Source organism: Pseudophryne corroboree, chromosome 9, assembly GCF_028390025.1.
Source record: "Pseudophryne corroboree isolate aPseCor3 chromosome 9, aPseCor3.hap2, whole genome shotgun sequence".
NCBI classification, from domain to species: Eukaryota; Metazoa; Chordata; class Amphibia; order Anura; family Myobatrachidae; genus Pseudophryne; species Pseudophryne corroboree.
Genome location: NC_086452.1, coordinates 185,646,394 through 185,934,751, shown reverse-complemented (window position 1 = coordinate 185,934,751; position 288,358 = coordinate 185,646,394). Strand labels below are relative to the sequence as shown.

Sequence of the window (288,358 nt, the reverse complement as noted above, 5' to 3'; positions counted from 1 at the left end):
GTGTGGTGTTGTTAGGGTCTCCTGCCCTGTGCTGCCACGTCGTCATGGCAAAAGGGAGACAAGTGCTAGTGGAGTAACCTGATCGCAGCTGATACTCCGGTTCGGGTCTTTTGCTGTGCAGTGGTTATAGGCTCTGTGCACGGCAGGGGATCCGGTGCTGGTTTTTGTGCTCACAGTCTGTGAGGTCTGAGTGGGGCGTGGACAGCACCTGCTTTATAAGGCCTCTTTTCAGAGTAAGCAGATGCTGCTGAATCTTTGTTGGTTAGTCAGTTTCTGAAAGTTAGCCAGTACTGTGTAGCTTTGTATTTGTTTGTTGCTTACTGCAAATAGGCCTGGGGATTTGGTATTACACTCTGCCAATCCAGACCTAGAGTCAGTCGTTTAGCTTGCTGGAGTTCTGTTACTACTCTGTGAACTTAGCAAGTTTGCGGCTGTATTCTAAGACTTGCCTGTCTAATCCTGTCTCACTGTGCTAGGTGTCAGGGGTCAGTTTAGTGGCAGTAAGCTAAAACCTGTGCACGGCAAGTGAGAATTAGGATTGTGGAGACTCTCCTTGTGTCTATCATTCCATCTCTGACCAAGGAGTTTACTGCCACACCCGTTGGTAACCCTTTAGGGTTTTGCTGTTGCCCTTAGCAACAGCATTTCGGGTTCTCTACGTATTAAAACACAACATCTTGCTTTTTCCATCCTAGCAGTTCTAATACAAGGGAGATACCCAGTTCCTTAGCCTCTGGGCTTCTCTGTTCACTTTGTGTGTATTTTGTTACCCTATCACCTTCTGTGTACGTTATGTCATATTCCCCAGTTTGTCTGTGAGTCTATTTGTTTTGCATAACAGTTCAAACACCAGTACATTCCTGCAGACACTGGAGTGCATAACAGTTCTGACACCAGTACTTTCCTGCAGGCACTGGTGTGTATAACATATTCAGCAGCCCAATACTCCTGTTGAAATTTTGTGGGAATATGGAGCATACCCCTCAAAATACGTTGCAACAGGTGGTCGATCAGGTGCAGGTCCTGACTCGACAATTTAATGATTTGTCCATTAAAATGCACACCTCCCAGGCCGTTGGCGGAGCTCCCGCAGCAGCAGCACCTGCAGGGGTTAAGGAGCCGAAAGTAAATCTCCCGGATCGTTTTTCTGGAGATCGCTCGCAGTTCTTTTGTTTCAAGGAGAGCTGCAAGCTATACTTCCGGCTTAGGCCTCAGTCTTCTGGGTCGGAGATTCAGCGGGTGGGCATAGTGATTTCCTTGCTACAAGGAGACCCACAGGTCTGGGCATATGGGTTGCAGCCTGACTGTCCGTCGCTTAAAAGTGTTGATGCTTTTTTTACGGCACTGGGCATGTTGTATGATGACCCTGACAAGACGGCCTCAGCCGAGGCTCAGATTTCGATCCTTAAGCAAGGGCGAAGGCCAGTTGAGGTTTACTGTACGGAGTTTCGGAGGTTGGCCCATGATACCCAGTGGAATGACCCAGCCCTGAGACACCAGTACCGAAGAGGTCTTTCTAACCAGATAAAGGACCAACTGGTACAATATCCCTTGCCTGATAGCTTGGATCAGCTCATGCAGTTATCCATCCGGGTGGATAGACGGCTGAGAGAGCGTAGGCTTGAAAGGGAGACTGAGATTTCCTTCCTTCCCAAGGGAACCTCAGACTCTGAGGAATTTTCTGAGGAGCCTATGCAGATTGGGGCTACCCGCCTCTCCTCGCGTGAGAAGACGCGGAGGAGACAGCAGGGGTTGTGTTTGTACTGTGGGAATAAAGGTCATGTGGTAGTATCATGCCCAGAAAAGCCGGAAAACTTCAGGGCCTGAGGGTGATGGGAAATATCCTGTCAGGCCAGAAGTCAGAATTTCCCAAGAAGACTTTTATCATTCCGGTGACCTTGAAGATCCTCGGTCAAACTGTCAAGACTGAGGCCTTGTGGACAGTGGGGCCGACGGGGTTTTTATGGACCGCCAATTCGCCCTGAAACACTCTGTTCCCTTAGTACCCTTGGCATCGGAAATTGAGATTTGTGGGTTAAACGGGGAACCATTATCCCAAGGTAAAATTACCTCTTGCACTAGTCAGATTTCTTTGTTTATTGGAGCCACACACTCTGAAAAATTGTCCTTTTATGTGACTGTCTGTACTTTTGCCCCATTGGTGTTGGGGTTACCCTGGTTAAGGGCCCACAATCCTCAATTTGACTGGGTCTCTGGGGAGATTCTTAGTTGGGGTACTGATTGTTTCAGGAGTTGCTTGAGCCTTCCAGTCAGGCTCTCGCAGCTAAGTTTGCCAGGATTGCCAGGGTGTTATGCAGATTTTGCGGACGTATTCTCCAAAAAAGTTGCAGAGGTACTACCTCCCCATCGCCCCTATGACTGTGCCATTGATTTGTTGCCAAATGCAAAGCTTCCCAAGAGCAGGTTGTACTCCCTGTCACGTCCTGAGACTCAGGCTATGGCAGAGTACATTCAGGAGAACTTGGCTAAGGGATTTATCAGACCTTCACAGTCTCCAGTTGGGTCGGGGTTCTTCTTCGTGGGTAAAAAGGACGGTTCGTTGCGACCCTGCATCGACTTCAGGGAATTGAACCGTATCACGATTAAAAACTCATACCCACTGCCTCTCATTTCGGTCTTGTTTGACCAGCTTCGTTCTGCCACCATTTTTTCTAAGATTGACCTACGCGGTGCGTACAATCTAATCCGAATAAGAGAGGGGGATGAATGGAAGACTGCCTTTAATACCCACTCAGGGCATTATGAATATTTGGTGATGCCTTTTGGGCTCTGTAATGCCCCGGCAGTCTTCCAGGATTTCATGAATGATGTGCTCAGGGAATATTTGGATAGATTCTTAGTTGTATACTTAGATGACATCCTAATCTTCTCCCATTCCCTGGAGGAACATCGGAAGCATGTACGCTTAGTCCTCCAGAAACTCAGAGACCACCGGCTTGGGGCGAAGCTGGAGAAGTGCGAATTTGAAGTTCAGCAAATCGCATTTCTGGGATATATAATCTCCCCAGAAGGTTTCCAAATGGAGGGTTCCAAGGTACAGGCAGTCCTGGATTGGGTGCAGCCCACTAGTTTGAAGGCGCTTCAGCGTTTCCTGGGCTTTGCGAATTTTTATAGACGATTTATCGCTGGATTTTCGTCTATAGTGGCGCCCTTGGTGGCACTCACTAAGAAAGGGGCGGATGTTGCTCACTGGTCTTGTGAGGCTAAAGCGGCTTTTGCCCGTCTCAAAAGGGCATTTGTTTCGGCCAAGGTGCTGCGACACCCAGATCCAGAGCGTCCTTTTGTGGTGGAGGTGGATGCCTCTGAGATGGGTATTGGGGCAGTGCTTTCTCAGATGGGAGTGTCTGATAATCGCCTTCATCCCTGTGCTTACTTTTCCCGTAAATTTTCGCCTGCCGAGATGAATTATGACGTGGGTAACCGGGAATTGTTGGCTATTAAGGATGCACTCGAGGAGTGGAGACACTGGCTTGAGGGGGCTAAGTTTGTGGTCTCAATTCTCACTGACCATAAGAATCTGGCATATTTAGAGTCAGCGAAGCGTCTCAATGCCAGGCAGGCACGATGGGCTTTGTTTTTTGCTCGCTTTAATTTTTTGATAACATATCGCCCCGGGTCAAAAAACATCAAGGCTGATGCGCTCTCGCGGAGTTTTGCTCCAATCCAGGAGACCACCGAGGAGCCGTTGCCCATTGTTTCCCCATCATGTATTAAAGTGGGCATTACCCAGGACCTCTTATCATTAGTCCTTAGAGCACAGGAGCAGGCTCCTCCAGACCTTCCGGTAGGTCTTTTGTTTGTGCCTCCTAGGTTAAGACAGCGAGTGTTCCTGGAATTCCATGCCAAGAAGTCGGCAGGTCACCCGGGTATTGCCAGAACTCGGGAGTTGCTATCTAGGGCGGTGTGGTGGCCCTCGGTGGCTAAGGATGTGGATCAGTGGGTTCGGGCATGTGACATCTGTGCCCGAAATAAGACTCCTAGAGGGGTTCCTGTTGGCCCATTACATCCACTCTCTATTCCATCTAAGCCATGGACCCACATTTCAATGGATTTTGTGGTGGACTTGCCCAAATCCTCGGGGATGACAGCCATCTGGGTTGTCGTTGACAGGTTTTCGAAGATGGCGCACTTCGTTCCACTGGTTGGGCTGCCATCAGCCAGACGCCTGTCTGAATTATTTATGCTGCATGTTGTGCGTCTCCACGGGTTGCCACTTGATGTGGTCTCTGACCGCGGATCCCAGTTTGTGGCCAAATTCTGGAGGGCATTTTGTTCCGATCTCCAGATTTCTGTCAGCTTGTCGTCAGGCTACCATCCGCAGTCTAATGGGCAGACTGAAAGGGTGAACCAGTCCTTGGAGCAGTTCCTCAGGTGTTATGTCTCCAAGTGTCAGACTGACTGGGTTGCTCATCTGTCCATGGCGGAGTTTGCCTATAACAACGCGGCTCACTCTGCTACAGGGATCTCTCCCTTCCTTTGTGTGTATGGGCATTATCCTAAGGCCAATTCTTTTGACCCCCTGGACTCCACACCTGGTGGTTCCTCTGTGGTTTCGGTCCTTAGAGGTATTTGGCGGAAAGTGAAGAAAGCCCTTGTGTCTGTGTCATTAGTGACCAAAAGGGTTTTTGATAAGCGGAAAAGACCCTGCAGCTTCAAATTAGGAGACTTCGTCTGGTTGTCTACCAAGAATTTGAAGTTGAGACAGCCATCTCATAAGTTAGGCCCCCGGTTCATCGGCCCTTATAAGATCACCAGGGTTATCAATCCGGTGGCATTTCAGTTAGATCTGCCCCGTTCTTTGGGTATCAATAAAACATTTCATTGTTCCCTTTTAAAACGGGCGATTAGTAATCCTTCTTCCAGTGGAAGACCTTCCCCTCTTCTGATACGTGGCCAGAGGGAGTTTGTTGTTGAAAGGATTCTTGACTCCAAGGTGGTTCGGGGTCGGCTGTCATTTTTGGTGCACTGGAAGTGGTATGGCCCGGAGGAGCGATCGTGGGTGCGCAGTTGTGATCTTCATGCCCCCAGACTGATACGCTCTTTCTTCTCGCAGTTCCCCGATAAACCCGGTGGTAGGGGTTCTTTGACCCCTCGTCAGAGGGGGGGTACTGTTAGGGTCTCCTGCCCTGTGCTGCCACGTCGTCATGGCAAAAGGGAGACAAGTGCTAGTGGAGTAACCTGATCGCAGCTGATACTCCGGTTCGGGTCTTTTGCTGTGCAGTGGTTATAGGCTCTGTGCACGGCAGGGGATCCGGTGCTGGTTTTTGTGCTCACAGTCTGTGAGGTCTGAGTGGGGCGTGGACAGCACCTGCTTTATAAGGCCTCTTTTCAGAGTAAGCAGATGCTGCTGAATCTTTGTTGGTTAGTCAGTTTCTGAAAGTTAGCCAGTACTGTGTAGCTTTGTATTTGTTTGTTGCTTACTGCAAATAGGCCTGGGGATTTGGTATTACACTCTGCCAATCCAGACCTAGAGTCAGTCGTTTAGCTTGCTGGAGTTCTGTTACTACTCTGTGAACTTAGCAAGTTTGCGGCTGTATTCTAAGACTTGCCTGTCTAATCCTGTCTCACTGTGCTAGGTGTCAGGGGTCAGTTTAGTGGCAGTAAGCTAAAACCTGTGCACGGCAAGTGAGAATTAGGATTGTGGAGACTCTCCTTGTGTCTATCATTCCATCTCTGACCAAGGAGTTTACTGCCACACCCGTTGGTAACCCTTTAGGGTTTTGCTGTTGCCCTTAGCAACAGCATTTCGGGTTCTCTACGTATTAAAACACAACATCTTGCTTTTTCCATCCTAGCAGTTCTAATACAAGGGAGATACCCAGTTCCTTAGCCTCTGGGCTTCTCTGTTCACTTTGTGTGTATTTTGTTACCCTATCACCTTCTGTGTACGTTATGTCATATTCCCCAGTTTGTCTGTGAGTCTATTTGTTTTGCATAACCGTTCAAACACCAGTACATTCCTGCAGACACTGGAGTGCATAACAGTTCTGACACCAGTACTTTCCTGCAGGCACTGGTGTGTATAACAGGTGTAATGTGAATTCCGGCTCATACTGTGTGGGGTAATGTGATTTTCGGCTCATACTGTGTGGCATAATGTGAATTTTCGCCCATACTGTGTTGTGTAATGTGAATTTCAGCTCATACTGCGTGGGGTAATGTGAATTTCGGCTCATACTGTTTGCAGTAATGTGAATTTCGGCTCATACTGTGTGGAGTAATGTGAATTTAAGCTCATACTGTTTGGTGTAATGTGAATTTTGGCTCATACCGTGTGGCGTGATGTGAATTTTGACGCGTACTGTGTGGCGTAATGGGAAGGTGGCTCATACCGTGTGGCAAAATGTGATTTTCAGCTCATACTGTGTGGAATAATGTGAATTTCAGCTCAAACTGTTTGCAGTAATGTGAATTTCGGCTCAGACTGTGTGGCGTAATGTGAACACCTAGGCCAGTGATGGGGAACCTTTGGCACTCCAGCTGTTGTTCAACTACACATCCCAGCATGCCCTGCTACAGTTTTGCTATTTGGCCATGCTAAAACTGTCGCAGGGCATGCTGGGATGTATAGTTCAACAACAGTTGGAGTGCCAAAGGTTCCCCATCACTGACCTAGTTGCATCTGCATTCCCCTCCCCCCCCCACCCTAACTCCTTGTACCCTTGAGGGTACTATTGTGTGGCCACACCCATTTCTTGTGAGACCACACCCCTTTTTAAAATTTGATCCCATCAAGGGGCGCCAAAGTCTAAACTCACTTACCAAAAGCTCAGGCCGGCCCTGTACACGGATTAGAGATCACACAACAGCTATAGGCACACACACAGTCACATGTACAATGCAGAAATTATTACAAACAACAATAAAACTGCACTGGACTAGCAATACTAAGTAAAGCTATGTAGGTATATAGATATAACAATGCACAGTAAAGACTGGATGTATATCACAGGGTACTTGTGTAGAACCTTCCCTTGACTGTAGTTAATTCACACCACTCACCGTGAAGATCAGTTTTACTTTACTCCTCAATAACAGGATTCACAGAGACCCTTAATGAGCACTTGTTATTGACAATATCAATATCAATTGGATCAGCACTATCACAACTACCTTTACTTGTAATAAATATAATTTTATTTCTCAGCAACCGACGATCTCAGCTGGCTTGTAGGAATGAAATGATTATATTATAGGCAACAGTGTTACAAACCTAAAAAGAAAATAATCAATTACCCAAGGCGTAAACACACCTGTGCAGCCACCTGGGGATGAAAGAGCCACTCAACCCTTATAAACAAATGCAATATCGGAAAAAATCCACAGGTATATAGCGCTCAATGTTGTTTCACATCTAACAATAAGCAATAAATACTTAGAGACCAAATATAGATCAATTCAGTCCCACAGATAGGAAAATCCTGTCTTATGATCCTCTGATTACGTTCTCACAGGAAAGACCTCTGTCCCCAGTAGTCGCTCAAGATTACATAAAAAGAAAGCAATGAAAGATCATGGTGCAATACGTCCCAAACTTCTTTCAAGCAACAACAGATACAGATGTTAGGGATCCAATGCGTACCCCACTCACAGTGTATAAGGTGTTTGTCCACACATAAAGGTATCTTTAACGTGATAGTGATGTAATAAATCTCTGTCAGATATTGCGTACCATACTCACTTCTCCACAAGCAAGGACCCTCGCATCAAGGTTTCTTTAGACGCTCCAAACCGTATTCCTCCTCAATAATGAAAAAATATATACTGATAAAAAAGGATTTTATTTAAAATAGGGCAATTTCCATTCATGAATATCCTAAACTGAAAATGATGCTTTTTGAACAGGTAAAGCCGGTGGCCAATAGCAGCAATTCCCTGCCTGGTGTTAATAACATCAATGACAGAATGGGAAACAATGATGGATGAGCCTCAAACACTCTTCCTACGCGTTTCTACCCTCTGGGGGTCTTTGTCAAGGAACAAGAGTGCTCATGAAATAACCTTATTTAAAGCAACACACAGGAAATTGAAACAATTAAAATTCCCCATTCAGAAAACGGGTTGCCATGGCAACGCGTTTCCACGTGTACCCAGCATTCCCCGCATTAACCATTACTACTTCCTCCTCTGGATGCAGACTCCTGGTAACCACACCAGTGAGTCTATCCGCCCTTAGTTGCCATCACTTCCGCTACGTGTAGCCATGGAAACCGCCCTTAGTTGCCGTCGCTTCCGCTAAGCGTTGCCATGGGAACCGCCCTCCGGGCTGTGACCGCTCGTCCGTCTCTGACGAGCGTCACTCCCGCCCTCCATTTCTATGGAGATCCGTTACCACGGCAACGCGTGCGGCCGATTACCTCATCCTTATTATTATTGCGCCACTGATCTTTCGTTAATTCAATGCCCCAAAAAGCTAGAATATGATCAGTGGAGCATCCATGGGTTTCCTTAAAATGGAGTGAAAAGGGATGAGTGATTAAACCCTTCCGGATATTCCGCACATGTTCACTCCACCTAATTTTTAATGTCCTGCTCGTTTTGCCTATGTAGAGTTTATCACAAGAACATTGTATAGCATATACTGCATACTTACTGTTACAAGTGATAAACTGTTGGATACGGAATTCTTTCCCATTCCTGTTAAACTGTACAAGTTTTCGTGTTTTTGAGGGGCAACTCTTACACATACTACATTCACCACTTCTGTGGAAACCCTGGTTTCTCACAATACCTCCTAGTGGTCTCTCCATACATGCACTGGTGGTTAATTTATCCTTCAGATTCCGAGCTCTTGTATATATAAACTTGGGTTTATCTGATTAACACTGGATCTTTTTTTAACAAATACCAGTTTTTACAGAATACCTTCTCTATTAGTTTGTGGTGTCCTGTAAATTCTGTAATGAAGGCCAAATTTGGTTGCTCATCACAGAGATTCTCTTGCATATTGGCAGCTGCCAAAGTTTGTTTCACTGCCTCTATGCCATCTGTATGTTGGATAATCGTGTACAAGGACGTGACATCACCAGTCACCAAAATCATATCCGAATCCCATTTAATTTCTTTTAACTTATTCAGAACATCCCTTGTATCTTTAAGGTACGACCGGCCCTCTAAGACCAAGGGTTGAAGTTTAGAATCGATAAAATGCGACATGTTGTCTGTAATTTAATTAGTCCCCGCCACTATAGGGCGGCCCGGGGGGGTTATGCTCATCCTTATGGATCTATGGCAGAAGGTACAAAACAGGAACAGTGTATTCCTCATTAATCAGGAATTCCGCTACAGATTTATCCAAAGTTCCATTTGATGTGTACTCCTCTACCAATGTCCTGAGGCTATTAAGAGTCCTCAGAGAAGGGTCGGTTCTTAGTTTTTTGTAAGTAACGCCATCCCTTAATTGACGCATAGCTTCTGTGGCGTACATGGTTTTACTCATAACCACAACCCCCCCCCCTTGTCAGCAGGCTTAATTATGATGGACTCATTCTTTTTGAGTTTATCGAGAGCCATACGTTCATTTCTCGTGAGATCCATCAAATGGAACTTTGGATAAATCTGTAGCGGAATTCCTGATTAATGAGGAATACACTGTTCCTGTTTTGTACCTTCTGCCAAAGATCCATAAGGATGAGCATAACCCCCCGGGCCGCCCTATAGTGGCGGGGACTAATTCAATTACAGCCAACATGTCGCATTTTATCGATTCTAAACTTCAACCCTTGGTCTTAGAGGGCCGATCGTACCTTAAAGATACAAGGGATGTTCTGAATAAGTTAAAAGAAATTAAACGGGATTCGGATATGATTTTGGTGACTGGTGATGTCACGTCCTTGTACACGATTATCCAACATACAGACGGCATAGAGGCAGTGAAACAAACTTTGGCAGCTGCCAATATGCAAGAGAATCTCTGTGATTTCTTGTTAAAAGGGATATCTTTTATTTTACACCATAATTATTTCAACTTTGATGGGGACTTCTATAATCAGTAGGTCGGTACCGCCATGGGGACCAGGTTCGCCCCCAGTTATGCAAACATCTTCATGTCCAGATGGGAAGACGCCACTGTCTGGATTGAGCATGACTGGCGGGCGAACCTGGTCACCTGGTGGCGGTATATTGACGATGTCCTCTTCATATGGAAGGGGGACTCAGATGCCTTAAATTGTTTCTGTACATATCTTAACTGCAACAGTTTGGGCATCAATCTGAATTTTGACCAGAGCAAATCGAGTGTTAATTTTTTGGATCTGAGTATATATCCGGTGGATGATAGAGTTGAATCCACGGTATATATTAAACCTACGGATTCAAACACTTACATAAGTTCACGTAGTAACCATTTACCCCAGTGGTTGAGGAATGTCCCTGAAGGACAAATAACCCGAATTAGGCGCAATTGCACCGATAAAGAGGAGTATATCAAAAAGGCTGAGGTTTTAAAGAAGAAATTCATCCAGAAGGGTTTTAAACCTTTGTCTCTGCAGAAATCTTTGGAGAAAATCGCAGAAACTGATAGAGAAAAGTTGCTATGCACTAGACAGGACAGTGGAGCATCAGATGAGCAACCAAATTTGGCCTTCATTACAGAATTTACAGGACACCACAAACTAATAGAGAAGGTATTCTGTAAAAACTGGTATTCGTTAAAAAAAGATCCAGTGTTAAAAACTATCCTATCAGATAAACCCAAGTTTATATATACAAGAGCTCGGAATCTGAAGGATAAATTAACCACCAGTGCATTTATGGAGAGACCACTAGGAGGTATTGTGAGAAACCAGGGTTTCCACAGATGTGGTGAATGTAGTATGTGTAAGAGTTGCCCCTCAAATACACGAAAACTTGTACAGTTTAACAGGAATGGGAAAGAATTCCGTATCCAACAGTTTATCACTTGTAACAGTAAGTATGCAGTTTATGCTATACAATGTTCTTGTGATAAACTCTACATAGGCAAAACGAGCAGGACATTAAAAATTAGGTGGAGTGAACATGTGCGGAATATCCGGAAGGGTTTAATCACTCATCCCTTTTCACTCCATTTTAAGGAAACCCATGGATGCTTCACTGATCATATTCTAGCTTTTTGGGGCATTGAATTAACGAAAGATCAGTGGCGCAATAATAATAAGGATAATAGGTTCGAAAATAAAAAGTTATATAGATGGCGCTTTAGTTCAAAGGTGCTGCAACCCACCAGCTGGGATGGTCAAATATCCCAAAAGTCATAGTTTTATACAAACAAATTTTGCTGTGGTGCGCTCCCTGGGTCACTGGGGTAATATTGGCTCTTTAAAAGGATGTCGTTTGCCTCTGATGGGAAGGTTCTCTATTCGGGATCAATTCCTACTCCACTTCGTATGGTTTTCTAAAAATTGAAAGAGAGAACAATATATAGTGAAGTATAGTCAGGCTGAATTCTGTTCACATCAGTTATTTAATCCAATCTAATGTATTCAAAAAATTATTATAGAGAAATAGGAATCCACCCTGATTAGGTAGAACCACGTACCAGATTCCGTGGGGTGTCAATAGTGCCCACCCAAATGCGCCTGTGGGATTACTTCCACTGCTTCCTGGTAGATATCCTCCAAAATACTTCACCACTCCATTAGGAGTTATAAACCCAAAAGTAGGACTGGTTGGAGGTACCCACATCATCCATAGGGGACTCGTTGATTGTTGCTGCAATTCCCAGGGAGCAATATTTCTGACATTTTTGGGTGGACACTTGGTACACCCCACTAACTCTGGTACGTGGGTCCATTAATCTGTGGTGGATTTTATCTTTATTCATTTGTATACATTTGCACTTTGACATTTTTAAAAAATAACCTTCTGTTGCACTTTAATAAAAAGATTTTTTTGTACATCAGAACAAATAGTACTTCACTATATATTGCTATTCTCTTCCTACTTTTGGGTTTATAACTCCTAATGGAGTGGTGAAGTATTTTGGAGGATATCTACCAGGAAGCAGTGGAAGTAATCCCACAGGCGCATTTGGGTGGGCACTATTGACACCCCACGGAATCTGGTACGTGGTTCTGCCTAATCAGGGTGGATTCCTATTTCTCTATAATAATTTTTGGAATACATTAGATTGGATTAAATAACTGATGTGAACAGAATTCAGCCTGACTATACTTCACTATATATTGTTCTCTCTTTCAATTTTTGGAAAACCATACGAAGTGGAGTAGGAATTGATCCCGAATAGAGAAGCTACCCATCAGAGGCAAACAACATCCTTTTAAAGATCCAATATTACCCCAGTGACCCAGGGAGCGCACCACAGCAAAATTTGTTTGTATAAAAGGATAATAGGTTGGCTAAAAACGAGATGCAATGGATTTTTAATTTACAAACCATGGTACCAGATGGTTTAAACCACGAGTTTGAGTTGAGGTGGTTCTTGGAGATATTGCTTAGGTTCTTTATTTTAATGTTCATTTTACATGTTTGTTTTAAGGGTTTGTTTTTAACAAATGTTGTCAAAGAGAACGGGTTGCCATGGAGATGGTACGCTGAGCCTATACTTCTAACCCAGAAATACTATGGATGCTGTGCTATAGACAGATTTATCCATTACAGTGTAACCCTGATTTAGGGTTTAAACAACACTTATACTGAGGTAGTTATAATATGGTGACTAAAATGGAGTATAAGCATATATATTATTCATATAAAAGTTAATGGATGTTGTAATACTGTATGCATGTTTTGAGGTAAATAATACAGTTCACATATATGTAATTGTATATACATTGATGTAAATGTAGTGGTGAATACAATTAAGGCTTATTTTATGGTTTCACAGTGTATCTAAAGGGTTAATGTCCTTGTGCTCCTAACTGTCAATCACCTAGTGGGGTGATTGCCAGTGGGCGGGGCATCACCTCAGAGTGGGTCATGTGACTACTAGAGAGGGGTGGAGAGGTGCTGTGAGTGTAGCTGGGGGAGAGACTGCATATCCCTTGGTGAGAGGACATAGTTTTTTGCTGCTCCGGCCGTCGCCCGCATTAGAGCTGAGCGGTATACATTGCGGCGGCCGGAGGGGTTTAGTGTGTGTAGCCAGAACAGGGCTTCCTTACTGTAAAGGTGGTGACAGCAGCATTGAGACTCCGCACTGTTCATAGAACCCGGCATCAGCGCTAGTCAACTCACCCAGCAGTATTGGAAGGGCGCATCTATGACAGGGAGACAGAGAGGGTTCCTTCCTACCTATTACCAGCACACACTCTGACAGCCACAACAAAGAAGCCAGGACCAGCAGCAGAGGCTCCATTCTGTGTGGCTGTCAGTGTAAGGGAGGAGTAGGGGGAGCAGCCTGCAGCAGCATCACTAGATCGTAGAAGTGTGAGTGTATAATCCAGCCATTTATATTACCCCTACACTAAGCACAGCAAGCCATAGGTGACTATGGTACATAGTCAATTTCATATTGGGACTAAGTACTCCAGGGCTAGGCCGCAATAATGGCTATTAAGCAGGAGGATAGTAATGGGTCACAGTAGTCAGAGTGACCTATAATTACAGTTCCATGTATGGCTTAATCATAGTGCTAAGGAGAAGGTAGAAAGCACTGGGTATATATATGTAACAGGAGGAGTGGAGTGAAACTTGAACTGTTTAACGCTTCATAAATAGTTTTAAAGCTCCCCCATATATCAGCATCACATCAGTCAAAGGAGAGCCAGAGACATTGTTCCGCAGCGCTAAATAGAAAGTAACACCCTAAAGCTGCCACCTAATGTGTGTATTTATGCCCCTGAATTAGCAGAATTAGAGTCAAGGACATTAAAGGTAGCCATACTACAGTGACATTGGATGAATGTTAAAGCCTCTTAGCCACAAAGGATTAGAATATCATCCCGATTCAAGGACTAGCTTGTGGCACTTTATACAACTGTGTTATATGTATATTCGTGAACCCGTAAGAAGGACTGACACGTAAGAGACTATTAGTTTTAAAGTTAAAGGATTTGAGCTCGCTGTGACTATGATAAGAGAAACCATCTCTTGCAGATATATTTAATATAGACTCATCCTAAGAGACAACAATAATTTGAGGCATACAGGAATCGAAAAGCTATATATGCTCTGAAATATAGAAAGCATCAGCTACTTCAAATGGACACAAGGACGCAGCATAACAAAGGTTTATCATACCAGCTTCTTAGGAGTTTAGTTTAATACTGGACAACTACGGTAACATTTTTACTGAGGAAAGGATACAGATTCCTTGATAATCAACTGTTGATGTTACTATCTATGAGCTAAATAGATACTTTCTGTTATCTGCCAAGGAGGAACTATAAGTAACCTTATAGGAGAAAGTAATCGCTACCATAAGTAGACTGAGCCAAACATCTTTCTCTTTAACTGAAGGGAGAACTGATAGTTGATACTAAAACATAGTGTCAGACATTCTGTATTAACTGCTGTTATTTTTAGGAAGTTTATGGGCCCTTATAGTGCACTATCATATTAAGAGTACCCGGGTCACTCTAACACCTAAGGGTGTCTTGAAAAGAAAAAGGATTTGTTGTATTGCATGCAGGTACTGTGTATAGGCCTAATTGACAGGGGGTTAGCATGGATTAATGACTTAAAGGGGAATGTGTAATTGATGAAATGTTAATGTATACTTAATCCATTTGGTACTGGTCATTTAAGTGTTATACTTGCCATGTGTGTCTGGTCCGTCTGGAAGTTGATCTGAAGATCCTGGAAGAAAGAGACAGGTATATTAGATAATATATCTATGTATAAGGGAATCATCCCCTAAGGATAGAGATCAGGCTTACTCAAGCAAGCCTTAACGGTAGTTAAACACTACACATAGCTTGAGTGGAGGCACAACTATTAGGTAACCATCCCTTAATAGAATACATAGACAGCTCTCGTTCAAGGTATTGAGGGTAGGGTTACATATGGAGGCACCGCTTGAGATAGAAGTTACACTCAGGCCCTGTTACACCACAAGTGTCAGCTGCCATTAATTATTATTGATAAAGTCCTCACATCCCTAAAAATAAAATACAAATATGGGAAAGAAGCAAAGGAACAGGGAGAAGGTTGGACATAAAGCCATTGCTGTATCAGTTGGGAGAGTTGAAGCCAATAGAGAATGTAAAAGTATGGTCAAACAAGAGTACCATAAGGGACCAGGCTTAAAGGAAGAGGTGACATGCAAGTTTGTGGGAACTTTTGTAAATAACCTAGGTGTGAAAAATGAAAAAATATTAGATGTCCCTGTAGAGTTGGAGAAGAGAAAGAAAAAATCAAAGGACAAGAAAGTCAGACTTGATCCCCACCTAAAGGATAGTGAGGGAGGTGTTAGTGACAACCTTGCTCATACTTTGGTCGCTAACATGGATTATGGAATGATAGGAGATAAGAATGTTCTACCACTGAAAGAGAGAGTTCCAGGGGAAGTGAAGATAGATGTAGGTATACAGAAATTAGAAACTGTGCTAAAGCAAATAGCTGAGGATTATAAGAAACATGGACAATTAGTATTAGCTCTGCCAAAAGATCAACAGAAGGACCTGCTTTCCCTGTTTCCAACTTCCATTGAGGAACCAACAAGAAGAGATAGCTCAGTGGATCTACAGACCCCGATAGAGGTGATAAGACATATAGCACTGGACAGGTCTAAACATATTTATCAGTTGTTGGAGGTTCTAGATGAAACCCGATGGAAGCTAAAAGAAGAACAGATGTTTAACACCAAAATTGATGAGAGGAACAAAGAGCTTGAAAGAGAACTTTGGTTTATACAGAGAGAGATGGAAACCATGGCATCTGATGAAAGACAAACCAGAGTGGATCAGGAGCAACAAAAGTTGATAATGTACCAGCAGCAGGAAGACAATATTCATTCTCTGGAATCAAAAATAACTGAGTTGTCTGAATTATTGGAAGTGGGTAAAGAAACTGAAAAGGAGGATCATATTCGTCTGAATGAAATGAAAGAAAGACTGTCTCAGCTAGAATCTGAGAATAAAATACTCAAGGATGCCAACTTCCTATACAACTGTCCTGAAGACCGTATCCATGAATTTTCTATGCGACCGGATACTAAGGACATAGCATTACAGACTGAGGTAGTGGATGGTATATTGCTGAGACAATCTTCTATGAATAAAGTTGATAGTGAAGGGACACAGTAAATGTCTCTTAAAATGACTGGCACAGTAATATGGTTCCATGTGAAGAAAGGCTATGGCTTCATTAAAAGGCATGACACCGGAGAAGACATATTTGTACATTGGACATCCATAACGAAGCATAACCCCCTAAAACTGTTGTACAGTGTAGGAGATGGAGAGAAAGTAGAATTTGAAGTGTTGGAAGGGGAAAAGGGTGTACATGCAGCAAATGTGACTGGCATAGGTGGAGTACCAGTGAAAGGGAGTCGATTTGGTCCAAACCGACGAGGATCATACAATTATTGTTATCAACCACGAGAAAAAGCAGTTGATGAAGGAAGTGCATATTCAGAACAAAGGCAAGGGAGAGATCCAGCTCCATGTCATCCTTCTACAACCTTACATTACCGACCTCTCTCGAGATTCAATGGTAGAGTAAATCAGTACTAGGATCAAGAAACGGAAAATTCAGATGCTAAAGACTTGATAACTTTAGAAGCTTCGTCAGAGAAAGAAACTAGTCTCAGTGACAATCATAGTGAGGTACATGATAACTTTACCCTAGCACAATCTCTTAAATCTTCCATCCGAAGTCCAGTACTAAAAGAAGTCAATAAATCAGGTGTAGAAGAGCAAGGGAAACCAGCACGATCAGAGAACACTATCCCTGGGAGGCATGAAGGCTATGTAGTTCCATCCCTCCCTATTTGGCCAACAGTTAAAATGGTTGAGATGAGGTGGCTTGCTAATGGATGTGAATGAATATATACTATTTTAGCATAGTGAGTAAGGTAGATGGTGCATTGGCACCTAAAGATGTTAAACAGTGACAATGCACCAGGGGGAGAAATGTAACCCTGATTTAGGGTTTAAACAACACTTATACTGAGGTAGTTATAATATGGTGACTAAAATGGAGTATAAGCATATATATTATTCATATAAAAGTTAATGGATGTTATAATACTGTATGCATGTTTTGAGGTAAATAATACAGTTCACATATATGTAATTGTATGTACATTGATGTAAATATAGTGGTGAATACAATTAAGGCTTATTTTATGGTTTCACAGTGTATCTAAAGGGTTAATGTCCTTGTGCTCCTAACTGTCAATCACCTAGTGGGGTGATTGCCAGTGGGCGGGGCATCACCTCAGAGTGGGTCATGTGACTACTAGAGAGGGGTGGAGAGGTGCTGTGAGTGTAGCTGGGGGAGAGACTGCATATCCCTTGGTGAGAGGACAGTTTTTTGCTGCTCCGGCCTTCGCCCACATTAGAGCTGAGCGGTATACATTGCGGCGGCCGGAGGGGTTTAGTGTGTGTAGCCAGAACAGGGCTTCCTTACTGTAAAGGTGGTGACAGCAGCATTGAGACTCAGCACTGTTCATAGAACCCGGCATCAGCGCTAGTCAATTCACCCAGCAGTATTGGAAGGGCGCATCTATGACAGGGAGACAGAGAGGGTTCCTTCCTACCTATTACCAGCACAGACTCTGACAGCCACAACAAAGAAGCCAGGACCAGCAGCAGAGGCTCCATTCTGTGTGGCTGTCAGTGTAAGGGAGGAGTAGGGGGAGCAGCCTGCAGCAGCATCACTAGATCGTAGAAGTGTGAGTGTATAATCCAGCCATTTATATTACCCCTACACTAAGCACAGCAAGCCATAGGTGACTATGGTACATAGTCAATTTCATATTGGGACTAAGTACTCCAGGGCTAGGCCGCAATAATGGCTATTAAGCAGGAGGATAGTAATGGGTCACAGTAGTCAGAGTGACCTATAATTACAGTTCCATGTATGGCTTAATCATAGTGCTAAGGAGAAGGTAGAAAGCACTGGGTATATATATGTAACAGGAGTGGAGTGAAACTTGAACTGTTTAACGCTTCATAAATAGTTTTAAAGCTCCCCCATATATCAGCATCACATCAGTCAAAGGAGAGCCAGAGACATTGTTCCGCAGCGCTAAATAGAAAGTAACACCCTAAAGCTGCCACCTAATGTGTGTATTTATGCCCCTGAATTAGCAGAATTAGAGTCAAGGACATTAAAGGTAGCCATACTACAGTGACATTGGATGAATGTTAAAGCCTCTTAGCCACAAAGGATTAGAATATCATCCCGATTCAAGGACTAGCTTGTGGCACTTTAATACAACTGTGTTATATGTATATTCGTGAACCCGTAAGAAGGACTGACACGTAAGAGACTATTAGTTTTAAAGTTAAAGGATTTGAGCTCGCTGTGACTATGATAAGAGAAACCATCTCTTGCAGATATATTTAATATAGACTCATCCTAAGAGACAACAATAATTTGAGGCATACAGGAATCGAAAAGCTATATATGCTCTGAAATATAGAAAGCATCAGCTACTTCAAATGGACACAAGGACGCAGCATAACAAAGGTTTATCATACCAGCTTCTTAGGAGTTTAGTTTAATACTGGACAACTACGGTAACATTTTTACTGAGGAAAGGATACAGATTCCTTGGTAATCAACTGTTGATGTTACTATCTATGAGCTAAATAGATACTTTCTGTTATCTGCCAAGGAGGAACTATAAGTAACCTTATAGGAGAAAGTAATCGCTACCATAAGTAGACTGAGCCAAACATCTTTCTCTTTAACTGAAGGGAGAACTGATAGTTGATACTAAAACATAGTGTCAGACATTCTGTATTAACTGCTGTTATTTTTAGGAAGTTTATGGGCCCTTGTAGTGCACTATCATATTAAGAGTACCCGGGTCACTCTAACACCTAAGGGTGTCTTGAAAAGAAAAAGGATTTGTTGTATTGCATGCAGGTACTGTGTATAGGCCTAATTGACAGGGGGTTAGCATGGATTAATGACTTAAAGGGGAATGTGTAATTGATGAAATGTTAATGTATACTTAATCCATTTGGTACTGGTCATTAAAGTGTTATACTTGCCATGTGTGTCTGGTCCGTCTGGAAGTTGATCTGAAGATCCTGGAAGAAAGAGACAGGTATATTAGATAATATATCTATGATATAAGGGAATCATCCCCTAAGGATTGAGATCAGGCTTACTCAAGCAAGCCTTAACGGTAGTTAAACACTACACATAGCTTGAGTGGAGGCACAACTATTAGGTAACCATCCCTTAATAGAATACATAGACAGCTCTCGTTCAAGGTATTGAGGGTAGGGTTACAACAGGCTAGCGGCTCATTTGAAGCTGTTTGCTGGTGACGTGCGGCGGTGTTTTGAGGTAATCGGCCGCACGCGTTGCCGTGGTAACGGATCTCCATGGAAATGGAGGGCGGGAGTGACGCTCGTCAGAGACGGACGAGCGGTCACAGCCCGGAGGGCGGTTCCCATGGCAACGCTTAGCGGAAGCGACGGCAACTAAGGGCAGTTTCCATGGCTACACGTAGCGGAAGTGACGGCAACTAAGGGCGGATAGACTCACTGGTGTGGTTACCAGGAGTCTGCATGCAGAGGAGGAAGTAGTAATGGTTAATGCGGGGAATGCTGGGTACACGTGGAAACGCGTTGCCATGGCAACCCGTTTTCTAAATGAGGAATTTTAATTGTTTCAATTTCCTGTGTGTTGCTTTAAATAAGGTTATTTCATGAGCACTCTTGTTCCTTGACAAAGACCCCCAGAGGGTAGAAACGCGTAGGAATAGTGTTTGAGGCTCATCCATCATTGTTTCCCATTCTGTCATTGATGTTATTAACACCAGGCAGGGAATTGCTGCTATTGGCCACCGGCTTTACCTGTTCAAAAAGCATCATTTTCAGTTTAGGATATTTATGAATGGAAATTGCCCTATTTTAAATAAAATCCTTTTTTATCAGTATATATTTTTCCATTATTGAGGAGGAATACGGTTTGGAGCGTCTAAAGAAACCTTGATGCGAGGGTCCTTGCTTGTGGAGAAGTGAGTATGGTACGCAATATCTGACAGAGATTTATTACATCACTATCACGTTAAAGATACCTTTATGTGTGGACAAACACCTTATACACTGTGAGTGGGGTACGCATTGGATCCCTAACATCTGTATCTGTTGTTGCTTGAAAGAAGTTTGGGACGTATTGCACCATGATCTTTCATTGCTTTCTTTTTATGTCATCTTGAGCGACTACTGGGGACAGAGGTCTTTCCTGTGAGAATGTAATCAGAGGATCATAAGACAGGATTTTCCTATCTGTGGGACTGATTTGATCTATATTTGGTCTCTAAGTATTTATTGCTTATTGTTAGATGTGAAACAACATTGAGCGCTATATACCTGTGGATTTTTTCCGATATTGCAAGTGTTACAAACCTGAACATGCAATTCTATGCATACAATTACTTTTAACAAATACAATTGAAATAATGTTGTACTCAGCAACAATCTTTCAGTAGTTACTATTGTATCTATTCCGAAAATACTACCTTAGTCTCTAATGCTTTATAATAATTATCTAGGCTGCGCAATGACTATAGGCCCTTGCGTTGGTGCACATGAAGTCTCTCAAAACTAATCCCTTAAGGAGGAAAACCCAGTCATCGAAATCTGCTTATATCCAGTGAAGTTGAAGTTACATCAAACCTTTATGCGATGCTTAATTAAATGTCCTGGAGTTGGGTCCGCAGTTCCCAATGTTAGTCAATACTGTACTATACTCAAATTTAATGAAGCGTCTGACAGCTGATATATTCCTGCAGTAATTTGCATGCAACCTCCTCCTCTGCTCTGCAACTAGTTTTGCTAGAAGTTACTGTACTAACACTCCTGAGGTGTGCCTGAGAAACTGATATCAATTATTACTGCTTGTTTTAGCTTCCTGTAGCCTGCAGGGAAATCATCTATACTGAACTCAGGATGACGATAGGGCTGAATGGATGTCTCATATGAATGCTAACTTAGGTATCTGAGTTGCTGCGGTCAGTCTATCACTCAGAGAGGCTAAGTATAAGGGACTGTTGACTCAAGAATATTTCCTCTGCATAGTGCATTACTATCCTAGTTAGCCTAGACACTTTACAGCATAATGGTTCCTCAATGTATGACATTTAGAAGGAGGTAACACTGTATTTGCGGTGTTTGACTAGATCCCTTTCAGGGAAAGAACACTCTATTTCACTGCTTTTATGTTACTATGCTATCGGCTATGCTGACGCTCCTTCGACTGTGGATAAACTGTAGCTGTCCATTAGTGAGGTAGACTTTATGTCCCTGAACGATCAGTCTAGTACAGTGGTTCTCAAACTCGGTCCTCAGGACCCCACACAGTGCATGTTTTGCAGGTAACCCAGCAGGTGCACTGGTGCATTAATTACTCACTGACACATTTTAAAAGGTCCACAGGTGGAGCTAATTATGTCACTTGTGATTCTGTGAGGAGACCTGCAAAACATGCACTGTGTGGGGTCCTGAGGACCGAGTTTGAGAACCTGTGGTCTAGTATATAATATTTAGCGGTTTAGTCTATACCAGAGGTTCTCAAACTCGGTCCTCGGGGGCACACACAGTGCATGTTTTGCAGGTAACCCAGCAGGTGCACAGGTGTATTAATTACTCACTGACACATTTTAAATGGTCCACAGGTGGAGCTAATTATTTCACTTGCGATTCTGTGAGGAGACCTGCAAAACATGCACTGTGTGTGCCCCCGAGGACCGAGTTTGAGAACCTCTGGTCTATACTGATAGGTCATACTAGCAAATATGCTAACATCAGACTTGGAGTATACTCGAACAGGGCTAGACTGCACTCTAATATAACCCAGCTGGAGTGATGTCAGTGTAGGAAGCCCTGTCACTGGGGATTTACAGACCTCTTCCAGAAGCCGTGCTGCCCATCCGTAATTGGCAGCATTTAACAGGGTGATCTTCTCTCTCTGTTCCCAGCAGCTGTGCCACCCTGTTCATCCTCTCTGCTGTCATTAGGGGCTGGGGAAGGGAAGGCTGGCCTTTTACTAAAGCTCCACCTGGGTCCGCCTCTGAACTCACCTCCCGGCCGCCTCCTTCCCTTACCAGGATTGCCACACTCGCTCTGCCCTCTGCTGTTACTCCAGGCTTGGCCGCTCTTCCGGCCGCTGCTACAGGCTATCACAAGCAGGGAGCCACTGCCTTACCAAACACCCGGGTGTGGTATTGAAAGTCGACAGTAACTAGGTCGACAATGTCCAGGTTGACCACTATTGGTCGACAGTAACTAGGTCGACAGGGTCTTTAGGTCGACATGTTCTAGGTCGACAGGTCAAAAGGTCGACATGAGTTTTTAATGTTATTTTGGTGTCGTTTTCTTCGTAGAGTGACCGGGAACCCCAATTAGTGCACTGCGTCCCCTAGCATGGCTCGCGGGCATGGTGACTTTGCTCCGCTACCGCTTCGCTCGGCACAGATTACCGTTCCAATCGTAGTCCACGTGGATCGTTAAGTATGAAAAGGTTCAAAAAAAGAAAAAAATTGTGAAAAACTCATGTCGACCTTTTGACCTGGCGACCTAGAACATGTCGACCTAAAGACCCTGTCAACCTAGACACCCTATCGACCAAGTTACTGTCGACCAATAGTGGTCGACCTAGACATTGTCGACCTAGTTACTGTCGACTTTCAATCCGGATCCCGAACTCCCTTATTGGTGGAGAGTTCTGCGCCGTCCCTGTCACTGCCGTAGATCACCTCACGGGCCAGAACGCTTCCCCACTCTATCCTCCGTCTGGCTGGAACCGGGTAGGACAGAGTGCTCACTGTCCCTCACGGTCACCTCCGCTTCTCAGCGCCTAGGGAGCCTGGCCTTGCTGCCACACTCCACAGCACAGCTCCCTCTCCATTACCTCAGACCCTAACGGTCCCGCGGTTCCTTCTTTTTATCTCCTGTTCCAGGGGTTCCTGGATGTGTCCCGCCAGAGGCACGTTCGGGACCACCCCAATCCCTCTATTCCACTCTGGGTCTTAGTGAACCTCTCCGGTTGTTGCTGTTATGAGGGGACGTAATGAGGCAGTTAACCCCTCTTTCTCCAGGCATGGCAAAGTCCCTCTGCCATGCGCCCACAGTGTTTCATGGCGCTGGCAGTTGGTTCTAACGCTCCTCTGTGAGGGGGGTATTCATTGAATATAACTTCTCTCTATGAGAGTAAACATACCTGCACTTACAGTTTTCCCCCTGTGAGGGTTACATATATACTATCAACTATTATAGTTTTATTTTTTTTTCTTATTTATACAAATACATATATTTAAATAATTCATTTAGAATTTCATCAATGTTCCTAAATTAACTTATACAGAACCTATCCATTATCACCTACTATAATAGACAGGGTATTACACTTGTACTAAATATCCCTGTAGCAATGCACTTGTTCTTAACTAACACTGGGGGTCATTCCGAGTTGTTCGCTCGTTGCCGATTTTCGCAATGGAGCGATTAAGGCAAAAATGCGCATGTGCATGGTACGCAGTGCGCATGCGGTAAGTATTTTAGCACAAAACTTAGTAGATTAACTCCCGTCCGAACAAAGAATTTTCATCGTTGAAGTGATCGGAGTGAGATTGACAGGAAGTGGGTGTTTCTGGGCGGAAACTGTCCGTTTTCTGGGTGTGCGGAAAAACGCAGGCGTGCCAGGAAAAAAAGCGGGAGTGTCTGGAGAACCGGGGGAGTGGCTGGCCGAACGCAGGGCGTGTTTGTGACGTCAAACCAGGAACGAAACGGCCTGAGCTGATCGCAATCTGTGAGTAGGTCTGGAGCTACTCAGAAACTGCTAAGAATTTTCTATTCGCAATTCTGCTAATCTTTCGTTCGCTATTCTGCTAAGGTAAGATACACTCCCAGAGGGCGGCGGCCTAGCGTGTGCAATGCTGCTAAAATCTGCTAGCGAGCGAACAACTTGGAATGACCCCTATTGTCTAAATGACATGTAGAATACTTAAGTGTCCTGTAAATGCACAGCGCTGATGATGCAGGCGGCTTTACAGAGGAGACATTGCCCAGCAATCCCAGAATCAGCTCAGCATATGTGTAATGGCGCCCAAACGCTGACAGGGAGTGAGGGAGTCAGAGAGATGCAGCTCCAGGGTCGGAACATTTGCAGTAAATGGTGCCTGTGGCTGGGGGAGGGGCTACAGGTCATAGCCTTATCCCCTTGTTGGACTTCACCACCGGGTACTGCAGGGCCTGTTAAAACAGATTTTTAGGGAATCCGACCTGTGCCCCTTGCCCTGATAGTCTAGTGGGATCCCTGTATGGCCACAGTGTCCACGCCAGTGCACACGGCCCATCTCCTAGAGACCGCACCGGATCAAGGTTTTCAGCGGGTCCCGCCTGGGGGGACCCTCTTACCTCCTCCCACGCGATCCTGGAGAGCAGAGGCACATGTGTGTGCCCTGAAGAAAACCAGAGCCTTCCACTGTAAGTACCCGGCAACCAGAGTGTGGCAGTATACAGCGCCGCTGGGGGAGGTGAGGGAGCCACAGCACAATATGTCAGTATGTCATATAGCACTTTTAAGTGCCTCTGCTGCGGCCCTTGAAGTCTTCCATCTTCTGAAAAGCTCTTTTCAGGGCTGCTTAGAGCAGCCCTCCCTGTTAGCTGCCTGCACTGCAGACACCAACTTAGAAACTAAGCTCCAGTACCTGGAGGCGGGGATATAGAGGAGGCAGCGATATGCATCCTGGGAACAGTCAAAGCTTTTAGCCTGTTGGTGCCTCGGATCAAGATCCAACTCTACACCCGATGTTATTCCCTGTGGAATACCAGTGTACCACGCTGCAGAAATAATTTCATTTATAAGATTTATGTACCAACCTGCCTGGTATACCTTGCCCAGTGATCCCATGCCAGCAACACAATCTTTGATGCCAATTTTTTGTTATTGATTTGTGAGGTGGCATCATCTGTGTACTCAAAATCATTTGTGATCCAATGTTTCGAGTAACTGACGGTGAGATTTATCAAACAGTCTAAAGATGACAAGTGGTGGTGCCAGTAGCAGTGTATAAAATACAGAATCGGATTCGTTTCTAGGGCCAAAACCTCCACATGTCATCTTTAGAGGATTTGATAAACCTCACCTTTATGAATTTACATAAAGCATGTCTGTCAGAAAATCAACAATAGCAACAACAAATCAATATCCTGATGATAATCACCTTGTCTGCTGCTATTTTTCAGGTTTTTCTAAGCACCAGGAGAGGCTCATGGCTACTAAACCGTGTTAGTGATCATGGCTATCCATTGGATATAGTCCTCTTCACTCGTTTCTACAGCATGATTCAAGAGGTGTTTCCAAGTCTGGCAAATAACTATTTGGAGTATAAAATGAACTCCAGGGTTGACCATGACAACTTTGGTCTAAAACCACAACACAGGTGCATATGTTTCCTTTTCTTTTTCCTGAATATGGAATTACGGCACATTTGTGTTCCAAATGAAAGTTTGTAATGCTGCAAAACATCACATTATATATTTATTACCAGTTATTTATATGGTGCACACATATTCTACAGCGGTTTACAGAGATTATTTTCCCATTCACATCAGTCCCTTCCCCAAAGGAGTTTACAATCTATGGCCCTCATTCTGAGTTGTTCGCTCGCTAGCTGCTTTTAGCAGCCATGCAAATGCTAAGCCGCCGCCCTCTGGGAGTGTATCTTAGTTTAGCAGAAGTGCGAACGAAAGGATCGCAGCGCTGCTACAAAAAAAGATTGTGCAGTTTCTCAGCAGCTCGAGACCTACTCCTAGCTTGCGATCACTTCAGACTGTTTAGTTCCTGTTTTGACGTCATGAACACGCACTGCGTTCGGCCAGCCACGCCTGCGTTTCCCCTGGCACGCCTGCGTTTGTATCTGACACGCCTGCGTTTTTCCACGCACTCCCCGAAAACGGTCAGTTACCTCCCAGAAACACCCACTTCCTGTCAATCACTCTGCGGCCAGTAGTGCGACTGAAAAGCGTTGCTAGACTTTGTGTGAAACTGCATCGGCTGTTGTGAAAGTACGTCGCGCGTGCGCATTGCGCCTCATATGCATGCGCAGAAGTGCCGCTTTTTTACCTAATCGCTGCGCTGCGAAGGAAAACAGCTAGCGATCAACTCGGAATGACCCCCATATTCCCACTCACATGTGTATGCACACACATACATACTAGGGTTTATTTTTGTTGGAAGCCCACTAGACCTATCAGTATATTTTTGGGTTATGAGAGGAAAGCCACTCAAGCACTTGGAGAATATACAAACTCCACACAGTTAAGGCCATGGTGGGAATCACACCCATGACCTCTGTGCTGTAACGCAGTAATGCTAACCATTACAGCTTCCGTGCTGCTCTCTCATATATTTAAATATTATAGTCATTCTTAATCCCAATCTAGTAGCTCCCCACAAAAATGCTAAATTATAAATCCATTGAGCAATATTTAAAAGGTCTAGAGCCCAGCTAATCTCCCACACATCACATATAGTAATAGATTCCAATTAATGATAGTTGTCTACCATTTTGAATTGGTTATTGTGTTTTTTTACTTATTGCCAATCTCTGCTTATACAATTATACAGGTTCCTCAGCCAACATCCTACAGTTAGTGATGATCTCCCCAATCGCATTATTTCTGGGAAAGTTATTTTGAAGACTAATGTGAAACAGTTTACCGAGACCGATGTCATATTTGAAGATGGCACAGTTGAGAAAGACATTGACGTTGTCATTTTTGCCACAGGATATCATTTTTCATTCCCTTTCTTTGATGATTCTGTTATAAAGGTGGAAAATAATGAAGTACCTTTATATAAAAGGGTATTTCCTCCACATCTGGAAAAACATACGGTAGCTTGCATTGGCTACATCCAACCTATTGGTGCAATAATGCCTGTTTCTGAGATGCAAACACGCTGGGCAACAAGAGTCTTTAAAGGTATAGATTTATTTGTTTCATTTTGATATTTTTTCTGTGTGATTTTAACTTCAAAACACATCCTCATGCATATATTTTCTGCATTTTTTTGATTCCAGGTCTGAGTCAGTTACCATCCATGAATGAAATGAAGATGGAAATAAACAAGAGAAAAGAATACAATCAGAAAAGGTGGGCCTTTTTTAATGTAACTACATTAGCAGGTCCCTTTTATAAAAATAAAAAATAGCAGCTTTTTGTAGGCCTAGGACTTTTTGTAACTAGTAATAATGAAATGGTCAAAGCAAGCACTGCTTAGTTTTGACTAGAGATGAGTGGATTCAGTTTCTAGGAAACCAAACAGACCTGAACTTAGGGGTTTCGAGCGGATCCAAGCCCTGGCTCAGTTATTTACACCAGGCTTTGATCTGAAATCGAGGTAAAACATCCTCTTCCCGGGGTTGGATCTCTGGTGTTTCAGTCCAAAAACCTGTTTTACTACTGCCTGGCAGATCCAATCGGCAGCCGCTACCATGGAAACAGACCACTGGTTGGCGGAGACTGTCAGTCTCTCAGCCAACCAGTGGCCTGTTAAAATAGTAACAGCCACTAATTTGGATCAGCTTTCCAACACCAGAGATCATTGCTACACCCAGCTGCTGCCACCACAGTCTTCCAAGCACTTGTTATGTCCAAGCAGTGAGATCCAGCTCCCAGCTCTACCTCCCCCAGCTCCTGTCACTGCAAGTCTATAACTAGAAACCAGTGCTATTGTTACTCGGAGGCTGATGCAGGATATCAGACATCCATGTTCCTGCATTTCTGACTATAGTGAGTGCCTTCGGCATCACAGTGGGGTTCAAGTACATTTAGACCTCGTAAACCTGTCCACTACAAGGTACCACTTCTGTAAGTGTGGTTGAACTGAACAGTCTGCTGCAGTCCACCTGGAGTAGACATATTTGTGTAAGCAAATTCCATCTGTGATTGTAATATATGTACTTTATATTATTTGGTTTCCGGTGTTGTTTTTTTTATATATACCAATATAAAACTATGCAAGTTCAATAAGTAATTTTTTTTTTGATGTGGCTGTAACTGCGCCCTAGCACTATTATTCATTGGCTGAATAATATACATCTCAGCTGTGAGTGCCTGGCTCCTGTGTGCGTGATGATGATAAAGATGAGGGGGGAGTGATTATAAATTAGGAGGAATAATAATGATGAGAAGGAGGGGCTTTACTGTGGGGTTAACATGTATAAGGGTCTCTATAGTGTGTCTTAATGTGTACAAGGGGTATACTGCGTGGTGTCAAGTGAATAACTGATACTCCTGTTTAGCATAATGTGTATAAGGGGCATAATGTGTATATGGGGCTCTTCTGCCTATCAACATGTATAAGGAGCTCTACTGTGTAGTGTAACATGTGTCAGGTCTGTAACTGTGTCTGTTCACAGAGGGGGCACTAGTGGGTCAGTAGTGGTGCGGTGGAGGAAACAAGGAGGCTGTAGAAGATTCCTGTGCATGTGCGCAATTATATTTATTTAGCACACAGAGGTATGAACAGTCACTGAAGCACAATAACAATACTGATGGTTTGAGCAAATTAGCTGACAGAGGTATAACAATAGTCACAGGTGATGATCTGTAATCAGTGAAATTAATAACAGTGATGACTGGCCTGGAAGCCGATGGCAAACATTGATGGTCGACTTGGAAGTCGATGGTAACAGGATCCAATATGCAGACATCAGTATTGCAGCTGGTAACAGTGAACACAGGCAATAGTAACTCCGGAAATTGGTCTGGAAACCAACAGCAATAGATTCACACAGTCTGTATATATGCACAAGTCCACAAAGCCAAGCAAGGCCAAAGCAGGAGTTGGTTTGTAAATTGCAAGCTGGTTGTTGTTTTTTTTTACTTCAATAGTTTTTATTGAGGAAAAAACAAGTTTTATGGGGTACAAAAAGAAAGAGGGGAAGGGCAATACAACACATTGTAGTGGGAGGTGGGGGGTATATGGGGGGGGGAGGAGGGAGCATCCAGTAAATCAATGATACAGGCACTTTGGTAACAAGGAGAGAAGATAAAAGAAAGAGAAAAAGAGAGGAAAGGGGACAAACTTCATATGGCAGCCAAACAGGTGTTATTAAGAATCACAAATCTTTGGTACAAGGGTCTATGAAAGTGTATCAGTTATGTTGCATTGAAAGACACAGATTTTAGCTCACTAGTCAGATACACTTACATGGGAAGAGAGAGGAGACAGGGATATATATAAAACCAGGCAATGACCATATTTAGGAGGAAAAAATAAATAAATATATATATATATATATATATATATATACACATACATACATACATACATACATACACATACATACACCTACACATATCGATAATATTGTAAAAGTTATCCAGTAAGCAGACATTTCAGATTATTACTCACTAACAGGGTGTTCAATTAGACTATAATGAGATGGGCCACTGCAAGATGAGACATGGAAGTGCTGGGATCCTTCGCCAGTGGTAACAAAGTCATGCCATAGTGACCAACGAGTCATGGGAGAGGTAGCGGTGGTGGAGGAAGGGATATATTCAGTTTCCATAAGGAAGTGGTGGTTTGTTTTATAGATAACTTTTAGCAGAGTAGGGGATGTAGGTTGTTTCCACAACTGAGCTAGGTTGGTGCGAGCAGCTATTAAGATGTGGCCTAAGACGTATCTGCTGGGAAGAGGGACAAAGGAGGGAACAATATGAAATAACGCTAAGATCGGATCAGGAATAAGTTGGGTACTTAGCACTTTATTGATCAAGTCAAACACTTCGGACCAGTATTTGGCAATTACTGGGCAAGACCAAAATATGTGGTAGATGTGACCTATAGATCCACAGAGTCTCCAACATTTATTGCTACAGGAGGGCCAAAATCTGTGCAGTCGGTCGGGGGTCAGATATAATCTGTGGATTAGTTTTATGTGCATTTCCGTGTGGTTCAAACATTGGGACATGAAGTGGGAGGCTAGAAAGATATTTTGCCATTCGTTCGATGATAGCGTTCTACCCAAATCTAATTCCCATTTTAGTTGGGCACCAGACTTGGCAGGGGAAGCAGGGGTAATCAATAGCTTATACCAGAATGAGATATCACCTCTAGATTTACTTAAGGAAAGACGAGAGAAAAGCAATTGTGAGGTTGTGTCCGGTGTCAGCGAGGGATCGATTTCCACCAGCGCGCTACTTGGAAATAATTGAAAAGTTCTGAAGCAGAGAGGGAGAATTTCTGTTGGAGAGCTGGGAAGGGCATTAGGAAAAGACCGTCCAGTAAATCACCTAGACATAATATACCTACTTGACTCCATTTAGAAAGATTTAGGTGAGGTATCATCGTTGTGAGTGAGGCAATGGAGATGTAGGGACAGTAGAGTGGCGGACAGTTTGTCCCAGGTTTTCAGCGAATCTTGTGTGGATGGAAGTAGGCTTGGGGGGACAGGTCGGAGCGCCTTAGGGATGCGGAATAGATCTGCAAGAGGGAGCGAGCGAGCTTGAAATTGTTCAAGCTCCACCCATCCTGTCTGAGCATTAGCATTAAAATAATTTTTTAGGGAAGCCAGAAAAGAAGCTTCTTGGTATAAGGGGATGTTAGGTAAATATAAGCCTCCTAAAGCCCTCAGCAATACCATTTTAGAATGTGGCAACGAGGGAGGTTTTGAAGACCAGACATATCTACTCAATATAGAAGAACAAGTCTTGAGGGCCTTTTTGGGAAAGTTATATGGGATCGTGCGGAACAAGTACATTAGTTTGGGTAGGAGAGACATTTTGAATGCAGCCATACGTCCTAGCCAGGAGACCTCATACGACACCCAGGATTTCATTAGGGTCTCTAGTGTCACTATCAGGGGGGAAAGATTGGAAGTGAAGACATCAGGAGTATGGATAGGGATGTTGATACCCAGGTATTTTATCGAGTTTTTCCGCCAATTATATGGGAAGGAGGCTTGGAGGGCTGGTAAGGAGTGGGATAAGTTGATAGGCTAGGCGTCAGTCTTTGTGACGTTGAGCTTATAGTAGGAAGCTAAGCTATAGGCATCTAAAGTAGAGTTCAAGAGAGGAAGAGTAGTGGTGGGGTCAGAGATAAAAAGGAGAACGTCATCTGCAAAAAGACTTAACTTGTGGCGGGATGAACCAAATTGTAAAGCCGGAAATTTGGGATTGTCGCGAATTGTAATAGCCAGGGGTTCAATTGACAGAACAAATATCAGGGGGGATAGGGGGCAACCTTGTCTGGTACCATTTGTAATTGGAAAAGAGTCGGATAGGAAGCCATTGCTGAACACTCGGGCCGTAGGAGAACTATATAGTACTAAAATAGAGGATAGGATACGATCTCTAAAGCCAAAGCGGAGAAGAACTTCACGCATATATGACCAATTCAGCCTATCAAAGACCTTCTCAGCATCCAGGGATAGCAGGAGAAGGTCTTGATCTTTAGAGAGTGAATCAATCAAGTTAAAGACCCTGCGCGTATTGTCTGACTCTTGTCTTCCTGGCACAAAGCCAGTTTGGTCCGGGTGCACCAGCAATGGAAGAAATTGGTTGATACGTGTTGCAATCAGTTTGGCGTAGAGTTTGATATCACAATTGAGCAGTGCGATAGGGCGGTAGTTGTGTACATAGGCAGGATCTTTGCCGGGTTTGGGTATAGTGACTATACGCGCTTCTAGTAGTTCTGGTGGGAGGGTACCATGATCAGAGAATTTATTAAAAAGGTCAGTTAAATGGGGAGAAACGATATCATGAAATGTGGCATAAAAATCAGTAACAACTCCGTCCGGGCCTGGTGCCTTGTTCCGGGGAGAGGTCTTAATAGCTGCGGAGACTTCAGCAGTAGTCCATGGGGCATTAAGTGCAGACAGTTGCTCCTGGGTGAGAGTGGGAAAAGGAAGATTGTTTAAAAAAGAAATAGAAAGGGGTGAAGGCTGAGGAGTCAGCTAGTAAATTATAAAGTTTGGCGTAGTATTGCGCAAAGTGGTTTGTTATGTCTCTAGGGTTTAGGACTTTTTGTTTGGAGGGGGAGTAGATGAATTTGATCTTATTCCTAGCTTGCTGAGCGCGGAGTTTGCGGGCTAACATTCTGCCAGATTTATTACCTAGGAGATAGAACTTTTGCCTCAACCTATTTAATGCCGCTTGGGTACGAGCGAGAAGTAGTTTTTGGAGTTGGATGCGAATACTGGAGAATTCTTTTTTAAGAGTTCTAGAGGGATTGGCTATGTTTTTTGATTCGAGATCTATCAATTCAGCTTCCAATTTCGACTGTAATTGGAGGGCTTGTTTCTTGAGGGTGGCACCAGCCTGAACGGCAGTGCCACGGATAACAGCTTTACATGCACACCAATGGTTAATAGTGGAGGTATCTAGGGGGGAATTAGTACCTAGATAGGAGTGTATGGAGTCAAGAATAAGTTTTTTGGACAGAGGATTGTTTAGGAGATAGGGATAGAGACGACATTGTCTAGGGGGGCTCTGAGCATCATGAAGGTTCCATTTCCAAAGAATTGGGGCATGGTCGGACCAAGTAATCGGTAAGATATCAATGTCCCTAGTCCTCTGGAGAGACCATTTATCACATAAGATTAGATCTATTCTAGAGTAGGAGTTGTGGACTGAGGAGTGGAATGTATATTCCCGTCCTGAGGGATTACGAGTCCTCCAGACATCGTATAGATCAAACTCTGTGAGTAAATTGCGGAAAGCTATAGAGGGACCGGACCGGATCGAACGGACGGGGTGGAGTGGGAGGGTTGGCGAGATTTGTCCATTTTTGGGTCTAAGACTAAATTATGGTCACCTAATACGACCAGGGAGCCCTTAAGTCATTTACGTATTGTAAGAAACAGCTTACGCAGAAATGGTACTTGGTTAGAGTTAGGGGCATATAGGCATACTAGAGTAGCAGGTTTGTCGTCTAATAGACCCGTAAGGATCAGGTAACGGCCACTTTTGTCTGAGATTTGAGAGTGGAGGACAAAGGAAACATTCTTGCTAAAAAGGATAGCTACCCCGTTACGCTTAAACGGGCCATTCGCATAGAATCCTACGGAAAAGTTACTGTTTTTAAAAAGGGAGGGGGGGTTAGCAGAGGAGAAGTGGGTTTCTTGCAGTGCGACAACATCTGCCCTTTGTTGGTGGAAGAAAGAGGGGGCTAGTCTACGTTTATTAGGTGAGTTTAGTCCCTTAACATTGAGAGAGAGGAGGTTCAGCATTGAAAATATATAACAAGAGTGAGAAGTAAAAATCTATTTTGAACATAGCAACTGGAATTGAACCAAAAATCAAAGTACCACAATGAATGGGGGATAGAAGTGAGTCTGGAGCTTGGTGGGGAGGGGGGCATACGGGGGATTAGCAAAAGGGGTTTAAACCTGGGGTTAAGGAGGTAAACAAAAAAAGGTCCGGTATATTGGACCTGCATGACTACTGCAGGGGAAGGGAAAAAACGTAGTAACTTGCAGTACTATAGAAAAAGTTGGGGGCGGGCTGTCGGAGCAGGCACCGCCACTCTAGTATAATATCCAAGGTAGATATAAGCATGTAGTGTTAATCTTACGAAACTGTAGGCGAGGGCAAAGGGGATGGCAACAGATAGTCAACAGGGAATATCTCCAAGACGTAACAGTAACCCTAGGGGAGGAGACAATACTAGATAACAGCAAATAATCAACATAGAATAACAGGTATAGGATAACAAGTGAAAGAATAAACCTGTAACACATAGACCTGGGTAAAAGTCAACAATTAAAGTGGACAATATAATCAATGAAACTTCCCTTCCCGGTAGGGAAGAGGTCTATAACTTCAGAGAACCGAAGAGAAATTTGAAAGGACTTGGTAGAGTATCCAAAAAGTTCAGGGGTTCGACCATTCCTGACGGACGGTTGTAGCGCGGGATGGTGCAGACGACTTTCGGACAGTGCAAGCTGGTTGTTTTAAGTGCCAGATGGAATAGCACAGTGCTGAACGCAGATAAACAACACACAGGTGAGAATGGTAAGTAGCACCTGGAGAGAGTCTCTTACTGCATGCAGAGGTGGAAGCTGACTGTGGAAGGAGTTGTAGCAGAGCAGGATGGCTGGAGCCTGTAGCTCCATGGAGACACTGGAGCAAGGAAATCACTGGAGACAGGAGACTGAAGCCAGGAGACGCTGTACACTGGATGTGACGCGTTGTTCAAGGCAATGAGACTGAGCCGATGTTCTGTATTTATACCCCTTGGTCATTAAGCATTGGATGCTTGAATCATGTGTGCAGACAGCGCAGGATTGGGTGTTTACAGGTCAGCTGACCGCAAGTGTCATGGCAGCGCCCATGCTGCACAGATGGTGGGTACACACTAGATGGACTTCAGGGCTACACAATGACAATGGGCAACACGCCCGCGGTCAGAGCATTCATGCAGCCGCAAACTGGGGCCGTGACCTCCGGAGGCCTGCACACCAGCGCGCTGGTAAGTGAGATGCCACTGAACGCCGATTCCTGACAACATGTATAAGGTGTACTACTGTGGTACAATGTGTATAAGGGGTTCTACTGTGTGGTGTTATGTATTATAGATGTGCTATATTCTTTTAAACTGCCATGTGTTTGTACCACTGCTCCGTCACTTCGATTAACAAGCCAGCATTTGGCCAATATTGGTGAGCAATATTGTGAGCTATGAGGTGGTCAAAACTAACTGGAAAATAGGATTTTAATTACTTACCGTTAATCCTTTTCTCGTTGTCTGTAGAGGATGCTGGGGTCCATATTAGTACCATGGGGTATAGACGGGTCCACCAGGAGCCATTGGCACTTTAAGAGTTTAACAGTGTGGGCTGGCTCCTCCCTCTATGCCCCTCCTACCAGACTCATTCTAGAAACTGTGCCCGTGGAGACGACATACTTCGAGCGAAGGAAATACACAGATAGTGGCGAGATTCATACCAGCTCACACAACAAGGCAAATTGGGCCAACAGGACGAAGAACTCAGCAACAGCTGAAACAGTACTGAAACAGAAACGAACACAGAACTTACCTAGGAACCAGGTAGTACTGAACCAAATAACCACTGCAGGATAAAGAAGCGCTGGGCGGGCGCCCAGCATCCTCTATGGACAACGAGAAAAGGATTTACCGGTAGGTAATTAAAATCCTATTTTCTCTTACGTCCTAGAGGATGCTGGGGTCCATATGAGTACCATGGGGATGTACCAAAGCTTCCAGAACGGGAGGGAGAGCGCGCAGGCTCCTGCAGAACTGTTTGACCAAACTTGAGGTCATCAGAGGCCAAAGTATCGAACTTGTAAAACTTAGCAAACGTGTTCGAACCAAACAAAGTAGCTGCACGGCAAAGCTGTAAGGCCAAGGACATCGGGCAGCCGCCCAGGAAGAATCCACTTTACGAGCAGAGTGGGCCTTAACCGATTTTGGACACGGCAATCCTGCCGTAGAATAGGCATGCTGGATGGTGAACCTGATCCAGCAAGAAATCGACTGCTTAGAAGCAGAACACCCAATATTCTTGGGAAAATAGAGGACAAACAGAGAGTCAGATTTCCTGAGACAAACAGTCCTCTTCATATAAATCTTCAAAGTCCTCACAACATCCAAGGCCTTTGAAGCAATTGAGGAGTCAGTAGCCACTGGCACCACAATAGGTTGGTTGATATGAAAAGCCGACACAACCTTAGGAAGGAACGTAGGACGAGTCCTGAGTTCCACCCTATCTTCATGGAAGACCAGATAGGGACTTTTACAGGACAAAGCCCCAATTCCGACACACGTCGAGCAGAAGCCAAGACCAACAAAGTTACCGCACTCCATGTGACAAACTTGATTTCAGCCTCCTGTAGAGGCTCAAACCAATTCGATTGCAGGAACTGCAACACCACATCAAGATCCCATGGTGCCATTGGCGCCACAAAAGGGGGATGGATGTGCAGAACCCCTTTCAAAAAGGTCTGAACCTCAGGGAGGACAGCCAATTGTTTCTGGAAGAAAATCAATAAGGCCAAAATCTGGATCTTGATGGAACCCAAACTCAGGCCTAAATCCACACCTGCTTGCAGGAAAAGGAGAAACCGTCCAAGTTGAAACTTCACCGCAGGAAACTTGGATTCAAACCAAGACACATACTTTTTCCAAATGCGATGGTAATGTTTAGACGTTTACCCCCTTCCTAGCCTGTATTAGGGTAGGAATATCCTTGCTCGGAATACCCTTAAGATCTAGCGCTCAACCGCCATGCTGTCAAACGTAGCTGTGGAAAGTCTTGATAAGCGAACGGCCCCTGTAATAGAAGATCCTCCCGAAGAGGCAGAGGCCTTGGATCTTCCAGCAGTAGATCCAGCAGATCCGCGTACCAAGCCCTCCTTGGCCAGTCTGGAGCAATGAGGATTGCCAGAACCCTTGTTCTTTTTACAAGTTGTAGAACTCTTGGGATAAGAGGAAGTGGATGTAACACATACACTGACGTGAACACCCATGGTGTTACTAGTGCGTCTACCGCCACTGCCTGTGGGTCTCTCAACCTCTCAAGTACGTCCCAAGCTTCTTGTTGAGGCGGGAGGCCATCATGTCTTTGTGAGGAACCCCCCACCAACTTGTTGCCTCCTCGAACAGCTCCGGGTGGAGGCCCCACTATCCTGGATGGAGATCGTGTCTGCTGAGGAAGTCCGCTTCCCAGTTGTCTACTCCCAGAATGAAGATTGCTGACATCGCTACAGCGTGCCTTTCTGCCCAGAGGAGGATCCTTGTCACCTCTGACATTACAGCCCTGCTCTTCATTCCGCCTTGTCGGTTTATGTAGGCCACTGTGGTCACGTTGTCCGACTGCACCTGAACAGCCTGATCCTGTAGAAGGTGTGCCACTTGAAGGCCATTGTATACGGCTCTTAGCTCCAGGATGTTTATCGGAAGAAGGGATTCCTGACTTGACCACCTTCCTTGGAAGGTTTCCCCTTGAGCGACTGCTCCCCAATCTCTTAGACTTGCATCCGTGGTTAGAAGGATCCAGTCCTGAACCCCCGAACCTTTGGCCCTCCAGAAGGTGAGGTAGTTGCAGCCACTAGAGGAGCGAAATCCTTGCTTTCGGCGACAGACGTATCCTCTGGTGCGTAGGTGAGATCCCGACCACTGGTCCAAGAGATCCAGTTGAAAGGACAGAGCATGAAACCTTTCCGTACTGCAGAGCCTCATAGGAGGCAACCATCTTCCCCAGAAGGCGGATGCACTGATGAACAGTTACCCAGGCCGGCTTCAAGACATCCCGGACCATTGTTTGAATCACAAACACTTTCTCCACTGGTAGAAACACCCTCTGCACTTCCGTGTCGAGGATCATTCCCAGGAAAGACAGCCTCCTTGTCGGCTCCAGATGAGACTTTGGAAGGTTCAGGATCCAACCGTGCTCCTTGAGCAGATGTGTCGTGAGAGCAATGGATCTTAACTTTTTCCTGGATGAAGCCTTGATCAGCAGGTCATCCAGATACGGAATTATGTTCACCCCATGCTTGCGGAGGAGAACCATCATCTCTGCCATCACCTTGGTGAAGATCCTCGGTGCTGTGGAGAGACCGAATGGCAGTGCCTGAAACTGATAGTGATCGTCTAACAGTGCAAACCTGAGATAAGCCTGATGCGGCGACCAAATGGGAATGTGGAGGTACGCATCCTTGATGTCCAGGGACACCAGGAACTCCCCCTCCATCAGTCCTGAGATAACCACTCACAGAGACTCCATTTTGAATTTGAAGTCCCTGAGATAAGGGTTCAATGATTTCAAGTTCAGAATTGGCCTGACCGAACCATCCGTCTTCGGTACCACAAAAAGGTTCGAATAGTGACCTTTGTTCAACTGATGAGGTGGAACTGGAACAATGACCTCCGACAATACCAATTTTCGGATAGTATCCAGTAAAATAGCTCTGTCTGCTGGCAAAGCCGGCAATCCTGACTTGAAGAATCGGTGAGGTGGGAGAGTTTGAAACTCCAGCCTTTACCCCCGGGTCACAATATCCTGTATCCAGGGATCCAGGCCGCACGACACCCAGATGTGGCTGAAATGCCCGAGTCTCGCTCCCACCTGACCTACTTCCAGGCTGTGCGGTCCACCGTCATGCTGAGGACTTTGAGGCACCAGAAGCAGGCTTCTGGTCCTGGATACCTGCGGGAGCAGGCTTTTTGGATTTGGCACGACCATCTCTAAAGAAGGTGTGAGAGGGCTTGTTCTTTCTAGTCCTAGTGGGCCGAAAGGACTGTGACGTGTTGGGAGAAAAAGGCTTCTTCGTAGCCGGTGCAGCTGAGGGGAGAAAAGGAGACTTACCCGCTGTAGCTGTGGCAATCCATGCATCCAGTGGCTCCCAAAACAGAGCCTGACCTGTATAGGGTAGGCTTTCCACACTTTTCCTGGATTCCGCGTGATTCCCCTGTGAGCCGAGACGGACATGGAGGAGATCCCCGCAGCCATGGAACCCAGATCCTTCATGGATTCCACCAGAAACCTTGCAGAATCCTGTATGTTACGTAAAAACAAATCAACGTCCCCTTTATCCATCGTAGTCAAGACCTCCTGCAGAGTGATTGACCACTTTTGAAATCCATGCACAGGCAATAGTAGGCCGCAGTATCACCCCTGAAGCCGTGTATATGGATTTGAGCGTAGCATCCACCTTGCGATCCACCGGGTCTTTCAGTGCGGTAGATGCCGGGACAGGCAAAACCACTTATTTTGACAGCCTGGAAACAGAGGCGTCAACTATAGGCGGGGACTCATTTTTTTGTATCGTCCTCCAGGAAGGGAAAAGCAACCAGAACCCTTTTAGGGATCTGGAATTTTTTCTCCGGGTTTTCCCAAGCCTTTTCAAAAATGCCATTTAATTCCTTAGAAGCAGGGAAGGTGAGAGGGACTTTCTTACAGTCTGTGAAAAAAGCCTCCTCAACCTGCTCAGGTGTGTGAGAAATATTTAACACATCCCGCATGGCCTCAATCATCAACTGCACCCCCTTAGCAAGTCTGCTGTGTCAGAATCGGTATCTGTGTCATCCTGCGTAATTTGGGCAAGAGCACGTTTGTGAGAATGTACCGCAGGGGGCCCCGGGGGAGCAGTTTTGGACCATACTGCCATAGAGAACTGCAATACCTGAGTTGCATGCTCAGTCCTTGCAACCCTTTCAGAAATCTGAGAAATAGCCCCCCTAAGAGACCACTCTGGTTCCCTAGCCGGGATCTGCGCTACAACAGTGCAATCCTGATTACATGGGATGGGATCTTCATTAGAAGAAATATCCTCTGCAGCATATGAGACAGAGTCTCTAGACATGGTTGTTTGCACACCCCACATACACACAGGGTACAGGGCAGACAGAGTTTCCCCCCCAAGAATGGCAGAGAGACACAGAGATTGAAGCCAACCCACACACAGCGCTATACAGGTATAGGGATACCCTTAACCAGCGCTGACTGTGTCCCTTAATAGGTGACACAGTCTATACACAGCCTCCCCTCCCTTCTACAACCCCCTGGTATCATACAGATAGCTGGAGTTGCTCTGGAGGGACTGCTCTTCACAGGCAGCGTGTATGCAGGCAGGAAAATGGCACTGAATGATACTGGGTCCGCTCTGAGGAGAAGGTCTGCCCCCTTAATGGCGCTGTCGCCCCGCTCTTCCAAGATTATACTGGCCTGAGGATTTTCTGCTGGCTGAGATCCGCGGACCCCGACAGGCTTTCTGGTCAGTGTAGGGTTAAGGCGCCGGCTCAGGGCGCCCCTCACAGCACCGCACCATGTACCGCTGAGCCCCCAGAGCACAGTCAGTACTGCACTCCTACCCTGTAGCCGCCATCTTCACATCGGCTCCCCGCTTGCCAGGGAGCCGATGACTCACTCGGCACACTTCAGCTCTGCAAGGGGGTGACGGCATGCTGCCGGGGTGAGCGTTCCCCTGCGGCGGGGAGAGATCTATCCCCTGTGGAGCTCAGTGTCCAGTCAGCGGAGACAGTGACTCAGACCCTGCAGGGTGGACACTGCTCCCCCCCTCAGTCCCTCGATCCAGGGAGGCTGTGCCAGCAGCCTACCTGTTAAATAATAAACTCTAAAAAAACTTTTACTAAAGAAGCTCTGTAGAGCTCCCCTAGCTGTGACTGGCTCCTCCGGGCACATTTTCTAAACTGAATCTGGTAGAAGGGGCATAGAGGGAGGAGCCAGCCCACACTGTTAAACTCTTAAAGTACCAATGGCTCCTGGTGGACCCGTCTATACCCCATGGTACTAATATGGACCCCAGCATCCTCTAGGACGTAAGAGAAATAAATGTTATTGAGGTTAATAATACTGTAGGAACATAAACAGGCCCACATTATATGATTTTAGCTTTTTTTATCAATTTAAAAAAAATACAGAGCCAAAACCAAAACACGTGAGGGCAGTTTTGGCAAAATCAAAACATGAAGTTACTACAGATCCAAAACCAAAACATGGGAGTTGGCGCACATCTCTAGTTTTGATAGTTAGAGCAGACTTGGGGCAAACTTTATCAAAACTTGGAGGAAGGTAAAGTATAAACCAATCGGCAACGAACTTTCATTTTTCAAACACAGCCTGTAACATGGCAGTTAGGAGCTAATTAGTTGGTACTTTATTTCTCTCTTTGTTAAATCTCCCCCTTGTTCTTTGATATTTACCTGACCATTTTACGGAAAATATTTTATTCTAAATACCCTACTTATAATGATTTCCACTTCACTTTCTTCAGGTATGTCAAAAGTGATCGTCATACCATACAAGTGGATTATGTGCCATACATGGATGAACTCGCAGAGGAGATAGGCTGCAAGCCTAATATTATGCAGTTATTCCTGTCAGATCCTAAACTGGCCTGGGAGATTTTCTTTGGCCCATGCTCACCTTACCAGTACCGCCTGTGCGGACCAGGGGAGTGGAAGGACGCCAGAAAAGCCATTTTAACTCAGCACGACCGTATCATCAAGCCCACAAAGACCCGTGTCCTGAATAATGACTCTGCTCACAATTTCTTCCCTTTTGCTTTAAAGCTTCTTGGCATACTGATTCTTTTTGCTGCCATATATTTCTCTATGTAAATTGGCTAACTAACACAGAGATGAAACTCTTAGGTGGCGATTTATTTGTTTGCACCCCCCACCCCCACCTTCCTCTGCGGTGTAACTGAATCACAATGAGCTCTCTTTTGTAGTTCAGACAATTGTTGTTTGCTAATTGCTACCAATGAGATACAGCAGCTTCTTGACTTGTACATTTGATCTAAGATTTACGTTACCAAATGTGGAATTTCAGCTTTATTTAGACTCATGAGCAATCAAAACTGTGCACATTTGTATGTGGATTGAGGGGCGGGTTGAGTGGGAAGAGTGGGAGTAATGAACTTGTCTTCTATAGTAGTAAATAAAGATGGTAGGGTGGGTAGGTAAGTGGAGGAAAAGGTAGGTGTGGGATGACAGATCTGCAAGAGTAAACTTCTTGGCAGATGCTATAGATATGTATGTGTCACACAAAAAGTGAGCAGTTTAACACTGAATTTTACAGTTGAGCTTAGACATGAAATACAGGGGTTTCTTAAGGCCCATACACACTTGACGATGCACACGTCGTTAACGACCGTCGTTAATGACTTCCCTTGAACTTCCCTTGAACAGCTGAGCAAACGACATGAGCATACACACTACCAACGACCAAAGACCATTCATCGTTGAAGCATCCAAGTTGAACAGTTTATTAAAATAATGAGCTGGGAACAGGGCTGGTGAACAGTGGCTTGGTCGTTGGTCGTTCACACCATACACATTCAACGACGTCTCTGGTCGGTAACGACCATAGTGGAAATTGAGCATACATGCTCCACAGATAAGCGAGGGTCGTTAACGTCCCGCGGGACCGCGCATCGGTGGTCGTCGGATGCATACACACTTGACGATATAATGAGCGACGTCGTTGATGAGGGTTGAAATGAACGACGTCGCTCATTTTATCGTCAATTGTGTATGGGCTTTTAGTGGGAGATACCGGTTTGTCAGTGCTAAATCTCTCTGCACATTTTACCTTTTCTTTCTTTCACAGCACAACTTGGTTTAAATGAGACCGTGTGTGTGTGCGTGTGTGGAAAATATATGAAAATATGTATAAGTATCCCATATCCAAAATGCTTGGGACCAGAAGTATATTTGGATATCTGATTCTTCCGTATTTTGGAATAATTGCATCTATAATGAGATATCATGGCGATGGGACCTAAGACTAAGCACAGAATACATTTATTTTTCATATACACCTTATACACACAGCCTGAAGGTCATTTTAGCCAATAATTTTAATAACGTTGTGCATTAAACAAAAGTTTGTGTACATATACACGATTCATTTACATTTCGTATAAACCTTATACACATAGCCTGAAGGTCATTTAATACAATAGTTTTAATAACCTTGTGTAATAAACAAAGTTTGTGTACATTGAGCAAATAAAATATATATATATATATATATATATATATATATATATAGAGAGAGAGAGATACATATATACACACGCACATACATACATACATACATATATATATATATTGACTACAAACTCCCGAATTGCGCTAATTTAGAGATGAAAATAAATAATATCCGTCAATTGTAGGTTTATTCCCATATATGTGTATTCTGAAATGTCACTTTACAATTATCTCCATATCAAAGGTATTCAGGCAGAATGCCTGCTTTGTCTTATTTCAACTTCCTCCCTCATTTTCTTTCAGCTCCGGATATAGTTCCATTAGCCTATTATTGTTCCAGTAATGTTCCTGTTTTAAAGTTATTTTTGTAATGATGTTCTTATTAGCAAATGTCTTATAGAGTGTTTTTTAAAATGAAAGATACACCCTGATGAATTCTCAGCATGAGACGAAACGCGTCGGGTTTTTCCTTGTGATGTGACCTTTATTCTACAATATTGGAAGGAGGAGATCTGCTAAGAAACTTCATGTATTTGCGTGTTGATTCAAACCCCCAGTATTTGTGGTAGGGGGAAGCTGTATGAAGTAACATTCTGATGTATATGGATACTGTTTCCACTTTTTATCTATTTTAAAATAAAGAAGTCTTCACATTGGAACTTACTGTTGCCTTTTTATGCTGTATGTACTGTTAAGCGATACTAAGGGGTATTATTGTATGAACATAAACAAAAGGCTTTGAAGTATTATAATATATTGGGGGCGCGCCAATTTCACTATTGCTATACATACGTACATATATATACACACACACATATATATATATATATATATATATATGTGTGTGTGTGTATATACACACAATTGCAAAGTCCGGCACTCCAAGAATTAACAATGCAACTTGTCCCGATGCCTCCACAATAAAATGAATAGAAACCAATAGGTGCGGCACTCACGGATCCCAGTAACTAAGGACACAGACGCAGCCAGCGTAGGTATCAATGTTTCAAACACTAAAGATTTTCTTTATGATATATAAAGAATAAGAGACAACTTACCACTACTTGTACCCCTCACCAAACACACGTGCGATGCTGGTTCCAGGCACCTGTCGGCCGCATCTTTCAAAAGTGACATCATCGTAACGACACAATGCACGTCGCTCCACATGATCCCCGTTACCATGACTACAGCAAGAAATACAAACATGATAGCGGCGCTAAGTGACAGTCAAGCATAACAATGTACACCGCATCATCAACAAGAGCAAAAACATGTTATAGAGCATAGTAATAATTTATGCACATTAACAATGTGCAACCATATCACATAACAGTACAATACAATGCACATTAACATAGATAAAAATAGCTCTGATATGTATTATACACCGCAAGTCGGTGGTTAAACCAGACAGTGATAAAATACGCACTGGATTTACTGCACTGCTAGAATACCCTTGAATTAAATAAATAAATCAGGAGTACACTATATACTTCAAGTGGTGGTTAAGCCAAACTGTATTGACATAATGCACTGCTAGGAAAAACATGCTAGAGGAAGCATTTCATTGATCCCTTTTGGATGAATTACATCTAAGTTATGGATCCAAAATGATTCCCTGCGCAGCAGCAGATTATCTCTATTGCCGCCTCTACGTAAAGGAGGAAATTATGTCTGGCATTAACAAAATGTTGCGCTACAGGTTGATCACGTTTAGCGTCCTCAAGAGCCAATCTGATGGAATATCGATGTGCTGACATTCTCTCCTTAAATTTACGTTTAGTCTTACTGATATTACTATACCCGCAAAGGCAAATTATTTGGTAAATTACAAATGAGCTCTCACATGTTAAATAGTGATTTATTCTGAAAGTTTGACCACTATGGGGTGGTGATTACATTTATCACCAGTCAGTAAAAAACCACATGTGATACAAGAACATCTAAAACACCCCATCTTTTTCGAGGGCAAGTTTTTAGAAGGGTCAAGGCCACCAATACCAGAGACATCAATTATTACTAAATAATCACATGAAGGTGAGTATCATGCCATAAGTTCAGTATTTTGAAGCCCTAAGTCTTTATCTGACTTGACAAGGGGCAAAATGACAAATGGGATTTTGGGATACGGTTAAAAATAAGATTTTAAACCTACCAGTAAATCTTTTTCTCCTAGTCCGTAGAGGATGCTGGGGACTCCGTAAGGACCATGGGGTATAGATGGGCTCCGCAGGAGACATGGGCACTATAAAGAACTTTTAGTATGGGTATGCACTGGCACCTCCCTCTATGCCCCTCCTCCAGACCTCAGTTAGGGAACTGTGCCCAGAGGAGATGGACGATATGAGGAAAGGATTTTGTTAATCTAAGGGCAAGATTCATACCAGCCCACACCAATCATACCATATAACCTGGAATATACGCAACCAGTTAACAGTATGAACAAAAAACAGCATTAGTCAAAGACCGATTCCAACTGTAACATAACCCTTATGTAAGCAACAACTATATACAAGTCTTGCAGATTTAGTCCGCACTGGGACGGGCGCCCAGCATCCTCTACTGACTAGGAGAAAAAGATTTACCGGTAGGTTTAAAATCTTATTTTCTCTTACGTCCTAAAGGATGCTGGGGACTCCGTAAGGACCATGGGGTTTATACCAAAGCTCCCAACTGGGCGGGAGAGTGCGGATGACTCTGCAGCACCGACTGAGCAAACGCAAGGTCCTCATCAGCCAGGGTATCAAACTTGTAGAATTTTGCAAAAGTGTTTGAACCCGACCAAGTAGCTGCTCGGCAAAGCTGTAATGCCGAGACGCCTCGGGCAGCCGCTCAAGAAGAGCCCACCTTCCTAGTGGAATGGGCCTTTACTGAATTTGGTAACGGCAAACCAGCCGTAGAATTAGCCTGCTAAATCGTGTTACAGATCCAGCGAGCAATAGTCTGCTTAGAAGCAGGAGCGCCAACCTTGTTGGCTGCATACAGGACAAACAGAGCCTCTGTTTTCCTAACCCTAGCCGTCCTGGCTACATAAATCTTTAAGGCCCTGACTACATCTAGGGACTTGGAGTCCTCCCAGTCCCCCGTAGCCACAGGCACCACAATAGGTTGGTTCATATCAAATGAAGAAACCACCTTAGGCAAAAATTGAGGACGTGTCCTCAACTCTGCTCTATCCACATGGAAAATCAAATATGGGCTCTTGTGGGACAAGGCCGCCAATTCGGACACCCGCCTTGCAGATGCCAAGGCCAATAACATGACCACCTTCCACGTGAGAAATTTTAATTCAACTGTTTGAAGAGGTTCAAACCAGTGAGATTTCAGGAAACTTAACACCACGTTAAGGTCCCACGGTGCCACTGGGGGCACAAAGGGGGGCTTGATGTGCAGCACTCACTTCACAAACGTCTGGACGTCTGGGAGAGAAGCCAATTCCCTCTGAAAGAATATAGATAGGGCCGAAATCTGTACCTTAATGGAGCCTAACTTTAGGCCCATATCCACTCCTGTCTGTAGAAAGTGGAGAAACCGTCCCAGATGGAAATCTTCCGTAGGATCATTCTTGGCCTCACACCAAGATACATACTTCCTCCAGATACGGTGATAATGCATTGCCGTCACCTCCTTCCTAGCCTTTATCAGAGTAGGGATGACTTCCTCCGGAATACCTTTCCCAGCTAGGATTCGGTGTTCAACCGCCATGCCGTCAAACGTAACCGCGGTAAGTCTTGGAACACACATGGCCCCTGCTGTAACAGGTCCTCCCTGAGAGGAAGAGGCCACGGATCTTCTGTGAGCATTTCCTGAAGATCTGAGTACCAGGCCCTTCGAGGCCAATCTGGAACAATGAGTATTGTCTGCACTCTTCTTAGTCTTATGATTCTCAATATTTTTGAGATGAGAGGAAGAGGAGGAAATACGTAGACCGACTGAAACACCCATGGTGTCACTAGGGCGTCTACTGCTACTGTCTGAGGGTCCCGTGACCTGGCACAATACCTCCGAAGCTTCTTTTTGAGGCGTGACGCCATCATGTCTATTTGAGGAATTCCCCAAAGACTTGTTATCTCTGCAAAAACTTCCTGATGAAGTCCCCACTCTCCTGGATGGAGATCGTGTCTGCTGAGAAAGTCTGCTTCCTAGTTGTCCACTCCCGGAATGAAGACAGCTGACAGAGCGCTTACGTGATTTTCCGCCCAGCGAAGAATCCTGGTGGCTTCCGCCATTGCCACTCTGCTCCTTGTCCCGCCTTGGCGGTTTACATGAGCCACGGCTGTGATGTTGACTGATTGAATCAGAACCAGTAGGTCGCGATGAAGATTCTCCGCCTGTCGTAGGCCGTTGTATATGGCCATCAATTCCAGTATGTTGATGTGTAGACAAGCCTCCTGGCTTGACCATAGTCCCTGAAAATTTCTTCCTTGTGTGACTGCACCCCATCCTCGGAGGCTCGCGTCCGTGGTCACCAGAACCCAGTCTTGAATGCCAAACCTGCGACCCTCTAGAAGGTGAGCACTCTGCAGCCACCACAGGAGAGACACCCTGGCCTTGGGGGACAGGGTTATTTTCTGATGTATTTGTAGATGGGACTCGGACCACTTGTCCAGAAGGTCCCACTGAAAAGTGCTTGCATGAAACCTGCCGAACGGGATGGCCTCGTAGGTTGCCACCTTCTTTCCTAGAACTCGAGTGCATTAATGAATAGACATTCTTTTTGGTTTTAGCAGGTCTCTGACCATGTTCTGGAGACCGTGGGCTTTTTCGAATGGAAGAAAAACCCTCTTTTGTTCCGTGTCCAGAATCATGCCCAGGAATGATAGCCGAGTCGTTGGAACCAATTGTGACTTTGGCATATTGAGAATCCAACTGTGCTGTTGCAGCACCTTCAGGGAGAGCGACACGCTCTTCAGCAATTGGTCTCTCGATCTCGCCTTTATCAGGAGATCATCCAAGTATGGGATAATTGTGACTCCCTGCTTGCGCAGGAGCACCATCATCTCCGCCAATACCTTGGTGAAAATCCTCGGGGCCGTGGAAAGCCCAAATGGCAACATCTGAAACTGGTAATGACAGTCCTGTACAGCGAATCTCAGGTGCTCCTGATGAGGGAGGTAAATGGGGACATGAAGGTATGCATCCTTTATGTCTAGTGACACCATCAAATCCCCCCCCCTTCCAGGCTGGATATAACAGCTCGGAGCGATTCCATCTTGAATTTGAACTTTTTCAAGTACAGGTTTAGCGATTTTAGATTTAAAATGGGTCTGACCGAACCATCCGGCTTCGGGACCACAAACAGGGTTGAATAATACCCTTTTCCCTGTTGGGCCAGGGGAACCTTGACCACCACTTGCTGTTGACACAGCTTTTGAATTGCAGCTAACACCACCTCCCTCTCCGGGTGTGAAGCTGGCAAGGCCGACTTGAAAAATCGGCGAGGGGGCACCTCTTCGAATTCCAGCTTGTAGCCTTGGGAAACAATTTCCATCGCCAAAGGATCCACGTCTGAAAGAATCCAGACCTGACTGAAAAGTCGAAGGCGTGCCCCCACCGGTGCGGACTCCCTCAGGGGAGCCACAGCGTCATGCGGTGGATTTTGCAGAGGCCGGGGAGGACTTCTGCTCCTGGGAACTAGCCGAAGCAGGTGTTCTCAGTCCTCTACCCTTACCTCTGGCAAGGAAGGAGGAGCCCCGACCTCTTCTGGACTTATGCGACCGAAAGGACTGCATCTGATACTGTGGAGTTTTCTTTTGCTTTTGGGGAACAAAAGGTAAAAAGGTAGATTTACCCGCGGTAGCTGTGGCAACCAGATCCGCGAGCCCCTCCCCAAACAACACTTCACCCTTGTAAGGTAAAACCTCCATATGCTTCTTTGAGTCTGCATCACCCGTCCATGGGCGGGTCCATAGAGCTCGCCTAGCAGAAATAGCCAAGGCATTGGCTCTGGAACCCAGCAGCCCAACGTCCCTTTGAGCGTCCCTCATATATAAGACTGCGTCTTTAATGTGTGCTAAGGTTAATAAAATGGTATCCCTGTCTAGGGTATCAAGGTCAGCTGACAAGGTATCTGTCCATGCTGCAACTGCGCTACATACCATGCCGAAGCAATTGACGGTCTGAGCACAGCACCTGTATGCGCATAGATAGACTTTAAAGTAGTCTCCTGTCTGCGATCAGCAGGATCCTTGAGGGCTGCCGTGTCTGGAGACGGTAGCGCCACCTTCTTGGACAGGCGTGTTAAAGCCTTGTCCACTCTGGGAGAGGATTCCCAACGTACCCTGTCCTGTGCAGGGAAAGGATATGCCATAAGAAACCTTTTGGGAATCTGCAGTTTCTTATCTGGATTTTCCCAAGCTTTTTCAAATAACTCGTTAAGCTCATGAGATGGGGGAAAGGTTACCTCGGGTTTCTTTTCCTTATACATGCGTACCCTAGTGTCAGGGACAGAGGGGTCATCTGTGATATGCAAAACATCTTTTATTGCAATAATCATACACTGAATACTTTTTGCCACCCTTGGGTGCAATCTTGCATCATCGTAGTCGACACTGGAATCAGAATCCGTGTCGGTATCAGTGTCCACTATTTGGGATAGGGGACGTTTTTGAGACCCAGAAGGGCCCTGTGACCCAGTCCAATCCGTGGATTGACTCCCTGCTTTTTCCTTGGACTCTGCTTTGTCCAGTCTCTTATGTAATGATGCCACACTTGCATTCAACATATGCCACATGTCCATCCAAACATGAGTCGGTGTTGCCGACAGAGACACACCACTCATCTGCTCCACCTCCTCCTTGGACAAGCCTTCCGCTTCAGACATGCCGACACGCACGTACCGACACCCCCACACACACACACACACAGGGATATATCTATAAGGGGACAATTCCCCAACAAGGCCCTTTGGAGAGACAGAGAGAGAGTATGCCAGCACACACCCAGTGCCAACTGACACTGGAACACACTCAGATAGCGCTTTTTATATATAATCAATGTGTATACACACTTTCTGCGCTTAAAAAATCCCCCCCCCCTCTTTTCAGCCCACTGTCACAGAGTTCAGCAGGGGAGAGTCCGGGAAACCAGCTTCTCTGCAGCGTTCTGTGGAGAAAATGGCGCTGTTAGTGCTGAGGGATCAAGCTCCGCCCCCTGCAGCGGCGGGCTTTGGTCCCGCTATAAAATTCAAAAAATGGCGGGAGACCTCTCCAGTTACTGCCTCCGCAGCCTAATGTGTCCTTATATGCCAGACTAGAGGTTTATTGCTGCCCAGGGCGCCCCCCCTGCGTCCTGCACCCATCAGTGCCTGTTCCGCGTGTGTAGTGTGTGGGAGCAATGGCGCGCAGCGGTAAGATCTGAAGTCTTCTGCCGCCTTGAAGTCTTCTTTTCTTCATATACTCACCCGGCTTCTATCTTCCGGCTCTGTGAGGAGGACGGCGGCGCGGCTCTGGGACGAACGGCAGGGTGAGACCTGCGTTCCGACTCCCTCTGGAGCTAATGGTGTCCAGTAGCCTAAGAAGCAGAGCCTATCACTTAAGTAGGTCTGCTTCTCTCTCCTCAGTCCCACGATACAGGGAGCCTGTTGCCAGCAGTGCTCCCTGAAAATAAAAAACCTAACAAAATTATTTTTCAGAGAAACTCAGGAGAGCTCCCCTGTAATGCACCCTATCTCCTCTGGGCACAAGATCTAACTGAGGTCTGGAGGAGGGGCATAGAGGGAGGAGCCAGTGCACACCCATACTAAAAGTTCTTTATAGTGCCCATGTCTCCTGCAGAGCCCGTCTATACTCCATGGTCCTTACGGAGTCCCCAGCATCCTCTAGGACATAAGAGAAATAATATTATATACACACACACACACACACACACATATATATATATATCGTAGGCGAAAATAAAAAAACTGAGGTGGCTTTTTTTCCATTCTGTTAATTGGCTATCGTTGACTGAGGGCTTATAATCAATCAATGACAATAATAAAATGGAGGGGGGGGCAGTTACTGTTGTGCCTAGGTTCACCCTCACCCCTAGTACTGTACTTAAACTCCACTCTGCCTGGACAGTCATGGAACTATAACCCCCTTTTTTGGGTTAATAATACTCCTATGTGTGCATTTCCTTTTATATTTAATACCGTCATTTGCGGGGAAACAATAGGACTATGTTGCCGTCATAAAATGGCACTGGGAAGGACTTCTAAGAGCTAATAAATGCTCTTATGCCTGGGCAGAGAGCAGGAGATTGGAGGCTAGTGATCAGGGATCAAAATAGCATTATTTAACACATTACAATAACATATACAGTGCATCCGGAAAGTATTCACAGCGATTCACTTTTTCCACATTTTGTTATGTTACAGCCTTATATTTATTCCATGTTGGAATATGTTTCCACTCAAAATTCTATACACAATACTCCATAATGACAACGTGAGAAAAGTTTTTGAGATTTTTGCTAATTTATTAACAAATTAAAAACTAAGAAATAACATGTACATAAGTATTCACAGCCTTTGCAAAATTGAGCTCAGGTGCATCCTGTTTCCACTGAGATGTTCCTACAGCTTAATTGGAGTCCACCTGTGGTAAATTCAGTTGATTGGACATTATTTGGAAAGGCACACACCTGTCTATATAATGTCCCACACTTGACAGTGCATGTCTGAACACAAACCAAGCATGAAGTCAAAGGAGTTGTCTGTAGACCCCCGGACAGGATTGTCTCAAGGCACAAATCTGGGGAAGGGTACAGACAAATATCTGCGGTTTGAAGGTCCCAATGAGCACAGTGGCCTCCATCATCTGTAAATGGAAGAAGTTCAAAACCACCAGGACTATTCCTAAGAGCTGGCTGGCCATCTAAACTGAGCAATCAGGGAAGAAAGGCCCTAGTCAGGGAGGTGACTAAGAGCCAGATGGTCACTCTGTCAGAGCTACAGCATTCCTCTGTGGAGAGAGGAGAACCTTCCAGAAGAACAACCATCTCTGCAGCAATCCACCAATCAGGCCTATATGGTAGAGTGGCCAGACTGAAGCCACTCCTTAGTATAAAGCACATAGCAGCCCGCCTGGAGTTTGCCAAAATGCTCCTGAAGCACCCTAAGACCATGAGAAACAAAATTCTCTGGTCTGATGAGACAAAGATTGAACTCTTTGGCGTGAATGCCAGGCGTCATATTTGGAGGAAACCAGGCACTGCTCATCACCAAGCCAATACCATCCCTACAGTGAAGCATGGTGGTGGCAGCATCATGCTGTGGGGATGTTTTTCAGCAGCAGGAACTGGGAGACTAGTCAGGATAGAGGGAAAGATGAATGCAGCAATGTGCAGAGACATCCTGGATAAAAACCTGCTCCAGAGTGCTCTTGACATCAGACTGGGGCGACGGTTGATCTTTCAGCAGGACAACGACCGTAATCACACAGCCAAGGTATCAAAGAGTGGTTTCAGGACAACTCTGTGAATGTCCTTGACTGGCCCAGCCAGAGCCTTGGCTTTAATCCGATTGAACATCTCTGGAGAGATCTGAAAATGACTGTGCACCGACGCTTCCCATCCAACCTGATGGAGCTTGAGAGGTGCTGCAAAGAGGAATGTGCGTAGAATTTTGAGGGAAAAAAATAATATTTACAGTATTCCAGTTTCAAATAAGGCTGTAACATAACAAAATGTGGAAAAAGTGAAGCGCTGTAAATATTTTCCGGTTGCACTGTAATTTACTGTGGTATTAAAATACACAAAATTAATGCTATAATGCTACTTTGGTAAGTACTTTTTCATACAACAATTTTTTTGTAAAAACTTGGTGCTAAAACTTTCCAGCCCGTGGCACAATATATGTATATCTCTACATACCCATTAGGATACCGGGCCACTATTTAATGCTTACTTACAGTAGAATCTTCTCAGATAGTAGTATACGATCTAGATAATCCTACTCTCTGACACCTCTTGGTGAGCAATCCTAGTAAATACTTAAAGATCCCCAAACATTTTGATCTTCTTGGGAACTGAGAACAGAAGTGAAGTGTTCTGTCAAATAAACTGTATAGAGTTTTAAAAGTATATAGTTAATGATTCCCTATTCACATTCCCAAGCCCACTTCAAGGATAAACAACCTATCTAAGACTTGTGTGGATGCACTATACTAAAAACCTCAATATAAAGGGTAACCTCATTAGGAGACCTGTAAATGGGGCTACAGAACATTAGACGGCACAAACCTATCTTCAAGCTTCATGAGGACACTGGAACATTTGTGAGACATCACATACAGTGGTCACATTTCGGGCCTAGCTGTCACATTTCATATTACATTTTTGAATTGCACATTTCTACCCTTGAAGTTGCACAATTATCCACCTAAAATGAACACTCAACTCTGCATTGTTCTGCTGTATTTGCAATAGCTGATGATGGGTTTACTTGGATTTGTACAGAGGTTGCAATTTATAATAAGGTATATAGTAGTGACAGAGGCTTATCATAAAAACAATGTGTACAATAACAAAACACCCATTTTGGAGAGATGTTTTGCTGAAATGTCATTACAATGCCAAGCAAGCGTACTACTGCTTTATCTGATATTATAGATGCTTTTTATCTGAATAAAACATATATTGTTACTGAGTGGCAGATTACTTTTATTTTTTTAGTGGTGGTACATCCATTTACCACAGTAAAATAGACTACAGAATTGAAAATCTTTTGCAAAGGAGAAAAAAAAATTGGAATGGAGATAGAAATGTTTTAGGACCTAATTCAGGAAGGATCGCTTACTGCATTTTCCTGATTGTCAGGTCCTGCATTTGCATCGAAAGGGATGTGAACACCTCTGCCTGACTGCCAGGCAGAAGTGTTCGAGGGGAGGGATGGGGACGGCAGACGCTGCGAAAAATGGGGGGGTGTCACCCCAGTTTTCTGGGAGTGGTGAGGCCAAGGACTGCGTGATGTAGTTTCCTTGGCCTCACAAGCTGCACTGTGATGGATAGCCTGAGTAAGCTCAGACTTACTCAGCCTGCCGGTGCAGATGAACATCACGACCAATGGTCACGATTATGACATCCTTAATTTGCATTGAATGTGGGGTGAAGGGGTCACAGAGACAGAGGGGAATGTGTGTGTCTCTGTGTGTGGGGAGGGGGCACAAAGACGGAGGAGAATGTGGGGAGTGTCACTGAGAGACAGAGAGGAATGTGATTAGGAGGGACTATAAGAGACAGGCAAATGTGGGAGTGTCACTGAGACATAGGTTAATCTACGGGACAGGGGTGCATCTACTTTGAAACTAATGAAGCTTAAGTTTCAGGGCCCCTATTTGCTGAGGAACCCTGAAGAAACTTGTTTTTGAATGAGTCCATTTTTCAACAAAATCGATTGGTTAACTTATTTTAAGTGTGTGTTATTAAAATAAACTTATTTTAGTGATAGAAGCATAAGCTAATCGGTTGAAGTACTTATTGACCTTAGAATATGCTCTAATATCTGTGAGGGAAATGGAGAACGGAAGGTCTGAGCACTGGAGAATCCCAACTAGAAAGATAGGTTTTAGTATAGGACTATCCACATATCATACATTTCTCATCAAGTTTCCATGTAGATAACTATGTGGAGGTCCTCCCTAAGAGTGAGTAGTAGTAAGACAGAACTATCCAAAAAAAAGGATACAAAAAGAACACTCTTACAGGGGCACTCTGCCTATATTGTATTCAGTTTTAAGATATGACTTTTAATTAGTATGCATTAAAAAAAATTATGTGTTTAATAAAAAACGTTGATTGTCCAAAAAAAATTATGAGTGAGCTATATACATGTACAAAACACTGATAAATATTTTAGAAAGAATATATAAGGAATCATAAGAGTGATACAAAAAGAAAAACAATTTTCTTGAGAAAGAGTACAAAGAAAATGTTTACATGTATTGTCATTCAAAGTTTAAGTAACTTGATATAACCATCACAGAATAATCGATAAATTCAATTTAGACAACTTGCCATTGTGTGTGACATATTACATGGACTAAATTTCTGCGAAATGCTCAACAATATGGATTTGTACAGTGTACCATTTGGTTAAGCAATCACAGGAAGTCTGGGTTGTGCTGCTAGTTACAATCTGTTAAAGAAATATACTCTATAATAAACATTGTTTCAAACCATAGCAGCGTGGACCAACCAGGGAAAAATTCAAGTCAGCAGTTGACTGATACTGTAGGTGGTATTCGGGTAATAATGCATGGCTGCAACTAGGGGGGGAGTTAAGGGGGCATGTGACCTGAGCGCCAATTTTGAGGGGGCGCACCATTCGTATCCACCCTGATTGGCACTGACCTACCACTGCAGCAGTTTATGCAGTAGACAGAGATCACAGGTGCAGGCAGCATGTCCGAGTCTGCCCTTCATGTGCTCCGCCTTCCCTCATCTGACTTCTACAGCAGGACTTCCGGGTATACGAGGCGGCTGTGGAGGGACAGCGGGAAGCGCAATCATACCGCCAAGAAGTAAGAGTTCCCTCCTGCTGCCTTCCACGGACTTTCCCCTGTTCGAAACCCTCCTGATGCCTCGGGCTTCTCTCCGGATCCTGCTGCTGTTCTATCTCCCACTGTGTGCTGTCTGATCAGTGACGGATCTGAATCCAGAGCTTAGGTTTCCATGAGGCAGCCCGCTGTCCTCTCTGCCTCATCCTGCCGAACTGTGATTTGGAGGGGAGTCTTCAGCCCCAATGGCTGCCCCCAGTCCTCTCTGTTAGTGTTGGTCTCTCCTGGACTGCAGGATAGTGTGATCATTGAGGCACCATTTTGAAGAAGCCACCTGTGTGATCTTGTGGCTGTTCTGAAACCCGTGCTTCCCCTATGTGATACACTATATTTTTGGGCCCCAGCTGCTAAACTCCACTGGGTCTTAATGGCTTTCCTCACAGTTGCAATTAGAGGAGGGGGGGGAATGAAGTGTAGCATATAGGGTATGTAGTGTAGCATATAAGGGAATGTAGTGTAGCATACAATGTATGTAGTGTAGTGCAGTGTATAAGGGCATGTTTTGTGGTGTAGTAGAGTGTGTAGAGGATGCAGTGTATTGATGCAGTGTAGCATGATATCCGGTCTATAGATCTACACTAAAAAGGTCTACAGTCAATAGATCGACATTCATTAGGTCGACAGGGTCAAAGGTCGACAGTCAAATAGTCAAAAGGTTGACTTTTTTTTGTTTTTTTTTTACATTTTCACAACTTTTGCTGCATTTATTATCCATGTCACAAACTATTACCTGAGCCCGAAGCATGGTGAGTGAAGCGAGCCTGCGAGGGGACACATTTCATCAAATTGACTATCCATGTTACAAACTATCACCATTTGTAACCTTGCGGCGAGCGAACGCATTTCAACAAATTGGGGTAAAAATTTATAAAAACACAAAACAATGGCCACTTTTTTGTGTGGCGACCTTCTGACCTTGTTGACCTTTTAACTGTTGACTTTTTGGCTCTGTCGACTTTTTGACCCTGTCGAGCTCATGACCGTCTATCTTTTTAATGTCTATATTCTGTATCATAACCGTGCGGCATATGGAGCATGTAGTGTAATGATGTAGTACAAAGTATCAAGACACACAGGGGGCATGTAGTAGAACCAGAGGCGGATTTAGACCTCATGGTGCCGTAAGCAAGACACCGATTTGCTTCCTTCCCCCACTGAGCTGCATGAGGTGGGGTCGGGGGGACATTGAATATACTGGTTGGGGAGTTTCTAGGTTTAAAAGCATTGAGATTGGTGCAGTGGGCTTGTTGGGGAGGGAATAGACACTGGACTTGCAGGGTGGGAGACACTGGGATAGGGGGAGCAGTAATGGTGAGAGACACTGGGCTGGAGAAGAGGCAGACACTGGGATGAGAGCACTGACCTGGGGCTGCTCCTCCTGGCAATGCTTGGCCCAGCACATTGACTGCAGCACCGCACTATTACACAATAGCCTGCTGAGCAGCCCTGTTTACTGCATTTTCCAAATGTACTAACCGTGGAGGGGAACGCCACCTTTTGTTGGCATTACCCCACAGAAGCCTATCAGACCCTCCAACATGACCCGCCCCACTAGGTACAAAATGCTCTGTTTCTGGACTTACCTCTTAATTTATGATTTCCATCACCTGTGTTGAACTAGTTAAATTATAAGAAAGCTGTTTCTTCACAGGTGATGGCAATAATAAATTAAGAGGGAAGTCCAGAAACAGAGCATTTTGTACCTAGTGGGGCGGGTCATGTTGGAGGGTATGGCCTATGGGCTTCTCTCCACATCACTGGTGTGAGGGATTTCCCCCAGCATGCCCTCCGTGGTTACCCCATCACTCTGCACATGTGCAGAGCAACTCCCGGAATTCCAGGGCCCGCGGGAGATCGAGAAGGATTGCTCTATTGGAAGAGCTGTCCTTCGCACATGTGATTGGTATCGCTGCAATGATCGGCTATGTCTATTGGTACATCCCGCCCTGAGTGTATTGACCCAGCCCGGCATCAGGCAGCAGCCACCATCAGTGAGACTGAGCTATGAGGACAGGATGCGGGGCGCTCTCTCCAGCTCTAACTCTGTAGTGATTGAACATGTGATGAGGCCGGGACTGGCTCCTGATTAGCGCAGACCGGGGCACGGATTTTAAGTATTGAGTGTAGAGATGTCCAATTAGGAAAAATAAGATTTTAAACCTACCGGTAAATCTTTTTCTCCTAGTCCGTAGAGGATGCTGGGGACTCCGTAAGGACCATGGGGTATAGACTGGCTCCGCAGGAAACATGGGCACTATAAAGAACTTTAGAATGGGTGTGCACTGGCTCCTCCCTCTATGCCCCTCCTCCAGACCTCAGTTAGAGAAACTGTGCCCAGAGGAGATGGACAATATGAGGAAAGGATTTTGTTAATCTAAGGGCAGATTCATACCAGCCCACACCATCCACACCGTATAACTTGGAATATACGCAACCAGTTAACAGTATGAACAAGCAGTATAAGCTAAAGACTGAGCTTAACTGTAACATAACCCTTATGTAAGCAACAACTATATACAAGCCTTGCAGATTTTGTTCGCACTGGGACGGGCGCCCAGCATCCTCTACGGACTAGGAGAAAAAGATTTACCGGTAGGTTTAAAATCTTATTTTCTCTTACGTCTTAGAGGATGCTGGGGACTCCGCAAGGACCATGGGGTTTATACCAAAGCTCCAGACCGGGCGGGAGAGTGCGGACGACTCTGCAGCACCGACTTAGCAAACGCAAGGTCCTCATCAGCCAGGGTATCAAACTTACAGAACTTTGCAAAAGTGTTTGAACCCGACCAGGTAGCTGCTCAGCAAAGCTGTAAAGCCGAGACGCCTCGGGCAGCCGCCCAAGAAGAGCCCACCTTCCTAGTGGAATGGGCCTTTACCAAATTTGGTAACGGCAATCCTGCCGTAGAATGAGCCTGCTGAATCGTGTTACAGATCCAGCGAGCAATAGTCTACTTCGAATCAGGAGCGCCAACCTTGTTGGCTGCATATAGGACAAACAGTGCCTCTGTTTTCCTAACCCGAGCCGTCCTGGCTACATAGATTTTTAAGGCCCTGACTACATCTAGGGACTTGAACTCCCCCAAGTCACCCGTAGCCACAGGCACCACAATAGGTTGGTTCATATGAAATGAAGAAACCACCTTAGGCAAAAATTGAGGACGAGTCCTCAACTCTGCTCTGTCCACATGGAAAATCAAATAGGGGCTCTTGTGAGACAAGGCCGATAATTCGGACACCCGCCTTGCCGACGCCAAGGCCAACAACATGACCACCTTCCATGTGAGAAATTTTAATTCAACTGTTTGAAGAGGTTCAAACCAGTGAGACTTCAGGAACCGCAACACCACGTTAAGGTCCCATGGTGCCACTGGGGGCACAAAAGGAGGCTGGATGTGCAGCACTCCCTTTACAAAAGTCTGGACTTCTGGGAGAGAAGCCAATTCATTTTGAAAGAAAATAGACAGGGCCGAAATCTGTACCTTAATAGAGCCTAATTTTAGGCCCATATCCACTCCCGTCTGTAGAAAGTGGAGAAAACGGCCCAGATGGAAATCTTCCATAGAAGCATTTTTGGCTTCACACCAAGATACATACTTCCTCCAGATACGGTGATGTTTCGCCGTCACCTCCTTCCTAGCCTTTATCAGAGTAGGGATGACTTTCTCCGGAATACCTTTCCCAGCTAGGATTCGGTGTTCAACCGCCATGCCGTCAAACGTAACCGCGGTAAGTCTTGGAACACGCAGGGCCCCTGTTGCAACAGGTCCTCCCTGAGAGGAAGAGGCCACGGATCTTCTGTGAGCATCTCCTGAAGATCAGAATACCAGGCCCTTCGAGGCCAATCTGGAACAATGAGGATTGTTTTCACTCTTTTTTGTCTTATGATTCTCAATATCCTTGAGATGAGAGGAAGAGGGGGGAACACATAGACCGACTGAAACATCCAAGGTGTCACCAGCTACTGCCTGAGGGTCCCTTGACCTGGCACAATACCTCCGAAGCTTCTTGTTGAGGCGTGACGCCATCATGTCTATGTGAGGAATTCCCCAAAGACTTGTTATCTCTGCAATAACTTATTGATGAAGTCCCCACTCTCCTGGATGGAGATCGTGTCTGCTGAGGAAGTCTGCTTCCCAGTTGTCCACTCCCGGAATGAAGACTGCTGACAGAGTGCCTACGTGATTTTCCGCCCAGCGAAGAATCCTGGTGGCTTCCGCCATTGCCACTCTGCTCCTTGTCCCGCCTTGGCGGTTTACATGAGCCACGGCTGTGACGTTGTCTGATTGAATCAGAACCGGTAGGTCGTGAAGAAGATTCTCCGCTTGTCGTAGACCGTTGTATATGGCCCTCAATTCCAGTACGTTGATGTGTAGACAAGCCTCCTGGCTTGACCATAGTCCCTGAAAATTTCTTCCTTGTGTGACTGCTCCCCATCCTCGGAGGCTCGCGTCCGTGGTTATCAAAACCCAGTCTTGAATGCCGAACCTGCGACCCTCTAGAAAGTGAGCACTCTGCAGCCACCACAGGAGAGACACCCTCGCTTATCTTCTGATGTATTTGTAGATGTGACCCTGACCACTTGTCCAGAAGGTCCCACTGAAATGTCCTCGCATGGAACCTGCCGAAGGGGATGGCCTCGTAGGCTGCCACCATTTTTCCCAGAACTCGAGTGCATTGATGAACAGACACTCTTTTTGGTTTTAGCAGGTCTCTGACCATGTTCTGGAGGTCCTGGGCTTTTTCCATCGGGAGAAAAACCCTCTTCTGTTCCGTGTCCAGAATCATGCCTAGGAATGATAGACGAGTCGTTGGAATCAATTGAGACTTTGGCAGATTTATAATCCAACCGTGCTGTTGTAGCACTCTCAGGGAGAGCGACACGCTTTCCAGCAATTGATCTCTCGATCTCGCTTTTATCAGGAGATCGTCCAAGTACAGGATAATTGTGACTCCCTGCCTGCGCAGGAGCACCATCATCTCCGCCATTACCTTGGTAAAAATCCTCGGGGCCGTGGAAAGCCCAAACGGCAAGGTCTGAAACTGGTAATGACAGTCCTGTACAGTGAATCTCAGGTACCCCTGATGAGGAGGATATATGGGGACATGAAGTTATGCACTCTTTATGCCTAGTGACAACATAAAATCCCCCCCTTCCAGGCTGCCCGGAGCGATTCCATCTTGAATTTTAACTTTTTCAAGTACAGGTTTAGGGATTTTAGATTTAAAATGGGTCTGACCGAGCCATACGGTTTCGGGACCACGAACAGGGTTGAATAGTACCCTCTCCCCTGTTGGACTAGGGGAACCTTGAAAATCACTTGCTGTTGACACAGCTTTTGAATTGCAGCTAACACTATTTCCCTCTCTGGGGAAGAAGCTGGCAAGGGCGACTTGAAAAATCGGTGAGGGGGCACCTCTTCGAATTCCAGTTTGTATCCTTGGGATACAACATCCATCGCCCAAGGATCCACGTCTGACAGAACCCAGACCTGGCTGAACAGTCGAAGACGTGCCCCCACCGGTGCGGACTCCCTCAGTGGAGCCCCAGCATCATGCGATGGATTCAGTAGAAGCCGGGGAGGACTTCTGCTCCTGGGAACTAGCCGGAGCAGGTGCTCTCTTTCCTCTACCCTTACTTCTGGCGAGGAAAGATGAGCCCCAACCTCTTCTGGACTTATGCGACCGAAAGGACTGCATCTGATATTGTGGAGTTATCTTTTGCTGTGGGGAAACAAAAGGCAAATAGGTAGATTTACCCACGGTAGCTGTAGCAACCAGGTCCGCGAGCCCCTCCCCAAATAAAACTTCACCTTTGTATGGCAAAACCTCCATATGCTTCTTTGAGTCGGCATCACCCGTCCATTGACGGGTCCACAGTGCTCGCCTAGCAGAAATCGCCATGGCGTTGGCTTTTGAACCCAGCAGCCCAACGTCTCTTTGAGCGTCCCTCATATATAAGACTGCGTCTTTAATGTGGCCTAAAGTCAATAAAATGGTATCAAGGTATCTGTCCACGCTGCCACTGCACTACACACCCACGCCGATGCTATTGCCGGTCTGAGCAAAGCACCTGTATGCGCATAAATAGACTTCAAAGTAGTTTCCTGTCTGCGATCAGCAGGATCCTTGAGTGCTGCCGTGTCCGGAGACGGTAGCGTCACCTTTTTGCACAGGCGTGTTAAAGCCTTGTCCACCCTGGGAGAGGATTCCCAACGTATCCTGTCCTGTACAGGGAAAGGATACGCCATAAGAATCCTTTTGGGAATCTGCAGTTTTTTATCTGGAGTTTCCCAAGCTTTTTCAAATAACTCGTTAAGCTCATGGGATGCGGGAAAGGTTACCTCAGGTTTCTTTTCCTTATACATGCGCACCCTCGTGTCAGGGACCGAGGGGTCATCTGTGATATGCAAAACATCTTTTATTGCCATAATCATATAATAAATACTTTTGGCCACCCTTGGGTATAACCTTGCATCATCGTAGTCGACACTGGAGTCAGAATCCGTGTCAGTATCAGTGTCTGCTATTTGGGATAGGGGACGTTTTTGAGACCTAGAAGGGCCTGGTGACCCAGTCGAAGCCGTGGATTGACTCCATGCTTTTTCCCTGGACTCTGCTTTGTCCAATCTCTTATGTAATGAGGTCACATTTGAATTTAAAACATTCCACATATCCATCCAATCATGAGTCGGCGTTGCCGACGGAGACACCACAATCATCTGCTCCACCTCCTCCTTAGCTGAGCCTTCCGCTTCAGACATGCCGACACACTCGTACCGACACCCCCACACACACAGGGATATAGTTATTAGGAGACAGTTCCCCAATAAGACCCTTTGGAGAGACAGAGAGAGAGTATGCCAGCACACACCCAGCGCCAACTGACACTGGAAAATAAACTCCCAGCTAATAGCGCTTTTATATCAAACACTGTGTTAACACACTCACTGCGCCTTACAAGTGCCCCCCCCCCCCCCGTCTTCTTTTCGGCCCTGTGGTAACGTGTTCAACAGGGGAGAGACCGGGGAGCCAGCTTCTCTGCAGATCTCTGTGGAGAAAATGGCGCTGGTTAGTGCTGAGGGACCAAGCTCCGCCCCCTCCAGCGGCGGGCTTTGGTCCCGCTCAAATTATCACAAAACTGGCGGGGGTTTATAGAATTACTGCCTCCGCAATGTCTAACCTTATAATGACAGAATTAGAGGTTTTTATTGCTGGCCAGGGCGCCCCCCCTGTGCCCTGCACCCATCAGTGCCCGCTAGTGTGTGTAGTGTGTGGGAGCAATGGTGCGCAGCCTCAGTGAAGATCCGAAGTCTTCTGCCGCCTTGAAGTCTTCTTTTCTTCTTATACTCACCCGGCTTCTATCTTCCGGCTCTGCGAGGAGGACGGCGGTGCGGCTCTGGGACGAACAGCAAGGGGAGACCAGCGTTCCGACTCCCTCTGGAGCTAATGGTGTCCAGTAGCCTAAGAAGCAGAGCCTATCACTTAAGTAGGTCTGCTTCTCTCTCCTCAGTCCCACGATGCAGGGAGCCTGTTGCCAGCAGTGCTCCCTGCAAATAAAAAACCTAACAAAATTCTTTTATCAGAGAAACTCAGGAGAGCTCCCCTGTAATGCACCCAATCTCCTCTGGGCACAGGATCTGACTGAGGTCTGGAGGAGGGGCATAGAGGGAGGAGCCAGTGCACACCCATTCTAAAGTTCTTTATAGTGCCCATGTCTCGTGCGGAGCCCGTCTATACCCCATGGTCCTTACGGAGTCCCCAGCATCCTCTAGGACGTAAGAGAAATAGTAGTTCCAAGTGGGGAACGTGACCAGGGATGGTAAGGGGAAGGACTGAAGGAGGGGGGGGAGGACTGGAGGAGGGGGGTATGAAAGAGATCAAACACAAGGAGGGAAAGGGTCCAAAGAAAGGTACATAGAAAAGAAAGAGGGTTAGATTAAGAGAATAAGAGTAAGAATAAGAAATAAATACCACAAACCAGCTTAGTAGATGACAAGCGTCCTCAATGACATCCACATAGTCTTCAGCCCTTGGTGTATCCTCCAGCCCCATAGACATCCCAAGGGACCAGCATTTGCAGGAGAGCAACTCTGCAGCAGGGCACAGTCTTGAAGCCAACAAGCCACTGGTGATAGAAAGGAGAAACAAGGACAGGAAACAGGTAGCCACCAGTGCCTCACTCGCAGATTCCCGCTGGCTTGCAGCAGACTTTAAAGAGCGGGTCCTGTCACTGTCTGCAGAAGCAGAGAGAAATGCCCCACATTACCCGTGGTAGCGCACCACGACACAGAACACAGCGAGCAAGTGGTGCGCAACACAGCCAGCAGACGGTAAGGAGGGAGAGCGGCTGATGAGGGTTATCACAGGTCAACCGCAGCCTCAGGCAGTCAACAATGAACCGCTCCACCCTAGTGAAGTTTACCATTAATCTCTACCTGTCTCTCTACGGGCCCCTGGAACACGTCGATCCTAAGTGACTGCTTATGTCGTTTAGCGGTAAATCCGCCACTGAGAAGATCACGCTGCTGGGGGGCCATGTGACAGAAGGTAGGGGGGCTGCCATATTCCTGCCTTGCCCCGGGTGACGGAAATCCTAGTTTCAGCCCTAAATAATGGTTCGAATAACGAAGATAGACATTATATAGACCGTCATTAGGTCTACAGTAAAAGGTCGACAGGGTAAAAAAGGTCGACACACAAAAAATACAATTATGGGTGTTGTTTTGTGTTTTTAAACATTTTTACCCCAATTTGTTGAAATGCGTTCCCTCGTGGTCTCGCTTAGCTCGCCATTCTTCGGGCGTGGTGGCTCGTTCCGCTTCGCTTGCCACAAGGTTACAAAAGGTAGTAGTTTGTGACATGGATAAGTAAAAAGTTGTAAAAAATTGTTTTTATTTTAAAAAATGTCGACCTTTTGACCCTGTCAATCTTTGACTATTGACCTTTTGACCCTGTTGATCTAATGCATGTCGACCATTAGTGGTCGACCTATTGACTGTAGACCTTTTTATTGTAAATCTATAGGATAGGATACCCTAAATAATGGTACACAAAAGATGAATAATAATTCATAATCATGCGTTCATTTCAATAGCTGGTAGTATTGTCACTTTCTCTGTTATATTTTGCGGTATTACTCTCATTTGTTTTAAAGAACAGAGCACTTCATATAGTGTTTAGATAAGTAGCTAATAAAATATCAGAATTGTAGCCACATGGGTGTGTTGCCCAAGAGTTGCTGCTGCACATTCATTTGCTTGCACAGTGAATAATGGGTGAGCGAATTTCAGTGCTTCCCAGTGGGTCAAGTAGCAAATTCTGGTTTCTGCTTATGTGTGGTGTCCCCCTTGTCCTGTTGAAATCAGTGCAGGATAGGTGATAGACACTACACATTGGGGGTCATTACGAGTTGATCGCTAGCTGCTGTTGTTTGCTGCGTAGCGATCAGTGAAAAAAATGGCTAATCCGCGCATGCATATGCTCCGCAATGCGCATGCGCATCGTACGGGTACAAAGTCCATTGTGGTTTTGCACTGTGACTATTCCAATCGCACAGCCGGCCGCAAGGAGATTGACAGAAAGAGGGCGTTTCTGGGTGTCAACTGAGCATTTTCAGGGAGTGCTTAGAAAAACGCAGGCGTGGCAGAAAAAACGCAGGTGTGGCTGGGCGGGTGTGTGACGTCAAAAGCCATCCCTCCGTCGTTAGAATCAACGCACACGAAGAGTAACTACAGGGCTAATCTTGTTTTGCACAAACGATTTTGCAGGTGCTCTGCTGCACAAGCGTTCGCACTTCTGCAAAGCTAAAATACACTCCCCAGTGGGCGGCGACAATACGTTTGCACGGCTGCTAAAAACTGCTAGCGAGTGATCAACCCGGAATGACCCCCATTGAGAGAGCCGGTGAAATCAGATATCAAAGAGAAAACATGCACTATACATCAGTCTGTATGGCCTTCAGATGCTGCTTCCCATTGTATGCAATAATGACAGTGGAAATAAGTGAGTGATACCGAACAGGATACCGTGATGTATGGAAGGAAGGTTAGAAGGTATAGGCAGCTGTAACATCAATGGTATGAACCCTGTTACTTAGTATTGCAGGGCTGCAGTGTCCCAAAGCGACGTTTCAGTAAGCCTTTCACCTGATATATGAAATAATGAAGTGCCCACTTCAAAAATATCTTATTACCTAGTGCGGGGCTCGGTTGCCTGTGTGTAACTCTTTATCTCCCACTTGGGTGCCAGTGGTCACGTAAGTTTGGCTCCGGGTATGTTCCTTTGTGGATCCAGCGGCTGTCGTGGGTTTTCAGCAGTGCAGGGAAGGCCTGGAGGTTGGCTGTGTATGATCAAGTATAGCTCCTATTTGCGGCAACTGCCGCTAGCCGGTGTCTGCTCTCTTACTTCTGCTGCCCAGTCAAGGAGGCTGCCTTAGTGTGGTTAGGGGGGAATCCCGAGGCTGGGTACTAAATTGTTTGGGACAAAGTTGGTTAACCAAGAGGAATTAAGTCAGTAACCACCTGTTCCTGACTTCATGCACTGTGCAGTGGGCAGTTATGTAGCTGCCACCATCAGGCTCCTACTACTTGGCACCAGGAACACGTGCTGTTCAGGCTCCTACTATTAGCACCTGTACCACTGGCTGCTGTGTATGCATAGACATGCTGCTGCCACACCTCTTGTCTGGCATTGGCTGACCCCCCCAATGGTCGCTGACCAGTCCCCTGCATTGGTAGCTGGCAGAAGGTGGAATTTGGAGATGCTGGGCTCACTGCAGGGAAGGTGGAGAGTGGGACTGTGTTTGTCGCATTCCTATTGGTCGCAAGATGAAAGTAGTTATCTTGAGGCAAGGTGTTTATTTGCTCAAAATAAGTTTTACATTTGTTGCCAGGGGGATGCAGCATATTAAAGATGTTTACAGCAGTTCAATCCCTCTTGATATCACACAAGGCATACATTTTCTAAGGATTACCGACCTCCTTTATATCACTCCAATACACAATACCACAGGGGGGTAGTTCTACCCTGTCCTCTTTACCCAATCAATTTAAGTGCATACAGTAAGCCGGGCGCATGCACGTCTAACATTGTCCCCTATGAACCCCTATCATTGGTGGTTAGTCACGCCCTGGTGCAATCATGTCTTAGGAGGAAAAAAAAGTTCCCTCCAAAAACTACTTCCAGGAATCTGCCAGGGGACCAAGCCTACTACCTCTAGCCTGAATTCAAGCTCTAGAGGTGGGCAGCAGGGTTTCCTGCACTTGATGCAGCCCCAGGATGTAACTCCCGGTTGCAGTGGATCTCTGCTTCCCCTGTAACACTAAAGAACTAGGAGCAAAGCCCCGGACCTCAGCAATTGGCAATAACAGCCCTGCAGCACCGCATTCAGCATGGGGGTCGGGGCATGGAGCTGGTCCAGGAGACAAACTCCTAGACCCCATTGGCCTGCACCTATCCCTGAAGCCTGGGGCTAAGTCCCAGCTGCAGTGGCTTCCTATATACTGGCTGCACCAGGGATTAACATACCTCACTGCTGCCTACGCATTATGGGCACTTATTAAGTGATAACAAGCAGAGGATTTCATTACTTGCCCAGTAGTAATTAGCACTTCACAACATCTTTGATCATGCGCCGTTGGTCCAGAGTGAGATCTCATGGATTTGCAAGACCTCATACATTAAGATCTGGCTTGCACAGTACCCTCTCCCAATCTCATCACCACAGAGGTAACTAATTATGACACCTCGGTAGCCCTCTTTTTAGTACATTTCAGCGCTAAGATATCCTACAGCATTGCACTGAGAAAAGGGTAATGTTAGTACATTAACCCCTTTGCCTCCATGACAGGAAAGGTTAAATTTTATGTTTTAAGAAAAACCTTAAATCCTATGGGTGTCGAGAATATATATATTTTTTATTATTATTATTTTCAACCAGAGGTGGATTTGCCATCAGTGCAGCCGGTGCACTGAATACGGGGCCTACTGCTGCCCCGACCCAGATACGAGTTATACCCTGACTGCCCCCTGCAGACCATTTTGAGCAATGGGGGTCATTCCGAGTTGTTCGCTCGTTATTTTTTTTCGCTACGGAGCGATTAGTCGCAAACTGCGCATGCGCAATGTACGCAGCGCGCCTGCGCCAAGTAAATTAGCACAAAAGTTTGGTATTTTACTCACGGCGTAACAAAGTTTTTTCATCGTTCTGCTGATCGTAGTGTGATTGACAGGAAGTGGGTGTTTCTGGGCGGAAACTGACCGTTTTCTGGGAGTGTGCGGAAAAACGCAGGCGTGTCAGGGAAAAACGCAGGAGTGTCTGGAGAAACGGGGGAGTGGCTGGGCGAACGCTGGGCGTGTGTGTGACGTCAAACCAGGAACGAAACTGACTGAACTGATCGCAGTGTAGGAGTAAGTCTCGAGCTATTCAGAAACTGCTAAGAAATTTCTATTCGCAATTCTGCTAATCTTTCGTTCGCTATTCTGCTATGCTAAGATACACTCCCAGTAGGCGGCGGCTTAGCGTGTGCAATGCTGCTAAAAGCAGCTAGCGAGCGAACAACTCGGAATCACCCCCCATGTCAGATGAATGGCCCAGTGCAGAGAGCAGAGTGTGCCCCAATGCCTCTGTCACCCTCTTCCTGTAACTCACTGCCTCTCCCTGTCACCCTTTGCCTCCTGTTGTCACCTGCTGCCTCTTTATTCTAACCTTGGCCTCCCCCTCCCTCTCCCTGTCACCCATTGTTGTGTGGCATATTGTGAACTTGGGTTGGGATGGAGGAAGGGGACCCAAATCATATTTTTGCACCTGGGCCCACTACTTATATGTTATGTTTTCAACATTGTGGTAGCACTTTCAAATGATATATATAAAGCTCCTCTATTTTCCTCATACACGGTAAGTAGTCACGTGGCTGCTGCATTATAATAATATCAATATATTGTCATTGCTGTATCCTTAGATTTGAAATTGGTGTTTACATGATGAATTTACTGAGCTCAGTATTCTTGTATAAACTTTGCTCTATATTCCTGGGAAACCGGGATGCAAGTCATACTCTCACTACGTCTGTCTTTATGGCAGGCCAGGAAAGTAGGTTCACTTTCGTGAACCCATCTTAAACATTACCTAGAAAAATCATAGCCGGCCAAAGATAACATGCTGATAATCTCAGCTGATAAATGCTGTTTGTTTTAGACTTTAGACAGTGGAGATAGAGAAAACTTTTTCTTGGTATAAACAGGTCAACATATCTGCTTCATACCATACAGAAAAGTACAACGTAGCAGGTAAGACACATAATATTCTAGGCATGCTTTTTATTTTTTTATAAACTCTATTAGTAAAATAAACAAATGACTTAAGGGTCTATGGCCCTCATTCCGAGTTGATCGCTCGCTAGCTGCTTTAAGCAGCAATGCAAATGCTAAGCCGCCGCCCTCTGGGAGTGTATTTTAGCTTAGCAGAAGTGCGCACGAAAGGTTCGCTGAACTGCTTCAAAATATTTTCATGCAGTTTCTGAGTAGCTGCAGACCTACTCCTACCTTGCGATCACTTTAGACTATTTAGTTCCTGCTTTGACGTCACAAACACGCCCTGCATTCGGCCAGCCACTCCCCCGTTTCCCCAGGCATGCCTGCGTTTTTTAGCACACTCCTGGAAAACGGTCAGTTACCTCCCTGAAATGCCCCATTGCTGTCAATCACTCACCAATCAGCAGTGTGACTGAAAAGAGTCGCTCGACCTTGTGTGAAACTGCCTCGTTTTTTGTGAAAGTACTTTGCGCGTGCGCACTGCAGCGCATACGCATGCGCAGAAATGCAGATTTTTAGCCTGATCGCTGTGCTGCGAACAACAGCAGCTAGCGATCAACTCGGAATGACCCCCTATGTACTGTACTAAGCCTTGGTGAGAGATAAAGTGGTCAGAGATAAAGTACCAACCAATCAGCTCCCGTCATTTTTCATTTCCTATAACACGGCAGTTAGGTGCTGATTTTTTGGTACTTTATAAAATGCTGATTTATATTACCCCATTTGCACTACTAAACTCATTTTACTTTCTAATTCTTACAAGTTCTGTATTACTAACCTCTTCAGTACATTGAGGCAGATGTATTAACCTGGAGAAGGGATAAAGAAGTGACAAAGCAGTGATAAGTGGAAGGTGATAACACACCAGCCAATCATTACGCATTTGAAAAATGACAGTTAGGACATACTTGCCTACTTTTGAAAACTAGTTTCAGGAAGATTCCAGGTGTTAGCAGAATACGCCGTGCATTCCGTTGATAGGGTGTGTCATGCTCCGCCCAAAAGGCTCGTCTAGGTCCCCCTATGGGTTTATTTATTGCCACTCAGGGGTGCGTCCTGCAATGGCAGGTGAAAACTATAATATAATATAGGTACACTAGAGTAATAAGAGGTGCACTATGTATTAAGAAGCCAAGTACATTTGTGAGAAGAGACGGACAAATAGAAAACCTACAGTTTATACACTGGTGTGCGATTATGTACACACAGCACCATAATACATTATATTATATAATATAAAATAATTAGTGTGCCCCCGTCCCGTATATTTAAAATAGGGTCGGTGCGCGGCAAAAATATAGGGGCATGGCTTCATGGGGAAGTGGCGTGGCCACCACATTCACATTACATTACTCTTACCTCGCCAGGTAGAACCTTATACACATTACGTCATGTAGAGACCCTACATCTGAGAGAGTGTGTGTGTGTGTGTGTGTGTGTGTGTGTGTGTGTGTGTTTGTTCGTGTGTATGTGTGTCACTTACACCAATGGAAACCCGCAGCTCCACATCTCACACTCCTCTTTGAGCAGCTCCGTGACCCACCGCTCAATGACTCCAGCTGCCCCACGCAGCACACGGGGGATGACACTAAGGGGATCATTTACTAAGCAGTGATAAGAGCGGAGAAGTGAGCCAGTGGAGAAATTTCCCCATCAACCAATCAGCAGCTTTGTATCATTTTATACTATGCAAATTATAGATATTGCTTCAGTGCTGATTGGTTGCCATGGGCAACGGCTCCACTGGCTCACTTATCCACTCTTATCACTGCTTAGTAAATGTACCCCTAATATACACAGCAGGCCGCACTGCAACTGTTAACAACTATGCAGACAGAGCCAGACAACAGGGGTAAGTGCAAACGTGCGTCGGCATGAAAAGTATGCAGTGTGCAAGGCATCGTCTGCCCCACCCCAGGTTACGGCTCTACACATGGCACCATAATACATTACATTATATACAGCCCCTCCCCATATTATACCCAGTACACACAGCATCACATTACATTATACATAGCATACACTGCCCCCCATATTACACCCAGTATGACAGAGGTTTTACACAGCTCCCCACATATTACAGCCAGTAGCACATTACACTACATTATACACAGCCAACCCCATATTACACCCGGTAGCACATTACATTATACACAGCCGCCCCCCCATATTACAACCAGTACCCCATTATATATACATAGCCCCCTATCTTACATCCAGTAGAACATTACACTACATTTTACACAGCTACCCACCCATATTACACCCAGTACCACATTACATTATAAACAGCCTCCCCCATATAACACCCAGTAGCACATTACATTATACACAGCCTCCCCCCATATTACACCCAGTACCCCATTACATACGCACAGCCCTTTGATTTGGGATTTCGAAAAACGCACAGTTCTTTGCTGTGCTTTTGCCAGCTTGAGTCTTTTCATTTTTCTAGCGAGAGGCTGAGTGCTTCCATCCTCATGTGAAGCTGAACCACTAGCCATGAACATAGGCCAGGGCCTCAGCCGTTCCTTGCCACTCCGTGTGGTAAATGGCATATTGGCAAGTTTACGCTTCTCCTCCGACAATTTTATTTTAGATTTTTGAGTCCTTTTTTTACTGATATTTGGTGTTTTGGATTTTACATGCTCTGTACTATGACATTGGGCATCGGCCTTGGCAGACGACGTTGCTGGCATTTCATCGTCTCGGCCATGACTAGTGGCAGCAGCTTCAGCACGAGGTGGAAGTCGATCTTGATCTTTCCCTATTTTTGGAACCTCAACATTTTTGTTCTCCATATTTTAATAGGCACAACTAAAAGGCACCTCAGGTAAACAATGGAGATGGATGGATACTAGTATACTTATGGATGACGAGCGACTGCCGACACAGAGGTAGCTACAGCCGTGGACTACCGTACTGTGTCTGCTGCTAATATAAACTGGATGATAATGAGATAAAATTAAAATATATATATATATCACACTAGTACTGCAGCCGGACAGGTATATATTATGTAATGACGGACCTGCTGGACACTGTCTGTCAGACTCAGCACTGCAGACTCCTAAAGTAAGCTACTAGTATCAAGAAGATAGAAAAAAAAAAAACCACGGGTAGGTGGTATACAATTATGGATGGACGAGCGACTGCCGACACAGAGGTAGCTACAGCCGTGGACTACCGTACTGTGTCTGCTGCTAATATAGACTGGATGATAATGAGATAAAATTAAAATATATATATATATCACACTAGTACTGCAGCCGGACAGGTATATATTATGTAATGACGGACCTGCTGGACACTGTCTGTCAGACTCAGCACTGCAGACTCCTAAAGTAAGCTACTAGTATCAAGAAGATAGAAAAAAAAAAAAAAACACGGGTAGGTGGTATACAATTATGGATGGACGAGCGACTGCCGACACAGAGGTAGCTACAGCCGTGGACTACCGTACTGTGTCTGCTGCTAATATAGACTGGATGATAATGAGATCAAATTAAAATATATATATATATATCACACTAGTACTGCAGCCGGACAGGTATATATTATGTAATGACGGACCTGCTGGACACTGTCTGTCAGACTCAGCACTGCAGACTCCTAAAGTAAGCTACTAGTATCAAGAAGATAGAAAAAAAAAAAACCACGGGTAGGTGGTATACAATTATGGATGGACGAGCGACTGCCGACACAGAGGTAGCTACAGCCGTGGACTACCGTACTGTGTCTGCTGCTAATATAGACTGGATGATAATGAGATAAAATTAAAATATATATATATATATATATATATATATATCACACTAGTACTGCAGCCGGACAGGTATATATTATGTAATGACGGACCTGCTGGACACTGTCTGTCAGCACTGCAGACTCCTAAAGTAAGCTACTAGTATCAAGAAGATAGAAAAAAAAAAACCACGGGTAGGTGGTATACAATTATGGATGGACGAGCGACTGCCGACACAGAGGTAGCTACAGCCGTGGACTACCGTACTGTGTCTGCTGCTAATATAGACTAAATGATAATGAGATAAAATTAAAATATATATATATATCACACTAGTACTGCAGCCGGACAGGTATATATTATGTAATGACGGACCTGCTGGACACTGTCTGTCAGACTCAGCACTGCAGACTCCTAAAGTAAGCTACTAGTATCAAGAAGATAGAAAAAAGAAAAAAAAACACGGGTAGGTGGTATACAATTATGGATGGACGAGCGACTGCCGACACAGAGGTAGCTACAGCCGTGGACTACCGTACTGTGTCTGCTGCTAATATAGACTGGATGATAATGAGATAAAATTAAAATATATATATATCACACTAGTACTGCAGCCGGACAGGTATATATTATGTAATGACGGACCTGCTGGACACTGTCTGCAGAATGCGTTTATAAAAACACCACACGACGAGTGTTTAACTTTTTCAGGCAGACAATCACAATATACTGGTGGTCAGCAGACAATCACAATACTGGTGGTCAGTCACACTGGCAGTGGCACTCTGGCAGCAAAAGTGTGCACTGTACTTAAAATATGTACTCCTGCTATAACTCCCCAGTCTCCCCCACAATTAAGCTGTGTGAGCAGTGAGCACTCAGCACAGTCAGATAATGATATACAGTATTACATATGATGCAGCACACTGGGCTGAGCACAGATATGGTATGTGACTGTGTCACACTGTGTATCGTTTTTTTTCAGGCAGAGAACGGATTAATTAAACTGGTGGTCACTGGTCACACTATCAGCAGCAAGTAGTACTCCTCCTAATAATATGCTCCCCAAAATTTGTGTCTCTCTCTAGTACTCTAGTCTAAACGGAGAGGACGCCAGCCACGTCCTCTCCCTATCAATCTCAATGCACGTGTGAAAATGGCGGCGACGCGCGGCTCCTTATATAGAATCCGAGTCTCGCGATAGAATACGAGCCTCGCGAGAATCCGACAGCGGGATGATGACGTTCGGGCGCGCTCGGGTTAACCGAGCAAGGCGGGAAGATCCGAGTCGCTCGGCCCTGTGTAAAAAAACCTGAAGTTCGGGCGGGTTCGGATTACAAGGTTTTTTCTTCGTTCTGGTGATCGTAATGTGATTGACAGGAAGTGGGTGTTTCTGGGCGGAAACTGGCCGTTTTATGGGTGTTTGTGAAAAAACGCTGCCGTTTCTGGGAAAAACGCGGGAGTGTCTGAAGAAACGGGGGAGTGTCTGAAGAAACGGGGGAGTGTCTGAAGAAACGGGGGAGTGTCTGGGCGAACGCTGGGAGTGTTTGGGACGTCAAACCAGGAACGAAACTGACTGAACTGATTGCAGTTGCCGAGTAAGTGTGGAGCTACTCAGAAACTGCTAAGAAGTGTCTATTCGCAATTCTGCTAATCTTTCGTTCGCAATTTTACTATGCTAAGATTCACTCCCAGTAGGCGGCGGCTTAGCGTGTGCAAAGCTGCTAAAAGCAGCTTGCGAGCGAACAACTCGGAATGAGGGCCATGGAACAGTGAGTTGGGAAGATGCATATCAGGGCAGGCACATGCAGGAGCTAGCAAGATGAAAGCTGGTCTGGCTGTTACATGCAGCCCACTGTGGGTGTAGTGGGCAGGGCCAGCCACAGTGATGCAGACAGTGCTGTCAACTCTGAAATTAAAAACAAGCGACTGATGACTAAAAAATAAGCCCAATACAAGCCCAAACCAATCCTACAAAGCTCCCAAAAAAGGCCCACCTAAGTTTTGTTCTTTGTTTTTTTCATTAAAATGCAAATCTATCTATCTATCTATCTATCTATCTATCTATCTATCTATCTATCTATCTATCTATCTATCTATCTAATCAGTGATATATGTCTGGCTACTACTCAGTGTAATCTCAGGTGCTGCTGGATGGATTGAAGACAAGTTCTAGAACTGAAGTGGATTGCTTTCAGTTCTTGAACTTTATCTTCTGGTATCTGGTTCTCCAGTCTGTAGTAGACATTATGGGCCTTATTCAGACCCTGTTGCAGACGGGCAAAAATCACAAACAGACAATTTTTGGCTATCTGCGCACACGCCGCCGCTGCTGCAGTGTGCATGCTATCATGATGCGATCACATCCCGGAAGGATGCATTTGCATCATGAGTGACAGGCAACGGGTGTCCGGGGGCAGCGTTGGGGGGAGGGATGTTAGCAGGAAATGCAGGTGTGTCATGGAGGTTTTGGGGGCCAGCTGATGATGCCTGTGTTTCCTGCGATAGGAAACATGGCGGCGGTGACCTTGAGGTTTTTGCGATGTGATTACATTGCGGGGCAGCGCCACACATGCTGGGCGGCCTTGCCCTGTGCTGGGCAGCCCCCAGCATGCCATTTTAGTGGTCACAGATTATGCTAAAAATAGCAAAATCTGCGACCAACTCTGAATAACCCCCTTAGTTTGCAGAAAAACACTTATTTTTTCGCTGTTTTAGAAAAAATAAGAATTTACTCACCGGTAATTCTATTTCTCGTAGTCCGTAGTGGATGCTGGGGACTCCGTCAGGACCATGGGGAATAGCGGCTCCGCAGGAGACAGGGCACAAAATTTAAAAGTTTGACCACTAGGTGGTGTGCACTGGCTCCTCCCCCTATGACCCTCCTCCAAGCCTCAGTTAGGATACTGTGCCCGGACGAGCGTACACAATAAGGAAGGATTTTGAATCCCGGGTAAGACTCATACCAGCCACACCAATCACACTGTACAACTTGTGATCTGAACCCAGTTAACAGTATGATAACCGAAAAGAGCCTCTTAAACGAAGGCTCCCAACAATAATAACCCGATTTTTGTAACAATAACTATGTACAAGTATTGCAGACAATCCGCACTTGGGATGGGCGCCCAGCATCCACTACGGACTACGAGAAATAGAATTACCGGTGAGTAAATTCTTATTTTCTCTGACGTCCTAAGTGGATGCTGGGGACTCCGTCAGGACCATGGGGATTATACCAAAGCTCCCAAACGGGCGGGAGAGTGCGGATGACTCTGCAGCACCGAATGAGAGAACTCCAGGTCCTCCTTAGCCAGGGTATCAAATTTGTAGAATTTTACAAACGTGTTCTCCCCTGACCACGTAGCTGCTCGGCAGAGTTGTAATGCCGAGACCCCTCGGGCAGCCGCCCAAGATGAGCCCACCTTCCTTGTGGAGTGGGCATTGACAGATTTAGGCTGTGGCAGGCCGCCACAGAATGTGCAAGTTGAATTGTGCTACAAATCCAACGAGCAATCGTCTGCTTAGACGCAGGAGCACCCAGCTTGTTGGGTGCATACAGTATAAACAGCGAGTCAGACTTCCTGACTCCAGCCGTCCTTGAAATAATAAGAATTTACTTACCGATAATTCTATTTCTCGGAGTCCGTAGTGGATGCTGGGGTTCCTGAAAGGACCATGGGGAATAGCGGCTCCGCAGGAGACAGGGCACAAAAGTAAAGCTTTCCGATCAGGTGGTGTGCACTGGCTCCTCCCCCTATGACCCTCCTCCAAGCCAGTTAGGTACTGTGCCCGGACGAGCGTACACAATAAGGGAGGAATTTTGAATCCCGGGTAAGACTCATACCAGCCACACCAATCACACCGTACAACTTGTGATCTAAACCCAGTTAACAGTATGATAACAGCGGAGCCTCTGAAAAGATGGCTCACAACAATAATAACCCGATTTTTGTAACTATGTACAAGTATTGCAGATAATCCGCACTTGGGATGGGCGCCCAGCATCCACTACGGACTCCGAGAAATAGAATTATCGGTAAGTAAATTCTTATTTTCTCTATCGTCCTAGTGGATGCTGGGGTTCCTGAAAGGACCATGGGGATTATACCAAAGCTCCCAAACGGGCGGGAGAGTGCGGATGACTCTGCAGCACCGAATGAGAGAACTCCAGGTCCTCCTTAGCCAGGGTATCAAATTTGTAGAATTTAGCAAACGTGTTTGCCCCTGACCAAGTAGCTGCTCGGCAAAGTTGTAAAGCCGAGACCCCTCGGGCAGCCGCCCAAGATGAGCCCACCTTCCTTGTGGAATGGGCCTTTACATATTTTGGCTGTGGCAGGCCTGCCACAGAATGTGCAAGCTGAATTGTATTACACATCCAACTAGCAATAGTCTGCTTAGAAGCAAGAGCACCCAGTTTGTTGGGTGCATACAGGATAACAGCAAGTCAGTTTTCCTGACTCCAGCCGTCCTGGAACATATTTTCAGGGCCCTGACAACATCTAGCAACTTGGAGTCCTCCAAGTCCCTAGTAGGTGCAAGGCACCACAATAAGCTGGTTCAGGTGAAACACTGACACCACCTTAGGGAGAGAACTGGGGACGAGTCCGCAGCTCTGCCCTGTCCGAATGGACAAACAGATATGGGCTTTTTTGAGAAAAAACCACCAATTTGACACTCGCCTGGTCCAGGCCAGGGCCAAGAGCATGGTCACTTTTCATGTGAGATGCTTCAAATCCACAGATTTGACTGGTTGTAAACCAATGTGATTTGAGGAATCCCAGAACTACGTTGAGATCCCACAGTGCCACTGGAGGCACAAAAGGGGGTTGTATATGCAATACTCCCTTGACAAACTTCTGGACTTCAGGAACTGAAGCCAATTCTTTCTGGAAGAAAATCGACAGGGCCGAAATTTGAACCTTAATGGACCCCAATTTGAGGCCCATAGACACTCCTGTTTGCAGGAAATGCAGGAAACGACCGAGTTGAAATTTCTTTGTGGGGCCTTCCTGGCCTCACACCACGCAACATATTTTCGCCACATTTGGTGATAATGTTGTGCGGTCACCTCCTTTCTGGCTTTGACCAGGGTAGGAATGACCTCTTCCGGAATGCCTTTTTCCCTTAGGATCCGGCTTTCCACCGCCATGCCGACAAACGCAGCTGCGGTAAGTCTTGGAACAGACATGGTACTTGCTGAAGCAAGTCCCTTCTTAGCGGCAGAGGCCATAAGACCTCTGTAAGCATCTCTTGAAGTTCCGGGTACCAAGTCCTTCTTGGCCAATCCGGAGCCATGAGTATAGTTCTTACTCCTCTACGTCTTATAATTCTCAGCACCTTAGGTATGAGAAGCAGAGGAGGGAACACATACACCGACTGGTACACCCACGGTGTTACCAGAACGTCCACAGCTATTGCCTGAGGGTCTCTTGACCTGGCGCAATACCTGTCCCGTTTTTTGTTCAGACGGGACGCCATCATGTCCACCTTTGGTATTTCCCAACGGTTTACAATCATGTGGAAAAAACTTCCCGATGAAGTTTCCACTCTCCCGGGTGGAGGTCGTGCCTGCTGAGGAAGTCTGCTTCCCAGTTTCCATTCCCGGGATGAAACACTGCAGACAGTGCTATCACATGATTTTCCGCCCAGCGAAAAGTCCTTGCAGTTTTTGCCATTGCCCTCCTGCTTCTTGTGTCACCCTGTCTGTTTACGTGGGCGACTGCCGTGATGTTTTTCCCACTGGATCAATACCGGCTGACCTTGAAGCAGAGGTCTTGCTAAGCTTAGAGCATTATAAATTTACCCTTAGCTCCAGTATATTTATGTGGAGAAAAATCTCCAGACTTGATCACACTCCCTGGAAATTTTTTCCTTGTGTGACTGCTCCCCAGCCTCTCGGGCTGGGCTCCGTGGTCACCAGCATCCAATCCTGAATGCCGAATCTGCGGCCCTCTAGAAGATGAGCACTCTATAACCACCACAGGAGAGACACCCTTGTCCTTGGATATAGGGTTATCCGCTGATGCATCTGAAGATGCGATCCGGACCATTTGTCCAGCAGATCCCACTGAAAAGTTCTTGCGTGAAATCTGCCGAATGGAATTGCTTCGTAGGAAGCCACCATTTTTACCAGGACCCTTGTGCAATGATGCACTGTTTTTAGGAGGTTCCTGACTAGCTCGGATAACTCCCTGGCTTTCTCTTCCGGGAGAAACACCTTTTTCTGGACTGTGTCCAGAATCATCCCTAGGCACAGCAGACGTGTCGTCGGGATCAGCTGCGATTTTGGAATATTTAGAATCCACCCGTGCTGTTGTAGCAGTATCCGAGATAGTGCTACTCCGACCTCCAACTGTTCCCTGGACTATGCCCTTATCAGGAGATCGTCCAAGTAAGGGATAATTAAGACGCCTTTTCTTCGAAGAAGAATCATCATTTCGGCCATTACCTTGGTAAAGACCCGGGGTGCCGTGGACAATCCAAACGGCAGCGTCTGAAACTGATAGTGACAGTTCTGCACCACGAACCTGAGGTACCCTTAGTGAGAAGGGCAAATTTGGGACATAGAGGTAAGCATCCCTGATGTCCCGGGACACTATATAGTCCCCTTCTTCCTGGTTCGTTATCACTGCTCTGAGTGACTCCATCTTGATTTGAACCTTTGTAAGTGTTCAAAAAAAAATTTTTAGAATAAGTCTCACCTAGCCTTCTGGCTTCAGTACCACAATATAGTGTGGAATCATACCCCTTTTCTTGTAGTAGGAGGGGTAATTTAATTATCACCTGCTGGGAATACAGCTTGTGAATTTTTTTCCATACTGCCTCCTTGTCGGAGGGAGACCTTGGTAAAGCAGACTTCAGGAGCCTGCGAAGGGGAAACGTCTCGACATTCCAATCTGTACCCCCGGGATACTACTTGTAGGATCCAGGGGTCCTGTACGGTCTCAGCGCCATGCTGAGAACTTGTCAGAAGCGGTGGAACGCTTCTGTTCCTGGGAATGGGCTGCCTGCTGCAGTCTTCTTCCCTTTCCTCTATCCCTGGGCAGATATGATCTTATAGGGACGAGAGGACTGAGGCTGAAAAGACGGTGTCTTTTTCTGCAGAGATGTGACTTAGGGTAAAAAACGGTGGATTTTCCAGCAGTTGCCGTGGTCACCAGGTCCGATGGACCGACCCCAAATAACTCCTCTTCCTTTATACGGCAATACACCTTTGTGCCGTTTGGAATCTGCATCACCTGACCACTGTCGTGTCCATAACATCTTCTGGCAGTTATGGACATCGCATTTACTCATGATGCCAGAGTGCAAATATCCCTCTGTGCATCTCGCATATATAGAAATGCATCCTTTAAATGCTCTATAGTCAATAAAATACTGTCCCTGTCAAGGGTATCAATATTTTTAGTCAGGGAATCCGACCAAGCCAACCCAGCTCTGCACATCCAGGCTGAGGCGATCGCTGGTCGCAGTATAACACCAGTATGTGTGTATATACTTTTTATGATATTTTCCAGCCTCCTGTCAGCTGGTCCTTGAGGACGGCCCTATCTATAGACGGTACCGCCACTTGTTTTGATAAGCGTGTGAGCGCCTTATCCACCTTAAGGGGTGTTTCCCAACGCGCCCTAACTTCTGGCGGGAAAGGGTATACCGCCCATAATTTTCTATCGGGGGGAACCCACGCATCATCACACACTTTATTTAATTTATCTGATTCAGGAAAAACTATGGTAGTTTTTTCACATCCCACATAATACCCTCTTTTGTGGTACTTGTAGTATCAGAAAAATGTAACACCTCCTTCATTGCCTTTAACGTGTGGCCCTAATAAGGAATACGTTTGTTTATTCACCGTCGACACTGGATTCAGTGTCCCTGTCTGTGTCTGTGTCGACCGACTAAAGTAAACGGGCGTTTTAAAACCCCTGACGGTGTTTTTGAGACGTCTGGACCGGTACTAATTTTTCGTCGGCCGTCTCATGTCGTCAACCGACCTTGCAGCGTGTTGACATTATCACGTAATTTCCTAAATAAGCCATCCATTCCGGTGTCGACTCCCTAGAGAGTGACATCACCATTACAGGCAATTGCTCCGCCTCCTCACCAACATCGTCCTCCTACATGTCGACACACACGTACCGACACCCAGCACACACACAGGGAATGCTCTGATAGAGGACAGGACCCACTATCCCTTTGGAGAGACAGAGGGAGAGTTTGCCAGCACACACCAAAAACGCTATAATTATATAGGGACAACCTTATATAAGTGTTTTCCCTTATAGCATCTTAATATATAAGCATATCGCCAAATTAGTGCCCCCCCTCTCTGTTTTAACCCTGTTTCTGTAGTGCAGTGCAGGGGAGAGCCTGGGAGCCTTCCCTCCAGCCTTTCTGTGAGGGAAAATGGCGCTGTGTGCTGAGGAGATAGGCCCCGCCCCTTTTTCGGCGGCCTCGTCTCCCGCTCTTAACGGATTCTGGCAGGGGTTAAATATCTCCATATAGCCTCCGGAGGCTATATGTGAGGTATTTTTAGCCAAAATAGGTATTCATTTGCCTCCCAGGGCGCCCCCCTCCCAGCGCCCTGCACCCTCAGTGACTGCCGTGTGAAGTGTGCTGAGAGGAAAATGGCGCACAGCTGCAGTGCTGTGCGCTACCTTTAGAAGACTGAGGAGTCTTCTGCCGCCGATTCTGGACCTCTTCTTACTTCAGCATCTGCAAGGGGGCCGGCGGCAAGGCTCCGGTGACCATCCAGGCTGTACCTGTGATCGTCCCTCTGGAGCTGATGTCCAGTAGCCAAGAAGCCAATCCATCCTGCACGCAGGTGAGTTCACTTCTTCTCCCCTAAGTCCCTCGTTGCAGTGATCCTGTTGCCAGCAGGACTCACTGTAAAATAAAAAACCTAAGCTAAACTTTTCTAAGCAGCTCTTTAGGAGAGCCACCTAGATTGCACCCTTCTCGGCCGGGCACAAAAATCTAACTGGCTTGGAGGAGGGTCATAGGGGGAGGAGCCAGTGCACACCACCTGATCGGAAAGCTTTACTTTTGTGCCCTGTCTCCTGCGGAGCCGCTATTCCCCATGGTCCTTTCAGGAACCCCAGCATCCACTAGGACGATAGAGAAATATATTTTTAATGCTCTGACAACGTCCAGCAACTTGGAGTCCTCCAAATCGCTAGTAGCCGCAGGCACCACAATAGGCTGGTTCAGGTGAAACGCTGATACCACCTTAGGGAGAAACTGAGGACGCGTCCGCAGTTCTGCCCTGTCCGAATGGAAAATCAGATATGGGCTTTTGTACGATGAAGCCGCCAATTCTGACACTCTCCTGGCCGAAGCCAGGGCCAGTAGCATGGTTACTTTCCATGTAAGATATTTCAAATCCACCGATTTGAGTGGCTCAAACCAATGGGATTTGAGAAAATCTGTAGGAATCGACCCAGTTGAAATTCCTCCGTCGGGGCCCTCCTGGCCTCACACCACGCAACATATTTTCTCCAAATGCGGTGATAATGTTGTGCAGTCACCTCCTTCCTGGCTTTGACCAGGGTAGGGATGACCTCTTCCGGAATGCCTTTTTCCCTTAGGATCCGGCGTTCAACCGCCATGCCGTCAAACGCAGCCGCGGTAAGTCTTGGAATAGACACGGTCCCTGCTGAAGCAGGTCCCTTCTTAGAGGTAGAGGCCACGGATCTTCCGTGAGCATCTCCTGAAGTTCCGGGTACCAAGTCCTTCTTGGCCAGTCCGGAGCCACGAGTATCGTTCTTACTCCCCTTTGCCGTATAATTCTCAGTACCTTGGGTATGAGAGGCAGAGGAGGGAACACATACACTGACTGGTACACCCATGGTGTTACCAGAGCGTCCACAGCTATTGCCTGAGGGTCTCTTGACCTGGCGCAATACCTGTCCAGTTTTTTGTTGAGGCGGGACGCCATCATGTCCACCATTGGTCTTTCCCAATGGACCACAATCATGTGGAAGACTTCTGGATGAAGTCCCCACTCTCCCGGGTGAAGATCGTGTCTGCTGAGGAAGTCTGCTTCCCAGTTGTCCACTCCCGGGATGAACACTGCTGACAGTGCTATCACATGATTTTCTGCCCAGCGAAGAATCCTTGCAGCTTCTGCCATTGCCCTCCTGCTTCTTGTGCCGCCTTGTCTGTTTACGTGGGCGACTGCCGTGATGTTGTCCGACTGGATCAACACCGGCTGACCCTGAAGCAGAGGTTTTGCCAGGCTTAGAGCATTGTAAATTGCTCTTAGTTCCAGTATATTTATGTGAAGAGACGTTTCCAGGCTTGACCACAAGCCCTGGAAGTTTCTTCCCTGTGTGACCGCTCCCCAGCCTCTCAGGCTGGCATCCGTGGTCACTAGGACCCAGTTCTGTATGCCGAATCTGCGGCCCTCTAACAGATGAGCACTCTGCAACCACCATAGCAGAGACACCCTTGTCCTTGTCGACAAATTTATCCGCTGATGCATCTGCAGATGCGATCCGGACCATTTGTCCAGTAGATCCCACTGAAAAATTTGTGCATGGAATCTGCTGAATGGAATCGCTTCGTAAGAAGCCACCATTTTTCCCAGGACTCTTGTGCATTGATGCACAGACACTTTCCCTGGTTTTAGGAGGTTCCTGACGAGTTCGGATAACTCCCTGGCTTTCTCCTCCGGAAGAAATACCTTTTTCTGAACAGTGTCAAGAATCATCCCTAGGAACAGCAGACGTGTCGTCGGGATCAGTTGGGATTTTGGAAAATTCAGAATCCACCCGTGCTGTTGGAGCACTACTTGGGTTAGTGCTACTCCGACCTCCAGCTGTTCTCTGGACCTTGCCCTTATCAGGAGATCGTCCAAGTAAGGGATAATTAATACGCCTTTTCTTCGAAGAAGGATCATCATTTCGGGCATTACCTTGGTAAAGACCCGGGGTGCCGTGGACAATCCAAACGGCAGCGTCTGAAACTGATAATGACAGTTTTGTACCACGAACCTGAGGTACCCTTGGTGTGAAGGGCAAATTGGGACATGAAGGTAAGCATCCTTGATGTCCAAGGACACCATAAAATCCCCTTCTTCCAGATTCGCTATCACTGCTCTGAGTGACTCCATCTTGAACTTGAATTTTTGTATGTACAGGTTCAGAGATTTCAGATTTAGAATAGGTCTTACCGAGCCGTCCGGCTTCGGTACCACAAATAGCGTGGAGTAATACCCCTTTCCCTGTTGTAAAAGGGGTACCTTGACTATCACCTGCTGAGAATACAGCTTGTGAATGGCTTCCAATACCGTCGCCCTGTCGGAGGGAGACGTTGGCAAAGCAGACTTTAGGAACCGGCGAGGGGGAGACTTCTCGAATTCCAACCTGTAACCCTGAGATACTACCTGCAGGATCCAGGGGTCCACCTTCGAGTGAGCCCACTGTGCGCTGAAATTCTTGAGGCGACCCCCCACCGCCCCTGAGTCCGCTTGTAAGGTCCCAGCGTCATGCTGAGGCCTTTGCAGAAGCCGGGGAGGGCTTCTGCTCCTGGGAAGGAGCTGCTTGCTGCAGTCTCTTACCCTTTCCTTTGCCTCGGGGCAAATATGAATGTCCTTTTGCCCGCTTGTTCTTATAGGAACGAAAGGACTGCGGCTGAAAAGACTGTGTCTTTTTCTGCTGGGAGGTGACCTGAGGTAAAAAGGTGGATTTCCCGGCTGTTGCCGTGGCCACCAAATCCGATAGACCGACCCCAAATAATTCCTCCCCCTTATACGGCAATACTTCCATATGCCGTTTGGAATCCGCATCACCTGACCACTGTCGCGTCCATAAACTTCTTCTGGCAGATATGGACATCGCACTTACTCTTGATGCCAGAGTGCAAATATCTCTCTGTGCATCTCGCATATAAAGAAATGCATCCTTTAAATGCTCTATAGTCAATAAAATACTGTCCCTATCCAGGGTATCAATATTTTCAGTCAGTGACTCCGACCAAGCCACCCCAGCACTGCACATCCAGGCTGAGGCGATTGCTGGTCGCAGTATAACACCCGTATGTGTGTATATACTTTTTAGTGTATTCTCCAGCCTCCTATCAGCTGGATCCTTGAGGGCGGCCGTCTCTGGAGACGGTAACGCCACTTGTTTTGATAAGCGTGTGAGCGCCTTATCTACCCTAGGGGGTGTTTCCCAGCGCGCCCTAACCTCTGGCGGGAAAGGGTATAATGCCAATAACTTCTTTGAAATTAGCAGTTTTCTATCGGGGGTAACCCACGCTTCATCACACACTTCATTCAACTCCTCTGATTCAGGAAAAACTACAGGTAGTTTTTTCACACCCCACATAATACCCCTTTTTGTGGTACTTGCAGTATCAGAGATATGCAAAGCCTCCTTCATTACCGTGATCATATAACGTGTGGCCCTACTGGAAAATACGTTTGTTTCTTCACCGTCGACACTGGATTCGGTGTCCGTGTCGACCGACTGAGGTAAAGGGCGTTTTACAGCCCCTGACGGTGTTTGAGACGCCTGGACAGGTACTAACTGGTTTGCCGGCCGTCTCATGTCGTCAACCGACTTTTGCAGCGTGCTGACACTATCACGTAATTCCATAAACAAAGCCATCCATTCCGGTGTCGACTCCCTAGGGGGTGACATCACCATTACAGGCAATTGCTCCGCCTCCACGCCAACATCGTCCTCATACATGTCGACACACGCGTACCGACACACAGCAGACACACAGGGAATGCTCTGATAGAAGACAGGACCCCACTAGCCCTTTGGGGAGACAGAGGGAGAGTTTGCCAGCACACACCCAAGCGCTATAAATATATAGGGACAACCTTAAATAAGTGTGTTCCCCTTATAGCAGCTTAAATATTATTAATATCGCCAAATAAGTGCCCCCCCTCTCTGTTTTTACCCTGTTTCTGTAGTGCAGTGCAGGGGAGAGCCTGGGAGCCTTCCTAGCAGCGGAGCTGTGTAGGAAAATGGCGCTGTGTGCTGAGGAGAATAGGCCCCGCCCCCTTTTCGGCGGGCTTCTTCTCCCGGTTTTTCTGAAAACCTGGCAGGGGTTAAATACATCCATATAGCCCCAAGGGCTATATGTGATGTATTTTAGCCAGAATAGGTACTTTTCATTGCTGCCCAGGGCGCCCCCCCCCAGCGCCCTGCACCCTCAGTGACCGTTGGTGTGAAGTGTGCCGAGAGCAATGGCGCACAGCTGCAGTGCTGTGCGCTACCTCATGAAGACTGAGAAGTCTTCAGCCGCCGGTTTCTGGACCTCTTCTCTTTTCGGCATCTGCAAGGGGGTCGGCGGCGCGGCTCCGGTGACCCATCCAGGCTGTACCTGTGATCGTCCCTCTGGAGCTAGTGTCCAGTAGCCTAAGAAGCCAATCCATCCTGCACGCAGGTGAGTTCACTTCTTCTCCCCTAAGTCCCTCGTTGCAGTGAGCCTGTTGCCAGCAGGACTCACTGAAAATAAAAAACCTAACAAACTTTTTCTAAGCAGCTCTTTAGGAGAGCCACCTAGATTGCACCCTGCTCGGACGGGCACAAAAACCTAACTGAGGCTTGTAGGAGGGTCATAGGGGGAGGAGCCAGTGCACACCACCTAGTGGTCAAACTTTTAAATTTTGTGCCCTGTCTCCTGCGGAGCCGCTATTCCCCATGGTCCTGACGGAGTCCCCAGCATCCACTTAGGACGTCAGAGAAATGCAATTACAGCCATCTGACACAATTTAAGACCTCCAAATTCATCTATTCATCCACAACTTCTCACCTATGTCCAGTGTCGGACAGGGGCATGTAGGGCCCACCGGGGCAATACAGTGGTAGGGGCCCATGTTTAGGGGTGTAGCCAGTCTCTAGAGGGGGTGTGCCAAGCCACCACATTGGTTTGCCTAACCATTTTGCAAGAGTTGGTCCCCTAGATAAGTATATACAGTAAATACTGTAGTGCATGCAAGATAATGTACTAGATTAGTAATAGCACAGTCTGGAACCTGATCCATAGAGGAGGGGGTGGGCCCCCAGGCAGTAGGGCCCACCGGTGGTTTCCCCTGTACCCCTGTGGGCCAGTCCAACCCTGCCTATGTCTATGTGTTGAATTGCTGAATAACCTCTGATGATTGGTTCCAGTGGTATCTAAAAAAAAAAAAATGTCCAAAAACAAGCGGCAAATAAAATAATAAGCCCCAAAACAAGCGACTATCACAAAAAAAACCCAACTTGACAAAAAGAAACAAGCCCAATTCTGCTTGTTATAAGCTGAATTGGCAACTATGGATGCAGAGCCCTTGCTGCCGGGTCAATGAACAGAAAGCTGCTCTGCTCATTATTCCTCGACACTGACTGCTGCCGCTCAGACTGCCTGGTTCTCATACAGTCTGCACAGGATGACCAACACTATCCACAACCCCACGGTGGCCAGCTGTAACCTTTTCCGTGCAGGCCCCACCCCCTGCATTTCCGGACTCGCGCATGCGTAGTCCAGATTGGTAGGTAGCAACTCTTAAAAACCGGGAGGGCTGGCAATGTTTGCTGGGCAGCGGGAGGATCATTTAAATATCGGGATCCTTCCACTGAATGAGGGAGGGTAGGCAAGCCTGAGTTAGGAGCTGATTGGCTGGTGCGTTATCACCTTGCACTTATCACTGCTTTGTCACTTCTTTATCCCTTCTTCGGGTTTAATACATCTGCCTACTGTCCTGTACCCACTAGTGTATTAAGAATCGATGCAATGTGTGTGGTGCACACCACACCACACACACTGCACCCATTCAATGTCTTGAATGGTTTCCCCTCTGGAGTCCCGCATTGACGGCAGCAGAGTTGTAGCAATCTCTGGGAAAATCGCATGGCGGACATTTTCCAGGCATTTTGCGCATGCACAGTAGAGAAATTGCTGGGAAAATGTCTGTGGCACCATTTTCCCAGAGATCTGCACTTGCACATTAGAGTGTGAGCGCTCTAGTGCTCAGATTCTACAGCGCTGCCGGCAGAGAGGACGGGCCTGGACAGAGGAGGCTGCACACTTGCATTCTGATAGAAAGTGCAGAGCATTTTGCACATATGTGGAGTCCTCAAAACATGTTTCTTCTCTGCATCTCATTTAACCTTTTAATAAGGAAACATCTGTGGTTGTTTTTATGAATCTGTGAACAACCAAGTTTAAATTAAATTTCCTACCAAAGCTAGGTAAGTCACTATATATTATTAAACATTAGTAATAATTGTATATATTGTGGATATCAGTATTTAGGTAACAGATCTAGAAAAAGCTATACATAACACAGTACAGAACAGAAGACTAGAGAGTTTAAAGATTGTTCCAACAGGACTGACATTTGACAAGTCAATTGGTTTAATGTACAGCAAAGCACGAAGTTCAATAACTAGCTAAAAGCACAGCATGGGTAGTCAGATGTAAGGATACTTGTCGACTTCTGGGATGGTCTTTCCGGGAGAGCAGCAAGGTCAGCTCAACTGGGGGGTGGTGTGGTGATATGGCGCATCAAAGGGGGCAGGTGGAGGAGGAATAATATAAAGGAAGCATTATGGGGGGGGGGGGAGGCCGCGATCACGTCATTGTAGAAAGCCCCCCCCCCCCCCCCCGCTTAACATTACATTGCTGAGATTACTGCCATTATACAGAAGTGGGCATACGATTATGCAATTCACCGAGAATCCGTTCTCGGGATGCCTGCCACCTCTAATGGGCCATTTCCTCAGCGGGAATGGTAGGGCCTCGCCTGTCATAGACTTTTTAACTTTTTACTCCAGAGCTTTGACTCTAAAAATGATAAGAATAATAAAAAGTTTTTTTTTTTTTTTTTTTTTTAATATATTTTTTGTATTTATCATATACTTTATATAGTCAATACTCTGGCTTATACTGGAGTATGAAAGGAAAGACTCTGCCTCACCTGCCTCGCCCCACAGCAGGTCACTGGATGTAAATCATTTTTATGAGACGCCTCTTAGATGTAGCAGTATTCGTCCACTTTAACACTGCACTTATACAGTTGGTGTTGCAGTATATGTCCACTTTAACACTGCACTTATACAGTAGGTGTTGCTTTCACAAGTTCCCTGAAATGCAGACCCTCCAACATGACCCGCCCCACTAGGTACAAAATGCTCTGTTTCTGGACTTCCCTCTTAATTTATGATTTCCATCACCTGCGTTGAACTAGTTAAATGATAAGAAAGCTGTTTCTTCACAGGTGATGGCAATAATAAATTAAGAGGGAATTCCAGAAACAGAGCATTTTGTACCTAGTGGGGCGGGTCATGTTGGAGGGTATGGAAATGCTTACACATAAATACACACTGAGGGCCTAATTCAAGGTTGATTGCAAAATAACATTTTCCCCTAATGGGCAAAAGAACCATGTGCACTGCTGGTGGGACATATATAATATGTACAGAAAGAGTTAGAATGGATTTGGGTGGATTAAATTGTTTCTGTGCAGGGTAAATACTGGCTGTAATCGACCTTGAATTAGGCCCTGTATGTAGATAGAAATGCTTAAACCGTGACTAGAAGAAGTTATCAAGACTGTGTTTGAATGTGAATGTTATTCTCATACAGTTCTTGTGTGCAGACAGTAAAGTAGAGGGCTCTGTCTGTAGGAAGCTCTGAGAGGTGTTGCCAAGATCACACACTCCCTTTCTGCCAGTAACTATCTAGTAATCACATGTAACAACAAGCATTTATGTGCAGCAGGGGCAGCGCCCAGTTTGTTCAGGGTTATAGAAGGAGTGTAAAGGCCTAGCAGCTATGCGAAAGCAGGAAGTACACTAGCAGTTTGGTTGCCATTCAAGTACAAATACAATAAAGTGCAGCGTGCATTGGCGCTCATACCATATGATGAATGACTGGTAATGAGAATGAGTAATTCAAATGAATTTATTGGAACAAAAAATATATATAAAAATTTTTTAAAAACAATGGTACAATCATGCATGATATTGCACTGATTAAAACACAAGGATGTGGACCTACAGACAATGTCTGGAGCAAAGTGACTGTGCATACAGGGAGTAGGATCTCTCACCGTGTTATGGCCCTGCGGTGGGCTAGCTTTCAAGAAAGCAGTTTGCGGTCCAGAGCTGATATAGCCCGGCACCACCGCACAGGGCTTGGATCAGCAAATGAGTCCCGGACAGGTCACTGCTCCACTGCTCCAGATATGATGAATTTTCCGTTGACAACGCGTTTCGGTAGGTATATCCTACCTTTTTCAAGTCAGTGATAGTTCTGTTGTGGGCTGTTGGGGTTTTTATATCCAATACCCTGATTTCTATTAGTGTCACCTGTAGTTTAGAGGCGGACTGGTGTTTCTCCGGCGTGTGTAGCCGGAAGTGACGCATCCTGCGTTCCAGCACACCCCGGAAATTGATATGGTGTGCGTTCCATGTCACTCCGGCTTTTCCGGAAGTACCGCACCTTGCGTTCCAGCGATAACCGGAAGTTGACATCGCAGGCATTCTATTCCTTCTGAGAGTGGAATCTTAAATAAAAAGTCCACCACGGTCATGATGTCTTTCGTTTATACATATCCCAAAACAGGGGTTATAAATAAACTGCCTGTGATGAATAATTCTATTCCCAAACTGGCGCTATCGTGAATGAGTCATCATTCTCCATCTTTGTTAAGGGAACGAACACGTCATTTTCCAATTCTTTAAATTGCGATTCTCATTCCATAATAACTTTTATATTCCAGAGAGTAACCCACTCTGACCAAGCTCAGTGGTACTTCGTATTCCCACTTAGTCCTTCCCTAATACCCGAGTGGGTTTACTCCAATATTCACGGGATTTCATATGGAATTTCATAGTCGTGCAGAAAATGACATGTAGGATTAGAAGATAAAAAGAGAAAAATTAAAACATGCAATTAAAATATTAATCAAGAATATAAAATTAATTATTAATTAGTTGATTAATAAATTAATCTAAAAACCACTTGAGTTCGAAATCAGAGTTATGACCATTAGGTTTCAAGGAATTGAGATCGAATATCCAGCGCATCTCACTCTGCGCTAACCGTTTTTCCAGATCCCTATTTCTCCAATTGGTTTTTATTTGCTGGATACCTAGATACCTGATTATATTTCCCTCACATTTTTTATGTACTTGGCCAAAATGTTCCGAGAATGGGTGACTCTCCAGGCCTTTGCGGATGTTGTAGATATGTTCCGCCATTCTAGTTTTTAAAGGCCTGGAGGTTTTCCCCACGTATATAAGCCCACATTTACATTCTAGGAGGTATATTACGTTCCTTGAATTACATATGACAAAATCTCTGATTTTGTATTTTTTTCCATTCACTGTAAAATCAGTCGTTTTCCTTGGGAGATCTTTTTTGTATGTGGTTCTGCACATTAGACATGCTCCACACCTATGAAAACCCTGATTGCATGTCCTAACCAGGGATTTGTCTGGTAGACTACTTTTCACCAGACAATCCTTTAGGGATTTAGCTTTTTTATAAATGAACATTGGTTTATTGGGAAGGATTTTTCCAATAACCGGGTCATCCTGTAGGATCCTCCAGTTTTGTTTGAAGATTCGTTCGATTCTTTTGTGATGCGCCCCATATTTGGTTACAAAAGCCCATTCATAGGGATTGTCTCTTGTTTCCTTTGGCATTTTTTCTAATAATAATGTCTTCCTATCTATTTGGGTTACATGTTCTTCTGCCTTCTCTAGGATAGATTCAGGGTATCCCTTTTCCCGAAAGCGGTCTCCCATCTCTTTTAATTGAATACCTTTCAAGTACGTAAAGAAGCCAGGCAAGTAACAGTGCTTGTTGTGACTGTGCAGCAGTGTACTAACACTAGCAGTAGCATGACTTGCAGTTACATATTGTGTTATATCATATGTATCCTGTATGCTATTGTTCTGCAAAGGCATGTTATATTGTAACTTATCTGGAAAGAGAAAGAATTGCTTATGAGGTATGATTAAAGGTAATTAAATGATGATAATTGCATTTAGTATTTTATTTGTGTAATTGGAAAAATGAATTACCAGAGCATGCACAGGATTTCCTTGCAGAGAGAACCCCATAGCTCTGTATGCTTCCATAGTAAGCAGTGTGTATGTGACACAGAGCTGAGAGTTAGTTGTATGTAATGTTTTGTTACAGAAAAATCCCACCTGTACTTATCAGATATTAATCTGAGGTTCCTGATCTGGGGAGAGCAGACACAAGGATTTGTCATATCCTGCTGTGTAAGACATCTGTGCTCATACGCTTGTAGTTTTATATATTTTGGGAGTTAATGAAAACAGTAATTAGACTCTGAGCTTTGCCCCGTAGCTCAGTGGTCCCCATACTCAGGGCCTGACCCAGAGGTGGACGCATATGTCGCTGCATCTTTGTACAGGCATTGATGAGATTCTGGAGAGTCTGCCTGATGTGACAACCATTTAAAAGGCAAAACCAAACTGAGTTGTCTCCTGCACAGAACTGGTTTGAAAACTTTATTATAAGACTTTTTGAGTATGTGCACATATTATCAGGTGCCCTGAAGGTGATCGGTATGCGTGGACGGCGGACAGGATTCCGGCGAGGTATGTATTCTAACTACCCCTCTAACCCTCCCTTACCACAGCCTAACCCTCCTCCTTAGTACCAAAACCTAACCACCCCACCCCCCTGTTGGGATTCCAGTGTTGGGGATTCTGGCATCCGTGTTCTGACAGGTGTCGGGATTCTGATGTCAGTATTCTGGCTACCAGGATCCTGACAGCTGGTATCTTGAACATATACCCCCTGAATAGTCTAGTTTGTCCTTAGGTAACACATTGGGTTTATTAAGCCTTTGTGTTTAGCTTAAAACACTTGCGCCGCTAGCAGGTGTTATTGGTTCACTTAAGGCACAGCAGGTGTAGGCACATAACTGACACATGAGATTATGGGGGTCTATTCATGAAGCAGTGAAAAGTGTGGAGAAGAGAGCCAGTGGAGAAGTTGCCCCTGACAACCAATCAGCATTGAAGTAACATTTATATACTATACAATTGTACGGAGCAGCTGATTGGTTGCCATGGACAACTTCTCCACAGGTTCACTTCTCCACTGTTTTCACTACTTCATGAATAGACCCTTCATAGCAGTGGCGTGCGGTGAGGTCAGTGGCTGGTGAGGCACTGCAGCCATAATGTCCGCCGAGTCCTGCCAACGACACCTACCACCGCGGAACCAATGCCCGCTACTGTCCCTGAGCCAATGCCCGCTACCCCCACCATCCCTGAACCCCGCTACCCCCGCCACTAATGGCCACCACCCCCGCCAATAGCTTACAAAATCGGCCACCATCAACTGCCCAGGCCCCCCGCCGCTAATTCGCATCTCAGTCCAATACCGTCGCTGTCAATGCCTGAAGCCAACCTGCTCATAAAACTTGTGATGAGCAGGCGGCTAATATATTGTACATTTTTATAAAATAAATATCAGTGTTTGGGACTGGGGAGGGAGTGGGAGGAGGACATGAATGCAATTTTGTTGTCCAGGGCTTCCATAACTTAATAGCGCCGTTGGTGCGGCGCTATTAAGTTAATGGAAGTCCTGGACAACAAAATAGGGAGAGGGTGACGCCAGGTAGAAGATGACAGCAGTGGGCGAGAGGGAGAGGGTGACAGCAGTGGGTGATAGAGAGATGGTGATGCCAGGGAGACGGTGACTGGGAGAGGGTGATGACAGGGAGCGGGTGACAGCAGTCTGTGACAGGCAGAGGGTGACACCAGTGAGAAGGTGACAGGAAGAGTGTGACGCCAGGGAGAGGGTGACAGCAGCGGGTGACGGGGAGTGACGCCAGGGAGAGTGTGACAGGGAGTGACGCCAGGGAGAGGGTGACAGCAGTGGGTGACAGGGAGTGACACCTGGGAGAGGGTGACAGCAGCGGGTGACAGGGAGTGATGCCAGGGAAAGGGTGACAGGGAGTGATGCCAGGGAAAGGGTAACAGCAGCAGGTAACAGGGAGTGACGCCAGGGAGAGGGTAACAGCAGCAGGTAACAGGGAGTGACGCCAGGGAGAGGGTGACAGCAGCGGGTGACAGGGAGTGACGCCAGTGAGAGGGTGACAGCAGCGGGTGACAGGGAGTGACGCCAGGGAGAGGGTGACAGGGAGTGACGCCAGGGAGAGGGTGACAGCAGCGGGTGAGAGGGAGTGACACCAGGGAGAGGGTGACAGCAGCGGGTGACTGGGAGTGAATCTAGGGAGATGGTGACAGCAGCGGGTGACATGGAGTGATGCCTGGGAGAGGTTGACAGCAGCGGGTGACAGGGAGTGACGCCAGGGAGAGGGTGACAGCAGCGGGTGACACGGAGTGATGCCTGGGAGAGGGTGACAGCAGCCGGTGACAGGGAGTGACGCCAGGGAAAGGGTGACAGCAGCGGGTGACAGGGAGTGACGCCTTGGGGACCTGCGCGGGATACCCCCCCCCCCCCCCCCTCACCCCTCCAGTACCTCTACCCCTGTAGCTGGACTGCACCCACCTGTGACACCTGCAGGTACCCGCGTCCAGGTTCTCCACCGGGCTGTGATCCGACAGTCTCCCGTAGACTCCAATGATGGCTCCCAGGGCCTCTCCAGTACTTTGCAGCTGGGGAGGGCAAAAGCTTCACCGCCACCCGGAACTGGCCGCGGGATCATGGTGCACTCCCCGTCCGTGGAACACTGGCAGCACTCAGAATCAGTCATGCAGCTGCTGGTGGAGAGGATGAAGGAGAGAGTTTCACTCTCGAGCGCTGCGCAACCTGACCGCACATGTTTCAAGAGATGCTGGGCTATTTCTCCTGCGCTCCTACAGTATGTGTTCGGCCGAGGACCCGCCCACTGGAAGCATCAGAGCATGCCTAGCGCCGGGGCTTTCTGTTATTCTGCCTGATCTGCTGGAGGTGAGCGGCGGAGCTGCAGTGGCGGAGTGGGGACGTGGTGGGATGGGGCGGGAGCCGAGTAGATCATTTAAAAAAAAAAATTGGATGCAGCGGCGTGACGGGTACAGGGGAGCGGCGGGACCCACAGGCATCTTGGGCCCCATAGCAGCCGCTTCCCTGCACCTATGGTAGTTACGCCACTGGAACTGTCCCTGCATACACTTCCCTGGTCCGGCAGCACCCCCCTCTACCGCATCTGCCATTGTGCAGGGGGACAGGCTGCGGGATGGGCTAGGGGACGGGCGGGCGGGGACGGCCACACATTCACGAAATGACAGAGGGTATGTCCACTGACCAATCAGCAACCTGACTAAGTGACAGGGGCGTGCTTTCATATGGGCTGAAAGCACGCCCCTGTCAAAGCGGCACTTGTACTATGTGCCGCTTACAGGGATTTTTTCAACGGGTTTTCTCTGCTCAATGCTTGGCCCCGCCCCCCACTTCCAGCCCTTTCACACAAACAGCGGGAGGCACCGAGAGCAGTGCCTCCGAAACCCTTTTAAAACTATTTTTTAAAAGGATAATAATGATTTAAATAATATAAAAGCTGAAGAAGATACATATGACACAGAATGTGTCATAAGTATCTTCTTTGTATTATTTTAATCATTGATGACAGGGGAGCCTCCCCTGACTGCACGTCCCTGACCCTTATGTTACCTATGGCAAGGAATGTTTGAAGCAAGTACATACAGTATGCTTAGACAGTCTTTGAAGAAACATAACATATCTATGGTTTGAACAAACGGTCACAGGGGCAAATGTATCAAATCTTGTGGAGAGATAAAACAACAGCCAAGGGGACACGGTGCACTAATTCGGGTTCCCGGTCACTCTATAAAGAAAACTACACCAAAAAACCATTAAAAACTCATGTCGACCTTTTCACCTGTCGACCTAAAGACCCTGTCGACCTAGTTACTGTCAACCAATAGTGGTCGACCTAGTTACTATCTACCTTCCATACCACACCCGAATTAGGATTGCAAGTTTTGAACAGGAGCGCTGAGTAATATTTGTCTGTTTTTGCTAATGTATGAAGCTGGCTCACCTGATGATGTGTGTCTGGGTTCCATAATGGACTCCAACAATGAGGTGCTGGAGTTTGCATCAGGAAACCGGTTACTCTTACTGGGAGAGCTATCCTTCGTGATTTTCTTCACGCATACAGCATTAATAGATGTTGTATTTGCAATGAGTGGTGGGATGCAATGCACTGAAAATGAGCTGTGTCATGCCCTTGGTCTGTGGATTTAAGTGATCGTGCTGGGAGGTACAGTAACTGAGGGGGGCAATTTTACTAAAATTCTGAAGGATCAAGTCTTGATGAGCTGGCGAAGGTCTGCAAGCCTCAAGGATAGACTTGTTAATAGTCACTTTGAGGCGAGACCACCTAAACAACCAGCCATTAAGGGCAGTTTCCCGTGTGGCAATTGCAAAGTCTGTAGACATATATTACACAAGGATTCGATCACGGATAAATACGGGTTGACCCAACCTATAATGGACTTCTTCAATTGCAAGACAAAAAATGTCATTTACTGTATAACCTGCCCCTGCCATATTTATTATGTAGGAATGACCTCAAGACTGCTCAAGCAACGAGCGCTGGAGCATATAGGTACAATTAGGAACTTTGAATCTGACGCCAAAAAACTTAGACCTTTAACTACGGTGGCCAAGCACTTTTATAAAGAACATCACGGCTCCTCAGACGACCTACGGATTTTTGGTTTGGAAAAGGTACAGCTGGGCCTGAGAGGCGGAGATCTCAATAGGGAACTCTTGAAAAAAGAGACCAAATGGATCTTTAAACTCGGATCTCTCTCGCCAAGGGGACTCAATGAAAATATTAATTATGGAGCGTTTCTAACCACCTAAAGAGCTTTTTGAACTTCCGCCCCTTTTTTTATGTGGGGTAAACTTTTGTATTTTTTCCCCCCTCTCTTTTTTTTTCTCTCATTAAACCCTCTCTCTCTCTTTTTTTTTTTTTTTTTCCTTTTTTCTTCCCCTTTTTTCTTTCCTTCTTAATCTTATTAGAAACTATTATGTACATACATGTCTCAAGAAACGTGTATGCTATCGAAGTTGTGTTCTATAGACATCCATACATAGAATAATCAGATATTGTGTATCAATACATGTAAATTGGATACAATTCCTTTTTTCACACTATAGAAAGTTTAAATCTTCAATAATTAAACCATTTCATCATTAATATCAGTGACACCTTTGGGAATCACTATTCAGTCTCAGTTTAATTATCAATTGCATCATCGTAATATATTTATTTATTTACACAATTTATACCTTACTTCTTAGTTCCCCATTTATATTTAGATTTAGATTTTCATCTATATTGATATTTAGATTTATTTTTTATTTTTTACATTTATCCTTCCCTTCGTTTAAAATCAGCCTTATAATTATTATTATTATTATTATTTTTATGTTGCACATTAATAGCCTTTTTTATTTTATTTTTATTTTATCCTTATTTCCAATCAGTATATATGTAGTGATTATCTTAATCAAGCTTGGTTAACTGGCGACATGCCACTGCCCCATTCTTAATTGGATTTGAATTTACAGAGTCTTAATTATGATTGGCTACGGTCAGTATATAGGTACAAAGCAGCAGGACCACAATATGATCCATGGTGAACAAGCCCGGCTAGGGTGAAACGTACGTCCAGCCTTCAGTTTCATTCTGACGTCCTTTCCGGGATTCCCGTGAAGCGCACACGGGCCCGGACTCGTAGGCAACCAGAGACATGTATCAAACCTACGGCAGCAACGCGGTTCAACAGGAGGACTATACACCACTCTTATAGGTATTTCGTCGCGCACTCATTGCGAGACGGGAGTGGGTTTTTCCCTGCAATGACAAATTGTTAACAGGGTCACCCCTCCCCGCTTCCCGACAACAGCAAGTAACGCCACTATCTTTCTTCATAACCGTTCCGGCCGCTGACTCTCTCACCTCCCATTCACTGTGGCGATTTTTTCACATATGGGAAGGCAGCAGAAGTTAGCGGACGAACGGCACGGGTACTGTCACTGTCTCTCCACATTAATGTAAGTTTATTGATAGAAATCAGCCAGTATACAAATTAATCTTAATTTCTGCTGTGGAGTTTGCTATTCAGGTACTTGTTGAAGTAATTGGGTCATTAAGCAATTGTATTGTATTCCATGCATGCGCCAGACTATTTATACACACAAGTCGTTTTCTTGTGTGACTATCAGCTATAAATTTCTGCTGTGGAGTTTGCTATTCAGATACTTGTTGAAGTAATTGGGTCATTAAGCAATTGTATTGTATTCCATGCATGCGCCAGACTATTTATACACACAAGTCGTTTTCTTGTGTGACTATCAGCTATAAAATAATTATTGTTATTCATCTATAATTAGATCAACGAGGATACTAATTAAGATATTTCTGTCATGTTTTGAATTCATTGCAGTGATTTAGCTAATGGTCTGGATCACAAGTACCATGCCTTTGCCTACTTGATATACTATTTTATTTGTCTATAATTTTCACCTAGCATCTAATTAATTAATTTCCCTCCATAAAGTATTGCTCAAGGCAATTATTCAATTAAATTGCATCCTGTGTCAAGAGTACAGGGATTATCATCTGTACTCTCAGACATATCACTTGATACAGAGGCTGCTACAAACTATTTAATTTTAGACACATTGCTATATTGGAGGAGCATATCATATTGTATTCACCATAGAATCATGTTTGTTTGTTCTTTAGGGTTGTACCAATAGGTACATTTTTGCCCTTCTTCTATACACATAATTTTAAATTTATTGAAATAAAATGTAATTTTTAAACAATATAATTTTTTTTTGTTGAAAGAGTGCCCCCACAAAGAGGCTTTTTTCTTTTGTTCCCTATTTCTTTGTAGGGACAATTCTCATTTTTTGCGACTATATTAACACCTCAGGGGTTGCACCACCAACGTATATATAATTTTTCTAACTACATTATGTCAATGACTATTTAAAACTGTTGGTTTATCGCTATTAAACAAAATTATTCCTTGCGGTGCAGGCAAACTCAATCTCTTGCTTCACATTATCTTAGACCGTAAAGCTATACCTCTAAATACACTTTCACCGTGGAGCCGCTATGGCCGCTAGACCGAACACACGTGCTACACACTTTGTACGCTATTTGCGTACAGAGTCCCACACGTGGTACGTATTTGGCGTACACACGCCGCGCTGAGTGTACAGAGTACGCACAGCGCACGCACACACAATTGATAACCTTTAAACCTTGATAGTGATACAATGCAATGATATGATTACACTTTAAACCCTTAGCAGCAAAGTACTGCAACGATGTTATACCTTAAACCTTACGTAGCGCTGACAGTATAAAGTACCCGCAGTGTGTACACCTTATCAAGACTTATAAACCTTATACAGATAAATATACTTTAAAACCCTTGCAGGAAAGTGAAGACACAACACCGATTTGTAGTTGAAATCACAGGGTTCTAAGGCCACCGTGGATTATTCCAAAAGGTAAAATAGTACAAATCATACACTACAGGCTAACAAGATAAATCTAAACAGAATAATGGCTACAGAGAATGTACATACGTGAGAATGTTCGCAAGCGCAACCCGGCCAGTTCTCCGCTCGTCACATAGATAGCGTTCAGAGTCTTCTGACCAGTCAGGCAACAATGGGCTTTTTATACACAACTTACATACACAATACAATGGTCACTGTAATCGCATTGTCCATTGGACACAGAGATGTGTCTTTTCATTACAGGAGAGGTCATAGGTTGATTTGAAAAGGTGGGCGATGTCTTTCCCCAACTGCTCTGGTGGGTGGTATCCACTGGATTCCCGCCGCATACATAATATACAGTAAATACAGTTAATATCTATATTCTACTGTTGCACATAACTATAAGCTGGAACATGCGATAATTCTCTAACAAACACCGGAATGTTACTCTTAAAATACCCTACAGCTGGATACTAGACATCACCTTCCAACCTTTATCTGACCCTTCCTATCATGCAAAGGCGAATCCCTTAGTCCTGGAACTGTTTAAACTATTAATACTCGCTGATGTGGTGCAGGGGAGCTAAGGGTACAAAATGCACTATTTTGGTTAATTATGTAATGTTCTAATAACCCTCTACACGCTCAGAAACTCAGCCGTAAATACCCATACCACGCGCATGATCGCAGGAGCGTTCCTACGCAAATTGCGGATATGTGCACGCACGGCGGACTGAGTGCACGCGCAGCGGGCATGTGCATGGGGTTAGTACAGGGTATATGCATTACAATATTTTTCGACTTTGACAGTCCACCCTTTGGCAATCAACAATAACTGCCACTATCTAAACATTAAACAGGAAAAATATACAATACAATATCTACAGATGGTTGGATAAAAATATACAATACATTATCCATAAATGGTTGGATGGTAGGAGGAGAGGTGTAGGCGGGAAATGTATGACCTAGTGGGATAGTAAAAGCATGTATGTATGAAATCCATGTCTGAGGGGCATGTATCATCGTGCCGTTTATGTTCTAGATAAGCTTCGAGGTATTGCGAAGTATACATTAAATCCTTCTCATCCCATATTAAGGGTCTGTAAGTGGGCCAACAAACACTGCCAAGCTCTTTTCGGCTTCTTGTTCCAACACATGGGGTGCACATTTAGTTGATGATACATGGAGGGGGATCACATGTGAATGCTAATATGTGGATATCACCTGTCGACTATGTGTGCCACTACCTGAAGGTTGTAGAGATGAGGATAAGACACATATGTACAATACAATTCACATAACATTTTCGTAATCATTCTTGGATGTTGATTGAAGTCTTCTCTGGATGGGTGTGTTTTTGCTGAGGGAAAACAAAGGAGAAACGGGTGAAAGAAACGGACCGTGGAATCACGTTTTATCACAACATTGTCTCTATTGATGGGTCATAAATTAAATCAGTTGCTGTACCAATGCCCCCGCTCCTCAAACTCATCACTTTGGTACCGTGCTTGCGCCGCGTTAAAATTCGAACACACCTAAATATCAAACCAATCATTATGACAACTCCCAGGATACAAAGGAGAAACTTTCCTACACTCACGATAACATTTTGAGCCCATTCTCCTAAACCTGAGACCCAATTGCGTGGGTTCAACCATGAGACCCAGCCGGTCAGTTCATTACTCACAGCAGTAAGGGTAAGGTTGTGTCTCCTCCGGAACTCCCACTTCAATTGCAAGATATCGTCCATCTTTTGATCTATGACCTCGGTTGGGTCATCAGTGCTGTTTGTAATGTACGTGCAGCACTTCACACCATACTGAGTTGCCAAGGTGACACGGGATCCGGACTGAAAGTCGACAGTAACTAGGTCGACAATGTCTAGGTCGACCACTATTGGTCGACAGTAACTAGGTCGACAGGGTGTCTAGGTCGACAGGGTCTTTAGGTCGACATGTTCTAGGTCGACAGGTCAAAAGGTCGACATGAGTTTTTCACAATTTTTTTCTTTTTTTTGAACCTTTTCATACTTAATGATCCACGTGGACTACGATTGGAATGGTAATCTGTGCCGAGCAAAGCGGTAGCGGAGCGAAGGCAGCATGCCCGAAGCATGGCGAGCGAAGCGAGCCATGCGAGGGGACGCGGTGCACTAATTGGGGTTCCCGGTCACTCTACGAAGAAAACAACACCAAAATAACATTAAAAACTCATGTCAAACTTTTGACCTGTCGACCTAGAACATGTCGACCTAAAGACCCTGTCGACCTAGACACCCTGTCGACCTAGTTACTGTCGACCAATAGTGGTCGACCTAGACATTGTCGACCTAGTTACTGTCGACTTTCATTACCACACCCGGTGACACAGTACCCGCCTGTCACCGCTGTGATATAATTGAGAACCATCCTGTGCTGGATCAGTTCCGTTTTGTAAGCTTGCAACTCCCTCCCTGTATACCTGAAGGTGTCATCATACATCTCGGTGATATTATCTATTAGGTTTGCTAGCGCGTGGATATACCTATAATTTATAATTCCTCTGGCGGTACGGGTGATGTCTAATGTGAGTAGGAATTGAATCCCGGTGGATTCGTGGATCAAATCAGAGGCTGCGTGCTCTGTCCTATCTATAAGGTGTCTCTTAACGATGTGTTCGTAGTGAGTATGAGTGTAAGGAGCTTGAGCATTGCGGTGAACGTCTTTCATCTTATTATGGGTTATGGTCATAACTTCTGGCAACACTTCCAATGTAACACAATCCCTCTGAGTTTGGGGCAAGCCACTTATACGCCTTCCTCCCGCATATGAAATATGCATCATCGGGGAGAACATATGGGACAGAATATGACATTACCATATTGCAAACCTTCCAAGTGAAAAATCCTATCCCTAACTCTCTCATCTGTTCAGTACACGTATAAGGCTGTATGATATGCGCACAGTACCCTGGTGATACTTCTCCAACCCGCATGGTCCTACTTCCTAGAGTGTACCTATACCGAAAATACCTTCCACCGTCGGCTATTTGGCGTATAAGTTCAGAGTCTACGGGTATTCTGTCGGCTCTGTGTGAAAATGCCATGGTTTGGTTATTCCGTGTCACTTCCCAATTTCCCGGCTTTCGGGAATTGGAAATGTTGAAACATACTAAGGATCTATCCACATGATATTGGTGGAGCTTCAAACTAGGGGGCCTAAAAATATAAAATTTCTTGTCCACCGGTCTCCCACCCCGTAATTCTAGTACCTCATTTATTGTTAAAGGATACGGTACTAGTCCTGACTTGCTCTGACCTTGAGGTACTTGTGAGCACACCCAGCATTCTGTTTGGTTTAAAACCTTACCCACTAATGAGTGATAATCACTCAATGGATGACGGTCCATGTTGATATTAAGGCTGGACTGACATCTCTGGATGCACCCGTCCTCAACTATGTTTTCACAGTTTCTACAAATACAATTTTCCTTAGCCAATAACCCTTCACAGGGCCTCCTAGTTTCTTGACTACCAGATCGTTTTCTGATACTCGCCTTTGCTCGGTGGATGTGTTGCTCTTGGAATTCTACAAATCCGTCCTTGCCATCAGAACCCATTCCAGATCCTTTCTCGACCTCTCTGGTACTCTCACCGAAACAGACTGCTCTGGTCAACAACAGGGTCAACAGGAAAACCCGGAATGCAGTCTCTTGGGGTAAGTCCATCTTGTTAAGGGGAGAGAAAAAGGGAGCAAGTAAGGGGGAAAAGAGGGTAATGGGAGATGGGAAAATAATAAAAAGGAAAAAGAAATTTGGTGCGACAACCGCCTCTGGTCTTGTAGTTCTCCGTGCTCAGGTGCCGTGACAACAGTCCTGCCTCTCAACCTTCCCGGAACAGGCACTCCAGTGATACGATTTCCTCTACACTCTGCTCTTTGTCACGGGCTCTCTCTGGGTCAGCGACCTTCTTACAGTGGGACGAGTGGACCCAAGTCTCTCTCTCTGCAACCTTTAATGCTGTCGTGCTGGTTAGTAAGACTTGGTACGGTCCTTCCCACCTGTCAATGAGGCAACCTGAGCGTAGAAAATTTCGAATCATTACATAATCCCCAGGTTCAATGTTATGACAATTACTGTTTGGTAGGTCAGGAATCACCAGCTTTAGATTTCTGTTTTGATTCCTCAACTGCTTGCTCATCTTAACCAAATATTTTACAGTCACCTCATTATTGCATTTCAAATCATCCTGGGGGTCAATCATTACATGGGGTTGTCGACCAAAAAGAATCTCAAAGGGTGATAGTTTAAGGGGGGACCTGGGAGTGGTTCTGATGCTGTACAATACAAGTGGCAAAGCTTCTGGCCACAACAATCCAGTTTCAGCCATCACTTTGCTCAACTTGTTCTTAATAGTGCTGTTTACTCTTTCCACTTTCGCACTTGCCTGTGGGCGGTACGGAGTATGCAGCTTACTATTAATTCCCATCAGTTTGCACATAACCTGAAAGACTTCACCTGTAAAATGGGTACCCCTATCGCTTTCAATTATCCTACGGATACCATATCTGCACGCAAATTCCTGCACTATTTTCTTTGCAGTAAACATAGCAGTATTTGTGGCAGCGGGGAACGCTTCTACCCAATTTGAAAACACGTCAATACAAACTAACACATATTTTAAAATTCTGCAGGGTGGCAACTGTATGAAATCAATTTGTATTACCTGAAAAGGGCCGTCTGTTGGCGGGATATGGGATGATTCTGTTGGTATTGACTTTCCAATATTCTTCCTCAAGCAGATAAGACATGTCATTGCTCTCTTACCCGCATGAGAAGAGAATCCTGGCGCACACCAGTAGGCTCTCACCAGCTTACACATACCCTCTTTGCCCAGATGAGTCAGACCATGTGCTGCCTCAGCTAAGCTTGGAAGATATGCTCTGGGGGCTACTGGCTTACCCTGTCCATCTGTACAGAGTCCTGAGGACTCCTGGCCATATCCTTTTGACCTCCAGACTTCCTTTTCCTGTGGAGAACACAAATTTTGCATTTCACTTAATTTTTGTGTGTTGACGGTATTGAATACCATCAGTTGTGTGATATCTGTCTGTATTGGGGGTGCTGGCTGCTGATTTAGCAGCTTCGTCTGCCCGGCTGTTACCAAGTGACACTGGGTCTTGATTGTAAGTGTGGGCTTTGCACTTGATAACAGCTACTCTGTCAGGTTCCTGTATTGCTGTTAGAAGCCTTTTTATATGGGATGCATGCGCTACAGGTGTGCCAGCTGCCGTCATGAAATTTCTGAGGCACCATAGGGCCCCGAAATCATGCACTACTCCAAAGGCATACCTAGAATCTGCATATATATTGGCTGACTTACCCTTAGCCAATTCACACGCTCTGGTTAGGGCGACCAGCTCAGCAACTTGTGCTGAGTGCTGTGTGCCCAGGGGTTCAGCTTCTATGATACCTTTGTCATCTATGACTGCGTATCCAGTACACAAGTCTCCCGAGTCCGTCTGTCTGTGGCAACTACCGTCAGTGTAAAAAGTAAAATCTACGCTTTCCAGTGGGTTGTCACTAATGTCGGGTCTTGCAGTGAAAGTTTGGTTCAGATATTCCATACAATCATGTGTGTCAGTGTCTGTACTAAATCCTCCTTCACCATCATTCTCATCCTCCACCCTTTGTGTTTGTCCAGGCACACCCGGGAGATAAGTTGCAGGATTTAGTGCGCTGCATCTCCTTATGGTGATGTTTACAGGGGCCATTAGTGCTAATTCCCACCTTGTAAACCGTGCTGATGAGACATGTCTGGTTTGGGCAGAGTTCAGTAAGGCTGACACTGCATGAGGTGTATGGATGGTCAGGTTGTGTCCCAACACTACGTCTTCGCTTTTACTCACTAGCAAAGCTATCGCTGCAACACTTTGCAAGCATGTGGGGAGAGACCGTGCTACGGTGTCCAACTGTGCACTGTAGTAAGCTACCGGCCTGCTGGCATCACCATGTCTCTGGGTTAGGACACCTGCCGCACACCCAGCACTTTCCGTACTGTACAACTCAAAAGGTTTCCCATAATCTGGCATGCCTAATGCAGGTGCCTGTGATAGGCATTGTTTAAGTCTCTCAAATGCCAGTTCGGACTCATCTGTGTGAGAGATCCAATCTGGTTTGTTCGAGGAGACCATTTCCTGCAAAGGTAAAGCCAGTATGGAGAACCCTGGGATCCAGTTTCGGCAGTACCCACACATTCCAAGGAAAGTGCGGATCTGCTGCTGGGTTTGTGGCAGAGTCATGTCGCGAATCGCCTGTATTCTATCAGCGGTGAGATGTCTAAGTCCTTGTGTCAAGCAATGTCCCAAATATTTTACCTTGGTCTGGCACAACTGTAACTTATCCTTTGAAACCTTGTGTCCCGTATTAGAAAGGTGAAACAGAAGCTGTTTCGTGTCTTTCAAGGACGACTCGAGTGAATCTGAACACAGCAGTAAGTCATCTACATACTGTATCCGCTCTCAGGTTGAAAGGATTGTAAACAGTCATGCAAAGCCTGGGAGAAAATACTTGGGCTGTCAATGAAACCCTGGGACAGGCGAGTCCAGGTGTACTGCACTCCCCTGTATGTAAATGCAAACAAATATTGGCTGTCAGGGTGCAAAGGGACCTAAAAGAAAGCAGAACAGAGGTCAATGACAGTGAAAAATTTTACAGTAGGGGGAATTTGCATGAGGATGACAGCTGAATTTGGCACTACAGGGAATTGGCTCTCAACTATCTTGTTTATCCCTCTTAGATCCTGCACTAGCCTGTAACCCCTCCCCCCACTCTTTTTTCACAGGGAAGATGGGACTATTGGCAGTGCTGGACGTCCTAACTAGGATGCCCTGTTGTAGCAAGCGCTCTATGACTGGGTACACTCCTAATTCCACCTCTGGCTTCAGAGGATACTGTGGGATTTTTGGAGCTATCCTACCATCTTTTACTTGCACAACTACAGGAGCTACATTTGCCATCAATCCTGTGTCTTGTCCATCTTTGGTCCAGAGGGATACCGTTATCTGGGAGATCATTTCCTCTACCTTGGATGGACACCTGTCTATAACAGCAGAGTGTGACATTAACCTTTGTGGGGTGTCTAACATATCCTGCACTTCCTGAACATGATTCTCAGGTATATCTAAGAAGACACCCTCAGGAGTACAATATATGACACACCTCATCTTACACAATAAATCTATCCCAAGTAGATTAGTCAGAGCCGATGCAGCTAGCAAAAAGGAGTGCTTGGTCTGCAAAGGCCCTATCGTAATCTCCGCTGGTCTACTTAAAGGGTAGTGTTGCACTACTCCTGTTACCCCCATTGCTGAAATTGTTTTACCCGTGGTTTTCATACCTACCATTGAATTTAACACTGACCTGGCCGCCCCTGTATCTACAAGGAAAGGTAGTGATCTACCAGCTACATCAGCTGTAACCTCGGGTTCATTTTCAAGGCTAGCAATCAACTTCACTGGCTGCAAACTACAGGTGTGGCCTAACCCCTATTGTATGTTGTGACCCTCCCGCAGTGCGCTGGCAGCTACAATATGTGAGGGGGGTAGCTGAGAATTTCCAGAGGTCTGCCAGTACCTCCTAGGTGGGTACCTCCTTGTTTCCCCTGCGTGTGGCTCATAATTCCTCCTGTGCGATCCCTGATCCCAATTACGTGTGTTATGCTGTGAGTCATGTTCTGGTCTAGGGGGTCGATATACGTTATGTGTGCCTTTATAATTACAGTTCCGTGCGTAATGTCCTTCCCTCTAGCAATTATAACATTTTACTACATACGACTTACCATCAGGGGCCTGGGGTTTTGGCTGATGTGGCTTCGTTGTCAGTGCTTTTATACTTACTGTCATCAGCTTATCCCCCTGTGACTCCCTGTGCTTAATGATGTTCCGATCATGCTCGATAGCGGACTCTCTTAATGCAGCCACCGAGATACCTCTCCAGTTAGGTTGAGTGGTTTGTACCCTTGTTCTCAACGTTTCTTTTAAGCCGTCCATTAAAACGGACACAGCTACCTCTCTATGATGTACATTTTCCTTAATGTCCTCGACCCCAGTGTATCTAGCCATTTCCTGCAGTGCTCGATGGAAATATTCAGAAGCAGTTTCACCTTCTTTTTGTCTTTTGGAAAAGATTTTATTCCATTTGACAACAGTAGGGAAATATACTCCTAACTGCAGATTGATCTGTCGTACATTCTCCTGAGTGTATTCATCAGTGAGAGGTACTTCTGCGTCTAATTTACAATCAGCAATGAATTTCACAGGGTCAATATTGGAGGGCAAACATGCCCATAGCACTGTCCGCCAATCTTTGTTTGTGGGTTCGGTGGCGTTTCCTAATTCTCTGATAAACCTCTGACATGCGGCTAGATCCTTTCTGGGATCGGGAAATTCAGACATAATTGTTCTCAATTCTGTCCGGGACCAAGGACAATGCATAGCAATGTTTCTGACTGGAGTGACTCCCTGAGCGTCAGTCTTCCCATTGGGGACCGCGATCACCCTGACAGGATTTAGTTCAATTACATCATTCTGTGTTGCTTCTACAATGTGAGGAGCAATTGTCTCTGCATAATTTACTGTACCGTACTTACCTGTGGACACGACCTCACCTGTCCCTCCGCTAGGGGCCTTTGCTACTGTTCTTACTGGTTGGGCCGTGCCCACTTGTGTGTCTTGTATGGTGGCTGCTAGAGAGAGTGCCGATATCGTGCTGGGCTCATCTTCTTGCTCGCAGTCCTGAGGGAAGTTTAAGATGGGATACAACTTGCACGGGTTAACATTAATACATTTATCAAGTTCACTCTTATCATATATTAGTATGCCATTGTCTGTAGCCACTTTCTCCCCTTTAATATACGGTGGTGGTGGTGCAGTTGCAATCAGTTTCCTGCTAGGGTTGGAACCGGCTACGTGAGCTAGTTCCCTCTGCATATCACTCTCTCGTTGCCATAAATGTAAACAGTTTGAGTGTCTGATCCTTTGTTTTCGGGATCTTAACAGACATATCCTAATCCTTAAATTCTGCAACACCTCTGGATTAAAACTGCCTACCTTAGGGAATGGTTCCCTATCTTCCGCAGTCATACGTTCCCATTCATTGCATAAAACCTCTGCGTGTGATCCATATTTCTCACACATTATGTACCTCGCCGACCCCTTGGGCCGCGGAATATCAACCTGAACCATGGTTGATCATCCCTTACTTGAGCAACTGGCCCCCATCTTTTGCAGGTATTGCCTTCTCAGCTAATTCCTACAAAAAACCAAAATACTCAAAATAAGGCAACGGTGAAAGTTCAACGAGTGCTCTCACCCACTCACGCCCACATTGGCCAATACACCTAAACACTGTCGTCAGCGCCGGTACGTACCCAACCTAGGGCCCCTGTGTAACCTCTATTTACTGAAAGTATATGGGAGTGACTTACCCTTACCAGTAAATATTGGTCGTTGGAGATTTCCTGAGTGACCAGCGAAATTCCCTTAAAATAAAAAAAATGTTACACAAATCACGTTTGCGTATGCTACACCCAGCGCTAATGATCCCGCAATTTTACGCAAAGCTCGTAAAAGGGTATCACGTTGAGCTAAGTTTTGCACCCACAAACACGCGGTCCAATCGCACAGCGTATAGGTAACTGTTACTTATCCGCCATACGACAAATGGAATCGTTTTTCAGGCTGTGAAACCTCAGCCGGAGCGTATCTGAACGGGCCTATATCGGTTCTACGCCAACCACCTGGGCTGCGCTCTCTAAACAAAAACCTCGCTGACCTTTGGTCTGCGGTACTCTATACCTTCGCTGACCTTTGGTCTGCGATATCTACTACTTTGCTCCTTTGTACTTTAATCAATGTTAAAGTGAGCAAGCCACTCTCACGCCACCTAGTGTCCACTCACCTGGTGTGGTCTCCTACGGGATCCCAAATTCCCTGGGTCCACAAAACCTTTATTGTTTGCACACTCACGCTCGTAAACTCATATACACTTTGGTTTTTCTGTACAGAAAATTAACTTTCATTCAGATAAAACAGCCTTAATTCCAGAGGTAATACAGTAAAAAAGGTTTTTAAACTAAATATTGGAAACTGAACAATTTGTGCTATTATAGCGTGGCTACCGTCTCGCGCCTAAACTAAAACAATGCTATTACGTGATTTGTACTTAGCGGTCGTACTTTTACGCACGTTGCGTGAACACGCCACGTGTGTATGCCTTTACGTTGCGTACGCAGTCCCGTACTTTGTCCGAGACACGTGTACAAAGGCCGTACGTCCGCAGTACTACAAATCCCACACTTCTATAAATGTAAGCGATATTTAACTATAATCGCTCACTTAACACACCACACAGTTTCTACTGTATAAACCTTTACAACTAGGCCAGGCTGCGTGTGCGTCTTACACTTACTTCCTTAACTATTAACTCTATATTTTAACTAAATAGCAACAAATTTTCTCAGTACAGGTCAAAATGAATCTAATAATCAATACTTATGGCAATAATGCGAGCAGATATGCAAAGTACAAAATACAGGTGTATGCATGTGTTGTGTGCGCATTTGGCGCCAGACAGAAATTTACAGACTTTAAAAGTAGCTTTGCGTTCTTACCTTACGGATCCCTCCAGCATCCCTACAAACCATGCAGAGCAGACGCTTATCTAATCAGCACTAGTGTATCCACCGACCAAGAGAAGGCTTACGGGGGATACCTTTCCGCCCTTTGCTGATAAAGTCTGCGTAAACCTGCTAGGCTGCGGGTATGAGGAAGAACCGGACGAGCTCCCAATTGATAATGTCTGTATTATCTTAGACCGTAAAGCTATACCTCTAAATACACTTTTACCGTGGTGCCGCTATGGCCGCTAGACTGAGCACACATGCTACGCACTTTGTACGCTATTTGCGTACAGAGTCCCGCACGTGGTACGTATTTGTCGTACACACGCCACGCTGAGTGTACAGAGTATGCACAGCGCACGCACACACAATTGATAACCTTTAAACCTTGATAGTGATACAATGCAATGATATGATTACACTTTAAACCCTTAGCAGCAAAGTACTGTAACGATGTTATACCTTAAACCTTACGTAGCGCTGACGGTATAAAGTACCCGCAGTGCGTACACCTAATCAAGACTTATAAACCTTATACAGATAAATATACTTTAAAACCCTTGCAGGAAAGTGAAGACACAACACCGATTTGTAGTTGAAACCACAGGGTTCTAAGGCCACCGTGGATTATTCCAAAAGGTTAAACAGTTCAAATCATACACTACAGGCTACCAAGATAAATCTAAACAGAATAATGGCTACAGAGAATGTATATATGTGAGAATGTTCGCAAGCGCAACCCGGCCGGTCCTCCGCTCGTCACATAGATAGCGTTCAGAGTCTTCTGACCAGCCAGGCAACGATGGGCTTTTTATACACAACTTACATACACAATACAATGGTCACTGTAATCGCATTGTCCATTGGACACAGAGATGTGTCTTTTCATTACAGGAGAGGTCATAGGTTGATTTGAAAAGGTGGGCGATGTCTTTCCCCAACTGCTCTGGTGGGTGGTATCCACTGGATTCCCGCCGCATACATAATATACAGTAAATACAGTTAATATCTATATTCTACTGTTGCACATAACTATACGCTGGAACATGCGACCTTTCTCTAACCAACACCGGAATGTTACTCTTAAAATACCCTACAGCTGGATACTAGACATCACCTTCCAACCTTTATCTGACCCTTCCTATCATGCAAAGGCGAATCCCTTAGTCCTGGAACTGTTTAAACTATTAATAATCACTGATGTGGTGCAGGGGAGCTATGGGTACAAAATGCACTATTTTGGTTAAATATGTAATGTTCTAATAACCCTCTACGCGCTCACAAACTCCGCCGTAAATACCCATACCATGCGCATGATCGCAGGAGCGTTCCTACGCAAATTGCAGATATGTGCACGCACGGCGGACTGAGTGCACGCACAGCGGGTATGTGCATGGGGTTAGTACAGGGTATATGCATTACAATATTTTTTGACTTTGACAGATTGCAATACTATAGTAAATGGTCAGGCACCTTACTTGAGGATTTGGATACAATGGATAAGGGTGATGTTGAATTGTTTTTGCGTAACATTCACGATTCAGCAGGGTTTCTGGTAGAATCCATGAAAGTCCTGGGTTCCATGGCTGTGGGGGTCTCTTCTATGTCTGTTTCAGCTCGTCGGGGACTGTGGCTGCACCAGTGGTCGGCCGACGCAGAATCCAGGAAAAGTGTGGAGTCCCTACCCTACACATGTCAGGCTCTCTTTGGGGAAGCTTTGGATGCGTGGATATCCACGGCTACAGCGGGTAAGTCTCCGTTCCTTCCCTCAGCTGCACCTGCTCCGAAGAAATCCTTTTCTTCATCAGCATCACAGTCTTTTCAGTCTAACAAGCCTAGAAAGGCCAAACTGTCCAATGCCTTTTTTAGGGGGGGTCGAGCTAAATCTAAGAAACCTGCTGCTGCAGGTTTCCAGGAAACTAAGCCTACTTCCAGTACGCCAGAGTCCTCCGCTTGACGGTGGACCACGCGGCCTGGTGGTGGGGCCAGTGGGAGCGAGACTCACAGTTCAGTCACGTCTGGGTATCATCTGGCCTGGATCCCTGGGTGATAGATATTGTGTACCAGGAATACAGGCTGGAATTTCAAACTCTCCCTCCTCACAGATTTTTCAAATCAGGCTTGCCAGTTCTGCTGGCGGACAGGACCGTCCTACAAGCAGCGGTCCAGAAGTTGGTGGAGGCACGAGTCATTGTGCCAGTACCTCCTCATTTGCAAGCCACGAGTTACTATTTGAACCTTTTCGTGGTACCGAAACCGGATGGTTCGGTCAGGCCCATGCTGAACCTAAAATCACTGAACCCTTTTCTGAAGGAGTTCAAGTTCAAAATGGAGTCTCTCAGGGCAGTGATATCAGATCTGGAAGAGGGGGAATTCCGGGTATCCCCGGATACCAAGGATGCGTACCTCCAAATTCCGATTTGGCTACCACATCAAGCACCAAGGGTGTTCATCAAGGTGATGGCGGAGATGATGGTTCTACTCTGCAAACTGGGGGTGAACATCATTCCATATCTGGACAATCTACTGATAAGGGCATCGTCCAAGGAGGAGTTGTTGCGGTCCATTGTACTCACAGCCCACCTACTCAGAGTCCACGGTTAGATTCTGAACCTTCCAAATTCACATTTTGAACCAACCAGGAGGTTGTCTTTGCTGGGGTTGATCCTCGACATGGAAGTGCAGAGGGTGTTTCTTCCACAGGAAAAGAGTGTTGGGGATACAAACAATGGTCCGGGATGTCCTGAAGCCAGCCCAGGTGTCGGTTCATCAATGCATTTGCCTTTTGGGAAAGATGGTGGCCTCTTACGAGGCTCTCCAGTACGAGAGGTTCCATGGTTGGCCTTCCAACTGGACCTCCTGGACAAGTGGTCAGGATCTCATCTACACATGCACCAGAGAATTCGTCTGTAGCCAAAGGCCAGGATTTCACTCCTCTGGTGGCTCCAATTGCCTCACCTTCTGGAGGGCCGCAGGTTCGGGATTCAGGACTGGGTCCTTCTAACAGGGGAAACCTTCCAAGGAGGGTGGTCAAGTTTGGTAGCAGACTTTCTCAGGACACGCTCTCCATCCGGGGGAGTGGAGTCTCCGTTCGGAGGTGTTGAAGGGAATAAAAGACCTTTGGGGGTTACCCCAAATAGACATGATGGCCTCTCATCTCAACAAGAAGCTTTGACGCTATTGTTCCACCACTCCCACTCTTTCCAAGCGTTCTAAAGCTCGTGAGGAGAACAGGAGTTCAAGTGATCCTCATTGCTCCAGACTGGCCAAGGCGGGCTTGGTACGCGGATCTTCTGAATCTCTTGCAGGAAGAGCCGAGGCCTCTTCCTCTTCAGTAGGACCTGCTGCAGCAGGGGCCATTTGCCTATCAAGGCTTACCGCAACTACATTTGACGGCATGGGGGTTGAACACCTGATATTAGCTCGGAAGGGCATTCCGAAGAATGTCATTCCTACCCTGATACAGGCTAGGAAAGGGGTAACGTCTACACATTACCATCGTATTGGGAAGAAATATGTCTCTATGTGTGAGTCCAAGAAGTTTCCTGCGGTGGAGTTTCAACTAGGACGTTTTCTCCTCTTCCTGCAAGCAGGTGTGGATATGGGCCTGAGATTGGGATCTGTGAAGGTTCAGATTTCGGCCCTATCCATTTTCTTCCAGAAACAATTGGCTGCTCTCCCTGAGGTTCAGACCTTTTTTGAAGGGAGTTCTGCACATCCAACCTCCCTTTGTACCGCCTACGGCGCCTTGGGACGTTAACGTGGTATTGCAGTTCCTCCACTCGGACTGGTTTGAGCCTCTACAGGAGGTTGAGGTCAAACTTCTCACATGGAAGGCTGCCACGTTGTTGGCCTTAGCTTCTGCTAGACGTGTGTCGGAATTGGGGGCTTTGTCCTGTAAAAGCCCTTACTTGATCTTCCATGAAGATTGAGCTGAGCTCCGGACACGTCGGCAGTTTCTTCCACAGGTTGTGTTGGCATTTCTTATCAACCAACCTATTGTGGTGCCAGTGGCTACTGTCTCCTCAATTTCATCAAAGTCCTTGGATATTGTGAGGGCTTTGAAAATCTAGGTGATGAGGACTGCTCGTCACAGGAAATCAGACTTTCTGTTTGTCCTGTATGTTCCCAAGAATATTGGGTGTCCTGCTTCAAAGTAGACTATATCTCGCTGGCTTAGGTTCACTATCCAGCATGCTTATTCTACAGCAGGATTGCCGTGTTCAAATTCTGTTAAGGCCCACTCTACTCGTAAGGTGGGGTCTTCCTGGGAAGCTGCCCGGGGTGTCTCGACGTTACTACTTTGTCGAGCGGCAACTTGGTCTGGTTTGAACACGTTTGCTAGGTTCTACAAGTTCGATACTTTGGCCTTTGATGATCTGAAGTTCAGTTAATGAGTTCTGCAGGAGCCTCTGCGCTCTCCCTCCCATTCTGGGAGCTTTGGTACATCCCCATGGTACTAATGTGGACCCCAGCATCCTCTAGGACGTAAGAGAAAATAGGATTTTGGTTATCTACCCGTAAATCCTTTACTCGTAGTCCGTAGAGGATGCTGGTCGCCCGCCCAGCGCTTCATTTTCCTGCAACAGTTATCTGGTTCAGTACAACTTTGTTTAGTTATGTACTGCATGGTTACTTGGTAAGTAATGTTTCAGCAGTTGCTGAGTTTTCCAGCTGGTTAGCTTGAAGTGCCTTGTATGTGTGAGCTGGTTTGGAATCTCGCCACTATCTGTGTTAAATCCTTCCTTCTCTCGAAGATGTCCGGCTCCTCGGGCACAGTTTCTAGACTGAGTTTGGTAGGAGGGGCATAGAGGGAGGAGTCAGCCCACACTCTCAAATTCTTAAAGTGCCAATGGCTCCTGGTGGACCCGTCTATAACCCATGGTACTAATGTGGACTCCAGCATCCTCTACGGACTATGAGAAAAAGATTTACCGGTAGGTAACCAAAATCCTATTATTACTCTGGGCAGGAGTGACACCAGAGGGAACACGTATGGCAGCCGAAAGTTCTATGGAATTGCCAGTGCATCCACGAACGCTGCTTGAGGATCCCTTGTCCTTGCTCCAAAGACTGGGACCTTGTGATTGTGTCGAGACGCCATCAGGTCCACATCTGGGAGGCCCCACTTGTCCACAAGGAGTTGAAATACTTCTGGATGAAGGCTCCACTCTCCAGTGTGTATGTCCTGACGACTGAGGAAACCCGCTTCCCAGTTTAGAACTCCCGGGATGAACACTGCATATATATTTGGCAGATGGCGTTCTGCCCACTGAAGAATTCTGGATACTTCCCTCATTGTCATGCGGCTTCGAGTGCCTTGATGATTTATGTACGCCATCATGGTGGCGTTGTCCGACTGTACTTGAACAGGTCTGTTCTGTATTAAATGCTTGGCCAAGTTCAGAGCATTGAACACCGCCCGCAGTTCCAGAATGTTTATCGGAGGAGAGACTCCTCCTTGGTCCACCAACCCTGAAGGGAGTGTTGCTCCAGCACCGCGCCCCAACCTCTCAGACTGGCATCTGTTGTCAGAAGGACCCAGTTGGATATCTAGAAGGGACGACCCCTGCTCAATCGTTGGTCCTGAAGCCACCAGCTCAGTGACAGACAGACCTCCGGAAACAAGGAGATCATGCGAGACCTGATCCGGCCGTCCCACTTGGCAAGAATCAATTTGTGTAGAGGGCGGGAATGGAATTGAGCGTACTCCACCATGTCGAAGGCCGACACCATGAGACCTAGCACTTGCATCGCTGAATGTATCGACACTTGCGGATGAGATAGGAAGCATTGAATCCTGTCCTGAGGTTTCAGGACCTTCTCCCGAGACAAGAACAACTGCTGGTTGTGAGTGTCTAACAACGCCCCCAGGTGCACCATGCTCTGCGCAGGGACCAGAGAAGATTACTTCCAGTTGATGAGCCACCCGTGGGCTAGCAGAAACTGGAGCGTCTGATCCAGATGGCGTAGGAGAATTTCTGGGGTATTCACCAGGATCAACAAGTCGTCCAGATACGGGAGGATTCTGACCCCTTGACGGCAGAGTACAGCCGTCATTATCACCATGACCTTGGTGAAGACTCGCGGAGCCGTGGTCAAACCAAAAGGTAACGCCCGAAATTGGTAATGGAGGATGCCAACAGCAAACCTCAGATATTGCTGATGCGTCATTGCAATAGGAATATGCAGGCAAGCATCCTGTATGTCCAGGAAGACCATATAATCCCCTAGTTCCAAAGCCAGAACAATAGAGCGAAGGGTTTCCATACGAAACTTGGAGACTCTCACAAATTTGTTCAAGGACTTGAGGTTGAGAATGGGCCGAGAGGACCCATTCGGTTTTGGGACTAGGAATAGCGGTGAATAGTACCCCTTGCCTCTATGAGCCAAAGGCACCTGTACTACCACTCCTGTGTCCAGGAGGGACTATACCACCGAATGAAGAGTTTTTGCCTTCATCTGATCTGAAGGGACGTCTGTCAGGCAAAATCGATGAGGAGGACAATTCTTGAAGGATACGGCGTAACCTCGAGTGACGACTTCCTGTACCCAGGCATTGGAAGTGGTCTTCAACCATTCCTGGGTAGACCCTAGAAGTTGGCCCCCCACCCTGGGATCCCCTAGAGGGAGGCCTGCCCCATCATGCAGCAGGCTTGTCCATTTTGGAAGCAGGCTGACGGGCAGCCCAGGCCCGTTTAGCTTTGGGCTTAGCGATTTTGGAAGTGCGAGCCTGTTTCGGGTACGCCTGACCTTTTGCTTTACCTAAAGTTTGAAAGGATCAAAAGGAAGTACTCTTAGCGTTCGGTACCAAAGGAGCAGTACTAGGTAGACACGCTGTTTTAGCAAAAGCTAAGTCAGCCACTATCTTGTTGAGGTCCTCTCCAAAAAGAATGTCTCCCTTTAAAAGGTAGCACCTCACAGGGTTTTCTTAGAGTCCAGATCCACAGACCAGGACCGTAACCAGAGAATTCGGTGAGCTAAAATGGATGTAGTAGAAGCCTTGGCCGCCAGAATACCGGCATCAGAAGCCACCTCAATAATGTAATGAGATGCTGTGACAATATACGAGAGACATTGTCTAGCATTATCAGAAAAGTTGGATGGCAGCTCCGCTTCCACCTCCTGAGCCCACACTTCAATAGCCTCGGCAGTCCATGTTGCTGCAATAGTGGGCCGATGCGCAGCACCTGCTAGGGCGTAAATCGCTTTTAAGCAATCCTCTACATGCTTATCCGTCGGTTCTTTCAGAGAAGTGACGGTCGTTACAGCCAGAGCCGAGGACACCACCAGCCGCGCCACTTGCGAATCCACTGGCGGGGGTGTTTCCCAATTTTTACTTAGCTCCGCAGTGAGGGGATAGCGAGCCAGCATCTTCTTGTGAGGTGTGAATTTCATTGCTGGATTTTCCCAGGATTCCTGAGGTATTTCCACTAAATGGTCAGAATGAGGTAAAACTTGTTTAATAACCTTCTGACGTTTAAATCTGTCCGGTTTCTTGGAGGTAGCATCAGGCTCTGGGTCATCAGTAATTTGAAGAATTAGCCTGATAGCCTCCAATAAATCAGGAACATCCACCTGAGAGACCTATCAGAATTATCTGTATCAGTGTCTGTGGGGTCAGTTTATACGGCTTCTTCATCAGACGAGGTGTCTGGGACATGGGTGGATTGTGAGGAAGTAATGGCCCGCTTAGAGGACCCCTTGGCCTTAGGCGGGCGAGGGTTAGACGTCTGTTTAGTCAGTGAGTGGTTCAATTGCTGTAACTGAGTGGACAGTTGATTTGCCCAAGGCGGATTAACCGCTGGGACCATAAGCGGTTGTACCGGTACAGATGGTCCCATAGGGGCCATAAGTCTAGTCACCAGCGTACTTAATAACGTGGATAAAGTAGCCCAAGGTGGGTCGTTATGAACCCCCATTGCTACAATTCCACTGGGGGGTAAGGAACCCCCAGAACCTGAACCCTCTGCTGCTATGTTTTCCTCTAATATGTCTGCAGCGTCACCACCACGCAATGTGGGATCTGCCCCAGCTCCGTCACCCCTTGTAGTTGACATGTTTGAAAGCTCAATTCACGGGCAACCCAGTACAATATCAGCAGCCTAATACCTTAACAAGAACCCCCGGTGCAGTGTATGAGCACAAACAGAGAATTCAAGAGGAATATGGTGACTGAAAATCACAGAGAAAAATACACAGTAAGTATATCCTGTGAAACATCTATATTAAACAATAACCCTGACGCACTTAGCTCCTTCAGGTTACAGAATATAGTGATAGCAATCTGAGTGAGATACACGAAATTGAAGTCACGCAGCAGCTATATGCACACACACAGAGTCACATGTACAATGCAGAAATTATGACATGCAAAAAAACTGCACTGGACTAGCAATACAAAGTAATACTAAGTACAGCTATATAATCAATAGATATAACAATGCACAGTAAAGACTGGATGTATATCACAGGGTACTTGTACTAAATAACCCTGACTAAATGCACTATTTCTTAACTAACACTGTCAGCAGACATGTAGAATACTTAAGTGTCCTGTAAAATGCACGGCGCTGACATGCAGGCGGCTTTACAGAGGAGGATTTGCCCAAACAGTCCCAGGATCAGCTCAGCTTGAAGTAATGGCGCCCAAACGCTGACAGGGAGTGAGGGAGAGAGAGAGATGCAGCTCCAGGGTGGGAACATTTACTCTAAATGGCGCCCTGGGGCTGGGGGAGGGGCTACAGGTCAAAGCCTTATCCCTTTGCTGGGCTTCACCACCGGGTACTGTGATTTTTGTAATAAAGGTTTTTAGTAAAACTGACCTGTGCCCTTGCCCTAGTGGGGTCCCTGTACTACCACAGTGTCCATGCCAGCGCACGCGGCCCGCCTCCCACCAGCCGCGCCGGATCGCAGTTTCCAGCTGGTCCTGCCTGGGAAACCCTCTTATGTCCTCCCAAAGTGCGGCCACGCGATCCTGGAGAACTGCAGCGGGGTGTGTGACTGACTGGAGCAAACCAGAGCCTCCGCTGGGAGTACCCGGCAACCAGGGACACAGGAATATACAGCGCTGCTGGGGGAGGTGATCGAGCAGCAGCAGGAGATGTCTGACTGACATCTAACACACACAGTGTCTCTGCTGCAGCCCTTGCAGTCTTCAGATTTCACTTAAAAAAGCTCTTCTGAGGGCTGCTGGAGCAGCCCTACCTGTTGTATGCCTGCACTGCATGGCACCAACTACAAAACTGAGCTCCTGTGCATGGAGGCGGGGTTATAGAGGAGGTGGCGCTATGCATTCTGGGAACAGTCAAAGCTTTTAGCCTGTTGGTGCCTCGGATTAAGATCCTACTCTACACCCCGATATTATTCCCTGTGGAGCCCAGTGTTCCCCGCAGCAGAAAAATAGGATTTTGGTTACCTACCGGTAAATCCTTTTCTCGTAGTCTGTAGAGGATGCTGGGGTCCACATTAGTACCATGGGGTATAGACTGGTCCACCAGGAGGCATTGGCACTTTAAGAGTTTGAGAGTGTGGGCTTGCTCCTCCCTCTATGCCCCTCCTACCAGACTCAGTCTAGAAACTGTGCCCGAGGAGACAGGCAACTTCAAGAGAAGAATTTTACACAGATAGTGGCAAGATTCACACCAGCTCACACATACAAGGCACATCAAGCTAACCAGCTTGAAACTCAGCAACCGCTGAAACATTACTTACCAAGTAACAATGCAGTACTCAACTAAAACGAAGTTGTACTGAACCAAATAACGATAGCTGGAAAATGAAGCGCTGGGCGTGTGCCCAGCATCCTTTACAGACTACGAGAAAAGGATTTACCGGTAGGTAACCAAAATCCTATTTTCTCTTATGTCCTAGAGGATGCTGGGGTCCACATTAGTACCATGGGGATGTACCAAAGCTCCCAGAATGGGAGGGAGAGCGCGGAGGCTCCTGCAGAACAGATAGACCAAACTTCAGGTCCTCATAGGCCAAAGTATCGAACTTGTAGAACTATGCAAACGTGTTCGATCCAGACCATGTTGCTGCTCGGCAAAGTTGTAACGCCGAGACACCCCGGGCAGCCGCCCATTAAGACCCCACCTTACATGTAGAGTAGGCCTTAACAGACGTAGAACACGGCAATCCTGCCGTAGAATACGCATGCTGGATAGTGAACCTGATCCAACGAGAGATCGTCTGCTTAGTAGCAGGACACCTCATTTTCATACAGGACAAACAGCGAGTCCCATTTTCTGTGACGAGCAGTCTTCCTCACATAGATTTTTAGAGCCCTTACAACATCTGAGGACTTTCATGAAATTGAGGAGTCAATCGTAACTGGCACCACAATAGGTTGGTTGATATGAAATGCCGACACAACCTTCGGAAGAAACTGCTGACGTGTCCGAAGCTCAGCTCTATCTTCATGGAAGATCAAGTATGGTCTTCTACATGACAAAGTCCCCAACCCCGACACACGTCTAGCAGAAGCTAAGACCAACAAAGTGACAGCCTTTCACGTGAGAAATTTGACCTCAACCTCCTGTAGAGGTTCAAACCAGTCCGACTGGAGGAACTGCAACACCACGTTAAGATCCCAGGTCGCCGTAGGCGGTACAAAGGGAGGTTGGATGTGCAGAACTCTCTTCAAAAAAAGTCAACCTCAGGGATGGCTGCCAACTGTTTCTGGAAGAAAAGGTATAGGGCCGAAATGTGGACCTTTATGGATCCCAACCTCAGGCCCATATCCACACCTGCTTGCAGGAAGAGGAGGAAACGTCCCAGTTGAAACTCCACCGTAGGAAACTTCTTGGACTCACACCAAGGTACATATTTTTTCCAAATACGATGGTAATGTTTAGACGTTACTCCTTTCCTAGCCTGTATCAGGGTAGGAATAACCTTGTTCGGAATGCCCTTCCGAGCTAGTATCTGGTGTTCAACCTCCATGTCATCAAACGCAGCCGTGGGAAGTCTTGATAGGCAAACGTCCCCTGCTGCAGCAGGTCCTCCCGAAGAGGAAGAGGCCTCGGCTCTTCCTGCAAGAGATTCAGAAGATCCGCGTACCAAGCCCGCCTTGGCCAGTCTGTGGAGTGGAAGTGGTGGAAACACGTACACTGACTGGAAAACCCACGGAGTCACTAGGCTATCCACCGCCACTGCTTGCGGGTCCCCCGACCTGGAACAATATCGCCAAAGCTTCTTGTTGAGACGAGAGGCCATAATGTCGATTTTGAGGTACACCCCAAAGATCTGTTACCTCCTTGAACACCTCCAGATGGAGACCCCACTCTCCTGGATGGAGATCGTGTCTGCTGAGGAAGTCCGCTTCCCAGTTGTCTACTCCCAGAATGAAGATTGCTAACAGTGCCAACGCGTGTTTTTCTGCCCAGAGGATTATTCTTGTTACCTCTGACATTGCAGCTCTGCTCTTCGTTCCGCCCTGTCGCTATATTGTCCGACTGCATTTGAATGGCCTGATTTCTCAGAAGATGGGCCGCGTGGAGAAGACCGTTGTAGACGGCTCTTAGTTCTAGAATGTTTATCAACAGGCCGGCTTCCAGACTTGACCACCTTCCTTGGAAGGTCTCCCCTTGAGTGACTGCACCCCAGCCCCGGAGACTTGCATCCGTGGTTAGAAGGATCCAGTCCTGAATCCCGAACCTGCGGCCCTCCAGAAGTTGAGGTACTTGCAACCACCAGAGGAGTGAAATCCTGGCCTTTGGCGAAAGATGTATCCTCTGGTGCATATGTAGATGGGATCCCGACCACTTGTCCAGGAGATCCAGTTGGAAGGACCAAGCATGAAACTTCCCGTACTGTAGAGCCTCGTAAGAGGCGACCATCTTTCCCAAAAGACGAATGCACTGATGAACCGACACCCGGGCTGGCTTCAGGGCATCCTGGACCATTGTTTGTATCACCAACGCTTTTTCCTCTGGAAGAAACACCCTCTGCACTTCCGTGTCGAGGATCATTCCCAGGAAGGACAGCCTCCTGGTTGGTTCCAAATTTGATTTTGGAAAATTCAGGATCCAACTGTGTTCCCTGAAGAATGGACTGTAACAGCTTCTCCTTGGACGATGCCTTTATCAGCAGATCGTCCAGATATGGAATTATGTTCACCCCCTGTCTGCGGAGGAAAACCATCATTTCTGCCATCACCTTGGTGAATACCCTTGGTGCTGTGGACAGGTCAAATGGCAAAGCCTGGAACTGATAGTGACAGTCCAACAGTGCGAATCGGAGTGTGGAGGTACGCATCCTTGATATCCAGGGCTACCAGGAATTCCCCCTCTTCCAGACTTGATATCACCACCCTTAGAGACTCCATTTTGAACTTGAACTCCTTCTTCAGAAAGGGATTTAGCAATTTTAGGTTCAGAATGGGCCTGACCGAACCATCCGGTTTTGGTACCACGAAAAGGTTTGAACAGTAACCCTTGTTTTGCATATGAGGAGGGACCGGTACAATAACCTGTGCCTCCACCAACTTCTGGACAGCAGCCTGCAGGACAGCCCTGTCTGCCAGCAAAGCTGGCTAGCCTGATTTGAAGAATTAGTGAGGAGGGAGATCATGAAATTCCAGCCTGTACCTCAGGGACACGATATCTTGCACCCAGGGATACAGGCCAGACGACACCCAGACGTGACAGAAATGCCTGAGTCTCTCTCCCACCGGCCCCACCTCCGGGGCATGCAGTCCACCGTCATGCGGAGGACTTCGGCGTACTTGAAGCAGGTTTCTGTTCCTGGGAACCCGCAGCAGCAGGTTTCTTGGATTTGGGCCGACCCCTCCTAAAGAAGGTGTTGGATGATCTGGCCTTTCGTGGCTTGGCAGCCCGAAAGGGGTGTGATGCAGTTGAAGAAAAGGGTTTCTTTGTAGCAGGTGCAGCTGAGGGAAGAAAAGGTGACTAACCCACTGTAGCCGTGGAGATCTAAAAAACTTTCTAAAGAAGCTCTGTAGAGCTTCCCTAGCTGTGACCGGCTCCTCCCGGCACATATTATAAACTGAGTCTGGTAGGAGGGACATAGAGGGAGGAGCAAGCCCACACTCTCAAACTGTTAAAGTGCCAATGGCTCCTGGTGGACCCGTCTATGCCCCATGGTACTAATGTGGACCTCAGCATCCTCTAGGACGTAAGAGAAACAAGGCTGTGTACACATCAGAACGATGTGCATAAGATGTGACATCGTTTGCAATGGGGTCCTAACATCGGCAAGTGCATGCACACTTGCCGATGTAGGTTGCGACGGGTGGGAGCGGGGCTATGCTGCATTTGGCAGCATGGCCCTCGTAAGCAATATCTCACATTGGGCCTGCATGCAGGTCCGACGTGCAATGCATGATACGACCCACAGGAGCGCGCATTGCATGCGGTATCGTGTGTACATAGGCCCTCATTCCGAGTTGTTCGCTCGGTATTTTTCATCGCATCGCAGTGAGAATTCTCTTAGTGCGCATGCGTAATGTTCGCACTGCGCATGCGTCAAGTAACTTTACTAAGAAGAAAGTAATTTTACTCACGGCTTTTTCGTCGCTCCGGAGAACGCATTGTGATTGACAGGAAATGGGTGTTACTGGGCGGATGTACGGCGTTTTAGGGGCGTGTGGCTGGAAACGCTACCGTTTCCGGAAAAAACGCAGGCGTGTCTGGAGAAACGGTGGGAGTGCTTGGGCGAACGCTGGGTGTGTTTATGACGTCAGCCGGGACCGAAAAGCACTGAATTGATCGCACAGGCAGAGTAAGTCTGGAGTTACTCAGAAACTGCTAACTCGGTTTTGATCGCAATATTGCGAATACATCGGTCGCACATTTAAGATGTTTAGATTCACTCCCAGTAGGCGGCGGCTTAGCGTGTGTAACTCTGCTATAATCGCCTTGCGAGCGAACAACTCGGAATGAGGGCCATATTACACAGTATCGTATGCGATCATACAGTATCAGCCGTATCGCATGCGATATCGCATAATGTGTACACAGCCATAGACACTGAGCTTATCTTGTATGTAAGCTGAACAATTTTTAGTTTATAAAATATACCACATCAGACTAAGCGCACGTACTGTATTTTAGTCTATAACTTCTTAGAAATTGATGTAATTCAGGCATGTCCAAACTGCGGCCCTCCAGCTGTTGAGAAACTACACATCCCAGCATGCCCTGACACAGCTTTAGCATTCTCTGACAGCAAAACTGTCAGGGCATGCTGGGATATGTAGTTTCTCAACAGCTGGAGGGCCGCAGTTTGGACATGCCTGATGTAATTGCATTAGAGTCCGTTTTTATATCCTTGTACCGCAACTCCCCTCTCAGAACCAAGCCTGGAATTCCACAGGTATTCATTTCTTTCAAAAAAGCATAAAGAGGGAGTGCTCCATAGTGCATAAATGCTTTTATTTTTAAAACATAATGTAACCAGTGTGGGCTGGTTACCACATGATCTCACACATAATCCAACCGGCATACACAAGAACAATGTTACAGGGCAACACGGACTCCTACCACGTGCCGCTGAGATCGCTGCAGGTCAGAGCACATCAGCTGCCGAGAATGAGACAGTGGGTGCGGGAAATCGTGACATTACAGAGTTCCGCCCTAATGCATTTAGTCATGGACTTTGTCAAAGGGCTTTATTGTCCAATCTGGCCTATTCCTGAGTACATCAGCTAAAACCATACTTACCTACATTGTATTTCTCCTCTCCGGGAGAAGCCCGGAGAGGAGACGCTGCAGGTGTCTTCGGGGGGCGGGGCCGGACTGTGACATCACTAAGCCCCGCCCGCATCTGGAAATGCCGCGATTCGTGGGTCCGCGGGAAGGGGCGGGGCTAAAATGACGCGATTTGCGTAATTTTAACCCCTTCTCCACCCGACGGACCCGCAGGAGGTTATCTCTCAATACTGCCCGCATCACTAGGGTGCGAGCAGGATGCGGGAGACCTGCCCACTCTTCCGGGGGTGCGGGGGGCTACCCAAAAAAACGGGAGAGCTTTCGGGAGAGTAGGTAAGTATGGCTAAAACCTTGTGTATATACTGGTCACCTGTCTGGCATGTCCATTTTTTAGGATACTGCTCAGTCACAGCATAATGAATATAGGCCCTCATTCCGAGTTGTTCGCTCGCAAGCTGCTTTTAGCAGCATTGCACACGCTAAGCCGCCGCCTACTGGGAGTGAATCTTAGCTTAGCAAAATTGCGAACGAAAGATTCTCAAAATTGCGAATAGAAATTTCTAAGCAGTTTCTGAGTACCTCGACACTTACTCTGCCACTGCGATCAGTTCAGCCAGTTTCGTTCCTGGTTTGACGTCACAAACACACCCAGCGTTCGCCCAGACACTCCCCCGTTTCTCCAGCCACTCCCGCGTTTTTCCCAGAAACAGCAGCATTTTTTCACACACTCCCATAAAACGCTGTGTTTCCGCCCAGAAACACCCACTTCCTGTCAATCACATTACTATCACCAGAACGAAGAAAACACCTCGTAATGCCGTGAGTAAAATACCAAACTTCTTAGCAAATTTACTTGGCGCAGTCGCAGTGCGAACATTGCGCATGCGCAATTAGCGGAAAATCGCTGCGATGCAAAGAAAATTACCGAGCGAACAACTCGGAATGAGGGCCATAGGGAGTAATTCTGATTTGAATCGCAGCAGGAAGTTAGTTAGCAGTTGGGCAAAACCATGTGCACTGCAGGGGAGGCAGATATAACATGTGCGGAGAGAGTTAGATTTGGGTAGGGTGTGTTCAATCTGCAATCTAAATTGCAGTGTAAAAATAAAGCAGCCAGTATTTACCCTGCACAGAAACAAAATAACCCACCCAAATCTAACTCTCTCTGCAAATGTTATATCTGCCTCCCCTGCAGTGCACATGGTTTTGCCCAACTGCTAACAAAGGGGGTCATTCCGAGTTGTTCGCTCGCTAGCAGATTTTAGCAGCATTGCACACGCTAGGCCGCCGCTCTCTGGGAGTGTATCTTAGCTAAGCAGAATAGTGAACGAAAGATTAGCAGAACTGCGAATAGAAAATTCTTAGCAGTTTCTGAGTAGCTCCAGACCTACTCACAGATTGCGATCAGCTCAGGCTGTTTCGTTCCTGGTTTGACGTCACAAACACGCCCTGCGTTCGGCCAGTCACTCCCCCGTTTCTCCAGACACTCCCGCGTTTTATCCTGGCACGCCTGCGTTTTTCCGCACACTCCCAGACAACGTCCAGTTTCCGCCCAGAAACACCCACTTCCTGTCAATCACACTCCGATCACTTCAACTATGAAAATTCTTAGTTCGGATGTGAGTAAATCTACTAAGTTTTGTATTAAAATAGTTAGCGCATGCGCACTGCGTACCATGCGCATGCACACTGCGTACCATGCGCATGCGCATTTTAGCCTTAATCGCTCCGTTGCGAAAATCGGCATGAAATCGGAATGACCCCCAAAGTTCCTGCTGCGATCAACTCAGAATTACCCCCATAATTCCTAAAACAAACAAGAAGAGTATACAGTAGCAGTTCAATACAGTCCCTATTCACAAGGAAGAGGGCTTTAGACACATAATTGTTACCATGTTTTAAAAGGTAATCAAACCATAAGTTTTAAAATGTATTTGATTGGTTTGATTACCATTTAGAGCCCACACTGGTTATGGAAGGGTATGAGCAGTACTGGTTTAACCCCTTCCGTGACAGGCCTTTCGAATTGGTCATCCCTTCCAGGGCAGGGTTTTAATTTTTTTCTTTACATGCGCTTTGCCAGGGGTGTCATAGTTTTTGCCAGGGGTTTTATGTTCTTGGATCCATGCTCGTTGCCACAGGGAATGCTCAGTGCCTAGGGGTAGCTAGGGAAGAACACCGATGATTCAAAATCATCGATGGTCTATGACCGATGTTGAATACTTTTGCCATCGATGGGGGAGAACCAGAGGGTTTCCCACCATCGATGGTTCAGTGCTACCAAATGGATTTTTTTTTTCCTAAAAGTGTCAGGGCATGGAGCTTAGCTCCACCCACTAAGCCACGCCACCTGGTCTGCCCGGCTGTGTATTAAATCAGGGATGACCATCAATGGGTAAAACCATAGATGGATCCATTCCAGATGGTTTTACACCATCAAGGCTATCCATCGATGGTGATGACAGTCGATGGATAACCCACTGATGGCCATCCCCCTGCGCCTGTGCGCATAGGCGCTACATTGTATCCAATGGTGGGAACTTTGCGGTCAGCGGTTGAGGTTACTCGCGGTCAACTGCTGACCGCAAAGTTCCCACCATTGGATACAATGTAGCGCCTATGCGCTACATTGTATCTCTGCCGTGCGCAGCCTGACTGACAGCTCAGGAGCGCACAGCCAATCAGGAGAGTGCCACGACGTGGCGCTCCCTGATTGGCTGAAGGGACCCTCTTTGACAGGAGTAACGGGGGGTCCCGGCAGTCGGGGAAAGGGGTCCCATGTGTAAACATGGGACCCCTTTCAGTGCGTGGTTCGGGTTTCCGGTTTGTTTTTTTGCCAAGTACGTGGATTACAAACAGGACACAAGCTACACTGGATTATGTGAGTATAATTTTTTTCACAGGTACCCCGTGGATTCTACATGGAGAAGTGGACCGAGCCTCGTGTGAACATAGGTAAGTATCTGTGTATGTAGGTGTGCATGTATGTAATAACGTTTTACTGTCACGGTGTGTGTGTTCTGTTTTTTGTTGGGTATTTTTTTTGTAGTAGTACTACAGGTACCAACGGGCCCGTTTTTCCACCGCATGCTGGTACTTGTGGTTCTCCAAGTACCAGCTTGCGGGGGAGGCTTGCTGGGACTTGTAGTACTGCTACAAAAAACAATATTCTTAATTTTTCACTTGGTTATCAGCCCCCCATCCGCCGCCCTTGGATGGGGGGGACAGCCTCGGGCTTCACCCCTGGCCCTTGGGTGGCTGGAGGGGGGGGGGGACACCCCTTAATTTAATGCCAGGGCCGCACTAAATCACTAACTAGTCACCCACTCCTCCAGGGTACCCCGGCCAGGGGTGACTAGTTAGTGATTTAATGCCAGGGCCGCAGGGCCCTATATAAAAGTGTCCCCCGGCTGTGGCATTATCTCTCTGACTAGTGGAGCCCGGTGCTGGTTCAAAAAATACGGGGGACCCCTACGCTTTTTGTCCCCCGTATTTTTTGGACCAGGCGCAGAGCCCGGTGCTGGTTGTTCAAATATGGGGGAACCCATGTCAATTTTTTCCCCATATTTATACAACCAGGACCTATAAAGGTGCACAATAAAGCCTTGCACGGATCTCACAGATCCGGCCGAGATTCATTGTGTTAATGTCGGCAGTGTTTTACTATTCACTCCCGTAAAACACTGGCCGAAAATACGAATGACATTGACATCGGAAAACTCGAAAATGAAGAATACGACAGCATAGTAAATGAGGCGTAAAAAATTCAAAAAGTTGCAATTTCACACATTCGATGTCATTCGTGTTTGAACTTTAACCTCATTCAGAAAAATACGAATTTTAGTAAATATACCCCCGTGTCTTTTTACTGGCAGCAGACACTGAAAAACAGCATGCCCAGGCTTAGGCCTGGAAATACAGGTACATACAGAAACATAGGTAAATGAACACAATGAACCTCTGAAAATATAATGTTGCAATTAAACCCGGGTTTAAAATTAGTCTCTTCAGGTACTTTAGTAACTTTAGTGCACTCGTTGGGACCCTTCTTTTTTTTGTAAATCCAATATAGATGTGGCTCATGACTTTATATTAAAGGCTTCCTCAGTGTCAGATTAAGGGCTTCATGGGTCTGGAGCTGAAATTTATCAAGGGCCTATTGTGCGCTGTTGCAGGGGGTGTGTCCAGCATGGTGGGGGTATAGTCTATGCCATGGGGTGCGGCTAGCACTAAGGAGGACGTAGCTACCAGTAGCCAAAGTAGAAAAGTGGCTTAAGTACAAAATTTGATGTGGGGGTATGGAAATATCAGGGGGGCTTTACTTAGGCAGGCCCAAGGACTGTGTCCTCTTGATATTTTCATATCCCCCACTTCACAGCATAGCACCCTGCACCACATTGCACAGCATCTCAGCTCACCGCATTACACCAGTTCTGCTAACCGCACAGCTCCACTCACCACACTGCAGCACAACTCCCCTAACCACACTACGGAATCCGTCTGATCTCCTGGCTGTCAAGGTCCTGGCGGTCAGCAGAGTGACGATGGTATCCACTCAGCCGAGACACCGTCGGCGAGCGCAGCGTGTCCCCTCGTGGGCTCGCTGCACTCATCACGCTACGGGCCCGGTGGCAACCTTTGGTCGCCACACTAATCTACAGTATTCCCTCTTGGGTGGTGGCATGGACCACCACCCAAGTGGGGATTCCAACCGCCGGAATTTCACTAGGTGTTGGGATTCCGGCGTCGTTATCCAGATCACCGGGATCCCGACAGCCGGCACATTGATTGCCTCCCTACACTACACCACAGCTCCGCTCACCACACAGCTCTCCTTACTGCACTGGAGTACAGCTCCCCTCTCTGCACTACAACACATCTCCCCTCACCACCATGGCCGGATTAACAATGGGGCGGATGGAGCTGCAGCTCCAAGCCCCCCATTGAAAATAGGCCCACAGACCTGCCTGCAGTGCAGGTAGTACTAGTAGCCAGTGCTGACAGGAAAAAAAACATTTCCTGTCAGCACATACAGCAGATCCCTCACCTCCGGCTGCACATTCACCCCCACCCCAAACTGGGTAACCTGTGCCCTGACCTCTTAGTGTTGCAAGGGGGCGGGGCTTCGGACGGGCACGGGGGCGGAGCCTCGGAAATAGCTCCGAGACAGCAGCCTCCTGTCAAGACCCTTCCCCTCTTTCATGAGGCATGTTATTGTTGGGAAGCTGTAGCAGGAAAGGTAAGCTGCAGCAAAAGCATTTATGTTTTGATTGGCGAGGGGGCGGGGCTTCGGACGGGCATGGGGGCGGAGCCTCGGAGATAGCTCCGAGGCTCCGCCCTCGTGTCCGTCCGAAGCCCCGCTCCCTTGTCCATCAAAACATAAATGCTTTTGCTGCAGCTTACCTTTCCTGCTACAGCTTCCCAACAATAACATGCCTCATGCAAGAGGGGAAGGGTCTTGACAGGAGGCTGCTGTCTTCTAGGAGAGCTGGGTCCCTGGATGTCAGAGCTGAGAGGGCATGCAAAACCATGTGAGTAGCAGCCCACCCCAGACCCTGAGGTCTCCTATGTAAGTGGTGTCTATGTCAGTAAGTTTTGAGGGGTGTGTGTGTGTGTGTCACTGAGTAAGTAGTGTCTGTCAGTAAGTAGTGTCTGTGTCAGTAGGTTTTGCGTTGTGTATGTGTCAGTAAGTTTTGTATTGTGTCTGTGTCAGTAAGTTTTGCATTGTGTGTGTGTGTGTGTGTGTGTGTGTGTGTGTGTCAGTAAGTAGTGTCTGTCAGTAAGTGATGTCTGTGTAAGTTTTGTGTTGTGCCGTGTGTGTCAGTATGTTTTGCGTTGTGTGTGTGTGTGTCAGTCAGTCCTGCAAGTGTGGCGGTACGCTCCGTTACGGCGTACCATTAAGAATGTGTCCGCCAGTATGCCATACCCCCGCCACACTGTAAAACACCACCACCAAGCTCTTAGATCTTGCTCGGAGGCGCCGCCAGCACCTTCTTCCTTTTCCAGGAAAAGGACTGCTGCGAGCATGAAAGTGATGTCATCACCCTCCCGCACCTGGCAGAGAAAAAGTGACGGTGGGGTGCCGGGCCAGCGGTGTGTGGGTGGTATTCAGTATACCAGTTGTTGGGATCCCGGCGCACAGTATACCGGCGCCGGAATCCCGACAACCGGCATACCGACACCTTTTCTCCCTCTTGGGGGTCCACGACCCCCCTGGAGGGAGGATAGCGTGGCGCTTACACACGCCACCGTGCCCGCATGGCGAGCGCAGCGAGCCCTCAAGGGGCTCATTTGCGCTCGCCCTGCTGTCGGGAAGCCGGCGGTCGGGATCCCGGCGCCGGTATGCTGGCCGCCGGGGACCCGGCCGTCGGCAACTCTTACTACACCCCGGTGAGTAACTCTAATGGTCGGGACCCCTCCTCACAAGTACAATGAGGCGACACTCCCGAGTTTTGCTGGTGCAGTAAGATTTATTGATCCAGAATCTTACTTAATAAATCTTACTGCACCAGCAAGACTCGGGAGTGCTGCCTCATTGTACTCTGTCCACAGCTTGAAAAACCGAAGGAGGGAACTGGAGCAAATATTCACATTATAACAGGATGAGTGCTGGGTACACATCTTATATATAATATTTTTTATTCTATAACCAGTGTCACATCCTGCTGTCCTTGTCTCTGTAGTCCGCAGGGACAGACGGTGTCTGTGCCATGGATTCACATAATATATAACCACTCCACCTAGTGTCACATGGTCACATCCCTTAATGGCATGTGACCACGCCCACGGCGCGCAGGCACAGTACCACTGAGAAAAAAATTCTGTGTGCAGCACTGGTGTCAGTAAGAAGTGTCTGTCAGTAAGTAGTGTTTGTGTCAGTACATTTTGCATGGTGTCTGTGTCAGTAAGTTTTGCGTTGTGTTTGTGTGTCAGTAAGTAGTATTTTTGTCAGTATGTTTTGCATTGTGTGTGTGTGTCTGTCAGTAAGTGGTGTCTATGTCAGTTAGTTTTGTGTTGTGTGTGTGTGTGTGTGTGTCAGTAAGTAGTGTCTGTCAGTAGGTTTTGTACTGTGTGTGTCAGTAAGTAGTGTCTGTCAGTAAGTGGTGGGTGTCTGTATCAGTAATACCCCTTTCACACCGCAAAAATAACCTGGTATAGACCGGGTATATTGCCGGGTCGACAAGTTTCGATGTGCGTTGTGAAAGGGGTCATGGGCGAATTCCGGGTTGCCTGACCCGGTAATTCAACCCGGGAATAAAGCAACCCGGGACCCGTTCACTGCATAGGGAGTGGCGGCGCGGAGATGATCTCATCTCCCAGCGCCGCCTCCGCACCCGCCCCAGATGCCGACTCCATCTCCGCCCACGGATGGCAACCCGACCCAGCAAATTGCCGGGTCGAGTTGGCGGTGTGTAGGGTCCAATGCCGGGTCCCACCCTGGAATGGACCCATTTCCAATTCCCAGGTGGGACCCGGCATTGTGATGTGAGAGCGGTATAAGTATTGTGTTGTGTGTGTGTCAGTAAGTAATGTCTGAGTCAGCAAGTCTATCTGTGTTGTGCGTGTGTGTCAGTCAGTAATATCTATCAGTAAGTGGTATCTGTGTCGGTAAGTTTTGTGTTGTGCGTTTTAGTAAGTAGTGTCTGTCAGTAAGTGGTGATTGTGTCAGTAAGCTTTGTGTTGTGTGTGCGTGTGTGTCAGTAACTAGTGTCTGTCAGTAAGTGGTGACTGTGTTACTCACATGGCATAGGCCACACCCCCTATTTAGACCACACCCACACCACACTGATCACACCACCACATCACTAGTCACACCACTGAAGCGCTTCACACCTCCTGCCGAGGCACACAATAGGCCCTTCCTAAATTTCAGCTCCAGGCCCATATGGACCTTAATCTGGCACTGCTCACCACACTGCAGCACAGCTCCCCTCAGCACACTGTAGCACACTCTGCTCATCGCAGTCCACACTGCAAAATAGCTCCCCTCCCCACACTACACCACAGCTCCGCTCACCACACAGCTCTCCTCACTGCACTGGAGTACAGCACCACTCTCTGCACTACAACACATCTCCCCTTACTACACTGCAGCACAGCTCCCCTCAACACACTGCAGCGCACTCTGCTCACCACAGTCCATACTGCAAAACAGCTCCCCTCTCCACACTATACCACAGCTCGGCTCACCGCACAGCTTCTCTCACCACACTGCAGCACAACTCCCCTCTCTGTACTACAGCACAGCTCCGCTCACCGCACAGCTCTCCATTCTGCACTACACCACAGCTGTGCTCAGTAGCGGATCTTGCCACGGGCAAGCAGAACTTTTGCCCGGGGCGCCGCCTTCCGGAGGGCGCTGGCGCCTTTCGGAGGGCGCCGCACCATGGCAAGATCTGCTACTGCTGTGCTGAGTCCCCCGCTGGTTCCCCGCTGTGAAGGGAACTAGACTTTTGCTCTGCGGTGCGCGATGACGTCATTGCGCACCGCACAGCATTGTGGGACTGACAGACGCTAGGGGTCATAATTGACCTCTAGTGTCTGTCTATGCCAGATCCGAGGAGAGGAGCGGTGCCGGCAGAGGTCTACAGCGGTCGGGAGCGGGGATAGTAAGTATTAATTTTTTTTATTTTTTTTTACTCTACTGGCCACGGTTAATAAGAGCTAACAATAGATTAACCCGCTAGCTTTGGCCACTAGCTTTCTCATGCACCCCTGTGTGGACTTTATTATCCTAAACCTGTCTCAGCTGTTCTTTAGCAATCATCTTTGAGCCAGTGCAATAGGTGACTAGTGTGCCTTTAAAAGCCATAAAGTCTGTGGCAGGTACACATTACATCTAGCAGGCAGATGATGCAGCAGTGAAGTAGTCAGGTTTTAAGACTCTGTGATAGTGTAGGACCTGCATGAAGGTGGGGTACCTTGAAAATCGGTATGCAGGCTTCCGTGCATTGGCCAATCCACCAACTAAACCCCCATCATTTATTTATTGAATTGTTGAGGATAAGTGAGTTTACCTTGGTGAGTGCTGGGTTCTCTGTTTGTATTTATTAGAGCGATCTGGTCATGGGCTACATGCACCCCGCCCTGTGAGTGGTAAGTACAGCTGTGTACCCCGCTTCTGTGGTGGAGAGTGCAGTGTTACATGCACCCCACCCTGTGAGTGGTAAGTGCATAGCTGTGCCCCGCTTCTGGTGTGGTGAGTGCTGTGGTTTTTCCTCTGTGTGTGCGTATATATATATATATATATATATATAATTACACTCACACTCACACACACATTCAGTATATACTGTATGTGCATGTGTGAGGGCACTCAATAAATCCAAATATAATACTGGGGTGGTTTCCCAGAGTTTAAATAAAACAGTGTTACCCCTGCTTCGCAAGAGTAAGGCGGCACGCCATGGACTTTATATACTGTATATGTAAATAAATATGTATACTCCAATATTAATGTTTCAAGACCTTTTCAGTCTTTTCATAATATATATATATATAAATATAATTCAAATGTGTTCAATTTGGACACATTTGGAACGCACGCCAGCACATTTATTAAGGGTATTAGCCCTTAATGCACCACCAGCTCTGCCTCTGGTAAGTACCATGTATATAGGGGTTCTTTGGTCTTTTAACCCTAACAGTTGCACTCAGATGATAAAGCATGGCTACATTGTACCTCCCCTTTGTAAGTTGGAATAGCCTAATGAATCACTTAGTTTTTCTGATTGCATGACCACTGGGATTGGTTGATTTGAATGTGCTGGGGGTACTTTAGGAGGCCCGTTAGGCATTGACCATTAGATACTGGTGTACATGAACGGATGCAATTTTTTGTACATGCTGTTTATGCTGTATTTTCCTGACGATGATCCTGATGGATCGAAATGTTGAAAGAACTCTCCTTGTGAAATCACCTTGATAAGTATAAATAAAATATTCAATGCTTTTTACGTGCAAAATTCTGGTGAGTGCCCCTTTATGCTGTCTGTCTCTCTCTCTCTCTCTCTCTCTCTCTCTCTCTCTCTCTATATATATATATATATATATATATATATATATATATATATTTCTATATTAGGAATATTATAGATTAACAAAAAATGATATATATATATATATATATATATATATATATATATTATTATACAGTTATACACAGTATATCTAATGAGCACAGGCTGAGCCTGCCCTGCTGCCCAATATGCCACATTGCTGTATTAGAGGCTCAGTAGTAGCCAGGCAGCCAGCAGATGACAGGCTTGACACCCCACCTGTCAGGAGGATCATTAGACACCCTGCTGCTGCTGTTGCTGCCGCCAGGCCACCATCACGGAGCTCTGGGTCTGACTGCACTGCAAACTGCACAGGGCCGTGTTGGGAGTCTGGGTGCGGAGAAGGTGGGGCGGTACTTGCGTAACCTCGCGCACCCTGACATCACATGGGTCAGAGGAGGTGCCGAGTCTCAGTACTGTATATGCAGCGCAGGGAGGGCTAGGAAAGCCTACCACTGCGCCGCTGCTGTTATACGTAAGAGATCTATGCCAGCAACGGCATTTTACTCACCATGCGCCGGCAGGCAGGGAGAGGAGTAAGGCCGGGGGCGGGTGGGTGGCCGGTCCTAGAATAGAACGCTGCAGTAGAAGGCGCGTGTTTTATCCTGTCTACTGCAGCAAAAACATCTGCCACTGCTGTGGGCCTATTTTGGAGCATGGTCCTGGAGCTGCAGCTCCATTAGCCCCATTGTTAATCCGGCCCTGGGCTTCCTCATCTCTCACCCACAACTGAGCCTCCTTGCTGTGAGCTGCACTGTGATGAGAATAATAAGCTGGGCAGCTGTTACAAGATAGTGAGGGGTGCCATTCACCAGTATTACTCCCCTGGCTCCCTGCTCTGCTGACTGGTGCTGGGAAGCTCTATTTCTGCTGCAGCCTCCTAAATGCCTGACACTGGGAACACTGCCTCCTGGATACGCCCCTTAGCTGCCAATGAATCTGCTGCTCTGCCTCCAGCTGCTCCTACACCTTGAGCTTGCAGCGGCTGGCCACCTGTCCAGCTCCACCCCAGGCTGGGTGTGTGCAGGGAGTATTTCTCTAACCTCCATAGTCCTGCACCAACAGCCCTGAGCTCCGCCTCTGCCACGGAGGGATCAGGAGACTGCTGTCAGCTGTGAATGACAGCTCTTATATCTCTCCCTCTCCAAGAGGTCACATGACCCCTCCTGAGGTTATACCCCACTCACTGGCAATCACCCCACTGGATGATTGACAGCTAGGAGTAGAAGGATTTGCTTGAAGTTTCTGTCAGTCACTGGCTACCAATGTGTACATTAATAGGTTTACACATATAATATATTTTATCATGTATATGAATATATATCAATAAAAATACATATGACTGGGGCAGGGGCGTAAGTTATTATAAGACGCCCGGAGGCGAAAAAGTTTATATTGCCCCCCCACGGCCCAGTCCAGGTATACACTCACAGCCACATATACACGCACTCACATATATACAAATACACACCCAACCACATATACACACAGCATATATACGCACACACATTATACCACTTATACACACATAGCCACATATATACACACACATAGCCACATATCTACATACTCACAGTCACAAACACATCTATACAAATACACACATACATATACACACACACACCCACACACATTGACACACACACTGTCCCCCACCCTGACACTTTCCTCCATAAGATACATCTTCTCACCTGCCTCAGTGTAAGCATGCAGGAGGAGTTGGGCAGCGGCGTTGTACGGCAGGAGCTGAAGCCGGGAAGCTGTGCTGTGGTGGTGCAGGAGCTGGGTAGCGGCACTGTTTGGTGGGAGCCAGCCAGCCGTGATGTCATCAGGCTGGCCGGGTAGCTGCGTTATGGGGAGCTGAAGCGTCGTATCATCATCCTGGCGCCGGGCGGGAGCCGGGGTGTCATTCGGGAGACGGGAGCCACAGCTGGACAACCACACTGTCGGAGGCAATGGAGAAGGTGCCCCCTTCATTGCTGGAGACCGGCGGCATCCGACTCCATTGCCTCCCAGACTTCCACCACTGGACTGGGGTACATACATGAATTATTTTTCCTTTTTACATTGTCTACCTTGTATTACAACTGAGAGAACAATATAAAGTGTAAATATATAAATTGTACATATACAGTTACCTCACTTTTACCTATTTCTGTTCACATATATATGTTTAACCCCTAATTATGGTTTTATATATATATATATATATATATATATATATATATATGGTGCAGAAGACCAGGCACTCCTCACGCTCCCCAGCGTATCAACAATGTGCTCCCGTGCCCTCACCTTTTAGGACCTGGATCCCATAGATAACGATAGCAGTAAGTGCGGCACTGGGAGTCTTGTAATAGAGTTGAAAAAAATCTGTGTCTTTATTGCATCTACGTTTCGGGGACGCAGCCCCTTCGTCAGGATAACCACACAGTGAACAAAAAGTGTTTAAATACCATACAGAGAAGGAGGTACTCACCGCCGCCTCCAGCCACGCTGCCCGGGTCCCGGTCCTGACGTCACTCCGCCCACCGGAAGTGACGCGGCTCCGGTCCGTGCGGCTAGCGCACTGGGGCTAGGGAACAAGTAACCATAGAAACAAGTTACAAACAACAACAAACATTGAATAAAGTGCATTGTGCTCATTGTGCAAAATAAAAAACCATTGGAACATGGTAACTATATTGCGGAATAGCCAAAAAAACATTGTAAGTGTGAAACATTAAAAATTTGAAGCTTTGAGAAAACATAAAGGAATATGTCACTGTTTCATGTCACTACTATAAAACGCTGACTACTGTGGGAATAAATATACAACTTTAAACCAAATCACATATAGATTTAGTTTTTCTAACTATGGATACCTCCAACTAAACATATACAAGTGTATATATGAGGGGCTCTGTTCAAAGCATACCTACATATTTAGTGCAACGCAAACAGCACTAAATGGGATGCTAATCACTAGAACCAGCATGCAACTACACCATAGAGAGGCATTAAGGGGCATGTTTGTTAAGAAAACCCATACAAGAAGGTATGGGCATGGAACAATGAAACCAGTCAACATAAGATGCTTCTATCTACACTACTAACCCCTATTCTAGGACTCTCATAAAAAACATTTGAAGCTGAGAGCTTCATTTAAGCCCCTGGGGAATTGGGTATTAAGTGTGTAGATCCATTTGGCTTCAGCCTGTAGCAATTTCTTCGAGCGATCGCCACCTCGTAATGAAGCCGGAACTTCGTCAATGATCTTATACCTTAGAGTGGCCATACCATGCTTGACTAATGCAAAATGGCGTGCCACAGGCTGATCACTGCCACCTGTTTTAATGGCCTCACGTATGGCGTACCTATGTTGGGCCATTCTTGTCTTGAAGGCACAATCGGTCTTGCCAACGTAGGCCAATCCACAGGGGCAAGTTAGAAGGTAGATGACAAATTTTGAATCACATGATAAGGGGTATCTGATGTTATATTTCTTCCCTGTATGTGGATGTTGAAAACTATCGCCCTGTAGCATATATCCACAGGTAGTGCAGCCACTACATTTAAAGCACCCATTTCTACGTTTGAGGAAATTTTTGGGGTTTATCTTGTCAAACGAAGAAATGTCGGTCTTGACAACAAAATCCCTAATGCTACGCCCCCTAGAGAAACTGGGAAGTAATTTTGACTGATTGGCTTCACCCAATTCTCTGTCTGATGCGATAATGGGCCACAGTTGTCTAGTGCGCTTCATTAACTGTGGGCTATTTGGGTTAAATCTAGTTACCCATGGAAACCTTCCTGTAAGTTGTTTATGTGGTTTAGGTTTCAATAATTGTTGCCATGTGACCTTCAGAGCTTTTTGTTTAGCTTGTTCGAGCAACCCTATTGGGTACCCCCTCTCTGTAAATTTAGAAACCATCTCATTCAATTGTGTATCTCTTGTAGACTGTTGGCTGTTGATCCTGCACACCCTTAAAAATTGTGAGTATGGGAGGCCTGTGATTGTGGATTTGGGATGGAAGCTATCAAACCTTAGTAAATTGTTCCTATCAGTAGCTTTTGTAAACAACTCAGTATTGATAACACCTTTAGCCAGTGTAATACACACATCAAGGAAATTAATCTGTTTATCATTGCATACCATAGTAAACTTGATGGGACTAGCTGTGGCATTATGTTGCTCTATGATATCAAATAGATGATTTTCAGAACCCGTCCAAAAGATGAGTACATCATCTATGTACCGCTGGTAGAGACATAGCTTGGATGAAATAGCTAAATCCTGTAAGAACAACTCCCTTTCCACTTCCCACATAAACGCATTGGCGAATGCCGGGGCCACCGCACTCCCCATGGCACAGCCAGTGCGCTGAATGTAGAAGTGGTTGTCATGCAAAAAATAATTGTGCGTCAGCGTAAATTCTAACAGAGATAGATAGAATTTAATATCTGGTCCCATATTTTTGTGATTGTTAGTTAACAGATGTTCCACCGCTGATAGCCCCGCCCCATGGGGAATACACATGTAAATACTTGTCACATCTATGGATGCCAAGATTAGCTTACTGGGTAAGACACCTAAACCCTCAAGGATGCGAAGAAGTGATGATGTATCTTTTAAATGTGTTGGTGTATCCTGTATACATGGTTGGAGATAACTATCACAATAGATGGAAATTGACTCACATAATGAACCCCTCGCTGATATAATAGGCCTGCCAGGGGGATTCATTGCATCCTTGTGAATTTTAGGGATCACATAAAAAATAGGAACTACAGGAAAATCAACACTAAGTGCCTTGGCTACAACAGGGGTGATAATTGATGTTTCTACTGCCAGTTTTAACATGTCATCCAATTCCTTCTTAAACTGACTAGTGGGGTCTCTAGACAATCTAGCATATGTGGAGCTATCTGCTAGTAGCCGTGAACATTATGCTTTATACTTTACAGTATCCAAAACCACGATCCCCCCTCCCTTATCTGCCTGGCGTATAATGATGTCTTCCCTCTTACCAAGATCTACCAGGGCATCAAATTCGCCTTTGGCTAGATTGGGATAACATTTACCAATATTGGTTTGCTCAGATGTCTCAAGCATCCTGCTAAAAGTCCTAATAGACGCATTCAGGGAATGTGGATCAAACGTGGATTTGGTAAGTTTTCTCACCTGCGGTGGAAGAGAGGAAGTCCCTACAGATGAGGCAACCACTTTGTCCTTTGCAAAATGTTCTTTGAGCTTCAAAGATCTAATCAGTTTGTACTGTTCAACTTTCTGGAGGAAAGGATCAGGTCGGGATGTAGGGATAAAAGAGAGTCCTCTGCTCAACACTTTGGACTCCATCTCCGTAATCCGTTTTGTAGAGAGATCAAAGATTAGTTGCGTCTTCCCTTCGGGGGTTTGGTGCCTGTATTGCCGCCCCTTCTGCCTCTTTGTTTGCCCCCCTCGCCTCGTTGGGGCACTTCTCGCCCGGCTATAATAGCTTGGGTGCGGACCCCTAAAGGGATCTCCCTTCTGTCTTGTGGGGTACCTTGTATTCCTTCCTCCGTCTCACTAGCTGATGTACTTGAATATTGAGGGCGTTGAAATCTTCGCCTGTTGTAAGATGACTGTGTGCCACGTCCTTGAGTGGCTTGACTCCCCAGCCAGGAGTATACTTTATGTTGATCATAGTCCTGTTGGACCCGAACTCTCTTTTGTTTTTTAAACTTAATGAGGTTCGTTTTATATGACTCCACCTCATCTGAGAGTTTACTCAGCCACTCGGGTACCGGTATTGTTTTCAGGTTATGTTCAATTTCAAATAACTCAATTTTATTTCTGGTAATGGTTAGCTCACGGGTGGACTCCTCAATCACGGGTGGACTCCTCAAAAACACTTTTTGTTCACTGTGTGGTTATCCTGACGAAGGGGCTGCGTCCCCGAAACGTAGACGCAATAAAGACACAGATTTTTTTCAACTCTATTACAAGACTCCCAGTGCCGCACTTACTGCTATCGTTATATATATATATATATATATATATATATATATGTGTGTGTATGTGTCCACCCAATGTGTGTGTGTGTATGTATATATAAATCCAACCTTGACCCTTCCTCACCCGCTAGCTACCACCCCATCTCTCTTCTCCCATATGCCTCCGAAATAATTGTGCAGCTTGTATTCAGCCATCTTACCAGCTACCTCTTTGACCACTCCATTTTTGATCCTCTTCAATCTGGCTTTCGCCCACTCCACTACACTGAAACTGCCCTGGTCAAAGTCACCTGCTTTTGGCCAACTCCAGGGGTCACTTCTCTCTGCTCATCCTCCCCTCCTCTGCACCCTCATTTGGCCTCTCTAGCACTGTCCTTGCCTGGTTCACCTCTTATCTTGCTAACTGCTCATTCTCTGTATCTGCCTCTATCTTCACTTCACCCCCTTCCACCCTCCCCGTTGGTGTCCCCCAGGGTTCTGTCCTTGGCCTCCTTCTCTTCTCCATGTACACCTCTTCCCTGGGTGCGTTCATAAGCTCCTTCGGCCTCCAATACCACCTCTATGCGGATGATGCGCAACTATACCTCTCCTCTCCCGATCTCTCTCCCTCTGTACTCTCTCGGGTATCCAGCTGCCTCTCTGCCATCTCCTCCTGGATGTCTGAGCGCTCCCTGAAGCTCAACTTGGAAAAAACTGAACTCCTCTTCCTTCCCCCATCCAGAGTGTCACGGTCTTGCCGAGACTGGTGCGGGAGGCCCGTGACTTACCAGTCCAGGTGCTCTGGCGGGGTCCCTCCGGTGGGGGATGTGGGCTGATGGCGCTAGGCAAGGTGCACAGACAGGCATGCTGGGGCCTGTGTGGGAAAGCAGGAGAGAGGCAGGCTGGGTGTGATGTCATTGGCAAAGGTGAGTTTTGCCCTTCTCACAGGAAGAGGTTCTGGCTGCAGCAACCAATGGGATCCATGCCACAGGTATAAATCTGGTAGACCAGGAAATAGAATCTGCCAGTGCAACATCTTCCACAGCCTAGGCACAATTCTCTGAGCTCTGCAGCACCATCCATGCAGCACTTGTCTAACAATAAGTTTCCAGCTCTTACCTGCATCTAATCCAGATTCAGTCTCGTTAACCCTCTGAGTGCCTACCTCCAGAGTCAGTCTCGTTAACCCTTTGAGTACCTGCCTTCGTATCTCATGTGCCCCAACAGCCTATCCAGTCTCCGAGCCTTAGCCCACAGTTACGAAAAACCCAGGAGTGTCTCCGTCCGCTTTGGATTACTGTAAACCAGACCTTACCCAGTCACCGGTCAGCCATACTGGACTTTTCGATATTGTGTTCGAACTTTACTCTGGATTCAGAACACTTGTCCATGCTCCCCTATTAAATATATACATGCAAATGTCTTTTATTCATCCAGCACGACTTTTGTTCAAAGATCCTGGGACTCCAGAGTCTCCTGTACCAAATCCAGATCCACAAGTTTCCCAAAACATGATACAGAGTCACCACCCTCCCCCCATATTTCTATCACTGTTGACAACACTATCATCTTCCCCGTTCCCCAACGCCGCTGCCTAGGCATCACTCTTGACTCCTCCCTCTCTTTCACCCCCCCCGCATCCAATCTCTGGCTCAATCCTGTCGATTTCAGCTACGCAACATCGCTCGTATCAGGCCATTCCTCTCCCAGAGTGCAACTAAACTTATTCACTCACTAGTCATCTCACAGCTCGACTATTGCAACATTCTCCTCACTGGCCTCCCACTCTCCCATCTCGTTCCACTTTGATCTGTTCTCAAACTCCGCAGCTTGACTTTTCTTCCTCTCCCGCTGCTCCACATCCACCACTCCTCTTCGATAAAACCTGCACTGGCTCCCATTCCCCACAGAATCCTCTTCAAACTCCTCACCCTCATATATAAGGATCTCAGCCCTCTTCTCTTGCACTTCAATTACAGCTCTCTCCTACTCAGTGACTGTCTATACCTGCATTTCTTCCTGCTCATAACTGTTCATCTCTTCTCATGACTACCCGCCCCCAGTAGCATGCCGTTTGCTTCTTTGCCTCCTGACATCTCAGCTGTCTTGTGTACTGAGGACTGTGGTGCTAATTGTTACCTGCGCTCTGTTTTAGTTTTCTGTGATGTTAAGTTTTGTATACGGGATCAGTACGAGATCCCGCCAGACGGGATTCCGGCGGTTGGAATACCGACACCGGAATCCCGACCGGCACAATCCCGACATTCTGCACTCGCCACGCTGCGGGCAAGGTGCCTCATGCACTAATTTATTCTCCCTCTATGGGTGTCTGTGGGTGTCATTAACACCCACAGAGGGAGAATATGTTGGGATTGTGCCGGTCGAGATTCTGGTGTCGGTATTCCGACCTCCGGGATTCCGTCTGGCGGGATCTTGACTGTATACCCTGTATTGTTCTAATGTGTGTTGTATGTACGGCGCCTTATAAATAAATTGTTATAATATAATATATACAGGTTATTAGGGTTAGTTTAAAAGTTAAGGTATTGCAGATAGGGACTCTGTATGGGGAATGAATCAGGAATGAAAAATAGTGCTATGGAATGTTTGAGGGAGAAGACCCCAAACTGGTATGTATGGCCCCATGAGGTCTAAATCCAACTCTGGTTAGAGCTGTTCCATATTCTGAGTCATGCGTATGCCAAGGGGATGCCCATTACACCTATAATAGTATGTGGTATGTGTAAGTGCCAATGCTGGCTGCTCTCATGTGTGAGGGAAGTGGGGAGGTGCAATGTGACACATTAGCATGTACATATATTCGCATAATCGCATTAGATTTACATTTGCAATCCATTCCCCTTTTAGATATAGGCTTAGGATAAATTCAGCTAATGGTGCAATTTGAAAAAAGAAAGAAAGGAGCATCTGAATCTCTGTGCGCACTATGCTGCTAGTGGTACTATATCTCAAAAAGAGGTATTCCCAACCCTCCACCACAAGTTAATAGACAAAAAAGTAGAAAAACAGTTCCACCAGCGCAGTCAATAGTAAAGAATGGATACTTATTCCAATACTGTTGATGGTATTTGCAACTTTGTTTTTTCTCCCAATCAGATGTCATGGAATTTGCAAGAGAGAAAGTGGAAATACCATAGTGTAATACCGTTTTTTTAATTAAAAAGAATCAACAGTCAATTAAAATATCCCTGCAAGGATATTAAATAAAACAAAATGAAACAGTTTTTGCTCAAATTTTTACACTGAACAGTAGATTAAAAACAGCTAGGTGTTGGTTGTAATTACCAATGTCAAATGAGAACTGTGTTACGAGTTCTCAAACAAGCATGCACCAAGTACATTCCATGTATGTCAGCAACATGCAAAAACACCTAACAAAGCTGGGATATCCAAAACTGATCCGTGAGGTGGATAATTACCAGTTCCAGGTGAAGAACTGGCAGCGCTCAGTTCTTAAAAGCTTTTGGAATCTAAAAGAGTCCTGGGCTGCAGCTCCAAGTTCCTCCGTTCCGTCCGCACTCAGGATCGTCCGGTTCTCCCAGCGGCGGCACCCACGCGTTCCGACCCTCCACAGGGGTCTTTCTCAAGGTAAGCCGTGAAGCAGAGTGAGTCCATACTTCATTGGAGGTGTTTAAAAACCTCCCGCTATCTCATGATTGGTCCCGGCGCGTGAGTCTCTATACAGCCTGAAACTACATGTCCCATGACTCTTTGCGCAAGGACCGTCATATCCTGTTTCCTGAACATCGCGTCTCGTTGTCATGGTGACGCGTGACGGGAAGCATTATGTCTGTTTTGAAAAAAATGCAACATCTTAGTACTGTTACATAGATTCTAGCTACAAAATCTAATAATGGATTTATCTGCTGTATTCCACCACCAATTTCAAATGACGTGCAAAATGGAAAGTTTCAATCAAAATGTTTCTGATAGTGAACAAAGTTGGTGTGAAGCCTTAGAGGTAGATGCTGAGAGATAAGAAAGGTATTCCCTAGAGGAACCACTTAATCTCAAAATCGGTATTTAAACCGCCTGGTTTTAATGTTCCAAACCCATATATCCTTTTCATCTCTGTTTTAGCCAATTGGGTATTTATATCCTTTTTTCTCCAATGCCCCCTAACACACTGAATACCTATAAAGTGTTTTATAGCCTTTGGGGAACAGTCATGATGCCTACGAAAATGGTCTGACAGGGCATGGCTCTACAAGCCATTTTTAATGTTCCTCAAATGTTCCCCTATACGGACCTTAAGGGGTCTAGAAGTTCTACCTATATATGATAACCCACAGCTACACTCAATGTTGTAAATGACGTTTTACAAACCAGTTCATTACATGTCACACGAAAAACGTCATTTACAACATTGAGTGTAGCTGTGGGTTATCATATATAGGTAGAACTTCTAGACCCCTTAAGGTCCGTATAGGGGAACATTTGAGGAACATTAAAAATGGCTTGGAGAGCCATGCCCTGTCAGACCATTTTCGTAGGCATCATGACTGTTCCCCAAAGGCTATAAAACACTTTATAGGTATTCAGTGTGTTAGGGGGCATTGGAGAAAAAAAGGATATAAATACCCAATTGGCTAAAACAGAGATGAAAAGGATATATGGGTTTGGAACATTAAAACCAGGCGGTTTAAATACCGATTTTGAGATTAAGTGGTTCCTCTAGGGAATACCTTTCTTATCTCTCAGCATCTACCTCTAAGGCTTCACACCAACTTTGTTCACTATCAGAAACATTTTGATTGAAACTTTCCATTTTGCACGTCATTTGAAATTGGTGGTGGAATACAGCAGATAAATCCATTATTAGATTTTGTAGCTAGAATCTATGTAACAGTACTAAGATGTTGCATTTTTTTCAAAACAGACATAATGCTTCCCGTCACGCGTCACCATGACAACGAGACGCGATGTTCAGGAAACAGGATATGACGGTCCTTGCGCAAAGAGTCTTGGGACATGTAGTTTCAGGCTGTATAGAGACTCACGCGCCGGGACCAATCATGAGATAGCGGGAGGTTTTTAAACACCTCCAATGAAGTATGGACTCACTCTGCTTCACGGCTTACCTTGAGAAAGACCCCTGTGGAGGGTCGGAACGCGTGGGTGCCGCCGCTGGGAGAACCGGACGATCCTGAGTGCGGACGGAACGGAGGAACTTGGAGCTGCAGCCCAGGACTCTTTTAGATTCCAAAAGCTTTAAAGAACTGAGCGCTGCCAGTTCTTCACCTGGAACTGGTAATTATCCACCTCACGGATCAGTTTTGGATATCCCAGCTTTGTTAGGTGTTTTTGCATGTTGCTGACATACATGGAATGTACTTGGTGCATGCTTGTTTGAGAACTCGTAACACAGTTCTCATTTGACATTGGTAATTACAACCAACACCTAGCTGTTTTTAATCTACTGTTCAGTGTAAAAATTTGAGCAAAAACTGTTTCATTTTGTTTTATTTAATATCCTTGCAGGGATATTTTAATTGACTGTTGATTCTTTTTAATTAAAAAAACGGTATTACACTATGGTATTTCCACTTTCTCTCTTGCAAATTCCATGACATCTGATTGGGAGAAAAAACAAAGTTGCAAATACCATCAACAGTATTGGAATAAGTATCCATTCTTTACTATTGACTGCGCTGGTGGAACTGATTTTCTACTTTTTTGTCTATTAACTAATGGTGCAATTTGCCCTTTGGGTAAACCGTATCGCACTGTGGTTGTGGGGCAAATTTAAGATATACAGAAAGATTGTGTTGGGACTTAGTAGGATTGGATGTGAAGCATCCCGCCAACTATTGCGTATTATTAGCAGTAGTAATAAGTGTGGCATATACATAAGTGGTGCAGTGTATGCCTGGTATTCTAGAGGACCCTTGTTTTCAGACCCTTTCACTTTTACTGGGCATTGTCTTTACACTGCCATTGGGGTGGGTGTTGGGGGAAACTGCACTTGGGGCCCCTGATTGGTTTAAACACCTTTGAGTAGCACACCCAGGTAAGAAGAAAATAAAGCAATATATTTTTCATTGTAGAATAAGTTAGGACGGCAAAGGTACAGCATGAGTATGCAATTATGAAAGATGTTGGGGAGGGATCAGTGGCAAATGCTGGATTTCTAGAGGGGGGTTTCCAAATGCAGTCCACAATCTCCCACTCTGCAGAACATTGGAGCAAGTGCGGGACCCTGGAGGAGTGGTAGAAAAATCTAGTAAAGACCCTGGACATTAATTTAAACATTGGTCTTTTTATACACTGGATATTGTATGGAATGCAGTATTAATATTTAATACTGTAGATGGTCTATACTATAGTATAGGCTGTATCAAACATTTAAATCACATAAAATAAGTGGTCAGGAAAAGGTTAAACATATCATAATAAATAATTACACAAACATAATAGAACTAGTACTGTACTTTCTAAGCTCACATTCTCCCACCTCATGGTAAGGCTCCTGTTTCTTCTTCCTGGTAGCTACTTTCTGATCCAGTACACGTACACAGCAAACTCAGTAGAAGAAGCTGCTACCACTGGGCTTGTGCTGCAGCTCTGCTTTGTCCCTTAAACTGCATGATGTTTTGGCAGCTCTAGTAATCTAATCACATTATAGAGCATTGGTACTGTTGTCATAATTTAAGCCATTGGCCAAGTGGAGAGGGGTTTCCGGGCAACCAGAACCCCCCCCCCCCCCCACCACCAGCGTTTGCCTATGGGGATGTATTACACATTCATTTATTATTTATTACTGTTATTTATGTAGCGCACACATATTCCGCAGTGCTTTAGAGAGAATATTTGGCCATTCACATCAGTCCCTACCCCAGTGAAGCTTAGGTGCCCATATAACTAAAGATTTATCTTCCAATCTGGCTGGTTGGAACGAAAATCTGGTCAAATGGTCAACTGTCATTTGCTCCCATCCATTACCAGATTTTCGTTCCAACCAGCCAGATTGGAAGATAAATCTTTAGGTGTATGGTGTCACCTCCACTCTATATTCAGTACCACATGGATATGCACACACATTCATGCTAGGATTAGTTTTGTTGCCAATCAGCCTACCAGTATATTTTTAGATTGTGGGAGGAAACCGGAGTATCTGGAGAAAACCCACGCAAGCATGAGGAGAACATACAAACGCCACACAGGGCCATGGTGGGAATTGAGCCCATGACCTCAGTGCTGTGAGGCAGTAATGCTAACCATTACACCATCCTTGCTGCCCCTAATCGTATTTTGGATGCAATACTGTACATCCCGTCAATTATCGGAAGTGGTGTTGATGTCGGTATGCACGTAGAATTGTGATTAAAATTGCAAAGGGCAGCTCTTCCCATAAGATCTACCCTTTGCAATGATAGAACTTTGGGGAGTTCTTCTGCCCATGCACCGACTGACGCAGTAGCCAGTGGGACATTGGGAGGGGTACAAATGGATCCCTCTCAGAGAAGAAAGCAAAAAAAAAAAACCCAAAACTGGTAGGCTTATATTAGCCAGCACCCTCTATAGAATGCATTCCCTATCATATCAGGTACTGTACAATCTCTTTGTACATTTGAGGAATGCCGTCAACACTTTGAAAAATGCAGTTTTCAGAGCATTTCTGCCTTAGTACATCCTTGCTGTTAGCAACAATTACTATAAATACAGAACAAATAGTGGCCCTCATTCCGAGTTGTTCGCTCGCAAGGCGATTTTAGCAGAGTTACACACGCTAAGCCTCCGCCTACTGGGAGTGAATCTTAGCTTCTTAAAATTGCGAACGATGTATTCGCAATATTGCGATTACAAACTACTTAGCAGTTTCAGAGTAGCTTCAGACTTACTCGGCATCTGCGATCAGTTCAGTGCTTGTCGTTCCTGGTTTGACGTCACAAACACACCCAGCGTTCGCCCAGACACTCTCCCGTTTCTCTAGCCACTCCCGCGTTTTTTCCGGAAACGGTAGCGTTTTTATCCACACGCCCATAAAACGCTGTGTTTCCGCCCAGTAACACCCATTTCCTGTCAATCACATTACGATCGCCGGAGCGAAGAAAAAGTCGTGAGTAAAAATCCTAACTTCATAGCAAATTTACTTGGCGCAGTCGCAGTGCGGACATTGCGCATGCGCACTAAGCGGAAAATCGCTGCGATGCGATGAAATTTACCGAGCGAACAACTCGGAATGACCCCCAGTATTTTTACTTGTGTTTGGCAATTACATCCTGGCAGTACGCTCCACTTGCTTAGATTGCTACATCTCATATTTTGTTTTGAGAAAGAGATTAAATTATTGAGCATTTGTCCAGATACTCATGAAACTATGGAAACTAACACCCTGGCATACTTAGTAATTAATGACTTTTTTAAACCCTTTGACCTTTTGTTCTCAATATGATGCATAAAAGCACAGCAAGTAGAAAATCTCAGAAAGTAGAATTTCTCTTGGGATACTCACGGTGGGGCTGAGCACAGGTCAGTTTGGGGATGAACAGTGCATCCGGACAGTGGCCCTCATTCCGAGTTGTTCGCTCGCTAGCTGCTTTTAGCAGCATTGCAAACGCTAGGCCGCCGCCCTCTGGGAGTGTATCTTAGCTTAGCAGAATAGCAAACGAAAGATTAGCAGAACTGCTACTAAATTTTTTCTTGCAGTTTCTGAGTAGCTCCAGACCTACTCCTAGATTGCGATCAGCTCAGTCTGTTTAGTTCCTCGTTTGACGGCACAAACACGCCCTGCGTTCGGCCAGCCACTCCCCCATTTCTCCAGACACTCCCGCGTTTTTCCCTGACACGTCTGCGTTTTTTTTAGCATACTCCCGGAAAACGCTCAGTTACCACCCAGAAACGCCCCTTTCCTGTCAATCATTCACCGATCAGCAGTGCGACTGAAAAGCGCCGCACGAACACCAGCAAAACTGCTAAGTTTTGAGTTAAATAACTAAGCGCATGCGCGATGCGTACCATGTTCATGCGCATTTAGCAACAAATCGCAGCATAGCGAAAATCGGCAACGAGCGAACTCGGAATGACCACCAGTATTCACAGCGCTTCACTTTTTCCACATTTTGTTATGCTACTTACAGCCTTATTCCAAAACGGAATAAATTCATTTTTCCCCTCAAAATTCTACACACAATACCCCATAATGACAACGTGAAAAAAGTTTTGTTTTTTTTAGATATTTGCAAATTTATTAAAAATAAAAAACTAAGAAATCACATGTACATAAGTATTTCCAGCCTTTGCTCAATACTTTGTTGATGCACCCTTGGCAGCAATTATAGCCTCAAATCTTTTTGAATATGATGCCACAAGCTTGGCACACCTATCTTTGGCCAGTTTCGCCCTTTCCTCTTTGCAGCAGCTCTCAAGCTCCATCAGGCTGGATGGGAAGCGTCGATGCACAGCCATTTTCAGATCTCTCCAGAGATGTTCAATCGTATTCAAGCCTAGGCTCTGGCTGGGCCAGTCAAGGACATTCACAGAGTTGTCCTGAAACCACTCTTTGATACCTTGGCTGTGTGATTACGGTCGTTGTCCTGCTGAAAGATCAACCGTCGCCCCAGTCTGATGTCAAGAGCACTCTGGAGCAGGTTTTTATCCAGGATGTCTCTGCACATTGCTGCATTCATCTTTCCCTCTATCCTGACTAGTCTCCCAGTTCCTGCTGCTGAAAAACATCCCCACAGCATGATGCTGCCACCACCATGCTTCACTGTAGGGATGGTATTGGCTTGGTGATGAGCAGTGCCTGGTTTCCTCCAAATATGACGCCAGGCATTCACGCCAAAGAGTTCAATCTTTGTCTCATCAGACCAGAGAATTTTGTTTCTCATGGTCTTAGGGTGCTTCAGGAGCATTTTGGCAAACTCCAGGCGGGCTGCCATGTGCTTTATACTAAGGAGTGGCTTCAGTCTGGCCACTCTACCATACAGGCCTGATTGGTGAATTGCTGCAGAGATGGTTGTCCTTCTGGAAGGTTCTCCTCTCTCCACAGAGGAATGCTGTAGCCATACAGGCCTGATTGGTGAATTGCTGCAGAGATGGTTGTCCTTCTGGAAGGTTCTCCTCTCTCCACAGAGGAATGCTGTAGCTCTGACAGAGTGACCATCTGGCTCTTAGTCACCTCCCTGACTAGGGCCCTTCTTCCCTGATTGCTCAGTTTAGATGGCTGGCCAGCTCTTAGGAATAGTCCTGGTGGTTTCGCACTTCTTCCATTTACAGATGATGGAGGCCACTGTGCTCATTGGGACCTTCAAACCGCAGATATTTTTATGTACCCTTCCCCAGATTTGTGCCTTGAGACAATCCTGTCCGGGGGTCTACAGACAACTCCTTTGACTTCATGCTTGGTTTGTGTTCAGACATGCACTGTCAAGTGTGGGACCTTATATAGACAGGTGTGTGACTTTCCAAATCCTGTCCAATCAACTGAATTTACCACAGGTGGACTCCAATTAAGCTGTAGGAACATCTCAATGATGATCAGTGGTAACAGAATGCACCTGAGTTTAATTTTGAGCTTCATGGCAAAGGCTGTGAATACTTATGTACATGTGATTTCTTAGTTTTTAATTTAAACATTGTTTTGCAAAAATCACCAAAAAAAAAATTTCACGTTGTCATTATGGGGTATTGTGTGTAGAATTTTGAGGGGGAAAAAATGAATTTATTCCATGTTGGAATAAGGCTGTAACATAACAAAATGTGGAAAAAGTGAAGCGCTGTGAATACTTTCCGGATTCACTGTAATGTCCACCTTTCTACACTGCACATGCTCTAGAGCAGGCATGTCCAAACTGCGGCCCTCCAGCTGTTGAGAAACTACACATCCCAGAATGCCCTGACACAGCTTTAGCATTCTCTGACAGCAAAATTGTGTCAGGGCAAGCTGGGATATGTAGTTTAACAACAGCTGGGGGGCCGCAGTTTGGACATGCCTGCTCTAGAGCATAGGTTCTCAAACTCGGTCCTCAGGACCCCACACAGTGCATGTTTTGCAGGTAACCCAGCAGGTGCACAAGTGAATTACCGTATTTGCCGGCGTATAAGACGACTGGGCGTATAAGACGACCCCCAACATTTCCACTCAAAATATAGAGTTTGTTATATACTCGCCGTATAAGACTACCCCCTTCCACACACCAAATAAAACGTAAAAGAACATCAGATTTGTGACATACTGCATATTATGACCTGATAAGAGATTTGGATAGGGAGTATTTATCAAGGTATGCATAAGAAGGGGGGAGGGGGCGAGGAGAAAGTTGTAAAATGTATAAAAGTATACCCCTGTGTGCATTTATTGTCACCGGTTTCACATGAGTGCCATTAGTATTAGTATTAGTGCCATTACAGTACCTGTCATTGTCACCATTGTACGGCCACAACGCGACTGCAGCGCCTCCGGCCAGTCCCTGCATCTCCCTGTAATTGGCACTAGTGACCCGCCGCGGCCACACTGGATACCACGCGATACTGGATGGTATGTAGAATGAGGTGGGCGGGCATCGGGAGGCCACTGTGGGCATCGGGCGAGTATCGGAAGGCCACTATGGCAGCTATGTCTATCCCAACTGAAGTGCACCCGGCGTATAAGACGACCCCCCCACTTGGAGGCATGTTTTTCAGGGCAAAAAAGTAGTCTTATACGCCAGCAAATACTGTAATTACTCACTGACACATTTTAAAAGGTCTACAGGTGGAACTAATTATTTCACTTGCGATTCTGTGAGGAGACCTGCAAAACATGCACCGTGTGGGGTCCTGAGGACCGAGTTTGAGAACCTGTGTTCTAGAGCATAGGTTCTCAAACTCGGTCCTCAGGACCCCACACAGTGCATGTTTTGTAGGTAACCCAACAGGTGCACAGGTGTATTAATTACTCACTGACACATTTTTTAAAGGTCTACAGGTGGAGCTAATTATTTCACTTGTGATTCTGTGAGGAGACCTGCAAAACATGCACTGTGTGTGGTCCTGAGGACCGAGTTTGAGAACCTGTGTTCTAGAGCATAGGTCTGCAATCTCGGTCCTCATTACCCCCACACAGTGCATGTTTTGCAGGTAACCCAGCAGGTGCACAGGTGTATGAATTACTCACAGACTCATTTTAAAAGGTCCGCAGGTGGAGTTAATTATTTCACTTGTGTTTCTGTGAGGAGAGCAGCAAAACATGCACTGTGTGGGTTAATGAGGACAGAGTTTGCAGACCTATGCTCTAGAGCACAGGTTCTCAAACTCGGTCCTCAGGACCCCACACGGTGCATGTTTTGCAGTTCTCCTCACAGAATCGCAAGTGAAATAATTAGCTTCACCTGTGGACCTTGGTGTCAGTGAGTAATTAATAAACCTGTGCACTTGCTGGGTGACCTGCAAAACATGCACTGTGTGGGGTCCTGAGGGCCGAGTTTGAGAACCACTGCTCTAGAGCAGGCATTCCCAACCACGGTCCTCAAGGCACACCAACAGTGCAGGTTTTAGTGGTATCCAGGCTGCAGCACAGATGGTTAAATCAAAATAACTGAGCTACTAATTAAGTCACCTGTGCTGAAGCCTGGATATCACTAAAACCTGCACTGTTAGTGTGCCTTGACCTTGAGGACCGTGGTTGGGAATGCCTGCTCTAGAGCACAGGTTCTCAAACTCGGTCCTCAGAACCCCACACAGTGCATGTTTTGCAGGTAACCCAGCAGGTGCACAGGTGTAGTAATTACTCACTGTCACATTTTAAAAGGTCCACAGGTGGAGCTAATTATTTATTTTGCGATTCTGTGAGGAGACCTACAATACATGCACTGTGTGGGGTCCTGAGGACCGAGTTTGAGAACCTGTGCTCTAGAGCAGGCCTGGCCAACCTGTGGCTCTCCAGTTGTTGTGGAACTACACGTCCCAGCATGCTCTGCCACAGTTTTAGCATTCCCTAATAACAAAACTGTGGCAGGGCATGCTGGGATTTGTGGTTTCACAGCAGCTGGAGAGCCACAGGTTGGCTGGGCCTGCTCTAGAGCAGAGGTTCTCAAACTCGGTCCTCGGGAGCCCACACAGTGCATGTTTTGCAGGTAACCCAGCAGGTGCACAGGTGTATTAATTACTCACTGACACATTTTAAAAGGTCCATAGGTGGAGCTAATTATTTCACTTGCGATTCTGTGAGGAGACCTGCAAAACATGCACTGTGTGGGCTCCCAAGGACCGAGTTTGAGAACCTCTGCTCTAGAGCATAGCACACATATCTACACTGTTATACTGTACCTCCACTTACAGCTGAAAAGAGGTAACTGGCTGGTTACAGGGTGGCTACTTCTAGTGAGTGTGGGTCAAGAGTGTGCTGCCAACAGAACTGCAGGCTATGGGGAGTTGTGCATTTTCAAATAGTCATCTGTTTTAAGCTAAGGGTATGACTGGTGTAGAAGTATATTGATAATGGTGACAGCTATGAAACCAAGCACCTGAATAGGGTTCACATCAGTTACAGGCGATTATCTATTTATTTCTCTGTGTAGGCAATGCAGGTGTGATTATTACCAACTTACAGGTAATTCTGCATCAGCTCCAATGTTCCTCTTTTGGGGTCTGATTGTTAGTTGCACACAAGTCCGAGTGAGGCAGCATCAAATGCAGACAGTTTCTCTCTGTCCATGAAATGGGCATTATTGGGTGTCAGCTTGGGAGACGCACACTAGAACCATCCTCTGGGCATGTCGTGAGCGTGTAGCCAGAGTGAAACCAAATTCTGAGTTGCGTATATACCAAGAGGATGCCTACTTCGGATGGATCTCTTGTGCCTACAGTAGCATCTTGTAAATGTAGGTATTACCGATACTGGCTGCTATCATGTGTGGGGAAAGTGAGGAGGAGCCATGTGTACACATTAGCATACAGGGCCATAAGGAGGGGTGTACAACTGATATGATGCACTGGGCGGGACAGTTTGGAGGTGGTACCAGCCATACCTTGCCTTGGCTGCAGCCCTCCACCTCCTCTGGCTCACAGCTCCCACACTGCTTGGGAATAGATGCTATGTCTTCTCCACCAGAGCCATGGGAGCAATTTTCTAAATTTTCAGATTAACTGAGTTACAATGCCATTACGTTTCTGTCTATGTTTTGTACTGGTGTAGTTCTGCTTTTTATACGTATGAAATTTTTTTGAGAACATTGTTAATCAAATGCTCTTCTTCAAATTACATTGGACAACATATCAGAGTCGGCGGCAGTAGCTATGTCAGACACAGCAGAGCAATGTTTTTCATATGTGCAAGTGTCTGAGTCGCACTGCGCATGCGTCCCAAAATCGCTCACACATGAAGCCGTACTCAGCTGGAGAAAGTGCAGGTACAAGTTTTAATAGTGTAACTGATGATGTGTGTAAAGACAGACTAAGGTGAGTATTCAATTATTGCTGATCTTTCGACCAGTTGAAAAATCAGGAATTTTTGCTCGTTTTTAGGACAAAATAGATTTGTCCTATTCAATGCCCATGCCGATTTTGTTTGGTTGAAAAATCCGGCACAGGCGAAAACCACTTGGATTGTCGAATTCACCGCTGATCTATGTGTTATGTCGAATTTGCCGGCGTTTTCGCCCGTTTTTGGGTCTGTTTTTGATCAAGCCGAATCGACAAAAAAAGAGAAAAGGCATGGACGAAAAGGGTTTAAAAAATGGGCGAAAATGGCCACTATTGACTACCCAATGCCGAATTAGTGCCGTTTTTTCGGCTAGCCAAAAAAATGGCATTTTATTCAATACTGATGTAATAAAGAGTGAAAAGAGTGGAGAAGATGCCTATGGCAACCAATCAGCACTGAAGTAACATTTATAAATAGCATACTTTAAAATTATAGAGAGCAGCTGATTGGTTGCCATGGGCAACTTCTCCACGGGCTTGCGTCTGCACTCTTCATTGCTTTGTACATCTGCCCCTAAGTGGTATTTCGGCTGACAGTGGGTGTCTCAGTCCTTGCACATTCAGGCGCATGGCTGTACACCAGGGATGGGCTTTGTCACAGCATTAGCAAAAAGGACACCAGAATGTCAACATACAGAATTTTGATCATTTTACCATTCCCCTAACCTTTACGGGTGTGGTACTGTATATTAAATCTACACAATTTAGATTGACAGTCAACAAGTTGACCCCATATGGATGACCAGGTCAAAAAGTTGACAGGGTCAAAGGTTGACAGTGAAAAGGCAGTCTGTAAGGTCGACAGGTACAAAAGGTTGATAGGGTTAAAAGGTCGACATGGTTGATATTTTTGGCCAACATTTCACAGTCTGTGACCACAGTTAGTGCTAATATAAACTCTCGCGGGCTAGCTTCACTCGCCATACTTTGGGCAAGGTTACTATTCTTAATCATAGTCCATGTGTGAATTTTACTGGTGGCCGGGATCCCGGCTGTCATTATCCCGACAGCTTGATCCCGGCCTTCAGTATGCCGGCAGTGGGGCGAACACTAGAAAGCCCCTTGTGGGCTCACTACGCTCGCCACGCTGTGGGCATGGTTGTTTGATGTGCTCGCTACAGGATCTATTCTCCCTCTATGGATGTCGTGGACACCCACAAAGAGAGAAAAGCCTGTGGCGGAGGCATTTCACTGCCTGACGGGATTCCGGTGTCGGCATTGTGACTCCCAACAGGCGGTCTCGTGATTGACTCCCTCCACATGGATGGTAAATAAAGCAAAAGTTGATTAAAAAAAAAAATGTGTCGACAATTTGCATGCCGACCATTGTCATAAAGATCTTTTGAACATGTCGACCTTTTGTACCTGTTGACCATAGATGCAGCTGTCATTTTACCTTTAACCTTTTAACCATGTTGACCTATTGCATGTCGACCATATAGGGTCGACCTACTGACTGCCTAACTAGGTACTGTCTATCTATACATTGGAACTCAACCCCAACCCTACAAATAAGGAAAAAACTTAATGTCAACTAGAGATGAGCGGGTTCGGTTCCTCGGAATCCGAACCCCCCCGAACTTCAGCCTTTTTACACGGGTCCGAGGCAGGTTCGAACCTTCCCGCCTTGCTCGGCTAACCGGAGCGCGCCCGAACGTCATCATCCCGCTGTCGGATTCTCGCGAGGCTCGGATTCTATCGCGAGACTCGGATTCTATATAAGGAGCCGCGCATCGCCGCCATTTTCACACGTGCATTGAGATTGATAGGGAGAGGACGTGGCTGGCGTCCTCTCCGTTTATAGAGAAGAGAGTAGAGAGTTAATAGAGACACTATTTAGTATTTACTAATTTTGGGGAGCATATTAGGACTGGAGTACTACTACTTGCTGATAGTGTGACCATTGACCACCAGTTTAATCCGTTCTCTGCCTGAAAAAAAACGATACACAGTGTGACACAGTCACATACCATATCTGTGCTCAGCCTCAGTGTGCTGCATCATCATATGTAATACTGTATATCTGACTGTGCTGAGTGCTCACTGCTCACACAGCTTAATTGTGGGGGAGACTGGGGAGCAGTTAGAGCAGGAGTACATAAATAATATATTTTAAGTACAGTGCACACTTTTGCTGCCAGAGTGCCACACTGCCAGTGTGACTGACCAGTGACCACACTGACCACCAGTATATTGTGATTGTCTGCTTAGGACGGAGTACTAGTTGCTGATAGTGTGACCAGTGACCACCACCAGTTTAATTAATCCGTTCTCTGCCTGAAAAAAAAACGATACACAGTGTGACACAGTCACATACCATATCTGTGCTCAGCCCAGTGTGCTGCATCATATGTAATACTGTATATCATTATCTGACTGTGCTGAGTGCTCACTGCTCACACAGCTTAATTGTGGGGGAGACTGTGGAGCAGTTATAGCAGGAGTACATATTTTAAGTACAGTGCACACTTTTGCTGCCAGAGTGCCACTGCCAGTGTGACTGACCAGTGACCACTGACCACCAGTATATTGTGATTGTCTGCTGACCACCAGTATATTGTGATTGTCTGCCTGAAAAAGTTAAACACTCGTCGTGTGGTGTTTTTATAAACGCATTCTGCAGACAGTGTCCACTGTCCAGCAGGTCTGTCATTACATAATATATACCTGTCCGGCTGCAGTACTAGTGTGATAGATATATATATATATATATTTTAATTTTATCTCATTATCATCCAGTCTATATTAGCAGCAGACACAGTATGGTAGTCCACGGCTGTAGCTACCTCTGTGTCGGCAGTCGCTCGTCCATCCATAATTGTATACCACCTACCCGTGGTTTTTTTTTCTATCTTCTTGATACTAGTAGCTTACTTTAGGAGTCTGCAGTGCTGACAGACAGTGTCCAGCAGGTCCGTCATTACATAATATATATACCTGTCCGGCTGCAGTACTAGTGTGATATATATATATATTTTAATTTTATCTCATTATCATCCAGTCTATATTAGCAGCAGACACAGTACGGTAGTCCACGGCTGTAGCTACCTCTGTGTCGGCAGTCGCTCGTCCATCCATAATTGTATACCACCTACCCGTGTTTTTTTTTTCTATCTTCTTGATACTAGTAGCTTACTTTAGGAGTCTGCAGTGCTGACAGACAGTGTCCAGCAGGTCCGTCATTACATAATATATATACCTGTCCGGCTGCAGTACTAGTGTGATATATATATATATTTTATTTTTATCTCATTATCATCCAGTCTATATTAGCAGCAGACACAGTACGGTAGTCCACGGCTGTAGCTACCTCTGTGTCGGCAGTCGCTCGTCCATCCATAAGTATACTAGTATCCATCCATCTTCATTGTTTACCTGAGGTGCCTTTTAGTTGTGCCTATTAAAATATGGAGAACAAAAATGTTGAGGTTCCAAAAATAGGGAAAGATCAAGATCGACTTCCACCTCGTGCTGAAGCTGCTGCCACTAGTCATGGCCGAGACGATGAAATTCCATCAACGTCGTCTGCCAAGGCCGATGCCCAATGTCATAGTACAGAGCATGTAAAATCCAAAACACCAAATATCAGTAAAAAAAGGACTCAAAAATCTAAAATAAAATTGTCGGAGGAGAAGCGTAAACTTGCCAATATGCCATTTACCACACGGAGTGGCAAGGAACGGCTGAGGCCCTGGCCTATGTTCATGGCTAGTGGTTCAGCTTCACATGAGGATGGAAGCACTCAGCCTCTCGCTAGAAAAATGAAAAGACTCAAGCTGGCAAAAGCACAGCAAAGAACTGTGCGTTCTTCGAAATCCCAAATCCACAAGGAGAGTCCAATTGTGTCGGTTGCGATGCCTGACCTTCCCAACACTGGACGTGAAGAGCATGCGCCTTCCACCATTTGCACGCCCCCTGCAAGTGCTGGAAGGAGCACCCGCAGTCCAGTTCCTGATAGTCAGATTGAAGATGTCAGTGTTGAAGTACACCAGGATGAGGAGGATATGGGTGTTGCTGGCGCTGGGGAGGAAATTGACAAGGAGGATTCTGATGGTGAGGTGGTTTGTTTAAGTCAGGCACCCGGGGAGACACCTGTTGTCTGTGGGAGGAATAGGGCCATTGACATGCCTGGTGAAAATACCAAAAAAATCAGCTCTTCGGTGTGGAAGTATTTCAACAGAAATGCGGACAACATTTGTCAAGCCGTGTGTTGCCTTTGTCAAGCTGTAATAAGTAGGGGTAAGGACGTTAACCACCTCGGAACATCCTCCATTATACGTCACCTGCAGCGCATTCATAATAAGTCAGTGACAAGTTCAAAAACTTTGGGCGACAGCGGAAGCAGTCCACTGACCAGTAAATCCCTTTCTCTTGTAACCAAGCTCACGCAAACCACCCCACCAACTCCCTCAGTGTCAATTTCCTCCTTCCCCAGGAATGCCAATAGTCCTGCAGGCCATGTCACTGGCTATTCTGACGAGTCCTCTCCTGCCTGGGATTCCTCCGATGCATCCTTGCGTGTAACGCCTACTGCTGCTGGCGCTGCTGTTGTTGCTGCTGGGAGTCGATGGTCATCCCAGAGGGGAAGTCGTAAGACCACTTTTACTACTTCCACCAAGCAATTGACTGTCCAACAGTCCTTTGCGAGGAAGATGAAATATCACAGCAGTCATCCTGCTGCAAAGCAGATAACTGAGGCCTTGGCATCCTGGGTGGTGAGAAACGTGGTTCCGGTATCCATCATTACTGCAGAGCCAACTAGAGACTTGTTGGAGGTACTGTATCCCCGGTACCAAATACCATCTAGGTTCCATTTCTCTAGGCAGGCGATACCGAAAATGTACACAGACCTCAGAAAAAGAGTCACCAGTGTCCTAAAAAATGCAGCTGTACCCAATGTCCACTTAACCACGGACATGTGGACAAGTAGAGCAGGGCAGGGTCAGGACTATATGACTGTGACAGCCCACTGGGTAGATGTATGGACTCCCGCCGCAAGAACAGCAGCGGCGGCACCAGTAGCAGCATCTCGCAAACGCCAACTCTTTCCTAGGCAGGCTACGCTTTGTATCACCGGTTTCCAGAATACGCACACAGCTGAAAACCTCTTACGGCAACCGAGGAAGATCATCGCGGAATGTCTTACCCCAATTGGACTCTCCTGTGGATTTGTGGCATCGGACAACGCCAGCAATATTGTGTGTGCATTAAATATGGGCAAATTCCAGCACGTCCCATGTTTTGCACATACCTTGAATTTGGTGGTGCAGAATTATTTAAAAAACGAGAGGGGCGTGCAAGAGATGCTGTCGGTGGCCAGAAGAATTGCAGGACACTTTCGGCGTACAGGCACCACGTACAGAAGACTGGAGCACCACCAAAAACGCCTGAACCTGCTCTGCCATCATCTGAAGCAAGAAGTGGTAACGAGGTGGAATTCAACCCTATATATGCTTCAGAGGTTGGAGGAGCTCAATCGTGCTCAATTGTATAGGCCATTCAAGCCTATACAATTGAGCACGATATAGGAGGTGGAATGCACCTGTCTCAAGCGCAGTGGAGAATGATTTCAACGTTGTGCAAGGTTCTGCTGCCCTTTGAACTTGCCACACGTGAAGTCAGTTCAGACACTGCCAGCCTGAGTCAGGTCATTCCCCTCATCAGGCTTTTGCAGAAGAAGCTGGAGACATTGAAGGAGGAGCTAACACAGAGCGATTCCGCTAGGCATGTGGGACTTGTGGATGGAGCCCTTAATTCGCTTAACAAGGATTCACGGGTGGTCAATCTGTTGAAATCAGAGCACTACATTTTGGCCACCGTGCTCGATCCTAGATTTAAAACCTACCTTGGATCTCTCTTTCCGGCAGACACAAGTCTGCTGGGGTTCAAAGACCTGCTGGTGAGAAAATTGTCAAGTCAAGCGGAACGCGACCTGTCAACATCTCCTCCTTCACATTCTCCCGCAACTGGGGGTGCGAGAAAAAGGCTCAGAATTCCGAGCCCACCCGCTGGCGGTGATGCAGGGCAGTCTGGAGCGACTGCTGATGCTGACATCTGGTCCGGACTGAAGGACCTGACAACGATTACGGACATGTCGTCATGTCGTCTACTGGCACTGCATATGATTCTCTCCCCATTGAAAGAATGGTGGAGGATTATATGAGTGACCGCATCCAAGTAGGCACGTCAGACTGTCCGTACTTATACTGGCAGGAAAAAGAGGCAATTTGGAGGCCCTTGCACAACCTGGCTTTATTCTACCTAAGTTGCCCTCCCACAAGTGTGTACTCCGAAAGAGTGTTTAGTGCCGCCGCTCACCTTGTCAGCAATCGGCGTACGAGGTTACTTCCAGAAAATGTGGAGAAGATGATGTTCATTAAAATTAATTATAATCAATTCCTCCGTGGAGACATTGACCAGCAGCAATTGCCTCCACAAAGTACACAGGGAGCTGAGATGGTGGATTCCAGTGGGGACGAATTGATAATCTGTGAGGGGGATGTACACGGTGATATATCGGAGGATGATGATGAGGTGGACATCTTGCCTCTGTAGAGCCAGTTTGTGCAAGGAGAGATTAATTGCTTCTTTTTTGGTGGGGGTCCAAACCAACCCGTCATTTCAGTCACAGTCGTGTGGCAGACCCTGTCACTGAAATGATGGGTTGGTTAAAGTGTGCATGTCCTGTTTATACAACATAAGGGTGGGTGGGAGGGCCCAAGGACAATTCCATCTTGCACCTCTTTTTTCTTTCATTTTTCTTTGCGTCATGTGCTGTTTGGGGAGTGTTTTTTGGAAGGGCCATCCTGCGTGACACTGCAGTGCCACTCCTAGATGGGCCAGGTGTTTGTGTTGGCCACTAGGGTCGCTTATCTTACTCACACAGCTACCTCATTGCGCCTCTTTTTTTCTTTGCGTCATGTGCTGTTTGGGGAGTATTTTTTGGAAGGGCCATCCTGCGTGACACTGCAGTGCCACTCCTAGATGGGCCAGGTGTTTGTGTCGGCCACTAGGGTCGCTTAGCTTACTCACACAGCTACCTCATTGCGCCTCTTTTTTTCTTTGCGTCATGTGCTGTTTGGGGAGTGTTTTTTGGAAGGGCCATCCTGCGTGACACTGCAGTGCCACTCCTAGATGGGCCAGGTGTTTGTGTCGGCCACTAGGGTCGCTTAGCTTACTCACACAGCTACCTCATTGCGCCTCTTTTTTTCTTTGCGTCATGTGCTGTTTGGGGAGTGTTTTTTGGGAGGGCCATCCTGCGTGACACTGCAGTGCCACTCCTACATGGGCCAGGTGTTTGTGTCGGCCACTAGGGTCGCTTAGCTTACTCACACAGCTACCTCATTGCGCCTCTTTTTTTCTTTGCGTCATGTGCTGTTTGGGGAGTGTTTTTTGGAAGGGCCATCCTGCGTGACACTGCAGTGCCACTCCTAGATGGGCCAGGTGTTTGTGTCGGCCACTTGGGTCGCTTAGCTTAGTCATCCAGCGACCTCGGTGCAAATTTTAGGACTAAAAATAATGTTGTGAGGTGTGAGGTGTTCAGAATAGACTGAAAATGAGTGGAAATTATGGTTTTTGAGGTTAATAATACTTTGGGATCAAAATGACCCCCAAATTCTATGATTTAAGCCAGGCCTGGCCAACCTGTGGCTCTCCAGATGTTGTAAAACTACACATCCCAGCATGCCCTGCCACAGTTTTAGCCTTCCCTAATAGCAAAACTGTAGCAAAGCATGATGGGACTTGTAGTTTTACAACAGCTGGAGAGCCACAGGTTGGCCAGGCCTGATTTAAGCTGTTTTTTAGGGTTTTTTGAAAAAAACACCCGAATCCAAAACACACCCGAATCCGACAAAAAAAATTCGGTGAGGTTTTGCCAAAACGCGGTCGAACCCAAAACACGGCTGCGGAACCGAACCCAAAACCAAAACACAAAACCCGAAAAATTTCAAGTGCACATCTCTAATGTCAACACTTTAGTGTAATATTAGAGATGTGCAGCGGGCACTTTTCGTGTTTTGGTTTTGGTTCTAATTCCACTTTCGTGTTTTGGTTTTGGCTTGGTTTTGCCAAAACCACCCTTTCGTGTTTTGGTTTTGGATCTGGATGATTTTTGAAAAAAACATAAAAACAGCTAAAATCACAGAATTTGGGGGTAATTTTGCTCCTACGGTATTATTAACCTCAATAACAATCATTTCCACTCATTTCCAGTCTATTCTGAACACCTCACACCTCACAATATTGCTTTTAGGCCAAAAGGTTGCACCGAGATTGCTGTATGACTAAGCTAAGCGGCACAAGTGGACAACACAAACACCTGGCCCATCTAGGAGTGGCACAGCAGTGTCAGACAGGAGGGCAGATATAAAAAAAAGGCCCCAAACAGCACATGATGCAAAGAAGAAAAAGAATTGCAATGAGGTATTTGTATGACTAAGCCAAGCGACACAAACAATTGGCCCATCTAGGCGTGGCACTGCAGTGGCAGACAGGAGGGCAGATATCAAAAAAAGGCACATGATGCAAAGAAGAAAAAAGGTGCACCAAGGTTGCCGTAGGCCTAAGCTAAGCGACACAACCACCTGGCCCATCTAGTAGTGTCACGCAGTGGCTGAATGTTGAGAGTGGGCTGCAATTGTTCGGTCCACTAACAGCATCTCCAGCACGCTCCAGTCATTTAAAAAAAATTCTGCAATTGGTGGATTTATACGGCAGTACCCCAGGACTAATACAGCAGTACCCCTGGACTCATACGGCAGTGTCAGACAGGATGGCACTTTCAAAAACTAGGCCCCAAACAGCACCTCAATTGGAATTATACATCCAAATCACTTAATTAATTGGCAAAATCACTGTAATTATACGTCCTAATCACTGGAATTAAATGGCAAAATCTCGCTATCGCCTGCCTAGTGAAGTGGAATCTAGATGGGATTTGTTACCAGGGACACAATACCTCCATCAATTGTCTAAATCCCACTGCACTAATTGTGGATACCGGACGCACATCTAACACCAACATACAGTAAGTGTCAAGGCCTCAGTTATGGGCTTCCATCGTCATGTAACGCTGAACCACTAGTCATGAACATAGGCCAGGGCCTCAGCCGTTCCTTGCATATTGGCAAGTTTACATTTCTCCTCAGACGATTTAAATTTCTTTTTTTGGTTCTTTTTACTGAACTTTGGCTTTTTGGATTTTACATGCCATCTACTATCACATTGGGCATCGGCCTTGGCAGACGACGTTGATGGCATTTCATTGTCTATGTCATGGCTAGTGGCAGCACTAGGAGGAAGTGTTTTTTCTTGATCTTTCCCTATTTTATCCTTAAAATTTTTGTTCTCCATTATTTTTTGGGAGTTATATGAGACAATGGTGGTCATTCCGAGTTGTTCGCTCATTGACGATTTTCGCTATGCTGCGATTTGTTGCTAAATGCGTATGCGCATGGTACGCAGAGCGCATGCGCTAAGTTATTTAACACAAAACTTAGTAGATTTGCTGGTGTTCCTGCTGCGCTTTTCAGTTGCACTGCTGATCGGTGAATGATTGACAGGAAAAGGGGCGTTTCTGGGTGGTAATTGAGCGTTTTCCGGGAGTGTGCTAAAAAACGCAGGCGTATCAGGGAAAAACGCGGGAGTGTCTGGAGAAACGGGGGAGTGGCTGGCCGAACGCAGGGTGTGTTTGTGACGTCAAACCAGGAACTAAACGGACTGAGCTGATCGCAGTCTAGGAGTAGGTCTGGAGCTACTCAGAAACTGCAAGAAAATATTTAGTAGCAATTCTGCTAATCTTTCGTTCGCTATTCTGCTAAGCTAAGATACACTCCCAGAGGGTGGCGGCCTAGCGTTTGCAATGCTACTAAAAGCAGCTAGCGAGCGAACAACTCGGAATGACCACCAATATGCGGCACTGGAATGACTGATGAGACAGGACACTACCACTGGTCTGATGCAGCACAACACAACAATCCTGTTAGAGAATTGGGGTTGTTGTTATTATTATTATTATACGGCAGCAGTGGACATATAGCAGCAGCGTATATCGTCACTGGAATGACTGAAGAGACAGGACACTACCACTGGTCTGATGCAGCACAACACAACAATACTGTAAGAGACTTGTGGTTGTTGTTGTTATTATACGGCAGCAGTGGACATATAGCAGCAACGTATATCGTCACTGGAATGACTGATGAGACAGGACACTACCACTGGTCTAATGCAGCACAACACAGTCAACAATACTTTATACAGCTACACTGGCAGGAGAGGACACCAACACTGTGACTGCCTGGACCGATGCAGCACAGTACACTGTGACTACACTGGACTGGACTGAGCAGCACAACACAGCACAAGACTTGCCACCCCACTTTCCCGCCCCCACACATACACTGGAGGACGGAGACATGTCCTCTCACTACACTCTCCGAGACTGGAGTGAAACTGGCCGCGACGCGCGGCTCCTTATATGGAATCCAAATCCCGCGAGAATCCGACAGCGGGATGATGACGTTTTGCCACGTTCGGGTTTCCGTGTCAGGCAGGAAAACCCGAGCCTGACTCCGATCCGGGCTCAGAAGGCAAAGTCCGGTAGGGTTCGGTTCTCTGAGAACCGAACCCGCTCATCTCTATGTAATATGTCAACATTTTAACCATGTTCACATTTTTTGTATATTGACATATTGGTTGTCGACCTTATAACCATGTGGACATACTGAACTTGTCAACATTTTGACCAGATATGCTCCTGAAGAGTATTTATTTTGTTGCCAATTAAATACATAAATGATAATATTTGCATTTTGCCTAAAGTATTTTATTGAGACAGCGGACAGTACAGTATAGCAGGTGGTATAAAATGTGGCCGGGTTGACTATATAGTACATCCAATTAATCTAATTCTACAGAATTTTAAAAAAAAATACACAATTTACTATTCTGCTCAAATTTTAATCATTTACTTGTTTTTATTTTCTAGGTCACCATGGGGAAAAAGGTTGCTGTTATAGGAGCTGGAGCAAGTGGTCTGGTTGCAATTAAATGTTGTTTGGAGGAAGGTTTAGAACCTACCTGCTTTGAGAGATCTGAGGATATCGGTGGCCTATGGAGATTCAATGTAAGTTACAATTTCTCCTTACCAACGTTTTCATTCACTGTGAAAATGACCAATTCCGGTTATCTGTTATACTGTATGTCTTCCCATTTCAAATCAATGATGGTAGCTGTCATGAGCCCAATGTCCTCCTGCACCAATGATAAAAATGCAGGCACACCTCAGAAAATGCCATTTTTGGAGTTTTGGTTGCTTACCACATATGCACCTTGTATGCGGTGGGCAGCACCATCTTTAGATGGGATTGCCCTATAGAAGCCTATGGTCTTTCCGTGATTCTCCCTGAGAGAGATCCAGTCAGGTACCTACCAGCACAGACATCGGCACATGCAGCCAGGGTCAGACTGGCCCACAGGGGTACCAGGGAAACCACCGGTAGGCCCCACTGCCTGAGGGCCCACTCCTTCCTCTAGAGATCAGATTCCAGACTGTACACTTGTATTATACATGGTAGATGTGTTGCATTACACTGCACTACACCATTTGTAGGCATGCCACACCCCTAAGTATGAGCCCCTATAACTGCATTCCCCTGGTGGGCTCTTCATGCCCCAGTCCGACACTGCATGCAGCACTCGTAGCATGCACAGAAAGACTCCTGGGTCCTAAACCCGGAAGTCCTTCTATCACAAAGAACAGCTCTCACAGGGAGAGGTGTCCTTTTGTGATTTTTTTTCAAGCATACAGTGTTAATAAACACCATTATGTTTGTGATGAGTGGCAGGGTACAAAATGTGATGCGTCATGCATCCTGCCCCTAAAGTGGTATGTTGTGCTACAAAAATGCTCTGTTCTATCAGATCTGACTATAAGAAGAGTTTAAAAAAAAGTCTGCTGGAACAGATATAGGGGCTAATTCATTTAGCCACGTTAAGTGGGCATTTCGCCGTGGGATTCCTTACCACGCACTTCAAGCTATTTTCAGCATGCGCTTTCCCGAGACCCTCACTATTCAATTAGATATGCTTTACGCAGAGGTCACGTTGTAAGTCTACATAGTTTTACCCATGATAAGTGTGAGGAAATGTGGTGAAATCGCTCTCAGCCCCATAAAAGTGGCCAATAAGATGGCAGGGTAGTACAGAAAGCTGCTAGTGTCATACACAAAGTTTTTGCATTTTTATTAATAGTGAAAAAATTATATTAATTATATTATTTTTTAAGTACATTCTGATGGATTAAGGGTAAAATGGCTGTAAAGTTATTTTCAAGTAATTTTAAGCCACTTTGAATCACAGCTGCAGGTTCAAAATGTCATGTCTCATCTGTACAAAGCCCCGACATACCTGTGTCAAATCTGGTGAGAGTGCCAGAGGTCCGGGAGCATGTCCTGACATTTTTAGCATTAAGTAAGGATATTTATGAAATAATGATAATCCCTATTTCTGGCTTTGCTGGATCCCCTCCGGGTCAGGTCTCACTCCTTGCAGCTTATTAAATTACAGTGTACATTATGTATTGCTGGGATATCTCCATTTTGAAATACAGAATGAACTGTTCTCTATGGTTGAAAGTTAACTATTGCATTTTAGCTTCAATTTCTTCCCTGACTTCATTGATTAGGTGGGTTAAGTGGTCACAGTTACTATAGATGCTTCCAAGCAGTGGACTGTTTGAGAACTTTATCTATGGCACTTGAACTATTCTGCCTTCTGGTTTTCATGAAGTCTGATTACATTCTGATAATGATTTTGTTTGTTTGCTGCCTGCTCTGACCTCTGCATGGACCATTATTCTTTTTTTTAGCTATCTGCCCTTTCCTTTGCCTGATCCTCTAACTCAGAGGTTCTCAAATTCGGTCCTCAGGACCCCACACTGTTCAAGTTTTCCATGTCACCCAGAAGCTGCGCTGTGTATCACCAACTGTCACATTTTAAAAATCTACAGGTGACCTGCAAAACATGAACCATGTGGGGTCCTGAGGACCGAGTTTGAGAACCTATGCTCTAACTGAAACAAGATACTCTATTGTTTGCTTTCTACTCTGCCCTCTTCCTGGACATTAAGCTGGAATTTATCCTGTGAGGTGTCATGCACGCACTGTTATTTAGGGTTCATTACAATATGCCGGCGGTCGGGCTCCCGGCGACCAGCATACCGGCGCCGGGAGCCCGACCGCCGGCTTACCAACAGTGTGGCGAGCGCAAATGAGCCCCTTGCGGGCTCGCTGCGCTCGCCACGCTACGGGCACGGTGGCATGCTACGCGCGCCACACTATTTTATTCTCCCTCCAGGGGGGTCGTGGACCCCCACGAGGGAGAATAAGTTTCGGTAAGCCGGCTGTCGTGATCCCGGCGCCGGTATACTGTGCGCCGGGATCCCGTCAGTCGGCATACAGAAGACCACCCATTATTTAGTGTGCAAAGCCTTAAGTGAATGTTTTAACTCCCTGCCAGCATGTCAGTTTTTATTAATTTACAGCCATGTCCTAACCTTATTTCTTGTGCCAAAAATTCTTAGGACAGGGCCGAAACTAGGATTTTTGTCACCCGGGGCAAGGTAGTCATTTGACACCCCCCCCCCCCCCCCCCCCCCCGCCCCCCGCAAAAAATAAAAAAAATAAAAAAATATTTTACAATAAATAAATAAAAATAATAAAATAAAATAGAAAAAATAAAAAATAAATGAATAAAAATATTATATATATATATATATATATATATATATATATATATATATATATCTCTTTCAGAACTTTTTTACCTGAGAAACTGCCTTTTCTAACATAAATTTCATATCCAGGAAAAAGTGTCCCCATTTTACACAGTACGACAGGCAAGTGTCCCCATTCCCCATTTTACACATTGCGGCAGACAGGTGTCCCCATTTTACACATTGCGGCAGGAAAAAGTGTCCCCATTTTACACATTGCGGCAGGCACAGGTCCCCATTTTACACAGTACGCTGGCAAGTGTCCCCATTTTACACATAGCGGCAGGCACAGGTCCCCATTTTACACAGTACGCTGGCAAGTGTCCCCATTTTACACATTGCGGCAGGCACAGGTCCCCATTTTACACATTGCGGCAGGCACAGGTCCCCATTTTACACAGTACGCTGGCAAGTGTCCCCATTTTACACATAGCGGCAGGCACAGGTCCCCATTTTACACAGTACGCTGGCAAGTGTCCCCATTTTACACATTGCGGCAGACAGGTGTCCCCATTTTACACATTGCGGCAGGAAAAAGTGTCCCCATTTTACACATTGCGGCAGGAAAAAGTGTCCCCATTTTACACATTGCGGCAGGCACAGGTCCCCATTTTACACAGTACGCTGGCAAGTGTCCCCATTTTACACATAGCGGCAGGCACAGGTCCCCATTTTACACAGTACGCTGGCAAGTGTCCCCATTTTACACATTGCGGCAGGCACAGGTCCCCATTTTACACATTGCGGCAGGCACAGGTCCCCATTTTACACATTGCGGCAGGCACAGGTCCCCATTTTACACAGTACGCTGGCAAGTGTCCCCATTTTACACAGTACGCTGGCAAGTGTCCCCATTTTACACATTGCGGCAGGCACAGGTCCCCATTTTACACAGTACGCTGGCAAGTGTCCCCATTTTACACATAGCGGCAGGCACAGGTCCCCATTTTAAACAGTACGCTGGCAAGTGTCCCTATTTTACACATTGCGGCAGGCACAGGTCCCCATTTTACACAGTACGCTGGCAAGTGTCCCCATTTTACACATTGCGGCAGGCACAGGTCCCCATTTTACACAGTACGCTGGCAAGTGTCCCCATTTTACACATAGCGGCAGGCACAGGTCCCCATTTTAAACAGTACGCTGGCAAGTGTCCCTATTTTACACATTGCGGCAGGCACAGGTCCCCATTTTACACAGTACGCTGGCAAGTGTCCCCATTTTACACATTGCGGCAGGCACAGGTCCCCATTTTACACAGTACGCTGGCAAGTGTCCCCATTTTACACATAGCGGCAGGCACAGGTCCCCATTTTAAACAGTACGCTGGCAAGTGTCCCTATTTTACACATTGCGGCAGGCACAGGTCCCCATTTTACACAGTACGCTGGCAAGTGTCCCCATTTTACACATAGCGGCAGGCACAGGTCCCCATTTTACACAGTACGCTGGCAAGTGTCCCCATTTTACACATTGCGGCAGGCACAGGTCCCCATTTTACACATTGCGGCAGGCACAGGTCCCCATTTTACACATTGCGGCAGGCACAGGTCCCCATTTTACACAGTACGCTGGCAAGTGTCCCCATTTTACACATAGCGGCAGGCACAGGTCCCCATTTTACACAGTACGCTGGCAAGTGTCCCCATTTTACACATTGCGGCAGGCACAGGTCCCCATTTTACACAGTACGCTGGCAAGTGTCCCCATTTTACACATAGCGGCAGGCACAGGTCCCCATTTTACACAGTACGCTGGCAAGTGTCCCCATTTTACACATAGCGGCAGGCACAGGTCCCCATTTTACACATAGCGGCAGGCACAGGTCCCCATTTTACACATTGCGGCAGGTGGTGGAGGGAGAGAGAGAGAGAGGAAGGGAGAGGGGCTGACTTACATTTGAAGCGGTTCTCGCCGCTCTTCAGCCGCCTCTCCCTCCTCGTCTGCGCGGCTCCGGGCTCCCCCTTCTCCCTCCTCCGGCGGGGTTTCGTGGAATGACGCGTTTGCGCCGTGACGTCACGACGCAATCGCGTCATTCCGCGAAACCCCGCCCCCCGAGCTGGGCACTCGGGAGAAGGGGGTTTTTAAAAGTAAGTGCCGCGGCGGGTGTTAGGGGGTCTCGGCGCCCCCTCCAATCTGGCGCCCAGGTCGCCTGCCCCCCTAGCCCCCCCCCTAGTTTCGGCCCTGCTTAGGATAACACCCTCCTACAGCATATGCAAGACTAAGGGGCAACCATTTTCAGCCAAGCACATTCCACTGTAGGGGAAAGAAAGTGAGCTACTAAAAGTGAAGGCTGGAACTATCCTGGTTCTAGTTATGTATTGGAGGAGTCCAGTGTTTGGCCTCACAACATGCTCAGTGGCAGTGGCGTAAGTTCGTCCCAGTTGCCCGGAGGCAAGATAAATATTGGTGCCTCCCTCTTTCCTATATCAAGATAAACGTGTGTGTGTGTGTGTGTGTGTGTGTGTGTGTGTGTGTGTGGAGTGTTCTTAAAAAATGTATATACTGTATTTATACATTTAATTGTCTTTTATTTTAAATCACACATTTCTTAGCAGTCATACCCAGGATTAGAACCCATGACCTGTTACACTAACAGCAGCCACTTTACTGATGGAGTTATTTGCTCCTGTACGGGAAGCATGAGAATTCTAACTATATGAAGTTACGTGTAATTGTCAGAGAAGTATCTTCATACAGTTAAAATTCTCATATTTCCTATACAGCAGCAAATAGCTCCATCAGTAAGGTGTCTGCTTCCAGTGTAATAGGTTGTGGTTTCTAATCCTGGGTGTGACACTTGTAAAATGTGTATAATAAAGAGGGTGTGATTTGTAAGGTGCAGGGACCAGTGAGGAAGTCGGCCGCTGAAAAGACAGCAGCAGATATCAGTTAACTTAATTCACTGGTGTCACAGAATGGGAGGATAGGTGCCCCCCTTCAGAGCAGGAGCCTGGCGGCAGATGACTCCGTTGCCTCCCAGAGTTCTGCCTCTGCTCATTGGCACTCAGTTGACCCCATGTCTTGTGCATGCAGTATTAGAGGCTTATTCTTAGGGACACAGTGATGCCCAAAGTATAGGAGACACTGAGGCTCATTCAGGTGCGGTCGCAAAGTACATTGGTCAATGTTTTCTTACTGCGCATGCGCATGAGCATTGGGGTTTCTATAATGAGAGCAATGTGTATGGTGCATACGGGCCTCTGTTTCAAGGGGTCCCACACTGCACACATTGCACCCACGTTTTAATACTCACCTTTTCGGAGTCCCACATCGGGCGCTGCAGCCATTGCAACAATCACAGCCAAAATGCCCACTGTGCATGCGCAGCAGTAAAATTAGTCTCTGGAACACGGCGGGCGCCATCTTTCCGGAGACCTGCGCATGGACAGTAGACTCCGGCAGAATGCCGGAGCCTACTGCGCTGGGGAGAGGACAGGGCCTAGCCGTGGTTTGCACAGGAGCTCCCTCCTCTCTTAAAATGCCCCTGGGTCTGAGCCATAGTGCTCATGCACAGCAAGTAAATTGCGAGTCCGGTTGCATTGAGGAACTAGTCGCAAAGTGAGTGACAAAAAGACAGCGTTTGGGGGGTGGGCACCGGCAGTGGTCGGTTAAACGAAAGTGTTTCATGGGCGTTCAGATGACATTTTCTGGGCATTCATAAATTAGCAGTTGCAATCTTACTTGCCACTGGAGAGCCATCTACATCCCTGGAGAGCAGCTCAGCCTGCGCATCTACAAAGGCACTTAGACTCTGCAACATGACCCAATTTGTGACGAAGGTACTGATGTATAAGCAATTATATGCTGTCGGACGGAAATGATGCGAAAGCAGTGGGCGTCCCAATGCTCAGATTAGCTTCTGCCCATATTAGCATTTGATTGCAACTGCTAACAGCAAAAGATAGCAACAGCAGCAGCAAGAACCAGGCCCGCCATCAAATGGGGACGGTGGGTACTCCAGTCCTGGGCCCGGACTGAGATGGGGCCCGGATGCCTGTAGTCAGGATCAGGGACACAGGTCAGCAGCCTGCCTGCACATCGGCAGGCAGTCACGGAGGGACAGAGGGGGTGATTCCGAGTTGTTCGCTCGCTAGCTGCTTTTAGCAGCATTGCACACGCTAAGCCGCCGCCCTCTGAGAGTGTATCTTAGCTTAGCAGAATTGCGAATGAAAGATTAGCAGAATTGCGAATAGAAATTTCTTAACAGTTTCTGAGTAGCTCGAGACTTACTCACAGATTGCGATCAGATGAGGCCGTTTCGTTCCTGGTTTGACGTCACAAACACGCCCTGCGTTCGGCCAGCCACTCCCCCGTTTCTCCAGACACTCCCGCATTTTTCCCTGACACACCTGCGTTTTTCCGCACACTCCCAGAAAACGGCAAGTTTCCGCCCAGAAACACCCACTTCCTGTCAATCACACCCCGATCACTTCAACGATGAAAATTCTTCGTTCGGGCGTGAGTAAATCTACTAAGTTTTGTGCTAAAATACTTAGCGCATGCGCACTGCGTACCATGCGCATGCGCATTTTTGCCTTAATCGCTCCGTTGCGAAAATCGGCAACGAGCGAACAACTCGGAATGACCCCCAGAGGCAGAGCCACATTCTTAATACAGAGTAGGCTGTGAGCCAATCAGAGCTCATGGACCGGCAGCCAAACGGGCCGCCTCTGTATTAAGAATATGGCCACGGCCGCGGCTCTGCTTCTATCCAACCGTGGCTGCCCCTCCAATGCGCTCTGTCCCTCCGTGGCTGCCTGCCGATGCGCATGCAGGCAGCTGACCTGTCCCACTGAGCCTGACTGCAACCACCCGGGCCCCCTCAAAAGGTAAAGTTTGGGGAATGCAGGGAAGGGGGGAGCGGACAGTGTGTGTGGGAGGGGAGAGGGGGGGGGGGGCTGACTTGTGAGGGTCAGTCCCGGGCCCCATCATTTCCGATGGCAACCCAGGCAAGAACAACCGCACTGGAATGAGCCTCACTATGGCAGTATAATAAACCGTTACAAACAAGGCAAAAGAAAAGCAAGGTGCAAAAGTCGTAGCAGAGGTCAAGAATATTAGTAACATGAACACGAAAACTACTTAATACAAATACACCAGATAAATCTAGAAAAATGAACTTGACCCAACAGCACCAGACTGAAAAATGCACCTGCAGCTAGTAAAGAAATTGGATTATGTAGTGATCAGCTTACTGAGCTGGTGACACTAGTAAATGCAATAAATAATATTAAACCAATTTATTGAAACATAAAATTAGACCAGTTGTCCTCCATTGTAACAAATATTACAATAACTAATTTAGTTATTAATTTTATCTTTCAAAAAATTGGTTTGATATTATGTATTGGATTTACTAGTGTCACCAACACAGATATTTTGTGTATAGTGGCGTGTAGTGTTGGGATGCAATCAATTTGCCGGCTGTCGGCATCCCGTCAGTCAGGATACCGACGCCAGAATCCCGACAGCCAACAAAGCCGACAGCCAGAATCCCTGCGCACAGGGGCTATTCCCACTCGTGGGTGTCAAGACACCCATAGGGGGGTATTCAATTGTTTGAAAAGTCAGTTGGGTGTCTGTTATTTCCTATCTAATAGAAAGGAAAAAACAAACACCCAACCGACTTTTCAAACAATTGAATTCCCCCTATAGAGTGAGAATAGAACTTGTGGTGAGCGCTGCGAGCCACCGAGCCCACAAGGGGACTTATCTAGCCCACCGGTAAATAGTATGTAACCCGTAGTGTCTGTACTACTGTAAGTGCATTCATTTTCATACTACCACTACACAATCCAATTAATACAAATACATTACAGCTATCATGGCCAGTGAGCAAGGGTGTAGCGAGGGTGGCTCCAGTGGAGCACGAGATCCGGGCGCCAAAAAAGTAGATGGGGCGCACACTGACTCGGACTCAGAGACTAGGTGGGGAACAGGTCAGGCCAGTGGTGACAGCAGGAGACACTGACATCCAGCACAAGCCGTAGCTCTGCCCACCCTCTTTACATGTCTCACTGTGTGCTTGTAGCTGTGCAGCTGGGTTACTTTTCTCCTGCTACACCACTCTCTGCCCTCACTGCTGCAGCACCACTTTCTGCCTCGGCTGCTGCAGACCTCTCTCTCTACATTGATGCTGCAGCATCTCATTATGCCCCAGCTGCTGCTGCTGCTGCAGCACCTTTATCTGCATTTTCTATGTATTTGTTGCGTGTCTGGGGACGCACTATCTCTGTTTTATACTTTATGGGGGGAGGGGAACTTGCCCAGGGGAAACTTTCACCCTGAGCTTTACAAGGTCTAGAACCGGCCCTGTGACCAATTTAGAATTTTTTTTTTATTTTTCATTTTCAAATATAACATGCCACCACATGTTGGGCAGGCCCCCAATTCAGTACAGGGGAGAGGGCACCGAAACATACCCTTGCTCTGGGCACCATGGGTCCTAGCTACACCTCAGCCAGTGAGAGTGCTGCTGCTTGCACTAATGTTGGTGAAGACAGCCAAACATAGATTGTTAGCTTGCGAGCAGGGCCTTCCTACCTCTGTCTGTCTGTCTTTGCCCAGTTTTGTTCTATAATTGTTGTTCTAATTGTAAAGCGCAACGGAATATGCTGCGCTATATAAGAAACTGCTAATAAATAATAAATAAATAATAGTGCCTGATTTAGATCTGGATGCAGCCACGCGGTCGCTCGCAGAGGCCGCACCCAGGTGGTCTGCACAAGCGCACTGGCCATTGTGTGCGTTTTTGGAGCGACTGTGTGAAGTCCGAAGGAAAAAATGCCAACTGACCACCTGACAGTGCACCCAGGCTGCGTTGCCAGGGGTTAGCCTTAGACCCGATGCCTTCAATATCTAATTGCAGCTGCGGCCTCGCACATGCTGGGCGGCCTTGACCTGTGCTTGGCGGCCCCCAGCATTTGCAAAGATGAACAATGATCTGGCTGCGTATGCAACGATCTGCGTTCATCTCTGTATAACCCCCATAATGCTCCATGAGGAATCTAGCCCCTGCTGCCATGTTTGGATATAAGTAATCAGGTGATTTAACTTCAGACTACTCACCCAGCAGCTCGGAAACCTCCCTGGTAACTGAACGGCCAGTGTGGAGGAGAACCTCGTGGTGTGCATGCCTGTGCTTATCAAGCCTCCCTTGTACTTATCTTTATTTCCAAGTTCTCGGTCAGCTGCTTAAACAAGCCCATGGTTTAAGACAAAGGACCTTATTCAGTAAGGATTGGAAATTCTGCTTTTTAGTAGAATTTGCAATCCTTTCACTCGCATGCTGGGGGCCGCCCATAGCATGGCAAGGCATGCAGTGAGATCGCAATTTTAGTGTTATTGCAGAAATTACAGAAGCCTCCTGCCGGCGCAGCTGCCCCGAAAACGCTAATGACACACCCCATTTCCCCACCACGCCTTTGCAGCACTCCATTGCCGCTCCCCTCTCACCCTGCGAACACCTCTGCCTCTCAATCAGGCAGCGGCATTCGTGATTACTGCAGGTCACCCATCAGTAAATGTGGGCGCATGCACTGGACGGGAGCTGTGCATGCACCCGCGGTGCAAACGCAAAAATTACAGTTGGATCGCAAATTGCGATCCAACCTGAATTAGCTCCAATAAACACAACATACTGAGTGGTTGGAAAGTATTGATTCGTCTATTATGATCCATGGAATTGTCCCCACCAGGCTTGCTTTAAAATCTCAAGTTTTGAGGTCTTAAAAAAAGTAATAATGAATCAGCTGCAATGGTGCCCAAACATTATTTTGTACATGTCCCATTCTCTGTTTTATTTTAGCTTAATTTGATAAAATGAATAGTAATAGTGTATTATACATGTTCAGCAATGTGTCATGTTTATCTTTTTTCACTGCAGATATTGTTTTAGCTTCTCTTCACTTGAATTTTCAGCTACTGTACATAAACAAATTCACAAAGGGTGTTCAAACTTTTGCAACAACTGTATACCATAGCTGTATTGCTGTATATATCGGTGCAGTGTTTTTTTTCCTGATGTACAGTACTAACCAATGTTCTCACAAAATGTTATTTTTGTGCAGGAAAATCCTGAGAAAGGAAGAGCCAGTATTTATAAATCTGTTATTATTAACACTGCCAAAGAGATGATGTGCTACAGTGACTTTCCCATTCCGGCTGATTTCCCAAATTTCATGCACAACTCTAAGATTCTGAAGTATTTCAAAATGTATGCAGACCATTTCCAGCTACTTCAATATATCCACTTCAAGGTAAGAGTAAAGGTATCCCGAGACGATAAAACAATAACCTGCGCTCAGTATTGGTAACAATGGGTATGATTCTGAATCGCACGCAATTTCAAATGCGTAAAGGCTGCGTCATTATTAGCAAACTGCACATGCATTGTGGCCTGCCCTGCATGCACAACTTATGCTGGGTACACACTAGACAATTTTTTTAATGATTTGCCCAATTCTGACAGATCAGAATGACAAATTGATGAAATCGTCTAGTGTGTACCCACTATGTCGTTGACAATACGCGCTCTTGCGGGTTATCAGCGACATCGCCCATCGGACCTGCATGCAGCTCAATCTACGATATCACTAGTGAGGGCCATGATGCCCTGCACCCCTCTCCCCTCCCATGCTGTCCCACCATCGCTGCCAGCATCGGCAAGTGTTTATGCACTTGCCATTGCTGGCTTCCATCACCCGCAATGTCATGCTGGGTACTTATAATCTAATGTGTACTCAGCTTTAGAGCAATTGGGAGCGATTATGAGCCAGCCGCATATATGTGTCAGACAAGACACAGTTTACAGGATGTTCACATGTGATTTCCAGTTGCTGGAAGTGACCAGAATTGCAGTTGCATTACATATGAATCAGACCAAATGTTTGTAACCTTATAAATGTTTGTCACCTTATCACCCCTTATGTAATACCCTTACAGTTGCAAGAATAGGTGTGATTCCAGAAAGTTAGTTAGTTAGAACAGTAATAATTGAAAAGATAAAACCTACTAAGTTTTGCCTTTCAAATTATTGCCACTTAAAAATTACAGGCTAACTCACCAGAATCGTGCCAATTCCTGCAACTCACAGGGTATTACATAACAACCATGGTCTTCTACATGTAAAAATCTAATGAAATAACAGCAAGTTTAATAAAAATTGGTCCAACTTGGTCAAACAAAGTTTTTAGAGGATCTTTTATTGTAAAGGAAAGATGAAAGGTGCCAATCTAGCATGTTTAATACATACAAATAATAGAAAATAGGATCCTGCTTATACAATATTGTATATTTATGGTATAAGCAATGTGCGCTAAAAAATATACATAGTAATTTAGGGGCTCAATATATTTTACAGCTGCCACTCACTAAAAGTGCAGTCTCTGTTCTCTCAATACTCACCTGGAATAAGCCAAGTCTATGGAGGTTGGTGGTCTATTCAGAATACACTAACTTCATTCAACTGTCCATCCAACTAGTTGGTTGGAATGAAAATCTGGTCATGTATGGGACAAATGACAATCAGCATTTGTTCCCAAACCCTGGAAAATTGACAAAAATTATTGTTCAGACAGGAAAAGTGTATTCTCTGGCTTTTCACACAGGGAATGCAGGATTTAATTCAATAGGTCGGAGCCAACAATTAGCTGCAGGGTTTAATTAGATATGCTCTTTAATGTACCCATAACTATAAAATAATAGAATCCTTGAAGTCATTTTGGGACCTTTAAACCTATAAATGCTCTAGGTCTGTAGTCTTTTGTTTTTATATGGTACTGTACATAGACTACAAATACTCTATGTACATGTTCTTGGCCTTGACTCATTTTTTGCCTATTCATTGTCAATGAGGATTGGGCTTTTCCACTGCATTTTTTGGCCTGATGCTTTGGTTTGGGACAATATTGTGCTTTTGCTTATTTGATTAGTCTGAAAGTACTTTTAACTTAACTTATGCATCTTTATTTCAGACCACAGTGTGTAGTGTTAAGAAACGGCCAGACTTTGTCACAAGTGGACAATGGGATGTTATAACCGAAAAGGATGGCAAGCAGGAGGCAGCCATCTTTGATGCAGTTCTTGTTTGCAGTGGGCACCACACAGATGCCCATTTACCTCTGGAATCATTTCCAGGTCAGCTGATTTTATTACTTTTATCACTTTTGTCAAGTGTTTTGGAATGTTCGGGATAGCTGTCCGACAGTGGAAATGTTGACAGAAGTGGACATGGGTATGTTGAACCCGGTTTGCTAATTCTGCACTGTACAGCATTGTGACCATGATGGAAAAGCATTGTATTTTAACTTCTAAAGCTGATACAGTCACAATTCTGTACAGCGCAGTACTAGCATGATGGAATACTGGGTTCTGTTTACTGCTGTCCAACCTCTGCTTGTCAATATATTAACTGTTGATAATATAGCTACATTCCGTTTTAGGTATGTTTTGTACTGTATATTCAGATTTTCCTCCACATCTGCTGCACCACTCTGCAAATCTGTATGCTGGCTTCATATAGCCTCCAAAATACAATTCTAACTAATCAGCTTCACCTACAAAGCACTGAACAACAACCAGCTTTCCACAGATTCCTCTGGTCCGATCACCTCCCTCTTCCCATGGGGCTATAAGCTCTGTCCCAGCATGTTCCTCCCTACCGTCTATTGTTACATCAACATGCTTTTTATTTGTACCTTTTATTTCTTTGTTTTATTTTTTCCTCACTGTTTGAAGCTGATGAACACTGTTGTGCTTTACAAACCATCAACATCATGAATTCTTGCCTAGCACCTTATTGCCTGGTTTAATAGCGTAGTCTCGCTCTTAACCTCGCTCTGATGGGCTCCCATTGCCTCCTACTTTTGTTGGACTTTTCTACCTTGCCTGCTCTGTTCTGTCACTGACAGCTCTCCATAGGGGCAGGTGCGCAATGCCTTTGCTGTTTTAAAGCTGTGGTCATGTGGCCCCTGGTGTCAATGGTGCCAAATTCAAACCAAGCGCTGCATATTTAAACTCTGCTCTGTGCACAGTCTAGTCCAAGAGCATTAGTTTTCATCATCTGCTCCAGTGTCCTGGTTCCTATGTCTGGTTTCTGCCTATGTGATGTTAACCTATGCCTGTACTACAGTTTATAATCTGACCCTGTGACCCTGACTTCCGCCTGCACTACTGCAATTGATCTTGTGCCTGTGACCCCAACCATTGCTTTGTTTGACCTTTCTCCCTCTTATGATTCTGTATCTTGCTTTGTTACCACACTGTTTTTCTGCCCAGGTGTAAGAAGTGAATGATAGTTTTGAAGCCCATTTGAAACGTTATACACCTTATGTAAAGTTGTACATATGTTTATTGGAGCTGCATTGAAAAGCGACTTGCATAAAATACATCACACGGGTCATGCGCACAACAGGCTCCTGTGACTTAGGTTCAGTAAAATTTATACTTGCATCTACTTGCGTTTGAATAGGTTGGTTATGGGTGATCATGTATAAGTTCAGTGCAGTGGCGGCTTATAGATGTAAGTCTATAGATGTAAGTCATGCCTCGTAGAGTCAGGGCCGAAACTAGGATTTTCGTCACTCGGGGCAAGGCAATAGTTTGCGCCCACCCCCACCCCCCAAAAACAAACAAACAAAAAAACAAGAGTATAACAAACTCTGTCAGACTAAAATATCAGATTACCCCTATGTGCCTCATCTGCCTTACAGTATGCCAGTGTGTTCAACTACATGCTCCACTGTCTGTCCCCATACATTGCACTATATCATAACACTTCGTCACTGCACTACATTCCCCTATCAACTGCACTACATCACTACACTACATCCCCTACACACTGAACTACATCACTACACTACATGCCCCTATGCACTGCACTACATACCCTATATGCTACACTACATCACTACACTACATCCCCTTATATGCTACACCACATCAGTGCACTACATGCCCCTATATACTGCAATACATTACTACACTACATACCCTATATGGTACACTACATCACTACACTACATCCATCTATAAGCTACTCCAAATCCCCCCATCTGGGAGGCAAAGTGGAGTTTGATACTGCTAACTAAGAGCACAGTGTGCTTCTATAGCTTGTAAAGTGCACCGCACGCTAGTCGCAGCACTGTGTGGCAAAGAAGACAGTTTAAGACAGTAGCCGGCATAGAAGAGATCCCAGGTACTGGAGCTCACCCGCACAGCGTTGGAGCCAGCTGTTGGCAGACAGGTGGGTCAGAGACATTGCCAAGGGTGCTGTATGCTGCCTCACTGCCGGTAAACAAAACAAAGAAAAAATAGGATTTTGGTACCTACCGGTAAATCCTTTTCTCTTAGTCCGTAGAGGATGCTGGGGACTCCAAAAGGATCATGGGGTATAGACGGATCCGCAGGAGCTTGGGCACACTATAAAGGCTTAAACTGGGTGTGAACTGGCTCCTCCCTCTATGTTCCTCCTGCAGACCTCAGTTAAGGCCCGTACACACTGGTCGATATATCGGCCGTTCTCCTGAACAGCCGATATATCGCGGGACCAACGGCCAGTGTGTACGGCCGATACGTCTGTGAACTCCGTCGTTCACAGACGTATCGCGTCGGCCGCGCAGCTTAGCCGATGGCCAATATATCTACCGATATATTGGCGCGTCGCTGTGTGTGTATGGGGCGGTCGGCCGACCGCCCGTACACATGCAGCGGCGGCCGGCGGTGATTGACAGCTGAACTGGGCGGGAGTATGTACACGCCCGCCCAGTTCATGACGTCAGTCCCCGACGGATCGAGCAGTGTGTATGCTGAACACACTGCCCGTTCCGTCCATAGATATATCTGCAGATCAATTGATCTGCAGATATATCTGTTAGTGTGTACCCACCTTTAGAAAACTGTGCCCAGGAGGGATGGACATTTAGAGGAAAGAATTTATCGCTATAACACAGTGAGTGTCACACCACCTCACACCTCAAACACACCGTAGAACGTGGCATTCAGTAGAATACCAGCCAACGGCATGCACAAAACACAGCCACATGCTAAGAAAATATGTAACACAAACCGTGTGTCCACATAAGTTAAAATAAGACCCCGCATGCTATGGCATGAACAACGGTAGCAACCGCCTGACAGAGAAAACACACCACCAGGGTGTAACCAAAAGCAAAAACTGCAGACACAGTACGCACTGGGACGGGCGCCCAGCATCCTCTACGGACTAAGAGAAAAGGATTTACCGGTAGGTACCAAAATCCTATTTTCTCATACGTCCTAGAGGATGCTGGGGACTCCAAAAGGACCATGGGGTTTATACCAAAGCTCCAAAATGGGCGGGAGAGTGCGGACGACTCTGCAGCACCGAATGGGCAAACAAAAAAGGTCCCCAACAATCAGGATATCAAACATGTAGAGCATAGCAATAGCGTTTGATCCCGACCAGGAATCCGCTCGGCAAAGTTGACCCGCCGAGACTCCCCGGGCAACCACCCAAGATAAACCCATCTTCCCAGAAGAATGGACCTCCACCTACTTCGGTGACGGCAATCCAGCCGTAGAATGAACATGCCAAACCGCATCACAGATTCAGCGTGTAAAAGACTGCATAACGCAGTCTCCCAAACCATGCTGGGAACATGCCAGACAAACAGAGCTTCTGTTACTCCACACTGAGCCAAATTGGCGACCTACATACTCAAATCCCCGGCTAGATCGAGGAAATTTGAATCAGCTAATGCCTAAATAACTACCAGCAACAAAATAGGCCGATTTCTGCTAAACCCAGAAACCACTCTTGGTAGAACTACCAACCGAGTACCCAATTTCTCTCTATCCACCTGAAAGATCAAACACGGCTCTTGTGAGACAAAAACACCACTTCCGACACCCGCCTTGCGGATGTTAAAGCCAATAGCATGACCACCTTCCGAAAGAGAAATTTTGTAAAGAAACTTATTAGGCTTGCCTCCACACTGGCTTGTAAAGTATGGATAAGCACGACCTAGCTGAAAGACTTCCATAGGAGTCTTCGTGGATACACACCGAGACATATAAGTACTCCAACTACGGTGGTAACTCTTTGTCGTTAGTTCTTTCCTAGCTTGAAGAAAGGAGGAAACGACTTCACCGGGAACACCCGTTCGGCTTAGGATATGGCATTCAACCGCCTCGCCGTCAGACGTAGCCGCGGTAAGTCATGCCACACACCCTGATCTTGTTGTTACATTACCTCACGTAGAGGAAGAGGGCCATAATCTTCTATGAGTAACCATGAAAAACTGGATAACCAACCCTCGCTGGCTAGACCGGATTCAAGAGGATCCCCGGAAACTTCTAACATCTTCCGCTCACCACCACCAGAAAAATGAAAGCGGAGAGGCCACATAGACCGACTAAAAACACCCACGGTGTCACGAGGATGTCCACTACTATATCTTGAGTGTCCCTTGACCTGGAACAATCTTCTTGAGGCCTCTCGTTGAGGCGAGACGCCCACATGTCCAATTGCGACACTCCTCAAAGACTTGTCACGTCTGGGAAAGCTTCTCGATGATGACCGAATTTTCTCCGGCTGGATAACGCGTCAGCAGAGGAAATCTATTTCCCCGACTTTTACCTCCGGAACGAAGACTGCTAATATAGCGTTTTCCAGAACTCACCTTCAACTGCAAACTGCACAACTTCTGCCATTGCCGCTTGCTCCATGTTCCGCCATAGCGGCCTACCTACGCCACTGCTGACAAGTCATCCGGCAGAACTAACACGGGCAGAACACGAAGAATACTTTCGTCGAAAATAGCTCTTAATTCCAGAAAGCTTACAGCAGACAAGTTTTTTAACTTGACTATATCCTCTGGAAATAAGTCCCTTGCAAAGGAATGCTCCCCAGCATCGGAGATCTGTTCGCACGAACACCAGGATCTAAACCTGGATCCCGAACCTTCATACCTCTATAAGGAGAGAACCGAGCAGACATCACAGGAGCGATGGCCTGGCCGTTTGGATTATATTCCAGTACATGCGCAGGCGAGACCCAGACCACATTCCCAACTGGTCCCATGAAAACCGCTCTGGTAATAGACCTGCTCACCGAAAAAGGCCTCTTGGGCCGCAGCCATCTGTTTTATAAACGTAACATATTGATGAGGTGTCACCTCAAAATCGTTCCAACTCTGGATCCTCAGCCCTCTTTCCACAGGAAAAACACCGAACCATAACCGGTAAGCATCTACTCTGAAACCCACTTTCGACATCTGCGTCGTTGGGAACAACAGCCAATCCCTGTGTCTAAAAACAGTCAGAGAAAAATAACGATTTGCACCGTAATACAGGGACAGCCCGAGACTGTCCTGAACCTGACGCACCTCTGTATGGCGTCGCGTACTACCTCCCCTTCCAGAAGGGAACGGCAAGAACTATTAGAAACTGTAAGGGAAAACAACCGGAACTCAGAATGTCCCCCTTTAGATTCTATGAATAACTCACAGATCCTAGTCTATTCCCGGACTAACTGAAATTTAGCAGACAAGTGGTCACCGGAGTGGAAACCCGCCAGATAGACTCAGCAACGAGTGGTGGATGTAGTGGAAACAGAAACGACATCCACTCCTGCGAACCTAACAAGGCTGCAGAACACTTACCTTTTCACCTTTCACTGTTTGCGCAGAAAAGGAAAAAAGAACGGTATCGAACCGGTTAAAAATGACTGCACCCCACAAAAGAATGCATCACCAACCGTCGTGAAGGAGGCTAACTCACGAAATTAGACGTACCATAGGAATCCACCGAGATTGACTGAACAGAGGCCACACCCACAGCTGTACACCTCCCTCCAGCATCTCCTGGAGACATCCTCCGCATCTTTCCGGTCACACCTCCTGCTGTGACGTGGCAGCCTGCTGTAATGTTATAAGGTAGAACAAACATAGGTAAGCCAACTCACTCTGGGTAGGGTAATACAGTCGGGTGCTTACCCGAACACAACACTTTCTCAAGTGCATACAGTGCAAATAAGGTCAAAATATAGAAATAAAATTTCACTTATCTGCCTGTGTATGATCCTTTGCGACCGGGCTCTGCGTCGACCAGGAGTTGACTGTCATAATTTTCTCTCCGTGTTGTGAAGAAAATAATATTCGGACTCCTTGAGAGGATTGAAACCAACTCGTCATGGCCAATCTAGAGCTTAATCAACAGAGCGATCAGCACATGATAAGAATACCATTATTTCAGCATTCATTGATAAACATCCTGCAACACATACTAAAACACATATATCCAAATCATGCATATATATAAACCCATATCTACATATATAAACATATAGACATAACCTATATGCAAGTGGATTGTCCCGACCAGCCAGGTCCCTAGAGACAGTAATGTGTTGTGAATGTGTATGATCATGTACTGACATGCTCCCGATGTGGATCTACCCGGAACGTTATGGTCGACAGAAAACTTAGTAAATGTCGACAGCAAGAACTAGTAAGCGGGCAAAAATAATAATAACTGGGAACCCCGAGAGGTCTGAGGGAAGCATACAAATACAATTTTGATAAGACTCCCCCCACAAACACCTGAATATATATACATACATATATATATAAAGGTACAAGGCAATAACAGCCTGACAATTTTTCACCCAGGAAATACCGTTGATACCGACAGGGCATCACAAACCACTATGACTTCCCTAATGTATTAACTGTTTTAAGCACACAAAAAAACAACTTGATAATACTTAATTTTTCGAATCAAGTACCGCCGTGCGTCGGCGCAGCCACCAGATATCCCCATAACCGCTCGTGACTAAGCCCCCACACCCGTCGACACATGTCGACTAACCGATAGTGAGTAAACTAACAGGGAAACAGTGAATGTATGTATTACAACAAGGATTATGCATCCCTTATCCAACATAATGCTATATGACCCATAAAGCCAGGGCCGGCTCCAGGCCTACTAGCGAGAACATGTAAAAGCGCCCACCCCCTATGCGCGCGCTCCATGAAAAGTGGGTGTGGCCTCTGTAAAAGTGGGCGTGGCCTCATAACGTCATATTATTAGACTATAAATAAATATATTTTCACACCCCCTCTACGCACACAATTAGCAGCCTTACACATAACAGCCACAGTAGTGTTCCTTACACACAATGTCTCCAGTATAGTGTCAGATACACATAATGTCTCCAGTATAGTGCCAGATACACATAATGTGCAGTGCCAGATAGACCTGATATGCCCCCCAGCAGTGCCAGCTACACACAATATGCCCCCCAGCAGTGCCAGCTACACATGATAGTGTTCACTTTTTAGGGCAGGGAGGGTACATTTTTAAGTTAGGAGGGCAAAATGATGTACATATTGTAATGCTTGGTGCTCATCTACCTACATGGTAAAGCATGGACAGTGCGCGCCGAAGGCGCTCAGCAAAAATTTAGGAGCGTTGCTTCGTGGGGAAGGTGCGTGGCCACATAATAGTGGCAATTCGCATTACACCACACAGTAGTGCAGTTAATACACACTGCACCAGGTAGAACCTCCTAGACACTTTGCGCCAGGCAGAGCACGTTAGACACTTTGCGCCAGGCAGAGCACGTTAGACACATTGCCTAGCCACAGACGCCTAGCGGAAACACTACATGATATGCTCCCCAGCCGTGCCAGCTACACATGACATGCCCCCCAGCAGTGCCAGATACATAAATGGCCACACAGTGCCAGATATGTCCCCACTGTGCCAGATACATAAATGCCCCTACAGTGCCAGATACAGAAATGCCCCCACAGTGCCAGATACATAAATGCCCCCACAGTGCCAGATACAGAAAAGCCCCCACAGTGCTAGATAAATGCCCCCACAGTGCCAGATAAATGCCCCCACAGTGCCAGATACATAAATGCCCCTACAGTGCCAGATACAGAAATGCCCCCACAGTGCCAGATAAATGCCCCCACAGTGCCAGATAAATGCCCCCACAGTGCCAGTGCCAGATATGCCCCCACAGTGATACATAAATGCCCCCACATTGCCAGATACATAAATGCCCCCACAGTGCCAGATAAATGCCCCCACAGTGCCAGATAAATGCTCCCACAGTGCCAGCAATGCCCCCACAGTGCCAGCAATGCCCCCACAGTGCCAGTAATGCCCCCACAGTGCCAGATAAATGACCCCCACAGTGCCAGATACATGAATGCCCCCAGGCCCCCACAGTGCCAGATACATTAATGCCCCCACCAGTCCAGATATGCCCCCCACAGTGCCAGATAAATGACCCCCACAGTGCCAGATAAATGACCCCCACAGTGCCAGATAAATGACCCCACAGTGCCAGATAAATGACCCCACAGTGCCAGATAAATGACCCCACAGTGCCAGATATGAACCCACAGTAGAGATGAGCGCCGGAAATTTTTCGGGTTTTGTGTTTTGGTTTTGGGTTCGGTTCCGCGGCCGTGTTTTGGGTTCGACCGCGTTTTGGCAAAACCTAACCGAATTTTTTTTGTCGGATTCGGGTGTGTTTTGGATTCGGGTGTTTTTTTCCAAAAAACCTAAAAAACAGCTTAAATCATAGAATTTGGGGGTCATTTTGATCCCAAAGTATTATTAACCTCAAAAACCATAATTTCCACTCATTTTCAGTCTATTCTGAATACCTCACACCTCACAATATTATTTTTAGTCCTAAAATTTGCACCGAGGTCGCTGGATGACTAAGCTAAGCGACCCTAGTGGCCGACACAAACACCTGGCCCATCTAGGAGTGGCACTGCAGTGTCACGCAGGATGTCCCTTCCAAAAAACCCTCCCCAAACAGCACATGACGCAAAGAAAAAAAGAGGCGAAATGAGGTAGCTGTGTGAGTAAGATAAGCGACCCTAGTGGCCGACACAAACACCGGGCCCATCTAGGAGTGTCACTGCAGTGTCACGCAGGATGTCCCTTCCAAAAAACCCTCCCCAAACAGCACATGACGCAAAGAAAAAAAGAGGCGCAATGAGGTAGCTGTGTGAGTAAGATAAGCGACCCTAGTGGCCGACACAAACACCGGGCCCATCTAGGAGTGTCACTGCAGTGTCACGCAGGATGTCCCTTCCAAAAAACCCTCCCCAAACAGCACATGACGCAAAGAAAAAAAGAGGCGCAATGAGGTAGCTGTGTGAGTAAGATAAGCGACCCTAGTGGCCGACACAAACACCGGGCCCATCTAGGAGTGTCACTGCAGTGTCACGCAGGATGTCCCTTCCAAAAAACCCTCCCCAAACAGCACATGACGCAAAGAAAAAAAGAGGCGCAATGAGGTAGCTGTGTGAGTAAGATAAGCGACCCTAGTGGCCGACACAAACACCGGGCCCATCTAGGAGTGTCACTGCAGTGTCACGCAGGATGTCCCTTCCAAAAAACCCTCCCCAAACAGCACATGACGCAAAGAAAAAAAGAGGCGCAATGAGGTAGCTGTGTGAGTAAGATAAGCGACCCTAGTGGCCGACACAAACACCGGGCCCATCTAGGAGTGTCACTGCAGTGTCACGCAGGATGTCCCTTCCAAAAAACCCTCCCCAAACAGCACATGACGCAAAGAAAAATTAAAGAAAAAAGAGGTGCAAGATGGAATTGTCCTTGGGCCCTCCCACCCACCCTTATGTTGTATAAACAGGACATGCACACTTTAACCAACCCATCATTTCAGTGACAGGGTCTGCCACACGACTGTGACTGATATGACGGGTTGGTTTGGACCCCCACCAAAAAAGAAGCAATTTATCTCTCCTTGCACAAACTGGCTCTACAGAGGCAAGATGTCCACCTCATCATCATCCTCCGATATATCACCGTGTACATCCCCCTCCTCACAGATTATCAATTCGTCCCCACTGGAATCCACCATCTCAGCTCCCTGTGTACTTTGTGGAGGCAATTGCTGCTGGTCAATGTCTCCGCGGAGGAATTGATTATAATTCATTTTAATGAACATCATCTTCTCCACATTTTCTGGATGTAACCTCGTACGCCGATTGCTGACAAGGTGAGCGGCGGCACTAAACACTCTTTCGGAGTACACACTTGTGGGAGGGCAACTTAGGTAGAATAAAGCCAGTTTGTGCAAGGGCCTCCAAATTGCCTCTTTTTCCTGCCAGTATAAGTACGGACTGTCTGACGTGCCTACTTGGATGCGGTCACTCATATAATCCTCCACCATTCTTTCAATGGGGAGAGAATCATATGCAGTGCCAGTAGACGACATGTCCGTATCCGTAATCGTTGTCAGGTCCTTCAGTCCGGACCAGATGTCAGCATCAGCAGTCGCTCCAGACTGCCCTGCATCACCGCCAGCGGGTGGGCTCGGAATTCTGAGCCTTTTCCTCGCACCCCCAGTTGCGGGAGAATGTGAAGGAGGAGATGTTGACAGGTCGCGTTCCGCTTGACTTGACAATTTTCTCACCAGCAGGTCTTTCAACCCCAGCAGACTTGTGTCTGCCGGAAAGAGAGATCCAAGGTAGGCTTTAAATCTAGGATCGAGCACGGTGGCCAAAATGTAGTGCTCTGATTTCAACAGATTGACCACCCGTGAATCCTTGTTAAGCGAATTAAGGGCTCCATCCACAAGTCCCACATGCCTAGCGGAATCGCTCCGTGTTAGCTCCTCCTTCAATGTCTCCAGCTTCTTCTGCAAAAGCCTGATGAGGGGAATGACCTGACTCAGGCTGGCAGTGTCTGAACTGACTTCACATGTGGCAAGTTCAAAGGGCATCAGAACCTTGCACAACGTTGAAATCATTCTCCACTGCGCTTGAGACAGGTGCATTCCACCTCCTATATCGTGCTCAATTGTATAGGCTTGAATGGCCTTTTGCTGCTCCTCCAACCTCTGAAGCATATAGAGGGTTGAATTCCACCTCGTAACCACTTCTTGCTTCAGATGATGGCAGGGCAGGTTCAGTAGTTTTTGGTGGTGCTCCAGTCTTCTGTACGTGGTGCCTGTACGCCGAAAGTGTCCCGCAATTCTTCTGGCCACCGACAGCATCTCTTGCACGCCCCTGTCGTTTTTTTTAAAATTCTGCACCACCAAATTCAAGGTATGTGCAAAACATGGGACGTGCTGGAATTTGCCCATATTTAATGCACACACAATATTGCTGGCGTTGTCCGATGCCACAAATCCACAGGAGAGTCCAATTGGGGTAAGCCATTCCGCGATGATCTTCCTCAGTTGCCGTAAGAGGTTTTCAGCTGTGTGCGTATTCTGGAAACCGGTGATACAAAGCGTAGCCTGCCTAGGAAAGAGTTGGCGTTTGCAAGATGCTGTTCTTGCGGCGGGAGTCCATACATCTACCCAGTGGGCTGTCACAGTCATATAGTCCTGACCCTGCCCTGCTCCACTTGTCCACATGTCCGTGGTTAAGTGGACATTGGGTACAACTGCATTTTTTAGGACACTGGTGAGTCTTTTTCTGACGTCCGTGTACATTCTCGGTATCGCCTGCCTAGAGAAGTGGAACCTAGATGGTATTTGGTAACGGGGGCACATTGCCTCAATAAATTGTCTAGTTCCCTGTGAACCAACGGCGGATACCGGACGCACGTCTAACACCAACATAGTTGTCAAGGCCTCAGTTATCCGCTTTGCAGCAGGATGACTGCTGTGATATTTCATCTTCCTCGCAAAGGACTGTTGAACAGTCAATTGCTTACTGGAAGTAGTACAAGTGGGCTTACGACTTCCCCTCTGGGATGACCATCGACTCCCAGCAGCAACAACAGCAGCGCCAGCAGCAGTAGGCGTTACACGCAAGGATGCATCGGAGGAATCCCAGGCAGGAGAGGACTCGTCAGAATTGCCAGTGACATGGCCTGCAGGACTATTGGCATTTCTGGGGAAGGAGGAAATTGACACTGAGGGAGTTGGTGGGGTGGTTTGCGTGAGCTTGGTTACAAGAGGAAGGGATTTACTGGTCAGTGGACTGCTTCCGCTGTCGCCCAAAGTTTTTGAACTTGTCACTGACTTATGATGAATGCGCTGCAGGTGACGTATAAGGGAGGATGTTCCGAGGTGGTTAACGTCCTTACCCCTACTTATTACAGCTTGACAAAGGCAACACACGGCTTGACACCTGTTGGCCGCTTTTCTGTTGAAATACCTCCACACTGAAGAGCTGATTTTTTTGGTATTTTCACCAGGCATGTCAACGGCCATATTCCTCCCACGGACAACAGGTGTCTCCCCGGGTGCCTGACTTAAACAAACCACCTCACCATCAGAATCCTCCTGGTCAATTTCCTCCCCAGCGCCAGCAACACCCATATCCTCCTCATCCTGGTGTACTTCAACACTGACATCTTCAATCTGACTATCAGGAACTGGACTGTGGGTGCTCCTTCCAGCACTTGCAGGGGGCGTGCAAATGGTGGAAGGCGCATGCTCTTCACGTCCAGTGTTGGGAAGGTCAGGCATCGCAACCGACACAATTGGACTCTCCTTGTGGATTTGGGATTTCGAAGAACGCACAGTTCTTTGCGGTGCTTTTGCCAGCTTGAGTCTTTTCAGTTTTCTAGCGAGAGGCTGAGTGCTTCCATCCTCATGTGAAGCTGAACCACTAGCCATGAACATAGGCCAGGGCCTCAGCCGTTCCTTGCCACTCCGTGTGGTAAATGGCATATTGGCAAGTTTACGCTTCTCCTCCGACAATTTTATTTTAGGTTTTGGAGTCCTTTTTTTACTGATATTTGGTGTTTTGGATTTGACATGCTCTGTACTATGACATTGGGCATCGGCCTTGGCAGACGACGTTGCTGGCATTTCATCGTCTCGGCCATGACTAGTGGCAGCAGCTTCAGCACGAGGTGGAAGTGGATCTTGATCTTTCCCTAATTTTGGAACCTCAACATTTTTGTTCTCCATATTTTAATAGGCACAACTAAAAGGCACCTCAGGTAAACAATGGAGATGGATGGATACTAGTATACAATTATGGATGGACTGCCGAGTGCCGACACAGAGATAGCTACAGCCGTGGACTACCGTACTGTACTGTGTCTGCTGCTAATATAGACTGGATGATAATGAGATGTAGTATGTATAAAGAAGAAAGAAAAAAAAAACCACGGGTAGGTGGTATACAATTATGGATGGACTGCCGAGTGCCGACACAGAGGTAGCTACAGCCGTGGACTACCGTACTATACTGTGTCTGCTGCTAATATAGACTGGATGATAATGAGATGTAGTATGTATAAAGAAGAAAGAAAAAAAAAACCACGGGTAGGTGGTATACAATTATGGATGGACTGCCGAGTGCCGACACAGAGATAGCTACAGCCGTGGACTACCGTACTGTACTGTGTCTGCTGCTAATATAGACTGGATGATAATGAGATGTAGTATGTATAAAGAAGTAAGAAAAAAAAAACCACGGGTAGGTGGTATACAATTATGGATGGACTGCCAAGTGCCGACACAGAGATAGCTACAGCCGTGGACTACCGTACTGTACTGTGTCTGCTGCTAATATAGACTGGATGATAATGAGATGTAGTATGTATAAAGAAGAAAGAAAAAAAAAACACGGGTAGGTGGTATACAATTATGGATGGACTGCCGAGTGCCGACACAGAGGTAGCTACAGCCGTGGACTACCGTACTGTACTGTGTCTGCTGCTAATATAGACTGGATGATAATGAGATGTAGTATGTATAAAGAAGAAAGAAAAAAAAAACCACGGGTAGGTGGTATACAATTATGGATGGACTGCCGAGTGCCGACACAGAGGTAGCTACAGCCGTGGACTACCGTACTGTACTGTGTCTGCTGCTAATATAGACTGGTTGATAATGAGATGTAGTATGTATAAAGAAGAAAGAAAAAAAACCACGGGTAGGTGGTATACAATTATGGATGGACTGCCGAGTGCCGACACAGAGGTAGCTACAGCCGTGGACTACCGTACTGTACTGTGTCTGCTGCTAATATAGACTGGATGATAATGAGATGTAGTATGTATAAAGAAGAAAGAAAAAAAAAACCACGGGTAGGTGGTATACAATTATGGATGGACTGCCGAGTGCCGACACAGAGGTAGCTACAGCCGTGGACTACCGTACTGTACTGTGTCTGCTGCTAATATAGACTGGATGATAATGAGATGTAGTATGTATAAAGAAGAAAGAAAAAAAAAACCACGGGTAGGTGGTATACAATTATGGATGGACTGCTGAGTGCCGACACAGAGGTAGCTACAGCCGTGGACTACCGTACTGTACTGTGTCTGCTGCTAATATAGACTGGATGATAATGAGATGTAGTATGTATAAAGAAGAAAGAAAAAAAAAACCACGGGTAGGTGGTATACAATTATGGATGGACTGCCGAGTGCCGACACAGAGAGAGCTACAGCCGTGGACTACCGTACTGTACTGTGTCTGCTGCTAATATAGACTGGATGATAATGAGATGTAGTATGTATAAAGAAGAAAGAAAAAAAAAACCACGGGTAGGTGGTATACAATTATGGATGGACTGCCGAGTGCCGACACAGAGGTAGCTACAGCCGTGGACTACCGTACTGTACTGTGTCTGCTGCTAATATAGACTGGATGATAATGAGATGTAGTATGTATAAAGAAGAAAGAAAAAAAAACCACGGGTAGGTGGTATACAATTATGGATGGACTGCCGAGTGCCGACACAGAGGTAGCTACAGCCGTGGACTACCGTACTGTACTGTGTCTGCTGCTAATATAGACTGGATGATAATGAGATGTAGTATGTATAAAGAAGAAAGAAAAAAAAAACCACGGGTAGGTGGTATACAATTATGGATGGACTGCCGAGTGCCGACACAGAGGTAGCTACAGCCGTGAACTACCGTACTGTGTCTGCTGCTAGTATAGACTGGATGATAAATAATGATATAAAAAATATATATATATATCACTACTGCAGCCGGACAGGTATATATTATATAATGACGGACCTGCTGGACACTGTCTGTCAGCAGAATGAGATTTTTAATTTTTATAGAATAAAAAAACACCACACAAGTCACACGACGAGTGTACTTTTTCAGGCAGACATTCAATCACAATATACTATACTGGTGGTCAGTGTGGTCAGGTCACTGGTCACAGTGGTCAGTGGTCAGTCACACTGGCAGTGGCACTCTGGCAGCAAAAGTGTGCACTGTTTAATATGTACTCCTGGCTCCTGCTATAACCTATAACTGCTCCCCAGTCTCCCCCACAATTAAGCTGTGTGAGCACAGTCAGATATTATACATAGATGATGCAGCACACTGGGCTGAGCACAGATATGGTATGTGAGTGTGACTGAGTCACTGTGTATCGTTTTTTTCAGGCAGAGAACAAGAACAGAACGGATTATTAAATAATAATAAATTATAAAACTGCACTGGTGGTCAGGTCACTGGTCAGTGCTCATCAGTCACTAGTATAACTCCTCCTAAGCTCCAGTAAGTAAATGAAGTGTCTCACTCTCACTCTCCTATCTATTTTAATTTCTAAACGGAGAGGACGCCAGCCACGTCCTCTCCCTATCAATCTCAATGCACGTGTGAAAATGGCCGCGACGCGCGGCTCCTTATATAGAATCCGAGTCTCGCGATAGAATCCGAGCCTCGCGAGAATCCGACAGCGTGATGATGACGTTCGGGCGCGCTCGGGTTAACCGAGCAAGGCGGGAAAATCCGAGTCGCTCGGACCCGTGTAAAAAAACATGAAGTTCGGGCGGGTTCGGATTCAGAGAAACCGAACCCGCTCATCTCTACCCCACAGTGCCAGATAAATGACGCCACAGTGCCAGAAATGCCCCCACAGTGCCGGAAATGCCGCCCACAGTGCCAGCAATGCCCCCACAGTGCCAGAAATGCCCCTACAGTGCCATATAAATGACCCCCACAGTGCCAGATACATGAATGCCCCCAGGCCCCCACAGTGCCAGATACATTAATGTCCCCACCAGTCCAGATATGCCCCCCACAGTGCCAGATTAATGCCCCCAGTACCTGCTGTCCGAGGGAGGGGGAGTGCTGATGTGTGCGCCGCAGCCTGAAACAAGTGCGCGCACTGTGCGGCGCTGGGGTCTGACATCAGACGCCGGCGCCGCATAGCGCGCACAGCAGGCTACAGGATAGGGCCGGCTCCAGGCTCCAACATGGCGGCGCCAGCGTGCGGCGCCCTTTAAGGGTGGCGCTCTGCGCGGCCGCTCGAGTGGAACATGCCTCGAGCCGGCCCTGCATAAAGCATTAAAAACACTGTGCCCCCCCTCCATCTTACTATACAGCAAGTTCTGGCGGGGATTTGAGGAAAATGGCGCTGACTCCGTTCTTAGGACAAAGCTCCGCCTCTTCCCAGCGCTTTCTCGCCCCTTAAGCAAAATATATATAGTCTGGGGCCTTATATAATGTAAATCCACTATATATATATATATATATATATATATATATATATATATATATATATACACCCTGCACCCAAGTCAAACGTTGGTGTGTGGGAGCACCGGCGCGGCGCGCGACCGCCTTTATGCCTGGCGGTATCGCGTGCGGCGCCGGGGATGTATAAATAAAGTATGCAGCTCATGGTGCCCCCCTCCCTCCCGGCGCCCTGCACCCATGTAGCTGGCGTCGGGGGAGAAATGGCGCGTAACGCGCTGGAACATGCTGGCGGGGTCCGGGGCACGGAGCCCTGGAACCGCCAGTTTAAACCTCTTACAGCCTATAATATGCTGCCCAGGGCGCTCTTCCCCCCCCCCCCAGCGCCCTGCACCCGTGAGAGCCGGCGGCGGGGAGGAAACGGCGCGTAGTGCGCTACAGTGTGCTGCCGGGAGTCCGGAACATGGAGCCTCGTCACCACCAGACTGATCTCAACAGCCCATCAACTTTTAATATGCTGCCCAGGGCGCTCCCCCACCGCGCGCCCCGTACCCGTGGGAGCTGGCTGCGGGGAGGAATGGCGCGCAGCGCGCTGTTATATGCTGGCGGGGGTAGGAGAGACAGTGCCCCAGCACCGAGATGCTTTCATGCCAGCCTTAAAAGAAAACAGTAACCTGCTGCCCAGGGCGCCCCCCCCCCCCAGCGCTCTGCACCTTGTGAGTGCATTGGTGTGTGGGAGCAAGGAGTGTAGCACGATCTGTTACCTCCATTACTGAAGTCTTCTGCCGTCACTGAAGTCTTCTGTTCTTCACATACTCACCCGGCTTCTTACTTCTGGCTTCTGTGAGGGGATTGACGGCGTGGCTCCGGGAACAAGTGATCTAACCCTCTGGAGCTAATGGTGTCCAGTAGCCGAGAAGCAGAGCCTTTAAACTAAGAAGAAGTAGGTCCTGCTTCTCTCCCCTCACTCCCACGCTGCAGGGAGCCTGTAGCCAGCAGGTCTGCCTGAAAATAAAAAACCTAACAAAGTCTTTCAGAGAAACTCAGGAGAGCTCCCCTAGTGTGTGATCCATCACTCCTGGGCACAAAGTCTAACTGAGGTCTGGAGGAGGGGCATAGAGGGAGGAGCCAGTTCACACCCAGTTTAAGTCTTTATAGTGTGCCCAAGCTCCTGCGGATCTGTCTATACCCCATGGTCCTTTTGGAGTCCCCAGCATCCTCTAGGACGTATGAGAAAAACCCTGTTCCTCTGTAACTCCTTGGCGCCCCCTCAAATCCTGCACCCGGGGCACATGTTCCTTTAGCCCCCCCTAGTTACGGCCCTGGTAGAGTTGTCCAGTTTTGATTTATACGTGTCTTGTTTGATACATATTTCTTTTTCATCCACTAGGGGTCACTGGAGTACTCTTGGGACATGGACGGCTTCCGCAGGAACAAGGCACTGAATAATTAAATTTAGAACTCTCCTCCCCTCCATATCCCAGAGTACCATAGTGTTTTTTTCTGTGCTCATAGTAGCAACAATGACTTGTGTGGAGCTTATCCACACTACTTTTGAATATTTTTATTTTTATTTTTTATTTTTTATTTTTACAACATTTTCCACATCCCTTTTCCCCTTCCAATAGGCGTGGGTCCGGGATAGTGGAAGCTGCTACAAGCAGCTGTGGCGTGTCGGTCCTCTCTAAAAGAGCTCCCTCACAGCCACGTGCAGGACTACCTGCAGGAAAGGGTGGACGTAGCTTACAGAAGAAGCCCCGTCATAGCCCCTCACCACAGGCGTCCAGGTATGTTGGGGACGGGGCGGTCAGCTCATGCTGCCACCCCGCTGTGTGGGGACACTGTTGTTGAAGTGCCGAGCCGCCCGCCGCCGCTTCCTGGACACCGCCGCTCACCGCCACTATGTGCTGCCTCCCGCCGCCCACAGAGCCGCGCCGGCCGCATTCACCATGCTTAGCTGCCGCTCCACGGCTCTATGCAGCGCGCTCCCCGGCTCCCACTACCGCTCCCCGGCTCCCTCTACCTTAGCTCTCCGCATGTAAGCCCCGGCTCCGTGTAATTGACAGCGGTACACGGAGCACGGGGAGGGGGAAGCACACACAAGGGGGGAGAAGTGTGCCCATAGCAGCAGCAGAACGCTGCATGGGTTATTAGATAGTAGGCTATTAAGCCTTTTTTAACAGGATTATTCATTTTATATCTGTTTGGAAAGTTATAATCTGTACTTTGTTTTATACTGTAAGCATGGGGGAGCCATTTTAACCATGCTTCCTGTTTCTTCCTGTTGTGATTCCAGAATTCCTGTACTACATCTCTACTCCACCGAAGGCGCAGGGGTGTTAGGGAGGGGTTCACTATGGCTGGCCGGCGGTCGGGCTCCCGGCGACCAGCATCCCGGCGCCGGGAGCCCGACCGCCGGCTTACCGACAGCTTGGCGAGCGCAAATGAGCCCCTTGCGGGCTCGCTGCGCTCGCCACGCTACGGGCACGGTGGCGCGCTACGCGCGCCACACTATTTTATTCTCCCTCTATGGGGGTCGTGGACCCCCACGAGGGAAAATAATTGTCGGTATTCCGGCTGTCGGGCTCCCGGCGCCGGTATACTGAGCGCCGGGAGCCCGACCGCCGGCAAACAGAAGACCACCCGTTAGGGAGAATTTGGGATCAGGTTTCATATAGACTGGCGTGCACTGCACTTGGCCAGATATATATATATATATATATATATATATATATATATATAATAGAGAGACACCTTAGTACTATTTTACTGAGTCGTGCAAGTTGTCTGTCGTTGTATTTTGTGTTGTCTGTCTGCATAATGAGTAAGGCACCAGCAAAAACAAAAAAGCAGTTTCACTGCCATGTCTGTAAGAGTGTGTTACCGGATGGATCTACCACATGTACAGTATGTTTTGTGGATTCAGCTACAAATACAAGTTCGGCTCCGGTTTCAAAGCCGCTTTCATTCCCGGACCCTCCATGGACTATGCTTGCAGATGTCCTGGCTGGATTGCAATCAGAATTGGCCGCCGCTCGACAAGAGCGGGAAGCGGCAAGATCTGGGTCTAGGGTGAGACCGCTAGAACTACCGGAGTGGTCTCAGCCTTACCAAAAGTCCAAGTCCACTTTGGGTAGAAGGGATAAATTTCATTTGTCTTATGATTTACCAGTTTCTGCTATGTTGCATTCTGACGATTCTATGCCAGACCTCTTTGCGCAAGAAGACGGTGAGGAGGGTGAAGTAGACCAGCAGTCAGATAGTGACGATTTTGACAGCCCGGGCATTGATAATCTCAGCAGAGCGGTGCGTCAGTCTCTGAAGTCTACAGAAACTGAGGAGCCTCTGACAAATGATGAGGTTGTCTTTACTAAACGACAGAGAACTCCAATGTGTTTTCCTATTTCGGAATCTCTTAATAAGATGTTACTAGAAACACGAAAGAATCCGGATAAACAGTTTTCTATACCTTGCAGATTTAAGTCTAGTTACCCGTTTCCAGAGTGACAGCTACATGGGAGAATCCACCATTGGTGGATTCGTCTGTGTCTAAACTTACAAAGAAATTAACCATACCAGTACCAACTGCTACTACGCTTAAAGACCCTTCGGACCGTAAAATAGAAGCTATGCTAAAGTCCATGTATATAGCAGCAGGAGTGTTGCTTAGACCTGGGTTGGTTGGCATTTGGGTAACTAAGGCGCTAATGGTATGGATAACAGAACTCAAGTCTGCTCTACGTGACGATCACCTTATACTTCTCGCTGATCAAATCTGGGAAGCTGCTGATTATCTATGTACAGCTTCTACTGACGTCTGTCAGCTCACTTCTCGCCTTTCATCATCGCTAGTTACAGCACGACGAGCACTATGGCTGCATTCTTGGCAAGCGGAGGCGGAGGTCAAAAGAGGTATAGAGGCGTTACCTTACGGTGGCGAGAAGTTGTTTGGTCCTGAATTGGACAAATGGATTTCTGAGGCCACGGGAGGAAAGTCTGTTTTCTTACCATTGCCTCCAACAGTACCTAGACGGAGATACTCTGGACCTGCGTTCAAGTCCTTTAGACCTCAGTCCTTTTGCGGGCGTGGCAGAGGAACAGCCACGCCTGGTAGACGAGGTCGAGGACGTGGTTTCCAACAAACCAACACCAGTCGTCAGGACGCTAAGGTCACCGACAAGCCAGTGGCATGACGGGCTCCCAGACCATCTCGGATCTCCAATTGTGGGAGCACGCCTTCAGACGGTCCAGTTGGCGTGGCTCCAGACGTCCACAGATGGGTGGATCCGCAATTTAGTGTTAAAAGGTTACAAAATAGAGTTCGACTGTCTCCCGCCACTGCGGTTTTTCAAGATAGGACTGCCTGTGTCGGACGACAAGAAGGCGGTTCTGCAAATTGCCATTCAGTCTCTGCTGGATGCAGCAGTTTTGATTCCGGTCCCTGTACACCAACAAGGTCAGGGTTATTATTCCAGTCTGTTTGTGGTACCAAAGCTGGATGGCTCGGTCAGGCCAATATTGAACTTAAAGGGTCTCAATCAGTACGTCACTTACTACAGATTCAAGATGGAATCTCTGCGGTCAGTAATTGCAGGTTTAGAGCCACAGGAATTCATAATTGCACTGGATCTCAAGGATGCGTACTTACACATTCCGATTTGGCCACCTCATCAGAGGTTCTTGCGGTTTGCAATACGGCAGAACCATTACCAGTTTCAGGCTCTACCGTTTGGCCTCTCATCAGCGCCTCGGGTATTCACCAAGGTGATGTCTGTGATGATAGCTCATCTCAGATCCCTGGGAGTGATAATAGTTCCGTACTTGGACGATTTGCTTATCAAAGCTCCGTCTCAACAGATGCTCCTCCAACATGCGTTGCTAACGTACAATGTACTGGTTCAGCACGGTTGGATTGTCAACTTCAAGAAATCACATCTGATTCCGTCTCAAAGACTTCAATTCCTAGGTATGATTCTCGATATGGTAAATCAAAGAATTTACCTACCAGAACAGAAAGTACAGGTAATTCGTCATCTGGTACAATTAGTGCTCAAGCCACGCACAGTCTCGGTACATTTGTGCATTCGCCTCTTAGGCACAATGGTGGCGGCTTTCGAAGCGCTTCAGTTCGGGAGATTTCACTCACGTCCTTTTCAACTGGATGTGCTCGCACAGTGGTCGGGCTCGCATCTGCAGATTCACCACAGGGTGAGGTTGTCGCCACGGGCCAGAGTGTCTCTACTCTGGTGGCTCAAAGTACACAATCTAACCGCAGGGAAATGGTTCGGCGCCTGGAATTGGATAATTCTAACGACGGACGCGAGTCTCAGAGGTTGGGGATCTGTAGTTCAAAATTGTCAGCTCCAGGGTCTCTGGGCAGATCACGAAAGATTGCTGCCTATAAATGTCCTGGAACTCCGGGCAATTTACAATGCGCTACGACAAGCAGTGCACATGCTTCGGTCTCAGACTGTTCAGGTGCAGTCAGGCAATGCGACGGCGGTCGCATACATCAACAAACAAGGAGGAACGAGAAGCCGCATGGCAATGCGGGAAGTAGCTCGAATCCTCAATTGGGCCGAGCATCACCAAGTGATATTGTCGGCAGTGTTCATTCCGGGAGTGGACAACTGGGAGGCGGATTATCTCAGCCGTCGGGATTTTCATCCAGGAGAATGGGCATTAAATCCAGAAGTGTTTCACATGTTGGTCCAGAGGTGGGGTTATCCTCAGGTGGACCTGATGGCATCTCGTCACAATCACCAAACGCCCCAGTATGTGTCCAGAATGCGAGATCCAAAGGCAGTGGCGGTGGATGCTCTCACCATTGCGTGGCCGTACAGCCGTAAAAGAGTCACAGTCATACTAGTGGCGCCTCATTGGCCTCGGAGAGCTTGGTTCTCGGATCTCCGCGGACTACTCGCAGATGATCCTTGGCCGCTCCCACTACGTACGGACCTGTTACAACAGGGTCCGTTCCTTTACCCCGATTTAGCGCGGCTGCGTTTGACGGGGTGGCTGTTGAGACCGCCCTCTTAAGAAGAGAGGGCATTCCAGAATCGGTTATACCAACCATGTTACGAGCTAGGAAGCCGGTTATGGCAGCTCATTATTACAGAATTTGGCGTGCCTATATAGCTTGGTGTGAAGATCGGAAGTTTCCGACATCATCTTTCAAGTTATCCCGTCTTTTGTTATTTCTACAGACGGGGTTAGATGGAGGACTGCGTTTATCTACACTAAAGGTGCAGGTATCTGCGTTGTCAATTTACTTTCAAAGACGATTGGCTCTATTGCCGTCGGTACACACTTTTCTGCAAGGTGTCCTCAGAGTACAGCCTCCATTTATTCCACCTACAGCGCCATGGAACTTGAATCTGGTTTTAGATTTCTTACAGTCTTCATATTTTGAACCCTTACAACAAGTGGATATTAAGTTTCTCACTTGGAAAAAAAATTTCTACTAGCCTTAGCTTCGGCAAGGCGTGTTTCAGTTTTGGGTGCCTTGTCATGCAAGCCACCGTATTTGGTGTTTCATGATGACAGAGCGGATCTTCATACGAATCCCGCTTTCTTACCAACGGTAGTGTCATCTTTTCACATCAATCAACCAATAGTAGTTCCTGTGTTGACAGGAAATTCTGGAACCTTGGATGTGGTACGCTCATTACGCGTTTATGTATCCCAAACGTCTACAGTTTGTAAGACGGATACGTTGTTTGTTCTCTATGATGCTGCCAAGATGGGTTGGCCAGCTTCTAAGCAGACCTTATCCAGATGGATTAAACTGACCATTCGTCATCCTTTTCTTCATGCTAGGCTACAGCCGCCTACATCAGTAACAGCTCATTCCACACGTTCTGTGGGAACTTCGTGGGCAGCTGGTCGTGGGGCTTCTACAACGCAGCTTTGCCGTGCGGCTACGTGGTCATCAGTGCACACGTTTGTGCGCTTTTACAAGTTTGATACGTTTGCGGCATCAGCATCTAGCTTTGGCCGCCTAGTGTTACAGGTGCCAAATTGCTCTCCCGCCCACGGGGGAAGCTTTGGTACATCCCAAGAGTACTCCAGTGACCCCTAGTGGATGAAAAAGAAAATAGGATTTTGGTACTTACCAGGTAAATCCTTTTCTTTGAATCCATAGGGGGCACTGGACGCCCACCCAGAGCAGTTTTACCTGGTTTGTGGTAAGTTCAGGGGATCTTATGGTAACACATTCTCACCGACTGGTTCAAAGTTTCAAGTTCTAGCGGTTATAGTGCCAACTGTTTAGTTGTCAGTCACGTTATGTGTCAACTTTATTGTTGTCTGTTATGTTATATGTAATTCTCCATTGTCAACCTCTCTATCGCTCCTGTTCGGCTCAGTAAAAAACACTGAGGTACTCTGGGATATGGAGGGGAGGAGAGTTCTAAATTTAATTATTCAGTGCCTTGTTCCTGCGGAAGCCGTCCATATCCCAAGATTACTCCAGTGCCCCCTATGGATTCAAAGAAAAGGATTTACCTGGTAAGTACCAAAATCTTATTTTTATGAGTTGTATCTGTGTGCGTTCCATAGGTCTGGTGCAAGTTCTATTAAAATGATAGTGGAATATACAGATGTGTCCTCTTACACCTTTCCTTTTTTGCTTAGTTTGGCACGACGTGCACAGCATGGCTAAGCTGCTACTGTATTTTGTGCAGGGGCGGATTGGGCCTCCGGGGCTATCGGGACAGAAACCGGTTGGCCGACCTCAGCCCTCCCTCTGTCTGGGTGGCTCACACTGCTGCGGCCAGCCAGACAGAACAACACTCACATTTATAAATCAATACCGCTGCCTGCATCGCTACCGGGATTTGCATTCCACTGGACCGTATCCCGGAAGCTGTTATCTGCCCGGCTAGCTGACACTTCCAGGGCAGCTGAGAGCCCGGAGATGCAGCTCTTGTGCTGTACAGTACTCTGTCAGCTCCTCCTGAAAGTATCGCAGAGGGCGAGCTGTCACGCTGCTACTTTTCGGAACTGAACAGGCAGAAGGGAGAGGGTGGGCGGCAGTTTGCTGTGTAGTGTCCCCGCACAGCAGTGATGTCCTTGCTGCACAGTAGGTCTCTTTCTCAGCTGCAGCATGCAGGGGAGTCCTGGAAACTCCTGTGCTCTCATACAAACAGGCAGAAAAGTTCCTCTCCCTGCATGCACGGACTTCTGCTATCAGGGATAGCAGAAATGGAAAGTAAAACGCTCTCTCTGCACTCGAGTTTCTCCCTACCCCTCTACAGGCTGATGCACGAGTTCTCCTGTGTGCAGGGCTCAGGGCTTGGTGAGTTAACTCTATGAAACCCATGTTGTTATCCAAAGCAATTGCTGATGTGCCTTGGCACTGTATATTCTCAATGTGTAATTTTACCAGAGCTATACAACAAACAAAATGGTGGCACTCCGAGACTGCTGAGTGTAAAGAAATGCTGCTCTCTCTCTCTCTATCTATCTATCTATCTATCTATCTATATATATATATAATCTATATATTAGTGATGAGCGGGTTCGGTTCCTCGGAATCCGAACCCCCCCGAACTTCACCCTTTTTACACGGGTCCAAGGCAGACTCGGATCATCCCGCCTTGCTCGGTTAACCCGAGCGCGCCCGAAACGTCATCATCCCGCTGTCGGATTCTCGCGAGATTCGGATTCTATATAAGGAGCCGCGCGTCGCCGCCATTTTTCACTCGTGCATTGAAAATGATAGTGAGAGGACGTGGCTGGCGTCCTCTCACTTTGTTTCAGGGGGCTGCAGTGCAAATATCTTTATTCTGGGGACCAGCAGTATTATAGGAGGAGTACAGTGCAGAGTTTTGCTGACCAGTGAACACCAGTATTATACGTTGTCTGCCTGAAAAACACTCCATATCTGTGCTCAGTGTGCTGCATATATCTGTGCTCACACTGCTTTATTGTGGGGACTGGGGACCACCAGTATATTATATAGGAGGAGGACAGTGCAGAGTTTTGCTGACCAGTGACCACCAGTATTATACGTTGTCTGCCTGAAAAACGCTCCATATCTGTGCTCAGTGTGCTGCATATATCTGTGCTCACACTGCTTTATTGTGGGGACTGGGGAGCAGCAGTATTATATAGGAGGAGTACAGTGCAGAGTTTTGCTGACCAGTGACCAACAGTATTATACGTTGTCTGCCTGAAAAACACTCCATATCTGTGCTCAGTGTGCTGCATATATCTGTGCTCACACTGCTTAATTGTGGGGACTGGGGACCAGCAGTATTATATAGGAGGAGTACCAATGGCGTAAGTTCATCCCCGTCGCCCGGAGGCAAGTTACAGTTAGGTGCCCCCAACCCTCGAAAAAAGTGCCAGGACATAGGTGTCAGGGACAGTACTGAGATGAAAGGGAAAGTCCAGTGGGGCCAGGACAGACTAAGACAGAGAGTACAGGCACAGGGCAGAGGTGACAGGACCAGGACGGAACAGAGTGCCAGGAAAGATGGGTGACAGAACCACGACAGAGGGGACAGGGAGAGTACAGGGATGACAGAGCCATGACAGAATAGAGGGGACAGGAGAGAAGGGTGTCAGGGACAGGACAGAGGTGACAGGGACAGTACAGAACAGATGGGACAGGAGAGAATGGTCTCAGGAACCGGACAGAGGTGACAGGGCCAATACAGCGATGACAGGGACAGTCCAGTGGGGAAGAACAAAAATGACAGGACCAAGATAGAGGTGACAGGGACAAGAGAGAGGTGATAGGACCATGACATAGGTGGAAGGACCAGGACAGAGGGGAATGGGACAGGACAGGAAAGGGGTGACATGGGCCGAACCAGGACAGAGATTCCAGGACAGAACTGAAGGGATAGGAGAGAGGGTTAACAGGGACAGGACAGAGTTAGCAGGGTCAGGATAGGGACAGGGGTGGCAGGGACTGGACAGAGGGGACAGGGACAGAACAGAAGTGTCAGCTGAGAGAGATGACAGGGCCGGTAAGAGGTGACAAGGACAAGACAGGATGACAGGAGAGAGGGGAGGCAGGGCCAGCACAGAGGAGACAGGGATGGGAAAGGACAGTGTGACAGAGACGGGACAGGCGTGATAGCCCAGCACAGAGGTGACAGGTACAGGACAATGGTGACAGGAGAGAGGATAGGCAGGGCCAGGCTTAGGCTTAGTTAAACTAACCTGTGACTTGAGCGGTGACAGCAGCAGGTGTTCTGTCTTCCCCCTCACATGTTCCCCCTCTCCCAAAAGGGCTTACACTTACATAGGGTTCAGTTTTCAGGAGTCCATGCTCCTGCCTGGAACAGCCTCACTTTCCCGCACTGCACACTCTCTCCTGGCGGCTGCTGCTGCTACAGTACGTGTCCTGGCGGGCAGCGGCTCTGGGTCGCAGAAGGATATCACGTGACACCCGCGACCCAGGCCAGAGCACAGCAGCAGAGAGCACAGAGAGGAGGGGCGAGCGCCGCTGATGTTGATAGGCGATACGCTCGCTCGTCGGCTCCTCTAGCAGCGCCTGCTGCACTACAGAAATGAATCATTCATGTGTGGACGGACGGGGGACAACGGAGCAGTTGCCGTGTCCCCTTCAGGGCCAGGAGCCCGGCGGCAAAGGACTTCGCTGTCTCCGGGAGTTCCGCCCCTGAGGAGTACAGTGCAGAGTTTTGCTGACCAGTGACCACCAGTATTATACGTTCTCTGCCTGAAAAACGCTCCATATCTGTGCTGCATTGTAGTATATAGTAGGAGTACAGTGCATAATTTTGCTGACCACAAGTATATAATTATAGGAGTACGGTACAGAAGGCCACTGCTCTACCCACCTCTGTGTCGTCAAGTATACTATCCATCCATACCTGTGGTGCATTTCAGTTTTGCACAGTTTGCTGACCACCAGTATATAATATATAGCAGTACGGTACAGTAGGCCACTGCTCTACCTACCTCTGTGTCGTCAAGTATACTATCCATCCATACCTGTGGTGCATTTCAGTTTTGCAGTTTGCTGACCACCAGTATATAATATATAGCAGTACGGTACAGTAGGCCACTGCTCTACCTACCTCTGTGTTGTCAAGTATACTATCCATCCATACCTGTGGTGTATTTCAGTTTTGCACAGTTTGCTGACCACCAGTATATAATATATACCAGTACGGTACAGTAGGCCACTGCTCTACCTACCTCTGTGTTGTCAAGTATACTATCCATCCATACCTGTGGTGCATTTCAGTTGTGCGCAGTATATATAGTAGTAGGCCATTGCTATTGATACTGGCATATAATTCCACACATTAAAAAAATGGAGAACAAAAATGTGGAAGGGAAAATAGGGAAAGATCAAGATCCACTTCCACCTCGTGCTGAAGCTGCTGCCACTAGTCATGGCCGAGACGATGAAATGCCATCAGCGTCGTCTGCCAAGGCCGATGCCCAATGTCATAGTAGAGAGCATGTAAAATCCAAAACACAAAAGTTCAGTAAAATGACCCAAAAATCAAAATTAAAAGCGTCTGAGGAGAAGCGTAAACTTGCCAATATGCCATTTACGACACGGAGTGGCAAGGAACGGCTGAGGCCCTGGCCTATGTTTATGGCTAGTGGTTCAGCTTCACATGAGGATGGAAGCACTCATCCTCTCGCTAGAAAAATGAAAAGACTTAAGCTGGTAAAAGCACAGCAAAGAACTGTGCATTCTTCTAAATCACAAATCCCCAAGGAGAGTCCAATTGTGTCGGGTGCGATGCCTGACCTTCCCAACACTGGATGGGAAGAGGTGGCTCCTTCCACCATTTGCACGCCCCCTGCAAGTGCTGGAAGGAGCACCCGCAGTCCAGTTCCTGATAGTCAAATTGAAGATGTCACTGTTGAAGTATACCAGGATGAGGAAATGGGTATTGCTGGCGCTGAGGAGGAAATTGACAAGGAGGACTCTGATGGTGAGGTGGTTTGTTTAAGTCAGGTACCCGGGGAAACACCTGTTGTCCGTGGGACGAATATGGCCATTGACATGCCTGGTCAAATTACAAAAAAAATCACCTCTTCGGTGTGGAATTATTTTAACACAAATGCGGACAACAGGTGTCAAGCCGTGTGTTGCCTTTGTCAAGCTGTAATAAGTAGGGGTAAGGACGTTAACCACCTCGGAACATCCTCCCTTATACGTCACCTGCAGCGCATTCATCATAAGTCAGTGACAAGTTCAAAAACTTTGGATGACAGCGGAAGCAGTCCACTGACAACTAAATCCCTTCCTCTTGTAACCAAGCTCCTGCAAACCACACCACCAACTCCCTCAGTGTCAATTTCCTCCTTACACAGGAAAGCCAATAGTCCTGCAGGCCATGTTACTGGCAAGTCTGACGAGTCCTCTCCTGCCTGGGATTCCTCCGATGCATCCTTGAGTGTTACACCTCCTGCTGCTGGCGCTGCTGTTGTTGCTGCTGGGAGTCGATCGTCATCCCAGAGGGGAAGTCGGAAGACCACTTGTACTACTTCCAGTAAGCAATTGACTGTCCAACAGTCCTTTGCGAGGAAGATGAAATATCACAGCAGTCATCCTGCTGCAAAGCGGATAACTCAGGCCTTGGCAGCCTGGGCGGTGAGAAGCGTGTTTCCGTTATCCACCGTTGATTCACAGGCAACTACAGACTTGATTGAGGTACTGTGTCCCCGGTACCAAATACCATCTAGGTTCCATTTCTCTAGGCAGGCGATACCGAAAATGTACACAGACCTCAGAAAAAGAGTCACCAGTGTCCTAAAAAATGCAGTTGTACCCAATGTCCACTTAAACACGGACATGTGGACAAGTGGAGCAGGGCAGACTCAGGACTATATGACTGTGACAGCCCACTGGGTAGATGTATTGCCTCCCGCAGCAAGAACAGCAGCGGCGGCACCAGTAGCAGCATCTCGCAAATGCCAACTCATTCCTAGGCAGGCTACGCTTTGTATCACTGCTTTCCAGAAGAGGCACACAGCTGACAACTTCTTACGGAAACTGAGGAACATCATCGCAGAATGGCTTACCCCAAATGGACTCTCCTGGGGATTTGTGACATCGGACAACGCCAGCAATATTGTGCGTGCATTACATCTGGGCAAATTCCAGCACGTCCCATGTTTTGCACATACATTGAATTTGGTGGTGCAGAGTTATTTAAAAAATGACAGGGGCGTGCAAGAGATGCTGTCGGTGGCCCGAAGAATTGCGGGCCACTTTCGGCATTCAGCCACCGCGTGCCGAAGACTGGAGCACCAGCAAACAGTCCTGAACCTGCCCTGCCATCATCTGAAGCAAGAGGTGGTAACGAGGTGGAATTCAACCCTCTATATGCTTCAGAGGATGGAGGAGCAGCAAAAGGCCCATTCAAGCCTATACATCTGCCTACGATATAGGCAAAGGAGGGGGAATGCACCTGACTCAAGCGCAGTGGAGAATGATTTCAACGTTGTGCAAGGTTCTGCAACCCTTTGAACTTGCCACACGTGAAGTCAGTTCAGACACTGCCAGCCTGAGTCAGGTCATTCCCCTCATCAGGCTTTTGCTGAAGAAGCTGGAGACATTGAAGGAGGAGCTAAAACAGAGCGATTCCGCTAGGCATGTGGGACTTGTGGATGGAGCCCTTAATTCGCTTAACCAGGATTCACGGGTGGTCAATCTGTTGAAATCAGAGCACTACATTTTGGCCACCGTGCTCGATCCTAGATTTAAAACCTACGTTGGATCTCTCTTTCCGGCAGACACAAGTCTGCAGAGGTTCAAAGACCTGCTGGTGAGAAAATTGTCAAGTCAAGCGGAACGTGACCCATCAACAGCTCCTCCTTCACATTCTCCCGCAACTGGGGAGCGAGGAAAAGGCTAAGAATTCCGAGGCCACCCGCTGGCGGTGATGCAGGGCAGTCTGGAGAGAGTGCTGACATCTGGTCCGTACTGAAGGACCTGCCAACGATTACTGACATGTCGTCTACTGTCACTGCATATGATTCTGTCACCATTGAAAGAATGGTGGAGGATTATATGAGTGACCGCATCCAAGTAGGCACGTCAGACAGTCCGTACGTATACTGGCAGGAAAAAGAGGCAATTTGGAGGCCCTTGCAGAAACTGGCTTTATTTTACCTAAGTTGCCCTCCCTCCAGTGTGTACTCCGGTGAGTGTTTAGTGCAGCCGCTCACCTTGTCAGCAATCGGCGTACGAGGTTACTTCCAGAAAATGTGGAGAAGATGATGTTCATCAAAATGAATTATAATCAATTCCTCCGTGGAGACATTCACCAGCAATTGCCTCCAGAAAGTACACAGGGACCTGAGATGGTGGATTCCAGTGGGGACGAATTAATAATCTGTGAGAAGGGGGATGTACAAAGTGAAAGGGGTGAGGAATCGGACGATAAGGAGGAGGTGGACATCTTTCCTCTGTAGAGCCAGTTTGTGCAAGGAGAGATTGATTGCTTCTTTTTTGGTGGGGGGCCCAAACCAACCAGTCATTTCAGTCACAGTTGTGTGGCAGACCCTGTCGCTGAAATGATGGGTTTGTTAAAGTGTGCATGTCCTGTTTATACAACATAAGGGTGGGTGGGAGGCCCAAGGACAATTCCATCTTGCACCTTTTTTTTTTCCATTTTTCTTTGCATCATGTGCTTTTTGGGGACTATTTTTTTGAAGTGCCATCCTGTCTGACACTGCAGTGCCACTCCTAGTTGGGCCAAGTGTTTGTGTCGGCCACTTTAGTCGCTTAGCTTAGTCATCCAGCGACCTCGGTGCAAATTTTAGGACTAAAAATAATATTGTGAGGTGTGAGGTGTTCAGAATAGACTGAAAATGAGTGGAAATTATGGTTATTGAGGTTAATAATACTATGGGATCAAAATGACCCCCAAATTCTATGATTTAAGCTGTTTTTGAGGTTTTTTTTGTAAAAAAAATACCCGAATCCAAAACACACCCGAATCCGACAAAAAATTTTCAGGGAGGTTTTGCCAGAACGCATCCGAATCCAAAACACGGCCGCGGAACCGAATCCAAAACCAAAACCCAAAAAATGTCCGGTGCACATCACTACTATATATATATATATATATAGATATATATATATATATATATATATATATATGTGTATATATATATATATATAGATATATATATAGATATATATATATATAAAACAAAGACCAGCAACATCCATGGGACCCCTTTCAGTCCGGCATGGTCGGGTATGCGTTTTCTTTTTTTACCAAGTACGTGGATTATCTCCCGGACACTGGATGAGGTGAGTCTAATTTGTTTCACAGGTACCCCGGATCGTCGGAGACTGTGGCAGTCGGCGGGTCAACATAGGTAAGTATGTGTGTGTCAGCAGTTGTGTAATAAAGTTTTACTATCAAGTATCAAGGTGTGTGTCTCCTGTTTTTATTTGGATATTTTTTTCCAGTAGAACTACAGGTACCAGCGGGCCCGTTTTTCTCCCGCATGCTGGTACTTGTGGTTCTCCAAGTACCAGCTTGCGGGGGAGGCTTGCTGGGACTTGTAGTACTACTGGAAAAAACAATATTCTTTCACATTTCTCAAGGCTATCAGCCTCCCATCCGCAGCCCTTGGATGGGGGGGACAGCCTCGGGCTTCACCCCTGGCCCTTGGGTGGCTGGGGGGGGGGACCCCTTGATTGAAGGGGTCCTCACTCCCCCAGGGTACCCCGGCCACGGGTGACTAGTTGGATATTTAATGCCACGGCCGCAGGGCACTGTATAAAAGTGACCCCCGGCTGTGGCATTATCTGTCCAGCTAGTAGAGCCCGATGCTGGTGTATAAAATACGGGGGACCCCTACTCTTTTTGTCCCCCGTATTTTTTGCACCAGGCGCAGAGCCCGGTGCTGGTTTTAAAAATACGGGGGATCCTTGTCAATTTTTTCACCGGATTTTTAGAACCAGCTCGAAGAGCCTGAGGCTGGTTATGCTTTGGAGGGGGGACCCCACGCCATTTTTTTCGAGTTTTTCCAGTTTTTTCCCGTTTTTAAAAAACCGGATCAAAATCCGTCAAATCGGCCGTTTTTCGGCCGCGGGACTGTCGAATCCGTTTTTTATTGCATATGGTCAATTTCGGCACCCACTTGCCGAAATTAGCCTGTCGAATTGTGTCGAGTTGAAAAACGGCCGATAATTTGCCGCGATTCGCCGCTAATTGCATATACCCCATAGTATCTTGGCATTAAGATAAACAATATTCATCGGTGGGATTTCCCAAGTAGGCCCCATGAGATATAAATACTTGTGTGGAGGCACTTCGTTTTAAAGGTAGCTCATTTGTTAAATTTGTAACTCATTAGCCTGGTTATATGAAGAGTAGTTACATTAGCATAGTGTTACATAGCCAAAGTGTGCATAGATCTTCCTGCAGGGTGTGCATCCAGCTCAGGGGCCGTTATAGTGTGCATTACACACCTTAGTCATGTGCAAGTGACACACTGTGAATGGCCAGAGTATATATACCTGGAGTTAATTGAACAAACAGACTCATCTGTAATACAGATAATCAAACAGCTGAAATTAGAAATATCCCCCGTGAGTAGCCACGCTCTCAGCAGCCGTTGCTAGGAGACGCGGCCGCCAGCCAATAGTACTCCCGCTTCCACCCCTTGTGACCGGAAGATAATGTCCGGTAACCAGGTCAAACAGGAACCAGGAGGATATAGAGCGGTGGAGCATTGCCATGGCGACAATACAGCGCAATTTAAAAGAATACTACTCACATATCTGGCGGTAACACAGCGTCGCCATGGTAACACAGACTGACAAAAATAGTAAACAAGGCAGAAGAAAAAAGGACTAAAAAATAAACATAATAGTGATGAGGCTATTTGAAAAAGCCTCCGGTATTATACTTGGCCATAGAATAACAAACACAAAACAAGACAGACATGTAAAGAGGACAATAACTAGCACCCATCATACTGAATGTTTAAAGACTAGTGCAGTGTAAACAATCATGTTTAATATCTACATTAAACCACCACTAGGTTGACAAACTCTCCTAAATAAAGCAATTAAGTGATTGTCCCTCATTGAGACCATATGGTGTCACTGTATTAAGCTGGTAAATCCAGAAACATTCCCTTTTGTAGGAATAGTTTGTTTCGGTCTCCCCCACGTCTCAGTTGTGGTATATGGTTGATAGGCATGCAGCAAAAATCAGACAATTTGTGTTTGCACACCGCATAATGCCTCGCTACTGGAGGTGTATTTGAATCGAGTTTCATCATCGCCTTTTTGATGGAAGACCAATGCATTGCAATGCGTTCCTTTAGTGATCTAATAGTTTTACCCACATATAGCTTGTTACAGGGGCAAACAATCATATAAATGACAAAACGGCTGTCACAGTCCAGATGATGGTGAATAGTATGCAATATGCCCTTTGCAGGATCCTTAAACTTCTCACCCACAAGGAGGAACTGGCAATTCACACACCCATGGCACTTAAAAGCACCATTCTTGGCTCGCAACCGTGTATTCTTCTTGATCGGTCCTATATCGGATTTGGCCACTATATCTTTGATGTATTGACTCCGTTTATAACAGAAGAGTGGAAAATTCTGACAGAATTGGCCAATGGTCTCATCCGATTGTAGTATATGCCAGTGTTTCAGGATAATGCTACGAATATGTTTTGAGGCAATAGAATATGTCTATGTGAACACCAGTCGATCTGTTTCAGCATTCTGCTTATTACCGCTCAAAGCCTCCTCTCGTGTCAGACTCATGCAATGGGCAATGGCTTCTGCAATCTCATTTTCTGCATAGCCCCTTGCAATAAATCGTTCCCCCATTTCTTTGAGTACCGTTGGGAGCTCCTCAGTTTGTGAGGTAGTGTGCCACCCTCAAAAGCTGTGATAGGGGTAGGCCTTGTTTGAGAGGTAACGGATGGAAGCTATCCGCCATAAACAATGTATTCTTGTCTGTAGGTTTCTGAAAAATATGGGTTGAGATAACACCCCTACTCTTGGAAATGCTCACATCCAGGAAGTTAGCTGTGGTCTCACTAAAAGAGAGGGTGAACCTAACGGTGGTGTTTAAAGTAGAGATGAGCGCCTGAAATTTTTCGGGTTTTGTGTTTTGGTTTTGGGTTCGGTTCCGCGGCCGTGTTTTGGGTTCGAACGCGTTTTGGCAAAACCTCACCGAATTTTTTTTGTCGGATTCGGGTGTGTTTTGGATTCGGGTGTTTTTTTCAAAAAACACTAAAAAACAGCTTAAATCATAGAATTTGGGGGTCATTTTGATCCCAAAGTATTATTAACCTCAAAAACCATAATTTACACTAATTTTCAGTCTATTCTGAATACCTCACACCTCACAATATTATTTTTAGTCCTAAAATTTGCACCGAGGTCGCTGTGTGAGTAAGATAAGCGACCCTAGTGGCCGACACAAACACCGGGCCCATCTAGGAGTGGCACTGCAGTGTCACGCAGGATGTCCCTTCCAAAAAACCCTCCCCAAACAGCACATGACGCAAAGAAAAAAAGAGGCGCAATGAGGTAGCTGTGTGAGTAAGATTAGCGACCCTAGTGGCCGACACAAACACCGGGCCCATCTAGGAGTGGCACTGCAGTGTCACGCAGGATGTCCCTTCCAAAAAACCCTCCCCAAACAGCACATGACGCAAAGAAAAAAAGAGGCGCAATGAGGTAGCTGTGTGAGTAAGATTAGTGACCCTAGTGGCCGACACAAACACCGGGCCCATCTAGGAGTGTCACTGCAGTGTCACGCAGGATGTCCCTTCCAAAAAACCCTCCCCAAACAGCACATGACGCAAAGAAAAAAAGAGGCGCAATGAGGTAGCTGACTGTGTGAGTAAGATTAGCGACCCTAGTGGCCGACACAAACACCGGGCCCATTTAGGAGTGGCACTGCAGTGTCACGCAGGATGTCCCTTCCAAAAAACCCTCCCCAATCAGCACATGATGCAAAGAAAAAGAAAAGAAAAAAGAGGTGCAAGATGGAATTGTCCTTGGGCCCTCCCACCCACCCTTATGTTGTATAAACAAAACAGGACATGCACACTTTAACCAACCCATCATTTCAGTGACAGGGTCTGCCACACGACTGTGACTGATATGACGGGTTGGTTTGGACCCCCCCCAAAAAAGAAGCAATTAATCTCTCCTTGCACAAACTGGCTCTACAGAGGCAAGATGTCCACCTCATCATCACCCTCCGATATATCACCGTGTACATCCCCCTCCTCACAGATTATCAATTCGTCCCCACTGGAATCCACCATCTCAGCTCCCTGTGTACTTTGTGGTGGCAATTGCTGCTGGTCAATGTCTCCGCGGAGGAATTGATTATAATTCATTTTAATGAACATCATCTTCTCCACATTTTCTGGATGTAACCTCGTACGCCGATTGCTGACAAGGTGAGCGGCGGCACTAAACACTCTTTCGGAGTACACACTTGTGGGAGGGCAACTTAGGTAGAATAAAGCCAGTTTGTGCAAGGGCCTCCAAATTGCCTCTTTTTCCTGCCAGTATAAGTACGGACTGTGTGACGTGCCTACTTGGATGCGGTCACTCATATAATCCTCCACCATTCTTTCAATGTTGAGAGAATCATATGCAGTGACAGTAGACGACATGTCCGTAATCGTTGTCAGGTCCTTCAGTCCGGACCAGATGTCCGCATCAGCAGTCGCTCCAGACTGCCCTGCATCACCGCCAGCGGGTGGGCTCGGAATTCTGAGCCTTTTCCTCGCACCCCCAGTTGCGGGAGAATGTGAAGGAGGAGATGTTGACAGGTCGCGTTCCGCTTGACTTGACAATTTTGTCACCAGCAGGTCTTTCAACCCCAGCAGACTTGTGTCTGCCGGAAAGAGAGATCCAAGGTAGGCTTTAAATCTAGGATCGAGCACGGTGGCCAAAATGTAGTGCTCTGATTTCAACAGATTGACCACCCGTGAATCCTTGTTAAGCGAATTAAGGGCTCCATCCACAAGTCCCACATGCCTAGCGGAATCGCTCCGTGTTAGCTCCTCCTTCAATGTCTCCAGCTTCTTCTGCAAAAGCCTGATGAGGGGAATGACCTGACTCAGGCTGGCAGTGTCTGAACTGACTTCACGTGTGGCAAGTTCAAAGGGCATCAGAACCTTGCACAACGTTGAAATCATTCTCCACTGCGCTTGAGACAGGTGCATTCCACCTACTATATCGTGCTCAATTGTATAGGCTTGAATGACCTTTTGCTGCTCCTCCAACCTCTGAAGCATATAGAGGGTTGAATTCCACCTCGTTACCACTTCTTGCTTCAGATGATGGCAGGGCAGGTTCAGTAGTTTTTGGTGGTGCTCCAGTCTTCTGTACGTGGTGCCTGTACGCCGAAAGTGTCCCGCAATTCTTCTGGCCACCGACAGCATCTCTTGCACGCCCCTGTCGTGTTTTAAAAAATTCTGCACCACCAAATTCAAGGTATGTGCAAAACATGGGACGTGCTGGAATTTGCCCATATTTAATGCACACACAATATTGCTGGCGTTGTCCGATGCCACAAATCCACAGGAGAGTCCAATTGGGGTAAGCCATTCCGCGATGATCTTCCTCAGTTGCCGTAAGAGGTTTTCAGCTGTGTGCGTATTCTGGAAAGCGGTGATACAAAGCATAGCCTGCCTAGGAAAGAGTTGGCGTTTGCGAGATGCTGCTACTGGTGCCGCCGCTGCTGTTCTTGCGGCGGGAGTCCATACATCTACCCAGTGGGCTGTCACAGTCATATAGTCCTGACCCTGCCCTGCTCCACTTGTCCACATGTCCGTGGTTAAGTGGACATTGGGTACAACTGCATTTTTTAGGACACTGGTGAGTCTTTTTCTGACGTCCGTGTACATTCTCGGTATCGCCTGCCTAGAGAAGTGGAACCTAGATGGTATTTGGTAACGGGGGCACACTGCCTCAATAAATTGTCTAGTTCCCTGTGAACTAACGGCGGATACCGGACGCACGTCTAACACCAACATAGTTGTCAAGGCCTCAGTTATCCGCTTTGCAGCAGGATGACTGCTGTGATATTTCATCTTCCTCGCAAAGGACTGTTGGACAGTCAATTGCTTACTGGAAGTAGTACAAGTGGGCTTACGACTTCCCCTCTGGGATGACCATCGACTCCCAGCAGCAACAACAGCAGCGCCAGCAGCAGTAGGCGTTACACGCAAGGATGCATCGGAGGAATCCCAGGCAGGAGAGGAATCGTCAGAATTGCCAGTGACATGGCCTGCAGGACTATTGGCATTCCTGGGGAAGGAGGAAATTGACACTGATGGAGTTGGTGGGGTGGTTTGCGTGAGCTTGGTTACAAGAGGAAGGGATTTACTGGTCAGTGGACTGCTTCCGCTGTCACCCAAAGTTTTTGAACTTGTCACTGACTTATTATGAATGCGCTGCAGGTGACGTATAAGGGAGGATGTTCCGAGGTGGTTAACGTCCTTACCCCTACTTATTACAGCTTGACAAAGGGAACACACGGCTTGACACCTGTTGTCCGCATTTCTGTTGAAATACCTCCACACCGAAGAGCTGATTTTTTTGGTATTTTCACCTGGCATGTCAACGGCCATATTCCTCCCACGGACAACAGGTGTCTCCCCGGGTGCCTGACTTAAACAAACCACCTCACCATCAGAATCCTCCTGGTCAATTTCCTCCCCAGCGCCAGCAACACCCATATCCTCCTCATCCTGGTGTACTTCAACACTGACATCTTCAATCTGACTATCAGGAACTGGACTGCGGGTGCTCCTTCCAGCACTTGCAGGGGGCGTGCAAATGGTGGAAGGCGCATGCTCTTCACGTCCAGTGTTGGGAAGGTCAGGCATCGCAACCGACACAATTGGACTCTCCTTGTGGATTTGGGATTTCGAAGAATGCACAGTTCTTTGCTGTGCTGCTTTTGCCAGCTTGAGTCTTTTCATTTTTCTAGCGAGAGGCTGAGTGCTTCCATCCTCATGTGAAGCTGAACCACTAGCCATGAACATAGGCCAGGGCCTCAGCCGTTCCTTGCCACTCTGTGTCGTAAATGGCATATTGGCAAGTTTACGCTTCTCCTCCGACAATTTTATTTTAGGTTTTGGAGTCCTTTTTTTTCTGATATTTGGTGTTTTGGATTTGACATGCTCTGTACTATGACATTGGGCATCGGCCTTGGCAGACGACGTTGCTGGCATTTCATCGTCTCGGCCATGACTAGTGGCAGCAGCTTCAGCACGAGGTGGAAGTGGATCTTGATCTTTCCCTAATTTTGGAACCTCAACATTTTTGTTCTCCATATTTTAATAGGCACAACTAAAAGGCACCTCAGGTAAACAATGGAGATGGATACTAGTATACAATTATGGACTGCCTGCCGAGTGCAGACACAGAGGTAGCCACAGCCGTGAACTACCGTACTGTACTGTGTCTGCTGCTAATATAGACTGGTTGATAAAGAGATGTCTATGTAACTATGTATGTATAAAGAAGAAAGAAAAAACAACCACGGTTAGGTGGTATACAATTATGGACGGACTGCCTGCCGAGTGCAGACACAGAGGTAGCCACAGCCGTGAACTACCGTACTGTACTGTGTCTGCTGCTAATATAGACTGGTTGATAAAGAGATGTCTATGTAACTATGTATGTATAAAGAAGAAAGAAAAAAAAACCACGGTTAGGTGGTATACAATTATGGACGGACTGCCTGCCGAGTGCAGACACAGAGGTAGCCACAGCCGTGAACTACCGTACTGTACTGTGTCTGCTGCTAATATAGACTGGTTGATAAAGAGATGTCTATGTAACTATGTATGTATAAAGAAGAAAGAAAAAAAACCACGGTTAGGTGGTATACAATTATGGACTGACTGCCTGCCGAGTGCAGACACAGAGGTAGCCACAGCCGTGAACTACCGTACTGTACTGTGTCTGCTGCTAATATAGACTGGTTGATAAAGAGATGTCTATGTAACTATGTATGTATAAAGAAGAAAGAAAAAAAAACCACGGTTAGGTGGTATACAATTATGGACGGACTGCCTGCCGAGTGCAGACACAGAGGTAGCCACAGCCGTGAACTACCGTACTGTACTGTGTCTGCTGCTAATATAGACTGGTTGATAAAGAGATGTCTATGTAACTATGTATGTATAAAGAAGAAAGAAAAAAAAAACCACGGTTAGGTGGTATACAATTATGGACGGACTGCCTGCCGAGTGCAGACACAGAGGTAGCCACAGCCGTGAACTACCGTACTGTACTGTGTCTGCTGCTAATATAGACTGGTTGATAAAGAGATGTCGTAGTAGTATGTATGTATAAAGAAGAAAAAAAAAACCACGGTTAGGTGGTATACAATTATGGACGGACTGCCTGCCGAGTGCAGACACAGAGGTAGCCACAGCCGTGAACTACCGTACTGTGTCTGCTGCGACTGGATGATAAATGATATAAAAAATATATATATATCACTACTGCAGCCGGACAGGTATATATTATATATTATATAATGACGGACCTGCTGGACACTGTCTGTCAGCAGAATGAGTTTTATTTTTATAGAATAAAAAAAACAACAACACACAAGTGAAGTCACACGACGAGTGTTTAACTTTTTCAGGCAATCACAATATAAGTATACTACTAACTATACTGGTGGTCAGTGTGGTCAGGTCACTGGTCAGTCACACTGGCAGTGGCACTCCTGCAGCAAAAGTGTGCACTGTTTAATTTTAATATAATATTATGTACTCCTGGCTCCTGCTATAACCTATAACTGGCACTGCAGTGCTCCCCAGTCTCCCCCACAATTATAAGCTGTGTGAGCTGAGCAGTCAGACAGATATATAATATATATAGATGATGCAGCACACTGGGCTGAGCCTGAGCAGTGCACACAGATATGGTATGTGACTGAGTCACTGTGTGTATCGCTTTTTTCAGGCAGAGAACGGATATATTAAATAAACTGCACTGTCTGGTGGTCACTCACTAGTAAACTCTCTGCACTCTCTACACTTCTACAGTACTCCTCCTAGTCCTAAGCTCCAGTAAATCTCTCTCTCTTATAATCTAAATGGAGAGGACGCCAGCCACGTCCTCTCCCTATCAATCTCAATGCACGTGTGAAAATGGCGGCGACGCGCGGCTCCTTATATAGAATCCGAGTCTCGCGAGAATCCGACAGCGTCATGATGACGTTCGGGCGCGCTCGGGTTAACCGAGCAAGGCGGGAGGATCCGAGTCTGCTCGGACCCGTGAAAAAAACCATGAAGTTCGGGCGGGTTCGGATTCAGAGAAACCGAACCCGCTCATCTCTAGTTTAAAGCATTAAGGAAATTAATGAACTCCGTCAGAGCATCCGCTCCCCCAGTCCACACCAGAAAGAGATCATCTATGTAACATACATAAAAATAAATAAACTTTGAAAAAAATGGATGAGACATAATATGCTGCTTTTCATACATCTGCATAAAGAGGTTGGCATACGATTGGGCCATATTAGACTCCATCGTAGTCCCTCGAAGTTGCAAGAAGAAATAATTCTCAAAAAGAAAATAGTTTTTACGTAACACAATCTCAATAAGTAATAACAAAAATTCAACATTAGGACCTCTGTAGTGGGGACTGGAGGTGATGAGTGCCCGTACAGAGTCCAAACCATCAATATGGGAGATGTTTGTATACAGGCTTGCGATATCCAACTTAACCAATAAACTATGGTCTGGTAAAGTGCCAAGTGCTTCCAACTGTCGAATAAAATCAGTGGTGTCTTTCAAAAAGTAATCCATATTCTGAATGACAGGTTGTAACCAAAAATCAATATATTGGGAAATAGGTTGGCACAGTGATCCACATGAAGAGATAATCGGCCTGCCTGGAGGTTGCACTAATGTCTTGTGTATTTTGGGGAGTACGTAAATCAAGGGTATCCTAGGGTGTGTCTGAGTCAGAAAATAAATGGTAGACTCATCTATCCAGCCATTCGTAAGCCCTAAACCAAGCACTAAAAGAGAGGGTGAACCTAATGATGGTGTTTAAAGCATTAAGGAAATGAATGAACTCTGTCAGAGCATCCGCACCCCCAGTCCACATCAGAAAGAGATAAAAACAACAAATATAAGGCGGTTAAGGAGGATTACAAGGATTCTCGAGTATACAGTTGGTTAACTGGTGGAGATTTTAAGCCTGCCTGGAGGGGTGGGAATAGGCTTAGGAGAATCGAGTTAATAGAAATTTTTCTCAGTTGGATACACATGCCTCTGCTAGCGACTCAGACCAATCACAGGCACACACATCTGCTTCTTTTTTAGGAGGAAGTGTAACCAGGATCAGATACAAAAAAACAAAAGACCCTGTCGGAGGGGAGGACTCAGACACAGGAGGAGGGAAAAATCAGAAAAGAAACAAGGTGAAATAGTCATCTTTAATTTGTTGTCCTACACACCTAACGTACATGAGATGTCTTTTATCTAAATGACTCTTGTTTGTGAGGACATATAGACAGCGACCTTTTGACCTTGAAGTTGAGTCATTTAAATTTCATAGATTGCTTAAATTAAAGGACTTCTTTGCTAAAAAGGACTCTCCTGTGTCTGATACCCCCCAACCGAGATTCAAACCAAAAAGTACCTTTGATCCCCCTGGCACCAATCCCTCTATTGAAACCTCTATTAGACTTGTCAAATATGACACATCTACATTTGTAGGAAAACAAAAAATTTCCTTCTCAAATTTATCTAGAGAAGAAAATGTGGCTCTTGGTTCCCTGCGTGACAATCCAGAAATTATGATACGCCTGTCTGATAAAGGCGGTGGTATCGTATTGTTTGATAGAGTGGACTATGTCCAGGAAATCAAGAGACAAGTACTAGACATAGAGTGCTACAAAATACTGAGCTATGATCCCACCTACACTTATAAGAAGGAGACAGATGTGGTGCATCGTTTAAGGCTTACTAATAGCTGGATAGATGAGTCTGACAGAAATAACCATAATTCAGTGACCTGAAATTACAGACTGAAAAAACCACAAATCAATGAACTAAAATAACTCACAGGAATGTATGTGGGAAGACAAAAAATGCTGTGTACCCAAAAACCTTGGAATAGCATAATTTATAACAGAAGGAAAACTTTAAACCCATCTCGTAATGGAAAAATGATTATAAAACTGAACAGCTGGGGATCAGGGCTACTGGCGACACCACAAAAATGACACTGAGCAGCCAACTTATGGGTGTGTCGGAAGAGCTACTAATCTACTAATTATTTTTAGTAAGTTGACAGCTACATCCAACTCATTGGTAACTGGAAAATGTAAGCCCTGGCAATACCGGGTATTTCAGCTAGTTACATTTTAAACAGATAACAGTAAATATAATTTATTCTCATTTATTACAGGTATTGGAAAGTTTAAAGGACGATATCTTCATAGCCGAGATTATAAGAGCCCAGAAGAATTTCAGGGAAAAAGAGTGATTGTAATCGGGATTGGAAACTCCGGCGGGGACATTGCTGTTGAAGTTAGCAGGACAGCATCTCAGGTTCAGTTGCTGGAATACGCAGAATAAAACATAACTAATTTTTCCAATTTTACATTTAAACAGAAATTGAACTTTTGCTGTGTTCTAAAGGCCCATACACACTGGGTGATTTTGAGCTGAAAGCAGCTCACTTTTGGTGTGTTGAGCTGCTTTCAGCTCAAAGCCGCCCAGTGTGTATGGACAAGCGATGAGCGGTGAGCTCTGACGCGCGCTCCCGCTTCATCGCCGCCGGCCGCCATTCATCTGCTGTAGATCCAGTAGATGAACAACGGGGTGAGCGGCTTTCCATGGCGTCTTGCAATGGAAAGCCATTCACCCCCGCTGACATCGCTGGACAGGGGGGAAAATTGCTCAGTGTGTATGCACTGAGCGCTTTTCAGCCCAGCGATGTCAGCGATCACCGCTGTACATACACTCTGGGCAAAAGCCCAGTGTGTATGGACCTTTAGACTTGTGGCAAATTCCTAAGCACATTGGGGAAGAGTCAGGTTGTAAAACCCTCATTTGAGATTGTGTTTCTGTCCAATATTTAAAAGAGCAATGCTTCTACTAGCCATGTCTTGCAGGTGAAAACATTGCCCTCTTAAATATCAGACAGAAACATGAACCGAAATGACGGGTTTTACAACCCAACTCTTCAGAAATAATCTCCCAAGTGTTTATAAAATATAACATTATACGCAGTAGTAGCTACATGCAGTGGTGCCGAGAGAGGGGGGGGGATTGTACAAATTACCCAGGCCCAGGTCTGATGGAGGGGCCCAGTGGGGGCCCCGGGCTTCCTTCCCCTTAACTGGCAGCGGCAGCAGCAGCTACAGCTATTCTCCTAAGCTCAGCACACGCTGCTGACTGCTGGGCTGGAGTGTTTCCATGGTGGTGCTTAAAATAAGAATTTGGGGGTATTTTTTTCATGGCCTATTCACTCCTGTGAATAGGCCATGGCCCCTGAAAAGTACCTGGGATCAGACATACTCTCTATCTATATACAGTGTGTGTGTGTGTGTGTGTGTGTGTGTGTGTGTGTGTGTGTGTGTGTGTGTGTGTGTGTGTGTGTGTGTGTGTGTGTGTGTGTGTGTATATCATGGCTGGCACTCTGTCCAAAATACTGCACAATTTCCTGGGTGCCCTTAGTGGGATGACAGGTGGAATAAGCAGAAATACTGTGGCACTCTAGGAACTTACTAATGTAACAATATATTCTGGTGATGACCACTAATGAGCAAGTCAACATTTCAGTTTATTCAACTTTAATCATAGTAACTCCTGAAAGTTGTGTGGCATTTCTGCATATACTAAATGTTTGTGTGTTTATATATGTGTGTGTATATACACAGTGATTGCACTTACACACTATAGGGCATTTTTTTATCCCAAAATTACAATGGAGGATCCATTTTCACAAACTGATGGTGTTCCAGGGAATGCGCTCTGCAACCAATACAGCTTTTGTGTGACTGTCCCACCATCCTAATAGTGAACATTTTTGTCCCAACTGCTGGGCGGTATATCATGCTCCTGTGAGTGCATACATCCCAACATGACCCTCTCCAGGAGGGACAGAATGCTCTGCTTCTGGACTTCCCTCTTACTGTATGATTGCCATCACCTGTAGTGAAACACCTTTCTTATCCATTACCTGTTCAACACAGGTGCCGGCAATCATACATTAAGAGAAAATCCAGGAGCAGAGCATTGTGTCCCTCCTGGAGAGGATCATGTTGGGAGGTATGTGAGTGGGGACATCTCATGTGCTAGACATGCCCCTGGAGTGGTGCAGCCATGCAACTAATAGGGTGTGGCCACACCCCCTGCAGGGAGGCTCCCGGGAGGTTACTGTACAGGGGCCCAGGATTTCTGTTGGCAGCCCTGGCTACATGCAGTAGTTATTTAGGTTTAATAAAGACATATCTCCATAATGTTTAACCTAAACTGCTTTATGATCTCATGCTAGTAGCCACAGAATTACCTGGCTACAGTATATAGTAAATTTTACTGGATCGTATAAAACCTGTTGTAGTTACATTAGAGAGCTTACCTGGAGAAAACAGTAGGTCAAAAAGACTCTTAGAAGGCTTTTCCACTGACTTATACATTTTATACATTCAGTGTTTCCTATTCAAAGGACACAAATAACTATGCTGAAAAGAAAAACATATGGGGGGAATTCAGCGGTTTGCACTGCATAAACAATTGAATCGCCCCCATTTAGTTGTTTGAGGCTACTAGATGACCTACATGTACTATAACTTCATGTCAGTGCCACTGGCGCTATAAAGGGAGGACACTGATAAAAGGCTAAACTAACGGTTGCAGTATACAAGACTCTTTCTGATAATAGGAGTTTAATACCTACCGGTAAATCCTTTTTTCTTAGTCCATAGAGGATGCTGGGGTCACATTCAGAACCATGGGGGGGGTATAGACGGGATCCGCAGGAGACATGGGCACTTTAAGACTTTCAAAGAGTGTGAACTGGCTCCTCCCTCTATGCCCCTCCTCCAGACTCCAGTTATAGGAACTGTGCCCAGGAGACGGACATTTCGAGGAAAGGATTTATTGTTAAACCACGGTGAGCATCTTACCAGCTCACACCTCAAGCATGCCACAGAACGTGGCATTCAACAGAATACAAGCCAACGACATGAACGATTGCAGCAACATGCTGACAAGAACCGTAACACAACATGTGTGTAACCACAAGTAATAACTGCAGATACAGTACGCACTGGGACGGGCGCCCAGCATCCTCTACGGACTAAGAGAAAAGGATTTACCGGTAGGTATTAAAATCCTATTTTCTCATACGTCCTAGAGGATGCTGGGGTCATATTCAGAACCATGGGGTTATACCAAAGCTCTAGAACGGGCGGGAGAGTGCGAATGACTCTGCAGTACCGAATGACCAAACTTGAGGTCATCATCGGCCAAGATACCAAACTTGTAAACTTTCGCAAAAGTGTTTGCCAAGTAGCTGCTCGGCAAAGTTGCAATGCCAAGACCCCTCTGGCAGCCTCCCAAGACGAGCCCACCGTTCTAGTAGAATGGGCCCTCACCGATTTCAGTAACGGCAATCCAGCCGTGGAATGAGCATGCCGAATCGTACCACAGATCCAGCGTGTAATAGTCTGCTTGGAAGCAGGGCACCCAATCTTGTTAGGAGCAAACTGGACAAACAGAGCCTCTGTTTCCCTAATCCGAGCTGGTCTGGCGACATAAATCTTCAAAGCTCTAATCATTTAGAAACTTTGACTCAACGAAGGCGTCAGTGACCACAGGCACCACAATAAGTTGGTTCATGTGGAAAGATGAAATCACCTTCGGCAGAAATCGTTGACGTGTCCTGAACTCTGCTCCATCTTCATGGAAGATCAAATAAGGCTCTTGTGAGACAAGGCCGCTAACCCAGACACCCGCCTAGCAGTATGCCAAAGCCAACAGAATGACCACTTCCCAAGTGATGAATTTCAACTCCACCTTCTGTAAAGGTTCAAACCAATGTGATTGAAGGAACTGCAACACCACATTAAGATCCCATGGTGCCATTGGGGGCATAAATGGAGGTTGGATGTGCAGCACTCCTTTCACGAACGTCTGACCTTCTGGGAGAGAGGCCAATTGTTTTTGAAAGAAAACCGATAAGGCTGAAATCTGTACCTTAATTGAGCCCAACTTTAGGCCCGCATCCACACCTGCTTGTAGAAAATTGAGAAAACGTCCTAGCTGAAATTCTGCCGTAGGAGCCTTCTTGGAGTCACCAAGAAACATATTTTCTCCAAGTACGGTGGTAATGTTTAGACGTTACTCCTTTTCTGTCTGAAGAAGTGTGGGAATGACTGCACTGGAAATACCCTTTTGGGCTAGGATCTGGCGTTCAACTGCCATGCCGTCAAACGTAATCGCAGTAAGTGTTGATACACGCACGGCCCCTGCTGTAACAGGTCCTCGCATAAAGGAAGAGGCCAGGAATGTCCTATGAGTAATTCCTGAAGATCTGGATACCAAGCCCTCCTTGGCCAGTCTGGGACAATGAGGATCGCTTGAACCTTTGTTCTTCTTATGATCTTTAGAACCTTTAGAATGAGAGGAAGTGGAGGGAATGCATACACCGACTGATACACCTATGGTGTCACCAATGCATCCACTGCTATTGCTTGAGGGTCCCACGACCTGGAACAATATCTCTGAAGCTTCTTGTTGAGACGAGATGTCATCATGTCTATTTGAGGAATTCCCCCAATGACTTGTCACTTCTGTGAAGACCTCTTGATGGAGGCCCCACTCTCCTGGATGGAGATCGTATCTGCTGAGAAATTCTGCTTCCCAGTTGTCCACACCTGGAATGAAGATCGCTGACCGAGCGCTTGTATGCTTTTCCGCCCAGCGGAGAACCTTTGTGGCTTCTGCCATTGCCGCTCTGCTTTTTTGTTCCACCCTGGTGGTTTATGTACGCTACTGCTGTTACATTGTCCGACTGGATCAGTATGGCAGATTGCGAAGAAGATGTTCCGCTTGTAGATGGCCGTTGTAAAAGACCCTTAACTCCAGAACGTTTATGTGGAGACAAGTTTCCTGGCTTGACCATCTTCCTTGGAAGTTTTCCCCCTGTGTGACTGCTCCCCAGCCTCGGAGACATGCATCCGTGGTTAGTAGGATCCAGTCCTGGATCCCGAACCTTCATCCTTCTAGGAGGTGAGAGCTGTGCAGCCACCACAGGAGTGAGATTCTGGTCTTGGAAGAGAGGATTAACCTTCGGTGCCTGTGCAGGTGGGATCCGGACCCCTTGTCCAACTGGTCCAACTGAAACACTCTGGCATGGAATCTGCCAAACTGAATGGCCTCGTAGGCCGCAACCATCTTCCCCAGCAACCGAGTGCCTTGATGTATTGACACTTTAGCTGGTTTCAGAATTTGTTTGACCAGACTCTGAAGTTCCAGAGCCTTTTCCACTGGAGGAAAAACTCTCTGTAGTTCTGTGGCTAGTATCATTCCCAAAAACGACAACCGCGTCGTCAGAATCAACTGTGATTTTGGCAAGTTTAGGAGCCAACCATGTTGTCGAAGAACTGTCAGGGAGAGTGCAATGTTTTGCACCAACTGGTCCCTGGATCTAGCCTTTATCAGGAGATCGTCCAAGTACGGGATAATCGTGACCCCATCATTTCCGCCATCACATTGGTGAAAATCCTCGGAGCCGTAGACCGACCCAACGGCAACGTTGAATTTGGATTTTTATTTTTTTTAGGTAGAAATTGAGAGATTTCAGGTGTAGGATTGGTCTGACCGAGCCGTCCGGCTTCGGGACCACGAATAGGTTTGAATAAAAGCCTTCTTCCGGTTGTGACGGGGGAACCATGACAATGACCTGTTTTTGACACAACTTTTGTATTGCGTCGCATACTACCTCCCTGTCCAGAAAAGAAGCTTCTAAGGCCAATTTGAAAAATCGGCGAGGGGAAACGTCTTGAAACTCCAGGTTGTACCCTTGGGATACTATTTGTAAAACCCATGGGTCCAGATCCGAACGAAACCAGAACTGACTGAAGAGTTTGAGACGTGCCCCCACCGGTGCGGACTCCCGCAGAGGAGTCCCAGCGTCATTTGGTGGATTAGGCAGAAGCCAGGGAGGACTTCTGCTCCTGGGGACCCGACAAGGCTGCTGATATTTTACCTTTTCCCCCTCCTCTAGTAGCAAGGAAGTAAGAACCTCGCCCTTTTCTGTATTTATTGAGCCGAAAGGTTTCTTTTGTTGTGGTGAATCCACAATGCTCGTCTAGTTGAGACTGCCATGGCATTGGCCTTTGATCCCAAAAAGGCCAATATCTCTCGCAGTTCCCTTTAGGTAAGCTGCAGCGTCCTTGATATCATCCAGCGTCAAGAGGAATGATATCCCTATCTAGGGTATCTATATCAGATGACAAGTTATCTGCCCACTTTTTTATAGCACTACTCACCCACGCAGAGGCAATGACCAGTCTGAGTAGCGTACCAGTGGTCGCCTAAATGTATTTTAACGTATTTTCTTGCTTACGATCCGCAGGGTCCTTAAGGGCCGCTGTGCCAGGTGACAGGAGAGCCACCTTTTTAGACAAATGTGATAGGGCCTTGTCTACAATGGGGGGCGACTCCCACTTTTCCCTATCCTCAGTGGGAAAAGGATAAGCCACCGGAATCCTTCTGGGAATCTGAAACTTTCTGTCAGGGCTTTCCCAGACTTTCTCAAATAGAGTGTTCAGTTCATGAGAGGGGGAACAAAAGTCCCTCATCTTTCTTTATATAGGCATATCCTCTTGTCAGGAACAGTAGGGTCATCAGTGACGTGTAAGACGTCCTTAGTAGCCCCAATCATGTACTGAATACTCTTTGCCACATTTGGATCTATGTTGGAATCATTATAGTCGACACTGGAATCGGTGTCCATGTCGGTATCCTGTAGCAACTGGGCAAAATAACGCTTCTGTGACCTCAAGGGTCTGCTAAGGAATAAGAGGGATAATTTAAAACATTACGTTCCACTTCTGAGTCTGAGACTCAGGCTTATCCAACCTTTTTCACCCAGTCAGGTATGGATGGTGCCGACAGGGCCACATCACACGGCTGCGTCCCTAATATAGTGTGCTCTGTACGAGCCTTCAGCCTCAAACATGTCAACACACGTGTACCACAACACCCACAGACACACGGGGTTACAGGGGACAGACCTGTCAGAGGGACACAGAGAGGATTTTTGTCAGCTAACTCCCCAGTGCAAAAAAAGACACAAAGCCTGTGAACTATAACATTGAAAACAGACCTGCTGCGCTTTATAATATAATACAAGCACCATATACAATGCCCCCCCCCCCGTTTTTGCACCCTGATACATGTCAGTAGTGAAAGGAGGACCAGCGTTTTACTTGAGAAAATGGCGCTGAGTAGTGTGCTGGCTTAGTGAGGAAGAAGCCCCGCCCCCGTAATGACGCTCTTCTCCCGCTCTTAAATAAATAATTAATTATACTGGCGGGGTTTAAATGAGAATTTTTTGCTGCCCAGGGTGCCCCTGTCAGCAGTGTGAGGAAAGCCAGCGTCTCTACAGCCTGTGTTGAGCTGTGAGGAAGAAGCTCCGCCCCCATAATGGCGCGCTTCTCCCGCAATTTTCAATAAATATTTATACTGGCGGGGGTTAGGACAGTGCCTTGGCACTAATGTCCCCTCTTGCCAGTGGTACATTGAGGATTTATATGCTGCCCAGGGCCCCCCCCCGCGCCCTGCACTCTGTAGTGCTGTGTGTGTGTGGGAGTATGGCGCGCAGTGTCCGTTCGCTGTGCGGTACCTCATAAATGCCGTCACTGAAGTCTTGTTTTCTTCAGCTACTCACCTGTCTTCTGACTTCTGGATCTGTAAGGGGGGTGACGGCCGGCTGTGGGAGCGAGCATCTGGGCGTACCCAGCGATCAAACCCTCAGGAGCTAATGGTGTCCTGTAGCCAGAAGCAGAGCCCTTGAACTCACTAGAAGTGGGTCATACTTCTCTCCCCTAAGTCCCACGAAGCAGGGAGACTGTTGCCAGCAGCCTCCCTGAAAATAAAAAACTTAACAAAAGTCTTTTTCAGAGAAACTCTGTAGAGCTCCCCTGTAGTGCATCCAGTCTGCCTGGGCACAATTCTAAAACTGGAGTCTGGAGGAGGGGCATAGAGGGAGGAGCCAGTTCACACCGTTTGAAAGTCTTAAAATGCTCATGTCTCCTGTGGATCCCGTCTATACCCCCCCTTCATGGTTCTGAATGTGACCCCATCATCCTCTAGGACGTATGAGAAAAGCTGTTTCCACCTGATTTAAGATGCTGAAATTGATAGGAGCTATCTCTGTAATCTCCCATAAGAAAATTGTATGTTTGGACAGGTATTAAAAAAGATGCAAGCAGCATATAGGGTCAAAAGAAAGCAAAAAGTACTTCTGAAGTTTATATCGGGGGTCATTCCGAGTTGATCGCTAGCTGCTGCTGTTCGCTGCGTAGCGATCAGTGAAAAAAATGGTTAATCTGCACATGCATATGCACCGCAATGCGCACGCGCGTCGTATGGGTACGAAGTCCATTGTGGTTTTGCACTAGTTCTAGCGACGATATACGCAAGGAGATTGACAAAAAGAGGGCGTTTATGGGTGTCAATTGACCGTTTTCTGGGAGTGTTTGGAAAAACGCAGGCGTGGCCGGGCGTTTGCTGGGCAGGTATCTGATGTCATTACCGTGTAACTCGTCGCAGCAATCATCGCACAGGATAAGTAACTACAAGGCTGGTCTTGTTTTGCACAAAATGTGTTTGCAGGTGCTCTGTTGCACAGGCGTTCGCACTCCTGCAAAGCGAAAATACACTCCCCCTTGGGCGGCAACTATGCGTTTGCACGGCTGCTAAAAACTGCTAGCGAGCGATCAACTCGGAATGACCCCCTTTGTTTCTTCTGCAGCAATCACACAAGTGCTTAGCTACTACATTCATTGCTTGAGGAACAGCTTACAGTATGGCTACGTGCAGACAGACATTATATAAAAGGTAATTGCAGTAATTTTATGGCTCAGAATACTCCTAAAACCCTCCCAAGGCTCGCCACCACGAATGGAATGCTAATAAATCCTTATTTATTTTTTTTTTGAGAAACATCTAATTGAGATTTTCCTTTGCAGCCCATAAAAGTGCACAGGAAAATCTGCAATATTGCTGCACCCTCGCCACCCCATAGAAAGCCATAGGAGAGCCACCAGACCATTTATATAAAGCACTTATAAGCAAGTGCTCTTTAAAAATCTCTAACAGAGATTATGTGTGCAGGTAGACAATTTAGAATGGTACAAAATGTAGCTTTTAAATATAATATCTTACTTGCAGGTGTTTCTCAGTACTAGAAGAGGTGCTTGGATTCTAAACCGAGTCTCAGACTACGGTTATCCTCTGGACATGACTATTTCTCGCTTTTTGAATTCACTAAGACAGTACATACCTTCTTCCCTTATAAACTACATTGCTGAGGCCAAGATGAATAAACGGTTTGACCATGCAAATTATGGACTGAAGCCTAGACACAGGTAGGCTCTAACAAAATACAGCAATTCTACAGAGTTTATACTTACTCTACCCTATGATGATAGCAAAATGGTTTCCTTAAAAATGAAAGTTTGTGTCTCATATTTATTATCTTCATTGACTGGAAACAGTACATTGGAAATGTACAAGCCACATGACATGAAAGGATTGAAGTGACTGAAGCATTGGCGTTTCTACAATGGGTGCAATGTGTATGGTGAACATGGGCCCCTGGATCCATGGGGGAGGGGGCATACCGCACACACTGTACCCGGACGTCCTTGCAGTTGCAGAGGTGGGGCTGCGCATATTCAAATATGGGAGTGAGCAGGGCCGGTTCTTGCCCTTGTGGCGCCCCGGGCAAAACGTTAGGGGCGTGACTTAATACGGGGGCATGGTCAGTTACGCCCCCATTTGTAGCGCAGCTAAAAGAAAAGTAAAAAAAAAAAGTATACTTACATCCCCGCTCCTGATTCCAGACCGCTGCAGACCTCCGCCGGCGCCGCTCCTCTCCTCGGATGCATAGACACTAGAGATCAATTATGACCCCTAGCGTCTGTGTCACAATGCACTGCACAGCAAAGGTCCTCTCCATGAAGGGAAACTAGAAGCGTAGCATCTGGTTCCCTTCACAGCGGGGGACCAGCGGGGGGGCACTGCGGGGGGCACAGTGGCGGATCTTGCCATAATGCGGCGCCCTCCGGATGGCGCCGGCGTCCTCCAGAAGGCGGCGCCCCGGGCAAAAGTCCTGCTTGCCCGTGGCAAGATCCGCTACTGGGAGTGAGCTGCAGCCCCACCTCTTCAACTGCCACTGGCAAGGAAGTTCAGGAACAGAGAATTTTGAAAATAATGGAATGGGTCATGTTAGGGGGGAGGGGGGTATAATATCGCAAATAATCCTGAGTACTTATATGTTGTGCAAGTCAAATCTAGCTTGAAGTCTGATTGCAGAAGCTGTAGTAATCTGCATTATAGAAATAACATGAACCTAATGGAAACATCAAACAAGAAACAACTTCAAACCAACAATCTGGCTGCATGCACTGAATCACTTCTATCAACAAGTACAAATATACAAATCTCTGTACAAGGCACTGCCACACCTATAATAGCAGCACTAACATATCCACCCTTGATACATATCACATCCAACTACAATCCAGTCAACACTATAAGGGAGTAGATTATAAGAAGTCTAACATGACAAGAACTAACACCATTGACCTTTTAAAGACAAGACACGGGTCATCTGTCACTGACAATCTGGTCAGTACTGAACTGGTTAAGCTGTCTATTTCAATCAACAAATGCTATTTACTGATTTCATGCACTTCAGTTTACACAGGTGCTTAGTTTTCTGTCCAAGTTAATGGGTTTGTGTAGTAAGGACATGATCGGAATAGTTACAGATGTAGCCATACTCATCTAGGCTGCAGCTTGGCGTATTTGTAGAAACCCAGGCGCAGTAAATGTGTCCGCGACCAGAGGCGTCACCAGGTCTGGTGACACCCGGTGCACACTCTGTCAACCCCATTGCGCGCATCCAGTGCCCGCTGCCGAAATGTCCGGGGATGCTGGGTTGCTCCCAGAGACCAGTGCCTGCAGTGTCGTCTATGACAGTAGCTGGGTGCTGCACGAGTACGTTACACTGCAGTTCCTGTCACTGTGTAGAAACCAGCATTTTGGTGTCACCCACACCTGGTGCGGGCTGCATCCCCCTTCTGACACCACTACCCACGACTAGGATGAGCAAGTGTATCTAAGTACGCGCACTCATAGGAATACTAAGGCGCAATGCAGATATTTCACCTTTCTCAGTAAATACTTTTACAAATTAGAAATGCACCAAGTTTGAGAAGAAATGGAAGATCTAAAGAGGCACAATATGCACAAACTAAAACATTGCTTCAAAAATCCGGACTCTCACCACTTCAGTACTACCCCATTCCTGAGATGGTAAAAGGCTGGTTGGTCAGTTTAGCTTCAACTATAATGTCTTATCATGAGCGTACGGAAACAGTCGGGAAAGGTCTTCAATACATACAGTATGATCTCTTGTTACCTCTCATGGGCCTCAGCACTTATTTATCTGTGTTTAATAATCTCACTCTGAAAAATCAAATATTATATTGGCACTAATCTGTAAAACTTGCCACATCGGTGCATTTACTCAGTGTTTTGCTAGTATTGCCCTTACGCCCAGGGACGTGCGGTGAGCTAAATAGCTCAGGAGGCACTGGCTAACCCCGGAGCCAGATTTACATGCAATATATGAGCCCAAGGGTACATCTGGGCATTATACACAGGTGCAGCAGTATAAACTCCTGGAAATCTGGTGAGTTTTGATTAGAGATGTGTGGAAAGGATACACAGGTGAGGCACTGCCTCACCTGCCATAGACTTTTTACTCCAGAGTTTGGGTTATAAAAATTATTAGAATAATGCAAAGATATTTCAAACAAATTATCAGTATTTTTCATATATTTTATTCAGTCAAAACTCTGGTTTAAATGTAAGTATGACAGGAAAGGCTCTGCCTCACCTGCCTCACCCCACCGCATGTCACTGCTTACGCCACACATCTGCTTGTGCACACTTCTTCCTCCATAAACAATTGTGATTTGCTGAAAATCCATCTGTAACTACACTAAGGGGGTTATTCAGAGATGAACGCTGATGGCTGCACACAGCCAGATCTGCGTTCATCTCTGCACATGCTGAGGGCCGCCCAGCTGCAAGCCGCATTATCGGCAGGGTTTCAATGACCCCCCAAATGGAGAAATCTACGCCGCAGTAGGGAGCACTTTAAATAAATTAATGGAATAAACTGATGAATTATCTCCACCTGGTGGCTAAGTATAATAATTACACACATGCTATACAGTAGTATGAGTATGCATTACAGCATTTTTGTGTTATCAAATGTATGTGAGACTTTACCAGGTGAATGCAAATAAGTAAAACAAAAACAATGGGCCTGATTCAGTCACAGTGCCGACGCAGCAGTGATCCGAAGCCACCACAACTATCTCAACATCTGCGTACTCCGTCACAAACTGCAACGTAGATGCGAAGAACATAGACTCTGAGTGCCTCCATGGCTGCGCAGAATGGCCACAGGAGCTGCAATGCTGGTGCCATGTTTCATGCATACTAGATCGCGATTGCATTATGAGACATGCCCCGAAAATGGTCACTACATGCCTGCGTTTTTGCAGCCACTCCCCATTACCCCCCCCCCCCCCCCCCCAAAAGGTCTCTTCCTGTTAATCACTCTGTGACTGATTCCTGACTGCGAGCAGTATCGCAATGGTACTTTGGCCTGTGTGCACTGCAGCCATGATGCATGCGCAGTCTACCGATAACCACTTAGCTGTGACTCCATCAAAGTTGCGACCACATCTGAATCAGGGTCAATGTGCTCAAAATGCTTTTAGACAGTGCTGTTATTATTATTATTATTATTATTATTATTATTTTGAGAGAGGAGGAGAGAGTCAATTACAGGGCACAAAATATAGATTGAATGCTACCAGATAGAAATACATAAACAGAGTGGTAAACTATGCAAGCATTTACTAACCATGACCTACAGTACTCAACATATAGTATACCTGCTAATTGCAGTGCAATGTTTGTGTAGCTTACAGTGGCAAACGCAGGATTTGCATGGGGGGGTTTCCAGAACTGGGTGGAGCCAATCACGGGGGTGGGGACTGAGGTGACCCAGTATATGCTGGGTCCGTAAAACTAGTGTGTGTGTGTGTGTGTGTGTATGTATATATATATATACATATACATATACATATACATACCGTGTATATACACATATACACATATACATAGCATATTAAACATGCATATATATACACATACAGTACACGTATATATACACATATATCTGTGTGTGTGTGTGTGTGTGTGTGTGTTTATATGTACAGTATGTATGTATATACATGTGTATCTATGTATGCACATGGATATACTGTATATGTACTATAATTAAAATAAAGTAAACTTTTATTAAGCACTTGCAAGTGCCACCAGGAAGACATCAGGCTGCAGAGGACGCTAGACAGCCATTAATAATACTCATACTTTTTTAGTGGAGGGGGGTTTCTGGGTGCTCGGAAACCCCCCCTGGGTGCGCCACTGGCTTATATCATTGAAAATGTGTATGACCTTAGTACTGTACCTGGCAGTACTTGGAAATTTAGATATAATATTAGATTGTAAACTTATCAGATGCAGGCGTACTAGCTGAGTTATATTATGTGCAATTGCTAGAGCAGTGATGGTGCAGGACACAGTATTTTCAAGTAAATTAGATAATGTAGTATTACTGCCATTATTGTATAAGGTGCTTCAAATTCCTTTAGGTCTATGTACTAAGCCTTGGAGAGAGATAAAGTGGATAAAGAGAAATTACCAGCCAATCCGCTCCTAACTGCCATGTTACAGGCTATGTTTGAAAAATGAGAGGAGCTGGTTGGTACTTTATCTCTCTCCACTTTACCTCTCTCCATAGCTTAGTAAATAGACCCCATAGTCCCCAAATTTCCAACCAATCAGCTCCTGTTATTTTTCATACCTAGCCTGTAACATTGCAGTTAGGAGCTGATTGTCTGGTACTTTATCTCCATCCACTTTATCTCTCACCAAGGCTTAGTACATAGGGATCTATATCTAACTAAAAAAGCTTATTCTAAAAATATTGCTACTAAGATTTGTATGTCTATTCATTTCGAATGTGTATTACACATTGTCATGATACAGTAAGTATTCTATTTTAAGGAAGAAAGCTGAAAAAACATATATTAAACAGTTAAATCATACCTCCCAACATTTACAGTTTTGTGATTGAGGCAGTAAAATCTGGGTAATGATCATGTCCGACTAGGCGCATGGCGATTGTGATCCAACCGCAAAAACTGCTAAGAGGATGCCGGCGCATGCGCAGGGATTGTCCTGCGTCTGCATTTTCTGCTGCGCCTCTCAGAAAATGCGATCGCCTCTGCCTGTCAATCAGGCAGAGGCGATCGCGAGGCGGAGAGGGTGGGGGGCGGCAATGCTCCGTATCCAAGGTGGAGACGGAGCATTGCGCAAGCGTTGATGGAGATACGGGGGCGGTGCCAGTGAAACGGTGGGCGTGACATGGGTGTGATTGGGATGGTGCAACTGCAATTTCAATATGGTCAAGGGGGGGTTGTTAGCATGTTGGGCGGCCTTGCCCTGTTGCTACTTAGCTAAATTTGAAATCCTCACTGAATCAGGTCCAATGGGCCTAATTCAAACCTGATTGCAGCAGCAAATGTGTTAGTGAATGGGCAAAACCATGTGCACTGCAGGGGGGCAGAGATAACATGTGCAGAGAGAGTTAGATTTGGGTGTGGTGTGTTCAATCTGCAATTGTAGTGTAAAAATTAAGCAGCCAGTTACCCTGCACAGAAACAATATAACCCACCCAAATCTAACTCTCTCTGCAAATGTTATATCTGCCCCCCCTGCAGTGCACATGGTATTGCCCATTAGAGAACAAATTTGCTGCTATGATCAGGTCTGAATTAGGACATATATTCTATATAGATTACTGGATTTTGCTACACATACTGTTTGGGAAAGGAGTAAGGAATAGGATCACGGTTAGCCTGACAGGGCAGTCTAGGGAGACAGAAACTCCCATACAGGGAATTCTATCAGATATCCTAAATACTGTACAGTAGCTTCAGTCCAGAGACATTTTATCAGAGGAGGGGAGGGGGCCTTTGTACAGACTCCGGGAAGCGCAGTAGTCTTCGGCATTGTGCTGGAGTCTACAGCGCATGCGCAGGTCTCTTTGCATAAAAGAAGACAGAAAAAGAAAGTAATACAGGTTGAGTATCCCATATCCAAATATTCCGAAATACGGAATATTCCGAAATACGGACTTTTTTGAGTGAGATTGAGATAGTGAAACCCTTGCATTTTGATGGCTCAATGTACACAAATTTTGTTTAATGCACAAAGTTATTAAAAATATTGTATTAAATGAGCTTCAGGCTGTGTGTATAATGTGTATATGAAACATAAATAAATTGTGTGAATGTAGACACATTTTGTTTAATGCACAAAGTTATAAAAAATATTGGCTAAAATGACCTTCAGGCTCTGTGTATAAGGTGTATATGAAATATAAATGCCTTCTGTGCTTAGATTTAGGTCCCATCACCATGATCTCTCACTATGGTATGCAATTATTCCAAAATACGTAAAAATCCCATATCCAAAATACCTCTGGTCCCAAGCATTTTGGATAAGGGATACTCAACCTGTAGCACTGTATAAGCATTTATATTTGAGCACACTGGCCCTGATTCAGATGCGGTTGCAACTTTGATGGTGACACAGCTAAGTGTTTATCGGTAGCCTGCGCGTGCATCATTGCTGCAGTGTACACAGGCCAAAGTACCTCTGCGATACCACTCGGAGTGAGGAATCAGTCACAGAGTGATTGACAGAAGAGACCTTTTGGCGGAGTTAACATTGTCATGTAGTGTCCGTTTTCAGGTAGTGTCTCGTCATGCGACTGCGATCTTGTATACATAAAACATGGCACCAGCGTTGCAGCTCCTGTGGCCATTCTGCGCGGCGATGGAGGCACTCAGAGTCTATGTTCCTCACATCTGATGTGGCTAGTTTTACAGATTACTGCCAATAGGGGTTGGGTATGCCGGCGGTCAGAAGACCGGCCGCAGCATCCCAATGGTGATAATCCCAACAGGGGCTCTGTAAGTATATTTATGTTCCTCTAATGCCCCCCCTAACCCGAACCCTCCATTTCTGCAGCCTAAACCTAACCTTTTTTCCCCCTGCAGCTAACACTCCCTGTTGGTACCTAAAACTAACCCCCCTTCCGCAGCCTAAACCTAACTATCCCTCCCCTGCAGCCTAACCCAAACCCTCCCCACAGGTGCCTAAACCTAACCCTCCCTTTCCGCAGCATAACCCTAACCCTCCCTTTCCTGGATCCTAACCCTAACCCCCTCCCCCTCCCCAACCTAAACCACACTTGCCTACTTTTGAAAACGCATTTCAGGGAGATGTGAAAGTAACACCTACCAGTGCGGGCGTGTACCGCTACATCTGAGAGGCGTGTGATAAAAATGACTTGCATCCAAATGTAAATGAGCCCCAAAGTTAGTGAGATCTACTTGTTGAAGAAAAGAATCTTATATTTTGAAGAATTTGTTTGTGTATTGTGCTTTACAAAAGGTTCCATATACTGTAAGTGGCCACGAGAAACTTTATTTAAAATGCATGAAGCCATAGGGATCATTGTGTCTTATAACCAATGCAGGGAGATGGCACTGATGTTCCCATTTGAATGTATGTATCTGTGATTTATTCCCCACCCCCAAAGAATGTTATAGGCCCTACACACTGGGCGACATGAGTGAAAGATATGAACAATCTCGTTCATTAATGAACGAGATACCGTTCATATCTTTCAATGTGGAGGCACCATCGATGAACGATGCGCGGCCCCGCGCTCGTTCATCGCTGGTGCCCCGTCGCTTGTGCATGCAGGCCAATATGGACAATCTCGTCCATATTTGCCTACACTGAAATAGAGCAGGGTGATGGGGGGAGTGAAGAAACTTCACTCCCTCCGTCACTGCCCCCCCCCCCCCCCCCCACCGCCGGGTCGCCCATCGGCCATATCCGCCCTCGGGCAGCTCGGCGGAGCATCGCGCAGTGTGTAGGGCCCTTTACAGCTGCATAATGGGGTTAAGGTGCAATCAGGGAGATTGCTGGACTATTCAGGGAGTCAGAGAGATTGCTGCAATTTCAGGGAGTCTCCTGCAAAATGAGGGAGCATAGGTGTCACGATCCAGGTAATTCCTTATCAGTATTTACCTTTCAAATGCCTCCTGAGACTGTCCCAGCGTTCCAAGCCTGGATTCCATCTGCACTGTCTATGTGCAGCACGCTGCATCTCATTGTTTCTAATCTCTTTACTGTGATTCTGGCAGCATCAGGGTTAAGTTTCACATGCAAGTTACAAACAATCTTTCCCTTCAAAAGCTAACATGGGCGCAGCCATGTTTTCCTAATCACATGTTACCTTTCAGCCTATCAGCTGTACTCTGCTCTCAGCCTGATTACCCAGCAGCTGCACCCTGGTCTCTGGTTAATCAGCCAGCCAATCCCTGTTTCCCAGCTGGTATAAATATCTTGTTCCTGGGGTGGAAAGATGTCAGTGCTTCAATTGTCTTCAGTGATTCTAGTGTGCAGTCCTTCCATGGACTCTCTCTGCAGTACAGCCTGACTCTGCAGTGTCTCATCATTGCACCTTGCGACTGGCACTTACCTGACACCGGCTTCCAGCTTCCAGCGGTGCCCTGCCCTGCCAGTAACCATCGGTGTTCCGCCATCGATCCCAAGTCACCATCGGTGTTCTGCCATCGATCCCAAGTCACCATCGGTGTTCCGCCATCGATCCCAAGTCACCATCGGTGTTCCGCCATCGATCCCAAGTCCCCATCGGTGTTCCGCCATCGATCACAAGTCCCCATCGGTGTTCCGCCATCGATCCAAAGTCACAAGTCACCATCGGTGTTCCGCCATCGATCCCAAGTCACCATCGGTGTTCCGCCATCGATCCCAAGTCACCATCGGTGTTCCACCATCGATCCCAAGTCACCATCGGTGTTCCGCCATCGATCCCAAGTCACAAGTCACCATCGATACCATGTCACCATCGGTGTTCCGCCATCGATACCAAGGCACCATCGGTGTTCCGCCCTCGATCCCAAGTCACCATCGGTGTTCCACCATCGATCCCAAGTCACCATCGGTTTTCTATCATCAGTATTCCTCTGAACTGTCTTTCCTATTACCAGTACCAAGTCATCAGTATTCCTCTGAACTGTGTTTAATAAAACCTTTGAACTTTCCTTTGTTGTCTTGGTCACGCCTTTGGGCATTTGTTCTAAAGGTTCCCTGCATGTCCAAGAACCCTGTACTGCCTCCTAGGTACACATATACCTCAGCCCCTACAACTGAGGCTTCCCATTGGTCAGCACCAGCCCTCAGTTGTGACAGTAAGCACTGACCTCATGGATCCGGCCGGAGACCAGGTCCAAGCGACCAGGCCGATGCAAGAACTTGCAGCCCGCCTTGAACGTCAGGAGGCTGCACGGGGCCATGTGATTCTCTGTCTCCAGGACCTCTCCTCTTGGCTGGATGGAATACAAGTAACCCTCCGTGGTTCAGGGGCGTCCAGTGTGCCGACTGCAGTACCTTTGGTGGTATCCCCACCCACCACTCCTGTTTCTGCTCCTTGTCTCCATTTACCAACACCTGCCAAGTTTGATGGTTCCCCAAAAGCCTGTCGGGGTTTCCTAAATCAGTGTGAGATATATTTCGAGTTACAGCCTGGCAGTTTCCCAACTGACCGCACCAAGGTTGCTTACATCATCTCCCTCCTCAGTGGCTCCGCCCTCGATTGGGCATCACCTCTATGGGAGAAGTCTGATGCCCTGCTCTCTTCATACACAGATTTCGTGGCAACCTTCAGGCGCATCTTTGACTAACCCTCAGCCTCCTCTGATATCCTCCGGCTACGTCAGGGGACACAAACAGTCAGTCAATGTCTGGTACAGTTCCAGATCCTAGTGTCTGAACTTTCCTGGAATGATGACACTCTTTACTCAGCCCAGGAAGGGGCGTCTGTGTCTACAGCCCAGGAAGGGGTGTTTGTTTCTGCAACCCCAGGAGGGGTATCCAATGTTCAAGCTCTAGTAGGGGCATATGAGTCTTCTCAAAAAGGAGATTCTGATCTGTCAACCCCAGGAGGGGTGCTGGAGAAAATAACCCTGAGAGAGGTGTCTGATTCGTCAACCCCAGGAGGGGTCATCAAAGTTTCAGCCCCAAGGGAAGTATCCAGAGCCAAGTGTCCAGATGGAAATTTTTGTGCTACAGATGCAGTTATGAACTCCAGTTTGCCGTCTTCAGAGAGCACCACCCTGTTGGCATCCAGCATGGACCAGGTCCAGGATGATCTAACTGAACACTCGGATACCACTCATTCCGGTTCTAACCGGATTCTGACTCCTTCAGTTCCAGGTGATTCAACTGTCTCCAGACTCAATCCGGTTCCATCCGTAGGTCCAAAGACTCCTTCGGTTCCAGCCGATTCCAATATCTCTGGACCCAATCCGGTTCCATCCGTAGGTCCAAAGACTCCTTCAGTTCCAGCTGATTCAACGGTCTCCAAACTCAATCCTGTCCTATCCGTCGGCCCAAAGTCTCCGCCGGTCTTAGCCGGTTCAAGTTTGTCTGGACTCAATCTGGTCTCGTCCATAGGTCCAGTACAGTCTCATCTGGTTCCAGCCAGTTCAAGTTCATCAGGATTCAATCTAGATACTTCCGTTTGTTCAGGTAAAGAATTTATAAGAAGTGTCCTGGGGCCACTCCTAAAGGAGGGGGTGCTGTCACGATCCAGGTAATTCCTTATCAGTATTTACCTTTCAAATGCCTCCTGAGACTGTCCCAGCGTTCCAAGCCTGGATTCCATCTGCACTGTCTGTGTGCAGCACGCTGCATCTCATTGTTTCTAATCTCTTTACTGTGATTCTGGCAGCATCAGGGTTAAGTTTCACATGCAAGTTACAAACAATCTTTCCCTCCAAAAGCTAACATGGGCGCAGCCATGTTTTCCTAATCACATGTTACCTTTCAGCCTATCAGCTGTACTCTGCTCTCAGCCTGATTACCCAGCAGCTGCACTCTGGTCTCTGGTTAATCAGCCAGCCAATCCCTGTTTCCCAGCGGGTATAAATATCTTGTTCCTGGGGTGGAAAGATGTCAGTGCTTCAATTGTCTTCAGTGATTCTAGTGTGCAGTCCTTCCATGGACTTTCTCTGCAGTACAGCCTGACTCTGCAGTGTCTCATCATTGCATCTTGCGACTGGCAGTTACCTGACACCGGCTTCCAGCTTCCAGCGGTGCCCTGCCCTGCCAGTAACCATCGGTGTTCCGCCATCGATCCCAAGTCACCATCGGTGTTCCGCCATCGATCCCAAGTCACCATCGGTGTTCCGCCATCGATCCCAAGTCACCATCGGTGTTCCGCCATCGATCCCAAGTCCACATCGGTGTTCCGCCATCGATCCCAAGTCACCATCGGTGTTCCGCCATCGATCCCAAGTCACCATCGGTGTTCCGCCATCGATACCACGTCACCATCGGTGTTCCACCATCGATACCAAGTCACCATCGGTGTTCCACCATCGATCCCAAGTCACCATCGGTTTTCTATCATCAGTATTCCTCTGAACTGTCTTTCCTATTACCAGTACCAAGTCATCAGTATTCCTCTGAACTGTGTTTAATAAAACCTTTGAACTTTCCTTTGTTGTCTTGGTCACGCCTTTGGGCATTTGTTCTAAAGGTTCCCTGCATGTCCAAGAACCCTGTACTGCCTCCCAGGTACACATATACCTCAGCCCCTACAACTGAGGCTTCCCATTGGTCAGCACCAGCCCTCAGTTGTGACAATAGGCAAGTATGACCTAAACTTAAACATCCACCCACCCCAGTGCTGGAATTTCGCTATCTGTATTTCAACTGCCCAGATCCCAACCGCCAGGATCCTGTAAGAACATTTGTTTTTTTCAGAGTGAGAATACTGAATGCAGATAAATGAGTGGTGAGGTCCATGAGAGACAACCAGAGATCATACTGTATGTAATAAAGGCCATTCCAAATGTTTCTTCACTCTCATGCAGGACATCACAGTTGAACCTGAACTGAGCATCCAGGGCCTAATTCAGTGTGAGTTAATCGCAGCAGCAAATTTGTTAATGGGCAAAACCATGCGCACTGCAGGAGGGGCAGATATAACATGTGCAGAGAGAGTTAGATTTGGGTGGGATGTGTTCAAACTGAAATCTAAATTGCAGTGTAAAAATAAAGCAGCCAGTATTTACCCTGCACAGAAACAAAATAACCCACCCAATCTAACTCTGTCTGCAAATGTTATATCTGCCCCCAAGCAGTGCATATGGTTTTGCCCAACTGCTTACAAATGTGCTGCTGCGATCAACTCTGAATTAACACCCCCCCCCCCCCCCACCCCCAAGTCTTTAAACATCTAAGGAATGGGGTAGTAGTGAAGTGGTGAGAGTTTGGACTTTTAGAGCAATGTAGTAATTTGTGCATAGTGTGCCTCTTCAGATCTTCCATTTCTCGTCAAACTTGGTGCATTTCTAATTTGTAAAGGTACATTATTACTGAGAATGGTGAAATATCTGCACCTTGATGCATACTTTTAATAGCGCATTTTCTGCTCCCTTTTCTCATTTTAACTATAATCTCATGCCACAAAAAGGGGTTTCAATTCACATGCGCCACGCTTAGGCATGCATGCACCTTAGTATGCCGAGCTCTGGCTTAGTATGACGCCCATGTATTCCTATGGGTGCTTGTACTTAGATGCACAAGCGCATTTGAGTCGCAGGCAAACTTGCCACGCCTGGCTTGCCGTGAATACACCAAGCTGCAGGCTAGATGAGCATGGCTACACCTGTAACTATTCCAATCATGTCCTTACTACACAAACCCATAAACTTGGACAGAAAACTAAGCACCTGTGTAAACTGAGGTGCATAAAATCAGTAAATAGCATTTGTTGATTGAAATAGACAGATTAACCAGTTCCCCATTAAACCAGATTGACCAGTTCGGCGTTGACAGGATTGTAGTTGGATGTGATATGTATCAAGGGTGGCTATGTCAGCGCTGCTATTATAGGTGTGTGCTGTTCTCTCAGAGCTTATCTGTGACAGTGCCTTGTACAAAGATTTGTATATCTGTATTTGTTGATAGAAGTGATTCAGTGCATGCAGCCAGATTGTTGGTTTGGCGTTATTTTTTGTTTGATGTTTCCATTCGGTTTATATTATTTGGATAATGCAGATTAGTACAGCTTTTGCAATCAGGCTTCAAGTTATTTTTGAAGAAGAACTCAGGAACATTTGTGATATTACATACCCTCCAATATGACCCATTCCATTATGTACAATATTCTCTGTTCCTGGCTTTCTTGCCAGTGGCAGTTGCAGAAGTAGGGCTGCAGCTTAGTCCAAACTTCAAATATGGGAGCTACACCAACTGCCACCCCAAACACTCCCAAAAACTGCACTCACTGGCAACTGGTGTGGCTCCCATATTTAAATTTTGGACTGTATTGCAGCCCTGCCTCTGCAGTTGCAAGAAAGTCCAGGAATGTGTACACAATGCACACATTAAAGAAAGGCTAATGCTTCAGTCACTACAATCCTTTCATGTCATTTGGCTAGTACATTTCCAATGTACTGCCTCCCCACCTCTTCAACTGCAAGGAAGTCCGGGAACAGAGCACTTTGTACCTAATGGAATGGGTCATGTTTGAGGGTATGAAATTGAACCTATAATAATAGGCAGATACAGATGTGTCCTCTTATTGCTAGGATTTTTGCTGTATATGACGGAAGCGGCTTGGTACATTTTAGATGCCATGCCAAGGATAGACAGTTTCAACACGTGTGCATTATAGAGATGTAGCCATGCTCATCGCATCCGTGACATGGGTGCCAAAGGTGCAATGTAACATGCCGGTTGTGAATAGCTGCAGCCCAGTGTATGTCCTATGGTGATGCATGCATGCGCACACGTATGTTATAGTACCAGAGCATACTAGTCACACCAGCTTTGCCGCGACTAGGACTCTCAGTGGTAAGTCTGCATAAAAACAGACTTGTGTTGTATGGGGGACAAGCAGTGTAAAGAGTGGAGAAGTTGACCCATTAACCAATCGGCATTTATCAAGTAGATTCTACAAATGATAGGTAAAAGCTGATTGGTTGCTATGTACAACTTGTCCACTTCTCCACTCAGGGCGTAATTCAGTAAGGCTTCTGTAGGACCAGCCTGCTGATTAACAGTCTTGCTGCACACAGCCAATCTACGCTTCCCCCATTGAAATTAGTGGTTGGAACCACTACATTGACTTCAATGATGGGAACTGCAAGGTTATTAGAGGCAGGCGGTCGAGTAACAAAATAGTTTTGTAGGTACTGCGGCTTGAGTATTCTTGTGGGTCCTTGGTAGGTTTTTGTGACACTGGCAAAAATATACAGTAGGTGTTGTTTTATCCATTTACTATATTTCTATACTTTTATGTTTTTTTAATAGTAAAAAAAAGTGTTCTCTTTATTTGTTTTATAGGATTTTTAGCCAGCATCCAATGGTGAATGATGACCTCCCAAACCGCATTATTGCCGGCACTGTAATTGTGAAGTCCAATGTGGCAAAGTTTACAGAGACTGATGCCATTTTTGATGATGAGACGGTGGAAAAGGACATTGATGTTGTTATATTCGCAACCGGTTACTCATTCAGCTTTCCTTTCTGTGAAGAGCTTAAAGTTCAATACAACAAGATCTCTTTATATAAATACACTTTCCTACCAGAGCTGGAGAAACAGACGTTAGTGGTTATTGGTTTGATACAACCACTTGGGGCCATCATGCCCATCTCAGAACTTCAATGTCGACTAGCCACAAGTATCTTTAATGGTAAGAAACATCTGAGAACAGAGCATATAGTTAAAACTAATAGCAACATTTCAAAACATTAAAGTGATGTGGGAAATGTATCAAACCTTCTAGAGTAGAGAAGAGAACAATTGGAGAAGATGACCATAACAACAAATTAGGTTTTGTCTTACATTTATCATGTACATTCTATAAAATGGTAGGTAGAAGCGGATTGATCGCTATTGGCAACTTCTCCACTTGTCCGCTTCTCCACTCTTTACAACATTTGGTACATGTCCCACATAAGTTGTACAAGCCTATACAATTCTTATTTAGTAATACATTGTCATTTCATTTACAAAAATGAACAATCTTTGTGAGCTGCAGACCAGGGCCATAACTAGGTATTCACAAGTGATGCAACCATCTAGGGTGCAGGGCCTCGAATTGGCACCATCAGTTCTCTGGTACCACTTGTATTTGACTTACATGGTGCCTAGAATGACAACATGCAGCATGGACAGCTCTCTCATTGCTGCTCAATGCATCTTTTGGATTCACCAACTGCTTTCTGGTCCTGGTGGCCATGCCCCCTCAATGTGACAACATGACATCATCTGCATGGGGAAGAGCCAGCCAGGGGTGAAGTGACATCGCTAGGGGGGGGGTGGGCTGCATTGGGTAACACCAAAATAGTAGTGTAGCTATGATGGATAATGCACACTGTGCTGGGAGAAGCTAGGGGCTACCCAACAGCTCCCGGAGTGCAGGGCAAGCCCCCAGAACAAGGGCGTGAAAAATAAATTTACACCAGTTGGAGTGGCTTGGGGGACATGAGGCAACGTCCTCTTTTGCGAGTGCAAAGAGTCCGCACTGGCTGACACCAACCATATGTGTAGATTACTTACACTTGAGATGTGATATCATCAACATTGAAGTACATAATTATGTTTTAAGGTTTATTAAGGTAATTAACTGAGCATTCTTTAATTGTTTTGTCTATGATTATATACATGGTGATGGAAGTGTGACATGGGTGATGCATACATTGAGAATAACAACATGCTTTGATTTTGTAGTGTACTTACAATAGTTTGATTGTGTAATATGGGATTAAAAGGATATATTAAACTATTTTTTAAATCTCCTGTGTTTTAGGAAATACTGAGCTGCCCCCTTCCAGTGCCATGAAGGAGGATATTCTTAAAAAGAAAGAAGAGATGCAAAATCGGTAACTGCTGCTTACTGTTTTACTAAGTATTAGAAGTACAGTAAGATGTTATTAGTGGAACCCAAATGGGTCTAACAAGATTGGCTATTGTAGTTGCCTCCTGGACATTTTCTTAAAAGGGTCATTTTAAAAGCTTATTATCACTGAGTATAATGGGGCCAGTGGTGGCACACCGGGGTTGGTGACACCTTGTGTGGCCAAGAGACACCAGCGCGTACCTGAAAAGGGGTTTGTGACTTTGTGGGAGCCCCACTGATGTTACTAAAGTGGTATGGCTTTTGTGGCAAAAGCCCCCAATTACCCCACTCCGGGGGCATGCCTACTGCTCCCCGAGATTCTTCTAGCACTGCTGACTCCTTGTCAGTGACAGAATATGAATGCTGCAGGTTAATGTCACACTGCAGCACCTGGCTCCTGTCACTGCAGAGGAGTCAGCATTTTGGTGTCACCTCCTGGAAGTGTGACTCCCGGGAGCAGCCTGCCCCCCCATGGGATGTCACTTAATAGGGCCCATGCAGAGTTCAGTTCATCGCCTGCTATTGCTCTCTGATTGCAGTTATTCGCCGAAATCCTAATTTGTACACATCTTGTGGCCATACTGGTGGTCATTCCGAGTTGTTCGCTCGCTGCCGATTTTCGCAGCGCAGCGATCAAGTGAAAAAACGGCAATTCTGTGCATGCGCATGGTACGCATTGCGCATGCGCTAAGTACTTTCACACAAAACTTTGTAGTTTTACCCAAGCTCGAGTGACGTTTTTCAGTCGCTCGAGTGATCGTAGTATGATTGACAGGAAGTGGGTGTTTCTGGGCGGCAACTCAGCGTTTTCAGGGAGTGTGCTAAAAAACGAAGGCGTGCCAGGCAAAAACGCTGAAGTGGCTGGAGAAACGGGGGAGTGGCTGGCCGAACGCAGGGCGTGTTTGTGACGTCAAACCAGGAACTAAACAGACTGCAGTCATCGCAAGATAGGAGTAGGTCTGGAGCTACTCAGAAACGGCATGACATTTTTTAGTAGCAGTTCTGCTAATCTTTCGTTCGCACTTCGGCTAAGCTAAGATACACTCCCAGAGGGCGGCGGCCTAGCGTGTGCACTGCTGCTAAAAGCAGCTAGCAAGCGATCAACTCGGAATGAGGGCCACTGTCCGCATGCGTATGCTTGGTTTCCTCGCTGTCATCATCATTATCAGTGTGCATGTGCACCAGCCCTGTCTTTGTTTCACAATATGCATCTGAATGTGGGAGATATGTGCAGATGATTCCACATAGCCTGGAATTCTACCCTAAAGCTCTTGACACAACCTCAGTGAACGCCTAGTTGTAAACGTTTTGTTACCACACAGTTACACCCCTACATCCGCAAATGGAGATGTGACTGAGTAGCATATGACCCTGAATTGTCTGTAGTTGCGTAGACTCCGTTCCGGAGCAGGAGCAGTGCAAATAACATAAAAGATAGGCCCACAAACCTTACTGTGCATCAGCCCCAATATGACAAAGATTCCTCCACAATGTTCTAAGTTAAAGAATATTTGTGGATGAAGGACACTGGAGAAAGATGGGAAAAATAAATACTACCATTAGATTTTAATGTGATGAAGTGATGTAAAATAAAAGATGCACTTCTCACTAATGAAGTAGTTATTCTAAATGTAGGTAGAGCAGTCCAAGGCTACACTCCATGGAGAATGTCGACAGTACATTTTTGTTTTATTGTTAGAGTTAGGCTAAAATATGGTGTTGACATGTTGCTAACATTATGAATATGTTAACAATTTAATCCATGTCAACACTTGTGAATGTCGACAAATAATCACTTGATTTATTGATATTCTTTATTTCCCTGTTTATTTCCCCACTTTGTCCTTCATCCTCATGGTGCTGCACACATAAGTGTTTAAATTACACAAAGTATTGGACATTTCCTGAATAATATAGTATTTGCTTTATATTTTATAAGGGAGCGCAGCGATCAATGTATGTTTTGAAAATGATAAAAACACATTTCCTTTTTAACTGTACGTATATTGGGGCAGGGATTTTGAAAAAAAAAAAAATTGCCACAACTCATAACGTAATCATAATTGTAAGAAACACAATTTACTGTATGCTAAAGACATGACTAAATTCTATACCTCCTGGTAAGTATGCTTTCCACTAATCTATCATCTCCCTTTATTACAGCTATGTGTGCAGTCAGCGTCACACTATACAAGTGGATTACATGGAATTCATGGATGAACTTGCTAAATTATTAGGTGTGAAACCCAACTTGTTGAATCTCTTTCTTTCTGATCCTAAGCTTGCCTGGAATATCTGTTTTGGGCCTTGTACACCTTATCAGTATCGAGTAACTGGAACTGGAAAGTGGATCAAAGCCAGGAAGGCAATCCTAACTCAATGGGACCGGACTCTGGAACCGATGAAAACTCGCTATGTAGAACAAGAGTCAGGCTTTTCTTTTGTGCACCTTATCCTAGGCATAATAGTGCTTCTATCTGCAATATTTTTTTACTATTGATTAGTAATATAGAATGCAGTTCTTTGTAGTCCAGCAGACACTTAGTGACCATGAATCATTTCATTGTACTCCTCTGTCTACTAGTAAAGTGTAAAGAGATGGTTGGTATATCATTAATACAATAAATTAATTAGACATTGCTAATTGGTATAAATAATCAGGGACAATTTTAAATGTACAGTTCCAGTAGCATTATTGGTAATAATGCTTAACACAATATTAACCATAACTCTGCCATCCCCCACATCTCCTTTCAAGGCCCACATTATTACTACATACCCAAAGAAACAAAACTAATAGTTTGATGTGAGGTATCTACTGCACAAAACTAGCCATACATCCTATGAATTTCCAGCTTCCTTATCTTCTGTTGTAGACTATGGTTCTCTTTTCTCATCATCTTATCGGAAGAAGATATGTGCTAAACAATTGCGCCTTTTACCTATGGGCTGCAGGACCGCAGCTCCCCCAGGTAAAATCTGCCATCCAGCTCAGTGTTAGTGAAGCCAAATGCAGTCCGTGACTGGCAGCGACTTCCTACTGGAAGTCCTACCTGTCAGTCACAGACACTACAGGCAGTCCCATTGCGAGGTGTTTTTACTCCCTCTGGGGCTGCCAGACCGGGCTGCGATTAGTAGAGAGTTGGTTCCTGTGGGAAGCACTTCCTGCCTCATCAGACCTAACTGGCTTCTATGGGCTGCTTAGAAAGAATGACAGCGTCGGGAGGCTGAGGATGATTTTAACATGCTTCGGAGCGGTAAGAGGGCTATTAGCGCAGCGTAACATCTTAGTACATCCCGCCCATAGTATTGTTAGCATAATGTACCAATGTTTGGGACATTGCGCATGCCGTACTGCGCACGTATAGTACCCATACTGTGCATGTGCAGTACTGGTCCTGCATCTTGGGACGTAGTATGGCTACAGATGTTGGTTGATTAACAGTCAGCAGCTGTTTCGGAGGTGGGGAGGCAAAGTGCTCAATATCACCGCCGTTTTGGGGGATAGCCGAGGCCAGGATCTCAGTCTTCTGACTAAGAATTCCTGGCCCCAGCGACATATCTGCAGCAGCTGGTCTGCATAACCTCAGGGTTACTCAGCCAGCCAGGGATGTGTCCTCGGATGTACGTAGCAGAGAATCACACATGCATGCAGGTGGCGTGTACTTATACCAGATGCCTCCTCCGGGCCGGTGCACGGTATCTCTGCACCCTAGGCAAAGTTTCAGCCTAGCGCCCCCTAATCTGCAACCCCCCCCCCCCCATCCCCTCCCTCACCAACTCCCGGAGATGTCATTTTACATAGACAGAGAAAAGGGATGACACTCAAGGACTTTTAAAATGAAAAGATATATTGTTGTAATATGTACAAATGTTAGGTGGCATGTTAGGAATCGAATAGGACACTGAGGCCAGTTTCACTTTTATGTTGAGTGATATACATCTGGTGGGGATATTTAATTGTATGTGTATACATACATATATACGCACTTACATATATTTTTATGTTCCCATGTTTTCTCTAATGTGCTGTGCATACCCCCCCACCCCCCACCCTTTGTGGTCCCGCAGAAACCGCCATGGGTTACTTACCTTATGTTGTTTTCCCTCATCATTGGATGGGTTCCTCTTACAGTCTGCAGCAGAATTACAATGATGCTGCTGGGTGCAGACATGTAGTCAGGTTCAACTTGCTGCTGGAGAGCCGGGATCCAGGGGCCTGGAGGAGGTGCATCAGGGCTATAAGAGCGACAGTGGGGGCACCCCTCGGGAACCATAGTTACATCTGCCTCGTATGTGCCTTCACGTGACTTGATGATACTAATGTCAGCACGGAGGAAGCGCTGAGGCACTATGCAGCGCAGCCTGATAGCGGCATGTGTACCTGATTAGACCTGCATCCACTGCCAGTGCAGTGTAAAAGGAGGATGTCTCGTACAGAGACATCCTTCAATTTATTGCTTGATGAATACAGTGGCGTCCTCCAAGGGCTGGTGCCCCTAGGCAGCCGCCTAAAGCTGCCTAATGGAAGAGCCAGCCCTGCGGCTCCTGCTGCATCACCATATGAAAGCATCACTGCTGCTTGCAATTAAGCAACAGTGATGCTCTTTCTAACCACATCTAAATCACCCCCATTAACTCTAATTACTGCAGTCTTACCTTTTTTAGTCTTAGTTTCATATCCAAATAGGCGACTGTCTCTAAGATGTTGGAGCTGGATTGGTTGTCTGTAATGGCGTGTGTGTAAAGGTAATATATTACTCTTTACAAAACTGTAGTGGTTACATCTGTGCAATCAGTTACTGTACCTTCATAGTTCAAATTGGAAAATTAAAATGTTAGAGTTGATTGGTCCTTTAAAGGATTTATTATTATTTTATTACCAGCTATTTATATAGCGCATACATATTCTGCAGAGCTTTACAGAGAATATTTGGCCACTCACATCTGTTATCATAAGTTACCTACCACATGCACACACATACACACTAGGGTTAATTTCTTGTTAGGAGCCAATTAACCTACCAGTATATTTTTGGAGTACCCGGAGGAAACCCACATAAGCACAGGGAGAATATGCAACTCTACACAGTTAAGGCTATGGTGGGAATTGACTCCAAGACTATGACTTAACCTTTACACCATCCATGCTGCTCATTTGATTCAATAAACACTTTTATTCTATCTCACCTCAGGTTTCTTACTTCTACAGTATGGCCATTTCCTAGTCCTACTACAGAAACAGTGGATCCCCACCAAAGTGTTAAAATGAGTTCTCATTGCACAGATTCCCCTTTAAAAACCCTTTGCAGATTTAAAATAATATTTAAACGGTGTATCACCTTACATTGACTGCATACCACCTTACTTGCTTATTACATGTTCCTCAGATTACCTAGGCATTATATTTGGGTTCATTATGTGTAAGCTTGATTAAATATTGGAATATCGTGGTAGTGATGGCAAGAGTGTAACAAAAGTGCAATATAGCTTATCAATTATAGTCTTACAGGTTTCTACAGTGTCTCTCAATACATTGATTCATGTCTATAACTAGAATTGTGGCATTGACATAGAAACATAGAATTTGACGGCAGATAAGAACCACTTGGCCCATCTAGTCTGCCCTAATTACAAGTACATGCACTCACTTACACGCTTGGTTTAATTTTTATTGGAAGCCAAGTTTGATCTACAAGTATATTTTTGGATTGTGGAATGAAACCAGAGTACCCCTGTGCAAGTACGGGGAAAATATACAAACTCCACACAGTTAAGGCCATGGTGGGAATTGAACCCATGACCTCCATGGTGTGAGGCAGTAATGGTAACCAAACATGAAGTACTGTATGTGACAGAATTTATTATTGAATGTAACATGATTAACAACTGTATATTATGTTATTTGATTTTGTATATGCTGAGGAGGTTCTTGGCTAGAATTTCTTCCATATAATTGTCTGAGTTATATGACCTATAACTGATTACTAAATTTGTCACTTACCTACATGCTGAAGAGCTGCAGTGTGAAAATCCTAAAGGAATTGCTGATGTCCAAATTAACCTTTTTATAATATAACTGAAAAAAACTATTTTGTAAGTTTGTATGAAAATAATATTTTTATGACTTTAAGCAAAAAGCTCTTCAGATCTTTTGATAATTAACTTATTCTGTGAAACAATAAAATTCTTAATTCAAAAAGGATTGTTCCGAATTTCTGTTTTAGTTTCACTTACATCAGATGATGTGTGACCAAGGCAAATAACAATAGCAGTAGGACATATCTATTCTGTGTTTCCCAAAGCATAGTAGAGCACATAGAGGGTGATGCAGATCAGGCAATCATATGAGAATTGTATGATGCTTATTTTTCACAATGGGGGTCATTCCGAGTTGTTCGCTCTGTATTTTTTTTCCGCATCGCAGCGATTTTCCGCTTAGTGCGCATGCGCAATGTCCGCAGTGCGACTGCGCCAAGTAAATTTGCTATGCAGTTAGGAATTTTACTCACAGCTTTTTCATCGTTCTGGTGATCGTAGTGTGATTGACAGGAAGTGGGTGTTACTGGGCGGAAACTGGCCGTTTTATGGGTGTGTGCGGAAAAACGCTACCGTTTCTGGGAAAAACACGGGAGTGGCTGGAGAAACGGAGGAGTGTCTGGGCGAACGCTGGGTGTGTTTATGACGTCAAACCAGGAACGACAAGCACTGAACTGATCGCAGATGCCGAGTAAGTCTGGAGCTACTCAGAAACTGCTAAGAGAGGTGTAATCGCAATATTGCGAATACGTCGTTCGCAATTTTGATAAGCTAAGATTCACTCCCAGTAGGCGGCGGCTTAGCGTGAGTAAATCTGCTAAAAGCAGCTTGCGAGCGAACAACTCGGAATGAGGGCCATTGTGTATACTATGTACATATGCAAGTAGGGTGAGGCTGACTACTATATATTTCCACTTGCGGCTCAAGGCTTATATCTGGGACTGTAGCTTGGCATTCTTATGCAGGCAATTTTCTTAAAAAAGATTCACCAATACTTTTTGACCAATGAACCAAACTATACTTTATTTCCGGGTTGAATTGACGGGTCAGGCGACCCGCGATTTCGGCTATGCCCCTTTCACACCGCACGCCGACCCGGGTCGATACCGGGTTATTTGTGCGGTGTGAAAGAGGTACTAGTTAGTTAAACTCCATTACATCACCCAGGCAGTCATGCTCAGGGCCATCTTAACATATTGTCACACTGGGCAGCTGGTCAGGGCACCACAATTCTCAAGGAATTCGAGAAGAGAACGGCTGGGCCAGTGGTGTCTCTGTAGCTTCAGATGAGGCAGGTAGAGAATAATGACTGGCTGCTCTTATTGTGAATTACAATCAGCAGAATTCTCTAATTGCTTCCCAGACAGTGAACTAGCTGTCAGCATGCTGCTTTGTGGTCGGCTGCAGCTATCCACCAATCAGACTGCTGACAGCTATTCACAGTATGGAAACGTGGAGACACTGTGTGGGACTGCGTGAGGGGTAAGTCATTTTTTACATTTTATTTATTTATTTATTACCGTGAATGGGTGAATGGGGACTCCAGTGCATTGCTTTGCCCAGGGCCTACAATGCTGTTAAGATGGCCCTGATCATGCTAGCTATTTATTCTTGGTTGCCTGTGATGTCCCTTCATTGGGCAGTCAAGTGGTGAATGGAAATTTTTCCATTGAAGTTTATTGTAAACCATGTTTGTTTTTTTTGTTTTTTAGAGAACATTTAGGCAGGAGTTCACTAAACTGCAGATTCAATCTATAAGTACTAAAACCCCACATGCAGTTTGGAGACCTTGCTTAGATACAAAGCATCCCAGTTATCAGCAGCATTTTGACAAACATGCAAAATTGTTACCAAATAGTCACAGAAAATAAAAAAAGACACTTGCTGTGACAGAATGATTATATAAAGCCATATGCTTTCTGAGGTACATCTCCACATAGCCACAACAATGAATCCACTCAGCATACTTTGGGACACATTTATAGATAGATGCAAAGATGTGCCCAGAATGTATACAAAAATAGGATTTTGGTTACCTGCCGGTAAATCCTTTTCTCGTAGTCCGTAGAGGATGCTGGGGTCCACATTAGTACCATGTGGTATAGATGGGTCCACCAGGAGCCATTGGCACTTTAAGAGTTTGAGAGTGTGGGCTGGCTCCTCCCTCTATGCCACTCCTACTAGACTCTGTCTAGAAACTGTGCCCGAGGAGACGGACATCTTCAAGAGAAGGATTCAACACAGATAGTGGCGAGATTCATACCAGCTCACACATACAAGTCACATCAAGCTAACTAGCTTGAAAAACTCAGCAACTGCTGAAACATTACTTACCAAATAACAATGCAGTACATAACTAAACAAAGTTGTAATGAACCAGATAACGATTGCAGGATAATGAAGCGCTGGGCGAGTGCCCAGCATCCTCTATGGACTACGAGAAAAGAATTTACCGGTAGGTAACCAAAATCCTTTTTTCTCTTACATCCTAGAGGATGCTGGGGTCCACATTAGTACCTTCGGGATGTACCAAAGCTCCAAGAACGGGAGGGAGAGCATGGAGGCTCCTGCAGAACTGATTGACTGAACTTCAGACCATCAGAGGCCAAAGTATCGAACTTGTAGTATTTAGCAAACGTGTTCAACCCAGACCAAGTTGCGCTCGGCAAAGTTGTAACGCCGAGACACCCCAGGCAGTAGCCCAGGAAGACCCTACCTTACGAGTATAGTGGGCCTTGACAGATTTAGGACACAGCAATCCTGCCATAGAATAAGCATGCTGGATAGTGAACCTAATCCAGCGAGATATAGTCTGCTTTGAAGCAGGACACCCAATTTTCTTGGGATCATACAGAACAAACAAAGAGTCTGATTTCCTGTGACAAGCAGTCCTCTTCACATGGATGTTGTGAGGGCTTTGAAAATCTAAGGACTTTGTTGAAATTGAGGAGTCAGTAGCCACTGGCACTACAATAGGTTGGTTGATATGAAATGCCGACACAACCCTTGGAAGAAACTGCTGACGTGTCTGGAGCTCAGCTCTATCTTCGTGGAAGATCAAGTAAGGGCTTTTACAGGACACAGCCCCCAATTCCGACACACATCGAGCAGAAGCTAAGGCCAACAACGTGACAGTCTTCCATGTAAGAAATTTGACCTCAACCTCCTGTAGAGGCTCAAACCAGTCCAACTGGAGAAATTGCAACACCACGTTAAGGTCCCAAGGCACTGTAGGCGGTACAAAGGGAGGTTGGATGTGCAGAACTCCCCTCAAAAAGGTCTGAACCTCAGGGAGGGCAGCCAATTGAGAAAATGGACAGGGCCGAAATCTGGACCTTCACAGATCCCAACCTCAGGCCCATATCCACACCTGCTTGCAGGAAGAGGAGAAAATGTCCCAGTTGAAACTCCACAGCAGTAAACTTCTTGGACTCACACCAAGGCCAATATTTACTAAAAAATCGTGTTTGTCTGATTTGTGTTTTTTTTTCTAAGTCCCAACATGGGAATTCACTAAGCACCAATCTCGGCAGTGTTTAAACTATTTGTAATGGTTTGAATGACAAAGTTCAGAAATACGAATGAATAGACCATCAGTCAAACGCGACTGTTATTTCATACAACACGGGTATTCACTATTCATTCGTATTTGGGTGTTAGTCTCTGAGTGCTCAATTGCGGTCGTATTTTTTTGCGAATCGTTAAAAAAATCTGCAAAAAAATAGACCTGCTTTTTTCAGCCGTGTTTACATGTGTTGACACTTACAAATCATTCCCACCTGACTTATCATGCCTATAAAAGGGACACAAACTTGTCTCATCCAAAATAATTTATTGCCTTATGTTTGGTGGAGTAAATTTGGATTTTTAAAAGTCAATACACATTTTTCAACATATATCCATTATTAAACACATTAGTGTTAAAAGTTAAAGTATTTTGCATTTTGTGGGTTGTGGCTCAGGTTTTTAAATATGATTACTCATTTTTTACACACACAAACATGCCACAACAATAATGTCATTCATTTTGGTTATTAAAATTTAAAAATTTACACAAACATATTAGGACACTTTTACACAACTCTATTGTGTTTTTCTTGTAAAGTCGTCTACAGAAGAAATGTAAACCAGTTTTAATTCACATTGTAAGTTGCGTTGGTCATGGATGATTATGCCTGTCTGCCAATTATTGTGTCTGCAGGATCTGAGATTGATTGGAATCTAGAAAGAGTAATGATTAGAAAAAAATCAAGTGGTCTGTTTACTTCCTGCTAAAGACATTCTGGCTGTCTGCCAATTATTGTGTCTTCAGGATCTGAGATTGATTGGAATCTAGAAAGAGTAATGATTAGAAAAAAATCAAGTGGTCTGTTACTTCCTGCTAAAGACATTCTGGCTGTCTGCCAATTATTGTGTCTGCAGGATCTGAGATTGATTGGAATCTAGAAAGAGTAATGATTAGAAAAAAATCAAGTGGTCTGTTTACTTCCTGCTGTATGTGCAGCTCAAACATTTCCCTCCTCCAAAAAAATTCAAAGATGGTAAAGAATAAATGTGCATACTAATTTCCTGTTGTTGTTTGTACCACTTATAATTAATGATGTTGTACAAATTGTCAAGGAGCTAAGTGTTATATCTATTGATAATGCTGATTTAGATTACCTTATAACTTTACAATAATGGGTAAGAGACACAGTACGCAATTGGCGTATGGGGTACCGTAAGGGTACGTATTTAGCGTAGCATACGCTAGGCCGTGATCGAGACGCACATGCGGCACGCTCGCTCACAGCTTAATGCGTGGTGTCGAGCACGCTATAGGCGAGCGACAACCGTAATGCTACGCTATCAGCGTAGCGGACGCTCGAGACCACGAGGAGATCACGAGCGGCGCAGACGCTCACAAGATGACAATCAGTAAACCTTGAATGTAACACACAGAAAGGATATTCTTATACTGTAAACCTTGTACTGAAACACTGTAGCGATATAACGCTGCTTAACCTTGTTAACACTAAAGCTGTTTGAGCGATCGAGACGCTCCTATTACTCTCTGCAATGTAATGAACACACAATAACGTGCTAAGGATCCAACACCTTTACTAACAAGCTTTTAGTTATATCGAAAAGGGGTAAAACAGTTACAAGTCATACACTACATACTAACATATAATTCTAACAGAATATCTAGACAAAAATATACAATGACGTTACAATCTTAAACTAAACAGAGAGAGAGAATGTGGCCACTACAAACAAAGAGCGAGATAATCACAGAGAATTACTTACACACACACTGGGAACGATCGCAGCGCAGCCTGGTACCAGCCCCTAGTTAATCAATATGAAAACCGTTTGTGGAGAGAGTGGGAGAGCTGTTCAGGCTGGCTGATCTTATATACACTGGGTACAGTATACTACAAAGGGACCTACAATCTCATTGTTCATTGGACACAGGAATGTCTCCTCGCATCATATCAAAAGGTCATAGGTTAGTTTGAACAGGTGAGCTGTGACTATTTTAAACAGCTCAGGTGGGTGGGAATCTCCGGATTCCCGCCGCATGGATAATGAACTGCAAATATAGAATATGTCCAGAAACTACTAATGGCCATAACTACATGCAGGAGCGATTAATCTTTACCTAACCAACACCGGATTATTGCTATTAAAATACTCTTCAGTTAGGTACCAGACACAGCTGTTCAACCTTAATCAGACCCTTTGTACCACGTAAAGAGGGATTTCCAAGTCCGTGAACAAGTCACATTAACCAAACTGACAGTTATCATTAAGGGGAACATTATCTATAAAACAAGCTATTTGGTTCTATTATTAAACGATTGAGTCGCCCGCTAGACGCACACAAAGTCTACCGTAAATGCACATACCACGCGCTCGAGCGCATGGCCGAGGCGCCATCACGCGGCTGCGTGTATCCGCATGCACGGGAGAGAATGTGCACGTGCAGCAGGCACGCGCATGAGGTGCATATATGGCAACGTGCAGCGTGATATTTTTCTGACTTTGACAGTCCACCCTTTGGCAGTCACCAATAACTGCCACTTCCTGAAAACAGTTCAAAAAGAGAAAAATATATGTCATGTAAAAATACATTTCTATGATTGGGTAAGGGAGAAGAGAAGAAGGTGGGAAAAAGGTATGACCTAGTGAGATAGTAGAAGCATGTATGTATGAGTCCATGTTTGAGGGGTCATGTATCATCGTGCCGTACGTGTTTTAAATCAAGCTTCGAGGTATTGCAAAGTATACATTTGAATTCCTTCTTATCCCGTGGTACGGGTCTGTCGATGGGCTGTCAAACTTTACCGAGCTCTTTTCGGCTTTTGGTTGCAACAAAATGGGGGAGCACATTTTAGTTGATGATACATGAATGGGGGGATATGTGAGTGCTGATATCTGTGCCTATATTCCCTATCGACTATGTGTGTCATTACCTGAAGGTTGTAGAGATGAAGATAAGAAGCAATTATGGTAAATGCAGTCGTAAACTATGTGAGTTTAATGTACATTTGCCGATTGAGGTCTTGTCTGATGTCTTGTCTCGATGTACATGTTGACTGTAGTCTCCCGATGCTTTTGCTATAATTGCTTGAGCAAAAAGCTTTCTCAATGTCCATAGACTTACAATCTTTGAAGTGTTGGGCTATCGTAAAATTTTAGAGTCACTAGGGAAAATGGGGGTCTATGGCATTGTCCATCAATGGTCTGTGTAAAAGGTTGTCAAATTCTTCTTCCAAGCGGATGTCTTTGTACCTTGGAGGAAAACAAAGGAGAAACGGGTGAAAGAAACTGACCGTGGAATCACATTTTCATCACAACATTGTCTCTATTGTTGGGTCATACATCAAATTAATCGTTGTTAATACAGTGTCCTCGCTTCTTAAACTCATCACTCGGGCATTACGTTTACACTTCGTTAAAACCCGAACGCATCTAAATATCAGACCGACCAATATGATGACACCCAGAATACACAAAAGAAATTTCCCTACATCCATGATAATACCTTGGGCCCATTCTCCTAAACCAGAGAACCAATTTCGTGGGTTCAACCATGACACCCAACTGGTCAGCTCATTACCCACAGCAGCCAGGGTGAGATTGTGTTTCCTTCGGAACTCCCATTTTAATTGTAAAATGTCATCCATCTTTAGGTCTATGACCTCGGCTGGGTCCTCCGTGCTGTTTGTAATGTACGTGCAGCACTTGATTCCATATTGAGTTGCCAGGGTTACACAATACCCGCCTGTCACAGCTGTGAGGTAATTGAGAATCATCCTATGCTGAACCAGTTCCGTTTTGTAGGCTTGTAACTCTTTTCCAGTGTACCTGAATGTGTCGTCATACATTTCGGGGATATTGTCTAATAAATTTGCAAGCGCAGATATATATTTATAATTTATCACTCCTCTAGCGGTTCGAGTGATATCTAACGCGAGTAGGAATTGAATCCCGGTGGATTCATGGATCAGGTCAGAGGCTGAATGCTCTGTTCTTTCTATCAAGTGCCGTTTAACGATGTGCTCGTAATGAGTGTGAGTGTAAGGAGCTTGGGCACCACGGTGAATATCTTTAATTTTAGTGTGGGATACAGTCATTACCTCAGGCAGTACTTTTCCACTATAACATAACCCTTCTGAGTTTGGGGCAAGCCACTTATACGCCTTCCTCCCGCATATGAAATATGCATCATCGGGGAGAACATATGGGACGGAGTGTGACATAACCATATTACAAATTTTCCATGTGAACTCTCCTAGCCCTAATTCTTCCATCTGTTTAGTACACGTATCAGTTTGTACGATCTGTGCACAGTATCCTGGTGATACTTCTCCAACTCGCATGATCCTACTTCCTAAGGTGTACCTATACCGAAAGAATTTCCTATGGTCGGCTATCTGGCGTATAAGTTCTGTGTCTATGGGCAATCTGTCGGCTCTATGTGAGAATGTCATGGTTTGATTACTCCATGACGCTTCCCAATTTCCCGGCTTTCGGGGATTGGAAATGTTAAAGCACACTAAGGACCTATCCACATGATATTGGTGGAGCTTCAAACTAGGAGGACTAGAGATATTAAATCTCTTGTCCACCGGCCTCCCACCACTTAGCTCAAGTACCTCTCCTACCATTAAAGGGAATGGTACTAGTCCTGATTTGCTATGGCCTTGAGGTACTTGAGAGCATACCCAACAGTCTGTCTGATTTAACACTTTACCCACTAAGGAGTGATAGTCACTCAATGGATGCCGGTCCATGTGGACATTAAAACTGGACTGACATTTCTTTATGCACCCATCCTCAACTATATTGTCACAATGCCTACAGATGCAGTTCTCTTCAGCTAACAATCCTTCACAATTCCTTCTATTGTCAATGCTACCAGATCGTTTTCTGATACTCGCCTTTACTCGGAGATTATGTTGTTCTTGGAAATCTACGCCTGCATCCTGGTCATCAGAACCCATTCCTGATCCTTTCTCGACCTCCATGATACTCTCACCGAAACAGACTGCTCTGGTCAACATCATGGTCAACAGGAAAATCCGGATCACAGTCTCTTGGGGCAAGTCCATCTTTGAGGAGTAAAAGGGGAACAATAAGAAGGGGGAAAGGAAATAGGAGGGAGGTGGGAACTGGAGAAAATAACAAATGGGAAAAAGAAATCTGGCTCGACAAGCTTACGGTCTTGTTATTCTCAGCGCTCAGGTGTCGTCTCAATCCTCCCTGAACAGACACTCTAGTGATACAACCTCTACCATCTGTTCTTTATCACGGGACCTCTCTGGGTCAGTGACCTTTTTACAATGAGACGAATGGACCCAAGTCTCTCTCTCGGCAACCTTCAAGGCAGTTGTGCTGGTCAATAAGACTTGATATGGTCCTTCCCATCTGTCAATAAGGCAACCTGAGCGTAGAAAATTCCGTATCATTACATAATCCCCAGGTTCAATGTCATGACAATTACTGTCTGGCAAATCAGGAATCACCAACTTTAGATTATCATTCTGATTCCTCAATTGCTTACTCATCTTAACCAAGTACTTTACGGTTACTTCATTGTTACATTTCAAATCATCCTGGGGGTTAATCATAACATGGGGTTGTCGACCAAACAGAATTTCAAAAGGAGACAGATTAAGAGGGGACCTGGGAGTGGTTCTGATGCTGTATAATACGATTGGCAAAGCTTCAGGCCATAACAGTCCTGTTTCAGTCATTACCTTGCTCAATTTATTTTTAATAGTGCTGTTTACTCTTTCCACCTTCGCGCTCGCCTGGGGGCGGTACGGAGTATGCAGCTTACTATTAATTCCCATCAACTTACACATTGTTTGAAAGACTTCACCTGTAAAGTGGGTACCCCTATCACTTTCAATTATTCTAGGGATACCGTATCTACACACAAATTCCTGCACAATTTTCTTTGCAGTAAATACAGCGGTATGTGTGGCCGCAGGAAATGCTTCAACCCAATTTGAGAATACATCAATACAGACCAAAACATACTTTAAATTTCTACAAGGTGGCAATTGTATGAAATCAATTTGTATCACCTGGAAAGGGCCATCTGTTGGAGGGATATGAGATGGCTCTGTTGGTATTGCCTTTCCGATGTTCTTCCTCAAGCAGGTGAGGCATGTCATCGCTCTCTTACCCGTATGGGAAGAAAATCCTTGGGCGCACCAATAAGCTCTTACTAGCTTGCACATCCCTTCTTTGCCTAGATGAGTCAGCCCATGTGCTGCTTCCGCTAGACTTGGAAGGTATGCTCTTGGTGCCACTGGTTTACCATGTCCATCTGTCCAGAGTCCTGAGGACTCCTGGTCATATCCTTTTGACTTCCAAACTGCTTTTTCCTGTGGAGAACACAAATTTTGCATTTCACACAATTTCTGTGTGTTTACAGTATTAAATACCATCAGTCGTGTACTATCTGTTTGTATGGGGTTACCAGCTGCTGATTTAGCAGCTTCGTCTGCTCGGCTGTTACCAAGTGATACCGGGTCTTGGCTATATGTGTGAGCTTTACACTTGATAACAGCCACTCTGTCGGGTTCCTGTATCGCTGTTAGAAGTCTTTTGATGTGGGCTGCATGCGCTACGGGTGTGCCAGCTGCCGTCATGAAATTTCTGAGGCGCCATAGGGCTCCGAAATCATGGACTACTCCGAATGCTTACCTAGAATCTGTGTAGATATTGGCTGACTTGCCCTTAGCCAATTCACATGCTCTGGTCAGGGCAACCAGTTCAGCAACTTGTGCTGAGTGAGGTGGGCCTAGCGTTTCTGCTTCTATGGTACCTTGGTCATCTACGACTGCGTATCCAGTACACAAGTCTCCCGAGTCCGTCTGTCTGTGACAACTACCGTCAGTGTAGAAAGTAAAATCTACATCTTCCAGTGGGTTGTCACTGATGTCAGGCCTTGCCGTGAAATTTTGGGTCAAATATTCCATACAATCATGTATGTCATCCTCTGTATTAAATCCTCCTTCACCACCACTCTCATCCTCCACCCTTTGTGCCTGTCCAGGCACACCTGGGAGATACGTTGCAGGATTTAATGCACTGCATCTCCTTATGGTAATGTTTACGGGGGCCATCAATGCCAATTCCCATCTTGTAAACCGCGCTGATGAGACGTGTCTGGTTTGGGCAGAATTTAGTAAGGCTGACACTGCATGTGGTGTATGGATTGTGAGGTTGTGTCCTAGCACTACATCTTCGCTTTTTGTAACTAGCAATGCTATCGCTGCAACGCTTCGCAAGCATATGGGGAGGTATCTAGCTGAGCGCTGTAGTAGGCTACCGGCCTGCTGGCATCACCATGCTTCTGGGTTAGGACACCTGCTGCGCAACCAGCACTCTCTGTTCCATACAGCTCAAAGGGTTTCCCATAGTCAGGCATACCTAATGCCGGTGCCTGTGTTAGGCACTGTTTTAGTCTTTCAAATGCCATCTCGGATTCGTCCGTGTGCGAGATCCGATCAGGTTTACTTGATGAGACCATCTCCTGCAAAGGTAGGGCTAGTATGGAAAAACCTGGGATCCAGTTACGGCAATACCCACACATTCCTAAAAACGTTCTGATCTGTTGCTGGGTTTGTGGCAGGGTCATGTCACGAATTGCTTGAATTCTATCAGCGGTAAGGTGTCTCAGTCCTTGTGTTAGACAGTGTCCCAAATACCTCACACGAGTCTGGCATAATTGTAACTTGTCTTTGGAAACCTTGTGTCCTGTGTCTGAAAGATGAGACAGGAGCTGTTTCGTATCTCTCAGGGATGCTTCCAATGAATCTGAACACAGTAGTAAATCGTCCACGTACTGTATCAATACTGATCCACTCACTGGTTGGAAAGACTGTAAACAATCATGCAGGGCTTGTGAGAAAATACTTGGACTGTCTATGAAACCTTGGGGTAAGCGAGTCCATGTATATTGAACTCCTCTGTATGTGAATGCAAATAAGTATTGGCTGTCAGGGTGCAGAGTTACCGAGAAGAAGGCGGAGCAGAGATCAATCACAGTGAAAAATTTGGCAGTGGGAGGGATTTGCATTAGGATGACAGCTGGATTTGGCACTATGGGGAATTGACTCTCAACTATTTTGTTGATCCCTCTTAGATCCTGCACTAATCGGTAGCCCCTCCCCCCACTCTTTTTAACAGGGAAGATGGGACTATTTGCAGTGCTGGACGTCCTTACCAGAATGCCCTGTTGTAGCAAGCGCTCTATTACAGGGTAAACTCCTAACTCCACCTCTGGCTTCAGAGGATATTGTGGGATTTTTGGAGCTATCCTACCATCTTTTACTTGCACAACTACTGGGGCTACATTTGCCATCAATCCAGTGTCTTGTCCATCTTTGGTCCAAAGTGACTCCGGTATCTGGGAAATCATTTCTTCTACCTGGACGGACACCTATTTACAATAACAGTGTGTGACTTTAATCTTGTTGGGGAGTCTAGCATATCTTGCGCTTCCTGAGCGTGGTTTTTGGGTATGTCCAAGAACACACCTTCAGGAGTACAGTATATGACGCATCCCATTTTACACAGTAAATCTCTCCCTAAGAGATTAGTCGGAGCCGATGCAGCCAGCAGGAAAGAATGCTTGGTATGCAAAGGCCCTATCGTAATCTCTGCGGGTTTGCTTAAAGGGTAGTGCTGTACTACTCCTGTTACTCCCATGGCTGGAATTGTTTTACCAGTGGTTCTCATGCCCACGGTCGAATTTATCACTGACTTGGCCGCCCCCGTATCTACAAGGAAATTTAGAGATTTACCAGCTGCATCAATTGTGACCTCGGGTTCACTTCCAAGGTTCGCAATTAATTTCACTGGCTGTAGATTACAGGTGTGGCCTCGCCCCTATGGTGCGTGGTGGCCTCCCTGTATCGCGCTGGCAGCTATTACCTGTGAAGGGGGTAAATGGGATCTATCAGTGACTTGCCAGTCTCTTTTTGGGGGATACCTTTTTGTTTCCCCTGCGTGTGGCTTATAACTCCGTCTCTGCGGTCCTTGCTCCCAATATCGTGTGTCATGTCGTTGTCTAGGGGGCTGGTATGATCTTTGTGCATTCTTTGATTTACAGTCTCGTGCAAAATGTCCCTCTTTATGACAATAATAACAAGTTACCACATTTGACTTACCCACAGGGGTCGGAGATTTATACAGAAATGGCCTTGTGGTCAGGGCCTGTATACTTACGGCCATTAACTTATCACTTTGTGACTCCCTGTGTCTGGTGATATTCCGCTCATGATCAACAGCAGCCTCTCTCAAAGTAGCCACCGACAGACCTCGCCAACATGGTTGGGTGGTCTGTACCCTTGTCTTTAATACTTCTTTTAAACCTTCCATTAACACAGATACTGCTACTGCTCTATGATTTACATTTGTCGAAATATCTTCTATGCCTGTATACTTAGCCATTTCCTGTAGTGCCCGATGAAAATAATCAGCAGCTGTTTCTCCCTCTTTTTGTTTGATGGTAATAATTTTATTCCATTTGGCAACAGCTGGAAAATACTCTTTTAACTGTAAATTTATTCTCTTTACATTATCTTGATTGTACACATCCGTAAGGGGTACATCTTCATCTAATTTACAGTCAGCTAAAAATCTTGCTGAGTCGACATTGGAGGGTAAACATGCCCTCAGCAATATCTGCCAGTCTTTGTTATTGGGCTCCACAGTATTTCCTAGATCTCTAATGTATTTCTGACTAGCAGCTAGATCTTTCCTAGGATCAGGGAATTCAGACACCATTGTTCTTAATTCCATTCGGGAAAAGGGGCAGTGCATGGCGATGTTTCTGACAGGAGTGATTCCTGAAGTGTCAGTTTTCCCTTTTGGCACTGCTATTACCCTAACGGGATTAAGTCCAATAACATCCTTCTGAGTAGATTCTACAATATGTGGTGAAATGGTTTCAGCATAGTGTATGGTGCCGTACTTACCGGATGCTACGACCTCACCTGTCCCTCCGTTAGGGGGCTTTGACGCTAATCTTACGGGTTGGGCCGTGCCCACGGTTGTTTCTGCTATGGTGGCTGCTAGAGAGAGTGCCGATTTTGTTGTTGGCTCACCCACTTGATCACACTCCTGGGGAAAGTTTAAAACAGGGTACAGCTTGCACGGGTTAGTATTTGCATCGATAATCTTAGTCACATTATTCTTAACATTTATACAGTTACTAAGTGCTTGTTTATCATTCACCAGTGTGCCATTCTCTGTGACCACCTGCTCTCCTGTTATGTATGGTGGCGGTGGCGCCGTGGCTATCAGTTTCTTGATAGGGTTAGATCCAGCCGCCTGAGCCAATCCTCTCTGTATTTCACCCTCCTGCTGCCATAACTGTAAATAGTCATAATGTTTGATTCGTCTCTTTGCAGATTTAATGAGACATATCCTTCTCCTTAGATTTTGCAACACATCTGGGCTAAAACTGCCTACCCGTGGTAACTTTTCCCCATCGTGCACAGTCATTCTTTCCCATTCATCACACAAAACCTCTGTGTGTGATCCGTATTTCTCACACATTACATACCTTGCCGACCCGATTGGTCGGTTTATTAAGTCAACCCGAACCGAGGTTGATCGCCCCCTACCTGAACAACTGGCCCCCATCCTTGCAGGTGTTGCTTTCACTACCTCTGACCTTCAAATCAGGGTCTTCAGCAAACCCTTACAAAACCAAGATGTCCGGGGTAGGCCGGCGGCGAAGTTTACCGAGTACTCCACTCACTCGCCCACGTCGACCAATACGCCCACACACTGCCTTAGCGCTGGCGTACTCAACCTAGGGCCCCTGCGACCTGAACCTCTATTTACTGGAACATGTGGGTGTGATCCGAAGAGCAATTAACCCTTTCCAGTAACTATTGGTTGTTGGATAGTTCCCAAGTGACTAGCGAACTTCCCTTAAAATAAAAAAAATATTACACAAATCACGTTAGAATGTACAAATAGCGTTTATGACCCTTCTAGCGTACGCAAATGGTACTGGGTCAAGTTACTAACTAATGCACACAATTACGTGCGGTACAATCGTTCTGCACATAAGCAACTAATCTTATGTGCGGAGCGACCAGTGGAATCGAAAATTGTGGCTGCAAATTCCTTCAGCCTGAGCTTAATGGCCTATATGGGTTCCGCACCAACCCTTACTGGTGTTGTGCTACTCTTTATCTATAGCGGACTTCTTAGTCTGCTGTACCTGGACCTCCTGGTCTGTCTGGACCTCCTGGTCTGTGCTACAGTAGACCTCCTGGTCTGCTATACTCTAATGCTCTTTTTTAATGTTTAACAAGGGATGCCTCCCAAGCCACCATGCAGTCACTTACACGTATGTACCTTCACGAGAACTCGATTTCCTTTGGTTCAACCCCAAAAATTAGAAACTTATATATATATGTATACACACTCTTTCACCTCATATACACTTTACTTTCGTTTCTGCACAGAAATCCCTTTCATTCAGTAACACAGTCTAGTCCAGATGGGTTGCAAATTAGAGAAGGATCTATTAGCTTAAAAGTTTGGACACTGGAATTGACTTGCGCTATTATCGCGTTGCCTCCTTTTCGCCTATTTAAAATAATACTATCGTGTGATTTGTATTATGTGGGCGTACCCAGACGCTCAGTTGCGTAATATACGCTCCGTGCGTCGACCCTTGCGTCGCGTACACTCGTTCTGCCCCTTGTTAGAGACACGTGTACACAAGCCAGGTATGTCCACAGTAACACAGCTAACACGTTTATCAATGTAAATGATATTTAGCTATAATCATTTACCGAACACCACACAGATTCCACTGTATCAACCTTTAACTAGGCCAGGCTGTGTGCGTGTTTTTATAATTACTCCTTTAAGTATTAATTTTAACTTTTAACTACCAATAGCAACAAATCTTTCTCAGCACGTTATCAATTGTGAAATGGCAAACAGGAAGGTGATATGTGAAAATACACAAATGAAAAGAGATACAGTTGTGTGTGTGCGTGCGTGTGTACTCAAAACAGAAATAAAAAAAAAACAATAGTGTATTGTTCTTACCTCCGGTTCCGGATCCCACCAGCACTCCTTCAATCTAGCGAAACAGACGCTTATCTAGTCAGCACTACTGTATCCCGATACGAAGGGATACTGCCTTCCCGCCCTTGCTGACGGATAACGTTTGTTTTCGCTAGTGCGGATATGTGGAGGACGGACGAGCCGCCAATTGATAATGCTGATTTAGATTACCTTATAACTTTACAATAATGGGTAAGAGACACAGTACGCAATTGGCGTATGGGGTACCGTAAGGGTACGTATTTAGCGTAGCATACGCTAGGCCGTGATCGAGACGCACATGCGGCAGCTTAATGCGTGGTGTCGAGCACGCTATAGGCGAGCGACAACCGTAATGCTACGCTATCAGCGTAGCGGACGCTCGAGACCACGAGGAGATCACGAGCGGCGCAGACGCTCACAAGATGACAATCAGTAAACCTTGAATGTAACACACAGAAAGGATATTCTTATACTGTAAACCTTGTACTGAAACACTGTAACGATATAACGCTGCTTAACCTTGTTAACACTAAAGCTGTTTGAGCGATCGAGACGCTCCTATTACTCTCTGCAATGTAATGAACACACAATACCGTGCTAAGGATCCAACACCTTTACTAACAAGCTTTTAGTTATATCGAAAAGGGGTAAAACAGTTATAAGTCATACACTACATACTAACATATAATTCTAACAGAATATCTAGACATAAATATACAATGACGTTACAATCTTAAACTAAACAGAGAGAGAGAGAATGTGGCCACTACAAACAAAGAGCGAGATAATCACAGAGAATTACTTACACACACACTAGGAACGATCGCAGCGCAGCCTGGTACCAGCCCCGAGTTAATCAATATGAAAACCGTTTGTGGAGAGAGTGGGAGAGCTGTTCAGGCTGGCTGATCTTATATACACTGGGTACAGTATACTACAAAGGGACCTACAATCTCATTGTTCATTGGACACAGGAATGTCTCCTCGCATCATATCAAAAGGTCATAGGTTAGTTTGAACAGGTGGGCTGTGACTATTTTAAACAGCTCAGGTGGGTGGGAATCTCCGGATTCCCGCCGCATGGATAATGAACTGCAAATATAGAATATGTCCAGAAACTACTAATGGCCATAACTACACGCAGGAGCGATTAAACTTTACCTAACCAACACCGGATTATTGCTATTAAAATACTCTTCAGTTAGGTACCAGACACAGCTGTTCAACCTTAATCAGACCCTTTGTACCACGTAAAGAGGGATTCCCAAGTCCGTGAACAAGTCACATTAACCAAACTGACAGTTATCATTAAGGGGAACATTATCTATAAAACAAGCTATTTGGTTCTATTATTAAACGATTGAGTCGCCCGCTAGACGCACACAAAGTCTACCGTAAATGCACATACCACGCGCTCGAGCGCATGGCCGAGGCACCATCACGCGGCTGCGTGTATCCGCACGCACGGGAGAGAATGTGCACGTGCAGCAGGCACGCGCATGAGGTGCATATATGGCAACGTGCAGCGTGATATTTTTCTGACTTTGACACTATTTTGTCAATCATACACTTACTAAGTATTTTGATTTACTTCTGTGAATTTAAAAATGTGAGGTTTATTTGTTAATTTTATTTGGGTGGCTGCTTGTCCTGCCCTTTGCCTTTAGCACTGTCATGTTGGCGTGCTCTGGTGGAGCATCTTGGTGGTGATGACAGTGGCGTGATATTTGGAGTAGTCGTACCATAACTGCTGCTTGTTTGCTGTTGGTGCATGGATCTGAGTGTTTCATTGAGGTTAGTGAGGGTGGCATTGAGTTCACGTGTAGCAGCATTTTGATTGTCTACAATTCGGAATACATTCTCATTTATCTTTTGATTGTTTTGAAAAATGTTTATATAGCTTTGCTGTTGTCTGTGCTGTTCTTCCATTAGTCTGTGCTGTTCTTCCATTATGCGCTGTAAGTTGGCCATGACCTGTGTAATGTCTGCACGCATGAGTTCCATGGTATTGGCAATTCTCGTGGTTTGTTCATTTTGTCTACTCATATTTCTGTTTAATCTTCTGAGGTGACATGGTAGGCTTGCAAACATTTGTGTCTGCCTACGCAGGCAATCTTCATTAGTGGCCTGCTGTCTAGCCCAAATGCTCCAAAACACGTGATCAGGGCCTTGTGTTACTGGTGTTGTTGGGCTGTGTTGTGGTAGTGGAGTGCTTTGCTGTGGTGGTGTACTCACAGGTGCTGGGGGGCTTATTCCTTTGCTTAATGGCTGCATTTCTAACATGATTGTCTCATCCATGTCACTGTGTTGCTGTTGTTGCGGAGGGATGCTGTTACCAGGACTAGAAGCTGTAATTGAATAAAAAAATCCATTAGTTATCCATATGTTTGAAAAATTAAAAAAAAAACACTAAACATGGAACACATGTCATTGACTGGTGCTTTCACATATCCTGCCTAGCAACATCATCACTCATAATGTAAATACATACATATGGCTGTTTGTGGCTAATGTGTCTGGTTACTTCATTGTGAAAGCAAACACATTATTTTTATTGTTGATCATACATACTCCACCATAAAAACTAATTGTAATCCATAATGTGTTACCTTATAGTTTTTCAAAAACAAACATAGGAATGTTTTTATATGTATTTGCCAATGTTAGGTCAAAAACACATGTGAAAAATTGTAAAACAACCTTACTATTTCACAAAATTACACATGAGTTTCTGTTGCAGCATCTTACACACAATGTGCTACTGTATGGCTGAAGTGGACATACATATATTTACAGGATGTGGACAAGGCCATTTTGCTAGGATTCCATTTCATGTTTTATAGGCTTCGGTAAGTATATCATACTAGGTGATTCATCGCGCCCTACGGGCGCTCTTCACACCGTCGTTTGGGGCTATGCCCCGTTAACCCCTGCACACCTTTGGACATACGCAGGCCGGTAGGTAACAGAATCAGAAATGCAGGGCAGTATAGAGGGCATACAGAAATGGTGTCCAGTTGAGAAAAGTTAGAGAGGCGTGGGGGGGGGGGGGAGAAGGGAATGTACAGAAACGCTGTGCGATCGGTAAAGGATAGGGAGAGGCAGGGTGGTAGGGAGAGGATAAAGAGAGGCAAGGTGTTAGACAGAAAATACCGTTGCAAGAGGCTACGACCCGTTAACCCCTGCACGGGCTTCAGCTGTGCTATAATTGTTATTATATGGAGTTTTACCTGCAAAAAAGTTTATGCTATTGGGTAAATATTGCAAGGGGGAAGGGCGTGGGGGCGTAGCCCTTTGTGAGGGCGCAAAGAGTGGCCGCAGGGCACAATGAATAACATAGTGTAGTATATACTGCTAGTGTATGCAGCGCAGCTGATACACACAGTGGCCTCAGGTATCAGAGCCGCGTATACACACAATGGACACAGGTAGCTGAGCTGCTTATACACACAATGGTCACAGGTAACGGAGCCACGTATCCACACAGTGGCCAGAGGTAGCAGGGCAGCTTATACACACAATACCCACAGGTAGCAGAGCCACTTATACACACAATACTCACAGGTAGCAGAGCCGCTTATACACACAGTGCCCACAGGTAGCAGCGCAGCTTATACACACAGTGGACACAGGTATCAGAGCCACGTATCCACACAGTGGCCAGAGGTAGCAGGGCAGCTTATACACACAATACCCACAGATAGCAGAGCCGCTTATACACACAGTTCCCACAGGTAGCAGAGCCGCTTATACACACAGTGCCCACAGGTAGCAGAGACGTTGATACACACAGTGCCCACAGGTAGCAGAGACGTTGATACACAACGTGCCCACAGGTAGCAAAGCAGTTTATACACACAATGACCACAGGTAGCAGTGTTGCTTATACACACAATGGACCCCGTTAGCAGTGCCACTTCTACACACAATTCCCATAGGTAACAGAGGCACTTATACACACAGTGGCCACAGGTAGCTGAGCCGCTTATACACACAATGGCCACAGGTAGCAGCACCACTTATACACACAATGGCCACTTTTAGCAGCACTGCTTATACACACAATGGCCACTGGTAGCAGTGTCACTTATACACACAATGTCCACAGGTAGCAGCACCACTAATACACACAATGGGCACAGGTAGCAGTGGTGCTTATACACACAATGGCCACTGGTACCAGAGCCGCGTATACACACAGTGGCCACAGGGAGCTGTGCCACTTATACACAATGGCCACAGGTAGCAATGCTGCTGCCGATGTGGCTGCTATGGGTGGGGAAGGGGGCGGTTGTGCCGCGGGTGGGGCGGTAGTGCCGCGGTTGGGGGAAGGGCGGGGGTGTCTTACTGATGTGGGTGCTATGGGTGGGGGAGGGGGGCGGGAGGGCCGCGGGTGGGGGAAGGGCGAGAGTGCCGGGGGTGGGGGAGGGGCGGGAGTGCCGCGGGTGGGGGAGGGGTGGGGGGTGCTGCAGATGTGGCTGCTATGGGTGGGGGAGGGGGCGGTAGTGCCGCGGGTGGGGGAGCATCGGGGGTGCTGCAGATGTGGCTGCCATGGGTGGGGGAGGGGCGGTAGTGCCGCGGGTGGGGGAGGGGCGGGGGTGCTGCAGATGTGGCTGCCATGGGTGGGGGAGGGTCGGCAGTGCTGCGGGTGGGGGAGGGGCGGGGGGTGCTGCAGATGTGTGTGCCATGGGTTGGGGGAGTGAGTGCCGCGGGTGGGGGGTGCTGCAGGTGTGGGTGCCGCGGGTGGGAGGGTGCGGGGCGTGTGCCCGGGTGGGTGACGGATGTTGTGAAGGCTGTGGGTGCTGCGGGTGGGAGGGGGGCGGCTGTCAGTGGTCGTCCACGGCATTCTCTTCCGGACTGTGCGGCAGCTGAGCAGTCACCGGCCGGCTGCAGTGTCACCAGGGTGCAAGGAGTGTATGGGGAGGGGGGAGAGAGGGGAGTGGGCGGAGATTGGGAGGGGACTGGGCGGGGATGGGCAGACCGAGGGAGGGGACTGTTCCTGGCCTGCATCCAGCCACCCAGATCTGTGACTGTGACTCCGCCCAGCGTTAACAAATGAGTCACAAAGTCACAGATCTGGGCTATTATATAGGAGATTTTGATGTGTTTTGACTTAATGCGTTTAAGTGAAAGTTTGATTACGATCAGAAATTTATTACATGTATTTCAGTTTGATACTCACAATCAAGATGAGGGGAATGTGGTTCACGTCTTGGAGGTGTGTCCAAAATTTGAAGTGGGGGGACCGAACATACTGTCGATAATCTTCGTGGTGGGGTAGCCTGCTGTGGTTGGCCCTGGACATCAGGCCTTGCTTTCTTTGCTGCCACATGTTTTTTTTGGTGGTGTGTTACAGAAGTCCCACTCCTGCTGCTCCAGACTTCTTTTGATGGACCTAGTATTGAAAGTGAAATTTTGTTATGGCCATTCCTTTACAAACATACCCTATACTACAATGGACACTTTACCTGCTTCCTCCGCAGAGTCATCATCATCAGATGTCATGGGAGTTACTGTAGGACGACCAGTACTGCTTTTTTCCAACACTGTAAAACCAAATTAAAAAATAATGTTTTCATGCTATTGTTGATACATCCACCCATTATGCTTATAAACATTAATTATTTCAAAAATGCTTGTTTTTTTTAGGAATAAAAACATAAGGACCGTTTACCAAAAAACAACTACATACAACAATAAACATTGTCCAATAGCCATATGCACTATGGAAAGTGCAACACAGGAAAACATGTACAGGACACAGACATAGGACACAAGTCAAAATACACACATCTTCATTTTGTAATGAAAGGAAAAATATTACATATGCACTACAGAAACTGCTCTGTGATGTGGCAATCCAAACACACATTACCACTATATGAGCCAACCAAACAAAAAAAAACCACCAAAAAAATAGAAGGAAAAAAAAACAGTGTTGTGTCAGGCTACAAATGCAGCCTCAAACTGAACAAACAAATAGTGGGTTTTTTAATAAAAATATTACATTAATTAATAATGACATTACACATGTAAGTGGTTTCCAAACCACTTTCCACTACTCCAGCCTCTAACATGACAACCACTGTTTTATCAACATTGCACATGGATAACCTAAATATAAAAGCTAGCCCAAATTAAAAAATTCAAAATGTGCAAAAGGAATACATTATTGCTGGACAATTCAATGACACACCAAGTACAAACTACACATGTAAAATATACCAAAAAAAAAAAAAAAAAAACATGACATACAATAAAGTAAGATGTTACATTGGCTTTTGTAGAAAACATTACCAAAAACAAGGTATTTGCTGACACACACTTGAAGATGGGAGTAATATGCCACGTCACATGACATACATTTGAAAAAAAAAAAAAAAAAGGACATAGAATGTTAATGCAAATACACATGCTCACCATTCTTCCTGGGCCTATCTGAATCCCGGACATGGGTTGCAGAGACTACTTCAGGAGGTATTACACTCCGCATGGGCTCCTCATACTCCAGATATCTTGCAATACAGGGCTGCCCACCACCGGTTTTTCTAGCCGACTTCGCCTCCTTGGCCATTTTGGACTTGACACGTCGCTTTATGTCATAGTACCGTTTGCGGCACGTGTCCTCCGTCCGCTTGACCACCCCCTCACTATTGACAGCAGCAACAACTTTCGCCCACAACACCGTCTTCTTCCGTGTTGGCACCTTGGCGGACTCAGGCCCAAATAGCTGCCGCTGATACTTCATCAACTCCCGCACCAATGCCACATTTTCTGCATAACTAAACTTGACATTCCGCCCAGTCTTAGTAGTGGTGCGTGGCTGCGGAGCTCTCTGACTGTCACTATCACTGTCACTTGAGGCTGCTGCAGCAACCTCACCCACCTCCTCCACCTCACTAACCTCACTCACACTCACCTCCTCCACCTGACCGACCTCCTCCCCCTCACTCACACCCTCCACCTCACCCACCTCTGAGTCACACATAATTGTGTGTCTAAACACTTAACACAGAAAAATAAAAAGACAAACAAAACACTCCTCCACTACCACTGCACAAATCACACACACACACACACACACACACACACACGCACGCACGCACGCACGCACACACAAACAAACAAACACTGACAAGGGACTATAAATAAAAAATACTTGGACCAAAAATGAGACAAAACAACAAAAAACAAGACTACAAGAATGACAAGACTACTTTCAAACACAATACTACACTCAGAAATCGCCCAAAAAACTCCTCACCACACCAACTACTCACCAACCTCCACAGCACAACCTCCCTCCTCACCACTAACTAAACCCACGAGGTGCGGACAGTTTGGGGCGTATTTATATGGTTGCGCACAGACACTCCTACATCTGAAACACAACCAATCACGAACGGGGATGAAAAACAAAACTAAAAGTGAAAATGCGGCCGCTGGAAAAAAAAAAACCCTGCCGCGTTTAACTTAGAAAAAAACCAAGCAAAACAACACAAACACGTACGCAAACGACAATGACGGCCGTAAATGTGCCAAAAATACCCGACTGGCATCGACATCGGAAAACACGAAAACAATAAACTCGAATGCTAAGTAACTTGGCGTATATAGTTTCAAAAAGTTGCATGAAAATGCACCCGATACAAGACGAGTTTTAACACTACACAAACCGACACAAACACGAATATTAGTAAATGTTGGCCCAAGAGACATATTTCTTCCAAATACGTTGGTAATGTTTAGACGTTACCCCTTTCCTAGCCTGGACTGGAACACCCACGGAGACACCAGGGCGTCCACTGCCACTGCTTGTGGGTCTCTCGACCTGGAACAATAGCGTTGAAGCTTCTTGTTGAGGCGAGAGGTAATCATGTCTATTTGGGGTAACCCCCAAAGGTCTGTTATCTCCTTGAACACCTCCGGATGGAGACCCCACTCCCCCGGATGGAGATTGTGTCTGCTGAGGAAGTATGCTTCCCAGTTGTCCACTCCCGGAATGAAGATCGCAGAGAGCGCCAACACATGTTTTTCTGTCCAGAGGATGATTCTTGTCACCTCTGACATTGCAGCTCTGCTTTTCGTTCCGCCCTGTCGGTTTATGTAAGCCACCGTCGTTACATTGTCCGACTGTACTGTCTTGAAGGGCCCGATTTCTTAGAAGATGGGCTGCCTGAAGAAGACCGTTGTAGATGGCTCTTAGTTCCAGAATGTTGATCGGCAGGCCGGCTTCCAGACTTGACCACCTTCCTTGGAAGGCTTCCCCTTGAGTGACTGCGCCCCAGCCCCAGAGGCTCGTATCCGTGGTTTGAAGGACCCAGTCCTGAATCCCGAACCTGCGGCCCTCCAGAAGGTGAGGCAATTGGAGCCACCAGAGAAGTTAAATCCTTGCCTTTGGCAACAGATGAATTCTCTGGTGCATGTGTAGATGAGATCCTTACCACTTGTCCAGGAGATCCAGTTGGATGGCCCGAGCATGGAACCTCCCGTACTGGAGAGCCTCGTAAGAGGCCACCATCTTCCCCAAAAGGCGAATGCATTGATGAACCGACACCCGGGCTGGCTTCAGGACATCCCGGATCATTGTTTGTATCACCAACGCCTTTTCCTGTGGAGGAAACACCCTCTGCACTTCCGTGTCGAGGATCATCCCCAGAAAAGACAACCTCCGGGTTGGTTCCAAATGAGATTTTGGAAGATTCAGAATCCAACCGTAGACTCTGAGTAGGCGGGTCGTGAGTACAATGGACTGCAACAGCTCCTCCATGGACAATGCTTTTATCAGTAGATCGTCTAGATACTTGAATGATGTTCACCCCCTGTTTTCGAAGTAGAACCATCATCTCCACCATCACCTTGGTGAACACCCTTGGTGCTGTAGAGAGGCCAAATGGCAGGGCCTGGAACTGGAAATGACAGTCCAGTAATTCAAAATGGAGATAAGCCTGATGCGGTAGCCAAATCGGAATGTGGAGGTACGCATCCTTGAAATCCAGGGATACTAGGAATTCCCCCTCTTCCAGACCTGATATCACCGCCCAGAGAGACTCCATTTTGAAGTTGATCTCCTTCAGAAAAGGGTTCAGTGATTTTAGGTTCAGAATGGGCCTGACTGAACCGTCCGGTTTTGGTACCACAAAAAGGTTTGAATAGTAACCAATGACCTGTGCCTCCACCAACTTATGAACCGCTGCTTGTAGGACAGTCCTGTCCGCCAGCAGAGCTGGCAAGCCTGATTTGAAAAATCGGTGAGGATGGAGATTTTGAAATTCCAACCTGTATCCCTGGGACACAATAGCTATCACCCAGGGATCCAGGCCGGATGATACTCAGACGTGACTGAACTGTCTGAGCCTCATTCCCACTGGCCCCACCTCCAGGCCGCGCAGTCCACCATCATGCGGAGGACTTTGGCGTACTGGAAGCAGACGTCGCTATCGCCTGCATGCGGGCTCACTCTAGCACATCGCTCATTTCACCGCCCTCCCCCCCGCCCCCCCACGCTCAGCACACATCGCGCTGTGCTGAGTGGGGGGAGAGATGTGTGCTGAGGGGTTTGCAGTTGCACAGCACACATCTCTCCCCACATCTGCCCGTGAATGCGAGCCTTTATTCCTTTGTACAATGGGGGTAATTCAGATCTGATCATCGCAGCAGCAAATTTGTTAGCGGTTGGGCAAAACCATGTGCACTGCAGGTGTGGCAGATATAACATTTGCAGAGAGAGTTAGTAATTACTGGCTGCTATATTTTTACACTGCAATTTAGATTTCAGATTGAACACACCCCACCCAAATCTAACGTTCTCTGCACATGTTATATCTGCCACGCCTGCAGTGCTCATGGTTTTGCCCAAATGCTAACAAATTTGCTGCTGCGAATCTGCGATCAGATCTGAATTACCTCCTATGTACCATGTTTGATGTCTGTAAAACGACTGCGAGTTCTGTTTGACAAAAGCACTATATAAATAAAATTATTATGTGTGTGCATATATGGCTGTGTGTAGATATGTAGCTGTGTGTGTGCATATGTGGCCATGTAAGTACGTATGTATATATATATGACTGTGTGCATATATGACTGTGTGTTTATTATGTATGTATATACTGTATGTGTGTGTGTGTGTGTGTGTGTGTGTGTGTGTGTGTGTGTGTGTGTATACTGTAAGTAGCGGATGTGTGTTGGTGGGGAAAGTGAGGAGGGGTAGCACCATTACTCTGTTCCGCCTCTGGGCATCTGATATGAACTTATAGGCCCTACACACTGGCCGATTTTCTGAAAGATATGAACGATCTCGTTCATAAATGAACGAGAACTCGTTCATATCTTTCAGAGTGGAGACTCCAGCGATGAACGATGCGCGGCCCCGCGCTCGTTCATCGCTGGTCTCCCGTCGGCTGTGCATGCAGGCCAATATGGACGATCTCGTCCATATTTGCCTGCACTTCAATGCAGCCGCGTGACGGGGGGAGTGAAGAAACTTCACTCCCCCCGTCACTGCCCCCCCGCCGCCGGGTCGCTCGTCGACCGTATCCTCCGTCGGGCAGCTCGGCGGCGGGTCGGCCAGTGAGTAGGGCCCTTTACACCTCTGCTACCTGTGCAATTCTTTGATTGTCCAGGCATGAGAGAAAAGGAGGAGGCTCCCTGGAACACACTACACTTTGTGTTGAGAAGTTGATTTAACCTAAACTGCTTTGAAGCATACCTAAAGCTTAGTATATCTTTTGATAAACATTATTATTTTAATAAACTTCTTTTTGATTATGTTTTACTTTATAAATCTGATGTGTGATTTTACTCAGTTACGTCTGATGTGTGATTTTACTCAGTTACGTCTGATGTGTGATTTTACTCAGATAACCTTGTGTTAAGAGGCTGACCGGGAACTCCAGATGTAACATGAGACAGGACTTGCTTCATTGGAGCCAGTAAAGAGTTTTCTGCCTGGTTTCTGTTACAAAAATAGCTCCATACTACTACCAAACATCCGTAGAAATACACTTTAATCTATACATACAATAAAAATGTAAGGGTTGTGTCTGTACAAAAGCTATTCTTTTTTTAGAAATATACTTCTAGGGACTGTTTATGTACTATGGAGATGGAAAAAAAATGGCCATATATGTGTGTTTGTCTGTTTGTTCGTCCTGGCATCACGCAAAAGCTACTCGATGAATTTGGATTGTGTTTTCACTATTGTATAGCTTAGTGACCTAGAAAGAAACAGGTATGTACAATATGATCTTGATGTGACATCAGAGAGGAGCAATAAAGGAAAAACAGATGCTTGACTTCCAGCGCACAACACTGCACAACAAAGCCGCTGTTCTGATCATGTTTCTGTGGATCTTGACTCCGTCCATGTTATACAATGGAAGCTGGCTTAAAGTGACTGCTCTGCTGAGGAACCTAATTGAGGCAGTGATGTGGGGCAGGTGAGACTGTGTTTATACCAGGTATACCCCCTATCATCAGCAACTTTCCTTTTCACTTGAAGCACCTGCAGTTTCTTTTAAGCATCTGCTTTGCTACAGTATGATGATCAACAAGTCACAAGGACAAACATTCTGGGCTGCGGGAGTAGATGTCAGGACCAGCTGCTTCTCCCATGGGCAGCTTTATGTGGCCTGCTCACAAGTTAGTAGCCCGTGCATCTTTTTGTGTTACTTCTGAAGGAAAAATTGCAAATATTGTTTACAAAGAAATTTTGTGATCACTGTGTACAATATAAAATATATACATCACAATATTAGGTGGCACTGCTGTTTATTTAAATTAGTTCCAGTGAGCAATAACAAACATCCATACAGGGAAAAAAATCTTACATAGAATTTTACAAATACAGAGAATATTTTTTCCACAGCCAATTTAAAAGAGTTATTGAAGGATAGAGTGATTTCAGTTAAGCCTTATAGCTGTTATAGTTATAACTTGCTGATTTAAACTCATGACAGCAGAAAAGTAATTGATGTATTTTCACCTTATAACATGAAGACTCTTTTGGGGAATAAATCAGTTATCTATAGCCTACAGATTGAGTAGTTACTTTAGTAGTTCTTACAGTCAGTGCCAGATTAATGTCCACGTGGGCCTGGAGCTGAAATATAGGAAAGGCCTATTGTGTACTGCTGCAGCAGATCGGATTAAGGAGAGGGAAGCAGGGGATATGTTATCCTGGGCCCCACTCTCTCAGGGCCCCCCGTGCAAACCACGAGCCCATTGCAGATATAACATGTGCAGAGAGAGTTAGATTTGGGTGGGTTATTTTGTTTCTGTGCAGGGTAAATATTGGCTGCTTTATTTTTTACACTGCAATTTAGATTGCAGATTGAACACACCACACCCAAATCTAACTCTTTCTGCACATGTTATATCTGCCTCCCCTGCAGTGCACATGGTTTTGCTCAACTGCTAACAAAGTTCCTGCTGCGATCAACTCAGAATAACCCCCCCTATGTGTTCAGTGGTTTCCTTAATATTAGAGAGCATCAGTGACCACCGTATACTACAGAGAGCATCAGTGACCACCATATACTACAGAGAGCATTAGTGACCACCATATACTACAGAGAGCATCAGTGACCACCATATACTACAGAGAGCATCAGTGACCACTATATATTACATTTCCAGCCACTGCAGTAAATTATAAAATTAACTGCCTTCTTAGCTGTTGTCTGTTTAGAAAAATAAACATTGTAGCTGCAATGGCAATACTGCACCAGGGCTGTAAGGGTTAACAATACTTTGCAGTTGTGCATGCTTGAGCCAGTTTGGGTTTTACTTTTTAATTAAAAAATACCAACACACTTTTCAATAAAAAAATATTTAGGATGATAAAAATATCTGAACAAAGTCTTTACATATAAAAATATATAAACCGCCCCCTCATCTTATAAAACTAGTATACCATATACTACAGAGAGCATCAGTGACCACCATATATTATAGAAAGCATAAGTGACCACCATATTTTACACAAAGCATCAGTGACCACTATATATTAGAGAGCTTCAGTGACCACTGTAAACTACAGAGAGCATCAGTGAGCACCATATACTACAGAGAGCATCAGTGACCACCATGTACTACAGAGAGAATCAGTGACCACTGTATACTACAGAGAGCATCAGTGACCACTATATATTACAGAGAGCATCAGTGACCACTGTATACTACAGAGAGCATCAGTGACCACCATATAATATAGAGGGTATCAGTGACCCCTGTTTACTACAGAGAGCATTAGTGACCACCATATATTACAAAGAACATCAGTGACCACTGTGCATCAGTGAACCCGTATACTACAGAGAGCATCAGTGACCACCAGAGCCATAACTAGACATTTTGTTGCCTGTGCCAGAAAGACCATTGGTACCACCCTCCATATTTTATAAAGGGATGTGACCTCATGGGGAGGGGGCGTGGTCACATAATCATACCAATTCACATTACAAAGTAGCATCTGTTAGTCACATTACACCACACAGTAGCATCTGCTAAGTCACATTACACTGCACAGGAGCATCTGTTAGTCACATTGCACCACACATTAGCATCTGTTATATACTCACATTTCACTGCACAGCACAGTACATTAGTCACATTACACCGCACAATAGCGTCCGTTAGTTACATTACACCGCACGTCAGCCTCCGTTAGTCACATTACACCAAACGTCAGACTCCGTTAGTCACATTACACCGAACGTCAGCCTCTGTTAGTCATATTATACCACATGGCAGCATCCTTTAGTCACATTACACCCCACGGTAGCGTCCATTAGTCACATTACACCGCACGTCAGGGTCCGTTAGTCACATTACACCACACAGAAGCATCCTCTAGTCACATTACATCGCACGGTAGCGTCCGTTAGTCACATTACACCACATGGTAGCGTATGTTAGTCACATTACGCCACACGGCAGCGTCTGTTAGTCACATTACACCACACGGCAGCATCAGTTAGTCACATTACACTGCACAGCAGCGTCTGATAGTCACAATACACTGCACAGCAGCGTACGTTGGTCACATTACACCGCACGGCAGCATCTGTTGGTCACATTACGCTGCATTGTAGCATCTGTAAGTCACATTACACCGCACAGCAGCGTCCATTGGTCACATTTAGCCGCATGGTAGCGTCCGTAAGTCACATTACACCGCACAGCAGCACGCGTTAGTTACATTAGACCGCACGGTAGTGTCCGAGTCACATTACACCGCACGGTAGCGTCTGATAGTTACATTATACCGCACAGTAGTGTCCGAGACACATTACACCACACAGCAGTGTCCAATAGTTACATTACAGAGCACAGTAGTGTCTGAGTCACATTACACCACATGGCAGTGTCCGATAGTTACATTACACTGCACAGTAGTGTACTAATCACATTACACCGCATCGCAGCATCCGACAGTTACATTATACCGCACAGTAGTGTCCAAGTCACATTGCACCGCACAGCAGTGTCTGATAGTTACAATACACCGTACAGTAGTGTCCGACAGTTACATCACACCACACACTGGTGTCCTAATCACATTACACCACACGGCAGCATCCGATAGTTACATTATACCGCACAGTAGTGTCCGATTCCCATTACACCGCACTGCAGCGTCCGAAAGTTACTTTGCACCGCTCAGTAGTGTCCTAGTCACATTACACCGCACGGCAGCATCCGATAGTTACATTATACCGCACAGTAGTGTCCGAGTCATATTACACCGCACGGCAGCGTCCGATAATTACATTACACCTCACTGCAGCGTCCGACAGTTACATTACACCGCTCAATAGTGTCCTAGTCACATTACACCGCATGGCAGCATCCGACAGTCACATTACACCACTCAGTAGTGTCCGAGTCACATTACACCTAACGGTAGTGTCCGATAGTTACATTACACCACACGGCAGCGTCCGATAGTTACATTACACCGTACAGTAGTGTCCGATAGTTACATTACACTGCAGAGTAGTGTCCGAGTCACATTACACTGCAAGGCAGCGTCCATTAGTTACATTACACCGCACAGCAGCATCCGATAGTTACATTACACCGCACAGCAGCATCCGAGTCACATTACACCGCAAGGCAGCATCCGATAGTTACATTACACCGCACAGCAGCGTCCGATAGATACATTACACCGCACAGCAGTGTCCGATAGTTACATTACACTGCAAGGCAGCGTCCGATAGTTACATTACACAGCACTGCAGCATCCGACAGTTACATTACACCGCACAGTAGTGTCCTAATCACATTACACCGCATGGCAGCATCCGACAATTACATTATACCGCACAGTAGTGTCCGAGTCACATTACACCGCATGGCAGCATCTAATAGTTACAGTACACCGCACAGTAGTGTCCTAATCACATTACACCACACTGCAGCATCCGATAGTTACATTACACCGCTCAGTAGTGTCCTAGTCACATTACACCGTATGGCAGCGTCCGATAGTTACATGACACCGCACAGTAGTGTCCGAGTTACATTACACCGCAAGGCAGCGTCCAACAGTTACATTACACCACACAGCAGCGTCCGATAGTTACATTACACCACACAGCAGCATCCGAGTCACATTACACCGCACAGCAGCATCCGGTAGTTACAATACACCCTGCACAGTATTGTCCGAGTCACAGTACACCGCACAGCAGCATCCGATAGTTACATTACACCGCACAGCAGTGTCCGATAGTTACATTACACCGCACAGTAGTGTCCGAGTCACATTACACCGCAAGGCAGAGTCCAATAGTTACATTACACCGCACAGCAGCGTCCGATAGTTACCTTACATCGCACAGCAGTGTCCGATAGTTATATTACACCGCACAGCAGCCTCCGATAATTACATTACACTGCACAACAGCGTCCGATAGTAACAATACACCACACAGTAGTGTCCGAGTCACATTACACCGCAAGGCAGCATTCGATAGTTACATTACACCACACAGAAGCATCTGATAGTTACATTACACCACACGGCAGCATCTGATAGTCACATTACACCGCACGTCAGCGTCCGATAGTTACATTACACCGCATGGCAACATCCGATAGTCACACTGCACCGCACGTCAGCGTCCGATAGTTACATTACACCACAAGGTAGTGTCCGAGTCACATTACAACGCACAGTAGATTCCATATACACACTGGCCGGAATTCAATTGATTATCATGCACAATAGATTAAAACAATATGCCATTAAGGTCACAGAACATGCACACATAACTTTCAATGTTGGGATTTCAGGTGCTAACACAAAGGCTCAGTGTGAGAAAGTCCTGGGCATAGGGCTACAACAGCATATACTCCTGTGTACCTCAAACCGCAGCTGCAGAACACCACACAGATGACCCAGGCGGGGAGCACTGCAGTATACTGTCCAGTGGGCAGGGCTTAGAACGGCCCAAAGGTGTGGCTTCAAGCAACAGGGGCTCAGCAGTGGAAGAACCAGGGGGCTGAGTTTATTATGGTCCCCCAGAGACACAGTTTGGGATGGCATGTGAGAAGAACTTTGAGCAATTGTGGGCACAGCTATAGATGCGCCAGGAGGTGGAGCTTATCACAATCTGGAGGAGGAGCTTATTTTGATCCTCGGTATGAGCTTCATTGTGCAGTGACAGCTGCTGGCAGCTTCAGAGGGGATAGGCAGAGCTTTGGCTCTCCATGACAGGAGTCGAGTGAGGGAATGCTATTGGTGATGACAGGAGAAGAGTTTTTTTTTTTCCCTGTCAACACTATCTGAACTGCAGGGAATATATGGGCCTATTTTCAGTGGGGGTCTGGAGCTGCAGCTCCATCCGCCCCATTTTTAATCCGGCCCTGCTTACAGTGGCATATCACATCAGGCACGCATAAGGATAGTGTATCTTTGACTATTGTTTTCCAGCAGCACAATAGTTTATCCCTTACACCCAGATATCAGGCATTGTGGTGCTGAGACGTATGGTAGTGGACTATAGATTGAAAACAGAGATTTTTCACTTGTACACAATCGTGTTCCCTGACATTATTAAGGTCTTTGCTTTGTACATAGGGGGTAATTCCAAGTTGATCGCAGCAGGAATTTTTTTAGCAGTTGAGCAAAACCTTGGGGGTAATTCCAAGTTGATCTCAGCAGGAAATTTTTTAGCAGTTGGGCAAAACCATGTGCACTGCAGGGGGGGGGGGGGGGGCAGATATAACATTTGCAGAGAGAGTTAGATTTGGGTGGGTTATTTTGTTTCTGTGCAGGGTAAATGCTGGCTGCTTTATTTTTACACTGCAATTTAGATTGCAGATTGAACTCACCACACCCAAATCTTTCTCTCTCTGCAAATGTTATATCTGCCCCCCCGGCAGTGCACATAAGGGGTCATTCCGAGTTGTTCGCTCGTTATTTTTTTCTCGCAACGGAGCGATTAGTCGCTAATGCGCATGCGCAATGTCCGCAGTGCGACTGCGCCAAGTAAATTTGCTATGCAGTTAGGAATCTTACTCACGGCATTACAAGGTTTTTTTCTTCGTTCTGGTGATCGTAATGTGATTGACAGGAAGTGGGTGTTTCTGGGCGGAAACTGGCCGTTTTATGGGAGTGTGTGATAAAACGCTACCGTTTCTGGGAAAAACACGGGAGTGGCTGGAGAAACGGAGGAGTGTCTGGGCGAACGCTGGGTGTGTTTGTGACGTCAAACCAGGAACGACAAGCACTGAACTGATCGCACTGGAAGAGTAAGTCTCGAGCTACTCAGAAACTGCACAGAGAAGTCTTTTCGCAATATTGCGAATCTTTCGTTCGCAATTTTGATAAGCTAAGATTCACTCCCAGTAGGCGGCGGCTTAGCGTGTGCAATGCTGCTAAAAGCAGCTTGCGAGCGAACAACTCGGAATGAGGGCCATGGTTTTGCCCAACTGCTAAAAAATTCCTGCTGCGATCAACTTGGAATTACACCCCATAGAGTAAGCACAGAGCAAACATGTCTTTCTCATCTTCCAGTGAAACATTACTTAAGAATCATTGTTCGCATGGTGATGTTCATATGAAACATCTTTTTTTCATCCTTTTCATTTTTTTCAAAGATCACGCTAGGATAACATCTGGCACTAGAAATGGTTAAAAGGGATGTACTACTGTGTGTGTAAATCAGATAAGATTGTTCTGTTCTGCAAAATAAGTCATGAGTTTTACATACTGTAATATAGGCGGCACCATGTCCTCCGGCATTAATTCTAGTGGGAGGCCAAACTGCAAAAGTATCACACTCTGGAATACAGTGGAAGAACCTTAGACTTGTAATATGAAGAAAATTATACTATATATTAGAGATGAGCGGGTTCGGTTCGTCGAGATCCGAACCCCCCCGAACTTCACCTATTTTACATGGTTCCGAGGCAGCCTGGGATCTTCCCGCCTTGCTCGGTTAACCCGAACGAGGCCGAACGTCATCATCCCGCTGTCGGATTCTCACGAGATTCGTATTCCATATAAAGAGCCGCATGTCGCCGCCATTTTCGCTCGTGCATTGGAGATTGAACGGAGAGGATGTGGCTACGTTCTCTCCCTGAAAAGCTCTGTATCTGTGATCAGTGTGCTGCAAATATCTATGCTCAGTGTGCTGCAAATATCTGTGCTCAGTGTGCTGCAAATATCTACGTTCTCTGCCTGAAGAGCTCCATATCTGTGCTCAGTGTGCTGCAAATATCTACGTTCTCTGCCTGAAAAGCTCCATATCTATGCTCAGTGTGCTGAAAATATCTGTGCTCAGTGTGCTGCATTGTGGGGACCACCAGTATATAATTCTAGTAGTACAGTACAGTAGGCCATTGCTGTATCTTGCAGCTCCGTGTCAGACTCAGTTCTAGACAGTATCCTGATCATCAGTGCTCAATATCTGCTGCACTGTTGTGTGACCAGTATATACTATATATATATTATATATAGTAGTACAGTGCAGCATTTTGGTGACCAACAGTATATAGTTGTACAGTACAGTAGGCCATTGCTGTATCTTGCTGCTCCGTGTCACTTCAAGTATCGATATCTGTGCTGCATTGTTGTGAGCAGTATATATAGTAGTACAGTGCAGCATTTTGGTGACCACCAGTATATAGTTGTACAGTACAGTAGTCCATTGCTGTATCTTGCAGCTCTGTGTCACTGCAAGTATCCATATCTGTGCTGCATTGTTGTGAGCAGTATATATAGTAGTACAGTGCAGCATTTTGGTGACCAACAGTATATAGTTGTACAGTACAGTACAGTAGGCCATTGCTGTATCTTGCAGCTCCATGTCACTTCAAGTATCCATATCTGTGCTGCATTGTTGTGAGCAGTATATATAGTAGTACAGTGCAGCATTTTTGTGAACACCAGTATATAGTTGTACAGTACAGTAGTCCATTGCTGTATCTTGCAGCTTCGTGTCACTGCAGGTATCCATATCTGTGCTGCATTGTTGTGAGCAGTATATATAGTAGTACAGGGCAGCATTTTGGTGACCAACAGTATATAGTTGTACAGTACAGTAGTCCATTGCTGTATCTTGCAGCTTTGTGTCACTGCAAGTATCCATATCTGTGCAGCATTGTTGTGAGCAGTATATATAGTAGTACAAGGCAGCATTTTAGTGACCAACAGTATATAGTTGCACAGTACAGTAGTCCATTGCTGTATCTTGCAGCTCTGTATCACTGCAAGTATCCATATCTGTGCTGCATTGTTGTGAGCAGTATATATAGTAGTACAGTGCAGCATTTTGGTGACAAACAGTATATAGTTGTACAGTACAGTAGGCCATTGCTATTGATATAATAATATTACTGGCATATAATTCCACACATTAAAAAATGGAGAACAAAAATGTGGAGGGTGAAATAGGGAAAGATCAAGATCCACTTCCAACTAGTGCTGAAGCTGCTGCCACTAGTCATGGCAGAGACAATTCAATGCCATCAACGTCGTCTGCCAAGGCCGATGCCCATTGTCATAGTAGAGAGCATGTAAAATCCAAAAAACAAAAGTTCAGTAAAATGACCCAAAAATCTAAATTAAAAGCGTCTGAGGAGAAGCGTAAACTGGCCAATATGCCATGTACGACACAGAGTGGCAAGGAACGGCTGAGGCCCTGGCCTATGTTCATGGCTAGTGGTTCAGCTTCACATGAGGATGGAAGCACTCATCCTCCTGCTAGAAAACTGAAAAGAGTTAAGATGGCAAAAGCACAGCAAAGAACTGTGCGTTCTCTAAATCACAAATCCCCAAGGAGAGTCTAATTGTGTCGGCGGTTGCGATGCCTGACCTTCCCAACACTGGACGGGAAGAGTTGGTTCCTTCCACCATTTGCACGCCCTTTGCAAGTGCTGGAAGGAGCACCCACAGTCCATTCCTGATAGTCAAATTGAAGATGTCACTGTTGAAGTACATCAGGATGAGGATATGGGTGTTGCTGGCGCTGAGGAGAAAATTGACAAGGAGGATTCTGATGGTGAGGTGGTTTGTTGAAGTCAGGCACCCAGGGAGACACCTGTTGTCCGTGGGATGAACATGGCCATTGACATGCCTGGTCAAATAACAAAAAAAATCACCTCTTCGGTGTGGAATTATTTTAACAGAAATGCAGACAACAGGTGTCAAGCCGTGTGTTGCCTTTGTCA

The 288,358-nt window shown here is 46.1% G+C and overlaps 2 protein-coding genes across 3 annotated transcripts in view; both read left to right on the top strand.

Annotated features, from left to right (window-relative positions):
* Positions 1–43,238, top strand: part of LOC134957828 (flavin-containing monooxygenase 5-like) — a 147,527-nt gene extending 104,289 nt beyond the window's left edge. For both annotated transcript variants that reach the window (XM_063940027.1, XM_063940028.1), the window contains exons 6-9: positions 25,335–25,531; positions 26,719–27,074; positions 27,173–27,245; positions 40,857–43,238. In XM_063940027.1, coding sequence (XP_063796097.1) covers positions 25,335–25,531; positions 26,719–27,074; positions 27,173–27,245; positions 40,857–41,202 — 972 coding nt within the window. In that variant the 3' untranslated portion in view covers positions 41,203–43,238. The remainder of the gene's footprint in view (positions 1–25,334; positions 25,532–26,718; positions 27,075–27,172; positions 27,246–40,856) is intronic.
* Positions 43,239–88,868: 45,630 nt separating this feature from the next.
* Positions 88,869–252,214, top strand: LOC134957827 (flavin-containing monooxygenase 5-like). The gene is made up of 9 exons (XM_063940026.1): positions 88,869–88,999; positions 165,436–165,573; positions 176,295–176,483; positions 178,200–178,362; positions 221,038–221,180; positions 230,040–230,236; positions 244,485–244,834; positions 245,954–246,026; positions 248,207–252,214. The coding sequence occupies exons 2-9, from the start codon at positions 165,442–165,444 to the stop codon at positions 248,541–248,543; spliced, it is 1,584 nt and encodes a 527-aa protein (XP_063796096.1). The 5' UTR covers positions 88,869–88,999; positions 165,436–165,441; the 3' UTR covers positions 248,544–252,214.
* The last annotated feature ends 36,144 nt before the right edge of the window (positions 252,215–288,358 follow it).

Coding starts and splice junctions, on each gene's coding strand:
- LOC134957827 (XM_063940026.1), top strand. CDS start 165,442: ATGGGGAAAAAGGTTGCTGTTATAGGAGCTGGAGCAAGTGGTCTGGTT. Junction 176,484..178,199: donor TTCAATATATCCACTTCAAG/GTAAGAGTAAAG, acceptor TCTTTATTTCAG/ACCACAGTGTGTAGTGTTAA. Junction 221,181..230,039: donor TTAGCAGGACAGCATCTCAG/GTTCAGTTGCTG, acceptor TCTTACTTGCAG/GTGTTTCTCAGTACTAGAAG.